At 41.2% G+C, this 259,138-nt stretch overlaps 4 protein-coding genes, 1 long non-coding RNA gene and 1 other non-coding gene across 8 annotated transcripts in view; 4 read left to right on the top strand and 2 right to left on the bottom strand.

Annotated features, from left to right (window-relative positions):
• gdap1 (ganglioside induced differentiation associated protein 1) overlaps window positions 1-8,859 on the bottom strand; it is a 36,334-nt gene extending 27,475 nt beyond the window's left edge. Inside the window, exons 1-2 of one of the 2 annotated variants that reach the window (XM_034170263.1) lie at window positions 8,698-8,859; window positions 6,862-7,054 (exon numbers count right to left, since the gene is read on the bottom strand). In XM_034170263.1, coding sequence (XP_034026154.1) covers window positions 6,862-7,054; window positions 8,698-8,844 — 340 coding nt within the window. In that variant the 5' untranslated portion in view covers window positions 8,845-8,859. Of the gene's footprint in view, window positions 1-6,861; window positions 7,055-8,697 lie in introns of those variants that run through there. The other variant, XM_034170271.1, reaches the window with a different exon arrangement.
• Window positions 8,860-16,241: 7,382 nt separating this feature from the next.
• Window positions 16,242-163,259, top strand: jph1a (junctophilin 1a). 2 transcript variants are annotated; one of them, XM_034170251.1, is made up of 7 exons: window positions 16,242-16,297; window positions 16,417-16,887; window positions 35,133-35,901; window positions 126,417-126,535; window positions 154,629-155,362; window positions 156,063-156,159; window positions 160,747-163,259. In XM_034170251.1, exons 2-6 carry the CDS (start codon window positions 16,509-16,511, stop codon window positions 156,141-156,143), a joined length of 2,082 nt encoding a protein of 693 aa, XP_034026142.1. In that variant the 5' UTR covers window positions 16,242-16,297; window positions 16,417-16,508; the 3' UTR covers window positions 156,144-156,159; window positions 160,747-163,259. The 2 variants fall into 2 exon arrangements, with proteins under 2 accessions (XP_034026142.1, XP_034026133.1); XM_034170242.1 differs by having other exon boundaries at window positions 16,256-16,887.
• Window positions 163,260-209,254: 45,995 nt separating this feature from the next.
• On the top strand, window positions 209,255-209,369 carry LOC117521263. Its single transcript, XR_004563917.1, has one exon. It is a non-coding gene; the product is annotated as a U5 spliceosomal RNA (small nuclear RNA).
• A 139-nt stretch (window positions 209,370-209,508) lies between these two features.
• LOC117510498 lies at window positions 209,509-225,385 on the bottom strand. Its single transcript, XR_004560739.1, has 3 exons — window positions 225,263-225,385; window positions 215,619-215,629; window positions 209,509-209,519 (listed from the first exon to the last, which is right to left on the bottom strand). It is a non-coding gene; the product is annotated as an uncharacterized LOC117510498 (long non-coding RNA).
• Window positions 214,490-227,551, top strand: LOC117510489 (elongin-C). Its single transcript, XM_034170222.1, has 4 exons — window positions 214,490-214,607; window positions 220,965-220,992; window positions 225,398-225,541; window positions 227,257-227,551. The coding sequence occupies exons 2-4, from the start codon at window positions 220,989-220,991 to the stop codon at window positions 227,445-227,447; spliced, it is 339 nt and encodes a 112-aa protein (XP_034026113.1). The 5' UTR covers window positions 214,490-214,607; window positions 220,965-220,988; the 3' UTR covers window positions 227,448-227,551.
• A 2,383-nt stretch (window positions 227,552-229,934) lies between these two features.
• On the top strand, window positions 229,935-257,371 carry flj11011l (probable ubiquitin-conjugating enzyme E2 W-B). Its single transcript, XM_034170211.1, is given in 9 exon segments — window positions 229,935-230,029; window positions 234,999-235,090; window positions 244,074-244,176; window positions 254,834-254,863; window positions 254,865-254,882; window positions 254,884-254,946; window positions 254,949-254,993; window positions 255,086-255,161; window positions 255,248-257,371. Coding segments are annotated over 9 exon segments (507 nt in total). The 5' UTR covers window positions 229,935-230,014; the 3' UTR covers window positions 255,313-257,371.
• The last annotated feature ends 1,767 nt before the right edge of the window (window positions 257,372-259,138 follow it).

The following is a 259,138-nucleotide window of genomic DNA, read 5'->3' as shown; positions in this document are numbered from 1 at the left end:
ATAAGAGGTTTGAACGGGAGCTGCAAGAGTGTGTCTGTAATGGGTGCACGCGCACGGCGGAGCTCTGTGGCACGGGTCGCTGAGCTTCCTGTGTTACAGTTGTAGCCCCATTTCCTCGGATAAAGATAACTACTGCGTCTGTTGTATCAGCTCCGGCGTTATTTAGTTGAGCACATTTTGGTTGTGTGTTGCACACAGCTGCGCACGGAGATGCAGCTCGTTTGTTTTTTTTTTGTCACCAAAGGGGGTTTTTCATTTTTAGCACTTTGGCTCCCTCTTTTGGTGACTGAGTCACATTACCGTCAAGCTCTTAAGTTGGAACAGGTGTGTTCCATTTGTTGGAGCTTGACGGTATAAATCACTTATTTGTTTTGTGTTAGTTCATTTTGTGTGGGTGTTTTTTGAGTTGGTTTTTGTGTGGGATTTTATTTTTTGTTTTACACTATTAGTGTCTGGGGTCGTGACCCTGCAGTTCTGTGTAAAAAAACAAAAACAAAAAGGGACCCAAGCAACTGTATGTTAGTCTTTCTTTTTATTTCTTTCAGTTTCACCTCCCAGGGTTTGATGGGACGGTCCCCTGGGGGGTCATGGGGGGGTAATTGGGTTGTTTTTTTTTTTTCTTTTTTTTTTGTTTTGTTTTTTGTTGTGCCCTCTCTTCTCCTCTGGCTCCAGCCGGGTGAGCCGTAGTGTCGGCGTTGCTGGAGTGGTGCAGTTTGGTTATGCTGGGCGTTTCCCAGGTAACCGCTGCACCGGGGGGGGGGGGGGGGTTTCTCCTTTTTGTTTTTCCCTCCAGTTTCCGCCCTCAGGGTTTGACTGTGGTGTCCTCTGGGGGGGAAAGGGCTGTGGGTCCATCTAGCCATAGACGGCCGGGGCTGGGTCCGTTGGTCATGAGGGGAGGCGTCTCCTGGGGTTGACGAGTGGTCCTCTGGGAGGCGCTGGGAGTCCCCGTGGGTGACGTTGGATCCCAGAGGGACCTCGGCTGTGGTTATTACTCCTGGAGCTGGCGGGATGTCCTCTGGGGGGTGTTGGTCCCTACATGTCGTTGGGGGGGGGTGTTAGCATTTTTATTTGTTAGCTTAAGTTTGGGTTGTTTTTCTTTTCTCCCCTTCCCGGGGTTTGATGGAACGGGCCTCTGGGGAGGGGGGGGGGTGTTTTGGGTTGTTTGTGTTTGTCTTTTGGTTTTATGACTAACCACACTGTGAACATGGTTGGACAAAGGCTGACCGCACAGGTTTAAGAACTCCTGGCCACACCTGTGCTAAGTGACTGACGGAAACAAAGGCAAAGATGCAGCCAGAGGAGAAGACATCAACCGTTCTGTTTGATGAGGATTCTGCTGGAAGATGAATGCGGATACGGTTTCCAGCCATGGTCCCTGGAGGGGGGTGTTTCTCCTGGGCCAGGTTTGTGTGGTCGCCGGGAGGCTTCCCGTGAGGGTGGGGTACTGTTGTATGCCTGGGGGGCCTGGCTGCCTTTTTCTTTCTGTCTTTTGTTTTTCCTTCCAGGTGGCTTGCATTTGGAACTGAGTGGCTGTGTTGCTGAGTTTATCAGGACCTCACCCTGATCACCTGAGGCTGATCACCTGCGGCTCATCAGGACTCACAGCTGTGGTGCATCTGCATGGATTGGAACATGGTGGCATTTAAGACTGGAGTGCACAGTGTGTATTTGCCAGAGACTCGACCTTGTGACCAGACGGGTGAGATCGTCATCTCGGGAGCCATCTCATCATCAGTGGATGCAGAGAACGTCCAGGTTTGATGCACGGTCTGTGAAAGAGGAGGGGGTGAGGTCTCACGCTCGTCAGCACACTTCCTGAGGTACGTTAAATTTTGTGACTAACATTTATACAGTCAGTAAATGTGGTGTCCCTCACACCTTTTTATATTGAGCTGTACGTTAGTCATGTATCGGCTTCCACTGCAGTGGAGTTTTGTGAACTGGATGTTCCATGCCTGCAGGTTGGGAAGCTGATTAGTAATCAAGCCAGGAAGTGTTTGCTGTTTGTACACCTTTAAGTGTTCTCTCTGTGTGTAGAGTGTGGACTCACATAATGGTTCCTTCTTTCACAGACTCGGTTTGTTGCGGCCACCTGGGGGGTGTCGGCGGGGTCCTTGGGTCCGAACAGCTTCTGGCTCCGGACCGTTAGCGCTGCTGGGAGCGCACCACGCCAGACCGCACTTTCTTTTGTATTTTTTGTATCACTGTTATGTATTAAATTCAGTTAGCCTTTGTACCGTGCTCTGCTTATTTCATACTGGGTCCTTCAAACGCTGGTCGGTTCTCCGAGCTGCGTCCGACACATAACAGGTGGTGCAACAAAATACTAGTGATGTGTTGGAACGTTCTTTTGTTTTTCATGATTCCATAATTTTTTTCCTCAGAATTGAGTGATTCCATATTTTTTCCCTCTGCTTGGTCTAAAAAAGTAACTGTTACTGACTGCCACAGTTTTTTTTTCCTGATTTCTTATAGTGTTTCTTAAAGCCAGAAAGTTGCCATTTGAAATGACTTTAGTTTTGTGTCATGTCTGTGATCTGCTTTTTTTCTACAAAATTAAACAACTGAATGAACATCCTCCGAGGCCGGTGATTCCATAATTTTTGCCAGGGGTTGTAAAAGTTTGGGCACCCCTGATGATTACTATGATTTTCCTTTATAAATCGCTGGTTGTCTGTTAAATCAGTTAAATGTATCATATAGCAGACAAACATAGTGATATTTGAGAAGTGAAATGAAGTTTACAGGATTTACAGAAAGTGCAATAATTCTTTAAACAAAAAAAAAGGCAGGTGCGTAAATTTGGGCACCCCAACAGAAAAAAAAAAATACATCAATATTTAGTAGATCCTCCTTTGGCAGAAATAACAGCCTCTAAATGCTTCCTATAGCTTCCAATGAAAGTCTGGATTCTGGTTGAAGGTATTTTGGACCATTCTTCTTTACAAAACATCTCAGGTTTATTGGTTTCCGAGCATGGACAGCTTGCTTAAAATCACATCACAGATTTTCAATAATATTCAGGTCTGGGGACTGACATGGCCATTCCAGAACATTGTACTTGTTCCTCTGCATGAATGCCTTAGTAGATTTTGAGCAGTGTTTAGGGTCGTTGGCTTGTTGAAAGAACCAGCCCTGGCACAACTTCAACTTTGTCACTGATTCATGAACATTGTTCTCAAGAATCTGCTGATAGTGACTGGAATCCATGTGACCCTCAACTTTAACAAGATTCCCAGTACCTGCACTGGCCACACAGCCCAACAGCATAATGGAACCACTCCCAAATTTTACTGTAGGTAGCAAGTGTTTTTCTTGGAATGCTGTGTTCCTTTTCAGCCATGCATACCGCCCATTTTTATGTCCAAATAACTCAATTTTAGTTTCATCAGTCCACAGCACCTTATTCCAAAATGAAGCTGGCTTGTCCAAATGTCCTTTAGCGTACCTCAAATGACTCTGTTTGTGGTGTGTACACAGAAAAGGATTCCTCTGCATTACAGCATCATACAGCATCTCTTTGTACAAAGTGTGCTGTGTAGTTGAACGACGCACAGAGACACTATCCAGGGTTCTCCCCAGAAATTCTTCGTATAGCAGTGCTGTTGGCAATTATCTCCTGAGGCGGCGCACGTTGCGAGTCATTTTGACTTGTTTTAGATACACTGAAAGCAAGAATAATAGACAAAAAAAATGACACTTATGTTGAAATATCAAAGTTCTTTTTTGCATGTTTCTTTCTAACCTTCCAGCAGTGGGCAGGGTGCACGGTAGTGATTCATTGTTTGGGTTTATGATTGTGGTGTTAAAACTCAAAATTGGCTGATTAGTAGCTGAGAGTGTACCGGAGACAATATTGAAAGTTATCGGTTAGCTGTACGTAGCTTCCGATAAATTTTTGGGTGGTTTATCGGTTTAGCTTTCTAAAAAATAACTTTTCAGATAGCTGATTAGCTGTTATCCAAGCTAACTTTTTGGTTAGCTGTGCCCACCACTGAAGAGCACAAGATGTCTCATTTTGGGAGGCAAAAAACGTTTTAGTCTGTTGTCTGTGTTACAAAGTTTGGAAAGAGGTGTCATTTGATTTACAGTGGCGCAAATAAGTATTTTCCCACCAACGAAGAATGGAGAGGTCTGTAATTTTTATCGTAGGTACACTTCAACTGTGAGAGACAGAATCTAAAAAAAAATTCAGACAATCATATTGTATGATTTTTAAATAATTAATTTGCATTTTATTACATGAAATAAATATTTGATACAACAGAAAAACAGGCCTTAATATTTGATACAGAAACCTTTGTTTGCAGTTACAGAGCTTGGGTGTTTCCTGTAGTTCTTGACCAAGTTTGCACACTGCAGCAGGAATTTTGGTTCACTCCTCCATACAGGTTTTCTCCAGATCTTTCAGGTTTGGGGTTTCAGCTCGCTCCAAAGATTTTCTGTTGCGTTCAGGTCTGGAGACTGGCTAGGCCACTCCAGGACCTTGAAATGCTTCTTATGGAGCCACTCTTTAGTTGCCCTCGCTGTGTGTTTCGGGTTATTGTCATGCTTGAAGACCCAGCCATGACCCATCTTCAATGCTCTTACTGAGGGAAGGAGGTTGTTTGCCACAATCTCACGATACATGAGCCCATCCATCCTCCCTTCAATATGGTGCAGTTGTCCTGTCCCCGTTGCAGTAAAGCACCCCCAAAAATGATGTTTCCACCCCCATGCTTCACGGTTGGGACGGTGTTCTTGGAGTTGTTCTCATCCTCCAAACATGGTGAGTGGAGTTGATCCCAAAAAGCTCTATTTTGGTCTCATCTGACCACATGACCTTCTCTCATGCCTCCTCTGAATCATCCAGATGGTCACTGGTGAACTTCAAACGGGCCTGGACATGTGTTGACCTGAGCAGGGGGACCTTGTGTTCCCTGCAGGATTTTAAACCATGATGGCATTGTGTGTTACTAATGTAATCTTTGTGACTGTGGTCCCAGCTCTCTTCAGGTCGACCAGGTCCTCCTGTGTTGTTCTGGACTTTCTCAGAATCATCCTTACCCCACGAGATGAGATCTTGCATGGAGCTCAAAACCGGGGAAGACTGACAGTCATCATGTGTCTCTTCCATTTTATAAGAATTGCACCAACAGTTGTTGTCTTCTCACCAAGCTGCTTGCCTGTAGCCCATCACAGTCTTAGGCAGGTCTACAGTTTTGTCCCTGGTGTCCTTAGACAGCTCTTTGGTCTTGGCCATGGTGGATAGGTTAGAGTGTGACTGACTGAGTGTGTGGTCAAGTGTCTTTTATACAGGTAACGTGTTCAAACAGGTGCAATTAATACAGGTAAAGACTGCAGAATAGGAGGGCTTCTTAAAGAAAAACTAACAGCTCTGTGAGAGAATTCTTGCTGGTTGGTAGGTGATCAAATACTTATTTCATGCAATAAAATGCAAATTAATTATTTAAAAATCAGACACTGTAATTTTTCTGAATTTCTCACAGTTGAAGTGTACCTACGATAAAACTTACAGACCTCTCCATTCTTTGTAGGTGGGAAAACTTGCAAAATCGACAGTGGATCAAATACTAATTTCCCACCAGAACCTGTCTCAGCAGAGAGCGACACAACGTTTTGAGCTGTGCAAACAGATTCTCGTTTCTTGCCTGCAACAACACAAGAGTCCCAGTTAGTGACTTTAATCTGCACAAAAGTGACTCATGATTGACATGTTTAAATGGCTTTTAGAGGGGTTAGGAAGCGGACTTGTCTCTTCTGAAAAGCAGCGAATGAGCCAACGAAGCAGTGGATCGGAGCACTGCTTCGTTGTTTCAAGATCCAAAGTGGAGCCATTACAGAAGCGGTTGATTACAGACCCACTGCAGGGTCTATAATCAACATAAAAAAATGATCATTTTCCCAATAAAACACCCTCAAAAACAACGGCCGCTTTGAAGGACCGATAAGGGAATTATTAAGCAAAAAAGGCTACTGATGTCGGTGGATCGAATCATTTCTTAATGATTCTCTAAAAGAACCGGTTCATGATAACCATCCCACGTGCCCCCCCCCCCCCAAGAACTCTGGCACCCCCCTGGGGGGGGTGGGGGGCCTCACAGTTTGAAAACCATTGGCCTAAGCAGTGGGTCACCCCTTTGAGTCTGGTCTGCTTGAGGTTTCTTTCTCAACATCATCAGAGGGAGTTTTTCCTCACCACTGTCACCTGTGTGTTTTGAAGTGCCTTGAGGCAGCTTTGTTGTGATTTGGTGCTATATAAAGTCAAATAAATAGAATTTTAAGTCATAAAGTTCTGCATGATTAGGAGAGTGGTTCCTTTCAGTGAAGGCAGCAAAGCCCAGAATCTCCACCTCTCATAATGTCCATATTCTCCGCTGACAGAGGCTGCTTGTTTTTGTGGAGGGCTCTGTCTGGTGTTTGGAGCATTTTATGACAAACACCCAGAATAATATGGCTTGTTGTGTGGGAAAATGTCCTAATGGATCATCTCAGATGTCCCTACTGCACTATTTGCCCTGAATGACATTCTCAGCGTATTTAATGTTGTATGCTAGCTTCATCTGTTTGGTCCATTTAACGCATGACTACTGAGAAAATAAGCATATCATAACTTTTAATGGCCACACCAAAGCAGCCACAGATAAGAACCACTGCGTAGTCCCCCCAAAATATGATTTAAACCAAGGTTAGTGTTAGCTTAGCTGGTTTGGACCCAAAGACAGGGCTGTGCTCAGGCTTCTTCGTCACACAATGGAGCCAACCCTGTCTTATATTTCGACCAATATTCAAAGAATGTTTGAAATGTGATAAACACACAATGATGTGTTGAGTTGCACCTGTGAGCTCCACATTACTCACCAGTGTTGAACTTGTGTTCCAGGTAGTCCATGATCTGTATCGGATCACAGATGATGTTTTCATTGTGGACCAGAACCGGAACCTCACCCGTTGGATTGAGATGCATGAACCAAGGTTCAATGTGTTCACTGAGCGGGAGGCTCACGTCATACTCTTCACAGCGCAAACCCTTTTCCGCTATGGCCAGACGAACCTGCAAAACCACAACGGTGACTGTCTACCTCGACTATGCATGAAGTTATCTTCCATTATATAATGGCTGAGTGGATCCTTGACATTTGATTAGTGGGTTGTATGTCCCGTGACATGGATTATTCATACCATTTGCTGTTGTGTTTCATTTACCGTGCAATAGTTATTTTTTAGCATGCAATTTTGGTGCTTTATGAAATGTGCTATTCCACGCTCCAACCACCGTGCATACTCACACTACCGGGGCGGTGTTTGTTTTGCTGGCGGACAATGATTTGAAGGAGCTAATTGATGCTGCTAATTCTTCTAACACACACACACACAAACAAATCCACTACACTGTAAGCCGTCTGGAGGCATGAAGAGCTGTTAAAATGAAAAGCTGGGTAAATTTCTGACTGGACTGAGGAACTGCACAAAGTCTTTTTATTTTATTTTTTTTATTATTATTATTATTGGAAGTACACGAACAGTGCACGGCATCACTGACTACATTTGTTTTTCTAAGTTGACTGAAAACAATTTCGGACTCCAATTTAAAGTTCATGTTTGACTGTTGACATCAAAACACCAGTGGAACACCAAATGTAAGTCCCTTTTCTGTTGTTTATAAATGAATAAAATATCAATCGACAAGGATCTATTTTAGTCATTATATAAAACAAATAATGAATGTTCTTTCAATGGAATGAATATTTCATGAGGTAAAAGTTGGAATGTTCTTATGCTGTCCTCACTCTGAAATATTAAGTTTTCACCAGCTGGAAAGAGAGTTAATGACACTTCAAATAATCCTTTTGTGCCGGTTTATTTGTCTATAGGCCGTCATAAAACTAAAGGAAATGCAAAATATACAAAAGGTGTTAGCTATCTTACATAGCAAACTCGCTCGTTACATACTAATTGTAGGCTAGCACAATAGCCTGCTTACAACTCAACAGAAATATACAATTTTGTACATACTTTACACAGAACAAAAAGAAAATTATTATTCCATCTTATCACAATACTTACGGACAAATCTTGTTCACGGGAACAACATTATAGAGTTAACATCAGCTCAACACATGAACAGCTCGGAGTTGAGTACTGCCATCTTGGATTTTCTTCCAGTCTACGATCACCAAAACACTAACCAACCGACAGAGAGCGCTTCAGGGCAGCTTATAAACCCACATCACTCAGATGTACTTATAAAGGGCAGAAAAGTTCCATTCAACAAGCTTTGCTTGTACCATTGAACTCCATAAACATTCATTATTTGTATATTATATTGAGGGATCACAATTTTTCTGTCATCTATCATTAACTACATCTCTGGGTGCCATTTCTGGACACCCTCATGGTGAGGTCCCATATTACTGTTCAACATAAAGTTAAGATTACTTTTTACAACCATCTAAAAGTAAATAAGTCATTTGGACAGGTGATGAGGAGCTGTCCACTGATCTGTGGTGCTGAAACATTAACACACCATCATCACTGTGTTAGTTTAGTTTAAATAGATGTAGTTTAAAGACAATGTGTTTAGTAAAATAAAAGGACGGCGTTAGTTGAATTCGAAGCACAGATCCATCCTGATCTGCTGATGGACAGACGGGAGCTGTCCACCCAGCCGCGGTGCTGAAACATCACTGCACTTACCTTCTGAGAGTTAAAAGACTGCGTCCAGTGATAAAGTGTTAATTTACACTCGCTTCTTTTGACACCTTCAGCAACGAGTCCACACTGCTGCTGTGCATCCTGTTCTGAGTCCGTGTTTAGAAGAGCTGCGTTCTCGTCGGACGCCATTTTATCGGGTTTTCAGGAGGCAAGTGAAGGCATCACGTCCTGCTAAAAGTTATACTCCCTCTACAGGCTGGGAGGGGAAGGTAAGGTTGAACTCTATCAAAGTCACTGTTTGGAAAAAATAAACGTATTTCCCCCACACTCGGGGTACTGTACTGTATTCTGTCATTTTTCATCACAAATATAACACACAGATAGGTGAAATCATAGTACACATAAAAGCATTAAATCAAAACCAAAGGTTCGAGTCGTCACTATGGACTCATTGCAGACAGATGAGTACAGCAACTTCTTGGTATAAAAAAGACATCATATGCAAGGGTTGTATGTCAACAAATGTCTGTATATCACCACTCATCTTCAACCGCATATCCAGGATCAGGTTGCGGGAGCAACAGCTCCAGCAGGGGACCCCAGACTTCCCTCTCCCAGGCCACATTGACCACCTCTGACTGAGGGATCCCAAGGCGTTCCCAGGCCAGTGTGGAGATATAATCTCTCCACCTGGTCCTGGGTCTTTCCCAGGGTCTCCTCCCACATGGACGCGCCTGGAACACCTCCCTAGGGAGGCGCCCAGGAGGCATACTTACCAGGTGCCCGAACCACCTCAGCTGGCTCCTTTCAACATGAAGAGGCAGTGGCTCAACTCCAAAACGGATGACCAAGCTTCTCACCTTCTCTAAGGGATACACCTTCAAGAGGATGTAAGTATTTTTATTAAGGTGTTTATTTATTTAGTAATAAATCACACTCGTGCATAAATCATACATTAAAGTTGCAATTCTACACATAACCCATGAAGCAGACTATCCTGAAAACTGGACATGCTTGGCAAAATAACATACTGTAAATATTTTTAGGCATCCTGCCTACGCGGCCGTTCAAGCTTTTGGATAACCCCAAACTTTTTCCCTTATTTCTACCATTATCACAACAACAAATTATTGGCAAGTGGAAAATAAAGTATTCAAACAAAACTCTCATCTTCAAAAACAAAAAAGGTGGATTCAGGAACCTTCGTGTCACTTTCTTTTGCAAAGTGAGGTCAAGGATTTTTAACATTTTTATCACACTTAGAAAAAATAATCCACAGGTATAATCGCTGTTTTAAACATTCTTACCTTTAGCTTTTAACTTTGTGGCCTGGAAATTGAATGGAACCACCTGTGTATCAACACCAACAAGACAAAGGAGGTGGTGATTGACTTCAGAAGGAAGGCTCTTCAGATTGTGCCTGTGAACATCCAGGTCTTCGACAATGAGATTGTGGAGAAATACAAATACCTGGGTGTTCACCTTAACAACAAACTGGACTGGACACACAACACAGATGTCCTGTACAAGAAGAGCCATGGTCACTTTCACCTGCTGAGGAGACTGAGGTCCTTTGTTGTGTGCAGGACACTGCTGAAAACCTTTATTGACTTTGTGGTGGCATCAGCCATACTTTACTCTGTGGTCTGCTGGGGCTGTGGAAGTTCTGAGAGGGACAGGAAGAGACTCAACAGATTAGTCAGAAGGGCAGGCTCTGTCCTGGAATGCACTCTGGACCCCATAGGGGTGGTGGGTGAGAGGAGGATGTTAGCTAAGGTGACATTAATTATCAACAACCCCTTTCACCCCCTACATGAGACTGTGGGAGCCTTAACTCCTTCAGTAATAGGTTGGTGCACCCTCTGAGCAAAACAGAACACCTCTGCAGGTCATTCATTAAAACTGCAGTCAGACTGTATAATACCTCAAAATGTTTTTAGCACCATAACCATCTGCTGATTTTGTACTATTAAATACATCTTCCAGCACCTTTTGTGCTTTATTACATGCACATCTGTGCAGTTTATTCTGTGCAAACATTTTACCATATCTATACATACTTATATTTATACACATGTATATTCTATTTTTCATGTAATCTGTTAACATCAGTATTTATGCACCCACCAGCAAACATTGCAATATAATTTAGTCACCTTTCTTTAATATAAATATTTTTCTTTTTCTTTACTACCGTACGACTCTTGTTGCTGCAACAAGTGATTTTCCCCGCTGTGGGATCAATAAAGCTTATCTTATCGTTTAAAATCACAAAACATAAACATCAGAATTGTGACTGACAGGCTAAAGGGAGGGGAGATAAGGACCAGCCTAGGTATGCACTCTGTGGGTACGCTACTAGTTATGGAGGTGGTATAACTGACAGTAAAATGACTATAATGGTCGTTGATGTCTTCAGAGACATTGGAACCTGACAGCTGGAGGTTTTGTAGGCTGTTTCCCCTTCGTTTAACCATACTGACCAGCAGAGGGCGCTGTTATCTGCCCTTTTTTGTTAACACAGGCCATGTTTGTATTGAAGGAGATGCATATTATACAACCCCTGGCAAAAATTATAGAATCACCGGCCTCGGAGGATATTCATTCAGTTGTTTAATTTTGTAGAAAAAAAGCAGATCACAGACATGACACAAAACTAAAGTCATTTCAAATGGCAACTTTCTGGCTTTAAGAAACACTATAAGAAATCAGGAAAAAAAAATTGTGGCAGTCAGTAATGGTTACTTTTTTAGACCAAGCAGAGGGAAAAAAAATATGGACTCACTCAATTCTGAGGAATAAATTATGGAATCACCCTGTAAATTTTCATCCCCAAAACTAACACCTGCATCAAATCAGATCTGCTCGTTATTCTACATCTAAAAAGGAGTGATCACACCTTGGAGAGCTGTTGCACCAAGTGGATTGACATGAATCATGGCTCCAACACAAGAGATGTCAATTGAAACAAAGGAGAGGATTATCAAACTCTTAAAAGAGGGTAAATCATCACGCAATGTTGCAAAAGATGTTGGTTGTTCACAGTCAGCTGTGTGTAAACTCTGGACCAAATACAAACAACATGGGAAGGTTGTTAAAGGCAAACATATTGGTAGACCAAGGAAGACATCAAAGCGTCAAGACAGAAAACTTAAAGCAATATGTCTCAAAAATCGAAAATACACAACAAAACAAATGAGGAACGAATGGGAGGAAACTGGAGTCAACGTCTGTGACCGAACTGTAAGAAACCGCCTAAAGGAAATGGGATTTACATACAGAAAAGCTAAACGAAAGCCATCATTAACACCTAAACAGAAAAAAACAAGGTTACAATGGGCTAAGGAAAAGCAATTGTGGACTGTGGATGACTGGATGAAAGTCATATTCAGTGATGAATCTCAAATCTGCATTGGGGAAGGTGATGATGCTGGAACTTTTGTTTGGTGCCGTTCCAATGAGATTTATAAAGATGACTGCCTGAAGAGAACATGTAAATTTCCACAGTCATTGATGATATGGGGCTGCATGTCAGGTAAAGGCACTGGGGAAGATGGCTGTCATTAAATCATCAATAAATGCACAAGTTTATGTTGATATTTTGGGCCTTTTCTTATCCCATCAATTGAAAGGATGTTTGGGGATGATGAAATCATTTTTCAAGATGATAATGCATCTTGCCATAGAGCAAAAACTGTGAAAACATTCCTTGCAAAAAGACACATAGGGTCAATGTCATGGCCGGCAAATAGTCCGGATCTTAATCCAATTGAAAATCTTTGGTGGAAGTTGAAGAAAATGGTCCATGACAAGGCTCCAACCTGCAAAGCTGATCTGGCAACAGCAATCAGAGAAAGTTGGAGCCAGATTGATGAAGAGTACTGTTTGTCACTCATTAAGTCCATGCCTCAGAGACTGCAAGCTGTTATAAAAGTCAGAGGTGGTGCAACAAAATACTAGTGATGTGTTGGAGCGTTCTTTTGTTTTTCATGATTCCATAATTTTTTCCTCAGAATTGATGAGTCCATATTTTTTTCCCTCTGCTTGGTCTAAAAAAAGTAACTGTTACTGACTGCCACAATTTTTTTCCTGATTTCTTATAGTGTTTCTTAAAGTCAGAAAGTTGCCATTTGAAATGACTTTAGTTTTGTGTCATGTCTGTGATCTGCTTTTTTTCTACAAAATTAAACAACTGAATGAACATCCTCCGAGGCCAGTGATTCCATAATTTTTGCCAGGGGTTGTATGTGGGTTTGCTGTGATAAAGACTGAAGTGTTTGATTACTGAACACTTTGGACTAAAATTTTAACTTTTTAAATATTTCCCTTCAAAAATGCGTGTGTATAGATATAAATCTACACACACATACATGCACACACACACACACACACACACACACACACACACACACACACACACACACACACACACACAAAACAAAGCCTTATTTTAAAAAAAATATCTCGTTCTTAAAAGCAATATGAAATGCTATATCAAAATAATTTGATATAACATGTCTATAAAGACCCAAAAGTGCCTAAAGTTGGAAAATGGCTTTTAAACTTTGTATAGGTCAATCAAATATTTTTGTATTCATACTAAGTGTTTTTGGGTTATTTTTCTAGGTTTCTTTCCATGTGGTATTTGCTTTGATAGAAAAAAAATCTAGCTTGTCATTCAGTTTTATAGTTTAATATTATATAAATGTTTATTTATATAACTTAAAGCTATTTATTTGAACTTAAAAGAAAAAAGCATTTTAAAATTTCCTTGATATCATCTCATCCCCTATTACTGCTGTATTTCAGACAGGAAGTTACCTCACTAGGTTACACTTGCTCCAGCATCGAACATTTAGAACAAATAAAAAGATGAATAAGGAAAACAAGAGTATGTAAAAAATATGGACATTATACGACAATTATATATGTGGAAATATGAATTAAGAAATAGAAATACTGGCATGTTAAAAATAGATTTGCAAGCAAATATTAAGGGTCCAAGCACCCTCCATGCCACCACAGATCCAGGCCTGTCCCAAGCAGGGACCACGGGGAAGCAAGCACCAACACAAAGTGCATGCTTTCTTTACCCAAAATGTTTTCTTTTGTATTCCGGGATGGTGATGAACTTCCTGCCAAACGCAGGCAGTAATGCACCTTTACAAATGATCTTTACAAATCTGGATATGTCTTAGTCATTGTGAACATCGGAACGATGTTTAAGGACACCTCATGTCACAGTGAGTACAAGAAATGTTAACAGTATCCTATATTTGTATTTTGAGTTTTTTTAAGCTGTTCTAAAATTAATAAAAATATGAAATGATTTTTTTTATTATTATTTATCATTACCTTTGGTGTAATAGTAAAATGAGGCCTTGTAAGATTCTCAGGCAAGATCTACATGAATTTTGGAACATGTTGGAGCTCTAAAATCTATTTTTTAAAATGCTTTCCACTGCCATCTACTGGCGCAGTTCCACCATATTTGACACTGTGGTTCTAACAGAGGCCATCCATGCACATGTCAAATTTCATGCCATTTGGTTATCCCATTAATTAGAAAATCCATCATAAATTAAATAGCTGTGCATATGGTCAAAGTCAAAGCCAAAAAAGCAGGAAAAACTCAAAGTCAAGAAACTTGATAAGAAAGTAAAAAAAAAAAAAAAAAAAAAAAAAAAAAATCAAGGTTTCCGGTCTAATTTTTCAGACTCACATTCCAGACAATGTTTTGACACCAATCTGGCCTTTCTGTGACGGGTTCGCGCCGGCCTATTTTGCATTTGAACTCTGAAAATCCTATCTGGACACAAAGAGGCGTGGCCTATACCATTGGAAAGAGCTTAATCCACCAATCACAACAGTATAAAGGTTTCTGATATGTGACTGATGGATCAGAATTTAATAGAAGTTGTTTATTTTCAAAGTGGTTTTATTATTTATAGTGTTTAATTGTGTACAGATAGCTGAAATGAATTGAACTGAACTGAACAGGTAGCTAGGTGGATAAGGAACTGGCTTGCCAATATTGAATCCCACTCATGCTATCAGACTGTGTCCATTGACAAGAGTCTATGTTGTCTCAGTCCACCGAGCTGTAAATGGGCACTGGCCTAGGCTGGGGAAGTAACCTGCATCGTACTTTTGTCCCGTCCAGGTGGAGTCGTAGATTCTCATCTGCTTTATGCTACAAAATCCAGAGATAAGCACGGGCACCAACAGGCCTCTGAGCCTATGCAGAACTTACTACTTAACTGGGGTACTGCAAAGAAAAGAAAAAAAAAGTTGGTTATGGTTGAGTTGGGCAGTGTGAAAAAGCCACTTTACATTCATATTCATATTTTTATGAAAAGCTTTTTTTAGAGTCTAATCTTTGAATAATACCATAAATTCTTCTGAATAGAGCCATTTCTTGGAGTGAAGGTTATAGTGCTACACACAAAAAAGGAAAAATGTATGGAAAAAAAAAATTGAGCGCACTTTTTTTTTTTTGACCTCCCATCACGAAATGATTCAAATTTTTGTGACAGGTTTTTTTTTTGTAACTCACTACTCCTACCCCCCACCTTAACCCTAACCACCCCGACTCACCCGCTGCACTTTTAACTACATGCAGCCATCACGGAATGAATTAGAATAAATTTGTGCTCCCATGACAAAACTTTTGCACTTTTCGTGACAATATGACAAACCAATAGATTAATGTATATTTCGTGCTGCTGAATCACGACAATCCGTGAGACTGAGTTGTCTATTTTGTGTGTGTGTGTGTGTATTATTTGTCCCACTTATTTTCCACTGGGACGGCTGATTATCCAAGCAGAAATAAAACAGCCGTAATTCATCTTGTCCTCAGAATTCTGGTTATTCTAACCTTAACCATAATGCAAACGTGTGTCTGGAAATATTTTATGCGAAAGGTGTGTGCAGGAATTCCTACAATATCCACCACATGAAGTGCATAAATTTTCATCTTAAATCAAATGAAACCTGCCGTGCTGTGTGCTGCAAGATACAACTTGAACTGTATTTGCATACAATGGTGCAAAAATGTAGGTTTTGATCTGGCATGTTGTTGAGAGTGAAGCTGGGGGTAAAGGGGCGAGGCGGGGGGGGGCATGCCCTGCATTATTAAAATCGCTGCTCCGCCCCTGTCTGACGCAAACGAGCAAGTAGTCAATTTGTCTGAAAGCATCAAAAGGTTCTCTGAGCTCCTGCTGTCAGTGCGTGCGTGTGCGTGTGTTAAACTCAAAACCCCTCCCATAGCCACACCTGTGGTTGTTCCACACTCATGTCAGTCTGTGTAAAGTTACAGTTTCTTAAATATTTGAGTGCAGCTGATGAAACGAGCAGCACAGAGGCGCCTTCTTCAGTGAGGGAGGGCGGGGCTCGCTGAGGGGAGAGAGAGAGAGAGTGTGTGTGTGTGTGTGTGTGTGTGTGTGTGTGTGTGTGTGTGTGTGTGTGTGTGTGTGTGTGTGTGTGTGTGTGTGTGTGTGTGTGTGTGTGGAGTGGGAGGAGCTTATGTCGTGACGTGGCGATTGGCCCGGTGTCTCTTTTCGGAAGGGACTCGACGCCCCCCCCCCTCTCTGATCAGTGGGTGAGGGGGGGAGACGAGCAGCACTCAGCGGACGATCCGGTAAATGAGCCGTTCATACCTTCACACTGACCATTACGCGTGCTTTTCTGATTACACATCGGTGTGCGTGTGTCTGCGTGCGTGTGCTCCACATCCTCACATATATTCTGTTCCTGCAGTCATCCTCTGCTAGGCTCATCCTTTCATCCGGACCCTCCATCCTCGCTGCCGGAAGACGCCTGAAGCTGTTTTATTTCCAGCCTTCTTCTGAATGACGGGCGGACGGTTTGACTTCGACGACGGCGGCACTTACTGCGGGGGGTGGGAGGATGGAAAAGCCCACGGACACGGCATCTGCACCGGACCAAAGGGCCAGGGCGAGTACGCGGGATCGTGGTCGCATGGTTTCGAGATAGTCGGGGTGTACACCTGGCCCAGCGGCAACACCTATAAGGGCTACTGGTCGCAGGGGAAACGCCACGGGCTCGGCGTGGAGAATAAAGGCAAGTGGATCTACCGTGGGGAGTGGAGTCACGGCTTCAAGGGGCGGTACGGCGTCCGGCAGAGCCACAACACACCTGCCAGATACGACGGCACCTGGAGTAACGGGCTGCAGGATGGATACGGGATCGAGACCTACGGCGACGGCGGTAAGAGCTTCACCCAGACTGCTTCTGGGTTTAGGATTGAGGTGTTAGGAGCTGGGATTGCGCACGGTGCGCACTGTGCAAGCCGCTCCAAGCAAACCACAGCTTCTGCCCGTGACTTAACGCCAGGCGCGTCTCCTCCAAGAAGGAGTCAGAAATCACAGCAAATCATTGTGCGCCCTCACCAGCTTCTCCTGCCTGCGCGCATTTTTCACATTAAAGACGCACCATCAGGTGGATCTTTCTGTCTTCTTTGGAAATTCAGGGGTCTGTTACGCAAGTAAATAGTCTTCAGTGATCACGGGTGAGGGGGAGGCAGGGTTCATCATTCTTTTAAAAGGGCCCTCCTCTGCGCCCCTTTCTAGATACGTGTAAAAGAGGGGCCCAGATCTTAGATTTCAGCTCCATTACACTGAGTTTGTTTCAAAACAGTTCACTTTTCCCCCCCATCAAAAACTAAAATGTAACATGATGCTAAAATTCCCTAGGCCAAATGAGCCTTGTGTTCTTTATAAATTGCAGCTGTTTAATTAATTATTAAGATCCCTTTCATTGTCTTACATAGATTTATGTTCAATAAAGCCCCTCTATCAATCAATCAGAAACAATATTTATGTTTTAATGGCATCTGCAGGAGGCCTTGCGTGTGCATGTACATGAGCTTTTGATAAGAGCGGAAATCAAGGAATATTTGTAGATCACCCACTGTGCATTTGCAGGTATTAATGAGACAAATTTACTCCATAGGAAGTTAGCTTTGAGTTAGCAGGAGTTAGCATTCACACTAACGCCCACAAAATGTCCTGTAAATGACTCCAGAGGTGTTTCCAGTTTTAGAAGTGTTTATTTCTCGCTAGCTTTTACGTAATATATGACAAAGAGGTTATGTTCACACACAGACAAAACACAGTTGTACAGTTAGCTACCAGCCTGTGATGTCACCATGCTAACATCTGCAAAATAATAAGTTCAAAGGTGTTATTAGGTTCCAAAAACAGTGTTTTCAGTTTTAGAAGTGTTTATTTCTCGCTAGCTTTTACATAATGTATGACAAAGAGGTTATATTCACAGACAAAACACAGTTGTACAGTTAGCTACCAGCCTGTGACGTCACCATGATAACATCTGCAAAATAATAAGTTCAAAGGTGTTATTAGGTTCCAAAAACAGTGTTGTCCGTTTTAGAAGTGTTTATTTCTCACTAGCTTTTACATAATATGTGACAAAGAGGTTATATTCACAGACAAAACACAGCTGTGCAGCTAGCTACCAGCCTGTGACGTCACCATGCTAACTTCCACAATTAATAAGTTCAAAGGTGTTATTAGGTTCCAAAAACAGTGTTTTCAGTTTTAGAAGTGTTTATTTCTCGCTAGCTTTGACATAATATATGACAAAGAGGTTATATTCACACACAGACAAAACACAGTTGCGCATCTAGCTATCAGCCTGTGACATCACCATGCTAACGTTTGCAAAATATTAAGTTCAAAGTTGTTATTAGGTTCCAAAAACAGCATTTTCAGTTTCAGAAGTGTTTATTTCTCGCTAGCTTTTACATAATGTGAGACGTGTATAAAAACACACAAAAAAAGCAGTTTTGAAGAGACCAGCCACTGATGTCACATTGCAGCTCTGCTATGATTGGCTGTTACCCCTGCCACTCAAAAACAAGCCAAACAGTTTGAAACAGACTGTGTTACTTTTTGACCTCTTAAAATAGATCAAGGTCAACCATCTTTGAACTTGTCCAATGTCTGTGTCCCAAGAATTTTCCCTGTGAATTTGAAGACTGGCAGTAATAGAACTAACTGGACTTATGCTGAGCACAGACAGACAGACGGACGGATGCAAAGTCTTTGCAATACCTGAAGCCATATTCGATGGCCGCGGGTACAAACTGAGAAGATAGCAGCGCTAAAGGACTGTCTCATGATAACGGTTTAGATGGTAGTTTGTGTTTTTTATCATATTAGAAGCCATTTTGTTTTCTTTCTTGACACATATACTTTACACATTGTGCGCTTCAGTCTGAAGTGAAAATAAATCTACAATGTGATCTATCGTAAATAAAATTGTGAAACATAAAACTCCAGATTGCACGCTTCAGCACACCCAAATTATCACTTTAACCACTTTAACAGCACTCTATCTCTCTCTCTCTCTTGCTCTCTCTCTTCCCCCATACAAGAACATTTCCAAGTCAAACATCCCTCAGAGTGATGATGTCGCAGACCGAATGGTCCCCCCTAAAAATCGATCCGCCCTGCCTTCAACTGCGCATGCGTCATTTCTGTCAGTTATCTGCTTCAAACTGCACTCCAGTCATCATCTATCTCAGCGACAGATATCTGAAGCTTTTGTACAACAATCATTTCCACATAAATTCAGCATTATTTCATCATAAAAGACGGAGGAAGCGATCACCGCGCGACAGCTGCTAGCTGCTGCGCCTCCGTCATTTCAAAGCGTCAGTAGTGACTCACCGATTATCGCCTTGTTTCTGCTTAAAACTGACTTTAGAATGATTTAAGAGGTTTTACGTCATCTGATGTTAATAATCACATTAATCCATTTGATCACTGCGGGTGTAGAGACTCAGACTCAGACGAGCTGCTGTGGTCCCAAATGACACGTGCAGTGAAGACAGGGCGGACCATTTGTAAGCCTGTTTATTCCAGTTGAGGGTCACCTGAAACCTATACCAGCGGTCATTGGGTGAGGAGGCGGGGTACTACTTGGTAGAGTGCCTTGATTGGAGAGTGGCGTCAACTCAGAACATGGCGCCATTTTGGTTTCAACTGTGCTGAACTACTGAATGGAGCTTTAATGTTTTCAACATTTTTTTAAAATCATTTAACCACTTACAGCAACACATCCAGGTACAGGTGCTATCAGAATAAATATAAAAATTAAGCTATCAAATTTACATAAATTTACGATTTATGATGATTTATTTCATTAATTTAATGCCTGAGTTATGCAGCTGCACCTCTGTAACTCTGTGTCATGCAACGACGTGCGTGACAGTTTAAAGTTCTCCGTCTCTGGATTACGCTTTATTATGGACTAATTTGACCCTCAACAAGCTTTTCTTTCTACAATCATCACCTCCAAATCAGCTCTACATTACCCTCTTTTACCAACTTTGTGCTGTAAGTTGTAGACTTTTCTGATCCATTTATCAGTGTGTGCACTGCAAAAACTGTTATACTATGATGGCGGATGAAGGATTAAAAGCAGAAAAGTGTCAAATCACAGTCGTTTGTGTTTGATTTAACAGGTGCACTTCAGGCTTCAGGTCCCATCTGAACACCGTTTGAAAAACTAAACAGTCAGACTTTAAATCACAGAAATGACTCCGGTCCCACTTTCCACAAATCGGCGAGTGGCAGAGCTGAACTTTAATTTGTACCTCTGCACGTCCAGACTGCCCGGAGTTTTTAATGGAAATACATTGTGATCAGAGGTGCTGAACATCTACGGGAATCCTGCATTGGACGTGCACCTCATTAATGACCCGGTCAAAATTTCCTCTGAATTTTTCTTTCTGCCAAATGTATTTCATCCATTAGCAAAATGTTATCTGCGTGCGCACTGTAAAAACTATTAAAATATGATGAGACACGAAGGATTGAAGGCAGCAAAGTGTGAAATCACAGCCTTTTGTTGTGTCTGATTTAACAGGTGCACGTCAGGCTGCGGCTCCGAGTCTGAGCACGGTGTGAAAAAAATAAACAGTCGGACTTTTAATCACGTAAATGTCCCCGGTCCCACATGCGAGGGGTTTAATGGAAATACATTGCGACTGGACGGGACATTTTACCAGATGTGAGTGAAAATTCTCTCTGTACAAAATGTGTTATATACGATGTTTATTACATGGAAAACAATACAAAAACTTTGGGACTTTTTTTGTCTGGTGACTGCGAATCTCTGGTTTATATGACTACGGTTTAGGTGAGTTTTACTGAACATGGGACTGAACAATAAATTTACCTCTCAAAGCTTTGACGATAAAGTCGCTTCCATCCCACACAGCTGACTTTATTTTCCCAAATTTTTCTTCTGTTCTGATCTGAAGGGAATCTGTACATCTTGAAGCCCTTGTTGTGTCTATTTGTGCCTCCAAATGCACCACAACCTGGCATTTTCAGCCAATAAATAAATAAAATAGCTAGATTTACATGCAGACAGATTAACAGCGAACGCGATTTTGAACCCAAGATGGCACCATGAGTCACGTGACTGATTTTTTTTTCGACTCGTCATGTCGTCACTCTCTCTAATCAGGGCACTCTACTGCTTGGACGTCACCACTCTATCATAGCACTGAAACTGACAGATTACTGAAAATAAGGCAGAATTGATGCTAGCAGACAAACACACATGCTGGTATACAAGAAGAGGTTAAAGTCATATTGTCAACTTAATTAAAAAATGTGTGGAAGTCATGTGTTTACATTCACCAGGTGCTTTGAACAGTCAAATTGATTCAGTCTATCTGTTACAGCTTTGAGCTCAGTCAGCTTTTGCCATTGTTGTTGATGCACTGTCATCTGGAGCACCAAGAAAATGATTTATTTCATTACTTCTGATATTTAATTACATTTTTAAAATGATCTTAATATTTTATACTCAACAATTTGTCAGTTAATTATAAAAAAGAAGCAAGCTAATACAACCCCAATTCCAATGAAGTTGGGATGTTGTGTAAAATGTAAATAAAAACAGAATACAATGATTTGCAAATCCTCTTCAACCTATATTCAATTGAATACACCACAAGGACAAGATATTTAATGTTCAAACTGATAAACTTTATTGTTTTTGTGCAAATATCTGCTCATTTTGAAATGGATGCCTGCAACATGTTTCAAAAAAGTTGGGACAGTATGTTTACCACTGTGTTACATCACCTTTCCTTCCTTTGTAGGTGGAATTCTTTCCCATTTTTGCTTGATTTACGACTTCAGTTGTTCAACAGTCCGGGTCTCCATCATCGTATTTTGTGCTTCATAATGCGCCACACATTTTCAATGGACGACAGGTCTGGACTGCAGACAGGCCAGTCTAGTTCCCGCACTCTTTTACTATGAAGCCACGCTGTTGTAACATGTGCAGAATGTGGCTTGGTATTGTCTTGCTGAAATAAGCAGGGACGTCCCTGAAAAAGACATTGCTTGGATGGCAGCATGTGTTGCTCCAAAACCTGGATGTACCTTTAGCATTGATGGTACACCATGCTAACGTCTGCAAAATATTAAGTTCAAAGGCGTTATTAGGTTCCAAAAACAGCGTTTTCAGTTTTAGAAGTGAAAACTGACGTATGGGGGTGTGTTAGTGCCCATGCCAGGGGCACTAACACACCCCCATACCATCACAGATGCTGGCTTTTGAACTTTGCCCTGGTAACAGTCTGGATGGTCTTTTTCCTCTTTTGTCTGGAGGACGCGACGTCCATGATTTCCCAAAACAATTTGAAATGTGGACTCATCAGACCACAGCACACTTTTCCACTGTGTGTCTGTCCATTTCAAATGAGCTCAGGCCCAGAGAAGGCGGCGGCATTTCAGGATGTTGTTGATGTATAACTTTCACTTTGCATGGTAGAGTTTTAACTTGCACTTGTAGATGTAGCAATGAACTGTGTTAACTGACAATGGTTTAATGAAGTGTTCCTGAGCCCACGTGGTAAGATTCTTTACAGTATGATGTTGGTTTTCAATGCAGTGCCGCCTGAGGGATTGAAGGTCACGGTCATTCAATGTTGGTTTTCGGTCTTGCCGCTTACGTGTAGAAAGATCTCCAATTTCTCTGAATCTTCTGATTATATTATGGACTGTAGATGATGGAATCCCTAAATTCCTTGCAATTGAATGTTGAGAAACACTGTTCTTAAACTGCTGGACTACTTTTTCACGCACGGTGCGCACTGTGCAAGCCGCTCCAAGCAAACCACAGCTTCTGCCCGTGACTTAACGCCAGGCGCGTCTCCTCCAAGAAGGAGTCAGAAATCACAGCAAATCATTGTGCGCCCTCACCAGCTTCTCCTGCCTGCGCGCATTTTTCACATTAAAGACGCACCATCAGGTGGATCTTTCTGTCTTCTTTGGAAATTCAGGGGTCTGTTACGCAAGTAAATAGTCTTCAGTGATCACGGGTGAGGGGGAGGCAGGGTTCATCATTCTTTTAAAAGGGCCCTCCTCTGCGCCCCTTTCTAGATACGTGTAAAAGAGGGGCCCAGATCTTAGATTTCAGCTCCATTACACTGAGTTTGTTTCAAAACAGTTCACTTTTCCCCCCCATCAAAAACTAAAATGTAACATGATGCTAAAATTCCCTAGGCCAAATGAGCCTTGTGTTCTTTATAAATTGCAGCTGTTTAATTAATTATTAAGATCCCTTTCATTGTCTTACATAGATTTATGTTCAATAAAGCCCCTCTATCAATCAATCAGAAACAATATTTATGTTTTAATGGCATCTGCAGGAGGCCTTGCGTGTGCATGTACATGAGCTTTTGATAAGAGCGGAAATCAAGGAATATTTGTAGATCACCCACTGTGCATTTGCAGGTATTAATGAGACAAATTTACTCCATAGGAAGTTAGCTTTGAGTTAGCAGGAGTTAGCATTCACACTAACGCCCACAAAATGTCCTGTAAATGACTCCAGAGGTGTTTCCAGTTTTAGAAGTGTTTATTTCTCGCTAGCTTTTACGTAATATATGACAAAGAGGTTATATTCACACACAGACAAAACACAGTTGCGCATCTAGCTATCAGCCTGTGACATCACCATGCTAACGTTTGCAAAATATTAAGTTCAAAGTTGTTATTAGGTTCCAAAAACAGCATTTTCAGTTTCAGAAGTGTTTATTTCTCGCTAGCTTTTACATAATGTGAGACGTGTATAAAAACACACAAAAAAAGCAGTTTTGAAGAGACCAGCCACTGATGTCACATTGCAGCTCTGCTATGATTGGCTGTTACCCCTGCCACTCAAAAACAAGCCAAACAGTTTGAAACAGACTGTGTTACTTTTTGACCTCTTAAAATAGATCAAGGTCAACCATCTTTGAACTTGTCCAATGTCTGTGTCCCAAGAATTTTCCCTGTGAATTTGAAGACTGGCAGTAATAGAACTAACTGGACTTATGCTGAGCACAGACAGACAGACGGACGGATGCAAAGTCTTTGCAATACCTGAAGCCATATTCGATGGCCGCGGGTACAAACTGAGAAGATAGCAGCGCTAAAGGACTGTCTCATGATAACGGTTTAGATGGTAGTTTGTGTTTTTTATCATATTAGAAGCCATTTTGTTTTCTTTCTTGACACATATACTTTACACATTGTGCGCTTCAGTCTGAAGTGAAAATAAATCTACAATGTGATCTATCGTAAATAAAATTGTGAAACATAAAACTCCAGATTGCACGCTTCAGCACACCCAAATTATCACTTTAACCACTTTAACAGCACTCTATCTCTCTCTCTCTCTTGCTCTCTCTCTTCCCCCATACAAGAACATTTCCAAGTCAAACATCCCTCAGAGTGATGATGTCGCAGACCGAATGGTCCCCCCTAAAAATCGATCCGCCCTGCCTTCAACTGCGCATGCGTCATTTCTGTCAGTTATCTGCTTCAAACTGCACTCCAGTCATCATCTATCTCAGCGACAGATATCTGAAGCTTTTGTACAACAATCATTTCCACATAAATTCAGCATTATTTCATCATAAAAGACGGAGGAAGCGATCACCGCGCGACAGCTGCTAGCTGCTGCGCCTCCGTCATTTCAAAGCGTCAGTAGTGACTCACCGATTATCGCCTTGTTTCTGCTTAAAACTGACTTTAGAATGATTTAAGAGGTTTTACGTCATCTGATGTTAATAATCACATTAATCCATTTGATCACTGCGGGTGTAGAGACTCAGACTCAGACGAGCTGCTGTGGTCCCAAATGACACGTGCAGTGAAGACAGGGCGGACCATTTGTAAGCCTGTTTATTCCAGTTGAGGGTCACCTGAAACCTATACCAGCGGTCATTGGGTGAGGAGGCGGGGTACTACTTGGTAGAGTGCCTTGATTGGAGAGTGGCGTCAACTCAGAACATGGCGCCATTTTGGTTTCAACTGTGCTGAACTACTGAATGGAGCTTTAATGTTTTCAACATTTTTTTAAAATCATTTAACCACTTACAGCAACACATCCAGGTACAGGTGCTATCAGAATAAATATAAAAATTAAGCTATCAAATTTACATAAATTTACGATTTATGATGATTTATTTCATTAATTTAATGCCTGAGTTATGCAGCTGCACCTCTGTAACTCTGTGTCATGCAACGACGTGCGTGACAGTTTAAAGTTCTCCGTCTCTGGATTACGCTTTATTATGGACTAATTTGACCCTCAACAAGCTTTTCTTTCTACAATCATCACCTCCAAATCAGCTCTACATTACCCTCTTTTACCAACTTTGTGCTGTAAAGTTGTAGACTTTTCTGATCCATTTATCAGTGTGTGCACTGCAAAAACTGTTATACTATGATGGCGGATGAAGGATTAAAAGCAGAAAAGTGTCAAATCACAGTCGTTTGTGTTTGATTTAACAGGTGCACTTCAGGCTTCAGGTCCCATCTGAACACCGTTTGAAAAACTAAACAGTCAGACTTTAAATCACAGAAATGACTCCGGTCCCACTTTCCACAAATCGGCGAGTGGCAGAGCTGAACTTTAATTTGTACCTCTGCACGTCCAGACTGCCCGGAGTTTTTAATGGAAATACATTGTGATCAGAGGTGCTGAACATCTACGGGAATCCTGCATTGGACGTGCACCTCATTAATGACCCGGTCAAAATTTCCTCTGAATTTTTCTTTCTGCCAAATGTATTTCATCCATTAGCAAAATGTTATCTGCGTGCGCACTGTAAAAACTATTAAAATATGATGAGACACGAAGGATTGAAGGCAGCAAAGTGTGAAATCACAGCCTTTTGTTGTGTCTGATTTAACAGGTGCACGTCAGGCTGCGGCTCCGAGTCTGAGCACGGTGTGAAAAAAATAAACAGTCGGACTTTTAATCACGTAAATGTCCCCGGTCCCACATGCGAGGGGTTTAATGGAAATACATTGCGACTGGACGGGACATTTTACCAGATGTGAGTGAAAATTCTCTCTGTACAAAATGTGTTATATACGATGTTTATTACATGGAAAACAATACAAAAACTTTGGGACTTTTTTGTCTGGTGACTGCGAATCTCTGGTTTATATGACTACGGTTTAGGTGAGTTTTACTGAACATGGGACTGAACAATAAATTTACCTCTCAAAGCTTTGACGATAAAGTCGCTTCCATCCCACACAGCTGACTTTATTTTCCCAAATTTTTCTTCTGTTCTGATCTGAAGGGAATCTGTACATCTTGAAGCCCTTGTTGTGTCTATTTGTGCCTCCAAATGCACCACAACCTGGCATTTTCAGCCAATAAATAAATAAAATAGCTAGATTTACATGCAGACAGATTAACAGCGAACGCGATTTTGAACCCAAGATGGCACCATGAGTCACGTGACTGATTTTTTTTCGACTCGTCATGTCGTCACTCTCTCTAATCAGGGCACTCTACTGCTTGGACGTCACCACTCTATCATAGCACTGAAACTGACAGATTACTGAAAATAAGGCAGAATTGATGCTAGCAGACAAACACACATGCTGGTATACAAGAAGAGGTTAAAGTCATATTGTCAACTTAATTAAAAAATGTGTGGAAGTCATGTGTTTACATTCACCAGGTGCTTTGAACAGTCAAATTGATTCAGTCTATCTGTTACAGCTTTGAGCTCAGTCAGCTGTTTGCCATTGTTGTTGATGCACTGTCATCTGGAGCACCAAGAAAATGATTTATTTCATTACTTCTGATATTTAATTACATTTTTAAAATGATCTTAATATTTTATACTCAACAATTTGTCAGTTAATTATAAAAAAGAAGCAAGCTAATACAACCCCAATTCCAATGAAGTTGGGATGTTGTGTAAAATGTAAATAAAAACAGAATACAATGATTTGCAAATCCTCTTCAACCTATATTCAATTGAATACACCACAAGGACAAGATATTTAATGTTCAAACTGATAAACTTTATTGTTTTTGTGCAAATATCTGCTCATTTTGAAATGGATGCCTGCAACATGTTTCAAAAAAGTTGGGACAGTATGTTTACCACTGTGTTACATCACCTTTCCTTCCTTTGTAGGTGGAATTCTTTCCCATTTTTGCTTGATTTACGACTTCAGTTGTTCAACAGTCCGGGGTCTCCATCATCGTATTTTGTGCTTCATAATGCGCCACACATTTTCAATGGACGACAGGTCTGGACTGCAGACAGGCCAGTCTAGTTCCCGCACTCTTTTACTATGAAGCCACGCTGTTGTAACATGTGCAGAATGTGGCTTGGTATTGTCTTGCTGAAATAAGCAGGGACGTCCCTGAAAAAGACATTGCTTGGATGGCAGCATGTGTTGCTCCAAAACCTGGATGTACCTTTTAGCATTGATGGTACACCATGCTAACGTCTGCAAAATATTAAGTTCAAAGGCGTTATTAGGTTCCAAAAACAGCGTTTTCAGTTTTAGAAGTGAAAACTGACGTATGGGGGTGTGTTAGTGCCCATGCCAGGGGCACTAACACACCCCCATACCATCACAGATGCTGGCTTTTGAACTTTGCCCTGGTAACAGTCTGGATGGTCTTTTTCCTCTTTTGTCTGGAGGACGCGACGTCCATGATTTCCCAAAACAATTTGAAATGTGGACTCATCAGACCACAGCACACTTTTCCACTGTGTGTCTGTCCATTTCAAATGAGCTCAGGCCCAGAGAAGGCGGCGGCATTTCAGGATGTTGTTGATGTATAACTTTCACTTTGCATGGTAGAGTTTTAACTTGCACTTGTAGATGTAGCAATGAACTGTGTTAACTGACAATGGTTTAATGAAGTGTTCCTGAGCCCACGTGGTAAGATTCTTTACAGTATGATGTTGGTTTTCAATGCAGTGCCGCCTGAGGGATTGAAGGTCACGGTCATTCAATGTTGGTTTTCGGTCTTGCCGCTTACGTGTAGAAAGATCTCCAATTTCTCTGAATCTTCTGATTATATTATGGACTGTAGATGATGGAATCCCTAAATTCCTTGCAATTGAATGTTGAGAAACACTGTTCTTAAACTGCTGGACTACTTTTTCACGCACGGTGCGCACTGTGCAAGCCGCTCCAAGCAAACCACAGCTTCTGCCCGTGACTTAACGCCAGGCGCGTCTCCTCCAAGAAGGAGTCAGAAATCACAGCAAATCATTGTGCGCCCTCACCAGCTTCTCCTGCCTGCGCGCATTTTTCACATTAAAGACGCACCATCAGGTGGATCTTTCTGTCTTCTTTGGAAATTCAGGGGTCTGTTACGCAAGTAAATAGTCTTCAGTGATCACGGGTGAGGGGGAGGCAGGGTTCATCATTCTTTTAAAAGGGCCCTCCTCTGCGCCCCTTTCTAGATACGTGTAAAAGAGGGGCCCAGATCTTAGATTTCAGCTCCATTACACTGAGTTTGTTTCAAAACAGTTCACTTTTCCCCCCCATCAAAAACTAAAATGTAACATGATGCTAAAATTCCCTAGGCCAAATGAGCCTTGTGTTCTTTATAAATTGCAGCTGTTTAATTAATTATTAAGATCCCTTTCATTGTCTTACATAGATTTATGTTCAATAAAGCCCCTCTATCAATCAATCAGAAACAATATTTATGTTTTAATGGCATCTGCAGGAGGCCTTGCGTGTGCATGTACATGAGCTTTTGATAAGAGCGGAAATCAAGGAATATTTGTAGATCACCCACTGTGCATTTGCAGGTATTAATGAGACAAATTTACTCCATAGGAAGTTAGCTTTGAGTTAGCAGGAGTTAGCATTCACACTAACGCCCACAAAATGTCCTGTAAATGACTCCAGAGGTGTTTCCAGTTTTAGAAGTGTTTATTTCTCGCTAGCTTTTACGTAATATATGACAAAGAGGTTATATTCACACACAGACAAAACACAGTTGCGCATCTAGCTATCAGCCTGTGACATCACCATGCTAACGTTTGCAAAATATTAAGTTCAAAGTTGTTATTAGGTTCCAAAAACAGCATTTTCAGTTTCAGAAGTGTTTATTTCTCGCTAGCTTTTACATAATGTGAGACGTGTATAAAAACACACAAAAAAAGCAGTTTTGAAGAGACCAGCCACTGATGTCACATTGCAGCTCTGCTATGATTGGCTGTTACCCCTGCCACTCAAAAACAAGCCAAACAGTTTGAAACAGACTGTGTTACTTTTTGACCTCTTAAAATAGATCAAGGTCAACCATCTTTGAACTTGTCCAATGTCTGTGTCCCAAGAATTTTCCCTGTGAATTTGAAGACTGGCAGTAATAGAACTAACTGGACTTATGCTGAGCACAGACAGACAGACGGACGGATGCAAAGTCTTTGCAATACCTGAAGCCATATTCGATGGCCGCGGGTACAACTGAGAAGATAGCAGCGCTAAAGGACTGTCTCATGATAACGGTTTAGATGGTAGTTTGTGTTTTTTATCATATTAGAAGCCATTTTGTTTTCTTTCTTGACACATATACTTTACACATTGTGCGCTTCAGTCTGAAGTGAAAATAAATCTACAATGTGATCTATCGTAAATAAAATTGTGAAACATAAAACTCCAGATTGCACGCTTCAGCACACCCAAATTATCACTTTAACCACTTTAACAGCACTCTATCTCTCTCTCTCTCTTGCTCTCTCTCTTCCCCCATACAAGAACATTTCCAAGTCAAACATCCCTCAGAGTGATGATGTCGCAGACCGAATGGTCCCCCCTAAAAATCGATCCGCCCTGCCTTCAACTGCGCATGCGTCATTTCTGTCAGTTATCTGCTTCAAACTGCACTCCAGTCATCATCTATCTCAGCGACAGATATCTGAAGCTTTTGTACAACAATCATTTCCACATAAATTCAGCATTATTTCATCATAAAAGACGGAGGAAGCGATCACCGCGCGACAGCTGCTAGCTGCTGCGCCTCCGTCATTTCAAAGCGTCAGTAGTGACTCACCGATTATCGCCTTGTTTCTGCTTAAAACTGACTTTAGAATGATTTAAGAGGTTTTACGTCATCTGATGTTAATAATCACATTAATCCATTTGATCACTGCGGGTGTAGAGACTCAGACTCAGACGAGCTGCTGTGGTCCCAAATGACACGTGCAGTGAAGACAGGGCGGACCATTTGTAAGCCTGTTTATTCCAGTTGAGGGTCACCTGAAACCTATACCAGCGGTCATTGGGTGAGGAGGCGGGGTACTACTTGGTAGAGTGCCTTGATTGGAGAGTGGCGTCAACTCAGAACATGGCGCCATTTTGGTTTCAACTGTGCTGAACTACTGAATGGAGCTTTAATGTTTTCAACATTTTTTTAAAATCATTTAACCACTTACAGCAACACATCCAGGTACAGGTGCTATCAGAATAAATATAAAAATTAAGCTATCAAATTTACATAAATTTACGATTTATGATGATTTATTTCATTAATTTAATGCCTGAGTTATGCAGCTGCACCTCTGTAACTCTGTGTCATGCAACGACGTGCGTGACAGTTTAAAGTTCTCCGTCTCTGGATTACGCTTTATTATGGACTAATTTGACCCTCAACAAGCTTTTCTTTCTACAATCATCACCTCCAAATCAGCTCTACATTACCCTCTTTTACCAACTTGTGCTGTAAAGTTGTAGACTTTTCTGATCCATTTATCAGTGTGTGCACTGCAAAAACTGTTATACTATGATGGCGGATGAAGGATTAAAAGCAGAAAAGTGTCAAATCACAGTCGTTTGTGTTTGATTTAACAGGTGCACTTCAGGCTTCAGGTCCCATCTGAACACCGTTTGAAAAACTAAACAGTCAGACTTTAAATCACAGAAATGACTCCGGTCCCACTTTCCACAAATCGGCGAGTGGCAGAGCTGAACTTTAATTTGTACCTCTGCACGTCCAGACTGCCCGGAGTTTTTAATGGAAATACATTGTGATCAGAGGTGCTGAACATCTACGGGAATCCTGCATTGGACGTGCACCTCATTAATGACCCGGTCAAAATTTCCTCTGAATTTTTCTTTCTGCCAAATGTATTTCATCCATTAGCAAAATGTTATCTGCGTGCGCACTGTAAAAACTATTAAAATATGATGAGACACGAAGGATTGAAGGCAGCAAAGTGTGAAATCACAGCCTTTTGTTGTGTCTGATTTAACAGGTGCACGTCAGGCTGCGGCTCCGAGTCTGAGCACGGTGTGAAAAAAATAAACAGTCGGACTTTTAATCACGTAAATGTCCCCGGTCCCACATGCGAGGGGTTTAATGGAAATACATTGCGACTGGACGGGACATTTTACCAGATGTGAGTGAAAATTCTCTCTGTACAAAATGTGTTATATACGATGTTTATTACATGGAAAACAATACAAAAACTTTGGGACTTTTTTGTCTGGTGACTGCGAATCTCTGGTTTATATGACTACGGTTTAGGTGAGTTTTACTGAACATGGGACTGAACAATAAATTTACCTCTCAAAGCTTTGACGATAAAGTCGCTTCCATCCCACACAGCTGACTTTATTTTCCCAAATTTTTCTTCTGTTCTGATCTGAAGGGAATCTGTACATCTTGAAGCCCTTGTTGTGTCTATTTGTGCCTCCAAATGCACCACAACCTGGCATTTTCAGCCAATAAATAAATAAAATAGCTAGATTTACATGCAGACAGATTAACAGCGAACGCGATTTTGAACCCAAGATGGCACCATGAGTCACGTGACTGATTTTTTTTCGACTCGTCATGTCGTCACTCTCTCTAATCAGGGCACTCTACTGCTTGGACGTCACCACTCTATCATAGCACTGAAACTGACAGATTACTGAAAATAAGGCAGAATTGATGCTAGCAGACAAACACACATGCTGGTATACAAGAAGAGGTTAAAGTCATATTGTCAACTTAATTAAAAAATGTGTGGAAGTCATGTGTTTACATTCACCAGGTGCTTTGAACAGTCAAATTGATTCAGTCTATCTGTTACAGCTTTGAGCTCAGTCAGCTGTTTGCCATTGTTGTTGATGCACTGTCATCTGGAGCACCAAGAAAATGATTTATTTCATTACTTCTGATATTTAATTACATTTTTAAAATGATCTTAATATTTTATACTCAACAATTTGTCAGTTAATTATAAAAAAGAAGCAAGCTAATACAACCCCAATTCCAATGAAGTTGGGATGTTGTGTAAAATGTAAATAAAAACAGAATACAATGATTTGCAAATCCTCTTCAACCTATATTCAATTGAATACACCACAAGGACAAGATATTTAATGTTCAAACTGATAAACTTTATTGTTTTTGTGCAAATATTTGCTCATTTTGAAATGGATGCCTGCAACATGTTTCAAAAAAGTTGGGACAGTATGTTTACCACTGTGTTACATCACCTTTCCTTCCTTTGTAGGTGGAATTCTTTCCCATTTTTGCTTGATTTACGACTTCAGTTGTTCAACAGTCCGGGGTCTCCATCATCGTATTTTGTGCTTCATAATGCGCCACACATTTTCAATGGACGACAGGTCTGGACTGCAGACAGGCCAGTCTAGTTCCCGCACTCTTTTACTATGAAGCCACGCTGTTGTAACACGTGCAGAATGTGGCTTGGTATTGTCTTGCTGAAATAAGCAGGGACGTCCCTGAAAAAGACATTGCTTGGATGGCAGCATGTGTTGCTCCAAAACCTGGATGTACCTTTTAGCATTGATGGTACACCATGCTAACGTCTGCAAAATATTAAGTTCAAAGGCGTTATTAGGTTCCAAAAACAGCGTTTTCAGTTTTAGAAGTGAAAACTGACGTATGGGGGTGTGTTAGTGCCCCTGGCATGGGCACTAACACACCCCCATACCATCACAGATGCTGGCTTTTGAACTTTGCCCTGGTAACAGTCTGGATGGTCTTTTTCCTCTTTTGTCTGGAGGACGCGACGTCCATGATTTCCCAAAACAATTTGAAATGTGGACTCATCAGACCACAGCACACTTTTCCACTGTGTGTCTGTCCATTTCAAATGAGCTCAGGCCCAGAGAAGGCGGCGGCATTTCAGGATGTTGTTGATGTATAACTTTCACTTTGCATGGTAGAGTTTTAACTTGCACTTGTAGATGTAGCAATGAACTGTGTTAACTGACAATGGTTTAATGAAGTGTTCCTGAGCCCACGTGGTAAGATTCTTTACAGTATGATGTTGGTTTTCAATGCAGTGCCGCCTGAGGGATTGAAGGTCACGGTCATTCAATGTTGGGTTTCGGTCTTGCCGCTTACGTGTAGAAAGATCTCCAATTTCTCTGAATCTTCTGATTATATTATGGACTGTAGATGATGGAATCCCTAAATTCCTTGCAATTGAATGTTGAGAAACACTGTTCTTAAACTGCTGGACTACTTTTTCACGCAGTTGTGGTGGTGATCCACGCCCCATCTTTGCTTGTGAACGGCCAAGCCTTTTTTGGATGCTCCTTTTATAACCAATCATGACACTCACCTGTTTCCAATTAACATGTTCATCTGTGGAATGTCAAACAGGTGTTCTTTGAGCATTCATCAACTTTCCCAGTCTTTTGTTGCCACTGTCCCAGCTTTTCTGAAGTGTGTTGCAGGCATCAATTTCAAAATGAGCAAATATTTGCACAAAAACAAAAAAGTTTATCAGTTTGAACATTAAATATCTTGTCTTTATGGTGTATTCAATTAAATATAGGTTGAAGAGGATTTGCAAATTATTGTATTCTGTTTTTATTTACATTTTACACAACATCCCAACTTACTTGGAATTGGGGTTGTAATAAATAATAACAATCATAATCAATTCCATCTGGTTGGGTGACATGGTTTTTAAGTTGTACAGTTAAGTGTGAGCATCATCACTTCTAACAGACACCTTATGGTGCAGCATAAACACGTCACATATGATGGCTTCAGAGGGTAGGGTTCAGGAAATCAGGTGATCCCAGAAGATCTACAGAACATCTGGTTGTCTGACTCGGTGACATCCTGATAAGTTGATCCGCAGGGTCACCAAATTGAACCGTGGCACAGAGTCAGCCTCTTAATCTCACACTGTTTATCCAGTTAAATTCCTGCCCAAGCTAGTACATTGCTTTCTTGCAGAATCTCGCCATTATGGTTTATTCCATTGTGAAGAGTGCTGGATTAAGCAGCCTTTGGTGTTGTTAGATTCATCAGTGTAACATGATGCGCCCAAGAAGCTACAGTAGGCAAGCACATGCTCATTGGGCTCAGCAGCACAAAATGGGATTAATCAAGAATTCTTCTCATTATGTGACTCATAGCAATTCTGTCATCAGAAGACAAATGGATGGCGGTGGGTGCGCCTACTGGCAATGAGGGAGTTAGCGTCCGCCTGAAAATAGGCTACAAGCTGTGTGATTCACATTCATCCCAAGTGATCCTCAGAATCTCAATCAGATCTCTATGATTGAGTTAGTGATGCGCGCAGTCCCAAATCTGAGCAGATGGAGCGAAAACATTTCATTAGCTGCCGCACTCTTCACCTTTACAGCAAGACTCTACAGGACAGACAGTACATCCCCATATATAGGGCAGACTGTATGTCCCCATATATAGGGCAGACTGTATGCTCCCCATATATAGGGCAGACTGTATGCCCCCCATATATAGGGCAAACTGTACGCCCCCATATATAAGACCAAATACTACTGTTGCACAATATATGGTCTAAAACATTCTGGATATGTCAAAATTGAATATTTAGCAACTTTTAATATGTAATGCCAGAATTTTTCAGTTTTTTTAACATTGCCTTGTTGAGTTGCAGCTTTAGACATACATGGTTTCTTTCATCTTAGCAAGTGATTGGTAAAGCTTCTCCCCCCAAATAAAAGTTGCACTCTCCAGTGAAATCCTGTGCTAAGGTGATTGGTTGGAGCATAGACATGAACCTGCATGCTCTACATTGCATTGACCAGCCCTGGTGTAGCATTTCATGCTATCTTGGATTGTGTATGGTTGTGACAACATCACTAGTGACTGACCCATATCTGTTTGTCCCTCAGGCACCTATCAAGGCCAGTGGATGGGCGGGATGCGGCATGGCTATGGTGTTCGCCAGAGCGTTCCCTATGGCATGGCCACTGTCATCCGCTCACCACTGCGAACATCTATGGCCTCCCTGCGCTCTGAGCAGAGCAACGGTACTGTACTCCACGACCTGTCATCTCCTGCAGACACACCAACAGGAAGCCGTGGCGGCTTTGTCCTTAATTTCCACTCAGACAGCGAGGTTGTCACTGGCAAGAAGAAAGGCCTTTTCCGTCGGGGTTCACTCTTTGGCAGCCTCCGACAGTTGCGCAAGTCTGACTCTCGAACCTCAATCTCCAGCAAGCGCAGCTCCGCACGCAGCGACGCCACCATGAGCCGCATCAGCTCCAGCGACGCCAACTCTACCATATCCATCGGTGATGGCGAGCTGCCAGATGAGGACCTGCCTCTGGAGGACCATGTGGATGCCACCACAACTGAGACCTACATGGGCGAGTGGAAGAATGACAAGCGTAATGGATTTGGTGTTTCTGAGAGATCCAATGGGATGAAGTATGAAGGCGAGTGGCTAAACAACAAACGCCATGGTTACGGGTGCACGGTTTTCCCAGATAACACCAAAGAAGAAGGGAAGTACAAAAATAACGTGCTGGTGCGTGGAATAAGGAAGCAGTTGATTCCTCTTAAGAACCCCAAAACCAAAGAGAAGGTGGATCGTGCTGTGGAGGGAGCGCAGAGGGCTGCAGCCATTGCCAGGAGTAAAGTGGAAATAGCAGCTTCCAGGTACTGTGTGTGTGTGCATGTGTGTGTGCGTGTGCGTGTGGACTTGTATGAGCATGTGCACGTTCGCTGTATAAATGCCAACGCTGGTTTGTGTTTCGCGTATGAAGAGCGGGCTTTTTATTACTGCTGAAAACCATTAGGATTGTATTACCACCTGGAGCTCATCATAGAGTCGGACTCGCTTCACGTGTGGCGGTCTGATTGGCGACAAAGTTCCATGACAGAAGCTACGTCCTTTACAAATCACCAGCCTCTTGGTTAGACAGTGTGTTCATCTGTCGAAAAGGGGTGTGCTTTTCTTCGCTGCTCATATCTTTCATTGCCAGAGAGATCGGTCAGGCATTTCGGGTATGACCGATTTGGGTGGCACACATGCCAACTGCATCTCGTATGCCCAGTCTCGATACCTGCTCATCCTGCCAAGCATTCCTCTGATGTGGCATCTGCTCTTTAACAGGTTTTTGAGATGTGACCTTTTCATTTAAAGCCGCCGCCTCCTGCTGGGATGCAGTTCACAGCACTCAGCATCTCTTTGACGTCCTGTAGTCTCATTGCATCAGGGAGTTATTCACCTGAATGATCAGAGGATGTGTGCAAGACGGGAAAAGGTCTTTATCCATTTATGTCTGTGGACCTTTATGTCTGTACAGGCCTCAAATTTACAAAAAATTCCCACCATATTTAACAGTAAAAAAAAAATAGACTAAAAACCTAAATCATATTATCCCTTTGGCAGCATGGTGGCTTAGTGGTTGGCACTGTTGCCTCACAGTGAGAAGGTCGTGGGTTCAATTCCCGTGGCCTTTCTGTGTGGAGTTTGCATGTTCTCCCCGTGTTTGCGTAAGTTTCCTCTGGGCGCGCCGGTTTCCTCCCACATCCAAAGACATGCGGGTTAGGTAGATTGGAATCTTTAATATTGTCCATTGGTGTGTGTGTGTGGGTGTGTCTGTGTTTGTTTGTCTGTTTGTGGCCCTGCGACAGACTGGCGTCCTGTCCAGGGTGTACACCGCCTCGCGCTCTATGGCTGCTGGGATAGGCTCCAGCCCCCCGCGACCCTTAATTGGACTAAGCGGTAGAAGATGAATGAATATTATCCCTTTGATAAATGATTAAAGAAACCTTGACTTTTATCAAAAAAAAATAACACTGAATAATTGCTGGAGAAAATCACAACTTCTTTATGTTGCTTGTCTTTGTTTCATTTTAGGAGAACATGAATAATTACAGAATTTCTTTTGTCAGCTGGCCAAAAAAAAGAAAGAAGCAAAAGTAGATTAAAACAAGAGCAGTCAGAGTTTTCTGATGTCAGCCAATCCAGATCTGGATCACCTCCAAAATTTAGTGGAGTCCTCCATGGCCTAGTATCTATCTGTGGTGCAAACTTGGTGAGAATCCGTAAAGTAGTTTTGTTGTAATCCTTAAAAGCCTATAAAGTGAAACTTGATACAGAATCTGGATCCAGATCCGGGTCACCTCCAAAATTGAATGGAGTCAGTTAAGTAGTTTTGACGTAATCCTTAAAGGCCTATAAAGTGAAACTTGATCCAGATCACCTCCAGAATTTAATGGGGTTTTCCACGGCCTAATATCTGTGTGGTAAAAATTTTGTCAAAATCCGTGCTGTAGTTTTTTGGTGACAGACAAATAACGGCAATGAGTTCATTAGGTCCTTGGCGAACGTAAAAATGTTAAGTCACGTGCTCTGGAAATCTGTAAATAGCATCAAATTTCAACAATTTACATGTTAGTTGATTCAATAAAATATGCACACACAAAAGCAGTGCAACAATATTTGCATATCTTCTTCCATATTGAGACGATGACTAAAAACATTTTCGTTCAGCACTCAGCGGATCACTTTAATACAGCAGCAGACCCTAAGAATAGCAGGTCTTATTAATATCATCCAGACTTTTTTGTAATATAATGATTCCTTTGCAGTGAGAGGGGGTGGAAAATACTTTGTTGTTGAGATTTCATGAATAGAAGATCAAGATTACATAAGGAGGATTTAACATGCACCATATTAAAACACACACATACACTGTGCACGGCTCCAGAGAGACGAACGTTAGGTTCAACTTCATTTATGAGTAAAAAGAAAAGTGCACAATACGAGACACGTCTGATCCAGTATTTCCATTTGAGTAACAACGCACGGCTGACCCAACGCATAGCGCTAAAGCAACAAGAGTAAAAGCATTCGAGCTAATAGAAGGTGTTTACGGTGGTAAACAAGGGCCTTGGTGCTGTAGTAAGTGATCAAATTACTCTCTGCTGCAGTACATGTCTCTTCATTATATGCCAATGGAAATCTCAGAGCAAGCGCTTCCTTTCCTCTGGCTGAAAGTGAGATTTAAAAAAAAAAAACCCAAGAGTTCAACATGAGGTTGTTATAAACAGCCAGCTTTGCAGACTGTGATGTGTGTGTGTGTGTGTGTGTGTGTGTGTGTGTGTGTGTGTGTGTGTGTGTGTGTGTGTGTGTGTGTGTGTGTGTGTGTGTGTGTGTGTAAGCAGGTTATGTAAGTATCATTATACTGTGCATGGCAAAAAGATGTCCTCGTATCGATCCAGTGCCGAGCACATGACTCCCTGCCTGTGATTGTGGAGTAGAAAACCCACAGAGGGTGAGTGGAGTGGGAGGCAGCGCTGTGATAGTGGAAAAGAAAGGCAGCAGAAATGGACGGGAACCAACGACTCACTTGGTTAAGAGGGGAAGATGTAGAGGCGTTACTGAGGAAGAGCTTTTTGAGGAGTCCGCAGGGATTTGGATCGACCAAGTGAAAGGAAGTGGGCATGCAAACACCCCCACCCACCCCTTCCACCACACCCCTTATGTAAATTACATGAGCCCTCCCATCAGCCTCTGGGGCAGTGCTAATGACCTCATACCGGTCATCAGCCAATCAATACACAGCTATGCTACATCTGAATACTCATAGTAGCTTTACTAGATAGTAGGCAAAAAGCAGTATGCCACAATCTGTTGAGTGTCAAAATACTCAGTGTGTACTTAAGAGTAGCTGATGATGTATGACCTCCACAGCATGCAGACGGAGTACATTAATCTATCCCATGAGGCAACTGCAGCCGAAGAACAACACCTTCCTAGGAAAATTCCAAAAAGATAGCGGACTAGGGCTGTTCATGTTATATAGTTAAAAAAATAAAAGTTGTGAGAGACTTCAGGCCACATGTTGTTTTTGTTCCACTTGGGGTTTTATAGGTGCAGATCAAATTTGAACTCAGTCAGATGAGATTTAGAGGTCCCCCAGAGTGACATATTTTCCTCTCCTTCTGGTGGCAAGATGTCACACTAACGGGAGAAGACTCTGATGCCATTATTTTTCTTTTACAAGTACATGTGATGGTTTCTAATCTCAAAAAGTGGTGGTTGATTGGTCACCCAGAGGAGAACATTACTGGAAATACTGGATTGCGGCATTCTTGTTTCGGGAAAATTGTTGCTTTGTGGGGGATCCCTAAACAATGTCTGATTACAATTAAATTTGGCACAGATCTTTTATTTTATTAGTGGAACAAGATCAACATGTGGCCCAAAAGATTTTGTAACATTTGGCATTTTGAACAGGTCTATAGCGGACGTACATGAAATTGAAAGCGGCATCTAAGTGGCCGTAGCTTTGTACAAATAGCGCTTTTTTGTGCTCCTGTCACAAAATGAGTCATATTTTCATTACTTGTCTTTTTTTATTTTAATATTTCTAACCCTACCCCTTCCCCTAACCATAACCCCCATAGACCTGCCCCGCATCACCCTGAATTTTGTGATGCCATCACAAAAATGTGGCACATTTTCATGACTGTATCACAATCTCATAGATTAATTTATATTTCATGATGCCATCATCATCATGCCAGCCAACAATATCCATCTAATCACCATTTTATATCGACGGCTAAACTTTTAGATTAGCCATCTTATGTTAGTCAACGATTTTCTTGGGCATAACGGCCTCACAAGCACTGTTGCCAAGAAACACCTCCAATGCACAATGACAGTTTTGTTTAATTCTGGGTTGGTTGTTGTTATGAACTATCCACCTTTGTTTCGTTAACTGGCTTTATTAACATTTATGGACACGTACAAACTGCAAAATGACATGCTTAGCTCTGAGCCTAGCAGTTCTTCTTCTGAACTTCCATCAAGCCTTGTTGTGCACACAACGCTGCTCAGCGTGAAGGTGACACCTGGTGACTAATGTGAGAACTGTCACAAACACATAATGACAGTCGTCTGCTATAACCACAGCAGACAACTGCTCTCATTTTGAAGGAATACGAGCGACATAGGGGTGCTCTTGAGTGTTCCCTCAAGTGGTGGTACACGATAGCCACGATTTTTGAGGTAAGACTGAAGTTTTGTCGACTAAAATAAGTTTAGCCTCCTCTGTACCAAGATAAAAAACTTTAGGTGGGTAATGCAAAACTTTAACTGACTAAGCGCTTTGTGTAACAACTAACCTCAAAAAATTAGCCAAATAAGTAAGTTTATTTGACTAAACAAGATTAGACTGCTTTATGGAACCGGGCCCAGGTCATAGGACAGGTAAAATGGCAGCCATTAGTGCAGCCAATTTTTGCCTATACTACTCGTTTGCTTACTTCTGGTAGGTACTACAGAATTTGGTATGTAGTAGGTTTGTAACTGACGTTAGTACACACAGAATATTCAGATGCAGGCTTATTCTGATGTTTGAAGTCTCTCTCATTTACTATCTGATGACTACAGGTAAAACAACTGGTTCATCAGTCAGTTATACAATTAATTGAAAAACTGAAAACTACGTGGAAAACTAATTAATCTTTTATGTGACTGAATTTAAAAATTTTCACATTTTGACTGGTTCCACCTTCTCGGACTTGAGGAATGTTCCTTTTTTTCTGCTTATTACTGTTATAAATTGAATGTTGTTGGGTTTTAGACAGCCAATCAGACAAAACAGGTGTAGGAATAGGTCACGTTGACCTGTGATGAACTACAATGGGCACTTTTTTTTTTTTTTTTTTTTTTTTTTTTTTTTACAGTGGTCAACAGAGACCACAACACTAAATTAAGACAACACTAGCAAATACAAAAAAGCAAAAAAAAACAAACAAACAAAAAAAAAAACAAACAAAACCTAAAACATATGCATCAGTCAGTACATGCAACAGTTTAATTTGAAGAAATGTCTGCTGGAAATTCACACACACGCACAAAACAGACACTTTCCAAAGCTTTATAACATATACACAATATAAGTACTACCAACACAAAAAGAGGTTTCTGCTCAGAGACTTTTATTGACGAGCATCACGGCACTTGATTATCTTATCTTTAACTCTACCTGGTCAGCAGAGCTGAGTAGCTTATTTCTTTATTGGTGATTTTGCTCTTAGGCTCAATATATTTTTTGCATTTATTATTTATTGCAACGCATTGAACTGTTCGCCAGTAAAAGTCATCTGGACAGAAACCTCTTGTTAGTGCTTACGTTGTTTTGCAGAGCTTTGCAAACATCTTTGTTTTGGGGTGTATTGTGTGAATTTGCAGAAGACACATTATCCAGTTAAATTAAGATGTTGTATGTGTGTGATGTATGATAAATTTATTTGTTCTCTGTGTTTGCAAGTTGTTGTTGTTTTTTTTTTTGCCCCAATTTGCAAGATTTTTTTTTTTTGTGAATGCAAATGAGGTTTTGTTTAAACTTGTAGGTGTTTTCTGCGTTTGCTCATGTTGTCTTAATTTGGAAGTGTTGTACTGTAATTTTTATCACATTAATAAACACTGAATTGATTAGTCACTGAAATAATGCATAATTATTGGTGCACTCACAGTGTACGTCCACCTTAATAAATGTAGCCAATATAACTCCACCATCCAACAGAGGAAAGGTTCTAAACTTGGTTTGATGTCTTTGTCCAGCATATGCATAGCTCTTTGTGACATCATAAGGGCTGCTCTTGAAATGATGTGAAAGCTATAATGGGAAAAGAAATAAGATCCACGGCTTCATTTCACTGAGACGGGGTCATGGCATCACCTCCCCCCGTGACGGTTGCCGTAGTTAATAATCGTTATTTGCAGCCTCACTGACCACAATTCACAGTTATTTATCTGTCCAGGAAACGGGCTTATCCACACACGCGGTGTGTGTCGAGTGCTCTACTGTGGGTGTCAATGCCTTCATATGTGGGTGTGTGTAGTGTGGTTGTGCTACAGTACAGATAACTGATTTTGCTGCTCTGTGGCACAGTGGAAAGGATTCTTCTTTTACACACAGCTCCATAAATATTGGACTAATACTAATTTTATAATTTTGCTTCTGTACTATAGATATGTGCTTTTAGTGTCAATTTTCAGCCTTAACCCTCTGGGGCCGACTCCATCGTATATGACGGCTGAGACCAAGCTTTACTAAATTATAAATAACTTTTTAATGATATGAGATAGAAACTTACTTTTTTTTCTGCTTAAAAGTTAACTCCGCGGACTTTCGAGCCAGCCATCGGCCATCTTTGTACTCCTCATAGAAGCTGTGTGATGACGTGCGCAATGTGAGTGTCCAATCGGAATTGGTTCACCGTCACATGGTTTTCCAAAATCCAATCGTAGGGCAGATTTACCTCACATGAAAAGCCAAAGATCGTTTTTAGGAGTGATATGTTACTAGTTGGCCCGTTTGAATAGCCCCCTGGGTGCTCCAATGATTACATACTATTAATACATACTCAGTGTGCCCTGCGCCATTACGCACAGCAAAAGTGAAAGCAAACAGAGCAGACGGAGAGCCTCTGATGACAATCTCACGTGCTCAAACAAAGAGTGTGTAACTATCAGGATTGCTCCACTAGTCTGAATATGAATGTTACTGGATAACTCTATTGCTTTCTCGGCGTAAAGCACTGTTTACCTTATCAAATAACAAATGCATAGACCATTTTGTATATATTGTTCAAAATGTGGCATTTGTGTTTATTGTTTGAAACGTTTTGTTGTACAGTCTTTCACACAAGACCTCAAATTACCTTTATAAAGTGTCAAAAACAGTTTGTTTATTATAGTTTGCTGTGTGTTTTGAATAAATGTGTGTGGAAAATTATTTTTCCCTTTATTTTTTCCTTGCCTATTTTTGATTATAAACCTTTATTACACTTATAAAACACAACGAAAGCATATATATTATGAAAGCACAGGTTGTCCTGAAAAAAGAGACATAAAACTTGATTGTGGGATGCAGGGAGAGCTGTTAACAGCAAATGATAAAACATTTATGCCAGGCGAGTGAACTGTCCAAAAAATGCCCTTGGACCCCAGAGGGTTTAATTCAAGGAGTTTAACAAAAAAATATTTCATTAAATCATTGGAATTAGAATTTCTCCTTTTTCAGAGGACATAAGTACTTGGACAAACAAAATCTAAGTATTACTTGTCAGCCACTTTCATTTAGACAAGTCTGGGGATGGACATACGAACATTTTCAAGTTCTTGAATACAGTAGTGTTCAGAATAATAGTAGTGCTATGTGACTAAAAAGATTAATCCAGGTTTGAGTATATTTCTTATTGTTACATGGGAACAAAGGTACCAGTAGATTCAGTAGATTCTCACAAATCCAACAAGACCAAGCATTCATGATATGCACACTCTTAAGGCTATGAAATTGGGCTTTTAGTAAAAAAAAAAGTAGAAAAGGGGGTGTTCACAATAATAGTAGTGTGGCATTCAGTCAGTGAGTTCATCAATTTTGTGGAACAAACAGGTGTGAATCAGATGTCCCCTATTAAAGGATGAAGCCAGCACCTGTTGAACATGCTTTTCTCTTTGAAAGCCTGAGGAAAATGGGACGTTCAAGACATTGTTCAGAAGAACAGCGTAGTTTGATTGGCGAGGGGAAAACCTATATGCATGTGCAAAAAATTATAGGCTGTTCATCTACAGTGATCTCCAATGCTTTAAAATGGACAAAAAAACCAGAGACGCATGGAAGAAAATGGAAAACAACCATCAAAATGGATAGAAGAATAACCAGAATGGCAAAGGCTCACCCATTGATCAGCTCCAGGATGATCAAAGACAGTCTGGAGTTACCTGTAAGTGCTGTGACAGTTAGAAGATGCCTGTGTGAAGCTAATTTATTTGCAAGAATCCCCCGCAAGTCCCTCTGTTAAATAAAAGACATGTGCAGAAGAGGTTACAATTTGCCAAATAACACATCAACTGGCCTAAAGAGAAATGGAGGAATATTTTGTGGACTGATGAGAGTAAAATTGTTCTTTTTGGGTCCAAGGGCCGCAGACAGTTTGTGAGACGACCCCCAAACTCTGAATTCAAGCTACAGTTCACAGTGAAGACAGTGAAGCATGGTGGTGCAAGCATCATGATAAGGGCATGTTTTTCCTACTATAGTGTTGGGCCTATATATCGCATACCAGGTATCATGGATCAGTTTGGATATGTCAAAATACTTGAAGAGGTCATGTTGCCTTATGCTGAAGAGGACATGCCCTTGAAATGGGTGTTTCAACAAGACAATGACCCCAAGCACACTAGTAAACAAGCAAAATTGTGGTTCCAAATCAACAAAATTATTGTTTTGGAGTGGCCTGCCCAATCCCCGGACCGAAATCCAATTGAGAACTTGTGGGGTGACATCAAAAAAAGCTGTTTCGGAAGCAAAACCAAGAAATGCGAATGAACTGTGGAATGTTGTTAAAGAATCTTGTAGTGGAATAACAGCTGAAAGGTGCCACAAGTTGGTTGACTCCATGCCTAGCAGATGTGAAGAAATCATGAAATACGAGGTCTGTCAATAAAGTATAGGTCCTTTTTATTTTTTCAAAAACTATATGGATTTCATTCATATGTTTTTACGTCAGACATGCTTGAACCCTCGTGTGCATGCGTGAGTTTTTCCACGCCTGTCGGTGACGTCATTCGCACTGTGAGCACTCCTTGTGGGAGGAGTCGTCCAGCCCCTCGTCAGAATTCCTTTGTCTGAGAAGTTGCTGAGAGACTGGCGCTTTGTTTGATCAAAATTTTTTCTAAACCTGTGAGACACATCGAAGTGGACACGGTTCGAAAAATTAAGCTGGTTTTCGGTGAAAATTTTAATGGCTGATGAGAGATTTTGAGGTGATTCTGTCGCTTTAAGGACTTCCCACGCAGCGTCGGCTCGCAGCCGCCGCGACGCTCCGCCACAGGAAAAACACCTCTCTTGGAAGCCTTAAGGGACAAGTTGGAACATGTCCAGCTGTTAAACAATTTCTCATATACTCACGTCCACTGAAAGTCATCAAAAGCCGCCTGGATTTTACAAATGGTTATCAACATGGAGGTGTTTTCCTGTGCCGCCGCACCGCGCTGGCTGCGTCCCGACGCGTGGACCCGTCCGCACGTCTTTCATTAAAAAAAATCTCCTTAACAGTGGAATATCCGGATAAAATGCTGAAACCGACTTCTTCTGAAACGTCTCTGTTCTCTCACGACGTCCTGGATCAATAGAGCCTGAAATGTGGAGGTTTTCAGCTTGAAACAGGCTGACGACGGCGCCTGGGAGCGCTGTGCGACGTCCCGCCAAAATCTCTCATCAGCCGTTAAAATTTTCACCGAAAACCAGCTTAATTTTTCGAACCGTGTCCACTTCGATGTGCCTCACAGGTTTAGAAAAAATTTTGATCAAACAAAGCGCCAGTCTCTCAGCAACTTCTCAGACAAAGGAATTCCGACGAGGGGCTGGACGACTCCTCCCACAAGGAGTGCTCACAGGCGAATGACGTCACCGACAGGTGTGGAAAAACTCATGCATGCGCACGAGGGTTCAAGCATGTCTGACATAAAAACATATGAATGAAATCCATATAGTTTTTGAAAAAAATAAAAAGGACCTATACTTTATTGACAGACCTCGTACTGTGGTTATACAACTAAATACTAGTTTAGTGATTCACAGGATTGCTAAAAAAAGCAGTTTGAACATAATAGTTTTGAGTTTGTAGCATCAACAGCAGATGCTACTATTATTGTGAACACCCCCTTTTCTACATTTGTTTACTAATAGCCCAATTTCATAGCCTTAAGATTGTGAATATTATGAATGCTTGGTCTTGTTGGATTTGTGAGAATCTACTGAATCTACTGGTACCTTGTTTCCCATGTAACAATAAGACATATACTCAAAACCTGGATTAATCTTTTTGGTCACATAGCACTATTATTATTCTGAACACTACTGTATGTCTTGGATGCCATTAGTGTCAAACACTAATGTAATACGCAGGGCTTTTTTCTAAAAAGTCATAATTTATGATTTTTTTTTTAAATCTGCTTTTATTGATTTAAATAGACTTTTTTCATTTTTACTTATTTTACTCTTCTAAATGAGACTATACAAATAATATCATAATAATTGTTATAATCTTTATTGATGTGTTAAAACATAATGGTGCACATACAACATGTACAAGTACCATTAATTAATGGTACTGACTTCATATTTCAGTGATGTTTTAAGTACTGATTTAAAAAAAAAAAAAAAAAAAAATCATTTTTGATTTTATTTATTTATGTTTACAGTGATTTAAATCGGCTGATTTAAATCATACCAGCCTGGGTAATATAAATAGTATCTGTATGATAAATTTGTCTGGAGCAGGCACTTCTCAAAAAGTGAGTGATACACAAGAAGGAGACAAGTGAGGGAAGCCACCAAGACACACCTGATAACTCAAAAGGAGTTACAATCTTTATTGATGTGTTAAAACATAATGGTGCACATACAACATGTACAAGTACCATTAATTAATGGTACTGACTTCATATTTCAGTGATGTTTTAAGTACTGATTTCTAAAAAAAAAAAAAAAAAAAATCATTTTTGATTTTATTTATTTATGTTTACAGTGATTTAAATCAGCTGATTTAAATCATACCAGCCTGGGTAATATAAATAGTATCTGTATGATAAATTTGTCTGGAGCAGGCACTTCTCAAAAAGTGAGTTATACACAAGAAGGAGACAAGTGAGGGAAGCCACCAAGACACACCTGATAACTCAAAAAGAGTTACAGGCTCCTGTGGCTGTGACTGGGGGCTGCAGTTTGAGCCAACTTTGTCTGTTGCATTGCGACTCACAGCTTCATGTTTGAGTGGAACAGAGAGGGAATTTAATTCAAGAAAACCTATCAAATTTTGGCTTGAGTATCCCGTGTGCCATTTGGTAAATTATAGTTCAAATTTTTCATTTTTGTTTTAAGAAAGTACTTATCTGCTTCACTCAGCCATGAAGCTGCATCTCTGAAGAAGCACCAGGCAAATGTTGAACTGTGCACTCTGTCTCCAGTACTCTTTCAAGGTTGTCATGGGCGTCTTGGTGGTTTCTTTCACTGCGATTCTTGCATGAGTCGCAATGATGGCCGAAGGAGCTTTCAACCAGTCAGTGTCCAATGCTCAGGTTTAAAAAAAAAAAAAAAAAAACAGTCAACAGTTGCTCAGAGTTGATGCTCTTTTTAAAGGGTGGAGTTAGAAAGAGGAGCTGGACAATCAAGACTACTGTAAGATAAACACATGAGCGAGCTACACCCTGGTGAAAGGTCACCCTTTAACTAATATTAATGCTCGCAAACCTTGGATTGCCAGGTTTTCTCAAAACATTTTTCACCAAGATTTGTGATGTTCGACTGACAGATTTTATAGAATTTATAACACAACACAATAAATGAGGGCTGCAGTAAACAGTGGACATTGAATATTTGTTTTTCACCTAACTCGTAGGGTGACCAAATGTTCTGTTTTACCAGGTTATGATCTGTTTCATGTCCTGTCCTGGCCATCCTGTGTTTTTTTTTTTTTTTTTTAGAAAGTGGTGAAAATGTCCGGATTTTCATTGTTTTTCATCTTTGAGCAGCTTTGAGTAAACTCTGAGTGTCATTTGAGTATGGGAGCTACTAATCACCTCAACTGTAGGCAGAATGGAACCAGAACAGCTGGTAATTTGGCATAATGGTTGACAATCAGCAGAATGGGTCATTTTTGCTCATATTACACCCAAAACAAATATAGATGATATGATCAGGTCTCACCAGTAAAATAATCAAGTTATTTTGCCACTATATAAAGCTTTAAGTCGGCATTACGTAGAAGCTCCAAACTGTTGACAAAACAGCGATGGAATGGCGGAACAGGAGCTTGTGTTGTCCCAATTTACCCTCCCATAGTGAGGGTAAATTTTCCAATATGGCGATCTGCTATTCCTGCAATTTGAAAAGAGATAAGTTTGTGCTTTGAATATGGCGAGGAGGGGGGCTTTCTGTTTTGTATGATAACATTTTATTACATCAATTATCAATACATGGAGCTTGGGAGGTAGGACACATAGTAAGGTATTGTTCTTTCAAACATTCTTTATTTGTATTATCATTCCGGTTCTGCCAACGGTTCCGGTTCTGCCGATTAGTACCCACTTTTGAGTAAATCATTGCCGGGCTGAGTGTCCTTGTTTTCGGTGATCAAAATATGGTCACCCTACTGACGCGTTCATTTTCCTTTGTGAGAAAAACAAATAAGTGAGCTGTGAAGTGGTACAAGGAGAAGCATTTATTTGTGGAGAGTTTTTTTTTTTTTTTGTATTATTTTGCGTGACTGAACACTAGTTTGACAAGAATGTTAAGCATGTTGTAGTTTCCTGAAGGCCTGTGCGCTGCGTTTGATCAGTCAGTGTGAACTGTAACCTGTGGTTAAAGTCGAACAGAGACCAAATCAGCCCACTTGAAACAGATGGATCTTTGCTTCATTTGTAGCAGTCAGCAAAAAAGGTAATAATATCTGAGAATGATCGGAGTGTTGACCATCATCATGTTGCTTTGCTTTTGTCCACCCATCGCTCCGTCCAATGTTTCTGTCAATCCATCAGCGACTGCACAGACAACCATTGTATTTTATGGGCAAAAAATCTTAAAACATTTCTGAGCAAATACCTTGGTCAAGTGGTTAGTGGTTGTGTTCTTTGGTGGTTGCCATCCAGGGCCCAGGGTGGTTCCGTGATGTCGTCTATGCAGCGAAGCACGACGCGAGCACATGCTCCCAGATGTGAGTAAACCTACTTTATTTGAAAGTATGAATGAAATCTGATCATTTCAAATGTGGTTTTTGCCACATTATTCTGATGTTTAATCGAATCCTCTAAATGTACTTTATGAATTTTTATCAATTATTGGGAAAAAATTAAGAATTGCTCATCTTATCAGGACTTGCTTTCTGAGTGTCGCCTTTTTGCAGCTACAGCGCATATGTCCATGAGTCAGACACATCACCCCTGTCCACATATATATTTCACTCACCCAATATTTCAATTCTGTGCCAGGTGAGTAGAAAACGGTCTCCTCACTTTCATAGATCAGCATCCTGGAAGATCTCAGTCTGGAACCTTGTTCAATCCTTGCTGCTGTTATATTACAGGCCTGCGCTGGCTGTTTTTGCATACATCACATGGTACAAGTCTGACATGTTATGTCATCAAACTGGCCCAGATTTGTTGGCAGTTGTGATCTTCACACACCGGTTTTTAGACCACGACCTTTCAGGATGCATATCCATGATAGTGAAAACAAAGTTTAAAGGAGAGCTTGACATTTTTTCAGCCTGGGCTCTATTTTTAGATGTTTTGGGGGTCATCTTTACACTCAGGAAAAATATAAATTTAATCTGCGCATAGGTGCCAGAAGGTATTCTTGTGATTTCAAGTCGATTGTCAATGAGGGGCTGGGTCTTATAAAACAAGCTTAAAGAGTTTATTTATATTCAGGATGGGAAACACACAGAGGTTTATTTCCACAGGGAAACGGTCCATGCAGTTCCACACCTTTAATGAAGTTTTCCCCTGTTCACTGGTGACAAGAAGCAGTTTACTCTGAGTGTTTGTGTTTCCCTGCCGGTTAGCCCACAGCAGTGATTGCATTCTAAATCAGTAGAGCATGATAAAATTCATTTTCATCCCGAGTGATGAGATGAATTCCAAAACATGAAGCGTAGGTTGACAAATGTCAGAATTTTCTTTTAACATTTATAAGGTCTCCTGTTGGCAGTTTTTGATACCTGATTGTGTATGTTTTTGACACAACAAAAAAGAAAAGAAAAGAAAAAGAGAAGTGGACCCAATGGGGCCTGAAAACAGGTGTAAACGTTGGTAAAAAATTTAGAACAATCTGGAATGTTTTATTCATATTTAAAAATGTTGTATTAGATTACAACGTGATCCACAAAATGTGCATGATCTGAAAAAAATAGTTGTGTAATGAGATTTGTACATGTTCAGAATGCATTCTGCAATATTCAGGTGTATTTGGCAATACACTCATGTAAACACATAGAAAAATAGTAATACAAGTTTTATCTATTATTGAGAAAAAAAAACAAAAAAAACAAGCAGGCCCGATTTCCTCAATTTTGACACTGGGAACGGCAATGGAGCCAAAAATTGGGAATGGGACACCGTGCCAAAATAAGTGAAAGTGAAGAATTCGTGCTTAATTGCTGGCTGGAGTACAAAGAATTAACGTCATTGAACTCAGGCTAAAGCAGATTTTTTATTTATTTTTTTGGGATGGGGGGGGGGGGGGGGGGGGGGGTTTTCCAAGTTTAGAATCCTAAAATTTAGAATTTTTGAAAGATGGTGTATTTTTTAATGGTAATGAGACACAGTCTTTTTTTTTATCTGAACCAATCAATATTTCTTTGAAATGACTATTTTTAGAGACATACTGTGTGCAGGCAGAGAGACAGGCGTGCTGCATGGAGGAAATTAGGATAAAAGCACAGAGTATTATGTCTGAGAAGAAATCTGTGGAAGTTGGAAGACAGATCAAACAGTTTTTTATCCCCCCTAGTGTACAATATTGACTGAGTCTTCATGCAGGAACACGTCGCTCTGTCAGACGTACAGTGAAAGCACAAGTGGTGTTGCTGTGCTGTGCTAGTGTGTCCACACTGAGCCCTGACTAAATAAGGCAAGGCATCAGTTGGCTTATCAGCACCAGCCAGGAATATATACCCGTCCCCGTACTGATATAGCCACCTGCCATCTTACTCATGCATGTTTGTGGCTCTGAGTAAATAACAGAAAAAGATTTCTGGAAAATAGGAGAAACTGTTTGTGGACGTGTGAGAGAGATGAGATATGCTGTCTGCGTAGTTTGTGCACTTGCCAGGAATATTTGTTTATCACCTAGTACTTCGAGATGACCTCAGCGGCTCGCCACCTGCCATTTTTGGAAAGTGTTGTAGATCAACCTGCGTTTCAACACGTGAACAAATAATCTCTCGGCCTGCTCAGTACATCATTTCAAAGGCCGTTTTGCTAATCCAAGATGGCGATGATTCCTTCTTCTTAGTGGACATGAGCCTAACCTTTTTAGTGTGTCCACCTGTTTTTTAAAACCAAATTTCTTTTCTGTTTTTTAATGTGATACTTTTTTAAATGGTTGAATTCCCACATGATTCAGAATATTTTGGTTTCCTATGATCTGTTAAACACACTTTCAAAGAGGAACGTATTGAGCAAAATAATTTTGCATTTAAACTTAGTGTGTGGGATTTAGGAGTGTTCATAAGCAAAAATTGAATATTGCATTCATAACCATGTGTTCACTTGTGTATTACCTGCAACAAGGAATCAATGTGTTTCCATAGCTAGAATGAGCGCTTTATAAATACACAGCAGCGGGCCACCTCGTGGAGGCTGCCATGTTGATATAGTAGCTCAAAAGAGACATACTTATTCTGTCTTTTGTATTTTGCAGCACTGCTGGAATACTAAAGAAGTAACAAAGAGAATAAGTACCGGTTGCTAGCACAGGCTAAAAAGTTTGAAAATCGTCATTTTTGTGAAACAACGGATCATAGGTATTGCTTATGACAAGAGAAGGCTTGGGAGCATGAATGCCCATCTCTAAAGGAGCGGAAACATAATGGAATGCAACCTGAAACCTCACCACTAGATGACACTAAATCCTACACACTGTAGCTTTACTGTGGGTGTTAAGGCTTGGTTACACATAGACGGTTTTGTCGGCGAGTAGTACGTAGACTGAAGTTCACGGTAGTTCCGGCTGTTTTTCGCGGTGGAAAGGGGCGGAGCGCGCGCAGCGGGGCTCCTCCTCACTCTTTCCCCCAAAAAGCTCTGTCATAATTGTGTTTAGAAACCAGTCACCATTTGTTTTATTATACATCTGTGTAGTTAATTAATAAAATATTCTCTACAGACGATTCGCCTCGCGGCGCCACATAAAAAAAAGAAAGAAATAAAGAAGCTCCGCTCCCTGCTGCTGCTGTTTGCAGCGGGGTCCTCCTCGCTCTTTCCCCCAAAAATCTCTGTCATAATTGTGTTTAGAAGCCAGTCACCATTTTCTTTATTATACAGCTGTGTAGCTAATAAGCAAAATCATCTCCAAGACGATTCGCATGCACGCACTTAACATAAAAATAAAAAGAAACTCCACTCCACGCTGCTGTGGTGCTGCTGCTCGCTCCAAAAACTCTGTCATAATTGTCTTTAGAAACCAGTCACCATTTGCTTTATTATACATCTGTGTAGTTAATAAGTAAAATAATCTCCATGGATGATTGGACAAAAGAGACATAAGTCCTGCTCACAGGCTGCTACCAGATACAGGACATGTTCACATCTTCAAACTCCAGACATCTCCATGTCACTACATATTCAGTCCCTGATTGGTCATCGCGGCGCGACGAGAACTGTGGCACTACAGGAAGCGGCACGATGAAACGGCGATTAAAAAGTATCAAACGCCGTTGTTCGCGTTGTCGCTGTCGTCACGGGAGGTCTCCAGGAGCGCTCCCGGAATTATTCGACATGTTGAATAATTTTTTCGACGATTCCCGGTAAAGCCGGAACTAAGCCACGCCCCCTAGTGTCGGCATTAACAACGGCGTGTGATCCTTAAGACTGCCAAAAAACTCTTCCGGGACCTTCCGGGAGCTCTTAACCGTCTGTGTGTAAACGGGGCTTTAAACACTATCAAAGTCCCACAATTCTATGTCTGTACATGCAGAAGAAACATTGTCATAAACAAAATTTAGGGTTGTCATAATCTGGGTTTAGTGGTCAGTGGTTGGTGGCAAGCCAGAATCTCCATAAGAATAATAATAGTATTTCACCATTGACTTGTAATAACAGTGGTGAGCAGCGCTACTGGATGGGCAGGGGGCTAAGGTAAGCATCTAACTGTGTAATTGGTTGTTTGTAAAAGTTAGTAAGTTACCTTCACTGGGATCATCTCCATGCTACCAGAAACTCAGAATGAAATCTTCGCCTGTTCAGTCGCGACAAGAAGCACTTTACTTCATTGAGTACTACAATAACATTATGTATTTGTTTAACCCATGACGGTGTTTGCATTCTAAATCAATACCGCACTGATTAAAAGTTGTTTTTGATTTAAAAAAAACAAGAAAAGATGAACCCAAAAATACCTAAAAACAGAACCCAAGTTGAAAAATGTCAGCCACTGGGGGCATGGAAGCACACTATTGATATTCAACAACTAAAATTCAAATTACTGAATTGTTTACATCCACAGTTGAGTGTCTTCTTTCATGAATTAAATGCAAACCATTTCATATAAAAATGCATGCCGAATGCTTCATCCTTCATTCTGCATTATAGAAACCTGAAATGAATTTTGAAATAAAAAAAAAAAATGCTTGGGAAGATGTACTTGGATGATTGGAAAGATATTGTGCAACAACAAATGATCGACGGAATGCATTTTCTGTCTTGAGATGATGTGTTATGTTGTATTTTTGACCATCTAGTCCCTAACTGAATTCAAGTGCATTTACTTAGTGAAGAAGCGATGACCGAGCCATTGATTTGTTAAACTGAACATTGGCTACTGTTTGGCTGACAGCTCCTTTATCATCACTGCAACCAAACTGTCTCACTAACAGCACAACAATGGAGGTGAAAAGATTTTAGCTATCGAAATAGCAAGACTCAATCACCAAGTACCATACGATTTAAAACAAAAACATCTTACAACTTTTGTTGATGCTTTTGTGACACAGTTATTTTCAGGAGCTCACAGGACACTCTGCTGGTCAAAATTAAAAGTCATGTGTATTACCAGTTTGTTGTGTCTGACTCCTGTGAAGAAGGTCTAACCCTACAGTCACATTAGCTACAAATGAGGGTGACAAGTTTCCGTTTGTCCCATGATGTGTATTCTGGGAGTGTGGTCAGCTTGTGGTTACTTTGTGATACTGCGCACAATATTTAATGATACATTATTACAAGCAAAGTGCTGTGCAAGCAACACAAGCTCCCTCATGGTACATTGAGTCCCAAACAGGAAGTGCCAAATTTTGAGTCCACAGTGAAACAGGAAATGTCACATGTTGAACACTTTGTGGATTGACACTCCCTGGATTGACAACAGAGGAGGTCTTGTGGGATCTCGCGGGATTTCAGTGGCAAGTTGACACTGAAACAGGAAATGCTAAATGTTGAGTCGACATTGAATCTGGGAACACTAACGTGAGAGGCAACGCGCACCTTGACAGGTCAGTCAGTGACTATTTGGTGTGTAAATAGCATGAGGGTTTTTTTTATCCATGCTAATGCACCCCAGAAGCATTTACTGAAAATAAAGTGTGAAGGACATAAATGAGATGGTGAGGACTTCCCAGGCATGTGAGATGCAAATAAAAAAAAAAGTGCTTAAAATGGCGGGGGGTTAAGAGGGCCGTCGTTGGTTGATCTGGGGGCAAAGCCCCCCAGAAGCTGAAGGTTTTAGCCATGCTAATGCTCCCCAGAAGCATTTACTGTGAAAAAAGTCTGAAGGACCTAAATGACATAGTGAGATGCTATAGAGCGTCGCTCGTTCATGTCTGCGGTGTATCATATTAAAGGTCGAGAAACCCAGACACTGTTTTCACTTTGAGTTTTTCTTCCATGCTTGACTGCTTAACGGAACCAAAGTGTGCTTGATTTGTTTCAGTTCAGCATCACAATGCCATTCCTGTATTGCTAGTTAGCATGCTAACATCCCCTTAAGATGTCTTGTTGATCGTTTCAGAGGTAGTATCTGGTTACAAAAACAGTGTTTTTAAATTTAGAAGTGTTTATTTGTCACAAACCTTTACAAAACATTCTGGAAATGATATACGAGGTCTGTGATGAAAAAAGCGGTCCTTTTTATTTTTTTCAAAAAATAAATGGATTTGATTCATATGTTTTTACGTCAGACAAGCTTGAACCCTCGTGCGCATGCGTGAGTTTTTTCACGCGTGTCGGTGACGTCATTCGCCTGTGGGCAGGCCTTGAGTGAGGAGTGCTCCACCCCGCCCGTCGGAATCTCTTTGTCTGAATAGCCGCTGCGGACGGCGCGCGTTGCTTTATCAAAATTTTTTCTGGACCTGTGAGGAATATCCGAGTGGACACTATTCGAGAAATTAAGCTGGTTTTCGGTGAAAAGTTTAACAGCTGATGAGAGATTATGGGGTGTTTCTGTCGCTGTAAGGACTTCCCACGGAGCGGGATGTCGCGCAGCGCTTCCAGGCGCCGTCGTCGGCCTGTTTTGACCTGAAAACATCCTAATTTAAGGCTTAATTCACCCAGGACGTCGCGAGAGAACAGAGAAGATTCAGAACAGGCTGGCATGAGGACTTTATGCGGACATTCCACTGTTTAAGGACATTTTGTAATGAAAGACGTACGCGCAAATTTGCCGAGTCGTCACGGAAACGACTCGGCACTGTGCGCCGCGACAGGAAAAACACCTCCGTGTTGAAAACCATTTGCAAAATTCAGGTGGCTTTTGATGGCTTTCAACAAGTGAGTAACTGAGAAATTGTTTAACAGCTTGGGCATGTTCCAACTTGCCGTTAAGGTTTCCAACGGAGGTGTTTTTCCTGTCGCGACCCCCCGCGGTCGGGTCCGGCCCGACATGCGACTCTGCCCGCACGTTCTTTCATTACAAAATGTCCGTTAACAATGGAATGTCTGAATAAACTCCTCATGCCGACTTCTTCTGAAAGTTCTCTGTTCTCTGATGACTTACTGGGTCAACAGAGCCTGAAACGGCACCGTGGGCCGTCCTTAAAGCGACACTACCAGACCAAAATCTCTCATCAGCCGTTAAAATTTTTACCGAAAACCAGCTGAATTTATCAAATGGTGTCCACTCAGTTGTGCCTTACAGTTTTGAAAAAATTTTGATCAAACAAAGCAGCAGTCTCTGAGCCATTCCTAAACAATGAAAAAATCGACGAGAGGGTGGGCGACTCCTCACTCAAAGACTGCCCACAGGTGAATGACGTAACCGACAGGCGTGAAAAAATTCTCGCATGCCCACGAGGGTTCAAGCATGTCTGGGTTCAATCACACGTGATTCAAATCCATATGGTTTTTGAAAAAAATAATAAGGTCCGTTACTTTTACACCGTAGATGCCTTTACGGTGTCAAATCTCGCGCGTAATCACGTTCTCGCTGGGGAGGCTGAGATTTTGTTGTCAGAGTAAACAAGCGTTTGCGGGTGGTGGAGTGGACAAGCGACAAGCAACTTGTTTGCAACATTGCGTTGTTATGGAGGTGAGTTCAACCAAAATATGTATTTAGGTGTTTAATTAAGATGATCGTGAGTCTTTAATTTGAGTTTTATTTAAAAAAAAAAAAGCATGTTGCTGTTAGGGTTGCGTGTCAGGAACCGGTTCTTTTCAGGTATCCTTAAGAAATGATTCGATCCATCGACATGAATAGCCTTTTTGCTTAACAATTCCCTTATCGGTCCTTCAGAGTGGCTGTTGTTTTTGGAACCAACAGGAATATGATAATTTCTCTACATTGATTACAGACCCTGCAGCGGGTCTGTATAATCATCCATTTTCGCAGCGTGGCTTTGCTTTGAACCTTGAACCAATAAAGCAGTGCTTCGATCTTCAGTCTGCTGCTTCGCAGGTTCTTTGTTTTATTTCACTTTATCTTAATTTTTCCCCCCTAAAACCCGAAAGAGCATATGTCTGTGAGTAATATTTACCTTTTTTATGTTAAACCGGCCTGTTATGGTCTTCTGAAACAGTTGATAGATTTATTTTATAACTGAAAAATGAGACCGATGCTAACGCGTTAGCATGTCTATGGCATTTTCAATGTTAAAGTTAGCATTAAGCTGAGCCATTATCAAGCCTCCCTCCCCAGTGCGCAAAGGATTCTGGGATAGTCTAAAACTGTGAATATTTAGCGGATCAATCACATCCTGTGCAGTCCCTGTCGTCTGGATGTGTAGTTACAGTTTTTGTAAGGTGCACATCATCCTATGGAGAGGGGCTTGGAGAGGGTTCGCAACAGCACAGAGGGCTCTGCGTGGCTAAGGAGTTGTGGATACCAAGTAGCGTAAATTGGGCTGTACAGCTGAGTGGTGAGTAACATGCACAGATCGTTTCTAACAATACATTGTTTCTTACAATAGATTGCTTCTTAGAATTTTTTCTTCATTTTAGGGATGTCAATGTCCAAGATGTATTTTTGCCAATATCAGTTTTGCTGTAGACCTTCCATTTTTAATGCCTCATGAATCAGAAAATTTTGCTTCTTTTTGAAAAATTATTTGTCACCAAAATAGTACTAGGACAATCAGGGAAATACAGTGGTATGTAAAAGTTTGGCACCCCTGATGATTTCCATGATTTTCCTTTATAAATTATTGGTTGCTTGGATCAGCAATTTCAGTTAAATATATCATATAGCAGACAAACAGTGTTATTTGAGAAGTGAAATGAAGTTTATAGGATTTACAGAAAGTGTGCACTAATTCTTTAAACAAAATTAGGCAGGTGCATAAATTTGGGCACCCCAACAGAAAAAAATCAATCAATATTTAGTAGATCCTCCTTTTGCAGAAATAACAGCCTCTAAACGCTTCCTATAGCTTCCAATGAGAGTCTGGATTCTGGTTGAAGGTATTTTGGATAATTCTTTACAAAACATCTCAGGCTTATTGGTTTCCGAGCATGGACAGCCCGCTTAAAATCACACCACAGATTTTCAGTAATATTCAGGTGGGGACTGAGATGGCCATTCCAGAATGTGATACTTGTTCCTCTGCATGAATGCCTTAGTAGATTTTGAGCAGTGTTTAGGGTTGTTGTCTTATTCAACTTTGTCACTGATTCATGAACATTGTTTTCAAGAATCTGCTGATATTGACTGGAATCCATGTGACCCTCAACTTTAACAAGATTCCCAGTACCTGCATAGGCCACACAGCCCCACAGCATGATGGAACCGCCTCCAAATTTTACTGTAGGTAGCAAGTGTTTTTCTTGGAATGCTGTGTTCTTTTTTAGCCATGCATGCCGCCCCTTTTTATGTCCAAATAACTAATTTAGTTTATTACTCCACAGCACCTTATTCCAAAATGAAGCTGGCTTGTCCAAATGTGCTTTAGCATACCTCAAGCGACTGTTTGCGGCATGTACACAGAAAAGGCTTCCTCCTTGTGCAAAGTGTGCTGTATAGTTGAACGATGCACAGAGACACTATCTGCAGCAAGATCATGTTGTCTTCGGAGCAGGTCTCTGGGTTGACTATGTCTGTTCTCACCATCCTTCGCTTCAGCGTATCTGAGATTTTTCTTGGCCTGCCACTTCAGGCCTTAACTAGTACTGTGCCTGTGGTCTTCCATCTCCTCACTATGTTCCTCACAGTGGAAACTGACAGCTGAAATCTCTGAGATAGATTTTTGTATCCTTCCCCTAAACTTTGATGTTGAACAATCTTGTGTTTTCAAGTCATTTGAGAGTTGTTTAGAGGCTTCCATGTTGCCACTCATTAGAAGAGATGCAAAGAGGAGAAACATTTGCAAATGGCCACCTTAAATACCCTTTCTCATGATTGGATTCACCTGTGTAAGGAGGTCAAGGGTCAATGAGCTTACCAAACCAATTTTCTGTTCCAATAATTAGTGCTAAATGTATTCAAATCAATAAAATGACAAGGGTACCCAAATTTATGCACCTGCCTAATTTTGTTTGTATAATTATTGCACACTTTCTGTAAATACTAGAAATTTAATTTCACTTCTAAAATGTCAGTGTGTTTGTCTGCTATACAATATATTTAAATGAAATTTCTGATCCAGACAACCAATGATTTATAAAGGAATATCATGAAAAGTATCAGGTGTGCCCAAACCTTTGCATACAACTGTATCAAAATTTGAAGGATCTCATGCACTTCAGTGTGGAGAATCATACCGGCCAAATGCACAAACATTTTATATTTTCTTTTACTGTTCACCGCAAGCTACAGTGTGAACTGGAAAAATATGAAACTGCGGATCTTCTTTGCAGTAGCTATAGGCATCTTTTGGCTCAGAACGACTCCTGAAAATGTTATGCAACAAGCAGGAATAGTTCAAAAGTAATGACTTGATGAAGTTACCATCTTTTTCTGTTCCACTCATTTTTACACACAAATCAGTATGGTGCCCCATTTTTAAAGCTATGATATCACAAAAACTAATCAAGCTATAAGGCTAAAATTTTCTGTGGGGGTTACTTGGAATAATAATTATGAAAATATGAAGCAAATCAGAGGTTTTAAGTCAGGAACATTTTCTGAAATCTGCAGATTTGAGGTAGATGTATCCTTTTTAAGACACTAATGACCAATATTAGCTTGCTGAAAAGCTGTATAATATAAAGTTAAGTAACTAAACTACTATATTTTCATTTCATTCTTTGCTCTTGCCAAACCAGTATTTAGATTTCAGTTAAAAAAAAAAAAATCCACTTCATCCCTTTTCTCATTACCTCATTTGATTATCCAGTAATAATGTTGGCAGTGTAAGAAAACAGAAGCAGCAACAACTGGGGTCTCTTAGTCCGTGCACAATGTTTTTTGAGCTCTGTGCCATTTCTTATTGTGGTGTGTTCACTCAGTGATGCCACACTCCTTTCAAAAAGACGTCACCCTCGTCCCCTCATAAAGTAACAAAATGCACATTAGAGGTGAAGTAAACCGTGCACAGTAAGCGCATCTCTGGGAACGAGTGAATTTCCAGACGTAAGAATCAGGAGCCGATTAAAGCAAGGCCACATTATAACTGTATATTTATCCCCTGACATGTATCACTGTCCCTGTCTCATATTTATGGCAGGGTGATGGTGTGAGTTTATTGCTGACAGAATCAAATGTTTGTGCATGCGCGCGCACACACACACACACACACACACACAACAAAATAAGTGCTTAGTTACAGTCATTGCTGGCGACATATGAAAGTGCTATAAATAATGTCGTTGATGCAATAGCACATACATCATCAGCGGACAGCTTGTAATGTCATCTTATTTTGTTCTTCCTCACACTATCTTTATGTCACAAATAATTTTAACATATAACTGCGCATGCGTGACACAGTGTTGCCCCGTTATGACAAAATCAGTCCATAGTCACTTATAATGTTGCCCGAAATGGTGCACAATCACTCAATAATGTGGCTATTGTTAACTTTGGATGATTTATTGTGAAAAGTATTGCAATTATTACATGCAAATCAGCCAATCAGAACAAAGGATTTCAGTCAGATATATAATAAAATTTAAATTCCACTGGCTTATTAATCTTACATGTTTAAAATATTCACATTTTTAAGCTCGTTTTAAACTTTACTGCAAAATTAAAAATGAAAGAGTTATTTGTTCATTTATTTTTAGAGCGTCTCATGGCCCAACTGCAGTACCTTCCTGGCCCACCAGGGGGCTTTGGATCACACATTGGGAATCACTGGTGTAGGTAGTGTAACATAAATTAATAAAATAGTACCGTTTTGATGTGGTGTGGCATGTTGGTAGTTTTTGTTAATATAAGGTTTTAGTGAAATAATATATATTTTTAAAATGTATAATATTTTGGGGGGATTTTAATCATTGCACAGCAAATGTAGTGTACATAATGCACCCTTGTTCTGTCATCATCCTATTTATTTGATCCCATCAGTATTCGTTATCTAATGTTATTTTTGAAGTTAATTATTAACCAGATGTCAGAGGCATTGCAACAAAGGTGACATGGAGTTTCACAACTCAGTCGAGCCTCGATTGTCCTTCATTGTTTTACAGCTGAAAACACAATTGAATTCTGTGACATAAGAGCAAAAGATCACATGACTTTTTATCAGTGTATAGTAACAGCTATATGTATTTGGATTATTTTGGCTCTCTGTTGCAGCGTGTTAGACTTGAATGCAAATGAATATGAACTCATATTGCAGAATGTCATCTTTAATTTGAAGGTGATTGTGTCCCAAACCAAGTGAGCAGTTAAAACCTTTATTTTTCATGGGGGAAAAAGAATTGAATATTTGGTTGCTGAGCTGATTTGTGGTCAGTTTTGTGGTATTTCACAGTTTCATTGATAAATTAGCAGAAAAGTGGTACACAGTTATTAACAAATGGCAAGAGATACAAGAGATGGGAATACAACAGGTTTTGTCCAGTATCGAGACGTCCTCCTCTCCTCAAAAACTGAGCAAATGTTTACAGTGAAGACCAAACAGAGAAGCCACCAAGGCAGATTGTGAAGGATTTAAAAGCTTCATTGGTTTGCAATAAATTTTGCCTACTTTCAGAAAGTTAATATTAACAAGTGCAATCACCATGGATAAATCCACTGTAATCTAGCCAAAAATTCCCCATTATAAAAACACTTAAATATATGTTTTATTAAGATAAATTAATGACATATAAAATCTCCCAACTATCAATAGCTACACATTTTAGTGAGTTTCGTTATTCATAGCATTTATGAAATAAGAGTTGATTCATTAAATAAACTTCACTAGCACATTGCCGGTGGGGATCCACGGGCTTTAGATTGGGTAATGTTTATAAAATAGGCAGCTGACATTTATCAAGGGTGGTAATAAATTAAGCAAAATTTGTATCATGAGTTGGAATGGCGTGTAAGTCTACAATGTATTTAGAACCTTAGACCTCAACAATTTTTGGAAGAACCCTTTTATTTCCTTTTAATTATGTAATTTTTAATGTTAGTTTACTGTCTTACTGTATGTAGAAATTGTTTAAGTTCTTGTTATCATACACACTGTTATTGTTATTATTATTATCATTTTATTTTTACTTCTCACTTTTGCCATTTGATTTTTAAATGAACTGCAATGGAAATAAGTGTTTTCACTTTCTTTTTTTTTTTGTCATCCATGTATTTTTAACATATTTACAATTATATTATGTACTTACATTGAACTTACTAAATAAAATCACACACACACTCATGTTTTTAATATAAAGATGACTTACCGCCCCCTGCTGGAATGGCGTGTGAGTCCAGAAAGTAGTTAGGAACATCCATTGTTCCGTTCGTAGTGTTCATCCTTGGCCCAAAATACATAAGAATAACAAACGGCAAATGTCAGCTGTCGCTGGTTTTTGTATGATCGATGCCATACACACGCACACACACGCACAGAGGCCACTTGGCTACTATAATATAGATTATGATCACAACCAATACATTTTGCTATAATCTGTTGAATCATCTTTCCTTAAGCAGCTACTGGGAAAATATTGAAAAAGATGTTCAAGCAATAAATTGTATATATTTAATCCAGATGCAGTTCACATTTCGTTTTTTTTTTTCGTTTTTTTTTTCAGTTGAGTTTTTTTTTTGTTGCTATGTCAAGGTACTGACATCATACCTGAAGTTAGCATCAGCTGAGTGCCTCCACTGTGAGCAATTTTAATGTGCTTAAAAAATACATACTTGTGATGGTGGAGGACTTGAGCGGGGGGCGCGCCTTAAAGCAGTGATTCACGATAGATTTGATTATTCACGTGTCTTGAAAACTTGTTTGCGTTACATAACGTAAAGCTAAAGGGCTATTATTAGCGTGAGTACTCACTAGTGTCACATAATATTCAAGGCTTTGAAGGATTACGTCAAAACTACTTAAGTCAACCCATATATTCAACCCATGTTGAATATTCACAATTTGAGGTCTGAGGGGTCCCGACGTCCTTCCGAGCAGACTAGAGCACCCTTAACACACCACACATAGAACATCTGATAAGATTATCTTTAGAGCCATCACAATAGTTGGGCTTCCTTAAGATTGTCGGAAGGGGAAGATCGGGTCAGAAATCAGTATAATTACCTTGCCGTGTGAACCAGGTAGTAGAGGTCAGAGTGACCAAAAGACTTTTGAGGGTTGGCACCTGACGCTGATTAATAAGGACTTTTATTCTCAGAATAGAGGCATCTCCATTTCTGGACACCGTGATCTTTTAAGCATTATATTCTATCTGCCTGCCACTTCTGATTTCACAACTTACAATTCTAGATGTAACATATATTCTAAATTCTGGTATCATTTGCACAGTGTTGTATGTTGTAATAAAAGAAACAGTCATCTTGTGAGAAATAAAGTTTTAATCATGAATCATTTCAGGCATTTTGGCCTTAAACAACCACACTGTGGTCTAAATGCCTGAGACATTTTCATAAGGGTTGCCATTTCTTCAGCCTCAGTCACACAGCACTAATGAAGGACAAGTAAGCCCTAAACGAATCAAGAAATCTGGACTTAACGTTGACTTTCGGAGGCATCGTTTAACCATCATTCAGCTTCGTTTCTGTAGCTGGCACGTCGTTAAAATTTTCAAAGTGTTGAAAAATGTGAAGGAATCCTGACGACCACCTCAATTTGTCTGTATTCCGTTTTGCTTTCTGTCTTCACAGTTCCTTATCATTTGCATAGTTTCCATAATGTCAGAGTTCCGTTTGACTGTTGCCCAACTTTGTCCAACCTCCCAAGTCCGACGTGGTGCATGAACGTTGACAATATCTGAACAGATCAATAACTAAAAGCTCAGACGAGCTGAATGTAACATCCTTGTATCACTGATGACTCGTCCATGTGTGGGATGAAAAGCAATGTTTTCATACAGAAACAATAGCGGCAAGAACGTTTTATCAACTACTGTAACTATTTACACTGTGGCTGGCCTGCGTGTGCACATCATACGTTATTGTTGTGAAGACAAACAACATCTCTCACCTGATGTCAAGACACAGGGCTGGTTGTGCTTGGTCTCATACCCGCTCTTGGTTACTTCACTGACTGCGTTTACATGTCATTAATATTCGGGTTAACGTCAATATTCCGGTTTCTGAATCATTAGGAATAACCTGTTTACATGCTTAAGCAGACAGAGTTACTCCTGTATACATGGTCACTGGTATCATTTGGAATATCCCCAACAGCGACGCATGGACAACGTCCAGACGCACGGAGAACGTCATGACGCAAATATGCATCATTTCCGTTTCTTCTTCCTCTTTCTACTGTCAATAAAAGACATTATATTCAAGTCTTTCACCATACTAATGAAGCTCCAAAAGTGTGATGCTGTGCTGCCGTGTCTGGATTTCCTCATGCTTGTTTACCTCTGCTTGTGCCGTACTCAAAAGACCAAGATTCCTTGCAGATAGGACATGCAAAGAACACAAAATAATGTTCCTTTCAATGGGGATAACCTGATGCGCATTTATATGACCTGATATTCGGGTTAGAAAAGGAGTAACCCAGCGGTCATATTCGGGTTTTTAAAAACCCGAATATGAGCATATTCGGGTTTTTGAGATTTTCATATGAGCATATTCGGGGTTTTGCGGGTGTTTACATGGCCGTGCACAACCGGGTTATTGCTAATATTCCGGTTATGAAAGGGTTATTGGCTGCATGTAAACATAGTCATTGTGAATGTTTTGTTTTGATTGATTTGTGTAATGCGTTTTTCTGTTGGTAACTTCGGTTTTGTTTTGTTTCTTTTTTGTGCTCTTGATTCGCAGACTTTTTGGTGATGGGAAAAGTGCAGGATCATTCATCCACCTTTTCTCGACGATTTGTGGCATTTTGACTTTTTTCTTTTGTTCAGCTATCACCGTATGCCGTGTGACCGGGCCCGCAAATATAGAGCATAAATTCTATTTTTTAAAATGTATCCATTTTGATTTTAAATCTGTCTCATTTTAAGACAAAAGCAATTATTTTTTTTACATGATAAAAATAATTTTTAAAATTTCAGTTAACATCACCAAGCTGCACCTATCAGGAAAACTTTTTTAGACAATATAATAATATTCTGTAGCTCAGTTGATTCAGAAACATTGCCAATTAACCAAAAGGTTAGTAAGTTCAGTCCCTGTTATTGAGTGGCAACATGTAATACTGCAATATACTGAACCCTGAAAAATGTCAAACTTTGAATACAAAGCACCCACAAATCAACTGCACATGAACTCAAGTAAAATAAGCTGAGTTTTATTTCATGTTGTTTTACATTACAGTCATTTGGTTGAATTACCAAAGAAGCTGAACTGTTGTTCCTGCGGAGAGACAACCAAATCTCGTGAGGAAGTGCTTAACCCAGAACACTAACCCACCCACTGTCAGAGGAGCACATCTCCCAAAAATCTGCCAACATTCATGGTCTCAGGTTGAATCATGATTGTCTTTGGAGATGTCACATGTTTCCTGTGAAGTGAGACATCATGACCTGCAAACCTGACTGTAACATTTCTGAGGTGTTCTTTAGCCTGTGGATGCTGCAAAGTCACGCTGCATCTGTTCAGCTGCTCTGATTGGTTAGCTGGGCTGTTATTGCCCCAGATGTCACCTGATTGGATTGTGGAAATGTCACTTTTCTGTGTTGAACCCTGTTTGGGAAGCAAGTGTAGGTCATAACATAACTGTTTGTAAAGTCCTGTGCACCATTTACATGACAGGCAGTTTGGTTTTTGTGCATCGCTTTCACTCACGACAGAACATACCATAGCATGTGTGAAGATGGTGTCACTTTGTTTGCCGTTGCGCTGAATATGGAATTGATGGATGATCAGGTTAAATGTGTGCAGGCAGTGGCAGGACAGAAACTACAGACCATAATTAAAAGTCCTCCTTAAATTCATTTAGTTGATAGGCAGCATGACCTTTACTCATACAGTTTCTGATGGTGGGCCTTGAAGAGTTGAAGCCATCAGTTGCAGTTACCTGCAAGGAAAAATAATCAGCTGTTTTGATCATCTGTGAATTATTTAAACATTTTATCAAGCTAGCCATTATTGGCCTCAGTGGCCCCCAGGAATGTATCATCATTAGCAGTGTCAGAGTGTTCCATGATGCATAACACAAAATGGCTGACGCACATCCAACATGTCCTTATAACTATCTGATCTTAACCTAACTGCTTTTCAAAATGGTTGATGCACACTCAAAATGTCCTTGTGTTTGGCATGACTAGCTAATCTCTTTACAGCTGTCTAATTGATAAAACCATCTGATCTTTTTGTAGCTGTTTAATTGATAAAACCAAAGTATTTGCATCTATTTGGAGGGCATGGTGGAACACTCTGATTTGTTGTGTGACATGCAGACATACATTATAAAATTTTTACATACTGCCTTAAACGCAACATGAGCAGACACCCACTTAGGCCCGCCTCCTGCAATTTACTTTGTAGCCAGTCACATAGCCACTGATTCGTGACAGGCTAAGGACCACCCACATGAGGCCAGCCTAGACACAGAAATAAAAGTTAGTGTAGGGAGAAAATCTAGGCTTTTTGTTCCAGATGTTGCATGTGATCTGTTCAAGACCCCAGCACTGATAGATGACTCTCTGTATCAGTGTAGGCACCTTTCAATACAACATCTAAACTTTGAAGTCCATTTCCTGTCCAGTTCTTTTTGAGATCACTCACCACATAAAAGAACCTAACAGCAACAAGGCAAACTAAAGAACTGCTTCATATGTGCCTGTCTGAACGCGCCCGGGCATGTCCCACAGTGCCAATAATCTGATTTACATTTGGTCTATTAATTTTTTTATTACTCTTTGTTAATACAAAGACTTGAAAAGGTAATCAAAAACAGAATGTTTGCCTGAAACAGTTTTTGTATGTTAATTTTCCCTGTTAGGTTACTTTCCAAAAAAAAAAATGATTTAAAACAACTTCAAACCACTTGAAACTCATTTAAACTGCATTCAAATTGCAAAATATGAGAAAGTGGTTTTGACTGGTCGCCATTGTCAGGATTATGGGGTTTTGTTCCGTATTCTATTGGTTTGGTTATGTATTGTTTTAATTTGTTTGTTCTCTTTTGTCACTGTAGTTTTGTGTGTTACTTTTAGCTTGGGATTTGATGTCACTGCTCACTCTTGTTTGATCAATTGGGTCTTTGGTGGTGGGCAGTTCTTCCCCTGGAACTTTACTGCACGCCTGTTCTCAATCAGCTATTCATCACACCCTGTATTTAAATCTCTTGTTTCCCTCTCTTCCCCGCCAGATCGATGCACTTTATGCCTTCACTTCCAGCCCTGTTCTTTGCTCTGTTCTTGACCCGTTTTTGCCTTGCTGTGTTTAATGACTACCTGCTCGTTTTTTGTACCACGCCTTAGCTTAATGTTTCTGGTACTGTTGCTGATTCTGGACTGTTTTACCGTGTACCGTTTCTTGCCTGTTTACCCAGTAAAACCTTTTAACCAAATCCCTCTTGTGTCTGAGCTCAGCATTTACGTCCAGCCTTTCCTCATCTCCAGTCGTGATAGTCAGATGCTCAGTGAATACACAATATTTGCATCTTGGACTGACAGGCAATCATGTCGGACTCCAGTTAATTGTCTTTTTATATTATTTTACAGTTTATAAAACAAAGCATTAATCCATTAATTGTTAATAACAAAAAATGTATTTCATTTGACTGCTCCCATTTTGCTCTGAATCACCACATCAGATTAATAATAATAATAATTTTCAAATAAAAACAGAAGAATAAATAACAAGGACAGTCATGGCGTGTAAATTCCTGTCACATTACACCGGTACAGTAGGCTGTAGTGTGGGTATGTTCATTTGCATATTCATTAATACAGAGCAGATGCCCGTGTGGACAACATGCTCAAGTGTCTATGATTGTTGCCATGGTTACCTTGCCGTCGTCATCATCGTCATCATGTCAGCCATTTGTTGATTTTCTTCCTAAAGTAGCAGTGGGAAGAGGCATTGATGTGTTTATTCATCCTTGAACATTTACATTTATTTAATTACTATTATTATCACAGTGATACAAAGTAAAACAGTGACATCACAGGCAGGTAGTCAAAAACAACAAGCATGAACCACAGAGATGCTGGCATGACTCAGCATCGCTCTTTTTGACTTCTGGTTGAATGCAGAATGTCTGTAAAAATATACGTACTTGTCTAGTCTGCATTTATATCATGCTTTCACAGTCAATGCTTTACAGTATTACCTTAGTATTTATTTTGTTTTTCCTTGTTGCTTAATGCTGACAAATTATACTGTATTTGTTGTCTTTCTGATGCCTGATTCAGTTTTTTTCCTTTTCTCTCTGTTTGAGGTGCGGCTCCATCCAGAGATGGGTGTGGTATCTGTTTCTGTAACCCTCCTGTCCTGTGCACCGGCAACATTTCCTGTATATTCGTTTTATAAATTTTTTTGGTAATTTGTGTCTGTAACATGGCCCAAGCAGAGGGTCACCCCCTTTCAGTCTGGTCTGCTTGAGGTTTCTTCCTCAGAGGGAGTTTTTCCTTACCACTGTTGCTCTGGGGGTTAGTAAAGTTACACCCTACTTGTGTGAAACGCCTTGAGGCAACTTTGTTGTGATTTGGTGCTATATAAATGAAAATAAATTGAAATTGCAAATTGAAAAATTACAGTGATGCCTCGGATTCACCCAGGGTGCATCAGGGTGCTGCCACACAAGCTCAACTGTACACTGGGAGCAACTTGGAGATTAAAGCCCTTTCCCAAGAGCTTTATTATTTTGCAGTCTGACAAGGATTTGAACTGAGGATCCTCTGATCATGAGCCCACCGCTTGAACCACTTGACCGCTTGACCTTCCTAAACATGTTTTTATTGTTTCATGACCTCAAATCTAAATAAAACAGTGATATAATTTTTGATATAATGATATATTTTTTATTTCCCTTTTATTACAAAAGTGAAACATAACATGATATAAATTAAATAATAAAATAAAAGTTCAAATAAAGGAGTGATTTATGTTTGTGTAAATAAGCTATTTTTCTTTTGTCATTCAAAATCAGAACACAGTATGTACCGTGTTTTCAGGACTTAAAAAAGTCACAGAGAATCCTTTGGCTGTCTGGGGAGTGAAGCCTATTGACGATTATATAACAGCTGAGTGGATCTCCAGACAGCCAAAGGATTCTTTGGCCACTTATGCCAGAGCCCAGGTTTTAGCCGACTGGTCAGTGCGTATAAGTCGCATCTGTCTAAAAATCATGCGCCATGACAAGGAAAAAAACCCAGATATATCACACTAGACTACAAGCCACATTTATTACGTCCGCCAAGGATGTAATAAAATCATCAGCGTTTGTTTATTTATTTATTTATTTGTCTGTCTTTCTGACTGTTAGGATTACTTCAAAAGTACTGCACAGATTTTGACAAAATTTGCACCACATATAGATATTAGACCATGGAAGAATCCATTATATTTTGGAGGTGATTTGGCTCCAGATTCTGGATCAAGATTTCACTTAATATAGGCTTTGAAGATTTATGCCAAAACTACTTCACAGATTCTCACCAAATTTGCATCACAGATAGATATAAGGGCATGGAAGACTCAACCGAATTTTGGAGGTGATCTGGATCTGGATTGGTGGACATCAGAAATCTCTGTTTGCTCTTGTTTTTGAAACATATATTTCACAAGATTTCAAGAAAAAAACATTTTGTACAATGTGGAAAGACTATTCAGTTAAACCAGGGGTGGGCAATCGTGCCATGAAGGGCCGAAGCACTGCAGGTTTTCCTTGCTACCAATCACCTCAGCAGGTGATTTCATTAATGTTCAGGTGTTTCAGCAGGTGATTTCATTGACAACCAGGTGGTTATGTTCAAGGGAGAAGCTCATCAGCAACCCACCTGCTGAGGTGATTTGTTGCAAGGAAAACCTGCAGTGTCTCGGCCCTCGTTGCTGCTAAATATCTTTAATGTTGTGTTTCTTGTTTCTGCTGTCTTGATTTTATGTACCATTACACCTATTACTGTTTTTCTTTTGTTTTTGTTTGTTTGTTTGTTTGTTTTTTTACATATAAGACATTTTGGAAAATAAGTCACGGGACCTTCAAAACAAGTAAAAAATAAAATAAAAACACAAGTTGTAGACCATAAGATACTGTACTTCTTATAGGCACTTTATAAATGGGTTAAAATGAGAGTGAGAGGCAAATCTCTTTTCTTTTCTTTTCCAGTATAAGTCCTGTTTGTACATTTGCATTTGTAAGTCCCATGTTGTATGCACATTTCATGTTTGTATAGTGGTGTGACAGCACAAATTGAATCCTTTGTGCCTGTGTTTCAGTGTGGGTGCATGTGTGGTGCACTTGACTACAGCCTCGGGTGAAGTTGCTGAAATCGTCGGCTCTTCAGATAACACAAGCTCATGAGTGTGAAAACAGATTCTGCATGTGCCAGTGATCCAAAAACTGAAGCCATTTTGACTCAGAAAACAGATTCATGTAAATGATGCCATCAAAAGTAAATATAGGGCTTTCTAGTTCCTCAGATCAATATCTGAGGAACTAGAAACTACCTAGCCTACCTGTCCTGGTAGTGCCCTGGACTGGTTCAGGTCCTACTTAACTGATAGGACTATGTGCGTTGGCCTCGGGCTTTGTGAGTCCTCCTCCACTCCACTTTTATATGGGGTCCCACAGGGTTCAATTCTTGGACCCCTACTCTTCTCCCTGTATTTGCTTCCCCTGGGGTCCATTCTCAGAAAGCATGGCATCAGCTTCCATTGTTATGCTGATGACAGCCAGCTATATGTCCCCCTAAAGAAAAATGATGCCTCTTCTCTTCAAACCCTTTTTGTTGGGAAAGTGTAGTGACACGGACCCACAACAGGGGGGCGTAAATGAACGGACAATGGAAGGAGTTAAATTAGAACACTTTACTGTTGTGAATGTCACAACCAAACACAGCAGATTACAGAATGTAGACAAGTCAATTAATAAAGGTGTCGTGTGGGCAGGCTCGACGATAGGAGACGCCCGTCTGGAGACGAACCGGAACCACACGATTTCCACTGCCACCGAACCCGAGGGATACTGGAGCCGCCAAGTCCCGAAGTCCCCAGGTGGCCGCCGTCACGGCGTGTCGGATCTGGTACTGCTGGCAGAAAGCAAAGACAGTCAAGGGTGGGTGTGTGAACACCCAGTAACAATCCTGGTGGGAATTCCACCTCCACCTCTCACTCTATAACTTGCAGAGTACTGTAGTGATTCCTCAGGGGAAAAGAGTGCCTTCCAGCGATCTCTCAGCTTCCACCGACAGAGGTACCGGTACTCCTGCAAACACTCACAATATACAAATAATATTGTAACACAACGGCTGAGGATATTACCTCTTGAAGAAGATGATATCTCGGCAATGTGGTGGAGGTGTCTTCCTGCTTTTATTCCAGATGTGAGTAGATGATTAGTGACAGCTGTCATGGATGATGAGTGACAGCTGTCACCACGGCTTGTTCCTGGAGGCGGCAGCGCCCTCTCGTGCATGAAGCCCGCACTTCAGGCAGGGCGCCCTCTGGTGGTGGGCCAGCAGTACCTCCTCTTCTGGCGGCCCACACAACAGGACCCCCCCCTCAACGGGCGCCTCCTGGCGCCCGACCAGGCTTGTTCGGGTGGCGACGGTAGAAATCGGCCAGGATGAAGCTCCTCTTCACCCAGGAGCGTTCTTCGGGTGCATACCCCTCCCAGTCCACCAAATACTGAAAGCCCCGGCCCATTCGACGGACGTCCAAGAGCCGGCGTACCGTCCAAGCCGGCTCCCCGTCGATAATACGGGCAGGAGGCGGCGCCGGACCGGGTGCACAGAGGGGTGAGGTGTGATGCGGTTTAATCCTGGAGACATGGAAGACCGGATGGATCCGCAGTGAGGCCGGGAGTTGGAGCCTCACTGCGGTAGGACTGAGGACCTTAAGTATGGTGAAGGGTCCAATGAATCAGTCTTTCAGTTTGGGGGACTCGACCTGAAGTGGAATGTCCTTGGTGGAAAACCATACCTCCTGCCCGGGCTTGTATGCGGGGGCCGGGGACCGTCGACGGTCTGCATGGCCTTTCGCCCTTGTCCGGGCCCTCAACAAGGCCGAACGGGCGGTGCGCCACACCCGACGGCATCTCCGCAGGTGGGCCTGGACCGAGGGCACACCGACCTCTCCCTCCACCAAAGGAAACAAAGGGGGTTGGTACCCCAGACACACCTCGAACGGGGAGAGGCCGGTGGCAGAGGACACTTGGCTGTTATGAGCGTACTCGATCCAGGCCAGATGTTCACTCCAAGCCGTCGGGTGTGTGGAGGTAGTACACCTAAGGGCTTGCTCCATCTCTTGGTTGGCCCGTTCGGCCTGTCCGTTAGTCTGTGGGTGATACCCAGACGAGAGGCTTACGGTGGCCCCCAGTTCCCGGCAGAAACTTCTCCATACCTGCGAGGAGAACTGGGGACCGTGATCTGAAACGATGTCTGTAGGTATCCCATGCAGCCGGACGACATGGCGGACCAGGAGATCCGCCGTCTCCTGGGCCGACGGGAGCTTCGGGAGGGCCACGAAGTGGGCCGCCTTGGAGAATCGGTCCACTATCGTGAGGATGGTGGTGTGTCCCCGGGATGGCGGGAGGCCCGTGACAAAATCCAGACCGATGTGGGACCAGGGGCGATGAGGCACAGGAAGTGGCTGTAGGAGTCCCTGTGCCTTCTGGTGGTCCGCCTTGCCCCTGGCGCAGGTGGTGCAGGCCTGGATGTAAGCCCGGACATCAGTCTCCAGGGACGCCCACCAGAAGCGCTGCCGGACTACTGCCACGGTCCTACGCACCCCTGGGTGGCAGGAGAGCTTGGACCCGTGACAGAAGTCCAGGAGGGCAGCCCTGGCTTCTGGTGGGACGTATAGTCTGTTCTTCGGTCCTGTTCCGGGATCCGGGCTCCGTGCCAGGGCCTCCCGGACGGTCTTCTCCACGTCCCAGGTTAGGGTAGCCACGATAGTGGACTCCGGTAAGATGGGTTCCGGTGGATCCGACAGCTCGGTCTTGACTTCCCGTTCGTGCACCCGGGACAGGGCATCCGATCTCTGGTTTTTGGTCCCGGGGCGGTAGGTGATCCGGAAGTCAAAACGGCCGAAAAACAGTGACCAGCGGGCTTGCCTGGGGTTCAGTCGCTTGGCGGTCCTGATATACTCCAGGTTCCGGTGGTAAGTAAAAACCGTGAAAGGCACCGACGCTCCCTCCAGCAGGTGTCTCCACTCCTCAAGAGCCTCTTTCACCGCAAGGAGCTCTCGATTGCCCACGTCATAGTTCCGCTCTGCTGGGGTCAACCTGCGGGAAAAATAGGCACACGGGTGAAGAACCTTATCGGTCTCTCCGCTCTGGGATAGCACGGCTCCTATCCCTGAGTCAGAGGCGTCCACTTCAACCACAAACTGGCGACTAGGATCGGGCTGCACCAAGACAGGTGCAGTCGAGAAGCGCTGTTTCAACTCCCTGAACGCGGCATCGCACCGATCCGACCAGGTGAAGGGAACTTTTGGTGAGGTCAGGGCTGTCAGGGGGCTAACTACCTGACTATACCCCTTAATGAACCTCCTGTAAAAATTTGCGAAGCCGAGGAACTGTTGCAGCTTCCTACGGCTCGTAGGTTGGGGCCAGTCTCTCACCGCTGCGACCTTGGCCGGATCCGGGGCGACGGAGTTGGAGGAGATGATAAACCCCAGGAAAGACAAAGACGTGCGGTGAAACTCGCACTTCTCGCCCTTCACAAACAGTCGGTTCTCTAACAACCGCTGCAGGACCTGACGTACATGCTGGACATGGGTCTCAGGATCCGGAGAAAAGATGAGAATATCGTCCAGATATACAAAGACGAATCGGTGCAGGAAGTCCCGCAAGACGTCGTTAACCAAGGCTTGGAACGTCGCGGGGGCGTTGGTGAGGCCGAACGGCATGACCAGGTACTCAAAGTGACCTAACGGGGTGTTAAATGCCGTCTTCCATTCGTCTCCCTTCCGGATCCGAACCAGGTGATACGCATTTCTAAGATCCAGCTTCGTAAAGATTTTGGCTCCATGCAGGGGGGTGAACACGGAATCCAATAATGGCAACGGGTATCGGTTGCGAACCGTAATCTCATTCAGCCCCCTGTAATCAATGCATGGACGGAGTCCGCCATCTTTCTTGCCCACAAAAAAGAAACCTGCCCCCATCGGGGAGGTGGAGTTCCGGATCAGCCCGGCAGCTAATGAGTCCCGGATGTAGGTCTCCATTGATTCGCGCTCAGGTCGTGAGAGGTTGTACAGCCTGCTGGACAGGAACTCAACGCCTGGAACCAAATCAACGGCACAATCGTACGGACGGTGCAGGGGAAGGGTGAGTGCCAGATCCTTGCTGAAGACGTCAACAAGATCGTGGTACTCAACCGGCACTGCCGTCAGATTGGGAGGGACTTTGACCTCCTCCTTAGCCTGTAAACCGGGAGGAACCGAGGATCCTAAACACACCTGATGGCAGGTTTCGCTCCACTGAACCACCACCCCAGACGGCCAATCAATCCGGGGATTGTGCTTCAACATCCATGGGAAGCCCAAAATCACGCAGGAGGTAGAAGGAGTTACAAAAAACTCAATCTCCTCCCGATGGTTTCCAGACACCACCAGAGTTACTGGTTGTGTCTTGTGTGTGAGTAAAGGGAGGAGGGTGCCATCTAGTGCCCGCACCTGCAATGGCGAAGGAAGCGCCACCAGAGGGAGCCCTACCTCCCTTGCCCATCTGCTGTCTAGCAAATTCCCTTCTGACCCCGTGTCCACCAGTGCTGGGGCTTGAAGGGTTAAATCCCCGCTCAGGATTGTAACTGGGAGTCGTGTGGCAATCTGTGTGTGTCCCACGTGAATGTTTTGACCCCCCCTTAGCCCAGTCTCTGAGGGCGGTTGTTGTTGTGGCCGTTTGGGGCAGTTTTTCTGTATGTGCTCCTTTGAGCTGCAGAGAAAACACTCCCCGCGGATCAGCCTCCTCATTTTGGCCCTGTGCGTTTCCCTAACAACGCCAGCAGGGGGAGCTGTTACCCCACGGAGTGCTGCGGCTGTGGAGCGTGGGGAGGGCGGCCCCTTTTCGAACCCGGAAGGGAGAGGGACGGCGCGTATCCGGCCACGTCCTTCGCTTCGCTTCCGACGGCGTTCCTCCAACCGATTGTCTAACCGTTTAACGAGATCGATAAGCCCATCTAAATCCCGCGGTTCATCCTTGGCCACCAGATGTTTCTTCAGGACCAACGACAGTCCGTTTATGAAGGCGGCGCGGAGCGCAACGTTATTCCAGCCGGACCTCGCAGCCGCGATGTGGAAGTTGACTGCATAAGCGGCTGCGCTCCGGCGTTCCTGTCTCATTGACAGCAGCACAGTTGAAGCGGTCTCTCCCCTGTTAGGGTGATCAAACACTGTTCTGAACTCCCTCACAAACCCAGTGTATGTGTGAAGGAGCCGTGAATTTTGCTCCCAAAGCGCCGTAGCCCAAGCGCGTGCCTCTCCCCGAAGCAGAGCAATTACATAAGCTATTTTGCTAGCGTCTGATGCGTACATGACGGGACGTTGTGCGAAGACGAGCAAACACTGCATGAGAAAGTCCACGCACGTCTCCACACAACCTCCGTACGGCTCTGGAGGGCTGATGTATGCTTCAGGGGATGGTGGGAGGGGTTGTTGAACCACCACAGGAACATTCATATCCTGCACAGGGTCAGCAGGAGGAGGAGCTGCAGCAGCGCCCTGAGCGCTCGCCGCCACTTGCGCGGAGAGAGCCTCCACCCTGCGGTTCAGGAGGATGTTTTGCTCGGTCATTTGATCCAACCGAGCCGTAAAGGCGGTGAGAATGTGCTGTAGCTCACCAATCACGCCTCCTGCAGACGCCTGCGCTCCCTGCTCTCCCATTGGTCGTTCAACAGCCGGGTGACGCCCCTCGGAGTCCATGACGCTGGCCGAGATATCCTGTTGGGAAAGTGTAGTGACACGGACCCACAACAGGGGGGCGTAAATGAACGGACAATGGAAGGAGTTAAATTAGAACGCTTTACTGTTGTGAATGTCACAACCAAACACAGCAGATAACAGAATGTAGACAAGTCAATTAATAAAGGTGTCGTGTGGGCAGGCTCGACGATAGGAGACGCCCGTCTGGAGACGAACCGGAACCACACGATTTCCACTGCCACCGAACCCGAGGGATACTGGAGCCGCCAAGTCCCGAAGTCCCCAGGTGGCCACCGTCACGGCGTGTCGGATCTGGTACTGCTGGCAGAAAGCAAAGACAGTCAAGGGTGGGTGTGTGAACACCCAGTAACAATCCTGGTGGGAATTCCACCTCCACCTCTCACTCTATAACTTGCAGAGTACTGTAGTGATTCCTCAGGGGAAAAGAGTGCCTTCCAGCGCTCTCTCAGCTTCCACCGACAGAGGTACCGGTACTCCTGCAAACACTCACAATATACAAATAATATTGTAACACAACGGCTGAGGATATTACCTCTTGAAGAAGATGATATCTCGGCAATGTGGTGGAGGTGTCTTCCTGCTTTTATTCCAGATGTGAGTAGATGATTAGTGACAGCTGTCATGGATGATGAGTGACAGCTGTCACCACGGCTTGTTCCTGGAGGCGGCAGCGCCCTCTCGTGCCTGAAGCCCGCACTTCAGGCAGGGCGCCCTCTGGTGGTGGGCCAGCAGTACCTCCTCTTCTGGCGGCCCACACAACACTTTTGTCCTGTCTTGAGGATGTTAAAGCCTGGATGGCATTGAATTTTCTTAATTTTAATGAAAAGAAAACGGAGGTGATTGTTTTTGGCCCTAGCAGCTCCTGTTCTTCCTCACCTGTCGATGTGGGGCCTTTGTCAGCCTTTGGAAATCTACTGTCACAAGCTTGGGTTTTAAGATGGACAACGATTTTAAACTGGACCACCAAATCAGTGCAGTAGTCAGATCAAGTTTCTTTCACTTAAGGCAGCTTGCTAAGGTTAAGCCTTTTCTTGCACATCAGTACTTTGAAACAGCAATCCATGCTTTTATTACCTCCCAGCTGGATTACTGTAATGCACTTTATAATGGAATTAGCCAGTCCTCCCTTGCACGTCTCCAGCTAGTTCAGAATGCTGCTGCCCGTCTGCTAACTGGTGCACGTAAGAGGGAGCACATTACACCTATCCTGGCCCCCCTCCACTGGCTGCCTGTGCATTTTAGAATTCATTTTAAGATTCTTTTATTTGTTTTTAAATCTTTAAATGGCCTTGCCCCGCCCTACCTCTCTGAGCTGCTTCATCTTTACGCCCCTGCTCGCCACCTCCGGTCAGCTGATCAGCTCCTCCTGGAGGTGCCAAGGTGCAAGCGTATGCTCAGAGGAGACCGAGCTTTTTCTGTTGTGGCTCCAAAGATGTGGAACGAGTTACCACTCCACATCAGATAGGCCTCTTCACTTTTTGTTTTTAAAACTAATCTTAAAACCCACTTTTATGCACTGGCTTTTAACTTTTAAGGTGGAAGAACACTTACCCCATCCTCCAAATTATACAATTTGAAATTATGAATTGAAAATGTGCTTAATGGAAATGTGTATTTAAAAAACAAACTCAAATATCAGAAAAAAAAAAAAAAAGCATTTTTATGCCCTCATGAGGTGGTTTTTCAGGCAGTTTGAAAAAAAAAAAACATCGTTCACAAAACTGCAATGAAAACATTTTTTCAGCAGTTATACATCACATGATTTACAGGAACAGTCGCATGACTTTCTGAAATACTTGGCACAGTACTAGGAGCTTCTAAAACCTCATAAGAGATGACATTATGGTAGTACTGTTTTAGAAAAAGGGTAACATGGTGGCTTAGTGGTTTGCACTGTTGCCTCACAGCGAGGAGGTCATGGGATCACTTCCCACCTGTGGTCTTTCTGTGTGGAGTTTGCATGTCCTCCCCATGTTTGCATGGGTTTCCTCCAGGTGATCCGGCTTTCTCCCACATCCAAACACATGCAGGTTAGGTTAATTGGAAACTTTAAATTGTCCATAGGTGTGTGTCCGGGTGCGAATGTGTTTGTTTGTGTATATGTGACCCTGCGACACACTGGCATCCTGTCCAGGGTGTACCCTGCCTCATGGCCTATGAATGCTGGGATAGGGTCCAGCTACACCCCTCCTCCCCCACCGTGACCCTTAAGTGGAGTAATGGGTTGAAGGTGAGTGATTTAGAAAAAGTAATAAAATGCCAGTAATTTGCAGGACTTGCACATCCATCACAATGACGACTCAAATAACAGTTATCATGCGGAGAAAAGCCAGTATTCCTATAACATCACTCTATGGAAAGACTGTCATTTTACAATTGTTTTTTATTTTTTTTGTTTTGTTTTCTTTTTTTGACATTCTGAAAATGTTGCTCAAATTTTGTGCAAATCTGTAATGAAACCGCCTCGTAACATCACTGAGGTGCCCTTGTGCAAAGCCTTTAATCCCTAACAACATTGGGCAGCAGAACAGACTGTAATTGTACCTGGCAGCTCATACGTGTGCATATGTGTGTGAGAGTGATCAGGGCAATGTAACACCATTTACTCTTTTCATGCAAGTTCCATGAAACAAAAAAGAGTTGTTGCAAGTAGGTGTAAACTGCAAAGGAAGAAAAAGATCTTTGACCTTTCCTGACAGTGCAGAAAACATCTACGACATTATGTTTAACTCATGTCGGATGAATTTGAATATAATATTCAAAACATTTTAAAGTAGCCATTGTATTATTCACATTTTCAACAAGCTTAAGTAGTTGTGTATATTCGGTCCATCTCTCTCCTATACATGATGTCAGCATGCACCATGGAGAACTAACTATAGCTATAGCTCTGGGCCATGTTTTACTGAGGAAAGGGGCGATTCCACCTTTTTGAACCAACGTGTGATGCAGTTTGTGACAGCCCTGGCCATTTAGCTTGAAAAGTGCCCCTCCCACCATGTAGTCATGACACCCTCCTCAACACCTGTCATGGTTTACATTTTTGGCATTTATTTCTTATCTCAGTGGTATTCTAGTCCTGGTATTCTCCATGTATTATTACTGTTATCATCCATGTCATCTGGGTAGTTCTCTCTTATGTTAGGCGGTCTTTGGTGTTTTTACTTGGGCGTCTCTTCCATCAATCAATCAATCAATTTTATTTATATAGCGCCAAATCACAACAAACAGTTGCTTCCATGTGGTGTTGTTTCCTGTTTCTGGTGTCGCCGTGTGATGGAGACCAGTAGGAGTTGCTGTGCATATAGTATACAAATAATGAATGTTCATGAGTTCAATGGTATGAATATTTGATGAGGTGAAAGCTGGAATACACCATTCAACGAGGCGCGCGCATGTGTGTATGTGCGTGCACGAGCATGTGTGGGTGTGAGTGCGTGTGCAGTGCACGAGCATGTGTGCATGTGCACGAGCACATGTGAGTGGGTGTGTGTGTGCAATGGTACCAAATGTATGGAACCAAATTTGCAATCTAAATGGAACCAAATGGCACTCTAAATGCAATTCAATGCAAATGGGACAATTAATCTATGTCATGTGACATACAAAGCACCATTCAAATGACAAGGATCCACTCAGCCGTTATATAACAGTCATTAGGCCTCACTCCCCAGACAGCCAAAGGATTCTCTGGCCACTTATGCCAGAGCCAGGCTTTAGCCAACTAGTCAGCGCGTTCGCCTCACATGCCAGAGATCATGAGTTTACATCGAGAGGAGTGGGAGGAGCCAGTCACAGTGCAGAGCATCTGCACTTCAACACATAATTGTTTGCTGCCTTCATACCTGTCATTATACCGTTCCTTTATTGCCAGATTGTCTAGGTTCATTCCTGCTTTCTCACATTGTATTTCCCAGTGCGTTCTAGTGTTTTTTGCCCATCTTTTACATACCCTTGTTGCAATTTTAAATTTCCTGAGTTTTTGCCTGCTGTCTTGGATTTCCTTGCCTGTTATGAAAACTTTCTGTGCACTGACCTGTTGCTTGTATTCTGGATAACCTGCTGGTTATTCCCTCTGGAAGACTGTTGGCTGTTGGACTGATCACCCATGTACTTGACCACTACCTGCTTCATTGACGAAGCCTTTTGTCTGCCATTTGGTGAAGCACTGTTCCACCTGCAAACATCATGAGTCACTCCAGTGTGGACAATAAAACAGTTTCCAGCCTACCTTCATAGTGGTTCTCTGTGTTGGGGTCCTCTGTTTAGCTTTTAATACACCATAGCAAAGTACACATCCCCACAGCCTCAGGTAGACCTGACAAAATTTCAGCAAGATTCATCACAAATCATAACATTAATACAATACATCATGAATAAATTACAATACCACTATGAATGCCACTATGTGTAAAGATGACAGGGAGGCATTGCCATGACATGGCTATAGATTGCGTGTTGTGGGGGAAAGCACACCAAAATGTCCTCTGAAAGTAGGGTGTGCTATGCATTTTCATCAATATGGCATATGCACAATTATTAATAATGAGGCATTCTGCTTCAGGCTGCAGCAACAAAGGAAGAATGTCTGCTTTCATATGATCTTGACCATGCCTTGGCTGGTGCGCTTCGTGTTGCATTTAAAACACCTTGTTGGTTTGTCACCCTTTATTTTCCTCACGTATTGCCAGAAATACATGACTCGGCAAGATGCTCACAAAATCGCCAGTACACTGACAAGACGCACAAACACATCATCACCTTGTTACGCGACACGTCAAGATGTCAGATATTATTGTAACATTTAAAAAAATGTTGTAGAACATGTTGGGTTCTCCTGGTACAGGACAGTGTATTCTGGTGTAATATGACAGATGTCAACACCACTGACCAAGTCTTAAAACTCAGTGTACATTAAACATCGTGCAAGTGGAAACCCCCCTTCAGCTCAAAGGCAGGTATGGGGTTCCATGATATACCTCCCAAAAGTAAAAAAAAAAAAAAAAATCAGCCGTTTCATAAGTAGATTTTGCTCATAGCAAGGTTTTTTTTTTCATTGGATGCACTAAAAGGTCTACCTTTTACAATTTTAACTATAAAATATGACCATTTTATGTCAAATCAGATTACAATCGGTGGTATTGGGTGAGTGGCAGGTGCATCCACCTTAGTCGCTATAGTTTTCTCATCTCAGTACTCAATATATTTTAGCTTGAGGCATTTGGAGAATTGGAAACCTCGATCCAGGTTTCTCAATGCCATAAGTCAGCTGGCCACCATTTTCCCGCGCCTGTGGTTTTCTCTTAGGTCCCCTCCCTCCTCTTTGTGTCATTAGCTGTGTCAGCTGTGGCCATGTTTCATGAGCAGTGTTGACACAAAGAGAATCCCTGCCGTTACCCTTCACCAAAATCAGGGGGATCATCTCAGCAAGGGATTCTGTGTCACTCGCTCAACATACCAGTGAGGACTCACATCAGCAGTTAAGACAACATATCGGGCCTTCATCATAATACCGCTGTACCACAGTCGTTTGTATTTTTCATTTCCAATGCACAAGTGCGCATACCTGTAGTGATTTGTTTTGGCAGTGGGCCAGTTCCATACAGAGCTCTACCAGCGAGAGATTGGGTCTGTTTGTAATCTGCAGCTAAAAATGTCAGCAGAGTTTGGGGATTTTCACAGACTGTACTCATTCTTCTTTCCCGAAATGAAAGCTGCATTTGGGATTTGGGTTTGAATCTCTCCGTCCCTGCCGTTTAGCCATTGCATCACAAATACACATGGAAATGTGTGATTTTAGAAGTCAGATGTGACTCACTTGTCCAGTGTTGCAGGCCAAACAGACGCCCCCCCCCCCCCCCCCCCCCCAAAAAAAAAAAAAAAAATCGGCCCGCCTTTGCCTCACTGCACATGCGTCATTTCAGGCCACAGCAGCATGTCTTCACCCAAAGCAATCAAATGGATTAATGTGATTATTAACCATCAGATGATACATGTAAAACCTCCTAAATCATTCTAAAGTCAGTTTTAAGCAGAAACTCGGCAAAATTCCGTGACACTTTGAAATGACCATCACGCAGTGAACGCATCAGCTAGCACCTCGTTTAGCTGTGGCGCTCTGATTGCTTCATTCGTCTTTTATGATGAAATAATACTGAATTTATGTGGAAATGATTGTTGTGCAAAAGCTTCAGATATCTGTCGCTGAGATAGATGATGACTGGAGTGCAGTTTGAAGCAGAAATGAGGTGATAATCCGTGAACTGCAGCTAATAACACATGCGCAGTGAAGGCAGGGGGGACCGATTGGTCTGGGACACCGGCACTGTCTGTGTGTTGCTCCATATAGGCAGTAAGCAAATTCTCTTCTTCTGGAAATGCCGTTGCCCTGAAGTAACAGAATATTTGAATTACAAAATTCAAATTCCAGGCTAGACCTAAGTTTACCAGCATGATTTAACTTTAGCTTCTGAGGTGTCATGCTAAGAAGCTAGCAAATATGTGTGAGTGAGAGGGTAAAAAAAACTCAACTTCTTTAACATAAGTAGACTCCTTCATGGTCATTGTATGTTTTTCCAAACTAAAATGGATGTACTGGTTCATCTAACCACGTCACGTGTTTTTTTTAAAATTCATTACTTTTCAAATGGACAAAGCTCACACCAAGGTTTGTAGCGCTAGTTGCCTAAGCTAATGCATTTGTCTTCTGTTTTTAAATGTTTCTCAATAATGTTTCAACCAACTATCCTGAAGTCTCTTTTTTAGAAACCTTTATAAATCAGTGTTTGATCGTATGATCATTTGAAACATGGCCCACCAGTGCCATCACAACAAAATGCCTTCGTGATTACAATTACAAACATTACTTTGAAAATGTCTATACCTTTATTCAAATCTGCCTCAAAATTTAAAGAACCTTATCAATATTTTGATGTTTTATCCCAATAAATAGAATTAGTATATGCGTTGCACTACTAGCAACCTTTTATTCCAAACTATTAAACTGAAATGGAGAACTTAAAAACAGTTTTTCTTGCATTTGCAAAGTGCGTCAAACTTCATTCAGTACACATCATGAAGCTCATTAGGGGTGTTAACCCACAAAATGTGACTCAGTTACAAATTGTGAATTATCTGCAAACCGTTAATTGCAAAATGTGAATACTGAAAGGTCTCACCACACATAAACACAGGTCTCGCACAATGGGCCTCATGTATCAATGTTGCACACTTGTGGCGTAAATTTACGGCGTAAACTTGAAATACACCAAAGTCGCCGTGACATGTTTCAAGCAGTGCACACCTGCCCATTTCTGGCGTACGCCTGACGTGATCTTGATAAATGCGGCGGGTGGAAACGATCGTAATTATAATAAACACGCCCATAAATATTCAGACTCTGCTTCAGACACACCCTCATTTTACGACATGGAAGCCGGGAAGACGGCAATGAAAAAGAACTCCACCAATCATGACGCGTGCCAATAGAGCGTCAAAAGTGGCTGTCGTATCAATTGTTTTGTAGTATATAATCAATAAAGTGTTACAGTGGTCCCTCATTAATCGCTGGAGTTACGTTCTAAAAAATAGGCCGTAATACGCGAAACCGCAACGTAGTCAGCGTTATTTTTTACAATTATTATAGACGTTTCAAAGCTGTAAAACCCCTCACTACACAGTTTATACACTTTCTCAATCAGGCATGAACATTTTCTCACTTTTCTCTCATGTGTAAACTCTCTCAAAGTTCAAACCTTAGTAGGAAAATAATACCAAACTGTTTTCAGGCCCAAACATTTGTTTGAGAAATAAAAATAGAACGTTTTCCTATAAATAATTATGATGGCATTTAGAACTAACGAATTAATTTTAACGATCAACGAACGAGGTCGGACACATAAGAAATTATTAATAGTGACTCACCAGTATTTCACGTATCGGGACTCTGCGTCCTGATGCCGCGCCTTTTCCCACTCACATCTCACTGCAGCAGGTGTTTGTTTCCGTGTGACAAACACAGTTATGAGTAGTTGTTGGCGCTCTTTTCTCTTCTGGACAACAAGATTCTTATAAACAGATACGCAGAACACAGAACAAAAAAGGCATGCAAAATTGGACTAAATACTCCGCGAGACTCCGAGGCCACAACAGGTGAACCGCGTTATAGCGAGGGGCAACTGTATTCTCTTTTCACATGTCAATAATTCTTGACGTGGATATTTGCTCACTCAATTAATAAGACACGCCTAATCTGTCAGATTTCTTTATTTTTTAACTGTATTTCTGTATTTATTTTATTGTGACAACCGAATGGAGACGACAAAACCTGGTTGCAGCACGGGAGAATTAAGGGAATGACGAAACTACAGTTGTTATTATCAATTTCATTGTCTAAAACGATCACACCACATAAAGTTAAGCTCAGCGCTGCTCTGGCTCCAGGCTCGAAGTCTGGAGAAAGGGGCGTGCAGCGCTGTCTTTGTAGTCAGCGCTGTGGCCACGGATCGTGCTCCATAACAATCCTGCAAAGGTGGGATTTGTATTGATTATTATGTAGTATAATCAGGAAAGTGTTATTTATGTAACATATGCATTGATTTGTATAATGGCACTGTTTATCATGTTGATCATCTTCATTTTTATGTGGATTCCAGCGCCGGTTCATTTTGGTGTATAATTTACGCCACCTCTCGACCTGGTGTATATTTTCAGCACAGCGTACGCCAACGACCACATTGATAAATGCCAAGTAGCGCAGCCGTTTTGGTGTATACCCCATATACGTTCAAATATCACCGTACGCAACGTTGATACATATATATATATATACTCAACAAAAATATAAACGCAACACTTTTGGTTTTGCTCCCATTTTGTATGAGATGAACTCAAAGATCTAAAACTTTTGCCACATATACAATATCACCATTTCTCTCAAATATTGTTCACAAACCAGTCTAAATCTGTGATAGTGAGCACTTCTCCTTTGCTGAGATAATCCATCCCACCTCACAGGTGTGCCATATCAAGATGCTGATTAGACACCATGATTAGTGCACAGGTGTGCCTTAGACTGTCCACAATAAAAGGCCACTCTGAAAGGTGCAGTTTTGTTTTATTGGGGGGGGGATACCAGTCAGTATCTGGTGTGACCACCATTTGCCTCATGCAGTGCAACACATCTCCTTTGCATAGAGTTGATCAGGTTGTCAATTGTGGCCTGTGGAATGTTGGTCCACTCCTCTTCAATGGCTGTGCGAAGTTGCGACGACGAACTGGAGTCAGGTCGAGACCCCGATGAGGACGACTAGCATGCAGATGAGCTTCCCTGAGACGGTTTCTGACAGTTTGTGCAGAAATTCTTTGGTTATGCAAACCGATTGTTTCAGCAGCTGTCCGAGTGGCTGGTCTCAGACGATCTTGGAGGTGAACATGCTGGATGTGGAGGTCCTGGGCTGGTGTGGTTACACATGGTCTGCAGTTGTGAGGCTGGTTGGATGTACTGCCAAATTCTCTGAAACGCCTTTGGAGACGGCTTATGGTAGAGAAATGAACATTCAATACACGAGCAACAGCTCTGGTTGACATTCCTGCTGTCAGCATGCCAATTGCACGCTCCCTCAAATCTTGCGACATCTGTGGCATTGTGCTGTGTGATAAAACTGCACCTTTCAGAGTGGCCTTTTATTGTGGGCAGTCTAAGGCACACCTGTGCACTAATCATGGTGTCTAATCAGCATCTTGATATGGCACACCTGTGAGGTGGGATGGATTATCTCAGCAAAGGAGAAGTGCTCACTATCACAGATTTAGCCTGGTTTGTGAACAATATTTGAGGGAAATGGTGATATTGTGTATGTGGAAAAAGTTTTAGATCTTTGAGTTCATCTCATACAAAATGGGAGCAAAAACAAAAGTGTTGCGTTTATATTTTTGTTGAGTGAGGTCTGTGAGAAAAGTATCGTATCTTTTTATTTTTTTCAAAAACTGTATGGGTTTGATTCAGATGTTTTTACGTCAGCCAAGCTTGAACCTTCGTGTGCATGCGTGAGTATTTCCACGCCTGTCGGTTGTGTCTTTCGCATGTGAGCACGCCTTGTGGGAGGAGTGGTCCAGCCCCCTCGTCGGATTTTCATTGTCAGGAAATGGCAGAATGATTTGGGCTTTTTTTCCATCAGAATTTTTTCAGAAACTGTTAGAGACAAGCAGCTGGAAACCTTTCAAAAAATTTATCTGGCTTTCAGTGAAAATTTTACGGGCTTAACAGAGAATAAAGACTGTTACTACAGCTTTAAGGACCCCCCACAATGACGCACGGCGCGGCGCGCTCCGAGCCGCCATTGAGAGGCAGAAAACAACACATCATTTCTAAACGGATGGCTGTGTGGAGCCGGGACCATCGTGTGCAATTTCTCTGGTTATCACAAGAGCTGGACATCAGCCATTTGTCGGCAGATTTCACTTTTAACAAGAGATTTTGTCATGGAAAGCCGCACGGAGGCTTCGCGCGTCACGACCGATTCGCTGATCGAGCGAGACAAAGGAACACCTCCGTTTCGGAGTGTTAGAGGACAAGTTGGGACACGCCCAGCTCTCCACAATTTCTCTTATACTCACTGGGCTGGTAAGCATTGAAAGCCGAGATAGGCATGTATTACAGAAATTAGAGCATGCCATAGGTATTAAAGGCACTGCGCTGCAATGGTTTGAATCATATTTATCTAATAGATTACAATTTGTTCATGTAAATGGGGAATCTTCTTCACAGACTAAGGTTAATTATGGAGTTCCACAAGGTTCTGTGCTAGGACCAATTTTATTCACTTTATACATGTTTCCCTTAGGCAGTATTATTAGATGGCATTGCTTAAATTTTCATTGTTATGCAGATGATACCCAGCTTTATCTATCCATGAAGCCAGAGGACACACACCAATTAGCTAAACTGCAGGATTGTCTTACAGACATAAAGACATGGATGACCTCTAATTTCCTGCTTTTAAACTCAGATAAAACTGAAGTTATTGTACTTGGCCCCACAAATCTTAGAAACATGGTGTCTAACCAGATCCTTACTCTGGATGACATTACTCTGACCTCTAGTAATACTGTGAGAAATCTTGGAGTCATTTTTGATCAGGATATGTCATTCAATGCGCATATTAAACAAATATGTAGGACTGCTTTTTTGCATTTGCGCAATATCTCTAAAATTAGAAAGGTCTTGTCTCAGAGTGATGCTGAAAAACTAATTCATGCATTTATTTCCTCTAGGCTGGACTATTGTAATTCATTATTATCAGGTTGTCCTAAAAGTTCCCTGAAAAGCCTTCAGTTAATTCAAAATGCTGCAGCTAGAGTGCTGGCAGGGACTAGAAGGAGAGAGCATATCTCACCCATATTGGCCTCTCTTCATTGGCTTTCTGTTAATTCTACAACCCCTGGCAAAAATTATGGAATCACCGGCCTTCGGAGGATGTTCATTCATTTGTTTAATTTTGTAGAAAAAAAGCAGATCACAGACATGACACAAAACTAAAGTCATTTCAAATGGCAACGTTCTGGCTTTAAGAAACACTATAAGAAATACGGAAAAAACAATTGTGGCAATCAGTAACGGTTACTTTTTTAGACCAAGCAGAGGGAAAAAAATATGGAATCACTCAATTCTGAGGAAAAAAGTATGGAATCATGAAAAACAAAAGAACGCTCCAACACATCACTAGTATTTTGTTGCACCACCTCTGGCTTTTATAACAGCTTGCAGTCTCTGAGGCATGGACTTAATGAGTGACAAACAGTACTCTTCATCAATCTGGCTCCAACTTTCTCTGATTGCTGTTGCCAGATCAGCTTTGCAGGTTGGAGCCTTGTCATGGACCATTTTCTTCAACTTCCACCAAAGATTTTCAATTGGATTAAGATCCGGACTATTTGCAGGCCATGACATTGACCCTATGTGTCTTTTTGCAAGGAATGTTTTCACAGTTTTTGCTCTATGGCAAGATGCATTATCATCTTGAAAATGATTTCATCATCCCCAAACATCCTTTCAATTGATGGGATAAGAAAAGTGTCCAAAATATCAACGTAAACCTGTGCATTTATTGATGATGTAATGACAGCCATCTCCCCAGTGCCTTTACCTGACATGCAGCCCCATATCATCAATGACTGTGGAAATTTACATGTTCTCTTCAGGCAGTCATCTTTATAAATCTCATTGGAACGGCACCAAACAAAAGTTCCAGCATCATCACCTTGCCCAATGCAGATTCGAGATTCATCACTGAATATGACTTTCATCCAGTCATCCACAGTCCACGATTGCTTTTCCTTAGCCCATTGTAACCTTTTTTTTTCTGTTTAGGTGTTAATGATGGCTTTCCTTTAGCTTTTCTATATGTAAATCCCATTTCCTTTAGGCGGTTTCTTACAGTTCGGTCACAGACATTGACTCCAGTTTCCTCCCATTCTTTCCTCATTTGTTTTGTTGTACATTTTCGATTTTCGATATTGCTTTAAGTTTTCTGTCTTGACGCTTTGATGTCTTCCTTGGTCTACCATTTTCTGTCTTGACGCTTTGATGTCTTCCTTGGTCTACCAGTATGTTTGCCTTTAACAACCTTCCCATGTTGTTTGTATTTGGTCCAGAGTTTAGACACAGCTGACTGTGAACAACCAACATCTTTTGCAACATTGCGTGATGATTTACCCTCTTTTAAGAGTTTGATAATCCTCTCCTTTGTTTCAATTGACATCTCTCGTGTTGGAGACATGATTCATGTCAGTCCACTTGGTGCAACAGCTCTCCAAGGTGTGATCACTCCTTTTTAGATGCAGACTAACGAGCAGATCTGATTTGATGCAGGTGTTAGTTTTGGGGATGAAAATTTACAGGGTAATTCCAAAATTTATTCCTCAGAATTGAGTGAGTCCATATTTTTTTCCCTCTGCTTGGTCTAAAAAAGTAACCATTACTGACTGCCACAATTATTTTTCCTGATTTCTTATAGTGTTTCTTAAAGCCAGGAAGTTGCCATTTGAAATGACTTTAGTTTTGTGTCATTTCTGTGATCTGCTTTTTTTCTAGGAAATTAAACAACTGAATGAACATTCTCCGAGGCCGGTGATTCCATAATTATTGCCAGGGCTTGTAGAATAGAATTTAAAATTCTTCTTCTTACTTATAAAGTTTTGAATAATCAGGTCCCATCTTATCTTAGGGGACCTCATATTACCATATCACCCCAATAGAGCGCTTCGCTCTCAGACTGCAGGCTTACTTGTAGTTCCTAGGGTTTGTAAGAGTAGAATGGGAGGCAGAGCCTTCAGCTTTCAGGCTCCTCTCCTGTGGAACCAGCTCCCAATTCAGATCAGGGAGACAGACACCCTCTCTACTTTTAAGATTAGGCTTAAAACTTTCCTTTTTGCTAAAGCTTATAGTTAGGGCTGGATCAGGTGACCCTGAACCATCCCTTAGTTATGCTGCTATAGACTTAGACTGCTGGGGGGTTCCCATGATGCACTGAGTGTTTCTTTCTCTTTTTGCTCTGTATGCACCACTCTGCATTTAATCATTAGTGATTGATCTCTGCTCCCCTCCACAACATGTCTTTTTCCTGGTTCTCTCCCTCAGCCCCAACCAGTCCCAGCAGAAGACTGCCCCTCCCTTAGCCTGGTTCTGCTGGAGGTTTCTTCCTGTTAAAAGGGAGTTTTTTCCTTCCCACTGTTGCCAAGTGCTTGCTCACAGGGGGTCGTTTTGACCGTTGGGGTTTTTCCGTAATTATTGTATGGCCTTGCCTTACAATATAAAGTGCCTTGGGGCAACTGTTTGTTGTGATTTGGCGCTATATAAATAAAATTGATTTGATTTGATTTGGATCAATTACTGCAGGAAGTCTTGATCACAATCCCTATCGCTGCAAAAATTATTATTATTTTATTTTATTTTATTATTTATTTTTGGTACAGGGGTGGGGGTCACAACAGCCGGTAAGGTGGGGAGGTGATGAGAGCAGCTCTTGCTTCTGGTGTCACGTGCCCGGTCCCACTGGGTGTGTCCGGTAAACGGTTGAATAATCTTAAGAGAAACATTGTAGAAAAACAAACACTAGTTTCTAACCTCTGGAAGGAAACGAGCTACAACCTTGTTTTTATTAATATGAGCCGTCCTCTGAGCTGGAAAAATAATATTGATCTGAATGAACAGAAGGCGGAGAAACTGAAGCGTAGGGACCGTCTTCAAAGTGCAAATGCAAGACAACAGAACAATATTCAGTAAATTCAGGTGTGGTGTCACCGAATTCACTGCACACATCAGTGGTCTCCTGCTGGTTATACTACAACACTCAGTTTATAACCAATGATAACCAGGTATTTTATCTCTGAGTTTGGTGTCCAGTGTAGGAAACTGTGTGTAATGTTCTGCAACAACTGTGTTGGGGAATTGCAGGCAAGTGGAAAGAAAACCTTTATGAAGTGCTGGTTGTTGATGAACCCCTCACATATCAGGACAACACGGTGAACGTCTATATTGTGACAAACTGACATATACAGGATTCAGTGCTGCTGATCCAGTTGCCCAAATATCATCAGTAATGATTGTTCTTGGTCTTCCTTGTCCCCTTCCTCCTCATCCACCGCCTCTCACATGAACTCGTCCGGATGCACGTGTGCCACCTGTGCACTCTGAACTGACTTTTATCCTGCCCAATGTCTGGTCACATCATTAGAAACGTGTGTGTTCAGTTGGGAGTTGTTGTGTGTAAAAGCTGACAGGTGTGTTGTTCACATTTTGCTGTCTGTTTTTACAATTTTGCAAGACAAGTGTAATGTTGTGTTTAGTGAATGAGAATGTGTTTAGAGTTTTGCAAAAAGTGTGTATAAGATCTGCAAATTGTGTCTAACTAGGTGAAAACTGCTTAAGGTTTTGCCAAAAGGTTTGCTTGATTCAAGAAATGAGTTTAGGCCACTGTGAATTTGCTTCAGGGACTAGAGTTTAGTGTTTTAGAAATTCTGAAAAACTGTATTAATCAGGGTTCTGTCTTAAAGGTCTATGGTACACAGTCTTAAGTGTACAGCACAAGTGAATTTGGGGCATGTCCAACTCCGCTTTGCTATTTACACGTCATGATGTACAGCAGATTAGGGTGATAAAGGATGCAGATGGTAATGTGCTGACAAGTGAAGAGAGTGTGTTGAGAAGGTGGATGGAGTATTTTGAGGAGCTGATGAATGAAGAAAATGAGAGCAAGAGAAGGCTGGATGATGGGGAGAGAGTAAGTGCAAGGGATTAGTAAGGATTAAGTGAAGGCATCTATGAACAAGACGAAGAGTGGAAAGGCAGTTGGTCCAAATAACATTCCAGTGGAGGCATGGAAATGCTGAGGAGAGATGATAGTGAAGTTTTTAACCAGATTTTTTTATGAAATCTTGGAAAGTGAGAGGATGCCAGAGGAGTGGAGAATTGTACTGTTGTGATTTTTTTTAAGATCAATGGTAATGTGCAGAGCCGCAGTAATTACAGAGGTGTAAAGTTGATCAGCCACAGCATGATGTTATGGCAAAGAGTAGTGGAAACTAGACTTAGAAAACAGGTAAAGATCTGCAAGCAGCAACATACTTTCTTGCTGAGGAACAGCACTACAGATGCAGAGTTACACTGTGTGTTTGTGGATTTAGAGGTTTGGTCCCCAGAGAAGAGTTGTGGTAGTGTTGAAAACGTTAGGCCTTGTAGTTATTTATATTCCCAAAATTCTGTCAGGATTTGGATTTTTGCTAAATGTTGCGTCTGTTCTACTTTGTTTAGTTATTTTGTTTGATTAGTTTTGTTGCATGTTATCTTGCTGGTCTTTTTCCTGCTTGGGTTTTCTCTGTCCCTATCTCTCTTGTCTTTCTCTTGGTGCTTGGTGGTGGGCGGTTCACTCTGTCTGGCCACACCCTAGTTCTGGTGTTTTCCTCACACACCTGTTTCTAATCTGCAGCTCATCACCTGGGTGTATATAAGGCTTACTGTTTGCACTAGTCCCTCACCAGATAGATGCACCTTGTGCTTTCTTTCCAGCTCTGTACGTGTGTTTTCCTAGGCCTGCTTGCCTCATTGTGTTTTTTGATCACCTGCCTGTTTACCTGACGTTTTTTGTAATGCTGCTTGTTTTGCACAGCCTTCACACATACCAACCTCTGCCAAGTACCTCACTAAACCATTTTAAACCACAGAGCTATTTGTCTCAGTCCTACATTTGTGTCCAACCACTCCTGACCTTCGAGCCTGATAAATTCATTTCATAAGTGTCATGTAATTAGGGGAAATTGTGGCCTAAAGGTTAGAAAAGTGGGTTGGGGGGACTGGTCATAGGTTCAGTTCTCCATGAAAAGAGGAAATTCACAGAAGTGCCCATGAGTAAATTCTTTAATCCCCAAGTTGCTCCTTATGTGTAATGGAGTGCCTTGCAGGGCACACCTTTTGTATGTGTGTGTGTGTGGGGGGGGGGGGGGGGGTCTCCATGGACTGTGATGCTTGCAGATGACATTGTGATCCGTAGTGACAGTAGAGAGCAGGTTGAGACAAACCATCAGGTGCAGACAGACCCCTGCTGCTCCTAGACTTTCCCACTTCATGCCCTATCTCGATGGTCCCTTCCTGTGAACCCGGGGAGGTAAATATATGTGAACAACCAGAGTTATTAAAGTTTAACATTTTTGCATGAGGTTTTACTTACATTTTTTGAAAATAAATTTAGGTTTGTTTTAATTTTATGGGTGTTTGAGCACTAATGTGCATCCCTGTGTGTAAGCAGATTGTACAGACATTTTGAAGTTGTCTATGTAAAGCATTTCTGAATATTACAAATAGCAGTAAAACTCTGTACTCAACTTTAAACCAGTTGGTGTTTTTTTTGTTTGTTTGTTTTTTGTCTATGTTGCAACTGCTTTCTGGTGCATCATACAAGCAGTACAGCAACAATGCTCCTGAACACACATCAACTGACCAGTTTCACAGTGCAACGCATCGTCTGTCAGCAGAGTTGTCAAATCCGGCTTCAGAAAGTAAAAACCCTTCCATGTGTTGCTTCTACCTGTGCACCTAAAACAGGCGATCTCAATAATTAGCTCATCCACCTGCCTGAAGAGCTGAACTAATTACAATCAGCTGGTTTATTGGGAAGATGGAACAAATATGTGGCTGGACTTTTACTTTCTGAAGCTGGATTTGACACCTCTGTCTATCGGTTGGTAAAGATCCACCAAAACATGCAGGGCCGTATGGGAAATTGTCGATAGCAGAAACCTGGTGTCGCCGACCCAATGGTCCCCCCTAAAAATCGGTCTGCCCTGCCTTCACTGCACATGCGCCATTTCGGAGCGTCAGCATCGTCATTTCTAAGCGTCAGTTGCGATCCACCACTTATCTCATTTCTGCTTAAAACTGCACTCCAGTCATCATCTATCTCGGCGACAGATATCTGAAGCTTTTGTACATCAATCATTTCCACATAAATTCAGTATTATTTCAGAATAAAAGACTGCGGACCAATCAGAGCGCAGCAACAGCACGGCATATGTCTGATGTGCTGCTGTGCCTATGTCATTTCGGTGCAATAGTAGTGAAATGAGGCAATTATCACCTCGTTTCTGCTTAAAATGGCGTCGTTTCTGCTTAAAACTGACTTTAGAATGATTTAAGAGGTTTTACTTTGTCATCTGATGGTTAATAATCACATTATTCCCTTTGATCGCTTTGGGTGAAGAGTGTCAGACTCAAACGTGCTACTGTGGTCCCAAATGATGCATGCTCAGTGAAGGCAGGACGGACTGATTTTTGGGGGGGAACGTTCGGTCTGTGACACCGGAAGTAGATGATCCACTGCTTTGCTGTGTGTTTACTGTGTACGGAAAATGGAAATGGCTCACAGCTGCTATTCCAGAACATTTATTTTGACAATTTTTGATCAAACTTTTTGATCAAATGTGTGATAGTTTCCATTTGTGAGTCAGCTCGATGTTATTGCCATTTGACACTCGCCTACATTCGTGTTGTGTTTCCAGCCTACACTTTTGGTGATGTTGACACCAGAATCGCCTCCTGTGAGTGACTGCCAGCGGTGCACTGTATTGTGAAAACAGCAAATTTAAGACCAACACCATGAGTGCACAGAACTTACAAAACATGGGCACTGGGCATGAAAACGGCATTGTCATGATAGTAATAATGACACTTGCTGTTGTGTGGGCCGCCAGAAGAGGAGGTACTGCTGGCCCACCACCAGAGGGCGCCCTGCCTGAAGTGCGGGCTTCAGGCACGAGAGGGCGCTGCCGCCTTACAGGAACAGCCGAGGTGACAGCTGTCACTCATCAACTATGACAGCTGTCACCGATCATCTGCATCTCACCCTGGATAAAAGCAGGATGACACCTCCACCACGTCGCCGAGATATCAACTTCTGTGAGCGGTAACTTTCTCTGCCAGCATTGATTGATTCCAAGAGCTATTGTGTTGCAGCTGTCAACCAGAGGACCGGCGTGGGTCGCGACTGTTTCGTCCTACTTCCCGTCAGATAAGTGGTTAAACAGACGCTGCACGAGTGTGTGTTAAAGGTGGAATTCACACCGTTATTGTTACGGGGTGTACACACACCCACACTTGACTGTCTTTGTTCTCCGCCAGCAGTACCAGATCCGACACGCTGAGACGGTGGCCACCTGGGGACTTCGGGACTTGGCGGCTCCAGTATCCTTCGGGTTCGGTGGTGGTGGAAATCGTGTGGTTCCGGTTCATCTCCAGACGGGCGTCTCCTATCGTCGAGCCTGCCCACACGACACCTTCATTAATTGACTTGTATCTATTCTGTAATCTGCTGTGTGTGGTTGTGACGTTCACAACAGTAAAGTGTTCTAATTTAACTCCCTCTATTGTCCGTTCATTTACGCCCCCTGTTGTGGGTCCGTGTCACTACACTTTCCCAACACTTGCATTGTCTTGCCCAAGTGCACTTTATTAATCATCTGCAATCGAGCATCAAATACACTAATTATTTGGATAACAGACAAAGCACTCTGCAGAGTGAAAGTGAACTACAACATATGCAGTAAGAATGATTGATGTGTCCCTTCAGTGGTCTCACTTTGATAATTCTTGTTTATGATCTTTTGAGTAACCATGCAAAGAAAAAAACTATCAGTAATGACAGCAGCAATAATGCAGAATCATTATTAAGTTATTAAAATTAGTAATGCTTACAATATGCACAGTAATGTGCATGAGTAAAACATTAAATGACCACAGCTATTAAAAACCTTTAAACATCAAACAATTTATAACACTCCTGAATGAATTTTTTAGGTGTTCTAAGATTAATACCTGAGTTACTCGTTCTATGCACGAGTAATAGAAAAGAATTTTATTATGTAGCCAGCCGCTACTACGTAGTAAGTAAAGTGTGACGCTTGCTAGCTGACCTGAGTACCACGTGAACTGTGAAAATAAGGGCTCCAGTGAGTGGGTCGTGATCTAATATATAAGGCTGACCGTGTGTGTGTGTTTGTGCACATACGCTTTCAACGTAAGGGCCTCAGTGACCTCCCCTTTTGTGCTCCCAGTCTAAGTTGGTGTGGATTGCTTAATTCCTGTGGCTGTGCATAGCAAACACACACACAGTCAGCTTAGATTGTTTTGATCAATTCACTATTTCATGATTATTGTCATTGATTGTTTTCCACTGTTTGTCATCTTTTGTTGAATCTGTTTTCTTTGTGCAGCATAAACCAACAAGTTAATCATGTGAAATGTCTTTAATAGACTGCTTTCGTCAAAAAATATTCAACTTCCTGAAACATTTATTTATTTCATGTGCGTGTGGAGTGTGTATTTGGACATTGTAAAATTTTGTCTTTTACTGACATGCTAATAAAGATATACTTTGTACACCTTTGCATTGTACTGTACTTTAGCTTTACAGTGTCATGCACTTAAAAATACAATGGCAACAGCTGAAATTGTTTTGCTCTATGACCAAATGATATATGTTTCTTTATGTCTTCATAGCATCACTTCAGTTACATGTGTCAGTCACAATCCTGCATTCTGTGCTGTGATTTTTGCCGGAGATCCTTTGGAACAGTGCATCTTCGTCACCCTTCTTTGCCTTTTATCTCTTTGTTCTGCAGCCCGACAGGCCAATTCATTATGCATTCATGTATCTGGCCCATTCATTGTTCCACTGCACAATACCTTTCCAGTGCTTTTACCATCGCAGGTTTTCATCGTAATTGTACTTGCGTACATCAGACAGAGAAACATTCTGCAGGCCCAGCATGATGTGGCTGATTTATATGTGTTTTTCAAATATGTGGTACCTGTGAGACATGATCACATCCAAATGTTGTCATCACACAGCACGGTAGCGCTCTGTTTGGGATCAGGTTATCTCGTAATAACAGCCTCTCTGTCTGCCATTTAAAGCCTCATTTGCTGCAGCCATTGTCTGTAGCGCAGCTGCCTGACGTGTAATGTGAGCCCAGACACTAGTCCAGGAATGATTCCTGAATAATTTTAGCGTCGATTTTAGTTAACCACTAATGCTGTTAGTCACACTTGAGTAATCCTGAATTAGCACAACCAGAGATTCAATGGCATTCCAGCATGGATACAACAGATTCAGTATGTTCAGAGTAAGCGCTAATTTGTGCAGACTTTCTCTGCTGTTTGGTGCTGCTATTTTATGGTGTGTGCGGGTTACAGTAGTGTTGCGATGTTACATTTTCATAATAGAGCTGTGTGTTCTGATCAGGAATGTAACTCACCAAAAAGAAAAGACATATTTAAGTAATACTTTTCCTGTAAAATAGCAGTTTTCCTCTCAGTCGTAGGTGATGACAGTCAGGGACAGACAGGAATTCATTGTGGGACGTCTCGCCGCCCACTAGCTGTCACCATTATGGTGTTTGGTGCATTTCTAAAACACGAACAGCCCTCTCTTCCACGTGGCGCAACATAAACATTATCCCTAATTTCCACCTGGCACCCAAACATACTTGTGCTCATCTGTGCGCCCACTGGTCTAAAAAAGAGATGTGGTGCGGTACGTGGGACAAGATCGCAAAGACACAGACAAATATTTGTGCAATCGACCAGCAAAAACCTGCTTTAAAGTCCAGAGCAGTTTATTTCTTGTAATGAAAGGGTGCAATACTCAGAAAGCCTCGCATGGTGGGTCTGCACAAGGATGCCGTGTACCACATCACAGGACCATGAAACTGAACAAAAATTTACAAAAAAAAAAAAATAAATAACAGTAATATCGAATGGGGGAACACAACTGGTTTGTACCATATTTCTATACTGTTTTCTGGACTTCAAACATAGTGTGAGACAAAAAAAATGGAAACTGCTGATACTAATATATCACTAATATGAGTAACAACCCATACATTAATATGAAAACACATTACATACAGACACTAACGTTAGTAAGAGATTGAACAGTTTTGAACTTACTTTAAAAAGGGAGGCATGTGACGGGTCTTGCAGTGGACCGTGGACTTCCATTCAGCCAGGGATTTACAGGTGAGGTCCCTCTGAAAGACTGAAACAGCTGCATGTTGGTCTGTAAACAATCATCACACATAACAGTGAATGCTACTGTGTCACTGACCGAATGGTCCCACCTAAAAATCGGTCTGCCCTGCCTTCACTGTGTCATTTCTGAGCATCAGCAGCATTGCACCAATTATCACCTCGTTTCTGCTTAAAACTGCACTCCAGTCATCATCTGTCTCTGCGACAAATATCTGAAGCTTTTGTACAACAATCGTTTCCACATAAATTCAGCATTATTTCATAATAAAAGATGGGGGAATGATCAGAGCGCCACAGCACGTCTGAGTCTGACATGCTGCTGCTGCGCCTATGTCATTTCGGAGCGTCCATAGCGCTTCTCCGATTATCGCCTCATTTCTGCTTAAACAGCCTCGTTTCTGTTTAAAACTGACTTTAGAATGATTTAAGAGGTTTTACTTTGTCATCTGATGGTTAATAATCACATTATTCCCTTTGATCGCTTTGGGTGAAGAGATTCAGACTCAGACGTGCTGCTGTGGTCCCAAATGACGCATGCTCAGTGAAGGCAGGACAGACCAATTTTTTAGGAGGGCACTTCGGTCGGCGTCACCAGTGTTATTCCAGGTGTCATCAGTCACTGTAGCTTCCAACATTATATCTGTAGTGAGTGTGTGTGCATCTACATTGTGCATGCCAATCCTTTTGCTCACTGACAGTGGCAATGTAGAAGCACTTGGGACATTTGTGCAGGTGCCACTCTGAATGGTTGAATTTTATTTTAATTTATTTATTCATTCATTGTTTATAAGTGCTTATTCCAATCAAAGGTCACTGGAGCCTGTCACTGCAGTCATAGGGCTAAAGGCTGGGTACACCCTGGACATGATGCCAGTCTGTCTCAAGATCAGATATTGGTATTTTGTTGTTTTTTAGAATCCAATATTGCTGTAATGTTAATCTTTTGTTTTTTTTAAGGTTTAATAAGCTCTCTGTCTCTTTATCTGTCCACACGTACCATGCCATAGATTTTAGAATGTGACTGTTTCTGTATGCTATGTGACATGTAATTGTCGAAAAAAAGTGTTTCCATTGTAGTTTTGTGAAATAGGCCATTTTCCAATTGCTTGAAAAACCACCTCGTGCAAGTATAAAAATATTTTAATGATATTTGAGTGTCTTTTTAATGTGTGTTTCCATTAAGCTTATTTTCATTTTGCTCTATTTCAAAATGTGCAATTTGAACGGTAATGGAAACTCACCTACAGACAGGTAGCATCACTGGGAATCAAACCCATGTCAATATATTTATAGCCCAACTCCTTGTCAGATGTGAGCTACTCTTTTAGAATAAGAAAATTCAAAATGTGCCAAATTAATTTAATTCTGATCAGTTGTTTATATTGTAGCTGGTCCTATACAATCTGGATGGACTCATGGATACACAAATGAGCCCACAGACAGGCACACATTTTGATACTCTCTGTTACTACTCTGTGTTGAGGGATAATAATGGACTTGAGTAATGGCATGCTGTTGAGTGCTGATGTTAACCATGGACAAGGTCAAGGGCTCATCTTCTTATTACATGCTGTGTTGGTCGGCATTCCAAACTGAGAATGGACGGGATGGTGTGTGTTGGAGAGAAAGGGAGGAGGGGAAATTGAAAAAAAAGAAGGGCTGGAGGGGAGCAAGAGGTGAGGGGGTGTATAACTGTATCAGCATATGTGAGAGAGTTTCCTCAAATAGGACACACCCTGGGGAGCGATGGACTGAAGCCTCAGATACCAAACACAATTACAGACAAATACACACATGCACAGGCACACACGGATTTATGTACATTTACACATAGTGTATTCTAGGGAAGACTGAAGTATAGCAAACCTAAAAGGAAGCGCCATGGTGCCACATGGAAGCAGAGGTCTGAAATTTAACCCTACAGTAAAATTAGATAGGTGCAGATGCATACCTCAGCAGTTCTAAATACCCCAGAGTCTTCAGAGGGGCGATCCATCTCTTTTACTGTCTCACTCTCTGGTCCTGTCTCTCAGTCCAAAAAGTCAACTAAGGGCATTCCCCTATATATTTGGTGAAAAAAATTGTGATACTGAATTAATTGGGGTGTAATCTGTGATAAAAGAAGTGTTGTAGACCGTTGTGAACAATTGCGAACATTTCAAACATGTTTTAAAAATTATTCTTCGGGATACATCGTGATCCACCAAATGTGAATACTCGGATTTAACTGGGGTGGGGCGGGAGTAATACTGGGTAAAAAATACTTGAAAATGGCGCTTGGGTACAATATGCAATCATAGTGACGTACTGTTCTCTCAACAGAAACCTCCTTCTGATCCTCTCCACAACAAGAAAATCATGAAAAGCATGCCGTGCTCTTCAGCACAAGACAGTTTTGAGGTGTTAACAGAGATATTTTAGTTTATTGGAAAAGTGGGGGGCACAAAAACAATTGTTTCATGGGAATTGTACATACACATTTATTCAGCAATAATTGGTTACACTTGTATGTAAGCAGATATAAAATAGTAGGTTATATGAATTTTGTCAACTATTTTTAAAAATTTGGCCAGATTTCCTCAATTTTTAAAATGTGATGGAAATTGAGACTAAAAATCTACAATGGAATATTGCCTTAAAACATGCGTTTGAGTGACTAGTAAAACATGGGCATCGAATATGGACACATTTTTGACATGAAAGACAAGAAAATGGCTGAGAATCAAACCTGGAAAGAAAAGGAAACAAAAAGAAAACTGCTCACAAACAGGGTGTAACAACTGCAAAACAAGTACTTTGACACTTTTTAACATTTTGATGACAAACTGCAAATTAATTCCAAATCAGTGCTACCTCATGATATAGTTGAGTTCAGGTTCCTCACTTGATGTGATACTGTAGGTTCTTTGATTGAAATATTGTTCTCTCTGCACTGTTGAGATAATTATTAGTATTTTGTTTGGTTGGTTGTTTGTTTTGTTTTGGAGAGCACTAAATTCATTGTTTTGGATTGTTTGAAAATTCTGTTAAACACCTGAAGAAGTGCTTAGCTTTTATCATTTTGTCTTTGAGTGAGTCCACTTTGCCATTTCGGTTTGTGCCTTTTTGTTTTACTTTTTTTTTTTCTTCACTCTGTTTTGCACACTTTTGTCTTCGCTTCATGTGAAACATGCTGACACCTTCATCCTCCACACTGGCCTGAAAAATTCATTCAAAATACAGTAAAACTGGCATAAACCGTCAAAGTATAAACCAGATATTCACACTCACCGGGCAAAAGAAAAAGTCCCAATGCTTTGTATGATTTTCCATGTAATAAACACATGATGTATAACAGATTTTGTGTGACGGATTTTCGCTCACATCGGACAAAATGTCCCGTCCAATCACAAAATCCCTCACATATACCGAACAGATCAGTCTGGACATGCCCAGTAACAGAGGTATGAAGTTCAGCACTGACACTCGCCGATTTGAGGAAAGTCAGTACTGTATTTCCTTGATTAAAAGACCGGCCGTTTATTTTTTCAAACCGTGCTCAGACATGGCACCTAAATGAGGCAGGGAGGAATTCAAAGCCGGCAATTATTAACAAAATGCTGCTTGTTGCCTGCACTGTAATATGGTGTTAAGTTTCACACACATCCCTGGGTGTGGTGAACCAAACCGCTTTAGCTCAGAGCCCTCTGCCAGGCTGTGAACCCTCCCCAGAGCCTGATGTGCACCTGCTAAATCGGAGACCGCAGAGGGCTGTGATTTGTCACTTTTACGTTTTCCACTCCTTCCTCTCCCGTCATATTGTCAAAGTTTTTGCAGTGCGCACTCTGATTACATTTGCGAAATATCAAATGTGTTTGGCAGAAAAGTTCGCAAATATGACCAACTTTACAACAAGGAGTCAGAAAAAAGGACGTTCAAAAAAGGAAAAAGTCGGAAAAAAGATGTTCAAATGACCCACAATTCATGGAGGAAAATTATACGTACCATATTGCTGGGTTGGAGGTTGATCCAGAAAAAGCCATCAAGACACGACGGAGAACTTTAAAGGGTCACACATACGTTACGTGGCCACAGAGTTATGGAGTTGCAGAAGCATAAATCAGGCTTTAGGATTTTAAGGTCCTACTCTGTAGAGGACTTAGAAAAATGGATTTTGTCCATTTTGTATATATAGCATATTTTGCCTGTTTTATGCATATAGCGGAGCAGATATGTGGATGAATCGTGACTTTCAAGTTCAAGTTCAAGCATTTATTGTCATTGCCACAAAAGAACAACGAAATTACGTCTGGAGCATCCACATGCGTAGTAAAAAAAAAAAAAAAAAAAAGTGCAAACCCAGTGCAATAAATAACCCCTAAATACCCCATGTAAACATCTATAACATCAGTACAGTGACATTATTGACAGCAGTATCAAAACAAGTTGTTGATAAAATGCATTGAAGTTTAAGAACAGTCAAATAAATAAAATGTAAAAATGGTGACACTGTACAGCAATGCAAAAACCAGTTCAATACTATTGATTGGTGGATATAATCCACAGAAAGGGGGACAGAGGGAAAGGGGCAATTTCCAAATAAATTAATAAATAAATAATAACAATAACAATGTGCATCAATGCAAAACCAGTTCAGTGCTACTACAATTAATTGTGAATTCTATGCAGTTAGAGAGGGGAGGAGGGCAGTGTTCAGTAATCTGACAGCTTGAGGATACAAGCTATTGGCCAGTCTAGATGTTCTGGCCTTTACGCCCCTATACCTTCTCCCTGAGGGCAGCAGATGGAAAAAGTAATAAGCAGGATGGTGCTGATCTCGCAAGATATCACGCACTCTACTAAGACAGGAAGTGGGGTAGATAGTACTAATCTCTGGGAAAGTCATCCCAATGATTCTCCCCGCTATTTCCACCACCCGCTGAAGTGCCTGTGACTTTGATGCCAAGTGACTTTGATGATAAAAGCATGAAATTTGGCACAGTGTTCAAGCATACCCTAAAGATAATTTTTGGCTATAGGGGCATCGCAGAGCTAGGCGGCCATTTTCCAAGATGGCCACCACGCGTTGTTTTATTAGTAGCTCAGGCTCTAGACCACCAAGGGTCTTGATCATGGTGCCCAATCCTATAGTTTGAAGGATGAGGAATGCAGTGGTACTGTTTATATCTCCAAACGATGAGTCAGGGAGGGATATTATGTGTCATGGTCTGGCCCTTTTGGGGCCAGCTGTTGTGATTATGGACCTTTTTCCATGTTCTGAGCCTCTATGCCATGTCTTATTATCATTGTCATGTTCATGTTATGTTTGGTTTTATTCTCTGTGTATCTTTTCTTTGCCACGTATTTAGTTTTGCTTTATTGTTTATTATTTGCTTTCACTCTTGGTCCCTTAGTTGCTTTAGTTTTAGTTTCATTCTGTTTATCACATTTATTATATTATGCTTTAGTCACAGGGTTTTGTTATTATTTATCGTCAGTGTTTCTTATCTGATTATGTTCCATTTGTTATTTATTGCACTTTCTGTTTAGCAGTTATCTTGTTTCATTAATTGCATTATTCTGTAGTCATTGGGTTTGTTTATTCTCTGTTTATCAGTAGTTTATTTTGGCTCATCTCATTTGTGATTTCAGTTATGCTTTTATGTCCGGTTTTGTTTTCAGTTCTCATGTTCATGCTCTGTCCTGGTTATAGTTGTATTTTAATCTGTCCATGGTTTCTGTTTTTGCCTCATCTTCTTTGATTGTCCCTCTACCAGCTCTTGTGTCTTGGTCTGTCACTGTGACTCTTTTTGCTTTGTGTTTTCATCCACTTCCACTCTTGCACCTGCTCACGTGTCTTTCTCTCTTTCATCACTCTACTCTGTTTTCCTGCCTTCACTATCTTGCCCCATGCATGTCTTTGTTCACTAGTCACGCCCCCTTCCAGAACATTCACTGACACCTGCATCTTGTTTCACTAATTGCACCACCAGTTATTTAAGCCCTCACAGTCTCTCAGATCATTGTCTTTGTACACTTTCCAGCCCTGTTCCTTGTTTTGTTCTTGCCTGTATGTATTTTAACTCTGCCTTGTTTTTGACCTTGACTTTGCCTTGCCTCTGATAGCTCTTAGACCGTGTTTTTTGACCTGTGCCTGTTTTTTGTACCACCTCTCAGCCTCTTGTCCTTTTGCTACCTTTGCTTCGCTGCTGGACCACCCGTGTACTGAACTTCTGCCTGTTATTAAGCCATTTGAACTTTATCAGTCTTGCAAGCTTGCATTTGTGTCCCTCTGGTTTGTGCCACACCTGATATTATGGTTTATCATGGACCACCACTGTGTCTGCCACTGCAGAGTTTTCACATTAGCGTGTTAACTCCAAGAGCTTTCATTCAATTCTTTTCAAATTATCTGAAAACATTCATGGCCCCCTGAGGATGAAGTCTATTGATTTTGGTGACCCTAGGACCTTCACTCTAGCGCCACCATTAAGTCAAATGTTTGAATTAGGATTAGGGTATCTTTTAAAGCTTTCATCTAAATCAGTGAAATATAATGGGTTTTGTTTGTGTGTGTTTGTTAATGACAGCAAGAAAAGAGGTCACACAGTCACAGTGAATGCTGAAATGCAACGCTAGCTCTGAAAACAACTGCAGTGGCATAGTGACAACAACAAAAAAGAGGGTCACAGTTATACACTCAACAAAAATATAAACGCAACACTTTTGGTTTTGCTCCCATTTTGTATGAGATGAACTCAAAGATCTAAAACTTTTTACACATACACAATATCACCATTTCCCTCAAATATTGTTCACAAACCAGTCTAAATCTGTGATAGTGAGCACTTCTCCTTTGCTGAGATAATCCATCCCACCTCACAGGTGTGCCATACCAAGATGCTGATTAGACACCATGATTAGTGCACAGGTGTGCCTTAGACTGCCCACAATAAAAGGCCACTCTGAAAGGTGCAGTTTTATCACACAGCACAATGCCACAGATGTCGCAAGATTTGAGGGAGCGTGCAGTTGGCATGCTGACAGCAGGAATGTCAACCAGAGCTGTTGCTCGTGTATTGAATGTTCATTTCTCTACCATAAGCCGTCTCCAAAGGCGTTTCAGAGAATTTGGCAGTACATCCAACCAGCCTCACAACCGCAGACCACGTGTAACCACACCAGCCCAGGACCTCCACATCCAGCATGTTCACCTCCAAGATCGTCTGAGACCAGCCACTCGGACAGCTGCTGAAACAATCAGTTTGCATAACCAAAGAATTTCTGCACAAACTGTCAGAAACTGTCTCGGGGAATCTCATCTGCATGCTCGTTGTCCTCATCGGGGTCTCGACCTGACTCCAGTTCGTCGTCGTAACCGACTTGAGTGGGCAGATGCTCACATTCGCTGGCGTTTGGCACGTTGGAGAGGTGTTCTCTTCACAGATGAATCCCGGTTCACACTGTTCAGGGCAGATGGCAGACAGCGTGTGTGGCGTCGTGTGGGTGAGCAGTTTTCTGATGTCAATGTTGTGGATCGAGTGGCCCATGGTGGCGGTGGGGTTATGGTGTGGGCAGGCATCTGTTATGGATGAAGAACACAGGTGCATTTTATTGATGGCATTTTGAATGCACAGAAATACCGTGACGAGATCCTAAGGCCCATTGTTGTGCCATACATCCAAGAATATCACCTCATGTTGCAGCAGGATAATGCACGGCCCCATGTTGCAAGGATCTGTACACAATTCTTGGAAGCTGAAAATGTCCCAGTTCTTGCATGGCCGGCATACTCACCGGACATGTCACCCATTGAGCATGTTTGGGATGCTCTGGACCGGTGTATACGACAGCGTGTACCAGTTCCTACCAATATCCAGCAACTTCGCACAGCCATTGAAGAGGAGTGGACCAACATTCCACAGGCCACAATTGACAACCTGATCAACTCTGTGAAGGAGATGTGTTGCACTGCATGAGGCAAATGGTGGTCACACCAGATACTGACAGGTATCCCCCCCCAATAAAACAAAACTGCACCTTTCAGAGTGGCCTTTTATTGTGGGCAGTCTAAGGCACACCTGTGCACTAATCATGGTGTCTAATCAGCATCTTGATATGGCACACCTGTGAGGTGGGATGGATTATCTCAGCAAAGGAGAAGTGCTCACTATCACAGATTTAGACTGGTTTGTGAACAATATTTGAGGGAAATGGTGATATTGTGTATGTGGAAAAAGTTTTAGATCTTTGAGTTCATCTCATACAAAATGGGAGCAAAACCAAAAGTGTTGCATTTATATTTTTGTTGTGTAGTTAAATGCAATGTTAGTTCAGAAAACACAAGCGACCACAGTGGCAAAGAGCAGTGTACTTAAGCTCTGCCTTGAAACATTTGCATTTTCCACTACATCCCTTCTTGCATCCACAGCAGAGGAGTTCACAACAGGCCCTGGTAGCTTCTGGTGATGCAAGACGTTCAGCTATGGTCTTGTATCCTTCCCCATCTTTGCCACGTGTTGAATTAGCTGGACATTTCAGTATCTCATCTCTATCTTCCTGACACAGAACACATTTATTCTAGTCTGTGGTCACACATTGTCTATTTGTCATTCCAGGCTCAAAGAACAGTATGTACTAGCTCTAGCACCACCAATTCAGCATCAGATGAAACCACCAGGAAGGCATGTCAGCTGCCAGCACAGTCACATGGAAGAGTACAGTTAGCTGCATCAGGCCAGTCAAGGTCACCTGAAAGCATACAAATGTACATACAGATTAGTCCCAAAAATCGAGATCGGCATCAGCAACTGAATACCGATGTTTTGACCAAATCAGTTTTAAATATGGTGTGTATGTGGGTAAGGTTAGATCTTACTTGTGTGAAGTGCCTTGAGGCAACTTTGTTGTGATTTGGCACTATATAAATGAAAATGTAATTAAAATTAATTGAAATGAATTGAATATCACCAATATTATATATATATTTTTTTGGTTTCACAATTATTTAATCACCTGAATGCTAGCCATATGTCAGGTGCATAACAAGTATAAATGTATTCATCAGATCAATCCAAAAAGCAACTTTGTTGCACCTATATAATATCACATATGTGTGTTTTCCACCTGCTGTATGGTTAGTGGATACTTGATTGGTCATGGATTAGGAGCAGGTGGGGTTGCCAGTGAGAGAGACAGACTGTTTCTGCACAGAAATGTACTAAATCAGAGAAGATGGTTTCAGTCCTTTCAGTCAAAAATGATTTTGGATGAATTTAACCACAAAAGAAAAAGAGTGAAGGAGATTATCAAATAAGCTACGTAGTGACTGTTATCATCCGCAAGGGAGACAGAGCATTCCAGCACAGAAATTTACTAAATCAGAGAACTTGACTAGTATTTTCTGATTGTTACAGAGCAGTTCTGTAATAAAAGTCAAACAGTATGGTTGCAACTCCACACAACCCAGCAGAAAGGGTTTTGTATTTATGTAGAAGAAGCAGACTTCGTTCATTCTGTCTTTCACAATATGTGCAATTTTGAAGTTATATGCAGTTTGAAATGGGGTTGTTTGTCAGTTTCTTTCATTTTCCAAAACCTTGGTCTTGTGGACACCAAGGCCAGTGCTGTTATACTTCAAAAATTAAAAATAAATTTTTAGAGCCTGACCAATATATTGGCCGGCCGATATAAGCCCTTTTCATAGTACTCACTATCGGCCGAAATTTTGCCGATAGAATGCCAATAATTTCTCATAAACAGAACAGTTACTGAAATAATGTTTGTGTCGGCAATGTAAAATGTCCTTGCACCGTTTGTCCAGTAGATGGAGCTCTGACTCCATTCAACTGAGAGCTGCTTACGCCCCTGCTTAAATGTGTTCATCACTGGCCCCCGTAGTTCGCCGTCACACTGCACTGATTGGCTGCCAAAAGCATACAAGTAAGTTTATAAGAATGTTGTTTGTAATAACTTTGCGATTACATTCACCCCACATTTCTCCCATTTCAGTTCAACTCAGTTTGATTAACTCAGTTTATGTAGTAATGTGTCAAATGTGCTTCATTGCGTCGGTCATGCTTTTTATTAAACTCACGTTGTGTAGACCTTATTTCTAACATGCAAAACTTTTGTTTACTGCTAAGAGGTTGAAACATTCAGATTCACTTGTCGTCCAGAAGGGTTCTGGGAATTACTGCCGTTCGGCATTAACCCTCTGGGGCAGACACCATCATATACGATGGCTGGGACCAAGCTTTACTAAATTGTAAATAACTTTTTAATGATATGAGATAGAAACCTACTCTTTTTTTTTTCTTGCTGAAAAGTTAATTCCGCAGACTTTCGATCAACCATCGGCCATCTTGGTGCTCCTCATAGAAGATGTGTGATGACGTGCGCAATGTGAGTGTCCAATCGGAATTGCTTCTCCGTCACATGGTTTTCCAAAATCCAATTGTAGGGCAGATTTACCTCACATGATATGGCAAAGATCGTTTTCAGGAGTGATATCTTACTAGTTGGCCCGTTTGAATAGCCCCCTAACTGCTCCAATTACATTTTTGCATTTTTTGAACTTGAAAATTCTACTCTGTTATAAAGTTAATCAATATGAGGACAAAGCTTCAGCTTTTAGCTCATACCTTTTTTGTTAAGGGTCCAAAAAAGAACATTTTATTCATTAAAAAAAATAATAATATCAGCTGATTTATCAGCTATCGGCAAATCAGCTGATTTATCGATTATTGGCATTTTTTTCATCCAAATGTCGTTATCGGCATCGGTCTCAAAAAATCCATATTGGTCGGGCTCTATAAATTTTGGAAAAAGTCAGATAGAGGTTATGAGGGATGGGTATTGTTAAGATTTTATTGATATCGGTGCCATTATCAGTTCCGCTTATCGATCTGATTCCTTATCGATTCCCTTATTAATACCTCTTGTGAATTTTCTGTGTACTAAAAGTAGGCTTGACAGGTTTTGTATGTCAACAACATTTTGAGTCTCAAAGTAGATAAATATGAAATTGGTCACTCGATCCTTAATCTCTGGACATAAATAGAAATAAACAAAATCTGTAGTTTTTGTCAAAAGCATTTCCTTTCAGGTATAAATGAGACAACTTTAACTCCATAAAGAACGGAGTGTCATAATCTGGCCCGTTTGGGCCAGCTGTTCTGATTCTGGACTTTGTTTTTTCCTCTTTCATGTTCTGAGCCTTTTGTCTTTTAGTCATGTATAGTCCCGCTTAGGTTATGTCTGATCTTGCTTCATGTTCATGTCAGGTTATCATTAGTTTTGTTTCTGTTATCCTGGTATTTGTCATTCATGTTCACTTAGTCACTTCAGTCCTAGTTTGTTTCTGTTCATTTATGCTTTGGTCTACAGTTCGGTTTATCACTTTTGGCATTTTGCTTTTGTCACAGGTATTGGTCATTATTTATCTCTGATTATGTTCCATTTATTGTTTATCTGTTAAGTCCTTTTATTTATATCTTATAGTCACTGGCTGTCATTCTGTTCATTATTCAGTCTTAATTTATACTGTCATCTCACCATTGTTTATTGCATTCACTTTTATATTTTGATCCATCTCACTCTGGTTATACAACCCCTGGCAAAAATTATGGAATCACCGGCCTCAGAGGATGTTCATTCAGTTGTTTAATTTTGTAGAAAAAAAGCAGATCACAGACATGACACAAAACTAAAGTCATTTCAAATGGCAACTTTCTGGCTTTAAGAAACACTATAAGAAATCAAGAAAAAAAGATTGTGGCAGTCAGTAACGGTTACTTTTTTAGACCAAGCAGAGGAAAAAAATATGGAATCACTCAATTCTGAGGAAAAAATTATGGAATCACCCTGTAAATTTTCATCCCCCAAATTAACACCTGCATCAAATCAGATCTGCTCATTGACATTGACCCTATGCCATGACATTGACCCTATGTGTCTTTTTGCAAGGAATGTTTTTGCAGTTTTTGCTCTATGGCAAGATGCATTATCATCTTGAAAAATGATTTCATCATCCCCAAACATCCTTTCAATTGTCCAAAATATCAACATAAACTTGTGCATTTATTGATGATGTAATGACAGCCATCTCCCCAGTGCCTTTACCTGACATGCAGCCCCATATCATCAATGACTGTGGAAATTTTCATGTTCTCTTCAGGCAGTCATCGTTATAAATCTCATTGGAAAGGCACCAAACAAAAGTTCCAGCATCATCACCTTGCCCAATGCAGATTCGAGATTCATCACTGAATATGACTTTCATCCAGTCATCCACAGTCCACAATTGCTTTTCCTTAGCCCATTGTAACCTTGTTTTTTTTCTGTTTAGGTGTTAATGATGCCTTTTGTTTAGCTTTTCTGTATGTAAATCCCATTTCCTTTAGGCGGTTTCTTACAGTTCGGTCACAGACGTTGACTCCAGTTTCCTCCCATTCGTTCCGCCATTTGTTTTGTTGTACATTTTCTGATTTTTGAGACATATTGCTTTAAGTTTTCTGTCTTGACGCTTTGTCTTCCTTGGTCTACCAGTATGTTTGCCTTTAACAACCTTCCCATGTTGTTTGTATTTGGTCCAGAGTTTAGACACAGCTGACTGTGAACAACCAACATCTTGTTATGTGTCGACGCAGGTTGAGGAGCGGACCTGCGTCTGACGGAAACCAGCGCTAAAATAACCAGAAAGCGGTTCCAATAACAAAACAATTTATTTCTTCCACCCTTTGGTGCATAACAATGTGTACAAACTAAAACAGCGTCGGTTTGGTGGAGTGAAGGCTGGCACGCTCTCCAGCGCCTAAAAGGATCGAAGCCCGGCGCTTCTGGACTCACTGTTACCGCCAAACACCCCCCAGGTGGACACGACAAATCGACTCTCTGCGAAGGACAGAAGAGGTGAGGTAAGTCAGCAGTTACAACCAATATCCTTCAAAAGGCACACACCATCAGCAACACATTCAGGTCTGTATTTAAGCTTTATGCAAATGAGCAGCTTCTCACAACAGGTGGAGGATCACCGGTCCGCACGCCACGGTAGTGAGAAGCGAGCTGCACAATTCTCATCACAATTCAAATATACTGCGTAACAAAATACCAAGTTACTATCAACAATTAGTCAAACAATTAATCACCTCTGATGTGTGCTGACAGCATGTGTCCCTCACCTTTCCCGCTTCACAGGCACGATGTGTCAAACCCAGGCGCGGTCCTCAGCGTCTCACAAACGAACATCACAAGGTCGAGTTCCCGGCAATTCTGCTTGAATCACACATGGCTTAAATGCAGAACGCCATCTCATTATCTGCTTCAGCTGAAAGTCTTTAAGGTTGCATGTGAGCACCATCCACAGGTGCTGCACATAACGTTGAAGAGGGTGAAGGACTCTTCTGCCAGCACTTTCTCCACAGACAAATCAGTTTTCATACCACCTGGAGAGCAAAGAAAAGAAAAGAACACCAAAATGTCCAGCCACACCCCCCCAACACACAACACATCTTTTGCAACATTGCGTGATGATTTACTCTCTTTAAAGAGTTTGATAATCCTCTCCTTTGTTTCAATTGACATCTCTCGTGTTGGAGCCATGATTCATGTCAGTCCACTTGGTGCAACAGCTCTCCAAGGTGTGTTCACTCCTTTTTAGATGCAGACTAACGAGCAGATCTGATATGATGCAGGTGTTAGTTTTGGGGATGAAAATTTACAGGGTGATTCCATAATTTTTTCCTCAGAATTGAGTGATTCCATATTTTTTTCCTCTGCTTGGTCTAAAAAAGTAACCGTTACTGACTGCCACAATCTTTTTTTCTTGATTTCTTATAGTGTTTCTTAAAGCCAGAAAGTTGCCATTTGAAATGACTTTAGTTTTGTGTCATGTCTGTGATCTGCTTTTTTCTACAAAATTAAACAACTGAATGAACATCCTCCGAGGCCAGTGATTCCATAATTTTTGCCAGGGTTGTACACTCAACAAAAATATAAACGCAACACTTTTGGTTTTGCTCCCATTTTGTATGAGATGAACTCAAAGATCTAAAACTTTTTCCACATACACAATATCACCATTTCCCTCAAATATTGTTCACAAACCAGTCTAAATCTGTGACAGTGAGCACTTCTCCTTTGCTGAGATAATCCATCCCACCTCACAGGTGTGCCATATCAAGATGCTGATTAGACACCATGATTAGTGCACAGGTGTGCCTTAGACTGTCCACAATAAAAGGCCACTCTGAAAGGTGCAGTTTTGTTTTATTGGGGGGGGATACCAGTCAGTATCTGGTGTGACCACCATTTGCCTCATGCAGTTCAACACATTTCCTTCGCATAGAGTTGATCAGGTTGTCAATTGTGGCCTGTGGAATGTTGGTCCACTCCTCTTCAATGGCTGTGCGAAGTTGCTGGATATTGGCAGGAACTGGTACACGCTGTCGTATACGCCGGTCCAGAGCATCCCAAACATGCTCAATGGGTGACATGTCCGGTGAGTATGCCGGCCATGCAACAACTGGGACATTTTCAGCTTCCAAGAATTGTGTACAGATGCTTGCAACATGGGGCCGTGCATTATCCTGCTGCAACATGAGGTGATGTTCTTGGATGTATGGCACAACAATGGGCCTCAGGATATCGTCACGGTATCTCTGTGCATTCAAAATGCCATCAATAAAATGCACCTGTGTTCTTCATCCATAACAGACGCCTGCCCATACCATAACCCCACCGCCACCATGGGCCACTCGATCCACAACATTGACATCAGAAAACCGCTCACCCACAAGATGCCACACACGCTGTCTGCCATCCGCCCTGAACAGTGTGAACCGGGATTCATCCATGAAGAGAACACCTCTCCAACGTGCCAAACGCCAGCGAATGTGAGCATTTGCCCACTCAAGTCGGTTACGACGACGAACTGGAGTCAGGTCGAGACCCCGATGAGGACGACGAGCATGGAGATGAGCTTCCCTGAGACGGTTTCTGACAGTTTGTGCAGAAATTCTTTGGTTATGCAAACCGATTGTTTCAGCAGCTGTCCGAGTGGCTGGTCTCAGACGATCTTGGAGGTGAACATGCTGGATGTGGAGGTCCTGGGCTGGTGTGGTTACACGTGGTCTGCGGTTGTGAGGCTGGTTGGATGTACTGCCAATTCTCTGAAACGCCTTTGGAGACGGCTTATGGTAGAGAAATGAACATTCAATACACGAGCAACAGCTCTGGTTGACATTCCTGCTGTCAGCATGCCAATTGCACGCTCCCTCAAATCTTGTGACATCTGTGGCTTTGTGCTGTGTGATAAAACTGCACCTTTCAGAGTGGCCTTTTATTGTGGGCAGTCTAAGGCACACCTGTGCACTAATCATGGTGTCTAATCAGCATCTTGGTATGACACACCTGTGAGGTGGGATGGATTATCTCAGCAAAGGAGAAGTGCTCACTATCACAGATTTCGACTGGTTTGTGAACAATATTTGAGGGAAATAGTGATATTGTGTATGTGGAAAAGTTTTAGATCTTTGAGTTCATCTCATACAAAATGGGAGCAAAACCAAAAGTGTTGCATTTATATTTTGTTGAGTGTAGTTAAGGTAATTGATTTCTTTGTTTACTGCCATCTTAGTTCTGTCAGGTATGGTTTATATGATTCTGTTTTAGCTCTGTTCATTGTTCTACGTTTCTTTCATGCCAGCCCAAATATGTTCCCACTCCATATCACTGCACCAGCCATTGTGTTTTTGTCTCACACTTTGTCTGCTTTGTATTTTCACTCACTCCCGCTCTTGCTCTTGCTCACGTGTCTGTTACTTTCATCACTCCACTGTGTTTTCCTGCCTTCACTCTCTTGCACTTACCTTTGTCTTCCCTGGTCACGCCCCCTTCCAGAACCTTCCCTGACACCTGTGTCTTGCTCCACTAATTACATCACCAGTTATTTAAGCCCTCACAGTCTCACAGTCCCTTGCTCGATTGTTGAATGATTTCACTTTCCAGCACTCACGTCCTTGCCTTGTTTTGCCTTGTATTCAGCCTGCTGGTATCTGACTTTGTTTTGCTCTCGACCTTGTACTTGTCTTTGCCTCTGATTACCTCCACGCCGTGTTTTTTGACCACAGCCTGTTTTTTGGACCAAGCCTCAGCCTCACGTCTGTCTGTACCTTTGCCATCGCTACTGGACCTCCTGTGTACCGAATCCCAGCTTGTAATTAAACCTTTTTCTTACACCAGTCTGTTTGTGAGCATTTTGCATTTGTGTCCTGCTCAGTTTGTGCCACGCCTGACACGGAGGATGTCTCATTTTGGCTTTGGTCAGTTGTCATTTGCTGTCTGTATTATGATATACAAATAATGAATGTTTATGAGTTCAATGGTACGAATATTTCATGAGGTGAAAGCTGGAACATACCATTCAACGAGGCAAAGCCAAGTTTAATGGTATGTTCCAGCTTTCACCGCATTAAATATTCATTCCATTGAAAGAATGTAAAAACATTCATTTGTTTTATATAATGGCTAAAATAGATCCTTGTCATTTGATATTTTATGAATTTATAAACAACAGAAAAGGGACTTACATTTTGGTGTTCCACTGTAACGTGTAGTCCAGTGATGCTGTGCACTGACTTCGGACTTCCATAAAAAAAAGACCTTGTGTAGTTCCTCAATCCAGCCAAAAATCACACCAGAGTTTCATGTGAACAGGTTTTCATGTATCCAGACGGCTTACAGCGGAGTGGATTTTTTTTGTGTGTGTGTGTGTGTGTGTGTGTGTGTGTGTGTGTATGCAGCATCAGTTAGCTCAATCAAATCATCGGGTCATTGTCCCCCACACGCACACACACACATGCAACCGGCTCGGTCGACTTTGTACATCCTCAGTGCAGAGGAAAAAAAATCACATCAGAAATGAGTCCAGGTTGTTTTTCTTTCTTCCTGCTAACCGCCTCCAGACAGCACAGTGGATTTGTTTTGTGTGTGTGTGTGTGTGTATCTTACAAGAATTAGCAGCGTCAGTTAGCTCAATCAAATTATGTCTTGGGAGAGTCGTCCCCGCATGCGCACGCACACACACGCATAACCTGGTCGGCACTTGTGTGTGCATGTACTACCAAAAAAAGACTGTGTACATCCTCAGTGCAGCGAAAAAAAATAACGTCAGAAATGAGTCCAGCTTTTCTTTCTTTCTTCCTGATAACAGCCTCCAGACAGCACAGTGGATTTGTTTTGTGCACGCGCGTGTTGTGTGTGTGCGCGTGCACGTGCGTGCAGAATGCAATGGTATCAAATGTATGGAACCAAATTTGCACTCTAAATGAAACCAAGCTGCACTCTAAATGCAATGCAACACAAATGGGATGAATTAATGCATGGCATGTGACATACAAAGCACCAGTCAAATGACAAGGATCCACTCAGCTGTTATATAATACAGTACCTGCTACAAGTGCTAATAGTGATAACATAGGAATTATATAACATACAAATTTCACTTGACAGAAATACTTCAGCACAGATTTCTTAGATGGTTTGGTAGTACAATTAACTACACAGAAAGCCATATTGTATAGGATACTTGTAATAAAATACTCAGAAAGGATAGACATTGTTGTGTGGGCCGCCAGACAAGGAGGTACTGCTGGCCCACCACCAGAGGGCGCCCTGCCTGAAGTGCGGGCTTCAGGCACGAGAGGGCGCTGCCGCCACGGACACAGCCGGGGGTGACAGCTGTCACTCATTATCTCATGACAGCTGTCATCCATCTACACGTCATCATTCCACTCCATAAAAACCGGACGTCATCTCCACCTCGTTGCCGAGATATCATCTACCTGTGAAGGTAATATTCTCAGCCTTAACTGTGTCTTAGTCTGAACTCTTTTTGCAGCCGCTTTCCTGTGGTGTTCCCTATCTGAGAGATTGGCGTTTGGTGTGATCAGCGACGGCTTCGCTTCACACCCCAACCAGATAAGTGGTTAGACAGGAGCTGCACGAGTATGTGTTAGAGGTGGAGGTGGAATTCCCACCATTGTTGTTACTGGGTGTGCACGCACCCACATCTGACTGTTTTTGCTCCTCACCAGCAGTACCAGAACCGACACTCGGAGACGGTGGCCACCTGGGGACTCGGAACTTGGCAACTCCAGTATTCTCCAGGTTCGGTGGCGGAGGAAATCGTGTGGTTCCGGTTCTTCTCAGGACAGACGTCTTCTATTCTCGAGCCTGCCCACACGTCACCTTTGTGGATTGACTGTTTGCTCAAATTCTGTAATCCTCTGTGTTTTTGTTGTGCTCTTTCACAACAGTAAAGTGTTCATATTCGACTCTTTCATTGTCCGATCATTTGCGCCCCCTGTTGTGGGTCCGTGTCACTACACTTTCCCAACAGACATGGTCAGTGTGCAGCAGCTAGCATCCACTGCCAGCAGGGTTCTGGAGACCTCTGAATCAGCATACGCAACATGTCACTCAAAAGAACCACGCTGCTAATTATTCATAACTTATGGCTTAAAATATCTTTAATTGATTAGTTATCTAAAAGATGGAAAATTAACTATAGCTGTAAACATGCTTAGTTCTCTTTTAAAGTTGGGCATTTTAATATGGGCTTCTACAGGAGATGACTCCCTTTTGGAACCAGCCTCAAGCGTTTTGCTCGTGGAACATCACAATTTTTTATTTCTGCATTTGCTTAATTTCAGACGGCCAGCGGTTGGAGTTTGGTGCACGCTGGGCCTCTGGGCGTCCTCCAGAGCACCTATAAGTTCAGTCACGGACTAAATCAAGCCAACCAGGGAGTTTCCACATGAAAACTAAAGCATGAGCTGAAAGAGAAGTGAAAGCTTTTTGATGGTTCTTTATGATCATGCACACTGAGGAGGGGATTTAATTCCACTACCTTACATTTGCAGCATTACAGATAGTACAAAAACAGACTGTCTTTTAAAATGTGCTGTATTTATTTGGTTTCTGCATGAAAAGCATTGATTTGTCTTCATGCACAGGCGTCTCTTTGTCAGAGACGGTTGCATGCCGTCGGGTTAACAATGACGACTCATACTTTACAGTCTGCACACTGTGGAAAGTGTTTGTGCCAAGCACCGGTTGAGTTTAATGAATCCGTGACATGGTATTTACAGACACATTATCAAACCAACCAACACTCTTCTGCCAACTTCAAAAGTCCATGTTTTCTCGCCTTTCTTGTCGCCCCGTCCTCACTCTGCTCTTGTCCTACTGCTCAGTCACACCTCGACTCCCATCATCCTCTGCCTGTCACTTCCCACCACCAGACATCCTGTCTGTGAGCAGCAGTCTGCATCGCTTCCTGCGTCTGCCTGCGGCTCTGTGCTCGTTCTACCTAAAGGGAACAGTTAACATCATTACAATATGTCACGGGCATGCGATTTACACGCGTGATGCATTCATGCCTCCCCTCAGTTGGCTCTGCATTTCACACATTTCAGAAATAGAAGCACGTTTATCCTTGTGGTAGAGCATGTGGGTCGAAGTCATTGTGTGGCATTTCAGTTGGAAGGACTTCATTACACACAAATGGTTTTTTTCCATGAATGTGGTCAGTAATCTGCATGTATCAACCGGCGGCATGTGTGGTGCTGGTAAATATGGTTAAAGTGAAATGATCACAGTGTATCAGTATCCACAATGATTACACCTAATTTCAAGTATAAGTGAAATATTTGTTTTAGTGTAGAATCATAGGTAGAGTGGTATTCTCTAGAGCACTGTTTACCCAGTCTGGTCCTCTGGACCCAAAATATTGTACATTTTCCCACTTCTCCAAGCTCCAGCTGCACATAATGAGCCAAAACAGGTGTGTTCAACCAGTTTTTGATGGGTTGAACTCACTTAATTCAACTGATCTGATCTGAGTTCATCGGGGATAAATGGAAAATGTGTAGTACTTTGGGTTCTGATGGCTAGAATTGGGGAAACAGTGCATTCCTTCAACAAGGCATAACACCACAGCCTCTGGAGCAATTGCTGGACTTGGACAAGTTGATTGGAGTAAACAAGCAATGAACAGGGTGAGTGGTGACGTCAGCGGATCACATCAGAGCGCAGCTCGTCTGAATGATTATAACAAGAAGTTAAATCTATGATAAACATGGGAATAAATACTTTAACAGCTGCAGACAAGAAGGAAAAAACACACAACTGTTTTATCAAGCCTTGACAATGTAAACAAGTCAAATAATTATCTTTTTAGACGGCTCAAAATGCTTTCTGCTGCTTGTTAGGTGCGCGCCTGCGCGAACGGCTCAGGCTGCAGCCTCCTCTGTGATTAGAGCTGTTTCAACGGCGAATTTGCAGAAAACATGATTAATCCGCCACAAAATAATTATTTTATATACGCAGTGTCCAGCGCAGAGCGCGTGGCAGCCGGTAGAACAAAGAACGGCGTCCAGCTGTGAACACAGCAGGTGGGATCGTCAGGACACAGGTCGTGCTGCTGCGTGAAACAAAACACTCGTGTCAGTGCTCCGTTATGTTGTTGGATGGTGTTTTTGGGGATCCATAACTACATCTGTACATTTCCACAGCTGGACTGGCACTGACTGGCAGGTATGTCGATGTCTACCATGGTACTTTGGGTTTATGTGGGGTGTTTGTTATGCAATCGCAAATTGTCCGCAAATCAGATGCAAAGCTGACGTAATACAATGGCTTTATTCGTGGCCACTCTCTATGCAGTCACTACATCTTATTTTAGCTTGTGATGTGGACGTGATAGGCACGCAATACATCCCTTTTACACACTGTCCCAGTCCGCTGCCAAGCCACAATACCCTGTCAGTTGCGGATATCAGCGGATAACGGTGGATATACAGCGCATAGATTGAGTATGAAAGGCGGATGTCATCCGCAGCCAAAATTTTGTGCAGCTCAAAAATCCTGGCAACGGAAAAACGTGCCTCTGTGAATAATTGCGGACGTGTGCAGTTGTCGGCCGACACTATCCGGATAGTGCAGACGTTTAGCGAATATGAACCAATTCTGTGCACAATTCATATGCAAATCATCCTAAATGCCAGTGGGACTGGGCCTTAAAGTGTCTTATCCAAGCAGACAGACTGGTAGCATGAAACAGTTACACCTGGAAACAAACCCCAGTCTACAGGTTAATTATCCACCTTTTACGCCGCTTAGCAATAAGTAGAAGAAGACAAAATACAGTGTGGAGTAAAATGATGTTTGACATGTTATACATATGGCATTCATGTTTCCTTGAGAAGATGACCATCTTCGTCATTGCAAACAAACATCTGTTTTCATTGAGGGCATGCTCAGATGGTTAATCAGGCCAAGCTTTGCATGAGGAGTTTGGTTGATGAAGGTTGAATGGTGATGGAAATGACTTGCATGTGAACTGAATTAAAGTATGGGAGAGTTGCACTACATCAGCCTCACTGTCCCTTCCTATGTTCCAGTTGGAAGTGAAGACAGGCACAGTGAATGTCTTGCTGTGTTGGACTTTCTAACTTGTGGTTTCTGCCACTATGAGCCACCCAAAACTTAGACTTCACATGTTTAGATAGACAATCCTAATCATCAAGGATAGGTGACTCATCGGGTGCGCTCAACCTGGCTTAGCCGCCCATTCAAAGCTGTTCCTTGTGGTGTGGCTATAGCTTCTTGGAGCCACAGGAGAGAGTTGAGTGCCAGGTCGGGACCAAAGGTAGAGCTACGTCAACCAGAGGTGCTACTCCAGCCTAGCCACCCCATATCTGTGTTGAGGGTCACAGGGGGCTGGAGCCTATCCCAGCAATCACAGGCGAGAGGTGGGGAGGAAGGAAGCCAGACCACCCGGAGAGAACCCACACAAGCACAGGGAGAACATGCAAACTCCACAGAAAAGAACAAGTGGGAATTGATCCAATAACCTTCTTGCTTTGAGGCAACAGTGCTAATCACTAAGCCACTATGGTGCCATAGGTGAATATATATTATCATAGAGTAGTGTTCAGAATAATAGTAGTGCTATGTGACTAAAAATATTAATCCAGGTTTTGAGTATATTTCTTATTGTTACATGGGAAACAAGGTACCAGTAGATTCAGTAGATTCTCACAAATCCAACAAGACCAAGCATTCATGATATGCACACTCTTAAGGCTATGAAATTGGGCTATTAGTAAAAAAGTAGAAAAGAGGGTGTTCACAATAATAGTAGCATCTGCTGTTGATGCTGCAAACTCAAAACTATTATGTTCAAACTGCTTTTTTAGCAATCCTGTGAATCACTAAACTAGTATTTAGTTGTATAACCACAGTTTTTCATGATTTCTTCACATCTGCGAGGCATTAATTTTGTTGGTTTGGAACCAAGATTTTGCTGGTTTACTAGTGTGCTTGGGGTCATTGTCTTATTGAAACTCCCATTTCAAGGGCATGTCCTCTTCAGCATGAGGCAACATGACCTCTTCAAGTATTTTGACATATCCAAACTGATCCATGATACCTGGTATGCGATATATAGGCCCAACACCATAGTAGGAGAAACATGCCCTTATCATGATGCTTGCACCACCATGCTTCACTGTCTTCACTGTGAACTATGGCTTGAATTCAGAGTTTGGGGGTCATCTCACAAACTGTCTGCAGCCCTTGGACCCTAAAACAACAATTTTACTCTCATCAGTCCACAAAATATTCCTCCATTTCTCTTTAGGCCAGTTGATGTGTTCTTTGGCAAATTATAACCTCTTCTGCACATGTCTTTTATTTAACAGAGGGACTTTGCGGGGGACTCTTGCAAATAAATTAGCTTCACACAGGCGTCTTCTAACTCTCACAGCACTTACAGGTAACTCCAGACTGTCTTTGATAATCCTGGAGCTGATCAATGGGTGAGCCTTTGCCATTCTGGTTATTCTTCTATCCATTGTGATGGTTGTTTTCCATTTACTTCCACACATCTCTGGTTTTTTGTCCATTTTAAAGCATTGGAGATCATTGTAGATGAACAGCCTATAATGTTTTGCACCTCCGTATAAGTTTTCCCCTCTCCAATCAACTTTTTAATCAAACTACGCTGTTCTTCTGAACAGTGTCTTGAACGTCCCATTTTCCTCAGGCTTTCAAAGAGAAAAGCATGTTCAACAGGTGCTGGCTTCATCCTTAAATAGGGGACACCTGATTCACACCTGTTTGTTCCACAAAATTGACGAACTCACTGACTGAATGCCACACTACTATTATTGTGAACACCCCCTTTTCTACTTTTTTTTACTAATAGCCCAATTTCATAGCCTTAAGAGTGTGCATATCATGAATGCTTGGTCTTGTTGGATTTGTGAGAATCTACTGAATCTACTGGTACCTTGTTTTCCATGTAACAATAAGAAATATACTCAAAACCTGGATTAATCTTTTTAGTCACACAGCACTACTATTATTCTGAACACTACTGTATATCATATACACATTTTAATTTTTAGTCCCCATTGCTACATTGAAGGCTTTTAGATATTGTTGATATTTTGGATGAACATGACTGCGCCAACATTTTTTTAGTATGCAGAGTTTTGACCAAAATGATAAAGAGTCAATCAAAAGTAAAGCTTCTGTGAACATTGGACCTTATATGATAATTACCTTCACCAAGGAGATTATGATTTCATTTCTGCCTTGTCTGACTTGTATGGATTTCACCAGGATTACTCAAAAGTTTCAGAGAGCTACCCTTTGAAGGACTGGAGCATGGGCCAAGAAAGACCTCATTAATGTGTTAGTGCTGATCTACTAGGTGTAGACGCAAAGCCAGTAAATAGTGTTGCAGGATAGTGTATATTAGGGATGAATACATATCCAGATACATGGGCTATGATACAGTCAGGAAGAATACTTTTTATGATGATCAGTTTGTTTGCATGCGATATGATGTAATCAAAGAAAAATTATTTGTTTAATGTCGACATCCGTTTTCCACGATAACTCAGAATAAGCCAAAAGTGACATTGTTTACCTTCAAAGACATATTTCATGAAAACCATGGACCTAGGGCAGCACCACATTAAGCAGCAGAAAGCAGAGCATAGAAGAAGCCCAGAGGAAGAACCCAGCTGTTTAGCATAGTATAAATAGCATAGCAAATCCTTTCTCTTCTGAGCTGGCATGACAGTTTTAACAAATTGTGAGCCAACCTTAAAGTTCAAACGGGTACATTTATTTGCTATACTGCCTACCACTATATGACATGTTGATTTGTTGTTACCTCTTTAGGTAACATCCTGGTGACCAGTCTCCTGAGAGCCTCACACCAACTTTTGAAATTTATGAGAGATTAGTTTAGATTACATTACATTACATTAGATAGAACTTTATTGATCCGTTGGGGAGACAACTTCAGGGAAATTGAGGTTCCAGCAGCAATGTAAGGCAACACACAGGGTAAGAAGCACACGGAGCATCAAAAGTGAAAGTAAAAAAGAAAAACAGTTTGCAATATAAATACAAATAGAAATATCAGACATACTAATCAATACTGGTTTACTGGTTACTACTGTTCCTCTCATTCCCGACCTCTGTCTTCCTGTTACTGAAGACTTAGTTGTAGCAACTGCTTAAATCAACCAATTTATAATGTTAAAATTGAGCCGTTTACTTGTACTTTAAAATCATTTTTTGATTTGTATTGGTTATATAGACCACCTTTCATTCATATGATCCAAGGCTTGAAAGAGCGGTTGAGTTTCTTGTAGTTGAAAGGCCTGCTGCATTTTGTTAAATGTATGCAATCTACTGAATGCTCTGCTATTTATTGCACTGTTTTATTGTTAAGGTGCATATGTAATACAACTGGATGTCACTTTTTGCAACAGAAAAGTATTCTTAGGTACCATCCATCGTGAAGCTGAAACATATTCTAGCCCATTCTGTGGTGGAATCACACTGGGAATAATGTGCATTTCAAACACTGTCCTCTTCATTATACATTGACTGACATGCTGCAAAATTGTTCTGAATATTCCAGCTGGACAGCGGATACTTTCCAGTGGCTGTGCTGTCTGCAAACATATCATGAGTGTGTCCATTGTTCCCGGGGGACACAGGGGCTTACAGTATTTCTGGAGAGGAAGCGGTGTCATGCATTTTAAGATCGCACTGTCCCGGCACATCCAAAAACAGGACAAGCCAGAGTCTGAGGATAGAGAAGCAGTCTGAAATAGAGACATCTGTCCATTTAGGGTCAAGCTGACATAACGAGGGAGGAAGGGAGCGAGACGGGGAGATGGGATACGGGAGAAGATGGGGAGGGAGCATCCTCAGCAGGGTGAACAAGCATCGAGAAAAACAAGAGAATTGGCTAAAAGAAAGAAAGAGGAAGATGGATGAGTGGGGTTAAGCAGGGCACCAGCCACTGCTGTTAATAATTAGTCGTAGTTTTGACAGCCCGTCTGGGTCTTTCACACTCCATGTTGCAGTGTTGTGTACTGCTCAAGGTGAGGATGTGTTAAAGGGGACATATTGTGCAAAATTGCCTTTTATCTACATTTTACAATTTGAATAAGGTGGGGGACTCTTGTTTCATGCCCTCGGAGTTGTGAAAAGTTATGTCTGTGTGTGTAGAAAATGCAGTGTTAGAAGCAAAATTAGGGCTGAAACAGTTCATGCTAGACCTCTGTGACTTATGTCACAGACTGGCAGATACACCCATCGAGCCGGTCAGCACTCAGTGGGGATGTTCATACAGTCTGTGGATAAGATGGAGATGCACCCCTCTCTCAGAAAGGAAAGGGGTGTGGCAAGCAGCAGCCCCTTTCTATTTAAAGTGACATCCACAGTAACAGATTATATGTATATATATGTATGTATGTATGTATGTATGTTACTGTGGATGAATATAACATGAAGAACATGAATATATTTGTGAGAAATCAATTCTTACCCGAGGCCAAAATATGGCCATTGGGTATTGCAAAGACTTTGCATCCATCTGTCCATCCCTCTGTCTGTGCTCAGCATATGTCCAGCCCTATTACTGCCAAGGTCTTAAAATTCACAGGGAACTTTCACAGACAGCTTCAAAGATGGCTAACCTTGACCTATTTTAAGAGGTCTAAAGGTCACATTCTGTTTCCTATTGTTATGCTCATACAGCCGAGGGTATTATAGCATTGTGTTATTTTTAAAAATTAAGACACACGATGCATATCACTTTTAAGAATTCTACTGTTAAAGGTGACTGTTTATTTTTGTTGTTTTGTATAATAAAAAGCCTTAGTTTGCAATGTTTAAATTCAATTCCAGTGAAGTTCGAAAGCAAAAGACGTGGAGTGGGGGGGGATGCAACTGAAATATTTGTGTCTGCACAAGTAGAAAAAGTTAGGAACGGACTCTGCTGATGGAAGAAGGGAATGTCCTTCCTTTTCTGTCCATATGTCATCCAGCTGTCTAGTCGTGACACTTGGCATGTCTGTCTGTGTGCACAAATATGTGTATTTGTACAGTAAACCTCTGTGGTGTATTCATAGGATTTGTTAAGCAGGTCACTCTCAGCCTCAGTCAGTGTCACCATCACACACTCCCATAATGCCTCTGAGTGTTAAGGTTAAACTCACATTATTGCCCTTTCAATCAGCCAATCCAGATCCAGATCACCTCCAAAATTCAGTGGAGTCTTCCATGCCCTAATATCTATCTTTGGTAAAAATCCACGAAGTAGTTTTGTACTCCTTCAAAGCTTATATAAAGGGAACTCTTGATCCAGAATCCGAATCTGGATCACCTCCAAAATTTGGTGAGAATCCGTGAAGTAGTTTTGATGTAATCCTTCAAAGCCTCTATAAAGTTAAATCTTGATCCAGAATCCAAATTCATTGGAGTCTTTCATGTTCTAATATGCATCTGTGGCGCAAATTTGATAAGAATCCGTGAAGTAGTTTGGACATAATCCTTCAAAGCATATATAAAGTGAAATCTTGACCCAGAATCTGGATTTGGATCTGGATCATCTCCAAAATTTACTGGGTTTTTCCATGGTCTAATATGTATCTGTGGTGAAAATTTTGTCAAAATCTGCAGTAGTTTTGACGTAATCCTGCTAACAGACAGACAGACAAATAAATAAACACTGATGATTTTATTACGTCCTTGGTGGACGTAATTATGTTTGCAAAGAGTTTTCACAATTATGCTTTGTCTTCTGTAAAATGCATAATACAGGAAAACGCTACATGACCAAAAATATTTGGTCACTTGACCGTCACACCAACTCCATGTGAGCTTCTTGGATGTTTCATTCTAAAATCTTATGGCTTATTATGGAGTTGCTGCCCACCACAGAAACACTTCAGGAGTCTGTTGTGAGTGATGCAACGGATAAGTGATTTTTACACTCTACCCCACACTGACCAGCTTCATTCTGTGAGTTTTTGTGGTCTCCCGCCGCATGGCTGAGCTGTTCTTGCTCTACATCACAATTTGACTTTACAATAACAGCACTTAGCAGGGCAGAAATATTACATAGGGGTCATCCTGTCACAGTGCCACATTTAAAATCACTGATTGCTTAATTCTACCATAATTGTTTGCGCATAAAGATTGCATGGCTATGTGTTTGATTTTGCGCACCTGTTACCTATGGTTGTAGCTGAAACACCAAAAACTCGCCAATGGCAAACTGTCCAAAAATTTGCGTCATACTAATCGACCCAAAGCAGTGTTCCAAATATGACAAGGCACATGCATGTCTCTGAAACAGCAGATCAGATGGTGGGGGTCCATACTGCACTTCAAAACGCTTTCGGCGGCTAAAGGTGTGACCTTCCTCCACGATAGGAGATCAAAGCTTAGTGCAATGAAGTTAACGGAGGCTACGTTGAAAAATAATGCAAGAGGAATCTTTCTCCTGTGATGTTTTCTGGGTGAGGCTAAGAACCTTTTTGAAGTACCCTCATAACTGTGACCACCAGGTTTTATATTTGATTTGTGTTTATTGGTTGGCCCCTGCAAAATGGAGTGGAGGTGTGAAATTTTACTCCACTTTTTTAAAAACCTCCACCAGCATGGCCAGAAATGAATTGTGTGTTTTGTACTATACTACTCAAAATGTGAAAGATGAATTCTGCCAAAAGGTTGCAGAATAGGATAGTTTGCATCAGCGAAGCGCTGATTACATTTTTAGAAGATTCAAAATGTTTGATTATATCTGTTTTTTCTCTTTCATCTCTTCCCTTCTGCTTCAGTAATACCCTTATGACATCACAAAGATCTATACATATGTTCTACAAATGCGTTGTACAGACATGCATTCTCTGCATGTGCCTTCTAATTTGTGATTTAATTCAACAGAAAATGGTCTAATTTTGCAATGTTATTGCGGTTGGCCTGATGTGGCGTGGTGTGAGGCGATGCATTCTATCCTGACTGTGTTTGGGCCGTGCGCTTGTGCGGTCCAGCAGCAGTGCACTGCACCAGATTAGATTAAGGTCTTGCTAGGACATGGCTGCACTCCATTTGGAAAATCAGGATTTGGATGTGATGTAGAAGCACAAGGGCAGGCGTTATGTTATCCCTCGGGGGCCTGGCCGAGTGATACAGCTCAAAGATGAGGACAGAGAAGGAGAAAGAAACAGGAAAAGATCAAAATGTTAGCAGACAGAAGCTTTCATGTTGTTTCTAACTGATAGGGCCAGTGTCATTCCAGCCCATTCAGTAAGAGCACTGACAGAGGAATAGCTCTTTTTTGTCATTATCTGAAGGGAAAATTTGGACTGTGTGGCTCTCTGTAAATATGTGTTTTACCTCTGAGTTACGACACAACTCTCGTATTCTTTTTGTTTCTGCAGAACAGCCCACGCCAGGACAAAAAGTGAAGCTGCAGACCAGGCCGCCATCTCCGCCGTGCATGACTCTGAAATTGCCAGAGCGGTTGCTAGGGAACTTTCCCCCAACTTCTACCAACCAGGTAATCATTTAGAGCCTCAACCATCTGTATAAAGCCATAAACACAACAATGGTGGCCCTAAGGCGTGGGTACAGCAGAGCCTTAGTTAGTTTAAGGACTTGTAATGCACCTCCAAGCTTTTTAAAACATTTGGTTTGATTGTGTTTGACTAAAAAACACAAGTAGAGCTCTGTAGAGTGAAGTACTGTGATCGATAGGAGACACAACACTTTTAAACTGAGACAACACCAGCAAAAGCAAAAAACAAAAGTGCCTGCATCAGTTCAACAACAGGTAGTTGCATCAGCCACATCTTTTGATCCATTCACACTCTGACGATTTGCACGGTGTTTGCTGGAGGAGAGTGAAGAATTGCTCACTGTTGACCAGCGGTGAGGTCCGCCAGAGTCCGCAGAAGCTAAGTTTACATTGGTTGGGCAACGCTGATGTTCACTGTGGTCCCAAAAAAATTTTCAACATGATTAAAATCTTTTGCTAAAACTCCAGCAAGAATTGAGCTCCGTTCTCTCTATGTTACCACCGCTAGTACGCCATTTCTACTCCATTGCCCTCTGCTGGCCTGCACTGGCCACCATCAGAGGCTTGACTGGATGTCCCACCTCCTCTGGATCCCATGGGCATGAAGAAATATGTAGAAATATGAAGGAATGTGTGGAACCTTCCTGGATGACACACAAGTAGCATGTGGCACAATGACAGAGTTACATTGAGTTTATATAGGCTACGTTACCTGATCTCACAAATGTTGAGTCGACGGTCAGCAATGCGAAGCTGCGCAACAGCTCAGAAGTGTGCTACAAATGCTTCGGCCCTCCAACAATTAAAGTTCTCCCTGTTTGAGTCAGTGGACTGTCCCCAAACACCGAGCTCCACCACTACAACGGGACCCTCTGTCGGGCTACGTCATCCTCCACTGGAGACAAGAAATGTGGAACCCTGTGGTGCACCTTCGCTGAGGTTGCACAGAGATTTTTATGAATCCGCTAAATCGGCCAGTGTAGGCCACTTCACGTCATAGTGTGAATCGGCCCTTTCAAATTTAAAAATATTGTACAAATAATTAGTGTTTATGAGTTCAATGGTACAAATATTTCATGAGTGAATTAAATATTCATTCCATTTAAAGAATGAAAAAAACATTCATTATTTGCTTTATATAATTGCTAAAATAATTCCTTGATTTATCCTTTATTTAACCAAGTAAATTATTAAGGAAAACAATTCTTATTTACAATAACGACCTGGTGATGCACTTACGAACCGTCAGTGCAGGGTTTGATATTCTATTACTGTTAACGCTACAGCACTGTGTTTTGTAAATATCCTTGTCATTTGATGTTTTATTAATTTATAAACAGAAAAGGGACTTGCATTTTGGTGTTCGTCACTGGTGCTTAATAGTCCAACACAAACTTTAAATAGGAGTCCAACATTGTTCTCAGTCAACTTGGAAAAACAGTTAGATAGTTCAAAAATAATTGCGAGGATGTAGTCTGTGATGCCGTGCACTGACTTTGTGTACTTCCAAAAAAGAGTCTGTATACTTCCTCACTCCAGCGAAAAATCATTTTAGAAATTTGTCCAGCTTTTCATCTTAACTTCATCCTCTTCATCCTAACGGCTCTTCATGCCTCCAGACGGCTTACGGCGTGGTTGATTTGTTTTTTTCGTGTTAGAAGAATTAGCTCCTTCAAATTGTCATCCACAAGCAAAGCAAACTCCGGCATGTTTAGCTAAACACCGCCCCCAGTAGTGTGAGCATGCGCGGTGCTCGGGGTGTGCAATAGCACATTTCATATAACACCAAAATTGCACGCTAAAAAGAGCTATTGCATGGTCAATGAAACACAATGGCAAATGAATGAATAATCCATGTCACATGACATACAAGCCACCAATCAAATGACAAGGATCCACTCAGCCGTTATATAAAATTCAATACGAAAATACCCTCTGCCATATGAGCGTAAAAATAAGAAACAGAATGTGACCTTTTGACCTCTTAAAATAGGTCAAGGTTGGTCATCTTTGAACTTGTCCGAGGTCTGTGTCCCAAGAATGCTCACTGTGAATTTGAAGACCTTTGCAGTAATAGGACTCCACTTATGTTGAACTCAGATGGACGGACGCATGCATACCTGATGGCCATATTTTGGCATCGGGTAATAAGTGCTTGCAAACACTTTAAAGCTTTACTGTGAATATTTTAATGACGATGATCAAACACAGTGGCGATACCGACAAGGAAAAACTCACTTTGCATTTTATGTTATTTTAAAGGAAGAAGCATTCTTAAAATGCCACTTTGTCCTTTCAAACCATTTTTTTAGGAAATGTATAACTAGTGAACAGCTCAGTACTTTGAACAATGATGTGTGCACAACTCTGCACTTACAGTACGAACTGTAAGTGCAGAGTTTGGTGTTGTATTACTGTTAACACTACAGCACTGTGTTTTGTAAAGCATAGCCCACTTCAATAGAGTCACTGTGCTCTGGTTGGAAGCCTTGTTGTGGGTTTCAAAGGCCTGTTGTAACCACTGTGCAATACTTAGCAACATTTACAGTTAAACCTCTGTCAACAAAAAAGCAAGTTGGTGTTAAAAGGATTTTTTTATTATTATTATTATTGTTGTCATTATTCTCACTGTGAAATGCAGAAATAGCTTTGAGGCACATGTATGTTAGTTTTATCAGGAAAACCAACTGGAGCCATTCCTAGCTGTCAAACATTATGACTATAATCAAACTAAGATTTACTCAAATAATTGTCTCAGTTTAAATAGATATGTATTAAATTACATATCTTTGCAAGATTTTGTATCTGCTTACACCATAGACTTCCCTTAAGAAATAGATGAGCTGATGAGATTTTAAGGTTGTGTGATGCATATATTTGCATACTAAGGATGAAGTGATTTTCTTGCAATCATACATGGTAGGCACTTGACAGATATACAATAGGTACCTTTTGAGTAGATGAGCTTATTGCATTTCAGGGTTGTGTGGTGGGTACAATTGCATATCAGCAAGTGAACAAATGAAATTACTTTTTTCTAACATCAGAACTTGAAAATGTATTGTATTTTATTGTGAGTTTATGTTTAGACGGACATTGCACATTGATGGGACACATAGAGAAGTGATTCCTCTGTAAGGTCTCAGGCCCATTTTGTGTTGTTATCCTTATCAATAGGGCAGGGATCACCAACCCTACTCCTGGAGATCACCCACTGTGCATGTGTTCCTTGTAAACATGCTGCAAACACAGATGATTAGTCACGTCTGGTGTTTCCTAGGTTATGATTCTCTGTGCACATCTGACTTAGTTAATTAGCAATGGGTGGAGGAAAACATGCAAAGCAGGTGATTTCCAGGAGTAGGGTTGGTGGCCCCTGACCATGAGACACTCATCCAGGGGCAGGGCAAGTTACATCCACTGTCAAAGCCAGTACCTATTTACAGGTGGATGGACTGAAGCAAAGCAGATGGGGTGCCCTGTCTACAGCCACAGACAGGTAGTGTCACAGGGAATCAAACCTAGGTCTACATATTGGAAGCCCAATTCCTTATCCCACTGAGACACTAGCTCTACTAATAGGATACATAGATATACGTGTGTGTGTGTGTGTGTGTGTGTGTGTGTGTGTGTGTGCGTGTGCGTGTGCGTGTGCGTGTGTGTGTGTGTGTGTGTGTGAGAGAGAGAGAGAGAGACAGAGAGAGAGAGAAAGAGAGACAGAGAGAGAGAGAAAGAGAGAGAGCGGGAGAGAGGCATCACTGTAAAGGATTACATCAAGGATCGGCTCTGAGTTCTTTCTTGTTTGCAATGGTGATGGATAGGTTGATGGACGAGATCAACCAGGAGTCTCCATGAACTATGATTTTTAGATGACGTTGTGATCTGTTGTGACAATAGAGAGCAAGGTGAGACAAGCCTGGAGAGGTGGAGATACGCTCTGGAGAGAAGGGGAATGAAAGTCAGTTGGAGCAAAACTGAGTATGTGTGTGAATGAAGGAAGTAGCATGGTGAAATAGTGAGCTTACAAGGAGTAGAGGTGGTGAAGGTTGACGAGTTTAAATTCTTGGAGTCAACTATCCAAAGTAAAGGAGAGTGTGGTAGAGAGGTGAAGAAGAGAGTGGAAGCAGGGTGGAGTGGGTGGAGAAAGGTGGCAGAAGTGATTTGTGATGGAAAGATATCTGCAAAAGTGAAGTGGAAAGTTTACTAGACAGTAGTGAGATCAGCTGTGTTGTATGTTTTCAAGATGGCTGCAATAACGGAGTTGGCAGTGGCAGAGTTGAAGATGTGATTCCCAGGGTATATAAGGAGAAGGATGCTGAGGATGGAGCCACCTGACCTGAGGAGAAGAGGGAGGCCAAAGAGGAGGTTTATGGATGTGGTGAGGGAGGACATGCAGGTTGATGTTACATAAGAAGATGCAGAGGACAGGTTAAGATGGAAACAGATGAACAGCTGAAAGAAGAACATTGAGTGTCTGCCTCAGATGGTAAAACACTATAGAAATGAAGTCCCTTCAGTATTATTTATATGATAACACTTTTTCCTTGAAATGTACAAATGGTGAACGTATACTCCTATCAAAAGAAATAAAATCTACTCCAGTGTTCTGCCTGAACATTTAACAGGCAAAATGCCACACTAAAGCTAATAGTAGATACGTCAGCGCGTCAAGCAAAATCTGTTTAGTTAATTTACGAGGTAATCTGAGTTTTACAAGGTTATGCCTGACATGTAACTCTGCAGCAAGCAGCAGAGATCCTTTTAGGTCAAAGAGCTTGTGCTGCAGGTCAGGTCAAAATGGTAAATGGACTGCATTTATATAGCACTTTTCCATCTGCATCAGACGCTCAAAGCGCTTTACAATAATGCCTTACAACCACCCCGATGTCAGGGTGCTGCCATACAAGGTACTTACTACACACCGGGAGGAACTAGGGGATTAAGGACCTTGCCTAAGGACCCTTCGTGATTTTCTGGTCAGGCTGGGATTTGAATCGATCCTCTGGTCTCAAGCCTAACGCTTTAACCACTAGACCATCACCTCCCCCAAAGACAGACGACAAGGGTGAAGAGAAAGCCAAAAAAAAAAAAAAAAAGATTAGGAATGTCTTTTTCATGTTCATTCTAAGAGTTTTCTAAGATTTTGTGAATTTATGCAGATTTAGACAACTAGTCATCTTGAAATATAATCCCACTTTTGAATAAACAAGTTCGTCTTCACAGAAAAATCACATGTATTAGTGGCAGCCCTTTTGTATCCCGTTATATATTTAGACCTATGAGCTAACTGACCTTGGACCCTTGCCAGAACACACCACAAAATAGTGTCTGAGAAATAAATCGACAATGGGAACCATCCGAACACATCTTCTCACTAATCCACAGAAACGACCGGCTCGGTCGGCAGACGTCCTGCGGCTTGTTTGTTGTTGTGGAAAAGGGCGTTCATGCTCAGCAGTCTGGGGGTGTGAGGAGAGTGTCTCTGCCTTATAAGTCATACCATGAATGAGAGCGTGGCTGACGCCATAATCATGCCATTTGTACTGCCATATTTAAACGTTCGGTTACGTCATCTTATCCACTAACCCCAAATGGAAGGCAGTCACCTGTAAATAGCCACACCCCATTTAACAGCATAGGTTCCCTATGACATAACAATATAAAGAAATGGCCTATGTTTATGTTTGGTGCTGGTTCATAGTTTATCCTTTAGCAGGTTATGCTGTTTCATTATAAACAATGTCCCGTAGTTGCAACTTGCTGGCAAGTTTTGCAGAAGTAACCTCAAAGAAAAACTAGAGTTTTTTTAGAGCACTACTTCCACCAACACATCTGTAAATATCAGAGGTAAATGTTAGCAGGATTATAGAAAAATTCTGAAACCAATTTTCTTGAAACTTGCCAAAATGGTAAGTTATGTCCCAAGAAATAACTATTAACTCTTGTGCAGCTGGAGTTGCAATAGAAAACCCAAATCAAAATGTGGATCCCAAACCAAACCTTATGTGGTGATCCTGGAAAAAGTCCAGTGAAATCTCATGAAATTGTTTTTCAGATTTTTTTTTTTTTTAATAGAAATATTCTGGTAACCACAGGTGCTTACTGTAATTTAAGAGAGGGACAGTACTGTCATTTTTTTATAGTAATAACCTCTTGTATTTTACAACAGGTACACTGTAGAATAACAGTAAAATGCTGACAACTCCAGCTGCCAGTAGGTTGTTAACATGTTAATACATGTTGGTTCATATGCATGATTTTTTTTTCCCTTAAACATCTAAACGTTATCTCTTAGGAAATTCTTGAAAATGTTGAAAAATGCCCTATCTCCCAATGTTAAAGAAAAATTCTTGAATTTGCCCTCTTAATTGAATCCACTCGACAAATTAATGGTTTCTTCCTTGGCCCGTACCTCATGCTTTCACCAAGTTTCAAGCAATCTGGTTTAGTAGTTTTTATATAATTCTGCAAATAAACAGACAAACAACACTGAAAAGCATTCAGAAATGTCTGAAGGGCAAAACCTTCTATTCATGTCTCAACATCAAAAGGAATTCCTGTGACTTCTAAATAATCTGCTGTTCTTCTTCAGCTTCTACCTCCACAGTGGAAATATTCTCACTCAGTCCCACATTTCTAATGAGTCCTGCAGGATAACAACCAGGGATCAAAACCCCTTTGTTGTTTGGAATCAATATTTCAGATGTACAGCAGATTATCGGCCAGAATGGCCGTGTACATGCCAAAAGGGCTGGTCGGGGTCACAGGTACCCTTTTCCTTTATGGTTTGATCACACGCATCACTCTGGAGAGCTGCAGAGAGGGTTAGCTGGGCATAGCTTACAGCGTGACGTTAATTGGGTTATATTTGGTGCTGATGTGTGCTTAGTGGAGTCCAATGGAGACATAGCTGAAATCCTTATGTTCTCAGAGGAGCTTGGCCCTGCACCAAGGCTGACACAGAGCAGCTGTCCCTTCCTTCAGCAAGGGCACTGGGCGGGTGGAAAGTGAAGGGGGGCACAGAGGGGCTCCCACTCCGCCATGTTTGACCCAGTCAAGGTACACTGGGACCAGGAGGAATCATAAATGCCAGGATCTGTCAGTGTCGAAAACTAGACGCGAGCAGGTGCTACTTTATATACAGAGCAGCAGGTGTTACAAGACAGTAGTTGCCTTGAAGTTTAAAGTTATGCAGCAATGCCTTCTGACTTTCAAGGATGCAGTAGATCAACTGTATTAAGACACCATTAGTTCAGGTGAATCTGAAAAGGATACTTTACCCATCTTTGAATATAGAGTTTATTTTACTGTACTTTTAAAAGCTCAAGAAACCCACAGTATGCATTGGTTCAGGCTGACGTGAAGCAGTGTGGCAAATATGAGTGTTTTTTCTTTTTTAAATTCCCAATAACTTTTAGACTTCAAATAGGATGTTAATTAAAATTAAGTGTGGCTTGGCCAATGGTGAGGTCAAGTGCTGCACCAAATTTAAGATATAGCTCCATACAGGAGCAAAGTATGACTCTACAAATGTATACATTCGGTAGTTCACAAAAGGATAGGTTCTTCTAAACCATTAACATTTAGGGTTCTAGTGGGGTAGAGATTAAAATTGGATATACACTGGCCAACACTGAGGTAAGGTTCTGTGCCATAATTTAGTAATATGCATCACATAGGCGGGTAGTGGACCTCAGGAAACCTGTACACCCTAAAGGTAATTAACAAAAAGTTCTGACACCAATAACATTTAAGATTCTTTTCCAAACTTGACAGAATTTAAGTATGCACTAGCCCCTTCTATAGAGGGCCTGTTACAAACCCTTTTCAGATCTGTCAAAGAGCAGCCAAGATTAGCCTGGAAACCTCAAGCAAATTTACTGACACATTATGTTTGTACAGGGTGACCCCAAAAAAAGAACCCATAAAAATTGTAACAAATCCTACTTAAACGTCAGTCTGTGTACGATCATTCCCCAAAATTTCACTAATCTTGGTCGCTTTGCATAAAAGTCCTGTTCTTTCCAAATTATGCTCCAAGTGGTATGATTTGGTGGCGAAATAGGCCTCCAAGCAAAATGTCATTTCCTTGGTTGACCAAGATACGAGGTCTGTTAGAAAAGTATCTGACCTTATTATTTTTTTCAAAAACCATATGGATTTGAATCACGTGTGATTACATCAGACATGCTTGAACCCTCGTGGGCATGCGAGAGTTTTTTCACACCTGTCGGTTACGTCATTCGCCTGTGGGCAGTCTTTGAGTGAGGAGTCGCCCACCCTCTCGTCGATTTCTTTCATTGTTTAGGAATGGCTCAGAGACTGCTGCTTTGTTTGATAACAATTTTTTCAAAAACTGTAAGGCACAACTGAGTGGACACCATTCGATAAATTCAGCTGGTTTTCGGTGAAAATTTTAACGGCTGATGAGAGATTTTGGTCTGTTAGTGTCGCTTTAAGGACGGCCCACGGTGCCTGACGGCGATCTGCGCTCCGAGGCGGCGGCGTCTCGCTATTTCAAGCTGAAAACTTCCACATTTCAGGCTCTGTTCACCCAGGTCATTGTCAGAGAACAGAGAAGTTTCAGAAGAAGTCGGCATGAGGAGTTTATACGGACATTCCACTGTTAGAGGAGATTTTATAATGAAAGAACGTGCTGGCAGATTCGCATGTCGGGCCGGACCCAACCGCGGGGAGTCGCGACAGGAAAAACACCTCCGTTGGAAACCTTAACGGACAAGTTGGAACATGCCCAGCTGTTAAATAATTTCTCAGATACTCACTTGTTGAAAGCCATCAAAAGCCGCCTGAATTTTACAAATGGTTTTCAACACGGAGGTGTTTTTCCTGTCGCGGCGCAGACGGATTTGCGTCGTCACGGAACCGACTCAGCGAATTTGCCCGCACGTTCTTTCATTACAAAATCTCCTTTAACAGTGGAATGTCTGCATAAACTCCTCATGCCGACTTCTTCTGAAACTTCTCTGTTCTCTGATGATGTCCTGGGTGAACAGAGCCTTAAATTAGGAAGTTTTCAGCTCGAAACAGCCAGACGGACGCCACCTCTGACCGCGCCGCGCCGATCCGCTTTGTGAGCTGTCCTTAAAGCGAAAGAAACTCCACAACCTTTCATCAGCTGTTAAACTTTTCACCGAAAACCAGCAGAATTTCTCGAATAGTGTCCACTCGGATATCCCTCACAGGTCCTGAAAAAATTTTGATAAAGCAACGCGTGCCGTCTCCAGCAGCGTCTCAGACAAAAGATTTCAGCCGAGAGGGCTGGACCAGTGCTCACTCAAAGCCTGCCCACAGGCGAATGACGTCACTGACACTCATGAAAAAACTCACGCATGCGCACGAGGGTTCAAGCATGTCTGGTGTAATCGCACGTGATTCAAATCCATATAGTTTTTTTTTTTTATAAAACTGTCGGTTTCTTTTCTAATAGACCTCGTATGTTGGGGAAGACGATTGGATCAATAGTCATCTAGTGGTGAGGTGGCAAATTGCATTATGCCTTCACCCACCACAATTATGTTTCCCTTCATATTTTTGCTTCTTTGGCGACGGGGTTTCATACTCCCTTGCCTTTGCTTGCAATAAGCAATATGATCCTCCATTTTGCAAAAATGAGGGTTATCAAGTTTGTTAGCTTGAGAACCCTTTAAGTAAGCACCCTGAAGCATTGTCTGCTGGTTGCAGACCAGCAGACAATGCTTCAGGAAAAGGCAGAGTAAGTATGTCCCTTTTGGGCTACTGTATCAACATGGTGGTACAACATGATGGCCTCTGTGAAGAGGCCCACTTCCATGTAGATGCAAAGAGCTCATTCTAAGCTTATTGATTTGTTGTTATAGGTAATTATACACTAATGAACAGATGTTTATGAATGCTGTTTTTTGCCATTTCTTATGGGGCGCTTCCTTGGAAAGATGTGCTTTTCATTCGTTCATGTCTCCGGGTTGTTTATAATCTTCCGGCTTGTAAATCAGCTCATTTTCTGCTACATCCTGATCAAAACATTCTTTCCTGCCTCATCAAGGAGCTGCCGTGTTAAGTAATTAATTTCATTTAGCACGCAGGTTGAAAACTGTGGGAAAATCAGGGAGTTGCTGCAGCAGATCTTTCACTGAGAAAAATTGATTGAAATGAAAATGTCACATACTGTAGCAGTTCTGCTGGAGTGGAATCTGGTCACGGTGGAAATCATGATTTCATACTCATCAGACCGACAGAAGCAAAATGTATCAAGAAATCACATCAGTGTGTGTCTCATCTTTCTTCACACATAGTCGCTCACAAACAAAGAACAGGTATCAGTGAAACTGTGGACTTTCTACAGTGTGTGTGTGTGTGTGTGTGTGTGTGTGTGTGTGTGTGTGTGTGTGTGTGTGTGTGTGTGTGTGTGTGTGTGTGTGTGTGTGTGTGTGTGTGTGTGTGTGTGTGTGTGTGTGTGTACATGCGTGTGTATGTAACAGTAGTGGATGCCATCTCGCCAAACCATGGCAGCTCCTCCTTCCCATCTGCCAGTTTGAGTAGGAGAGCGAAAATGGAAAACACTACAAACTTTGTAATGAATCTTAAAAATAACCTTATGAAGAGGAAAGTGAACACACTGAATTCTCAGTCTACAGAGTAGAATTTATGTCACAAACAGCACTTGAAAATTAGATTTAAAGCCAAACTGAAAAATGAACAGAATATTTTGGATAGGAGTTGGACTACCAACCCATAGACCAGGGTTCAAATCCAGGTCTGTGTCCATCGTCCCAGTCCACCCAGCTAGCTGCCTTTGTAGGGGAAGTTACCTGTGATGGGCTCGCAGGGGGGGTCTGGGGATAAGCACCAGTATGATGGGTCTCAGGTCCTGTAGAAGGCTTAAGCAGCTCGCGGCAGTACAGTAAGGTACGGTCACATTAACTATAAGCGACAGCAAGCGATGACTTTCCATACATTTTCAATCAGAGTGGGTGTTTTTCAGCAGCAAGACCCAAGCTGCCTCCAACTATCTGTGGTCAAAATAGAGCAGAAGTCTATTTTATGCAAATACTGAGAGACACGACACAGCGACTAACAGTCGGAGTGAATAGGCAGCAAAATGTCAGCCGGTTGTTCTTTCGAACAAAATTATTGAAGATGGCAAAATTCTCCAAAAAACAGCATATTTCTGTTTCAACCTGATATTTTGTAAAGGTTAGCGAGACATAAACACTCCTAAATTTTAAAAACGCTGTTTTTGTAATCAGATAACCCCTCTGAAGTGATTTACAAGACAACTTACGGATGTGTAGTGTACATGCCTGGAGAATGCCAATCAAGCGACAAAACCAATTCCTTGTCACCCTCATTTGTTGCTAATGTGACTGTAGCATTATACCTTGCCAAATGTGGTGGCAAGTTTTTTCGAGCTCGACACACAGCACCACAGTCTGAGAAAGCTCGCTTAAATCTGTGCCAGTTTTGAAGATGTTCTCTTAATCACCTTGACCATTTTGCATTCAGCTCAGCGGTTCGTCAGTTAGCTTCCAATTACAATCATGCCAAGCACAAAAACAATCACTCACAGATATCAGGAGTTGAGAATGAAGTGTGCACTGTGCCTTCAGTGCTGTCCTGAGCTGAGTATGGCCATGGCTAAGGTGGGTGGGAGTCAACTGAGCTCCAGGAAAAAAAAACTTCTCCAAATTTTGGAGAATGATGTGTCGACTCAGAAGGATTTCGTAGCAAATGCAGACAGACGGGATCTGCTCATGCGTAATCAGACGAGGTTTGTCGCATTATAGCTCTACACGTTAAGGCATGAAACTGTGTCAAACCTGGCCAGGTGAAACTGCAACATAATCAGTAATGGAAAGCTGACAGCTTCAGTGCTGTATTTAGGCTTCCAAATAAATTTAATCATGATAAATCAAGTTACACTTTTTTATTTTCTATATGTTAGGCAGGCTAGTGGACAAGGAGCTGGCCTGCCAATACTGTGCATCCAGGAAGTATTTACAGCGCTTCACTTTATCCACATTTTGTTACAACCTTACTCCAAAATAGAGTAGATTCATTTATTCCCTCAAAATTCTACTCACAACACCCCATAATAACACCAGAAAATAAGTTTTTTGAATTTTTTGTCCATTCTTCTTTGCAGCACCTTTCAAGCTCCATCATGTTGGATGGGGAGTGTCGCTGCACAGCCCTTTTCAGATTTCTCCAGAGATGTTCAATCAGATTCAGGTCTGGAGTCTGACTGGACCACTCAAGGACATTCACAGAGTTGTCCTGAAGCCACTCTGTTGATGTCTTGGCTGTGTGCTTCGGGTTATTGTCCTGCTGAAAGATGAACTGTCGCCCCAGTCTGAGGTCAAGAGCGCTCTGGAGCAGGCTTTCATCCAGGATGTCTCTGTACATTCCTGCATTCATCTTTTCTTCCATCCTGACTAGTCTCACAGTTCCTGCTGCTGAAAAACATCCCCACACCATGATGCTGCCACCACCATGCTTCACTGTAGTGATGGTGCCTGGTTTCCTCCAAACATGACGCCTGGCATTCTCGCCGAAGAGTTCAATCTTTGTCTCATCAGACCACAGAAGTTTGTTTCTCATGGTCTGAGAGTCCTTCAGGTGGCTTTTGCCAAACTCCATGTGAGCTGCCATGTGCCTTTTACTAGAGTGGCTTCTGTCTGGCCACTCTACCATGCAGGCCTGATTGGTGGATTGCTGCAGAGATGGTTGTCCTTCTAGAGGGTTCTCCTCTCTCCACGGAATAATGCTGGAGCTCTGACAGAGTGAACATGGGGTTCTTGGTCACCTCCGTGACTAAGGTCCTTCTTCCCCGAGCGCTGAGTTTAGACGTGTGTCCAGCTCTAGGAAGAGTGGTGAATCCAAACATCTTCCGTTTATGGATAATGGAGGCCACTGTGCTCATTGGGACCTTCAAAGCAGCAAAAATATTTCTGTACCCTTCCCGAGATTCCTGCCTGGAGACAATCTGTCTTGGGGGTCTACAGACAGTTCATTTGACTTCATGCTTGGTTTGTGTCAGCTGAGGGACCTTATATGTAAGCAGATGTGTGAATTTGCATCTCATGTCCAGTCATCTGAATTTACCCCAGATAGACTCCAGTTAAACTGTAGCAACATCTCAAGGATGATCAGTGGAAACAGGATTCACCTTTGAGTTTCATGGCAAAAGCTGTGAATACCCATGTACGTGTGAAAGTTTTTCTTTTTAATAAATTTGTAAAAATCTAGAAAAAAAAAACTTTTCACATTGTCTTTATGGGGTATTGTGTGTCAAATTGGCCTCGGGGTATGTAGGACTTGTTTTTATATTTTAATACTTGTGTCTTCCAAGGTGCTCACTCACCATATTATCTGTCATATCAACCGTTAAAATATGATACCCACAGCGGCAGCATACAAATAATGAATGTTTATGAGCGCAGTGAAATCTTCCATTCAATGAGGTAAAAACAGTTGAATGGAGCATTGCATCTTTCAACAAATTAAAATGTTTTTTTCATTGCATGAATGGAAAGTAGTCATTATTTATTATGTTTCTGTGAAGGCTCTCAGTTGTCCAGGTGGTTTCCATAGTAGAGAAGCTTGAATCTTTGACTGGACTGGGTTGCTTGACGCGAGGATGTTTCGCTTCTAATTGCAGAAGTTTCCTCAGCTAAAATTCTTCCTCTGGTAGTCTGACATAGGTCTTGACTCTTGTAGAGAAGAATAACAGAATCCAGCAAAATGTAGTGTGGGCCGTTGAAGAGGAGGTACTGCTGGCCCACTACCACCAGAGGGCGCCCTGCTTGGAGTGCGGGCTCCAAGCACGAGAGGGCGCCAGACCCAGAGGAAGTGACAGCTGTCACTCATCACACCAGCTGTCACTCATCTACACCATTACTTAAGCCGGACTGCAACTCCACCTCCCCGCCGAGAAATCGACTACCGAGAGGTATTTTCTCTGCTAACTGACACTTTGTGTGTACTAAGCCAGATCTCATTTGCAGCCTTATTCTTGTGGACGTTGCCTTATCTGGGACTTCGGCGTTTGGCGTGACGACGACGACTGCGCCTCACTCTCTGAACAGATAAGAGGTTAGACAAGAGCTGCACGAGTGTGTGATTCGGAGGTGGAGGTTCCCCTCCTGACTGTGTACAGACTGTGGACCACTGAGTGTAAGGACTTACGCTCATTCAACTTGTCTCTGCTTTTTGCCAGCAGTACCAGGGTCGACAGCCGAAGACAGAGGTCACCTGGGGATACGGGACTTGGCAGCTCCGGTGTTCTTCAGACCGTTGGTGGTGGAAGCCGTGTGGGACGCGGCCTCTCTCTCGTCGGGGTCTCCTATCTTCGAGCCTGCCCACACGTCACCTGGTGTTAATTGACTTTACAAATTTTGTGTGTTTCGTTGTGTGTTGTCACAACATTAAATTGTTACCTTTTGGCTTACTCATTGTCCGTTCATTTGCGCCCCCTGTTGTGGGTCCGTGCTACGACACCTTCCCAACACAAAAGCTGGAGTTTTAAACCTAACCAGACCCCTCCTACCAAGAGGCAGACTGTTATTGGCTAGTGACTAACAGTTGCTCTAATTAGCACCTATTGTGCTCTAGTTAGCATCCTCCTAATGACAGGGCAGCTGTCCCTCCTAACGATGGGACTGACACCTCTCCTGACGACTCTCCTGACTATGTTATTTTTACGTAATTATTGTATGGCCTTGCCTTACAATATAAAGCGCCTTGGGGCAACTGCTTGTTGTGATTTGGCGCTATATAAATAAAATTGATTGATTGATTGATGTGAATGATTCAAGCTTCTCTACCATTATTTGTTATATATTACACCTAAACAGATCTGCGTCATTTGATAGTTGACTAACAATGAGAAAAATTACATTCCCTTTCCTCAATCCAACGAAAAATCACAATAGGAACTTGTCCAATTCTTCATCTGAGCATTCTTCTACAGCAGCTAGAGATGACTCCAAGAACACTGCGTAAACTTCAGACCCGTTTCTGACATACTGGATTTAGCTTCCTCGTATCATCGACACATTTTTATGAAAAGGTAGTGGAGTCATTCATTGGAGCAAAACATATGGAACTAAAATGAACACTCAGTTGAACTAAATTGCACAAAAAATAACATAAATTACACATGGTCTATTTTTCTCTGGGACAAATCAACAGAATGTGGCATGCAATTGACCAATTAAATAAGTATTTATTTATTTATTTATTCATTCATTTTCTATACCCACTAACACCAATTAAGGGTCACAGGGTTTTTAAGGTTTTTTTTTTTTTTTTGGTGCAGTTTATAGCAGTGTCGACTATGTTGATTTCTATGTTGTTGTGTCATCTGCTGTTCCCGACTTAAAAAACAGATCACCTTTGAACAAGTCTTATGTTATTGTCACCCAAGAAGTCAGCCCCGGTACTTGTTATACAGTAGTGTTCAGAATAATAGTAGTGCTATGTGACTAAAAAGATTAGTCCAGGTTTTGAGTATATTTCTTATTGTTACATGGGAAACAAGATACCAGTAGATTCAGTAGATTCTCACAAATCCAACAAGACCAAGCATTCATGATATGCACACTCTTAAGGCTATGAAATTGGGCTATTACTTAAAAAAAAGTAGAAAAGGGGGTGTTCACAATAATAGTAGTGTGGCATTCACTCAGTGAGTTCGTCAATTTTGTGGAAGAAACAGGTGTGAATCAGGTGTCCTGTTGGGAAAGTGTAATGACACGGACCCACAACAGGGGGCGTAAATGAACAGACAATGGAATGAGCTAAAAGATAACAACTTTACTGTTGTGAATGTGCACAACGAAATACAATTACAGAATTTGAAATCAGTCAATGTATAAAGGTGACGTGTGGGCAGACTCGAGGATAGAAGACGTCTGTCCAGAGAAACGCCGGTTCCCACATGATTTCCACTGCCAACGGGTCTGAAGTACACCGGAGCTGCCAAGTCCTGAGTCCCCAGGTGGCCAGCGTCTCCAGCTGTCAGACATGGTACTGCTGGCAAGAAGCAGAAACAGTTAGGCGTGGATGTATGCACACCCAGTAACACAGTCAGCAAACGTCCTCTCCTGTCGGTAGGTGGGAAACAACACCTCCACCTCCTGATCACAATTATATGCAGCGTCTGTGTGAGTTACTTATCCGGTGAGGAGCGAAATCCGTCGTCTCCTCCACAGTTCCACCGACTCAGCCTCCAGCTGCGGATAAACTCTGCGTACACCTGCAAACAATCTCAAGAATAACACGTATACGTTGTAATACTGACTTACGGCTGAGAGTTTACCTTGTAGGTAGACGATTTCTCGGCAGGGAGGTGGAGTTGCTGCCTGGCTTTTATTGTGGATGGTGATGAGTGACAGCTGGTGATGAGGTGGTGATGATTGATTGCTGTCACTCCCCGCTGCTCCTGCGAGGTGGCTGCGCCCTCTCGTGCCTGAAGCCCGCACTTCAGGCAGGGCGCCCTCTGGTGGTGGGCCAGCAGTACCTCCTCTTCAGCGGCCCACACAACAGGACCCCCCCTCAACGGGCGCCTCCTGGCGTCCGTTGAGGCTTGTCCGGATGACGGGTGTAGAAGTCGGCCAGGAGGGCCGGGTCCAGGATGAAGCTCCTCTTCACCCAGGAGCGCTTTTCGGGTCCATAACCCTCCCAGTCCACCAGATACTGGAACCCCCGGCCCCGTCGATGAACGTCCAAGAGCCTGCACACCGTCCACGCAGGCTCTCCGTCGATGATCCAGGCAGGAGGCGGCGCCGGATCGGGGGTGCAGAGTGGTGAGGTATGGTAGGGCTTGATGCGGGACACATGGAATACTGGATGAATCCGCAGTGAAGCAGAAAGTTGCAGCTTCACTGTGGCCGGACTGAGGACTTTGACTTTCCTCAGGTGGGCCTGGACCGAGGGCACGCCGACTTCTCCCTCCATGAGCGGAAACAATGGGGGCTGGTACCCCAAACATACCTCAAACGGGGAGAGGCTGGTGGCAGATGAGATTTGGCTGTTGTGAGCGTACTCGATCCAGGCCAGATGGTTGCTCCAGGCCGTCGGGTGCGCGGAGGTCATGCAGAGGATGGCCTGCTCCAGCTCCTGGTTCGCCCGCTCTGCCTGTCCGTTCGTCTGTGGATGGTACCCGGACGAGAGGCTTACGGTGGCCCGCAGTTCCCTACAGAAACTCCTCCAGACTTGCGAGGAGAACTGGGGACCACGGTCGGAGACGATGTCTGAAGGAATCCCATGCAGACGTACAACATGGTGGACCAGGAGGTCTGCTGTCTCCTGGGCCGTTGGGAGCTTCGGGAGGGCAACGAAGTGCGCCGCCTTGGAGAACCGGTCCACTATCGTGAGGATGGTAGTCATGCCCTGGGACGGTGGGAGGCCCGTGACGAAGTCCAGGCCGATGTGGGACCAGGGGCGATGAGGCACCGGTAGCGGCTGGAGGAGTCCTTGTGTCTTCTGGTGATCAGCCTTGCCCCTGGGGCAGGTGGTACAGGCCTGGACGTATTCCCGGATGTCGGCCTCCATGGACGCCCACCAGAAGCGCTGCCGGACCACTGCCACGGTTCTTCGCACCCCTGGGTGACAGGAGAGCTTGGAACCATGACAAAAGTCCAGGACTGTGGCTCTGGCCTCTGGTGGGACGTAGAGTTTGTTCTTAGGGCCGGTCCCCGGGTCCGGGTTCCGTGCCAGGGCCTCCCGGACGGTCTTCTCCACGTCCCAGGTGAGGGTGGCCACGATAGTGGACTCGGGGATGATGGTTTCCGGTGGATCTGACAGCTCGGTTTTGACTTCCTCTTCGTGTACCCGGGACAAGGCGTCAAATCGTTGATTCTTGGTCCCGGGGCGGTAGGTGATCTGGAAGTCAAAACGCCCGAAGAACAGTGACCAGGCCTGGGGTTCAGCCGCTTGGCGGTCCGGATGTACTCCAGGTTCCGATGATCCGTGAAAACCATAAATGGTACCGCAGCTCCCTCCAACAGGTGTCTCCACTCCTCAAGAGCCTCTTTCACCGCTAGGAGTTCCCGATTGCCGACGTCATAGTTCCTTTCTGCCGGGGTCTATTTAAGGATGAAGCCAGCACCTGTTGAACATGCTTTTCTCTTTGAAAGCCTGAGGAAAATGGGACGTTCAAGACATTGTTCAGAAGAACAGCGTAGTTTGATTAAAAAGTTGATTGGAGAGGGGAAAACTTAGTGATTTCAGTGATTCACAGGATTGCTAAAAAAGCAGTTTGAACATAATAGTTTTGAGTTTGTAGCATCAACAACAGATGCTACTATTATTGTGAACACCCCCTTTTCTACTTTTTTTTACTAATAGCCCAATTTCATACCCTTAAGAGTGTGCATATCATGAATGCTTGGTCTTGTTGGATTTGTGAGAATCTACCGAATCTACTGGTACCTTCCCATGTAACAATAAGAAATATACTCAAAATCTGGATTAATCTTTTTAGTCACATAGCACTACTATTATTCTGAACACTACTGCAGATAATGATAAAGATCAACTTTATTTATCCCAAAGTAAAATTATTTTGCCAGAGTACAGTCACAGTAAACAATGGTTAGTTAAATATACAGTTACAGATTTGTGTTGTGTACTTTGTCACTTGGTCGAATAAAGGATTGGGGAAAATACTAAACTGAGTTTTTGAAGTAAACCAGTGTCGTAGACCGAACGGTCTCCCCTAAAAATTGGTCTGCCCTGCCTTCAGTGCACATGCGTCATTTGGGACCACAGCTGCATGTCTGAGACTGACTCTCTACACCCAAAGCAATCAAAGGGAATAATGTGATTATTAACCATCAGATGACAAAGTAAAACCTCTTAAACCATTCTGAAGTCAGTTTTAAGCAGAAACGAGACGATAATCTGTGGTTCGCAGCTGACACACAGAAATGAGACATGCAGTGAAGGCAGGGCAGACAGATTTTTAGGGGGGACCTTACGGTCAGCGACACCAGCTCTAAACAAAATGACCATACAGTACCATACTGTTTTTCATTTATTGCTAATTATGTTAATTAACTCAAAGCGAAGGTGACACAGTAGCTTAGTGGTTAGCACCATTGCTTCACAGCAAGAAGGTACTGGGTTTGCTTCCCACCTGGGCCTTTCTGTGTGAAGTTTGCATGTTCTCCCTGTGTTCGCGTGGATTCCCTCTGGGTTCTTCCTCACACTTTCAGAGACATGCAGGTTAAGTGAATTGATTAATCTAAATTGACTGTAGGTGTGCGTGGGTGAATGTGTTTGTGTATACGTGACCCTGCAATAGACTGGTGTCCTGTCCAGGGTGTACCCTGCCTCATGCCCTATGACTTCTGGGATAGGCTACAGCCCCCCGTGTCCTGTGATTGGAGTAAGCGGATATGGAAAATGAATGAAGTTCAAGAGATTTTCAGTGACTTGGAAAAGTCTTGCATGCTGTAGAAGTGATATTATATATATATTATAGATTGTGAATTTTGTTGCGTTGAGGTTCTACTTTAGCACCTGTATTTTCAATTAAGCCCTGGTCAAGTTTTTATGTTTATTGTTCGTAAGAGGCAACACGTCAATTTAGCCAATGCAATTATTGACAGGTGAAAGAGTTTTAAATAATTTGACATATCAGTGTACAGGGCTTACACACTTCTCTTGTATACTCAACATACACACATTGTATTTATTATCATTAATTTGTCCACCTTAATTAATTGGTGCACTATATGACTCTTGGATATGTAGAAAGGAATTATATTTTCATCTTATTGTAACATCTAATATGTGGAACATTAAAGCTCCAGTGTGTAGGATTTAGTGTCATCTAGTGGTGAGGTGTAGATTGCATTTTGCATTCACTGGTCACAATTTTGTTTTATTCATATTTTTGCTTCTTTGACTAGCACAATTCATGCTGCTTTGCTTTCTGTTGTGGTAAGCAATGTATATGATCCTTTCATTCACAAAAAATGAGGGTTCTCACACTTGGGGTCCCGTTCCTTTGTACATGGGAAAGCTTCATTCTAAGCTTATGAAAACACACCCATTATTTGTTGCAGGTAATACACTCATGAAAAGATGGATATGAATGTTGAAAGATCAGTTTCTTCTAAGAAAGACCCCTAAATCTTGCACAATGTAGTTTTAAAGTAAAAAAGCCCAGTTGCATTTCTGTTTCTACACTTCTCAGCGAGGTATTCTTTCTCAGTTTACTTCAGTTACATTTGCATGATGTTTGTGTAATAAGAAGTCAGCAGACCGTGTAGACTCTTTGGCCCAACTGATCAATGTTCAGATGAAAAGAAACACCACGAGCATGGGTGTAATTGATTCCTATGTTCCAGCTGACCTGGAGAGATTCCTTGGTAGAGGACTTCAAACACATCTATACTCATCACAACATGATCTGTGACCCTCGTCACATAACCATAACAAGAGATTAACCAGTGACCAAACTGTCAGATGTCTCTGTTTGTGGCAGCTATGTGTTACCAGCTATATGTCCCATGTATGTTCAAACAACATACATCAAATCAAATCAATTTTGTTTATATAGCGCCAAATCACAACAACAGTTGCCCCAAGGTGCTTTATATTGTAAGGCAAAAGCCATACAATAATTACAGAAAAACCCCAACGGTCAAAATTACCCCGATGAGCAAGCACTTGGCGACAGTGGGAAGGAAAAACTCCCTTTTAACAGGAAGAAACCTCCAGCAGAACCAGGCTCAGGGAGGGGCAGTCTTCTGCTGGGACTGGTTGGGGCTGAGGGGAGAGAATCAGGAAAAAGACATGCTGTGAAAGAGAGCAGAGATCAATCACTAATGATTAAATGCAGAGTGGTGCATACAGAGCAAAAAGAGAAAGAAACACTCAGTGCATTATGGGAACTCCCCAGCAGTCTAAGTCTATAGCAGCATAACTAAGGGATGGTTCAGGGTCACCTGATCCAGCCCTAACTATAAGCTTTAGCAAAAAAGAAAGTTTTAAGCCTAATCTTAAAAGGAGAGAGGGTGTCTGTCTCCCTGTTCTGAATTGGGAGCTGGTTCCACAGGAGAGGAGCCTGAAAGCTTAAGGCTCTGCCTCCCATTCTACTCTTAAAAATCCTAGGAACTACAAGTAAGCCTGCAGTCTGAGAGCGAAGCGCTCTATTGGGGTGATAGGGTACTAAGAGGTCTCTAAGATAAGATAGGACCTGATTATTCAAAACCTTATAAGTAAGAAGAAGAATTTTAAATTCTATTCTAGAATTAACAGGAAGCCAATGAAGAGAGGCCAATATGGGTGAGATATGCTCTCTCCTTCTAGTCCCTGCCAGCACTCTAGCTGCAGCATTTTGAATTAACTGAAGGCTTTTCTGGGAACTTTTAGGACAACCTGATAATAATGAATTACAATAGTCCAGCCTAGAGGAAATAAATGCATGAATTAGTTTTTCAGCATCACTCTGAGACAAGACCTTTCTAATTTTAGAGATATTGTGCAAATGTAAAAAAGCAGTCCTACATATTTGCTTTATATGTGCATTGAAGGACATATCCTGATCAAAAATGACTCCAAGATTTCTCACAGTATTATTAGAGGTCAGGGTAATGCCATCCAGAGTAAGGATCTGGTTAGACACCATGTTTCTAAGATTTGTGGGGCCAAGTACAATAACTTCAGTTTTATCTGAATTTAAAAGCAGGAAATTAGAGGTCATCCATGTCTTTAGGTCTGTAAGACATTCCTGCAGTTTAACTAATTGGTGTGTATCCTCTGGCTTCATGGATAGATAAAGCTGGGTATCATCTGTGTAACAATGAAAATTTAAGCAATGCTTTCTAATAATACTGCCTAGGGGAATTGGTCCTAGCACAGAACCTTGTGGAACTCCATAATTAGTCTTAGTCTGTGAAGACGACTCCCCATTTACATGAACAAATTGTAATCTATTAGATAAATATGATTCAAACCACCGCAGCGCAGTGCCTTTAATACCTATGGCATGCTCTAATCTCTGTAATAAAATTTATGGTCAACAGTATAAAAAGCAGCACTGAGGTCTAACAGGACAAGCACAGAGATGAGTCCACTGTCTGAGGCCATAAGAAGATCATTTGTAACCTTCACTAATGCTGTTTCTGTACTATGATGAATTCTGAAACCTGACTGAACCTCTTCAAATAGACCATTCCTCTGCAGATGATCAGTTAGCTGTTTTACAACTACCCTTTCAAGAATTTTTGAGAGAAAAGGAAGGTTGGAGTTTGGCCTATAATTAGCTAAGATAGCTGGGTCAAGTGATGGCTTTTTAAGTAATGGTTTAATTACTGCCACCTTAAAGGTGCGTTTACACATAAGCAAGACGCGTTACGAATGTCATTTTTCTGTCATTCGTGGCACATTCCTGACATTCTTAATGTGACTTAACGCATCTTAATAGGTTTCTTAATAGTGCGTGTTGGGGCGTGATATTCTTGATATTCGTGGAGTATGTTTTTGCCTGTCAAAAAATCTTCCACGAATGTCACACACCACCCTCATTTCGTCTCACGTTGTGGAGGTCGCAACTGAGCGTATTGATCCGTCTTGATGAGTAGTGATCCTTAATAGAACATGACAACGTTCATAGTGGTTCCTGTAATGGTTCTTGGAGCCCAAACTGTCACGCGTTATTACGAAGTGACACAGAAACTGTCAAGTTTTGACACGCCTTGTAACGCGGCGTCACATTTCACTGCGCGCCACGACGGATCCGTTTTCTGTCACATGCGCACAATTAAACTCGTCTCCAAATGTCGGTCCACAGTTCCTGCTGAAGCTCCTCAGTAACTGATGAGCAGGAGAACGAGTCTAAGCCAGAAGAACCAGAGGAGCGAGAGGAGACTCACGTGCAGCCAGACATCTCTGCACCTTCTCCAGTCCGGCAGAGGAAAGCGCACGCACAATTAAACCCTGCTGCACCCCATTCAGTTTGATTGCTGACACCAAGTCAGCTAAAAGTGAAATTTCAGTGCTCTTCAGTGCGCTCCTGCAGGTGTTCCACCTGCTGCATGCGCCTGATGTTTGGGAAAATGGGCGAGACGAGAGCCGCATGAAGCCACACATCTGTCTCTGTTCTCCTCTGCTCTCTGCGCCACTCCATGGCACAGAGTCCAACTACGCATGCAGTCACAAAGTTGTTCTGAAAAACTGGAGCGATCTGAATTCGGTTGGATGAATATGGGTGTGTGTGTGTGGAGACAATTCACCTCGTTCACAACGTGACAGAACTTAACGATGCGCTGTTACACGCAATAGCGTGCGATAGTGCGTAACAATGCGGAACACTATTCTTGACCGTGCGTAATGGTTCCTGATAATTCTCCGGCAACATGTGCCATTAATCGTAACGCGTGGTAACAGGTTGCAGCAGTTCCTAAGGACACCTGACGCCTCTGCCCCGAATCATAACATTCGTGATCAGCAGCCAAGAATGTGTACTTCGTGGCATTCGTGACTTGTCGTCGTTATGTGTAAACATAGCATAAAAGCCTGTGGTACATAGCCAACTAAGAAAGATAGATTGATCATATTTAAGATCGAAGCATTAATTAATGGTAGGGCTTCCTTGAGCAGCCTGGTAGGAATGGGGTCTAATAGACATGTTGATGGTTTGGAGGAAGTGACTAATGAAAATAACTCAGACAGAACAATCGGAGAGAAAGAGTCTAATCAAATTCCAGCATTACTGAAAGCAGCCAAAGATAACGATATGTCTTTGGGATGGTAATGAGTAATTTTTTCTCTAATAGTTAAAATTTTATTAGCAAAGAAAGTCATGAAGTCATTACTAGTTAAAGTTAAAGGAATACTCGGCTCAATAGAGCTCTGACTCTTTGTCAGCCTGGCTACAGTGCTGAAAAGAAACCTGGGGTTGTTCTTATTTTCTTCAATTAGTGATGAGTAGTAAGATGTCCTAGCTTTATGGGGGGCTTTTTTATAGAGCAACAGACTCTTTTTCCAGGCTAAGTGAAGATCTTCTAAATTAGTGAGACACCATTTCCTCTCCAACTTACGGGTTATCTGCTTTAAGCTGTGAGTTTGTGAGTTATACCATGGAGTCAGGCACTTCTGATTTAAGGCTCTCTTTTTCAGAGGAGCTACAGCATCCAAAGTTGTGCTCAATGAGGATGTAAAACTATTGACGAGATAATCTATCTCACTCACAGAGTTTAGGTAGCTACTCTGCACTGTGTTGGTATATGGCATTGGAGAACATAACAAAGAAGGAATCATATCCTTAAACCTAGTTACAGCGCTTTCCGAAAGACTTCTGCTGTAACGAAACTTATTCCCCACTGCTGGGTAGTCCATTAAAGTAAATGTAAATGTTATTAAGAAATGATCAGACAGAAGGGGGTTTTCAGGGAATACTGTTAAGTCTTCAATTTCCATACCATAAGTCAAAACAAGATCTAAAGTATGATTAAAGTGGTGGGTGGACTCATTTACATTTTGAGCAAAGCCAATTGAGTCTAATAATAGATTAAATGCAGTGTTGAGGCTGTCATTCTCAGCATCTATGTGGATGTTAAAATCGCCCACTATAATTATCTTATCTGAGCTAAGCACTAAGTCAGACAAAAGGTCTGAAAAGTGCTGTCTGGGTTTTGATTAATTAATAAGCTGGAGTGGAAGATTGCTGCTAATCCTCCCCCTCGGCCCGTGCTACGAGCATTTTGACAGTTAGTGTGACTCAGGGGTGTTGACTCATTTAAACTAACATATTCATCCTGCTGTAACCAGGTTTCTGTAAGGCAGAATAAATCAATATTTTGATCAACATGGGATTTCCTATATGTCCAATATACATGGGACACGTCACTGAAGGCTAGCCCTAAAATTGTCATTAAAATGTTAATTTTGGCAAAGGTCAAAGAATTAGATTTTCAGACCCATTTGTACTGTTGGATGGAATGTTCCATGACGCGTGTCCTCAGATGACTTAATCACACAGACTGGATTTGACATGAAGTTTTGCGTACATACCCGAAAAATGTAATCATTTGCGTACTGTCTAAACCGATAAAACTAAGGTCTTCGTATCTCTGTCTGGGACAACAGGTGCCATGAAATATTTTATTCTTTGCTTATTACGCTGACATGGACACAGGCAGCACAAAGGTTTGATATAACACATACCTCTCAGATATAACAGTGCGAGCATGTCACCCACATACAATGTCAAATGCAACACTCTTCATCCAATCGCATAAATGCACTGAACCATGCAGCAGGGCAAGGCCCGCCCACCTGGGGGTCGGCTGAGTGTAGGCTTAAAACACAGGCGGACCTGAATGTCGGCGCTCTTGCTTACAACATTGTATGGGACGCTTTCTTCAAGATCCCAGCGCTATCATAGTGACTCTGTGTTCAGGGAAGGCATCTTTTTTCAACAACAACAGAGTTGCCTCAAAGCGCTTCACACAGGTAAGGTCTAACCTTACCAACCCCCAGAGCAACAGTGGTAAGGAAAAACTCCCTCTGAGGAAGAAACCTCAAGCAGACCAGACTCAAAGGGGTGACCCTCTGCTTTGGCCATGCTACAAACATAAATTACAGAACAATTCACAAACGAATATACAAGAAATGCTATTGGCGCACAGGACAGGAGGATCGCCAACACGAATACAACTCCCATCTCTGGATGGAGCTGCACCTTAAACAGAGAGAAAAAAACAGAATCAGGCATCAGAAAGACAAAAAAAATACTGTATAATTTGCCAGCATTAAACAAGAAAACAGAGAAATACTAAGGTGATCGCCAGCCACTAGCCCTAAACTTCACTAAAAGACCCAGAATTTAGGTAAAGTTGAGGCCGTGGCCCACTCCAATTACTAATAAATGAATTAAAAGAGTAAAAAGTGTAAAACAAAACTGTACCAGTATGCTAGCCATATGAAAGGGAAAATAAGTGCGTCTTAAGTCTGGACTTGAAAGTCTCCACAGAATCTGACTGTTTTATTGACGCAGGGAGATCATTCCACAGAACAGGGACATGATAAGAGAAAGCTCTGTGACCCGCAGACTTCTTATTCACCTTAGGGACACAAAGTAGTCCTGCACCCTGAGAACGTAAAGCCCGGGCCGGTACGTAAGGTTTAATTAGGTCAGCTTAGGTAGGAGGGTGCCAGCCCATGAATAATTTTATAGGTTAGTAGCAGAACCTTAAAATCTGATCTCACCGGGACAGGAAGCCAGTGAAGAGACGCCAAAATGGGTGTAATGTGGTCGAACTTTCTGCTCCATGTCAAAAGTCTGGCTGCAGCATTTTGAACCAATTGGAGACCCCTAATGTTAGACTGCGGTAAACCAGAAAATAGAACATTGCAGTAGCTGCAATGTTTTAATACAACATCTGTTTTTGAAGTCCATTTCCTGTCAGTCTCTGAGTCTTCAAGTTCGCTCACCACATAAAATTACCAGGAGGGGATCACCAGGTAGAAAATTCCTTACAGTACCAAATGTGACATACACTTAAGTGGATTCCAGAATCACCCTGGCATGATGGGCCAAAGTCAGTCATTTGGTTGAAGGGCAAGGTCATTTGGGTCAAAAGTTAAATTGCCATATCAATTTCTGTCTTCATGCACATGGGTACTATTACCTAGTTGTTATAAAGACTGTTGGTGTTGCAGTCCTGTGTAAGGGTGAAGCTGGGGTCAGTTTATCCGTTAGATGCCTGGAGCCCCTCGGAGGAATCTGCCCCCAAACCCTGAGCATGAAGTTCTTTTTGAGTTACAGTGTGAAATGAAGCTCGGCAGATACAATAAGCCCCGCAGATACTCAAATGTCCCTCCATCTCTTTGTAGTGGGTCTTATTGGTTGTGACTCTGTGAAGCATATTAGGAATGCCATGCAGGTGAAAAATACTTGGAGCTTATGAACACTGAGGCCTAAAACATTCCTTGACATCTACCAAAGATTCTGTGATGCCAAATTGTTATTTGTCACACTTGTTTCCATCTGCTTTTGATTTTGACATAATTGCTCCTCAGGGTGATAGATCTTCAAGCAAATCAAAATAACTATTAATTATGAACTATTTTTAATTTGGAAAAGTTAAAGCTATCTTACATGGAAAATGTGCCACTGTAACAGAAGGAGTGAAATGGAGCAAAACCATTGAAAAGAAGATGTCTTTAGGATATTTTATGGGACATGCTTTTCATTGACAGTCTCACGACTATTTTTTCATGCACATGGATGCAGAGGATGTTGTTCGGCTCACGCTATCTGATGCGCTTTAAACAAAGCGGCATTGTCTATGTCTTTGTCACTCTGACAACATGGTAATTTAGGCAAAGCAAAGAAAAAAACAAGCAAACAAAGAGATTGATGTCTGTTATAAATATTAATTCAGTTCTACACAAAGGCAAGCATAAAGTGTAATTTTTCACACGTAAAAATGGAAGGATATGCATTCATTTGTGGACATAATGTCCATAATAATAACACCTGTGTGTATGTGTGTGTGTGTGTGTGTCTGTGTGTATATATATATATATATATATATATATATATATATATATATATATATATATATATATATATACATGTCTGAGTGTGTGCGTATGTAATGCGCATTAACAGAATATTCCCATTTTCATTTTTGACATGTGGATGTTGGGCCTTGGTATATCACAAATGTCTACATAATCTCACACTCGGGCGTTGACGCCGTACTCGGGTGCACTGCTAGTAAATAGCTAAGATAGAACCACCTGCATCACAATCTGGCCAACTGTAAATAGATTTCTAATTCTAAAAGGCTTCTTTTAGGCTGATATGTCCCACTCTACAGCAGTGCTCTTACATCTTTACAGTGTATTCAGACTTATGGTCTTTTATTCATGTCACTAACAATCAGTTCATCTACTTTTAAGCCTTTTTTTAAATGAGCTGTATGTTATGCTAATCAAGATGCACTGGTTTTATGTTCATTTTTGTGTGAATATCTGTCTCCGATTGGAAGCCGTCAGGGCAAAGGTGGAGATTTGATGGTTGGTTAACTTGTGCCTTCTGTCACTTGTGCAGGGCCTGACTACATAAAACAGCAGTTTAAGGAGCCTGTGGAGATCAAAGAGGTCCATGTTGAGAAGAAAGACAGCTCCCCGAAAGATTCCCCCCATTTTTACCGCAAAGGTACCACTCCTCCCCACTCCGCTGCCACAAGTCCTGCAGCTACGCCACCACCTTCACCTCACTCCAGCAAGAAGAAAGGTCAGGTTGCCAACAGCACCAGCCGCAAAACCAGTAAAGAGGAAAAAGGCTCCCGCAAGACAAGCAAGGAAGAGAAGTCAAGTCATAAGATTAGCAAGGATGAGCGGTCCAGCAGAAAGCTGAGTAAAGAGGAGAGACCCTCTGTTACTGATGGGCCCAAAGCTCCCCAGCCACAGGATGAGGCTCCTCCTAAACCCCCTATAGTTCAGCAGCCTACCCAAGCCTCTGCTCCCCCTCTACAGCCTCCCACAATTCCAGTCAATGGCCAGCTCCACTCCGAGTACCACAGTTATTACGTCAAGGCCCCTACAAGGGTCCCTCCACCCCCAGAACCCGAGGAAGATCCAGAGGAAGAGCCTAGTCCTCTGGCCCTAGCACGTATGCCACCGCAAACCCTCAAGGCATATGGTACTTCAGCCCTGAAGCCCGAATCCTCACGGGACAGCAAGAGTGACCAGAAACTCAGGAAGCAGGATTCCATAAAGCCAAAGAGCCTTGCAGATGCAAAGAAAGCTAGTATGGAGATTGCAGACAGGACAGAAGAATCTGTGAGTACTAGTTTGAGAAAAGGGCAGCGCAGTCCCGTTTGAACCTTGTATTGCGGGATTTGCCCACTTATGGGGACGGCCGCTCCCATTGTGCAATATATATGCAGCATAAGTTCACATGGAAAAATGGTGTACTGTTTTGTTTTCGGCTGTAATCACCGAAGCAGTCGTGAAAAGTGCAGTTTTATCCGGTTCCCAGTGCAGAAGGGAAGACGAGGCAAATGGGGGACGTTGTGTCAGTAAGTGTTAGCCTACACAGCTAACCAGAGCAGCTACATTCTCTCGCCTGTACAACCGCCTTGACACATTTGAGCTCCGGGTCATAAACAAACCGCAACACATGTCCACTTTCCCACCGCATCATTACTTTTTCTTTGTGGTCTCACTTTGTTTGCATGTGATTTGCCCAAAATCTCAGAGAAAGTGCCATGTTTTTTCCCTGGAAGTAGAGAAATTACATCATATGCGTCATATTTTACCCCTTTAGCGCTCGGCCTCAAACGAGACTGCACTGCCCAATAACTGCCTTCCTTAGGACTCCTGTAGGACACGTCCCCATTACAGTTGTACAGTGTTTGCAAGTGCTTCAGTTGAGTAACTCTAGCTATGCTAGAGTTCCACTTTCTGAAAATAGCACTCTAAAAAATAGATTTTGTTGTTCATAATCATGTGAAATTTTACCTCTCTCAATATTTTTCAGGGGCCCAACTCAATCCTTGTTGCTATGGTAATGCTGTTGAATATTGGTCTTGCAATTATATTTGTCCATTTTCTGACATGATGATGCCATTTGTCAGGTGAGTTAAAAGTCTCATCACAATGTTGTGCATGCTGTAATATTTCATGACATCATATTATGCAGCTTTTCAGACAAGTAAACAAGGATGTGATCTTTCCATATTGCCTCAAGAAACCATGGCTACATCTGAAAATGCATACTAGCATCCTGTAGAGGCAAAAAGCAGTATGCACAATCCATAGGGTGTCTAAATATTTAGTAGGTATTTAGTAAGAGGCTAAAGGTACTCTGATAATCTGCTACTTCTAAATTGCGCAAATGGACTACACTACACAATCCCAAATTGCAGTTGGGAAAATTCACAGAAGCTAGCAGCCTTATCTGAAAATGATGACAGCATCCTAGCAGCTGTGGAACTGCGTAAATATACATCAGGAGCCATTTTAAAAGTTCTGCCATTGTGATATACAGATTTCCTCAGCATACATGGGTATGCACATATGTGTTATCTGTTAATATCCAGTGTAATACATCCGAATTGTGCCCCTACTACTCACTCCCTTACCTGTAGTGTGTACTGCAATAATGGGTCGATAGTATGTACTAACCATCTTTAAGTATATACTAAGTATTTGACTTCAGGGCATGAAGTGCATTTCACGCAAACTCTTCGAGCCAAGCATAAAGGCTGTAAAGTCAAGCTAAATTCAGGAAACAATGCTGCAACACAATGACAGCATTTACAAATTATTAACTGGAGATGTAATAAAGAAGGAACTTAGAACGTTTCTCAGTATTTTCCCAATAATTGCTCCAAGTAAAGATGAATGATTTGATGGATTACAGCCAAATTTATTGGCTGTGTTTATAAAAAGTATATTTTATTTATTCAACTCATATTTATAAACACTATGACTAAAGAAGCCTACTAAAGATAGATATTGTTATTTTGGAGATTTCATCACTCATCTTCAACTGCTTATCTGAGATCGGGTCGCGGGGGCAACAGCTCCAGCAGGGGACCCCAGACTTCCCTTTCCCGTGCCACATTGACCACCTCTGACTGGGGGATCCCGAGGCGTTCCCAGGCCAGCGTGGAGATATAATCTCTCCACCTAGTCCTGAGTCTTCCCTGGGGTCTCCTCCCAGATGGATCTGCCTGGAACACCTCCTTAGGGCCCTGTCCCACTGGCGTTTAGGAGGATTTGCGTATGGATTGCGCACACAATTGGCCCATATTCACCAAACATCCGCAATATCCGTGTAACATGCCTGTATGAGTCGGCCGTCATCCAAACACGTCCGTGATCATCCGCAGAGGCACACATGTCCACAGCCAGGATTTTTGAGCTGTTCAAAAATCTGGATGCGGATGACATCCGCCTTACATACTCCATATACGAGGTCTATTAGAAAAGTTTCCGACCTTATTATTTTTTTCAAAAACCATATGGATTTGAATCACGTGTGATTACATCAGACATGCTTGAACCCTCGTGGGCATGCGAGAGTTTTTTCACGCCTGTCGGTTACGTCATTCGCCTGTGGGCAGTCTTTGAGTGAGGAGTCGTCCACCCGCTCGTCGATTTTTTTCATTGTTTAGGAATGGCTCAGAGACTGTTGCTTTGTTTGATAAAAATTTTTTCAAAACTGTAAGGCACAACTGAGTGGACACCATTCAATAAATTCAGCTGGTTTTCGGTAAAAATTTTAACGGCTGATGAGAGATTTTGGTCTGGTAGTGTCGCTTTAAGGACGGTCCACGGCGCCTGACGGCGATCTGCGCTTCGAGGCGGCAGCGTCTCGCCGTTTCAAGTTGAAAACTTCCACATTTCAGGCTCTGTTGACGCAGTAAGTCGTCAGAGAACAGAGAACTTTCAGAAGAAGTCGGCATGAGGAGTTTATTCGGACATTCCATTGTTAACGGTCATTTTGTAATGAAAGAACGTGCGGGCAGAGTCGCATGTCGGGCTGGACCCGACCGCGGGGGGTCGCGGCAGGAAAAACACCTCCGTTGGAAATCTTAACGGGCAAGCTGGAACATGCCCAAGCTGTTAAACAATTTCTCAGTTACTCACTTGTTGAAAGCCATTAAAAGCCACCTGAATTCTACAAATGGTTTTCAACACGGAGGTGTTTTTCCTGTCGCGGCGCACACAGATTTGCCGAGTCGTCACGGAAACGACTCGGCGAATTTGCGCGTACGTCTTTCATTAAAAAAATGTCCTTAAACAGTGGAATGTCCGCATAAATTCCTCATGCCGGCCTCTTCTGAATCTTCTCTGTTCTCTCACGATGTCCTGGGTGAATTAAGCCTTAAATTAGGATGTTTTCAGCTCGAAACAGGCCGACGACAGCGCCTGGAAGTGCTGCAGGACGTCCCGCTCCGTGGGAAGTCCTTACACCGACAGAAACACCCCATAATCTCTCATCAGCCGTTAAACTTTTCACAGAAAACCAGCTTAATTTCTCGAATAGTGTCCACTCGGATATTCCTCACAGGTCCAGAAAAAATTTTGATAAAGCAACGCGCGCCGTCTCAAGCAGCGTGTGAAACAAAGGAATTCAGTCGAGAGGGCGGGACCACATCTCACTCAAGGCCTGCCCACAGGGAAATGACGTCACCGACACGCGTGAAAAAACTCATGCATGCGCACGAGGGTTCAAGCATGATTGGTGTAATCGCATGTCATTCAAATCCATATAGTTAAAAAAAAAAAATAAAAGGGTCGGTTTATTATCTAAGAGACCTCGTATACTCAATTCATACACAATACATACTCACTCTGTGCGCTGTATATCTGCCGTTAACCGCTGATATCTGCAACTGACAGGGATATGCGGCTTGGCAGCAGACCGGGACAGTGTGTAAAACAGATATATATCATGTCCACATCAGAAACTAATATATGTTGTAGCGAATGCATACAAATTGGCCACGAATAAAGTGTTTTTATTACATCTGCTTTGCAGCTGATTTGCGGACAATCTGTGAATGCATAACAAACACGTCACGTAAATCCAAAGTGTGGCAGAAAGCGACATACCTGCCAGTCAGTGTGGTCCGGCTGTGTAAATCCACAAAGACGTACCTGCTGCAATCCAGGACTTTTATTTAACACCAACAAAAGGAAGAGTTGCTGTTTACCCACAACTCACTCAAAAAAAAAAAAAAAAACACCGTCTCACACCCCGAGTGGCTTCCCCCCCTCCCGCTCCCCAAACTCATGAACAGTTAACCCTCGCATGACAAAATGAACAAACTCTGTGATCAACTTGTCCAAATGCTCCAGAGGCTGTATTGTTGGTGTGAACAGTGATGCCGAAGCCCGAGTACCGTGCACACGCAACATGTACGCGATGCATTCATAATACACCCGTAATACTGCCGTGATAATCTCAATGTGTCAGATCAGTTTCCTCACTACATGCGTTATACATCCGTGATTGTTCATCATATATTCGCTATATATTATTAATATATCCATAATTCATACTGGGACATTTGTCACTTTTTGGCCATTTTTGTTGCAGACGACAACAAACGCCTGCAATTTGTATACTCAATTCATGCGCAATTAATCCTCTCCCCAGTGGGACAGGTCCCTTAGGGAGGCGCCAAGGGGCCATCCTTACCAGATGCCCGAACCACCACAGTTGGCTCCTTTCAACATGAAGGAGCAGCGGTTCTACTCCAAGCTCCCCACGGATGACTGAACTTCTCACCCTTATCTCTAAGGGAGACAACAGCCACCCTCCTAAGGAAGCCCATTTCGGCCGCTTGTGCTTGTGTCAATACCCAACCCTCATGACCATAGGTGAGAGTAGGAATGAAGATTGACCAGTAGATCGAGAGCTTTGCCTTTTGGCTCAGCTCCCTTTTTGCCACAACAGTATGGTAGAGCGAATGCAACACCGCCCCTGCTGCACCGATTCTCCGGCCAATCTCACGCTCCATTGTCCCCTCACTCGTGAACAAGACCCCGAGGTACTTGAACTCCTTCACTTGGGGTAAGACGGTATTCCCTACCGGAGTAGGCAATCCATTGAACCATGGTCTCAGATTTAGAGGTGCTGATCCTCATCCCAGCCGCTTCACACTCAGCTGCGAACCAGTCAAGTGAGATCACCGGCTGATGAAGCCAAGATTTTAACTGGAGATTTTATATGATTCATAAATTATTTTTTCTAAATGTGCTAAAATATAAATTACATATTTTGGGAGGGGCATAATTTCAGCTCAACTACAGTGGATTTAAAAATGCCGTTGCACTAATGAAACAAGTGTGTGCGGTTGCATGCATGCGTGTGTTCATGCGTGCACCAAAAATTGTGAGTAAATGTTTGGGTGGGTCCTAGAAGACTTTCAAAATTTAAAGCAGACCCCAGTGCTCTTAAATTTTTAATGGCTGCCTTAAATGAATTGTTTGAGGACTAAATTTTATCAGGGGAACGTCGACATGTGGTCCTTTGGGGATGTTCAACATGAACTCTCAAACATATGAATTAGTAAATGGTACACGGTACAGCGTTTGCACATTATGACCCCCTTAAGATTGAATCGCCTCTTTTTTAGTCATTTTCTCTGTGTGTTGCATTCTCTCGTGAATGTGAAAGATACATCTAAACTCTTTTTTTCTTCCAGTGAAACCATGGCAACTAGTACAGTTGCATCATCTGCCTTTGAAAAGTGAAAACGGCGCCAGCAAGGCACAGGGGCAGCTGTAGGTGTTTAAGAATAAACGTGACGCCGAAGAGAATCGGGATGAAGGCATCGCAACCACCATCCTGTCACGGGCCTTCTCTGGCCAACCCTGTGTATAAGCACTACTTTGGCTTATGTGAAAGCAGAGGTGAAATGTTCTGTCTCGTGAGAAAACAAAAGTTTAAGATGTAACCAAACATACAAGTCTGAAAAAAAAACTAAATAAAATAAGAAGTAATTGAAACCCATTCGTGTGCTGATCAAGCATTAGTCTCTGTAGTGCACCGGCGCTCCCGCTGTCTTGGCAGAGATCGCGGTGGCCTGACAGACTTTGGAAGAGCGTGGAGATGCACTTTTAGATGACGGGAGCAAACAGCTGCCTTTCTATTTTGCCATCTGATGTTTTGAAGGGGGAGATGCGAGCGCAGCGGGCGGGGCCAACGGCTGCAGCGGGCGTTTTGGAGCGTTTTCTGGGGTTCGCACCACTCTCGCTGCAGGAAATGAGGCATGATCACTGCCAGCAGTCAGTGCTTGCACGGTCACTAGCCAGTCTTACTCTGTTAACCCAGTTATCCCCGCAACGTTCTCGAGCTCCCGCCGTAACGATCCTGGATACACTGCTCTTAAAACACTCCCCCGTGCATGGTACACTTTGAACATCTTGTTTTTGCTTGTTTGTTTTATTGTAGCTTTTTTGTTGTTGTTGTTGTTAATACTGTTATTGTTCATCGTTCTTCTTTGAATGTCACCTACATTCACGAACAGGAAATTTCTACTCATTACGATTAAACAAATTCATTTTCCCTGTTTTTGTTTTTAGTTGCTGAGTTATTTTCTAAAAAAAAAACATGATTGTAATTTAAGAATCACACTTATGTTTTACGAAAAGTGCAATGTTTTATTTTTCAAAAGAAAACATATTTTGGAGGAAAAAAAACAGTGATTGCATTGTTATAAAAAGTAGTTGCATCTATTTTTTCAGTCTCTAGTGATTTAGGAGAGGTGATTTTAATTGACAGCCGGCATTGTCATTTAGGAAAGATGTTCACACTTTTTAAAAAATCCAGTTGGATCAGTGAACGTGAAGTAACAAATGTCTTATGTTATTTATTAAATCAGCAGGAAAATGATTGAATTATTGAACGCACATGCCTAGACCATTTTGCTTGATTTCTTCTCTCTGCTTTCACTTTTAGCACACTACTGAGATGCAATGAAAGCAGCTTGCGTGGCTGCTTGTGTAGGCCCGGCGTTGCATGCACGCTTATGAAACTGCAGAAAGACGGTCTTGAAATGTGGAAGTTGGCATTGGATTTATTCAGGTTGAGGCCATGGGGAATGTGGCACCAGGGAGGAGTAGCAATGCCTTTAAAAGTCTTTAACAGTGCTGCTGTTTACCTCAGAACAGATGAGAAAGAATGGAGGGAACGAGGCGCCATCCTTGTCTTAATCATGTCGTGCGGCAGGTACACTTACCGCCAACTCAGTCATGCTTTAACCTCGCCTCTTTGTAGCTATTTGTAGTCTTTGTTGCTGGTATAGCATGAGTTTTTTTTTTTTTTCCAGATTTTAAGTGATTTATTTATATGGTTGAAACTTTTGTCATCACTACAAGATTAATTATTTATTCATTGTGCAACTGGTAGTGTTTGTGACATTAAAAAGGGCTTTGATATGGCTAATCCCCCCCGTAAATCAATTTAATTTAATTGAACTGTCTGTATTATAAAACGAGCAGCACATCTGCTCCGATGTTTGTAGACTCTCCACATATTTATTGGAAAACTAATTTAAATGAACTCTGTTCATCATCAGAAAATGACAAATTGTAACCATCACTTTGTAATTGTACAAATGATTAAAAAACACTGTTAAATTACAAATGTGATGCAAATTAAACAAATCTGTTTTATTTTTATCCCCCCCCCCCCCCCCCCCCCCCCCCATGTGCCACATCCTCTATTTTTTTATTCCTTTTTGCTTGCCTGAGATTGTTGAAGACTGGAGATTTGGAAGGTTTAACAGAATAGCCTGTTTAAGGGATATTTTTTGAAATGCAACGTTGCATGACGGAACATTTATATACAGATTATTATATACTGTTTGTAAGGATTTTTACAGAGCACAATTCAGAATCTGGTATGAGTTGGTATTTTTCTAACAATTTGCACACCTGTATTTTGACAATGAATATAACTTGTTTGGTATATTGGTAACGTAATGCACATATGACAATGTTTGACAGTAGAAGAGTAATTTATTTCTAATTGATTGTAATGTATGTACCATTTGGGGATGTGATGGGCAGATGTACCTGTTTGAGTATTTTAGAAAATATGGAGGAAATGCGGGAGACTTTTGATATCTCAAGGCTTATGTTGCCCCAATGATTTGTGCAAAGTCTTTGGAGATGAAGTTACATGTATAACAATAAAGATGTTATGCCTTGTTAAGATTTTGCTGATTTCTCTCACACTGCGCCCAAGGTTAGATTAGGGTTAGGAAACTCAGACCATTATGAGTGTAGACCACAAATGGACCCAGAATTAAGCTTCTTAGTTACAACTTTTTGTACCCTTGATAAAGGATACTAGGTTTCTTAGCTTTAAGTTTCCTAATCTGGTCAGGTTCCAAGATAAAGGAAAAACTCTTTTTCCCCACATTGAATGACAGCAAACACCTCAGCCTGAAAGACGATGATGTATCTGCCCACAGCAAAGCTCTTTGCCTGTGTCAGGCCGTCGGGTTGTATTAACACTCCCCCTGATCAATGATCCATCTGTAAAACAAGTGATTATAGGTGAGGCTGTGTTCGGATCTCCCTGTTATCACTACTAAATTTATTCACAAAATAATATCTTTTTCCTACCCTATCACATGGGAAAGTAAAAAGCAGAAGATCTGCTGATATTCTTTCCCTGATGAAGGTATGGCTGGCGTCTGCTAGTCTTCGCCACTTGCTCAACTGGTGCAACCTTATTGACATAGAGACTGTCTCCAACAATGTAGAGGTCCACAGGGGCTAAGTTCAGAAGTACTTCTAAAGCTGCTGTCGGTGAGGGCACTTGTGATGCAAAGGCATGCCACTCTTTGAACATGAGTCAGCATAACTCTCGCAGCCCCCTGCTCCAATTTGGTTCATCAAACTATCTCGGCGTAACTTAGCATGGGTCTTACCACCGAAGTGTAGATACATCTCATCACATTGGGACTAACTCCCCAACTTCATCCAACAATACAACGGCACTGTTGTAAACTGGAAGAGATACATAACTGAGAAAAGCCATAAGGCAATTCTCAGTTATGTATCTCTTCCAGTTAAGTTTGTTATCTAAATAGACTCCAAGGAACGTAACCGACTCACATAGTCTCAGCTTGATACTGCCCAATTTTGGAAGAAATAAATAAACTTCATTTATATAGCACTTTTCCATCTGCATCAGAAGCTTAAAGTGCTTTACAATTATGCCTTGCATTCACCCATTCACCCTCACATGCTGATGTCAGGGTACTTTGATAGAATCAATTGATACATTACCAAATGCTCCCTGAATATCAAGAAAAGAACCAAATCCATACTGTCGATGAAATAGGGTTCTCTAAATTATCTTACTGAGATCATGCAGGGCAGTCTCTGTGGAGAGATATGCATGTTGCCTGACATTGAGAGGTGACCTTTTAAGGACGCCATCTCTGACATATCTATCAATTAGTCTCTCCAAACCTTTCAAAAGTAATGATGTGATGGGTCTAAATGCTTTAGCTTCTTTGTAAGAAGGTTTGCGGCTTGGGTAGAAAAATCACCCTGGCTAGTATCCCCAATTTGGGAACAAAGCCAGATATGCCTGATACATCTTAGTTATAGTATTGATTAGCACATCCAAGCCCTTTTGTAGAAGACCAGGGAAAATCCTATCAATGCTACTAATTTTGTATGGACCAAACAAATTGAATGCCCATTCCACTCCAGTTTCATTAACTATCTTACCCATTATAGTCCAGTCTTCCACAGTGGGGACACGAGGCGCATCCACTGGACGTCCTGTTAGCTCTGGTGTCCACCATGATGACTTCTTACCAGTCTTCCAGGTCTTCTGCGGACAAGCCGTCTCATAGAGTATCAACAGGGTCTCCTGTAAACTGGAAACTTCAGGTTCTATATCTTGTACAGTTTTAATTCTGACAATTCATGAACCAGTCCAGTGAGGTCACCTGCACAAGTCCAGAATCGCTAAACCGAGGTGTCTCCTCTTCAGGGGCACCCCATCTAGCAGGTTTACCAGACCAGTCCTAATGTGCTCTGCCTCAGCAGTAGTGAGGGGTCTTCGCTGGTCGTCACCAGGAGAGATAACAACCTGACACTCTCCCCCCACTGCTAAAAACATGGGAGTTCTTGTACATTTCTTGTGGACTGCTGAGCATGGAGCCAACAATCTGCTTTTTCTTATGCTCAGCGGGCATGGAACCTTTGACGCACCATCCCCAGTCCCTTCCCCTTTATGTTTTCCTTCGGGATTAATAAAGTTCTTTCGTATTCTTATTTCTTTCACTTTCCATATTTTTTTCTTTTTCTGCACTGCACCCAATATAGAGCAATGAAAGATTGCCAATAAGTATCATATTTCTTGAGGCAAAATGGACACTTGTTTGTTGACTACTGACAAGCCTTACGAAAGAAAACAGAAATGTACTCTTGCTATAGAAATCAGGTTTGTTACATTAAAACAAAACGTAAACACTCTAGCACATCACCATACTGTATACCAGTGGCTCCACATTATTGCAACAGTTACAAGAACAGAAAACACCATTTGTACTGGTGACAGGAATGACTTCCATTTGTGTTATAAGACAATTTACATTCCACTTGCATATTCTGTTCTGCGTGTCCCTGTAGTTCATCATCTCATGTCCTCCCAACAATGATGGTCTCCTGGTGACCTCATAATGAGATCCAGGGGGAACAGCCTTGGATTAGGGTTGTCTTACAACAGCACCAGCACCTACCTGAAACCAGTAAAGTATAACTTGGGAAATCTTTTTTTCACTTTGACAGAGTGACTTTTGTCATTTTTGTTCATTTCTCAGGGCCCCTTCACACATAGTACAAATAAGTACAACTCAGGGTGACTCACGGCAAAACAGCTCATATGAGAGAACCATGCGAACATTGAGCCGACGGGCAGGTGTGCACGATCGGTGCACGCCTGCCCGCTGTATATTTATTGAATATTCAGCTGCCAGCTGTATAATTAGTGAATATTTCTGGGTTGATAGAAATGATACATAAAAGGGGATGCAATACAGAACCCCACAGTGAAATAACCCTGGTTAAAAAAAAAATTCACTCAAAGGATTCAAACCCATGAGCTATGATTACCAGATGGAAACTTTACCACTGGACGACCATCGTTGGCTTGTAATTGGAGCGGAAAAATGCCTGAAATCAACAACGACATGGACGAGGTGCGCTGTGTTCGGCAGCTGCAGCCTGGAGCAATGCCGAAAGATGTTTTATATATTTCCGTGCTGTGTGCAATCAGACCTTGCTGTCCGGCATATCTGCCATGCTGGGGGGGGCACACTTGCATAGAATGCACGTGTGTGTGACACACGCACCACATGTGTGTGGCTTTTTGCAACTCCACACTCTTGGGGGCACTTAGACAAATTTCACATGCAGCTCGACAGTGATCGTCTGCTGACTGTTTTCGTGATGATAGTGTGAATGGCCACACATTTTCTAAGTGCCAAACAAGTGGTGGTAGATGAGAAAAAAATATGTGGTGCAATAAAGAAATAAGTGCTGAAAAATTTTAATAAGGTGCTGAAAACAAAATTATACAGAGGGACTAACGTTTCGACGTGAGGATCACATCTTCCTCAGAGTCCAATGTGGTGGTAGATGTTCATGTGGGTCAGCTGAAATTTGGCCGACACCTGCTATGAGAGTGCTCAATGGACTCTCACAGCGCACACTCTGTCTTTCTGCAGCTGGTGTGTGCAAATAGTTGTAGCAACAGGTGTACCAGGCGTTAGAAGCAGCTACGATTTTACACGTATTGCATACGATTCCTGCTTCATGCACACGTCATGCACAATTCGACCAAATTCGCACTATGTGTGAAGGGGCCCTCAAAGAATACATGCATTCTAAAGGAACGTAGTTATTTCAGCTTAGTTATTTCAACTTTCAAGTGAGTTAATGCCACAAGACTTCGCTAGTTAAGTTGAAATAACTTTAGTTGAAATAACTTTTAAAAATGCAAATTGTTACATCACTTTTTCTTATTGACACAGCAGTTCAGTTTTTAAAGTGTGGGGAAAAAAGTCCAAAGGTTCAGGTCAATAAATGAATATATTTTGATGGCAAGTTTCAGTAGGCTGCACTACGAGCTGCATACTTATATGTGCTTTTTGTGTAAATTGAAACGTCTGTTTCATCTGCAATGCAAGAGTGAATGTTACTTTAATTGAAGAAAGTCTTTGTTTTTAATTTCACTAGTTATAAAGATGCAGCGTACAATGTAAATGTCATACACAATATTCTGTAATTAAGACTTTGTCATTTAATTCAAATGGCAATTTCCCAACCTTCACGGGTGACTGTGAATTATGGAGTTTAGCTTAATTTGTAGTAAATACACATACAGACTGGTGAACCTTTGGACTAGTGAACCCTTCCTGTCAAATGTCTACAAATGAATGCTAACTTTAACTAGTTTCTTTGCCTTAAGTACCCATTTAAGTAACTACAGTAAGCCAGCTAAAGCTAACATTTGCCTTACTTGACATTAGCTAAGTAATGATCCTTTGCACACATTGGGGGGTTCCGGGTTAGCTCGCCCGCTCATTACGCATAAGGAAGAAAAAAAAGCAAAACATGAAATGCAATCACTGAAGGCATTCAAACGTAAATTAATCTTCACAAAGATTTTTTTTTTTTTTACATTTTTATTAAATCCCATGACAAAATCACACCCAGATTATGTCATTGATATTCCTGTTCCAGAAGGGTTCCAGAAGGTCCTTATTTCCAGATAACTATGAGGAAACGACAAATCTCTGTACTACGCTATATTACCACAGGACTGGAACAAAATAAATAAATCAGATATTTTTATTCATCTTTTTTGTTGTACGGATTGGCTTAGACATACAGCACTGGTACAAAGAGGTAAGCAAGACTATATATTTAACTTTCCTCTGTGAATCCAAGCCTCCACCTTCTGATGAAAATGCAACTCGGTTGTGCTTCTAAAATTGGATTAAGGCATGTAAGCACTGAAGGGATATCAGTGCACCAGTCTTTTTCAAAACTGTTGCTAAGACATCAGTATTAAGCAGATCGCCTTTCCATGCCTTGCATAGCTGTCTTAGCTTAGCATCATTTCATCTGTTATATTTACACAAACAAATAAACCATATGGTTATCGTGTGTAAACTATTACGGATAAATTATTAACCTCTCAGGCGTGAAACAGATTCTGAGATGTTTTATGGGAATGTAGAACACAGACACATACATAAAACAGCAAGATTCTGTTTGAGCAGAAGACATTCAGGTATTGGTTTAGTGTGTTACGGTGAAGATCTGGTGGTTGAGTCATTAGTATTCAAGCAAAACACGTCCTCAGCAGATTGCGTTTCCTGTAAGTGAACCAAAGTAAATGACTGTCGCATCCACTTTGATCACATGAAAGTGGCAATAAACCCATGTAATTTCATTCAGGCAAAAAAAAAAAACCTGCATATTTTGGAGGAAATTTCAGAAATTCATTTTTTTTTATTATTATATTAAATGGCTTATTATTTGAGCTCCAGTGTTACAGTGAATACACAACTCTGAAGACAATGAATTATGCAAGGTGTGTTAAAGGTGTACCACCACAGGTTTTTTTTTAAGATTTAAGTCAAAAAGAATTTTCTTTGGAACCTATAATTTTATTCCTTTACCAATCAATAAGGGATTCATATTATGGCATTGCCAATATGATCAAAATTCATACCATCTGGGAAAAATTAATAATTAATTCCCCTGAAGGGGTGAAATTCATGTGTGGCCATGAACTACACTTGATAGCGGTATCAGATCACGCAGCCCAGTCTCATACTTTTTTGTGCTCCAATCACGAAATGAGTCACATTTTCGTGACGAGGTTTATTTGGTTTTACCATTTCAGACCCTAAATATAACCTATCCCTTCCCCTAGCCCGAACCCTAACTCCCACAGACCCCCACCCTCACTTCACACTTGTGATACCATAACAAAAATGTGGTGAATTTTGTGACGGCATCACAAATTAATAGATCAATTTACTGTTCGTGATGCAATCATGAAATTGCATGAGATTGGGTGGATTATTTGGGAGCTTCCCCAATTTGCACAAGGGATGCTGAGAAGCACGCAGCAAAAGCCAATCAGAGTAAAGCAAGGCAGCGGGACGTCAGCTGGCTGCTCGCTTGAACAAGGCACACCAAGATGGCAGAAAATGCTCCGAAACAGCTTATTTGTTGTGTAAATCTAAAATGTTTCTGATATATTTTGTAAAAGTTAGTGAGAAATAAACACTTCAAAATCTAAAAATGCTGTTTTTGCAATTGGATTTTGGTAGAAGCTAAATTTTGTCAGTTTTGTGGGATTTGAAAGGTCATACGTACAGCTTTAACTAGATCAAAATACTTTGACTTGGGTGACTTCATAGTTTGAATTTTTGGCACACTGACGGTGGGGGGTGGGGGGGTCCCTAATTAATGTAAAATAACACTAAAGTCTAAAGATCCTTTGTAATATATTGCCTTTATTCATGCCTAGATGCATCTCATCCTTTAAAAGTCCCTTTTCTCTATAATCAACTATGTGATCAACATTGAATGCAGTCCATTTTATTAGATGTGCATCTAATTAATGTTATTAAAGTAATTTTAAGCAAGAGCAATCAGAGATTTCTGACGTCTGCCAATCCAGACCCGGATCACCTCCAAAATTCAACGGAGTCTTCCATGCCTGAAAATCCATATGTGGTGCAAATTTGGTGAGAATCTGTGAAGTAGTTTTGAAGTAATCCTTCAAAGCCTATTTAAAGGGAAATCTTGATCCAGAATCTGGATCCAGATCACCTCCAAAATTTAATGGTGTCTTCCATGGCCTAATATCTATCTGTGGTGAAAATCCGTGCAGCAGTTTTGATATAATCCTGTGAACAGGCAGACAGACAGACAAATAAATAAACGCCAATGATTTTATTACGTCCGTGGCAGATGTAATTATTGCTGTTAATGCACAATCATGAGATATCTGCAAAATTTCTCATTCTGTTATCTCAGGAAATGGAGAACATTTACTTTGAAGGTAAGTGAGTGTTGGTCATGTTATTGTTTGTAGTTCAAAGTTGAACAATGGAGGGTTTTGATTTGCCTTTTGTTTTGTTTTGCTTTGAATGGCACAATAACAATGTTTATCAAAGATATTCCATCCCTGGCCTTTTGCACTGGCTGTAATGTCCTGATGTGCAAACTTAAGTTACCTTTTCACTGAGAAGACAAGAAACTGCTTCAAAAAATGCAAAAAAGATGCAAACAAAATAGAGTTTATTAATTATAATAATTTTTATCTGTTTTACAAATAACATAGTTTTTCAGTTTTAGATGAAAGTGAATAGTAAGCATTATATAAAGTAGTGTAATTTTTTACATTGTTAAAACAGTGTAATCAGTAACAAGTCAAGGGATTGACTATTTTATGTGTTACATACTCTGCATTGCTCCACCAGAGGCAGTTATTGTTATTTCATTCAATTATTTAGTTAGATTGAATAAACACAAGATGGGTTTTAAAACCAAACAAACAAAAAGTATGAATATGTTTTCACAAATGTTGATGGAAACATTGAGCACAGCCAAGAATAAATGCAGTTATATTTGGGGATCTTGGAATTTTTTAAATAATTCTTAATATTACAAAGTATGACATTTTAGGCCAGGTGGAGTTAAAGTAGTACTACATTATTTTATAACCCGAGTCATGTTTAAATATTGTTAAGTTTGAAGATTTAAGAGCCAGTTATGTCAGAGCCTTTATGAAGATAATTAGTGAGATTTTGCAGATTCACGGGCTCACTGACTGACTCCATGAATATGTTTCCTTTCCATTAAGTGAGAGTCCATACAACAAGCATTGGGGAATTGAAAGTACAGCATATGTTCAAAATGGGCCAGCATGGTGGTTTCTGTTGCCTCACATCAAGAAGGTTGTGGCATGGCTTCCCACCTAGTCCTGTTGGTGTTAAGTTTGCATGCTGTCCCCGTGTTTGTGTGGGTGCTCTTCGTATGGTCCAGCTTCCTCCCACTTCGGAAGACGTGCAGGTTTGATGAATTGGTGACTCTAAAAGGACCGTAGGTGTAAGTGAGAGTGTGAATGTGTTTGTCTATATGTGGCCCTGCGACAGACTGGCAGGCTGTCCAGGGTGTACCCTGCCTCACGCCTTATGACTACTGGGATAGGCTCCAGTTCCCTGTGACCCCCTAAATGGAATCAACAGGTATAAATAATGAAGTGGTACAAAATGTCTAAAGAAACGTGTGTGTGTGTGTGTATATATATATATATATATATATATATATATATATATATATACTGTATGCTATGGCCAGGGGTGTAGCACCAAATTCTGGGCCCTAGGTACTAGCCATATTGAAGACCCCCCCGACACACAGACACACACACACTGTTAGGTTCTTTTTTATTAACGTAAACACCAAATTTCTAATGCGCAGTCAAACCAGGTCTAAATCATGTATAACTTAGATCACACCTGGGAGTCAGAACCCTTTTTAAAGTTGGGGGAGCAATATTGAGTTGGGGGGTCTCAATATACCTAACTTTCAAGCTCACCTCTCTTTTCAAAGAATTTGGTTAGCAGCTGCTTTCCCTCATTTAGTTTTCTTTCCGTCCTTTTTTTCTCTTCTTTTTTGAAATCCGGACTTTGATTTTTTAGGAAAGACATACGTATTTTATTTCAGCCTAAACACTAGGGCTGCAACTAACGATTATTTTAGTTATCAATTCATTGGTCGATTATTTTTTCAATTAATCATTTTGTTTTTTACTTACATGTGAGTTTTGCCATTATTTATTTGAGTTATTATTAAAAGGCCTTTATCACACATCAACGTTTGAGCTTGTAACAAAGTTATGTTATATTCTGGTCAAAAACATACCTGGAGTAGTGTTTGTTTTATTTTGCACATATACTGTACATCACCGACACACCACAAAGAAATTTCCAACAGGTTTCACCCAATTATGAGCATTTTTAGATGCCTACAGCAACTATCTCAGCCACTGACAACATATTACAGCAAGAGTCCACAAACGTATTTTAAAGGCCTGACTAAAGTGTAACATGTGATCTTTAATACAAGGCTGTGAAATGAAAATTGTAAAATCCGAGGAAAATCTGCAGGGGGTCTGGGGGGCGCAGCTACCCAGGAACCGGGGTCTACGGCCTTGTGGGGCCACAGAAACCAAAGTAAATTTTCATCTACTGATACATTTTCAACATCTCCTGGAAGAACAAATCTCATAATTAGTGCATATTTAAATGATCCTAGATTCAACCTTTCATTTGAACCATCAATGATCATGTTGAAATAACAGAATACAATGTGGAAGTAGGACCTGGAATGATTTTCCTTTTAATTGTAAACCAAATTATGCATTAACTCAGAACAATTAAACTACATGAAATTCATGAAGACTGACAAGACTGTTAAACCACGTCAAAAACCACAGCTAAAGATTGTAGAATATTTTAAAAATCAGAGTTTTCACAGCCCTGTTAATAAGATATTTTCATGAAAAAAGACACAAATGTGCAGTTCACTGCATTTTATTTTTTCTTGCGTAAAAACACAACTTAGATGTGGTTTGACTGAAACAAATTGTCATTAAACTTAAATAAAACAGGGGTGAAGTGGAGTCACTAGTTGTTCACAGGAAATGGTTATTTATTTCTATATTTATTTATTTATGTTCATTGTTAGTTGGATTTATCTTTTCTGTTGTGTTTAATCAGGTTCTTTTGTTTCTTTCTCTAAAATTGTAGCATTACTGGTTATTATTACTATTATTGTTATTGCTATATTACTAATATATAAATAAAAATAAATTGAAAAATATTACAATTTGTAATACATTTGACTCTTTTACAACAACAAACGCTGAGCCATGAATTATTACACAGAAAACAAATGTGCTGACAGCTGCAACAGCTTAATGCTAACTTTAACATTGAAAACGCCATTGACATGCTAATGCGTTACCATCGTTCCCATTTTTAAGTTATAAAATACATCTATCAACTGTTTCAGAAGACCATAACAGGTCAGATGAACATAAAAAGGTAAATATTACTCACAGACATATGCTCTTTGGGGTTTTAGTGAGGAAAAATTAAGATAAAGCGAAATAAAACTGTTGGGAAAGTGTAGGAACACGGACCCACAACAGGGGGCGCAAATGAACGGACAATGGAGTAAGTCAAAATAACAACGCTTTACTGTTGTGAATGTGCACAACGAATACAACCAATTACAGAAATGGACAAAAGTCAATACACAAAGGTGTCGTGTGGGCAGGCTCGAAGATAGGAGACGCCCCTCCAAGGTAAGACCGGAACCACACGGCTTCCTCCGCCACAGGACCCCGGGAATACTGGAGCCGCCAAGTCCCGAACTCCCAGGTGGCCACTGCCTCCGCGTGTCGGACCTGGTACTGCTGGCGAGGGAAAAAGAACAGTTAGATGGGGGCGCGTTTGCACCCAGAACTCCGAACGGCAGGAAAGGTACCTCCACCTCTCGTTGGAACAGTAAACCAATAACTAGCTCAGTCAAAACTGTGTACTCAGTAGGCTTTGATATGTTACCTCTCTGGTAGAAACGATATCTCGGCAATGAGGTGGAGATGCCGTCCTGCTGATATACCCCACTGATGATTGCCGTCAGCTGTCTCAGGTGATGGGTGACAGCTGTCACCGAGGCTGCTCCCGTGAGGCGGCGGCGCCCTCTGGTGCCTGGAGCCCGCACTCCAGGCAGGGCGCCCTCTGGTGATGGTGGGCCAGCAGTACCTCCTCTTCAGCGGCCCACACAACATAAAACAATGAATCAACAAAGCAGCAGATTGAAGCACTGCTTCGATCTGCGAATCACTGCTTCGATTGGTTCAAGGTTCAAAGCAAAGCCGCACTGCAGAAACGGTTGATTTATATGGAAGAAATGAAACATTTGCGGTAAAACAAGGTTATTTAACAACTAATCCATGACTAAATTAGTTGACAACTATTTTAATAATCAATTAAATCGATTAGTGGTTTCAGCTCTACTAAACACCTCCTCTTTCTGTCAGATCCCATTTGGGATGTGTGTGTGTGGGGGGGGGGGGGGGGGGGGGGCAGCGTGCCGCCTGTGCTCCTGGACTAAACCATTGTACAACTGTGCAGAGGTGGGTAGGGCCCTCAGAGATCTTTCAATATTATTGTTAGAGCAAAATTATGTTTTGCAACATTCATACATTCATTCTAATTATATTCTTTTACAACATGAATTGTATGGATATTAATAACAAGCAACACAAAAATGTATTTAATGCCAGTTTTTTGATCAAATTAAATGAAGGGCATGTAAAAAAAAAAAGGGAAGGTATTATGAACACATATTTATCCTTTGATTAAAAAATGTGTTGGGGTTTTATTATAATGTACTATTTGTTCAAATGACGTGGGTAGTCTAATCATTTTTCCCAAAGCTGTATATGTATATATGACAGTTTATATCAACCGTGCACTGATCAGTTTCTTTATGCTGGACAGTACAACAGCAAATAGTCCACATATTAATGGAATAATTCTGGAAGCAAAGCATGTTGTAAATAATCACAAAATGCAAGAACACTTTAATAACAACACTGAAATTTCACATTTGGGCAGAACAATGTGAAAGTTCATTGAGTGTTCTCCTGCTGCTGTCTTGATATCCCTGTTTTTCCTTTTTTGCAGTTTCTTTGAAAACTGACAAAGGTTAATAAACACTTGAATTCTATGTTTTAATATCTACAAGATTATAAATAAGTGAACTTGTCCTATAGAGTTCTATTGAGTATTGATGTGTGTGAGTATTGACAAAGGCCATACCTGATCACGATGTCTTTTTTAAAATTGTTGAATCTTTGTTCTTAGTTCCACTCCAATAATAAAATACGCTGGTGTTTATTATGCCACATACTAATTATCATTATTATAAAAAGCTTTTTATTTTTGTTGCTATGCTTTCGTGTTAATCTAAATATATAATAAAAATACAAAAAACTAAGCATATTTGAAAGTATTTACTGTACATTTTATTAAATGAGACAAATGCATTTTCAAATTGTCATAGGTTACTGATGCTTCACTTAGGCCAAAGCTTATGGGATTAGGACAGAATGAGAATTAGGGGCCACTTTGTATCGCTGCAGGTAAAAAACTCATTGCCCTTAAATTCATTGTGACAAGCATTTCCCCTCTTTTCAGAGAAGAAAGGCCCAAAGACATTCCTCCCCATCATTTATCATCATGACTCAAATTCTGACCTGCTTTCATTCATAGCTACTCTATTGGCACACACAGACTCATAAAAACTTATACTGTTCACTTATATTACTGTGTCACTATAGTCGATGTATTCACTATTGTGGTGTATAGAAGACGTGATAAAGATCAATGACAGAAATAGCTCTGCAAACTGTGACCTGAAGCGTGGACTCAGAATGTTTGCAAATTGACTTGTATTATCAGACAAGTTGTTCATTATGAAAATTCAGTAAGGTATATCTTATATATTATATTCCAATTCTAAGTTGGAACTATGCCAGTATACAAAGGTATATCTAAATATCTAAAAAGGAAGAGTAAGATAGGAGAGTAGAAAAGAGTAGAGTACAGCCACTTAGGTACCTGGTCTTGAGAACCAGGGATGGTAGGTTAAGAGTAAGAGTATAACTATAAAGTATATTGTAAGAGTAGAAATGACCCTATTTTAAGAAGAAAAGCAGCCCAACTGACCAGAATACCACACACCAGATCTGCATGACTTCTAAAAACCTCCAGGCCTTGATGAGGTTCTGAGATCCACTTTGATTTGGACCTGCAGTAGCAGTGGGTTGACTGTCTACCGTTAGTATATAACACTATGTAACACAATTTTTGTTCCTGGCTTCTAAGTGTTATATTTCAACTGCTTATGTCTAAAGTCTATGGAAAAATGACTACATTCAGCACAAACTTTGATTTTATTTTTTATTTTTTTATGTTCTAGAAAGTTCTAAAAGTTTCTTGAAATTTCTAGATCGTTCTGTAAACTTCTAGAAAATTCTGGACAGTTCTAGCAGTTAAAGAATATTCTAGAAGACTACTCAGTAGTAGTGAAGGCGAATCAAGAATATTCTTGAAAACAGACAAATTTCAAAATATCATTGTCCTGATCACAGAAGCAAAGTTTCTGTGGAATAACAGCTATTTTCTATTTATTTAAGGCATAACAGGTTAGGAAAACACACTGTGTACCCAGGAACAAAACAAAAATAAAAATTTGTTACATAGTGTAATCGTCTTGGTTGTCCGCTTATCAAAGACTTGCAGATTTGATCCACAATTACAGATAAATGTGAAAGTGTCCTTGGGGCGGTCTCCCGGTCTCCCAATGCCTTTTTTTTTTTTTTTTTTTTTTTGGACTTAGTTTCCATCCTCATTTAAAAATTGAGGAAATTTGGCCCAATTTAAAAGAAAAAAAAATCACATTACCTGTTATTTTATATTCAAACAAGTAACCAATTATTGCTGAATACACAGAGTATGTATACATTGTATTACACAGTTGTTTAGGAATTGAAAAATGATACTCCTGCATTTTCCAAGAAGCTTAAACATTTTTGTTTACATCTCAAATCTGTCTTCTGTTGAAGGGTTTGATGTTGTAGAGAAGTTGTAGGGAAGCGTGGTTGCCAAGCGATTTGTGCACTTGTTTCCACAGTAGAAAGTTCCCCATTCAAGACCACCCGTACTCCATGAAATATGGTCTCGCGGCATGTCATGATTCAGCAGCACGAAATATACGTTAATCTATTGGTTTGTGATATTGTGACGAAAAGCGCCTCATTTTAGTCACGTCAGCACAAATTCATTCTAATTCATTCCGTGATGGCTGCACGAAATTAAAAGTGAAGCGGGGGGGAGGGCGGGGGTACGGTTAGGGTGTGGGGAAGAAGTAGGATTAAGTTATGGTTAAGGTTAAGTTGGAGATAGGAGTAGGGTTAGTAATCGTGAGTTTAAAAACCCTGTCACGAAAATTTGACTCATTTCGTGACAGGAGCACAAAAAAACAAAAAAAAAATGTGAGTCTGGGCTGATAAGGAAGGGCATTTGGCGTAAAACATGTGCCAGATCAACATGCAGATCCATCTTGGATTATCAACATGTTATCAACGTGTCTTGTCTTAGGGTCTGTTTCAGCTGCTTTTAAACATGCTGTGGTTCGACCCCTTCTTAAAAAACTTCACCTCGACTCATCAGTTTTATTCAATTTTAGACCTGTCACATCTGCCATTTCTTTCTAAAATTTTAGAAAAGGTTGTTTTTATACAGTTACAGTCATTTTTAGAAGAAAATCACATCTTTGAAAAACTCCCATCTGGATTTAGATTGTGACACAGCACTGAGTCGGCACTTTTAAAAGTACATAATGACATCACTTTGTTGGTGGATGCAGGTAATCCTGCTGTGCTGGTTCTGTTGGATCTCACAGCAGCCTTTGATCCTATGGATCATACAGCACTTGTTTCCTGGTTAGAACATCTTATTGGCATTCAAGGTGCTGCCCTTAAGTGGTTTACATCATATTTGGCCAAAAGGAGTTTTTCTGTTATGATTGATGACCTCTCCTCATCAATTGCTCCCCTGTGTTGTGGAGTGCCACAGGGTTCTATTCTTGGGCCTATTCTGTTTTCTTTGTACATTTTGCCACTGGGGTCAATTAGGTTAGGAGTCAGTTGAGGTGGCTCGAGCATCTTTTCCGGATGCCCCCTGGACGCCTCGCTGGAGAGGTGTTCCGGGCACGTCCCATTGGGAGGAGGCCCCGGGGAAGACCCAGGACACGCTGGAAGGATTACATCTCTCGGCTGGCTTGAGAATGCCTCGGGGTTCCCCCGGAGGAGCTGGGAGAGGTGTGTGTGGATCGGGAGGTCTGGGCGGCTTTGCTTGAGCTGCTGCCCCCGTGACCCGACTCCGGATAAAGCGGAAGAAAATGGATGGATGGATGGGTCTTTATTTGACTTTTAAAACAGCCAAATTTTATGTAAATTTCAAATTTATTAATTTATATAGCGCCAATTCACGATGAGATCATCTCAATAAAAACAGACAAAACTGAATTAAAATTTTAAAAACACAATAAAAAGTCAAAACCATAAAAGAATACAAGAATAAAAACATATCATAACACTAATGATAAAACAAATGAGTCTTTAAACATGATTTAAAAGTCTCAACAGTATCTGACTGCCGTATATGTGCCAACTGTATCAATAAGTCTGAAAAGTGCAGGTAATGCATTCCACAATTTAGGGCAGGAGCCATAAAGGCTCTGTCCCCACAGTTTTTTAAGCAGGTAAGTGAAGTGGAAAGCAGTTTCTGGTTTGGAGACTTAAGGGAGCGAGCAGGAGTGTGGAGAGGTATATGCTGACCATGTAGTGCCCCATAGGTGATGGTCACAATTTTGAACTGGATTGTGTAGGACACAGTGAAGTAAGCAGAGAGGTGATATGAGTGCGTCTGTTTGACCTAGTGAATAGCCTGGCAGCAGCATTTTGAATGGACTGCAGGTGGTGGAGGGCAGATTTGTTTAGTGAAGAGAAAAGTGTATTACAAAAGTCGATACGGGAGGAGATAAATGCATGTGCAAGCATCTCAAGTTCTGTGGGAGAGACTGTGGTTCTGAGTTTACGAGTATTATGCAGGTGGAAAAAAAATGTGATTTAGTCAGTATTTTAAAGTGGGTGTTGAATGATAGTCATTTGTCAAATGTAACCCTTACGTTTCTCAGACTTGGACTGACAGCAGATGCCAGCTGCCCAAGATACTGCATGATCACAGTTTCAGCAGTGTCTGGAGCTGCTAGCACCTCTGTGGTCAGTGCTGGAAGGGTCCTCATCCAGTTCTTATTTTCAGTAATGGAAAGTAAAGTCTTCACTTCACTTCAGCCTCAGTCTGAAGTCTGGAAAAAAAATAGCGTCACAACCAACCAAATTTCTCATATCCAGCTACGTATTTTCAGTTTCAGTAATAGAATTATAAAACTGACAAAATAATATGGGGGGTGGCCCAGTAAGATTCCTTTTCATGGAGCCCAAAATCCTTGGCGGCACCCCTGCACCGGGAAAACATGCAAACTCCACACAGAAAGGGTGGGAAGCATATTGAGGTTGTAGCAGTAGCGGTGGTGCAGAGCTCCTCTTCTGCTCCTGATGCTTAAGCGACAGTGGTTCTTCCTGACCCAGGTAGTAAGTGATAGTGGTCCTTCCTCTGATGCTGCAGAAGTGCTGCCTGTCACTGGTTCGGTGGGGAGACGTCACCTGGTCCTACCTCAGATACACATCAGCTGCTCCTACCTTGCGGAGACGCTACCTGTTCCTGCCTCCTGGCCATCTTCCAAGCTCCTCTGAGGTGTGTGTCATTTGTGCATCAGATTACCCCTTTAACTTAAGAATCTCTTAGTGGTCCTGACGTGTGCCAGACAGTGTGATCTCAGGGTGCATCCAGTCGGCGCGTTAAAGGGAAGGACGGCATCACTTCGCAAATTGTTTGCATGTATTGTGTTTGTTCTGAGGGCCCACAGCAGCCTCCCCCCAAAAATAGAGCTGACAGCAGCTGCAGTGGGGTGGGTCATATCACCGAAACATCAAAGTGGCCGCCGCCACCCGAGTACTAATGGTGTAATGGCCAACTGGAAGGTCAGTGATTGTTTTGGGTTTGATGTTTGTGAGAGTCTTAATTCTCTCCGTGTCAACAGGCAGAAACAGCGACACTATAAGACAAACAGTAGATCAGGTGTCACATCTTCTGCAGAAACAGCCCCAGCAATGAGCTCGATCCTGTATGCAAAACCTCCGTGAGCAGCCTGGAAGCCCGCCCACGTTCGTCCAACCCCTTGAGTCAACAGTGCATATTTGTGTGTGAGGTTAATCATTTCTGTGTTGCCTGCCTAAGAGCCTCTAGTGGCCCTCTCTTTAGTGTCAGAGCTCAGAGAGTGTCCATATGGAGGCCTCGGGTTTCAGCAGTCAACAATTTTCTCGCATGGAAGAGCTTCGGGCAGGATGAGGGCAAAGCTACATTCTGATCATGCCCGTGACTATCTCCCCAACCGTACAAAGTCTCTGATCTCTCAGAGGCATTAGAAGAGACTTCATGACCTCTGATAACCTGTTGTTTCTACAAACAGAACACCTGAAGGGCATCAAGTGTTTCCTTCCACCCACAAAGGCCTGACCACTATTTATCTAATCTATCTGGAAAATGCAGGCGCGACACTGCAATGTCACTAAACTGACCACAGACACAAAGACTCCAGTTCCTCCTGCCAGTGAAATCCACAAGAAAAAATGACTTTTTTATGATTTATGTGTGAAAACATACGTTCTCTCCTTCCCTACTCTCCTGAATCCATATTTATCTGCCTGTAAAGTGTTTCTTTCTGCCAGCACCTGCTCTCCCTCATCACAGCCACAAGGCCCAGTCAAGAAGATCACCTAACAACAGCGCTCCCTGCAGGATGAAGAGAACATTTGGAAATTTTAGAAGTAATCTCAGCTCTTTGTTAAAGTTTAAATTAATCTCCTAATTTTGTCTGTCAGATGACAGTCAAGTGCATACGTATTTGGACAGTGACACTATTTTTTTTTTATTTTGCCTCTGTGCACCATGACAACGGAGTTGAAATGAAACAATTAGGATGTGATTATAGCTTCAACCTTCAGCTTTGAATGCCTTAATTTTCCATAAGTAAGTCCATAAGTAACTGGACAAACTAAATAAAAGTATTATTGTGAATACAAGTCATCACTTTTATAGCCATTTTTTGTTTGTTTTGTTTTGTTTTGTTTTGACAAATCAGAGGATGGGATGGATGTCACTAAATATATCATGGACATCATTTACATCAATCATCAAGAAATACAAACATTAATTTTCTATTTAGTAAATCTGTGTGGTGCAGGCAGTTCACAGAAACTAATTGTACAAGGAGACAAGTGAAAGAAACCAACAACACATCCAGACAAATTAAAAAAAAATTGTTTAAAAAAGACATGAACATTTACACACACACACACACACAAAGCCAGAGGACCACACCAAACTAATAATTTAATGTTCACTATACAAATTAAAAAAATTAAAAATAAAATAAAATCCACCCTGAATTATATTAAAACTAATTGAACCAAAACTAAATTCATTATGTAAAAAATCAAAATGTTTACAGATGAGATATTAATGGTTTTCACAGCTTTTTTGAGTTTTTGAATTTTTCATAATGTTTAGGTATAAACTGAAGTCCATTTCAAAGAATTTAAAACAGTTTTTTAGTTGTTATACTCCTATAACTTAACTAAGCCTAAGATATAGCCTCCTCACCCTGGATATAGCCTTTTTGACCATCTCCCCTCAGGCAGGAGGCTACGGTCCCTTCAGACCAGAACCTCCCGCCATACTTTTACTGCTCTATTTTTTTTTTTATGTTAGCACCAAGTACCGCAGCAATTTCCTAATGTTGTGAACTTGTTCACTCATATGGCAATAAAACCTTTCTGATTCTGATTCTAAAAATTTATAATTTTAAAAAATTGTCTTTGTATGAACTTTCATAGCATATAACATTTTCAAAGCAAAAATTAAAGTATTCATTGAAATTATCCAGAAAATTATGATGGAGTTAACTTTTGTCTATTTCATCACCAGCATTGTAGTGGTTTGAAGCAGAAAAGTATTTTCTGAAAAAATTTGACATGAGATTCTGACTAGGCTGCCATAACATAGTATACGAGTACAGTACATGAGCCTTATGCTGGTTTTTCAAAGGATCCAGACCAAGTTCAAGTATTTCAATCACTTCTTGGACTCATCCATGAGAGTACCACACTTACTGAAAGATTCACCTACCTCTGAAATCACATTCATGTTTCTAGAAGCTCAGCCTATGAGATCAAGTCATGATGGAGCCACTGTGCCTTTACATTTGATTAATTCTGTCCAATACTGAAAAACTGCTATTGCAACCCCCAGTGAAAACAAGGGAGCAGCCAAAGGGACTTACTAATGAACCACTATTGGACCAATATTTACAAACTACAGGGATTTAAAAATGATGAGTGTGAACATCATCGTTTGCTTAAGCATCCGATAAGTAGTAGCTTGAGTTAGTGCAGCAGATAAGTGAATATTTACTGAGGGATCCTTCAAATGGTGATGCAAGCACCAAATTTGGCACACATACTCCTTAGACATTACTCTTTTAAAAATGCCGACATTTGCATCATTTTTTACCAAAAAACATAGGCGGGGCAGAAACATCATTGGTAAGAGAGCTACAGTTGCTGTGCCAGGCCAGAGAGGAGCCAACATCACCATGTGTGCAGCAATATCTGACAATGGTGTGCTCCTTCATAAAAGTCAAATTGGTCCCTACAACACCGAAAGCCTTCTCCAGTTTCTAGAAGAGTTGTATGATAGACTGGTACCTGAGGGGGAAAGGGGACAGGGTGAGTTGGGGGGTAACTTGCTAGCATATGTGATCACCTGGTACAATGTGGCATTCCACCATGCACATGCAGTCACAGCTTGGTTTGATGCCCATCCCAGGATGATGTCCCTTTTCCTTGCCCCTTACTCCCCTTTCCTCAACCCAATAAAATTCATGTCCAACTAGAAGCACTCAGAGAGTGCAAACCTCCGCCAAGGCCATGGGGTCACTGACGCCATAACATCTACACGCCGTGGAATCATTGAACCTAAAAAAGTCTAACGATGTTTGCTCAGTAGTTAAAAAAGCTTAATCTGCTGTGACTGGATAGCATGTATCCTTAGAGCTTGGCATCACAGTTTATTGCAACTTGCACCTTTCCCAGAAGCTACTGTCATCTGAGCACTGATATTGATATTGCATGTGCTTATAGACAAAAACAAATAAGAGACAAAATTCAATTTATTAACTAAACTGCAAATATATTAATTTTTTAACATTTATGAAACACTTCTCTAAACAAGGCCATAGGGTCACTGACCCAAAAGAGATTCCGTCCTTGGCACAGTGATCTATTTCTTTTTGTCTCTTTCTCTGAAATTGTATATAATAATCATTAGATTATTAATATATAAACAAAAATAAATTTAAGAAATATTACAATTTGAAAACAAATGCACCCGAACGTGATGACAGCTGCAACTGCTTAATGCTAACTTTTAACATTGAAAATGCCATAGACATGCTAACGCGTTAGCATCGGGATCCGGATCGTGATCCGGATCACCACTAAAATTTAATCACTTGTTCCTCTTGTCATTTCCAACCACTCCACAAAATTTCATCAAAATCCGTTCAAAGCTTTTTGAGTTATCCTGCTGACAGACAGACAAACAAACAAATGCGACCGAAAACATAACCTCCTTGGCGGAGGAAACAAATGAAAAATGAAGTCATCGCACACATTAATTTACATGTATGATCAATACAATAATCTGTTGATTGTAAAAGAAAAAGGAACAAAAAGTAGATTTGACACATGCAAAGTTATTCAGTTTGTGTTATTCCATCAGTTGTCAGTGTTTTTTATAACACTGTGCTGTGACTGACTACATGTTTCTGTTAGAAGACAACATGTGTCAGTGCTTTGGTAGATTTGGTGAACTGTGTTACAGTTTTTATTGATTGCTTTGACCTGTTTGAAGAAACTGTGAACCTCTCAGCCTTCATCATCACCATCTCAGCAGAGTAAAAGACACCTCTTGCAAATGTGTTAACTCATTCTCACTGGATTGACACATTTCCCCCACCCTTTTTCAAAACAGTTCTTTGGATTACAGCTGCAACATGCACATTGATGTTTTTGATGACATTGCCACACATCTCAAGAGGGATTCTCCGAATTTCCTGACGGATGTTGAAAATGTTGAAAATGAAAGTGAAATCTTTGTTATTTTGGAAATTGTACGAATTTAAAAAGTGGTAGCATTTTATTGGCCCACCCTGTACATTTTACCAGGTGTTTCTAAAAAAAAGCAGAGTAACTCAATTATAGTGTGAAACTACATTTGCACTGCTGCTCATTTTTTTTTTTAGAATACCAATAAGTCATAATTGTGGAAACGTTCTTTGCTTCAGTACATGTGAAAAGTCACCTGCAGTAGTTACTCCTGCACACAATGTAACAGTTTGCACTTAAGAACCCCATTTGACTGTTCGGGGAAAAAAATGATTACAATTTTTGTTTTCCTATGATAAGACTGAGATATTGGTTTGCTAATAATCTCTTATTAAAACAACCCTTACCAAAAAATAGTACTGATAAGTATATAAAAAGTAAACTGGAAGTATACTTGAAACATACTTGCATGTACTACTTTTTGGTAAGGGTTAAGAGCAATCAGAGATTTCTGACATCCGCCAATCCGGATCCAGGTCACTTCCATAATTCAGTGGAGTCTTCCATGCCCTAATATTTATCTGTGGTGCAAATTTGGTGAGAATCTGTGAAGTAGTTTTGACGTAATCCTTAAAAGTCAAAAAAGTGGAACATGATCCAGAATTCGGATACGGATCAGCTGTAAAATTCAGTGGAGTCTTCCATACCCTATTGTCTATCTGTGGTGCTAATTTGGTGAGAATCCATGTAGTTTTGATGTAATCCTTAAGTCTTGAAAGTGGAACTTGATCCAGAATCCGGATTCACTGAGTTCAGTTCTATCAAAAATTGTTGAAATGTTACGAATGCCGGACTTCTTGCCTTCAGACATTCAGTTTGATTTTAGAGAGGGTTTACGCACAAATGTTGCTGTATCTCTTATTGATGATTCAGTGGCATCGTGGTTCACCTGTTTATATATGTTCCTTAGATGCACAGAAATGTTTTGACTCAATTTGGCATGATGGTCTTTTGTTCAAATTGTGTGATAAAAGTTCACATATATATTTGTTATTCCTACACAACTGGTACAAAAATAGCTCTGCCTGTGTTAGATGGGATCACAGTATCAGCCTTCTTTTCATCTCAGGGTATGAAGCAAGGAAGTTTATCTCCCTCACTTTTTAATATCTTTATTAAGGATTTATTACTTAGTTTGCAAAATGCTAATACGGTGTTAGTCTTTGATTACAAAGTCAACACGTGTATGCTGATGATGTAACAGCACTGAGTTCAATGGTCCCAGGTCTCCACTCACTTATTAATGTCTGCACCAGTTACACTGATAACTGGCTGTTTAATTTTGGTTTAAAGAAAACACAAGTTTGTATCGTAGGAAAAAACTTACTAAAAACCGCTCCCAAGTTTAAACTAAAGTCAAGTGAAATTCGTATACAAACTAATATGGAGATCCTGGATGTCAAGTTTGACTGTGTGGTAAAATTCACCAGCCGTGTAAATAACAGGATAAGTGCTAGCAGAAGGAGCGTGTATAGGTTAGCATCAGTTGGGTTTCAATACACAGGTTTACATCCCTCTGTAAAATCATATCTATGGAAAAATGTATGATATGGACTGCATCCCATTGTGTCAGTCTGATATCGCTTTATTAAAATCTGCCCAGGGTAACGTAATATACAAATCCTGAATGTTTATGAGTTCAATGGAACGAATATTTCATGAGGTGTAAGATGGAATGTTCCAGCTTTCACCAAATTAAATATTTGTTGCATTGAAAGAATGTAAAAACATTCATTCTTTGTTTTATATAAAGGCTAAAAATAGATCCTTGAAAAGAATCAAAGTGATCCCCACAGCCACAGCACTCTCAATCAGAAAAAAAGTTTTATCAAACAGAAAAAAGTAACGTTTTGGGCAAATGCCCTTCGTCAGACTGTGTATTCGGTGCCACGTGTTATGTGTCGACGCGGGTTGAGGAGCGAACCTGCGTCTGACGGAACCCAGCGCTAAAATAACCAGAAAGCGGTTCCAATAACAAAAACAATTTATTGTGTCACCCTCTGGTGCTAAACAAAGTGTAGAAACTAAACCAGCGTCATTCTGGAGGAGTGAAGGCTGGCACGCTCTCCAGCGCCCAAAAGGATCGAAGCCCGGCGCTTCTGGACTCACTGTTACCACCAAACACCCCCCAGGTGGACACGACAAACCGACTCTCTGCGAAGGATAGAAGAGGTGAGGTAAGACAGCAGTTACAACTAATATCCTTCAAAAGGCACACACCATCAGCAACACATTCAGGTCTGTATTTTAAGCTTTATGCAAATGAGCAGCTTCTCACAACAGGTGGAGGATCACTTGTCCGCACGCCACAGCAGTGAGAAGCAAGCTGCACAATTCTCATTACAATTCAAATCTACTGCGTAACAAAATACCAAGTTACTATCAACAAGTAGTCAAACAATCAATCACCTCTGATGTGTGCTGACAGCATGTGTCCCTCACCCCTCCTGCTTCACAGGCTCGATGTGTCAAACCCAGGCGCGGTCCTCAGCGTCTCACAAATGAACATCACAAGGTCGAGTTCCCGGCAATTCTGCTTGAATCACACATGGCTTAAATGCAGAACGCCATCCAATTATCTGCTTCAGCTGAAAGTCTTTAAGGCTGCACGTGAGCACCATTCACAGGTGCTGCACATGATGTTGATGAGGGTGAAGGACTCTTCAGCCAGCACCTTCTCCACAGACAAATCAGTTTTCATGCCACCTGGAGAGCAAAGAAAAGAAAAGAACACCAAAATATCCAGCCACACCCCCCCCAACACACAACACCACGCACCTGTCTAAATATTATCAAAATCAATGATTGCCCCCAGCTGAAGACAATCAAAAGAATTAAAAACATCTGGTCCAATTATCTGTTGCAGACATTCTCACAAGTAAACAAGAGCAATCAGATCAATAAACGCAAACCAATACAGACAAGAGAAAGAAAAAGCAGACAAAGACACTCATGCTAAGCACACATTAATAAAATCTGATAAAACAAAACACTCCAAGGTAACCAAAAAGGCAAAAGTACAAACCAAACAATTCTCTCAGATTTTGGCTCTTTACCCAAGATATCAGACGGTAATTGTAGATGTGGTCATTGCAGCCAATGTAATTTCACATACCAGACAGAAACTTTTCAACATCCCAGGACGGGTAAGATATTTAAAATTAAGGGAGTAATCACATGTGAGACATCCAGTGTCATTTATATGTTGAAGTGTCCGTGTGGACTACCTTACATTGGAAAAACCACAAGGTTTTTAAAAACAAGAATTTCAGAGCATAGATCTAAAATCCGTAATAATGATAACAAAAGTCCTGTGGCTGTGCATTTTTCTGTGAAAAATCATAATGTAAGTTCACTCAGATACTTGGGTATTGAACATGTACAACTTAACATAATCGTGGTGGAGACGTTAATATCTGCTTCTGAAAAGAGATGCCTTTTGGATCTATATGCTTAGTACACTTTTTCCTAAGGGTTTAAATGAGGATTTCGACCTGAAACCGTTTTTGTAATTTTTTTTTATTAAGCCTCTAATTAGGCATTTGGTGAATTGTTTAGTTTGTACTTTTGCATTTTTGGTTACCTTGGAGTGTTTTATGTTATCTGATTTTATTAATGTGTGCTTAGCATTAGTGTCTTTGTCTGCTTGTTCTTTCTCTTGTCTGTATTGGTTTGCGTTTATTGATCTGATTGCTCTTGTTTACTTGTGAGAATGTCTGCAACAGATAATTGGACCAGATGTTTTTAATTTGTTTGTCTTCAGCTGGGAGCAATCATTTATTTTGATAATATTTAGACAGGTGTGTGGTACCGAATACACAGTCTGACGAAGGGCATTTGCCCGAAACGTTACTTTTTTTGTTTAATAAAACTTTGTTCTGATTGAGAGCGCTGTGGCTGTGCAGATCATTTTGATTTTTTCATGGTGATATGCTGTTGATCCTGCACGCCAATTCAGATGCTTGGGATGTGCGTGTCTTCATTGTATTAAAAATAGATCCTTGTCATTTGATATTAATTTATAAACAGAAAAGGGACTTACATTTTGGTGTGTGTCACTGGTGCTTTGACAGCAGTCCAACACAAACTTTAAATAGGAGTCCAAAATTGTTCTCAGTTAAATAGTTCAAAAATAATTCTAATGATGTTGTTCGTAATATTTCCACAAAAAAAAAAAAAAAATACTTTATGTACTTCCTCAGTCCAGCGAAAAATTGTGTCAGAAACGTCCAAGTTTTCATCCAAACAGCTCTTCATGCCTCCAGATGGCTTATGGTGTCGTGGATTTGTTTTGTGTGTGTGTGTGTGTGTGTGTGTGTGTGTGTGTGTGTGTGTGTGTGTGTGTGTGTGTGTGTGTGTGTGTGTGTGTGTGTGTGTGTTAGAAGAATTAGCACAGTCAATTAGTTCCTTCAAATCGTCGTCCATCAGCCAAAAAAAAAAACTACCTCGTTTAGCTAAACACTCCCCCCACTAGTGTGTACGTGTGTGTACGTGTGTGTGTGTGTGTGTGTGTGTGTGTGTGTGTGTGTGTGTGTGTGTGTGTGTGTGTGTGTGTGTGTGTGTGTGTGTGTGTGTGTGTTGCAGCATGCAATGGTACACAATGTATGGAACCAAATTTATACTTTAAATGGAACAAATATTCCATGTCACATGACACACAAAGCACCAATCACATGACAATGGATCCACTCAAACGTTACACATTTAAAATTTATGGGCCGAAGTAAAAGGCACCATCATTCACATTTGTTAACACACTAAAAATCACTACACTGGTTGATGTTATAAGTGAGAATACATACAGCTTTTATCATAGAGCTTTGATGCCGTTTCAACCATTCTCCAGTTCCAATCAACAAATCCAAATCTATCAAGAACACATTACTTGATGAATGATTAATGAACACATTACTTGCAGGGCCATAAATCATTGGGTTAATAATTTCAGGAAATTATCCTTAGAATTTCAGTGTAATGGCTCCACTGATTCTTTAAGATATCTTTTATTCCATGATAATTTTGTAAAACCATGGTCTGCTGAGTTCACACTTGTCAACTTACTTATTCTATTTTAATAGTTTTTATAGGTTTTACTATACATTTTTATTGATGACTTTTGCTCTTGTTTGTATGGATGTTATTTTCCCCAGTATTGTGGGTTTTAATAAAGAAATGAAAGAAATAAAAAATATTGGTCAGAGGCAGTATTGCTGGTGGCATGTCGTACGAGGTCTGTTAGAAAAGTATCCGACCTTTTTATTTTTTTCAAAACCCTGATGGATTTGAATCACGTGTGCTTGCATGAGCCAACCTTGAACCTTCGTGCGCATGCGTGATTTTTTGAACGCCTGTCGGTTGCGTCATTTGCTTGTAAGCAGCCTTTGTGTGAGGATGGGTGGAGTCTCTCGTCGTTTTTTCTTTGCAAGGAAATGGCGGAACGACTGGAGCAGCGCAACTGAATCAAATTTTGCCACAAACTGGGCGACAGCCAGGTGGAAACCATTCGGATTATTCAGACGGCTTTCAGTGACGATCCTCTGGGCATCACACAGATTAAGGAGCGGTACAACCGGTTTAAAGATGTCTGCACAACGGTGGAGGGCAAGACACCCTCCGATCTGCATCAACACACTGAAACGACCGGATCATTTCCAAAGTGAACGCTGTGATGATGTGGGAACGTCGTGTGATTATCCGAGAAAACAGGACATGTTGTAACATGCCCTGACATGTCCAGCTTGTCTACAATTTCTCAGATAGTCACACGACTGAAAAGCCACCGAAAGCCGTCTGAATCTTCTGAATGGTTGACGAGCTGGTCATGTTACATGTCCTGTGAGACTTCAACACGGAGGCGCTGTTGCTGCGCCATCAGCTTCGTGCCAATGAATTTCGCCGCCATTCTTTTCATGGCAAAATCTTCTTTCACAGTGGAATGTGCCGAAAAAGTGCTGATGTCCACCTCTTCCGCAATTTCTGGGATAATCACACGACGGTCCCACATCATCACAGCATTCACTTTGGAAAGGATCCGGTCGTTTCAGCATGTTGATGCCGATTGGAGCGCAGCGCGCCCTCCACCATTGTGCGGCTGTCTTTAAACCGGTTGTACTGCTCCTTAATCTGTGTAATGGTTTCCACCTGGCTATTGGCCAGTTTTGCAAAGAAAAAATGATGAGAGACTCCGTCCATCCTCACACAAAGGCAGCTTACAAGCAAATGACGCAACCGACAGGCGTGAAAAAATCACGCATGCGCACGAAGGTTCAAGGTTGGCTCATGCAAGCACACATGATTCAAATCCATCAGGATTTTGAAAAAAATAAAAAGGTCGGATACTTTTCTGACAGACCTCGAATTACCCCACAAGTGTATCTTTCCTATAACGCAGGGGTGGGCATCGAGGGCCGAGACACTGCAGGTTTTCCATGCAACCATTCACCTCAGCAGGTGGGTTGCTGATGAGCTTCTCCTCTGAACATAAACACCTGGTTGTCAATGAAATCACCTGCTGAGACACCTGATCATTAATGAAATCACCTGCTGAGGTGACTGGTTGCACGGAAAACCTGCAGTGTCTCGGCCCTTTATGGCACATGATTGCCCACCCCTGCTATAACGTAATGTTTTTTTGTGCATTTCGAATTCAAATGCTGTAGTTACTTTATTAAACGCACCGGGGGCCTGTAATTTTCGAAAAGGGGCAGTGTTTATTGACTATCGTTTGTGTGTGTGTGTGTTTACATGCATGCTGCACACAGTACAGCCTTACTTTATGGACAGCCATGCGTATTGCATGCATAAGAAGAAGCGCAGACTCGAAACTAATGTTTTTCTGCATGCAGTAGCTGCTACACAATTACATAAAATGACTTTGCACAATCATTGCTACTCAGCAGCATTCAAGCTAAAGGTAGTGAAAGAAGCGGAAGAGAAGGGAAGCACCATGCTGCGCGATTTTCTTAGTCGGTAGCAAACACGTCCGGGAGTGGTGTAGGAACAAGGATAAACTTGCAACCATGGCCAAAACAGCAAAACGGCTGCCTAGTGGGGGGAGAAAAGTGCATTATCAGGACATTGAAGAGGAGATGATAAAATGGTTCAGGAAAGGAGAACGGCAAGCACCCGGTCACAGGGAAGAGTCTGAAGTATGAGGCACTGTGGCTGCATACGCAACATGGAAACCAGAACTTCAGAGCCTCAACTGACTGGTGTTTGACAATTTGTGGAATGACATATCAAGCTGACAATGTTGATACGAGGTCTGTCAATAAAGTAACGGTCCTTTTTATTTTTTCAAAAACTATATGGATTTCATTCATATGTTTTTACATCAGACATGCTTGAACCCTCGTGCGCATGCGTGAGTTTTTCCACGCCTGTAAAATTTTCACCGAAAGCCAGATAAATTTTTCGAATGGTTTCCAGGTGCCAGTCTCTAACAGCTTCTGAAAAAATTCTGATGGAAAAAAAGTCCTTTTCATTACGCCATTTCCAGACAATGAAAATCCAACGAGGGGGCGGGACCACTCCTTCCCAAGGCGTGCTCACAGGCGAATGACGTCACCGACAAGCGTGGAATAACTTGGGCATGCGCACGAGGGTTCAAGCGTGTCTGACGTAAAAACATATGAATGAAATCCATATAGTTTTTGAAAAAATAAAAAGGACCGTTACTTTATTGACAGACCTTGTATAATGATGTTGTTCAGCACCCAAAAGAACTGACAGATAGCAAGGTCACTTTGATAGAGCAGGACGCCAAGACTTTGGCAGAGGAGGACAATGACAGTCCTGGACACTAGCCACAAATTGTGAACTTCATGGATCGCTTATGGTTTGTTGTGACAATGAGGTAGGACTATTTCACTTTCATTTTACTCTGTTCTCTCAAGAATTCACAATTTCACTACTTGCAATGTAGTGAATGTGGGGGGACGGGATGTTTAATAGGGAGGAGGGATTTAATAGAGTTAATATGGTAGCCCAAACCTTTCAGTTTCAACTAGGAAAATAAACCCAATTATTTTCAGAAATCTTAAGCTGAGCACATCTATAATGAAAATTAGAAAATTTGAGTTTAATATTTTGGTTGCAATTTCATTTAATGCCAAACATTATGTATAAATTGTTGTGAAAGTGTAGTGACACGGACCCACAACAGGGGGCGCAAATGAACGGTCAATAGATGAGCCAAAATATAACAATTTAATGTTGTGAAGGTGCACAACGAATACACAGACAATCTCAGAATATAATCACAGTCAAATCACAAAGGTGACGTGTGGGCAGGCTCGAGGATAGAAGACGTCTGTCCTGAGAAGAGCCGGAACCACACGATTTCTGCCGCCACCGAACCTGGTGAATACTGGAGCCGCCAAGTCCCGAATTCCCAGGTGATCACCGTCCCCGACTGTCGGATCTGGTACTGCTGGCGAGAACAAAGACAGTCAAGTGTAGGTGTGTGTACACCCAGTAACAACAACGGTGGGAATGCCACCTCCACCTCTCACTCTATAACTTGCAGAGTACTGTAGTGATTCCTCAGGGGAAAAGAGTGCCTTCTAGCGCTCTCTCAGCTTCCACCGACAGAGGTACCGGTACTCCTGCAAACACTCACAATATATAAATAATATTGTAACACAAAACGGCTGAGGATATTACCTCCAATGAAGTACAATATCTCGGCGATGAGGTGGAGATGACGTCTGGGTTTTATGGAGTGGGATGATGCAGAATGAGTGACAGCTGTCAGGACATAATGAGTAACAGCTGTCACTCCCGGCTGTGTCCGTGGCGGCAGCGCCCTCTCGTGCCTGAAGCCCGCACTTCAGGCAGGGCGCCCTCTGGTGGTGGGCCAGCAGTACCTCCTCTTCTGGCGGCCCACACAACATAAATATAATCTTTAATAAATTGGACATCAATAATTTGCTTTAATACACTAAAAATACAGAAAATAAATCTTCTGTTCTTATAAATTTCATGTGCCAAAATAAATAAATATTCCAGGCCCTTGCTGTTCAGTCTTCCAGTCCACTCCAATCACACGCTGGTCTACTGTGCTCGGTCGTAGTCTGCTATCCTCTCTTTCATGTGTGCCAGTTTATGGTGAAGATACACGCATTTCTTCTTGTCTTCACGATATCTGGGAAACCACTTCAAAAAACAACAACAACAAAAAAAAAAAAAAAAAAAAAAAAACAATGAGACATCAAACTGGGAATTATGTCTCGTGTCAACAATAATGCAATAAAACAGAAAAAAGTCTTACTTTCTGATAGGTTCTGTACTTTTCCAGTACATGGTCCCGCATTCGCTATGGAAACAACAGAAGAAAAGGTTTGAGACAAAAATGTAATCTGTTGTCTGTCTCATCCTGGAGAGCACATAGTCAAGTCCAAGTCAGGGGATGGATACATGAACATTTCTAAATATGTTTTGGACATAATTTACCTCAGTCCCAAAGAAATACAAACAGCATGGTGCTGTATGGTAAATCTGTCTGGAGCAGGCAGTTCTGAAACTACGTGACCATGCAAGAAGGAGACAAGTGAGGGAAGCCACCAAGGGAAACTCTGAAGATGTTAAAGGCTTCTGCGAATGTGATTGAAAGAACTGGGGACAGTGCAACTTTTGTCTGTTGACCTCACCAGTGACTGAAGGACCTTCATCCAAAAAAATGGATCAAGTCTCAGCTGACGTCTTTCATGCTTTGAGGCAAACTGAAGCTGAAAATTCACATCTTTTGATGATGATCCTTTTCTGTGCTTGTTTTAAGTAAATTAAGTCCAAGACATATTCATTGATTTGGAAATCTTCATGTATCCATCCACTGACTTGTCTTAAGAAAACTGCCTGTGAAAGTGATTATCTGTATTCACAATAATCCTGACTGTCCAATTACTTATGGCCTCAGTAAATGGGGGGACTGGATGTAAAAACTGCTCTAATTCCTGAATGATGAATGTGATATTTTTGTGAAAACCCTTGAATTAAAGCTAAAAGTCTTAAGCACATCTTGATTGTTTTATTTGAACCCCATTATAACGGTCTACAGAAATGCAATTAGAAAAACTGTCTGTCAAATTTCTTATGGACATGAGAGTGGACTGCTGGTCCAGACAGTACCTGAGAAGCTTCCGTCCCAGGAGGCAGCGCGTCCAGTTCAGAGCTCAGCTGAACAAACCTCTCTGAGGCAGCGGTGATCCGGTCATGAATAACTTCATATTCATGATACATGGCGTCAAACTCCTCTTCATATTTCTGCCTCTGCTCCAGTGTTCTGATGGTGCTGTATTTGCTGAAAAACCAGAATAGAGCTTATTGAAAGCTATTCTCCTGCTGTCATTTTTTTTAACCTTAATCTGTCAACAGAAAATCAACACTATTTCAACTAAAGTGTAATGAAATTATCAACTGAAAAAAAAAGACTTAGTTTCTTTATAGTTGTACTGCCTGGTATATGACAAAGTCACTTGCTGATTACCATTCATGAATAAAATGATTTTAAGACTCACATGAAAAAAGCCAATGTTTCTTATGAATATAAACATACTGTACAACTACACCTAAAAGTAATTTTAAAAGTGATCCAGTCATGTTCTTATTGATAAATGAGATCTTAGCATCTTTTCATTATTTTGTAGATGGGTAAAAATGATCAGTTATTCTGGTTGTGTTGCTAATATCTCCACTAGATGGCACTGCAGAATAGTTCTGAGTCTATTTTATAATGTTGAAGATTTTCATTGATATATAGATATTCATTGATTTGTGTTGTATTCCTATAATGACACTGCAGAACCGTTTAAAGATGTGTATTATTTATAAACAGCAGTTTTTCTTTTTTTAAGATCAAAACTAATGATTGATTAGGTTTGTATTCTTAATATTTCCAGTCGATGGCCTGCAGAATAGTTTTATGAGTTGCCATAAAACAGCATGATGTGTGTTGACCAGATGCACACATGTAAGACATGTGCTTCTGTTTTTGTTTTTTTTTGTTTGTTTGTTTAATAAGTCACTCGGTAAGGTCAGTTGAGGAAAAGTAGGATTTTTCAGCACACTCAGAAAAGATCAAAAACAACTTGTTGATTGTGTCACTCAAACTCCATTTCTGCAACTGATTTCTAAGTTCAAATGCCTCCTGAAATGAGGAATGTACAGTGTGTACAAGGCTGAAACACAACGTTAATTAAACTTACTTGACATAGTCGGGGAGTGGAGTCGCTGAGGTTGAAGTAACCGTAGCTTCATCTCCAGTGTGACCTGAGGAAAGAAAAAAAAAAACACACACATATATATGACACATGATGCATCAGACAGATTACTATTTGGAGGAGACGGGGGTTGGACCACCTGTCTGACCTGACTTTTTTGTTTTGTTTTATTTAAACTACACTCTGTGAAGGCTTTGGTCAAACCAGAAACAGACCTTTGTGGACGTTTCCAGAGGACAGGGCTGAGCTGTGGGGGTTGGTGCACTGAGCTCCACGAGAGGGCATCTGTGGAGGCACAGGCTCGGCTGATATCCTCAGTTTTTTTGGGTTCACATCATTAGACAGGTCTGACTCTGATGGTCGTTTCCTGGAAAAAAAAATTAAGTCAGTCATATTAAAACGAGGTGTCAAGAAAAAGACAGACAAAATATATATGAGTCACAAAGCAAGTGGATCAGGAGGAATTATTAATTTTGACGTTGCATCCAGAAGAAAATATCCTAATACGAAAACATGCTGGAGAACAAAACAAAACAGATTTTTTGATGTTCTGTTTTATGGATTTGGAGAAACGATCTGCAAAAGGCAGCCGCAAAGACTGAACACAGTCCAGTCAGGGAACAATAGAAGGCAAGGCAAATTTATTTATATAGCACCTTTCATGCACAAAGCAACTCCAAGATTAAAAACAAAAACACCTTAACATTACAGGATTAAGAACATTAAAAACAAGACATTTGAATTACAATAAAAGGAAATGTATATATAGAGAGAAAATAATACAATATTGAATAAGTTATAGAAAGGCAGCATTGAATAACAATGTCTTAAGCCCAGATTTAAATAGACTAACTGTTTGGGCAGACCTCAGATGTTCAGGTAGTTTGTTCCATAAATGAGGACCATAAAAACTAAAGGCTGCCTCACTGTGTTTAGTTCGAATTCTAGGGACACACAGTAAACCTGTCCCAGATGACCTAAGGACTCTGGGCGGAGCACAAGGAATCAACATATCTAGTATATACTTTGGTGCAAGACCATTTAATGCTTTATATACCAACAATAATATTTTAAAATCTTTCCTATGACTCACAGGAAGCCAGTGCAAAGTTTTGAGGACTGGTGAAATGTGATAGAATTTTCTGGTATTTGTAAGAACTCTTGCTGCAGCGTTTTGAATTTACTGAAGGTGTCCCAATGATTTTTTACTAAGGCCTGTGAAAACACCATTACAATAATCAAGCCTGCTAAAAATGAAAGCATGAATAAGTTTTCTGATATCTTGTTGAGACAGTAGATGTTTAATTCGTGCTATATTTTTTTAGATGGTAATAAGCATACTTAGTGATAGCTTTTAACTGAGTGTCAAATGTTAGGTCAGAATCAATAATTACACCAAGATTTCTGGCTTGGTTTGTGGCAGTTAGTGCCAGAGAACAGAATAGAACAGAACAACAACAGCAGATTTCACCTGTGTTGGACCAAACCTTCTGTCAATCTGCTTCCTACAGCTCCTTCCTCAAAAAAAACAAGCCACAATCACCCCCCCCCCAATCTGGTTCACACAACACTCTCAACCATGTGATTGTCACTGAGCTGAGAACCGTTTTCCTCCCCTTTAATCTCAAATCTGAAATAAGACGTCGGGTGTCCTGAGAAATCAAATCCAGTTTACAACATGTATCTCAGTTGTCTCACACTTGGTACTCTGTTTTCTGAGTACAGCTGTAAGTGTTTTACACTTAGCAGGGATTGTTAACAGAGAGGGGTTGTGTGTTTAACAAACGCTGCCAGCACTTTTTCCCCAAAATGCTCATGAAGCAGGTGGTCAGGATCTCAAACAGAGAAAAGGTACGAGCGAGGTAGCGAGGCTCAACCTGTAGAGCTCGGCCCTGCTACTCTGAACCGTCCGCGCTAATGCCGCCGAGGCAAACATTTTCCGATGTTTTGATGTGTCCACTAACAGACTCATCAGTGCAGAGACGGAGCCATTTAGAAGCTCCCCTTTCAACGTGATCACAGCAGACTTCTACATTAACTCGGTGGCCTTTCTGTGCCAACGCCAGCACTGTCATAACACGGAGTGGTGATACGCCCAACCGTTGGGTCAGTAAAGTAAATTTGTGAGCATATACGCCCAACCACAACCGACCAATGAGCGCACTTGTAAGATCACTTCCGGTTTCAACGCGGGAGGGAAAAAAGGCGGATATTTTCTCACCAGCTGTGGGAGGGTTCACAGCCCGCGGAGGAGCTGTGATCTAAAGTGGTTCTGTTTGGGTCATCACACCCAGGGAACAATGTCAAACTAACGCCATCTTACAGCCAACAAGCAGCATTTTGTTCAAAAACTGTTTCGTTGTTGTCAACAGGCTTCCATTCAAAATGCTAGTTTGTCTGTTTTCATCCATTGCGGTGTTTTCGCAGTAATTAAAGACAGCGCCGTTAAATGTGTCAAACATACGCCACAATAGAGCCTTAAAAAGTGGTCTAAAAAATGTAGTTTAGATGCACAAAATGTGTCAAATACATGATCACGTTTGGGCGAATGAGGTAAGACATTATATTTATCTGCCCATCGGTTGGGCGTATAGCCTTTGCCGTCAAAACACATCAATCCCTTAGTCTCTCACAAAAACTACGATTCAAAACTCCAAAATGTTCTGCTGTAAAGATAAAATCAGAGTATTTCAGTAAAACTAACTAAACTTCAGAGAGCATTTGTGTGGGGGATTTTTTTGGTGTGTGTGGGGGGAGGGGGGGTGTGACACCCACCTACTCAGGAGCCTGCCAATGAGCTGCTTTTCCTCCGTCTTATAGTCAGGCCAGTCTGTCTGGACGTCTGTGAAGAGCTCAGGCTTCAGACAGTAGCACTCAGCAGCTGGGTTCCAATTGCTGACCTAAAGGTCAAAGAAAAAGAAACAAAGTTATTCCAACAGCAGTAGATAGAAAATAGCATCGTCTCAGAGGCAGTCTGGTTGAGGTTCTGGAAGCGTCGTACAGTCATAAACCCACTATAAAGTTAAAAAACACACCGTTCTGCCCTCAGTGTCTCTACTGAACTGGATCTATATTGTTTAACAAAATTTTATTCCTCCAGAATGATACAAACCATCCACTTTAAATTTTCAGACATCAGATCCCAGCTGGATACACCCCACTGCTCTCCTGTCAAAACACAGTCTTCTCCTCCACAGGTCATTAACGTACAGCCTTAATTACAGCTAACAGCCGCGGCACACAACAAAAATAAAACTAAATCGACAAACGTTTGAGATTAGGGTTTTCAGCTGCACAACAATAATCTGCTCGTTAGACCAGTATTATTTGTAACAGCAGTGGTGATGGGCAGTACTGTAGTTATAAATCCTTGACCCAACATCACAAAACACAGCTGAATTTTACATGAAGTTCTTTCCTTTAACCAGTGGGATAAATGTTCCTTTTTATATTTTCTCTTCCCTCTTCGAATGTTTTTGAGACATTCTGTTTTCTGAGAAGGCAACAAAGGTATCTGCTGTGTTGTCTATTTGTCAGCTGGACTGCTTAGAACCCTGTCACCCGATGTTCACAAAGCCTGGTGGCAGGGTTGACATCAGACTCTAGAGTGCATCAACATCGTCACGCCCTGGACATTCATTTATTCATTTATTTTAATGACAAGACTGACATAACAATGGAACCGATTTTCAGAAAACCTTAGGAAAAGTTGGAAGAACTAACAAAGGAGCAGTACATCATCACTTCAGCCCATTCTTGACACCAAAGGCCACCTTCCACATGCTTGGGCAACATGACAAAGTGCTACTAGTTAACAGCTTGGAATAATAATGTGTTGGACGATGTGTTTTTGGTGTTTGAGGAGGTATGCAGTCATATTAATGTTTCTGCTTGTGTGAGGTATCTTGGCGTTTTCTTTAACGGTTGCATTTGAAAGTATTTAGTCTCTTGTCAGCAGTGTATTTACACAGCAATGTACAAGATGTTTCACCTCCTCCAACACTGAGGTCAGCACAGCCATGTCCTCTGAATCGGCTCGCTCTCTCTCCAACCACAGCACCAGATCAGACTTCTTCTGTGGCCTTAAAGCGAGCTGATGAATAATACAATCCCTCAAGGGGCAGCGTGCCACAGGGCTGAGAACCTGGCTCCTTTTGAATCTGGAGGGCTTGATGCTGCTGCTGCTGCTGCTGCGAGCCTGGCATGAGACTTCGCTTCCTCTGGACCTTTCCAAATCCACCTGAAATCAAAACAAAAGACAGCCAGACTGTGAATTTCAACATGAAATTTGTGAAAGATAAGGGCAGGAGTCTTTAACATTCTTTGAGCAAAAACGTGAAAGAAGTATGTTATCTACAGCCTGACCAACATGTCCCTCCTAATCCAAGACTAAATCCAGTTATATGAATCATCCCCTAACATTGAAGAGCAAAGACAGACAGACAGATCTACACACATCTGAATAGTTAATAAACATCTTACTTGGCTTCCACTTGATCTCAATCGCTGAGCGTTTCCACCTGGCTTTCTCCATCTTGGACAGGCATTCCTGGAAGGACTGTTTGGTGGCACAAACTGTCATCTTGCCCTGAATATGGCCCTTGCTCTCCAGGTGGTCCCTGTCGTCCCTTTGGAGAGAAGTGGAAAAAAAAAGGGAAAAAAAACTTTTAAAGTTTAAACTTACAGATTCTCTGGTTCAGCTCAGTCAATTAGCCAAATGTAGTTGAGATTCTGGCATTGCTGCGATAAAACGTAGCATCATATGAGACATGCAGGAATGCACACACAGATGCACAGCTGGTTATGCAAATTCCCAACCCGTGTTTATAAATCATCTCTTCAAATCACAATGTGTCCAGTTAAGGAGGTTAAAACACTTCTGAGCTACGGCCCAAATACAGCAGCACTAATATAACCTTTTCATTGACCCTTTGACCCCACATGGCCACAAATGCTGCCTCGCTGTTCTCAGTTATTACTGGTCACACCTTTGTGGCAGAAGCCTCTGAGTGTTATTGGAGTCATGTTTGAATAGAACCTAATGTGTGTTATTGCCCTAAAAGAGGGGTGAGTGACTGGTACAGCCTTGTGGTGTCAGTCTTTGAATTCCATTTGCAGATGAGCGTGAAAGCAGTTGTGAGTGCTGCTTATCCTGAGACGTACTGCTGAATCCACTCAAAGCTGGACTGTGCGTTCTCGCTGCCATCACTGGACAAGTTGAGCCTGATGATTCTTGTGGCATCAGGGTCGTCCGGGGTCGGTGCTGGAATCTTCATGTACTATACAAGAGAAAAAATGAAAAACATTTAGGAGAGTAAAATATGTATGACAAGAGCCTAAGAAAAAAGATATATCTTGACGTTTTAATGCTTGTTAATTAAAAGTGGATGTGTGCACATCCTCAATGGATGCTTAATAATCAAATAAATAGAGAAACTGTCAGGAGTGTGATCCACCACAAATCAGAACTAATTACAGTGTTCAATTTCAGAGGCATTATGGGTACAATCAATAAACAACTTACCACCTGGTTCTCCTTGAAGCAAATCGTTGGCTTTGATTGTGACGTCTAAGAAGACAGAGAGAAAGAACAAACTTATTATGAAGTCAAACATCACAGTAAAACCCTGCTCATATTTAGCTTGATCAGTTCATAGAGTGAAAATATTAAGCCTTGTTAAGTAGATTTCTCAGTAACAAATGACGCATGGTTGGTAAACTTTCCTCATGAACCGTCAAACGGTGCTATTAATGCTCTTTGAGAACCATCTACTCTATACAGATTTACCATCAAGTGCCATACTGTTTGTATTTCTTCATAATTGATGTAAATAAAGTCCAAGACAAATTCAGTGACTTGTAAATGTTCATGTATCCATCCCCTGAATTGTCTGAAGAAAACTCACAGTAAAACTGTATATTTACAGATATTATACCAAAGTGTTCCATTACTTATGTAACCCATCATCTTGGCCTTTATATTTAAATTAATTCATATCAAGTTGTAGAGATTTGCTTTCAATTTGAGTTTAAGGAAGATAATTTTCGAAATTTTTATTTTTCTATTTGAAGTGGCAAAAACAAATTAAAATGTGTGAAATACCAAGTGTTCCCATACTTTTGGAGCGCACTATATATTAACAAATGAAACCAACCACACAAAATGAAATATCTTTGGTTCATATGCTGCCCACAATAAAAGAAGTCAAAGTACATGTAAGAATCACAGTGTTGTTTTGTTCGTTTTTCCACACGTCCAAACCTTTTCTGATTTGGGGTTGTACTATAAACCACAAACGTGATTTTTTTTTTTTTTTTTTCAATTTATAAATTTACAAATCAGATTGTCTGTGTTGTGTCCAGGTCCATCCACGGCTCTCACACCGTCTGCACCTGCTGCAGACACACCAGTCCTTTCACTGACTAGGGAGCGCTGCCCCCTAGTGGTCTTTTCCAGACACCACAGTCTCATCATCAGCAATGATTGATTTTCGTGTGTTATGGAGAATTACGGTTCAAATTAAATGAATAAATAAATCAAATCCAGGTCCAGGACACGTCTCCTCCAGATGACAGCTTCTTCATTCAATGTTAGCAGCGAAATTACACAAAAATGAGCTTCTAAAAATCAATTTAATGACTGTAATCCAAAATCACAGACTTTTACAGCTTTGGGCATTTTTATTCATTATTTTTTTAAAAACCTTTTAAAAAAATTTACTTATACGTCACGCGCAGTGGGGCGCGGGGGTGGAGCGTGTGGGCGGAGCTAAAACAGCACGTGCACACAAATATGCAGCAAAGTGGCCAAACAAAGAAAGAACCTGATTTATCTTCAGAAGATTGTTCACTTCCTGACTGTTTTTGTGCCCTGAGATTTTCCAGTCTGTAATCAGTCCACATCATCAAGTTATGTGGACCAAACATAGACGGCTTATTAGAACATCAACAGTTTAGAGTAATAACCGAGATGATTCACTCATTTCCTTCTTTTTGTTTTCCAGTTAAAGTGACCTTCATCCTCCTAATCTATGCCATGATTAGATATTTGATTTATTTCCTTTGTTTCTTTTAGTAGTTTGAGTTATTCTCCATTTCTATTCTCAGTAGCTGGGGTAGCCGGCGCTAACCTGTTTTAGACATAAGCCAAATGCCAATTATTTTAACCAAAACAATTGCTCAATATTTGTTTTTGTAATGCTGATGTCTTATAAATATAATAGTTAATGGGCTAAAGTTTGTCCAGCAGACCTATAAGAGGTGGACTCCCCAAACTCAGTGGAAATACTTGGTTAAAAGACAAACACATCATATAGCAATAGTGGAATTTTTAATAGTTGCAGTGAAAGAATAAAACATCACTTAACTAGCTACAGGAGAGCAGGTTTCCTCTTGCAATGACAATATTTATTACACATATTCTATCATCTTCAGCCTAATATTAGCAAAGCTCGTAGCAACAAACACCTAAAGGTCCAAAACTATGAACAAGTTGACCAAATGAATGTCTTAAAATAGATTGTCTAACACAAAATTTAACACGTGGCTACACACAAGTCACCCCACTTATCATCATCATCATGATCATCATTATTACTATTAATATGTATATGTCACGGACAGACATTTTTCAGTAAAATGGTTCTTGGCAGCATGAGCATGACAAAAACCTTTCAGCTTCTGGCATAACATACATATGTAGCGACTGCACTCTGCGTTGTGTTGTTATGACTCTGCCCATTCGCTCCCCTTGGGACGCAAACTCACGAGCTCCAGCATGGGAGTCGGACTCTCTAACTAGAAGGCTAAAACCCAGGGCTCTGGCCTTGTGACCAGAGAATCCTTTTGAGCTGTTGGGAGTGAGGTTTTACTAACTACATCTGCACAGTGACACCTGCTGGCCTCCGTTACACATACATATGTTATTGTTTCAGTTATCTGCTGCACTAATAAGCCAACAGAGCATGAACCAGCTGCAGTCTGTTAGCTTAAACGTGTGTATATAAAGCAACCCGAATTAAAGGAGAAATGCTGCTTTTAACAACCTGGACCTCATTTCTGGCATAAAATATGGTCGTTTACTCATCAGTATAAGTTTGGTGTCATTAGAAGTCCATAGTTCAAACAACATGTTCAGTTAAAATCTGAGGCAAACATTTTTCTTCTTCGACTTAGGTGGATTAGAACTTTTTGTGGTACACAGGTGCACGGTACACGGTGCCATGACATGTCAATCATCTGTGTCCAGTCAGATTTCAGAGGAGTCCAGTGAAACCCGCTTGAGCTCCACCCATGCCAGGAAGTGTTCAACATTTGACATTTCCTGTTTCACTGTGACTGAAAATTTGGTACTTCCTGTTTGAGTGTGAGCTTACCACTGAGTTCCTGCGAGATTCCATGGGTTCTCATCTGTCAATCCAGGAAGTGTTTGACATTTGAACATTTCCTCTTTTACTGTGAATTCAAAATTTGGCATTTCCTGTTTAGGACTCCCTGTACCATGATGGAGCTTCGCGACACTGTGCGACACTTTGCTCATATTATTATTATTATTATTATTATTATTATTATTATTATTATTATCTATGCCTGTATGCTGGAATAAGGGACAGAACTCTTCAAATTATTGTTCATTACTTTCCATTTCAATCATACTCACAGGTAAAATGATCGTCCATAGCCTTTGAACTGGCAATTTGTGCAGTTTATAGCTGCACATGAAGGCGTTTTTTGGCAAAATCACAAAGAATAAAGTGATGTGCACCTGGTTAAAGAAAAGACCGTTCAGCAGTGATACATGCGAGTGGTTATATGACGGCCAATTTGCTTCCAAAATACTGGCCAATGAGCTATCCACTGGGTCATTTCTGAGGGGAACGATGAGTCAACACCATCTGTGGCCTGAGCAGTCCCCCTTTTGATCGGGCCATCTGCCTTCACTGCGCATGCGTCATTTCGGATTTATATAGCGTGTTTCCACCTGCATCAGAGGCTCAAAGCGCATAACAAATAATACCTCACCTTCACCCCAGTGTGAAGGTGCTGCCATACAAGGTACTCACTATACAGGAGACTAAGGACCTTGCCCAAGGAACCTTAGTGATTTTCCGGTCAGGTTGGGATTTGAACCGAGGATCCTCTCGTCTGGTCTCAAGCCCACCATCACCTCCCCTAAATATCTACACAATTGGTTCCCCTCCAGATGTGAATTCTTAATTCTTGTAAATGTAATGTGTACAGAGTAATAATTTACTTTCCATTTCCTTGGGCAGATTGTAAACTACACCGTCGTCACTTTTTATATATATATTAATGTGGCAATCTGATCATGTCAAAATATTAATAAATTAAAAGGATCTATTATGCTTGTCATTTTTTAATCTATTAAATTAGCAATCTGATTGTGTCATAATATTAATGAATTAAAAGGATCTATTATGCTCATCCTTTTGGTAAAATGAGCAGGGTAACTGCAGTCCTTCAAGCATTGCTTAATGGCCTCCATCAATTCATTGTTGTCATGAACAGTCTATCCATCATCCAAAACGTTCTCTTCAGTGGCCATTATCATGATATATACAGTGAGGAAAATAAGTATTTGAACACCCTGCGATTTTGCAAGTTCTCCCACTTAGAAATCATGGAGGGGTCTGAAATTTGCATCTTAGGTGCGTGTCCACTGTGAGAGACACAATCTAAAAAAAATATCCGGAAATCACAATGTATGATTTTTTTAAATAATTTATTTGTATGTTACTGCTGCAAATAAGTATTTGAACACCTACCAATCAGCAAGAATTCTGGCTCACACAGACCTGTTAATTTTTCTTTAAGAAGCCCTCTTATTCTGCACTCTTTACCTGTATTAATTGCACCTGTTTGAACTTGTTACCTGTATAAAAGACACCTGTTCACACACTCCAACCTGTCCACTTGGCCCGTATCCTTGGTGCATGTCAAAGCCCTCTCAAAGAGCTCCTAACTTGTAGGCAGACCATGCATAACTCATCTGCTGGCAGTCCTTGCGATATGGACACAAGTTTTAGACAGAAGAGGCAATATATAGACTGTGTCTACCGAAACACAATTTCAAACTTCGATTTTTGTGTATTTTTTTGTTTGTTTCCTTTTTCTTTCCTTTATTTGAATATTATTTCTTAGAATGGGTGTATTACTTTGAATATTTGCACTGCCTTAGATTTATTTTTAGAGAAATTATCCCAAATAAATAATTTTTCTTATTATAATTATTTTTTCTCTTTTTTTTAAACAGTAAAACTGTTATGTGTCGACGCGGGTTGAGGAGCGGACCTGAACCCAGCGCTAAAATAACCAGAAAGCGGTTCCAATAACTTTTGTGCAATACTCGGTGTACAAACATAAAACGCGTCTGTCTGGCGGAGTGAAGGATGGCGCGCTCTCCAGCGCCCAAAGGGATCGATGCCCGGCGCCTCTGGACCCACGTTCACCGCCAAACACCCCCCAGGTGGACACGACAAACCGACTCTGTGAAGGATAGAAAAGGTGAGGTAAGTCAGCAGCTACAACTAATATCCTTCAAAGGCACACACTATCAGCAACACATTCAGGTCTGAATTTAAGCTTTATGTAAATGAGCAGCTTCTCACAACAGGTGGAGGATCATCTGTCCGCACGCCACGGCCGTGAGAAGCAAGCTGCACAACTCTCATCAATATTCACATATACTGCGTAGCAAAATACCAAATTACTGTTAACAATTATTCAGACAATCAAATCACCTCTGATGTGTGCTGACAGCATGTGTCCCTCACCCGTCCTCCTTCACAGGCACGATGTGTCAAACCCAGGCGCGGTCCTCAGCGTCTCACAAACGAACATCACAAGGTCGAGTTCCTGGCAATTCTGCTTGAATCACACATGGCTTAAATGCAGAACGCCATCTCATTATCTGCTTCAGCTGAAAGTCTTTAAGGTTGCACGTGAGCATCATCCACAGGTGCTGCATATCACGTTGATGAGGGTGAAGGACTCTTCTGCCAGCATCTTCTCCACAGACAATAAATCAGTTTGCATACCACCTGGAGAGCAAAGAAAAGAAAAGAACACCAAAATGTCCAGCCAAACCCCCCAACACACAACAAAAATGGCAAATTTGACTATTGAATTCAAAGTGAAGTTAATCATTATGAAAGCTAAATGCAGATTTTGTTTAAACAGAATTTCATTAATGTCATATCCCGGCCGTTTCCAGGCTTCAGCCCGTATGGCCCTTCTTCCTTTAGTTCTGTTCCTTTGGCATCAGCCTCGTTTTTTTAATTACCTTTTTCTTCATGTGGGGTTTTTTCCATGTTCTGATTTTTGCTTTGTCACTTTCTTCCTTTGTTACTTTTCACCTCAGTTATGTTTTAGTCTTGTTTTGTTATTGCCTCTTTCTTCACGTTTATTCAATGTTCTCATATTGCTTTGTCACTTTCTTTCTTTGTTACTTTACAGCTATGTTTCAGTTCCATTCTAGTTTGTTCACAGTCTGTTTTTATGTTTCAGCATTTAGTGTTTGTTTGCTTATGTTACTGTTCTCTCTTCTGTTAAGTATTTGGGTATTTCTGGTTTTGGTTTTCAGTTTTGTTTTCTTGTAGTTCTTCTGTCTGTTCTAAGTAGGTTTATTGTATTATTTCCCATGATTCACTTATCATGTTCCTGTATGCTTTTCAGTTTTGTTCGTTAGGGTGGTTTTCTTTGTACTATCTCTTATTGTCATGTTTGTATCTGATCACCTTTCTCTTGCTCCTGCTTGTCAGTCTCTCATTGTTTCCACAGTCTTTTCCGGATCACTGCACTCTCAGTTCCACACCTGCACTTTGTCCTCTCAGTCAGCCACGCCCCTTCATCTGTCATTCTCTTGCCCATTTGTCACCGCCCTTCTGCATCATTGGCCTCTTAGCTGTCACCTGACCACGCCCCCCTTTCCAGGCCTTTCCTCCTCCACGTGCACCTCATTTCCTGATTAACACCTGTCCCTATTTAACCTGCATCTGTTCACTTCTTCCCCGCTCGTTCGTTGATTCACTCACTTACCAGCCTCTTGTGTCGTTCTTGTTTTGCCTAGCCTTGTTTTTGGACTCTGTTTTGTGTTCTGGATCCTGTTTTTTGCCTCTGCTCTGACATACCTGTTTGCTCGTGTTTTGACCTTGCTTGTTCTTTGGACCACGTCTTTAGCTTAATCCTTGTCAAGTACTTTTGCTCCGTGGACTGCCTTGCTGTTAACGATCCCTAGCCTGAATAAACCACCCTTTAAGTATATTTCCTTTTGTCGAGCCTGCATTTGTGTCCTGCCCTCGTCCAGTCCTGACAATTAAAGGCTAAAGGTTTAACTGATAAAAAAAAAAAAAGTGGGAAGATTTACTTCAAAGGTGTTATTATTTATAAAATGCAGCTAAAAACACATTTGGATGAAACACAACAATCTTGACGGAGTCAGCTGTCAAGACCAGAAATGACAGCCTAATCCCATAATGCTTTGCGCAAAATGAAGAAGCCATTATTGTCGGTTGAACATGTTTTATTTATGTCATACAAACTCGCAACTCGTAGATGTTTGCTTTATTGTTTACACATTATTATGTCGGATTTTGTTGTTATTATAAATAAATTAGGAGGAACCATCAGTGAAGTTTGTGTGCTCAGCGGTGTGTAGCGCCGGTTGGAAGCGAAAAAACAGTATGCTTTTGTTTTTTCAAGCCATGTAACTCTTTTGTCTTTTAGTAAAGATTCCCGTGGAGAGAAAGTTTAGTTTGGTTGTTTTTGGTGCCTTACTCATTATTAAAGCTTTTTTATCTGTTAAAAAGAATTAATAAATTTGAAGCATAGTTTCAATGCTCTAGGTTTATTATGTTCACCAAGGATGCAATAAAATATTCAGCATCTATAATTTGTCTGTCTATTAGCAAGACTATCTTAAAACTACTGCACAGATTTTGATGATATTTTCCCCACAGATAAATATTAGACCAAGAAAGACATTAAATTTTGGAGGTGATCTGGATTCTGTATCAAAATTTCACTTTAAATAGGCTTTGTAGGGTTATGTCAAAACTACTTCACGGACTCTCACCAAATTTTCACCACAGATAGATATTAGTGCATGGAAGACTCCACTGAATTTTGGAGGTGATCTGGATTCTGAATCAAGATTTCTCTTTATATAGACTAGGTGATTTGGATCCGGATTGGCGGACACCAGAAATCTGATTGCTCTTGTTCTATATTCGTTAATAAAAAAAACAACACTTTCACATGCATGGCTACCTTCTGATATCCGTGTTGCAGGTTTTTGTTTTGTTTTGTTTTTTACTTCATGTTTTGTTTTCTTTAGTCCACAAAGAGCATCTTCACATACGTGCCCTCCACCTCCAGATGTGTCAGGAGTCAGGACTGTGTGAAGAGCTACAGAGATGGCATCATCTGGAGATCTATTTGCTCTCTATGGAAATTGGTGTGATTCTATTAGTAACTTCATTTTTGCGTATTGACTTTAATCTCTTTTGAAAGTTAATCATTATGAAAGGCTTTGTTGAAACAGAATTTCATTAAATGCAAAAGGTTTAGCTGATTAAAAGTGGGGAGATTTACTTCAAAGGTGTTATTAATTATAAAATAAGATTAAAAAAACGTTTGGATGAAGCACTTTTTGTTAAGATTTAAATTTACAGAAAGAACAGAGTCGGCTGGAAAGACCGCAAATGAAAGTGTAATCCCATAATGCTTTGCACAATGCCATGAAGCCATTATTGTAGTTTTTAACATGTTTTATTTGGAACACAAACTCCCAACTCGTAGATGTTTGCTTTATTGTTTACACGTTATTATGTGGGATTTTGTTGTTATAATAAATTAGAAGGAACCCTCAGTAAGGTTTATGTGCTCAGCGGTGTGTAGTGCTGGTTGGAAGCAAGAACATAATAACGCTCTTGTTTGTATTCAAACTGCATAAATCTTTTGTCTTTTACTGAAGAATTCCGTGGAGCGAAAGCTAAAGAGTTTTCTTGAATTTTTTGATACCTTACTTATTAGTAAGGCTTTCCTATTTCTTGAAAATAATTATTTTGGTTTTTTTTTGTTTGTTTGTTTGTTTATTTCTGGGCTGCCATTTTTTATCTAATCAGTACAACCTGAGGTTATTAAACAACATTTACAATCCAGCATCAGTATGCCATGTTCTCCAGAAAATCTACAATAACCCCCCATTTCAGTTTTCCAACTAATTCCGTCCTACCCCCTCCAAACCACTTTTTGAGTCCTTTCTTTCTCACAGGAGAATTACTATTAATTATTACTATTTACTTGAGTACTTCATTCAGTAGCTATCCTCCTCCATAGTTTCTGCCCAGGTGATCCTATGTTTTACACTGTCTACCTGTCTTGCACCTGTTGGATTCTGTTATGCGAGTCTTGCAGTATTTGTCTTGTCTTTTGCGCTATTAGATACTGTTATTGTTTATATTTGATATCTGATTTGTGTTTTACATGCTGTGTGTTTTGCACTCGGGTTATGTATGAAATTACATTTTGTTCATCTACATGCCTGTATGGAGCAGAATGACAGTATAGTGCAGCGGATAACTGGAAAAAAAAAATGCTTCAAATGGTGATGCAAGGACCAAATTTGGGACACGTGCTCCTTAGACATTACTCTTTTAAAAATGTTGAGTGGCTACATGAACTTTCAATAGGTGGCCAAGAAGAGGTCAATTGAAGAATTACACAGGGGTCAAAATTTAAAAATGCTCCAATCATATTGAAAGGTATTCCATATTATTTGTCTGATCATAAAGATTCCAAAAAGGTATAGTTTGGACTATCTGTGAATGAATGTTCTGGAGTTATGTGGTAAAACGTCAAGAATGGTGACATGGTCAATTTCAATTTGTACAGGGGTCAAAAGTTAAAGTTGCTCCAATTTTGATAAAAAGTGATGCAAATTATTAGTTGAGTGAATACCGTTTTAAAAAGTAATACTTTGCATCATGTATCATGCTTAGTTATCACATTACAGGGTAGCATATGTTACATGCAAATTCAGTAAGGTATGTCTTCTAGAATATATTACATTTCTAAGGTAGAACTCTAGTGTATACTAAGGTATATCTAAATATCTAAAAAAGGAAGAGTAGAATAGAGTAAAGTAGAGCCACTTAGGTGCCTGGTCTTGAGAACCAGGGATGGTAGGTTGAAAAGCTTTTTTATCCCATAGGACCTCTCCCTACCCACCCAAGCGACTCAAGAAAATGGACATATAAGATCTGTTGTATAGAACTTGATGTTGATATCCCTTAATAAATACTTAAGGCACTGACAAGACTCCGTGGGATGATCAATTGAGTGATGGCATCCTTTGGGTTGTCAAGTGGGCGCCTTCCTTCTTGGGTGTTTCGCTGATAAACCCATGACACCTCCAGAGGGTTCAACAGTGAGTCCCAGCATCCCAGGTTCACTCCCTGGATGCCATCACCTCACTTGAAGGCCCAGACTGAGTCTTTTCTCTTCATCCACAGCCACTGGTTTCCCTTTTCAGCAGCGGCGGAGAGGTCTTTGACTGCCTGCCGATGGGCCTTCCCTCGCACTCTCATCTCCCTGAGCAGCCTGGATGTTGAGGTGGCTACAAATCCTCTGCAACCAACTTCTACTGGTCGTACCTTCACATTCCAGCCTTGTTGTTGCGCATCGGCTGCAAGTTCAGCGTACCTCAACCTTTTCCGCTCATAGGCTTCCTCCACTGCGCCATCCCAGGGCACAGTGAGCTCAATGATGTAAACTAGCTTGAACGAGGATGACCATAGAACAAGGTCTGGTCGCAGGTTGGTGGTTGTGATTCCCGCTGGGAAGCACAGTTTCTTGTCCAAGTCTGCCAGCAGCTTCCAGTCCCGCGCTTTGCCCAGCTGACCAGTTTCTGATCTTACAGTTCTGAGGTTGGTTTGCCGCTCGCCCTCCCGAACAAATGATGTTGGCTGCCACTGGGATGAAGGGGGAGGAAGGGCATTCACACTTGTCCGCCGACTTTCCAACACTGTCGTAAGACACTTTAGCACTTGGTTATGCCGCCAGGTGTAATGGCCTTGGGTGAGGCTGGCCTTGCATCCCACTAAGATGTGCTTCAGTGTTCCTGGACTTGGGCGTAGAGGGCATGTGGGGTCTTCAGCATACCACTGGCTTAGGTTTGCGGGGGAAGGCAGGACATCATAGACAGCCCTGATGGTAAAGCTCGCCGTGAATGCCTCCATCTCCCATAGCTCTTTCCAGGAGATCTTCCTCTTCTCCAGTCCTTCCCATGCCATCCACTGCCCTTGCTTCACCTGCGCCACAGCCCTGGCACACCTTCCTGCTTCCTCCTCCTGACGTATCTCCTGGACCACCAGCTTGCGTCTCTGAGATGGAGAAGCCTTGCTCCACACTGATTCACTGGCCCCAAGTCCAAGACCACTCCTTCCCTCCTGCACTCGGCCCACAATATCTTTGTGTCTGAGTGCCGCCTTTGCCTGCTCAGTTGCAGTCAGCGGGGTCCACCTCCTCCCAGTGGCCAGGATGGGGGCAGTTTGGGCTACAACTGGATCACTCGAATCCAGTAACATCATCTCCAGCCTGACTTTGGCGCACTTGTAATCCTCTGTCAGACTGGAAATGGGCAGTTGTAACATCCCTTTGCTGTAAAGTCCAATACTGCTGAGGCACCTAGGAAGGCCAAGCCACCTCCTTACATATGAGCTGACCAGTCACTCCAGCTTTTCCACCTTTGAGAGTGGGACTTCATAGAGGCTTAGTGGTCGTAGGAGACGAGGAAGTATCCCATACTGCATGCACCAGAGCTTCAGCTTGCCAGGAAGCAAGGTTCTGTCGATGTTCTCCAGACCGCTGGCTACTTCCTTCCTGAGCTGCTCCACTTGCTCAGTGTCTTTAAGGGAGGCATCATACCAACGACCTAGGCTTTTCACTGGCTTCTTGGAAACAGTATAATATATCATAATAATATATCATAAGACATATTGTTGGGAAAGTGAAATGCACGGACCCATGCTAGGGGGCGTAAATGAACGGTCAATAGGATTACAAATAAATGACAATTTATTATGCAAAAGTGCAACACAAAACCAAATATGCTGAGTCTAATTAACAACCAAAATGGTGACGCGTGGGCAGGCCCGAGGGTAGGAGACGCCTATCCAGAGAAGAGCCGGGACCCACGAAGTTCCACCGCCAACGGAGACCTGCAACACACCAGAGCCGCCAAATCCTAAATCCCCAGGTGGCCATCGCTCCAGCTGTCAGACCCGGTACTGCTGGCAGGAACAAACACAGGTTAAGGTGGGTGTGTGTACACCCAGCAAACAGTCAGCAAAAACACAGTTCCTTCCTGAGGGAAAATCCTCCACTCCCAGAGAGCAGGAAAACTGAGTATGTGCAGTGCCTAATGTAATACTTAGGAAAGTAAGGAGTGGAAACGCCAGCTCCTCCAAACTTCCACAAAACCAGCTCCAAGCTGCAAGTATACACAAGGTTACGACTGCAGAGAGTTCAGAAGCAAAAACATGTGCGTACGGCACAAAACGGCTGAGTTGGTTTACCTGCGTGGTAAGCTGATAACTCGGCACAGTTATGGTGTCTCTCCCAGGCTTTTATGGCTTGAATGATGAGGTGATGGATGACAGCTGACAGCTCAGGTGCACCTGGTGATCCAACCAGGCCACTGCGCCCTCTGGTGCCTGAAACCCGCCAACAGGCAGGGCTCCCTCTGGTGGTGGGCCAGCAGTACCTCCTCTTCGGCAGCCCACACAACACATATAAGAAGAAATGTCATAGAATCCAATGGATGCCGACATTGTTTAACCTGTACTTTGCAAACCAAGCATGCAACACAGTCAAAACTATTCCATTTATTAATCCTATTAGCCCAACCAGTAACTTTAGCTTTTGACCCCTGTACAAACTGAAATTGACCTTTCTCAGTGTTTTTGCTGTTTTTACCCCATAACTCCATAACATTCATTCACAGATAGTCCAAACTATACCTTTTTGGAATCTTTATGATCAGACAAATAATATGGAATACCTTTCAATCTGATTGGAGCATTTTTAAATTTTGACCCCTGTGTAATTTTTCAATTGACCCCTTAGCTGCCTATTGAAAGTTCATGTCTGCACTTGGCATGTTAAGTTAGGTTGAGAGCACTCCGTGGTTATGTCTGTGTGTGTGCGTTTAAAACGTAGTTTAACTAGGTATATTCCTGAAGTTGTTTTACTGTTTTGTGATGCGCGGGAGATACGTGCGTGTGGCTAAATGCACGCAGAGTTATTACCACTTTATCTTCTGCTAAATGCTAAAAAAAGAGTAGAATAGAATTATCTGTTGTGATGTATTCTTACTAAAATTTTATAATCATAATTATGACGCTAATGATGATGATGATAATAATAATAATAATAATAGTAACAGTAATAATAATAATAACATATTTATATTTATATATGTAGCACTTTCCAACTACATAAAAAACGATTTCCAAAATATAAAATGGATTAGTTTCTTCCTATCCTCCCGCCCCACTGTGTCCCGCCCCCACACAGAAGCCTCGCGCGCGCGCGCACACACACACACACACACACACACACACACTTCAGGACTTTTTTCTTTTCTTTTCTTTTTTTTTTTTTTTTTTGCTCAATACAACTTTTATAATATTTATATTTATGTTAATAATAATTGCCGATAGTTACTCATTTTATTTCAACATACAACAACGACATGTTACGCTTTCTTAGCGACGTCTAACATTAAACCGGAACGTTTGTCTCTGACTCTCTGAAATTCCGAGGAAGATATTTGCTGCGGACCGCTCGAAACCTTTTTGAAGCACTGAAGCTTCCCACCAAAGCAAGCTCGGGATATCTGTCGATCAAAATAAGTACAACAAGAAATGGTGTGCAATAATAATGATAACAACAACAATAATAATAATAATAATAATAATACGATGTTTATTGAAAGCAAAAAATAGTTTAATAAACAAATAAATTTAAATAATATTTTAAGAAATATAAAAAACAGCATTTATGGAATATTCTTGTTGAGCTTATTCATGATTGTATCATAAAGATCAAAAATTCCACACTGTGAAACAAGTGGGAATGATTTATCAATGATACAAGCTTCGGACCTGGACGCACACATTTGACACAAGTGTCGAAGGTTCTGAAAAGAGACACACAAAATAACTTGCTAACGTTAGCTGAAACGTTCTTCTTGTTCCGTTTCTTGTGGAGAGTGGTAAGAAATATGGTTGCTGTTGTTATTGTTATAGCTATTACTTGCTGTTGGGTTTAGCGAGACGAAAAGCTGCTTATCTGTTTAACCTCAAATAATAAACGTTACACCGCTGGTTTTAAGTTAGTACAGCGTTGGCTAACGTTATTGATAGCCAACTTACCACGGCTGCGTACCCCCTAAAATTTTTTTGGTGACAGAAATTTCTTTATTATTTTGACTTATTATCTTCGCCAACCGACAGACAGAGTTTGTGGATCTCTGTGGTCGTGTAGATGTTAGAAGACTGGAAAAAAAAATGGAAATGGCTAAATGGACTGCATTTATATAGCGCTTTTCCATCTGCTTCAGACGCTCAAAGCGCTTTACAATTATGCCTCACATTCACCCCGATGTCAGGGTGCTGCCATCCAAGGTGCTCACTACACAGCAATAGGAGCAATAGGGGATTAAAGACCTTGCCTTAGTGATTTTCCAGTCAGGCGAGGATTTGAACCCAGGATCCAACACCTTAACCACTAGACCATCACCTTGGTTTGTGATTTGATTGACTTTATTTATTCCATTTTTAAAGATTTGGTGGCAGAAGGGGGGCTGTAGAATAGAGGGGCTGCAATTATCCCTTTCATTTGATTATCTATCTTGTTGAAAGTTCTTAGTGCCCAATATTCATTTTGCTAACGTGTGTGGTAATTTTTCCAAACTACTGTTATAGACCGTGGGCTGAGATAGTCTACCATGCCCCCCCAACCAACAACAACAAAATGCCACTTGATTTTTTTTTTCAACCTCTATAATGTCCTTAGTGGAAATTTGAGTGGTAACAGAAAAATAACTCATTCCTGATGTACCTTTTTGCGCAGTATTCACTTAAAGGTTAAAAGTTACTCCTGAGTGCTGTACGTGGGCCAAATTTTTGCACTTTTTCCCCTTCTTTAAATAGCTATACATACAATAACCATATCCATCTATGTATTTCTAAAAAATCCCATTATCTCTACTTTAATATGATACCCATCTCATTTCTGTAATATAAAATGGCACTTCTCTATGTGGCTTACAGTACAACCGTACACATAACCCTTACCTGGACCAAAAAATGGCCAAAAATTTTATGAATACAACCCCAATTCCAATGAAGTTGGGACGTTGTGTAAAATGTAAATAAAAACAGAATACAATGATTTGCTAGTCCTCTTCAACCTATATTCAGTTGAATACACCACAAAGACAAGATATTTAATGTTCAAACTGATAAACTTTATTGTTTTTGTGCAACTATTTGCTCATTTTGAAATGGATGCCTGCAACATGTTTCAAAAAAGCTGGGACAGTGGTCTGTTTACCACTGTGTTACATCACCTTTCCTACTAACAACACTCAAGCATTTGGGAACTGAGGACACTAAGTTTTGAAGCGTTGTAGGTGGAATTCTTTCCCATTCTTGCTTGATCTAACACTTCAGTTGTTCAACAGTCTGGGGTCTCCGTTGTCGTATTTTATGCTTCATAATGCGCCACACATTTTCAATGGCGATAGGTCTGGACTGCAGGCAGGCCAGTCTCGTACCCGCAATCTTTCACTACGAAGCTATGCTGTTGTAACACGTGCAGAATGTGACGGCATTGTCTTGCTGAAATAAGCAGGGACGTCCCTGAAAAAGACGTTGCTTGGATGGCAGCATGTGTTGCTCCAAAACCTGGATATACCTTTCAGCATTGATGGTGCCATCACAGATGTGTAAGTTGCCCATGCCATGGGCACTAACACACCCCCATACCATCACAGATGCTGGCTTTTGAACTTTGTGCTGGTAACAATCTGGATAGTCGTTTTCCTCTTTTGTCCAGAGGACACGACGTCCATGATTTCCAAAAACAATTTGAAATGTGGACTCATCAGACCACAGCACACTTTTCCACTTTGCGTCTGTCCATTTCAAATGAGCTCAGGCCCAGAAGGCGGCGGTGTTTCTGGATGTTGTTGATGTATGGCTTTCGCTTTGCATGCTACAGTTTTAACTTGCACTTGTAGATGTAGCGATGAACTGTGTTAACTGACAATGGTTTTCTGAAGTGTTCCTGAGCCCATGCAGTAAAGTCCTTTACACAATGATGTCGGTTTTTAATGCAGTGCTGCCTGAGGGATCAAAGGTCACGGGCATTTAATGCTGGTTTTTGACCTTGCCGCTTACGTGTAGAAAGTTATCACCAATACAAACTATGGAGCTAAATCAAGGCTAAAAGTTTTGTAATCTGAAAATAAAAAAAGATTGAAAAAATAAATTTTGAAACTGAAAATTCAATGTTTGTTCTTGAATTTTATAATCTTTTAAAAAGTATTATCAAAATAAAAATAAGTGTAAGATATATATTTTTCAGTTTAAATAAATTTTTGATTCAGCTCTGTAATTTTTTTTATCAAATAATTTATTTTCATTCAAATTTCTTTTTTTTTCACCTACAGATCTTTTTTTTCACTTTCAGACCTTATTTTTCAGTTTCAAACTTTTGGCTCCGTTCTGGCGTGGGAGGGCGTGGCTTCGATTGAGAGGGGCGTGGATGTTGCTTTCAGGAAATGTGGGTACTTTGATAGATAATGACTCTGCTCCCGTCTCCATCATTTATTTACTACGCGGCTGGCGCGTGAAAGAAAATAGAGAGAATGAAAGCTTATTACAAGGCTTTAAACCCTCGAGATAAAACTGTTTATTGTGATCGATGTGTAGCAGTTGGTTCAGTGGATCCGTATGTTGTACCGGATAGTCAATTTAATGACGATGTAACAAAGTTGACTGCCCATAAATCCAAATCCAAAGCCACCCGGAAGAGTGCTCCGGCTACCGGCGGTGTGAAGAAGCCCCGCCGTTACAGGCCCGGCACCGTGGCGCTGAAAGAGATCCGCCGCTACCAGAAATCCACTGAGCTGCTGATCCACAAGCTGCTGACCAGGTCAGCCTCACCAGCCTCCTGCAGAGCATCACAGCGAAGCTCTGAAAGCGGAGGTCGGTCTTAAAGTCCTGAGCGATTTCTCTCACCAAAGCTCGTAACACTCCGCTGCAGCCTATAAAATGAGCGACCTGCCTCATTTTCATGTGGCGATGCTGCGCTGCGTTCACTGTCTTGTGTGGATATGGGACACATCGGTTTTTTAGGTATAGATTTAGGTATAGATTTTCAGATTACAAAACTTTAATTTTCAGTTTCAAAATTTATTTTTTCAATCTTTTTTTTATTTTCAGATTACAAAACTTTTGGCCTTGATTTAGCTCCATAACAAACTGGCATTTTCAGCATTTTCTGCAGTGGTACAAGTTTGCCTTTTCCACGGAAAGCACTTGTCGTGCCACTTCCAGTGAAGCCATGTTGTGTCACTTCACTGGAAGTGACACAACAAGTGCTTTCTGTGGAAAAGGCAAACTTGTACCACTGCAGAAAATGCTGAAAATGCCACAGTTTGTACCATGCTTGCTGAACTTGGTGATAGCTGGAATGTCTCAGAAGACCTCATGAAAGACTTGGAAGCATTCACTTGTGTTATGTATGGTGACACAGTAGCTGAAAAAGTCAATGACCTCAGGCTTAACCGCATCAGCAAGTTGTGCATCAAGCAGGGAAAGTCAGTCCCTTGCAATATAGATATGTCTGCTCTGTAGGGGTGCCAGCAAAAATCGATTCACGTCCGAATCGCGATTCTTATTTATTATGATTCTCAGTCAATCCAAAATGTCCAAGAATCGATTTTTAAAAAGCATTTTTTATGCATTTTCTTGCTTACTCACTGCATGTACTGTTTGTCAGGCAATGGCTTCCATACTACAGCGTCCCCGCGAGGGGAGGGTCCGGCGTGCTTCAAACATTCGTGAGCTGCAGCTTAGCATGGCGGACGAAGAGCTAATTCAGTCAGCACCGTCTTTGCTGAAGGCAAATATTTGGGCGCATTTTGGATTTTATTATTTGCTGTGTAAGAAGGAGCTTGACATGACTTATTCAGTGTGCAAAATCTGCAAAATGAAGGTCAAGTACTTCGGAAACACTTCAAATCCGCAAGCCCACATGCTACGCTATCACCCGGAGCTAAAAGAGGGGAGCAGCAGTATCTGCCGACTACTGACCAGTGCTTCGCTAAACTGCCAGCCAACTCTGAACGAGCAAAGCAGATAAGTAAAATTACATCTAGAATCACTTGAGTAACCTTGTAAAGCTGCATTTTCTTAAACATAAACATTTTTTAAGTAATATAACTATTTCTCAGAGCTCTTTGAATCGAAAATCGATTCTGAATCGAATCGTCACCCCCAGAATCGGAATCGAATTGAATCGTGAGTTGTTGTATGATTCACATCCCTACTGTTCTGCCTCCTTGTCATAAGACCCTAACGCAGCACATACAAAGAGCTAACTATCAGATGACTGTGTGGAAGAGTGCAGACATTGCAAATCCCACTGTTCCATCTCCAGCTAAGGGTCAGGGATGTGTGATGGCAGATGATGGTTTCCATCCACTGTGGTACGAAAGAGAAAGTCAACCAGAAAACCTACAGGACATTTGTAGCCAGCAAGAAGACAACGAGGCATCTCACTATGATACAGAAAGTGAAAGCGACGATTCGGATGATGCTGATGTCACAGCAACACTGACTATGAATGAACATGTCAAGCCCAAAAGACTCTGATATGATAAGATTTTGGACATTTCTTTCAACTAGATTTAACTGCTCAAGTTGTCTGAAACAAGTTGAACATTATATCTCATAGTTATATATGTTGAAAGGAATCTGTATAACAGAAGATTTAATTCTAAGACATAATGAAATATGACACAATAACATTTGACTTGAAAATGTTAGAAATCTAAAATATTAAAGATGGCCACTAGTGGTCAATATCACATATGAATCATCATTCTAGAATTGTCTATGAGTAAAATATTGCAAAACTTTATAGCGTTGGACATATCACAGAGAAGGTAAATGCATTTTCTTAGTAAATTTCACTGTATATGATATGTACCGTGAATGTGTTCAACACAAGGCAAATAGCATCCAAGTCAGTAGTTCATCATTCAGTGAGTACTTCGCCTTTCACCATAGTTTTGGTCTCAAATGAAAGCTAATGATTTGTAGTTATATTATTAGTGCTTAATCTAGGCCATGATACTTCAGTTTTTATTACAAAAAACTATTCATAAAATTTTTGGACATTTTTTGGTCGAGGTAAGGGTTGTGTATATGGTTGTACTATAAGCCATATAGAGAAGTGCCATTTTATGTTACGGAAATGAGATGGGTATCATATTAAAGTAGAGAAAATGGGCTTTTTAGAAATATATAGATGGATATGGTTGATACTATATACGTATAGGTATTTAAAGAAGGTGAAAAAGTGCAAAAATTCAGCCCACGTACAGCACTCATGAGTAGCTTTTAACCTTTAGGTGAATATTGCGCCAAAAGGTAAATCAGGAATGAGTTATTTTCCTGTTACCACTCAAATTTCCACTAAGGACATTATAGAGGTTGAAAAAAAATCAAGTGGCATTTTGTTGTGGGTGGGGTGCATGGTAGGCTATCTCAGCTCCTGGTCTATTACAGTTTTATTTCACAAGGAGCCATTTACCTGCGTTTCTCAATTCTGGAACAGAATTCTTGGAGAATTGATTACTGCATTGTATTCTCTGATTTACCTAATAGTAGCTTAAGAACTCAGCTCCTAGAGTTTTAACCAAATGTTGAAAATTTGATCATACAGTATTACTCTGGCGTTACTGTTCCTTCACTGGCTGCTTGTTTATGGATTTCAAGGTTAAATGTTGTCACACACTCGCATTATCAGGATCCTTTATTGAAGTACATTCAACATCTTTGGCGTCTTTTGTTTGTTAGTCATGAAAGATAAAAGCTGATTTTTCTATCCTTATCACTTGGCAATGTAAACGTGCATGTTTAATTTAATTATGCCACATTGCAAGTCCCTACATTGTAACAATCACATATTCATGATTGTTACAATGCAGGGTTACAATATTGTTACAATATGTGTGACATTGCGACGGCCATGTTCAAACGATGTATTGTGCAGCCTTAAAGATCCAAATTCATGTTAGAGCCATTGTGTATACTTAAGTGAAAGCGCTGTAAGAGTACATATGCAGTGTGTCTGGCTTCAACCTCCAACAGCAACAGCCTAACTTTTCTTAAAGATTTATATGTGAAGTGTAACTAGTTAACATTTGTTTGTTCTTAATAGCAATGTGGCCAATGTTCAGTTTAGAAGATTTTATACCCCCCCCCCCCCCCCCCCCCCCCACACACACACACACACTTTCTCTCTGATGTGTTGATTCTTTATTACTTTGCAGGGTTTACAGAAATTGTGAAATAGGATGGGTGAGTCAATAACATCTTTACAGAATTACACAATGTTTCTTGTTTGCCAGAATTGTTTCTGCACATTTATAAACTGTCAGGATAGGTACACATGAACTGGCACAGACAGCTAGGCCTTAATGAGCCTACTTCTCCTTCTAATGGCCTGGTCACGTGGCATACGATTCCTGAACGAAGGGAAAAAGGTAAAAAAAAAAAAAGTCACAAATTGTTGCGAAAAGATGGATGAATGAGCTTTTGACTTTTCCCATCACCGAATAGCCTGAGAATCAAGAGCGCAAAAGGAATGAAAGAGGAACAAAACAAAACCGAAACACTGATCTCTATGTTTAAAACAAAACACGCCTGGAGCCACTGCTGGAGCAGTGTGTGTCTGCCTCCTGATCTGCGTTCCAGGACTCAGTGCTGGGTCCTGGAGAAGCTGAAGCACACGATCCAACCCACTGTGAAGATCTGTGCACATGTTGGTGGATCCACCTGCTCTGGTTCCTCGTCCAGAACAAAAGAGGGATCATCTCCTTCATCATCAGAATCCTCACTGTCTGGTTCAAACTGACGACATGCTGCGCGCTCCATCTTGCTCAAATTAAAAACAAAAAACAAACAAAAAAAGGCTGGTGTGCTGTGGTGGCTGCTGTATCACTGTAATATGTTACTAAGACTATATGATGTATAACAGAAAACTGTCAAAAGGGGGAATAAATATAAGTGTAAAGATTATTGAATATATCAGAGCAGTAAATTGATCAGTCCTTGTGAACATGCATTGACTCCCCATGTGCAGTTATTTTCACTAGCTGCAGTTGATCCACAAAGTAAATTCTGCCTTCCAGAACAGCTGTTATATAATCTTCTGAATCATCTACCTGTTGCCACATGTACATAAGGGCTGGATTGTCATTCCTACACTCATATTGTTATATTTAATAAAAAAAATTAAGCGCACGCAGGAGGCGATGGCTGCTGCTGACGCTGCATTCAAGTACCGTCGGAAATTACACGACTTTTTTGTTGTTTCACATTCAGCAGTTGCTTGTGGCAAGAGCGTGGTTTTCATTTTATTTTTGGTAAAATAATTCATTGTATCCACACAAAAGATTAATTCTGGCCTATATAAGTTGCCTGAGCACAGTGAAGCTGACCCCCCTACACAGATTAAAAAAAAAAATCCAAGCAAACAGGCTGAGTTTGCCCTGTAGTTTCCAACGGTACATGAATGCAGCGGCAGTAGCATCACTCACAAACGGCTTCTACACTGTATGAAAACACTCAGCTGGTCAAACGAAGTCGAACTAAATGCTAACATTACAAAAACTAAGCAAAGGATAAAAACCGCCAAGAACTACAGCAAAACGAAATATGGACTAATTGAGGTTTTTGGCAGCATTCGTTCAAATTTTTTGACAGTTTAAAAATCCTGATGAAGCGCCAGCTGCAGGAATGAAGCTGCGCAAAGGTTAAACGGTGCCAATGAAAGTCCAGATTTCTTGTTTCGTTTGGGCTTCATTGCCCTTCATTAAGTGCCGTGTGACCGGACCTTTACAGTGATTCAAAGTTTACCTGCATAAATGTTTGATGTAACCACAGTCAGTTTTTGTTTATCAGAATTATGGTCACATTGATATTTCTAAAAGTTAACCAAGTAGTATAGTCTGAACATTGCATTACCATAGATCAGACACTAATCTAATCAGGGTTCTAGCTAGGACCATTTTGGTGCCAGGTAAATTATGTGGTCACGGCTCATAGCTTCGAGGGGCCCCCTGAATCTATTGGGTTTTATACCACTAAAACATTATTGGCAAGCCTTATTTTAACTAATTTTGGGTGGTTTTAGACGCATTGAAAGCAAGAATAATAACAAAAAACCTATATATTTATGTTGTAATATTTGTAAGATCAGAGTTCTTTTTTGCATGTTTCTGTCAAAGTCTATGTTAATAAATTAAATAACGTTGAAAATGTTAAAAACACATTATTTAATGGACATAGCATTTACTCTCTTCTTCAAAAATGACACACAGTAGCTTTTAATCCAGTGAAGCAAGCCATTTTTTCTGTCAGTTTTGTTTCTGTGGGTTTTTTATCCAACAATTTGAGTGGGATTGCATTACTTTTTTTCTTTTTAAACAATATACACCTAATTGCCTTGTTTGAACAAGAGCTGAACCTGAACTGATTGTCAAACCTGCTGTTTTAAATTAAAAACTTTGCGAATCAGTTTTTTTACTTCTTTCACTGATGCTGTGCACCTCCTCCTCTCCACCCCATCCCATCTCTCTGATCGCTCATGCGTCTGCCATTTTTGAAATATGAAGCCTTTCAACTGTAATATAAACTGCAAATTTCTGAATATATCAACAGATACAGAAGGACCTGGATTATTTAAAGTAGAATTTTCATGGCAGAGGTTTTTTTTTCTTCAGCTCAGAGCAGAGATGCTGTTTTCAGCTACTGCCCTTCACAGCACTGTGGCCACAGAACGCGCTGACTCTCTGATCTCTGCTGTTTGCGATTTTATACGAAGAAAATCAGAAATATATTTCTTATTACTTTAATTATTGGTTTAAAATTGCAAAACTATGACTCTATAAGCTTGAAATCTGATCGAATTGGTTTTCAGCAACATTTCAGTTCATGTTTCAGAAATTCTGTGCTGGGCAGCACAGCCAATTTGAACCCGAGAGCCAAGTGGAAATTTGCAGTACTAGCCGGGACCACCCGGCACCGCCCACCGTGGCTATAACCCTGAATCTGATCAAGGACATATATAGAAGTGTTGCCCAGAATTGATATTGAGGTGGGGGGAATGACTAGGGTTTTTATTTTTTATTTTTTTAACGTGACTCAGTGATAAGAACTGTATCACACTCCCTCAAAAAAAAAAAAAAAGTTTGGTTGTTTCAGTTAATGGGACAGTGATGGAAGTTTTCTGGGAATTCACAGAAATCCGGGTTTGTACTTACGTGGTGAATGTTTCCGGGTTATTTTTGATAGCATACGTCAGAATCCATTAATGGTTCGCACCCAAACAGTTGGTGGCGGTAATGCACCATGTTAGTTTGCAAACCACCAATAAAGTTGAAAGAAGGGTTATTTTTATTTTCCTGGCCTGCGTCGGATTTAGTCTGTGGTCTGTCTTCACCGCTGTTCAGCCACACAGCAGCGAATGAGACGCCATTACAGATTTTAAAAGAAGCTCTGCGTTGTGTTGAACTACAAAAAAAAGTGATGTGCACAAGAAAAGTGCAGCATTGTTCTGCAGAGAGATAATTTAAAGTTCATTACGAATAAATTCTAATAGGGCTGGTGCGACCAAAAGGACAAAAACGCTGACCCGACTTTTTTAATCATCATCTATACAGAAAAGCTGACACCTCCGATAAGTCTTCTTATATCATGTTTTTGACGGAATTCGTGCCAGTTGATGATATTCAGTTATTTCACACAAATCAAAATCTGTCCTTGGGAGGAATTAAAACTGCATTTTATGGTTTCCTCTGTTACATGGACTGAAATGGTCATGTGGAGGAAAATATAATAAATATTTGACACACTCATAGAAGTCAGATATTGATGTGAGAAACATTTGTCGTTTGCACATCATTTAAGTTGTGAGTATCCCAGAAATGCTGATGTCAGCACTGGATGGAAAAATCTGTGTTACTGTATTTCCCAATTATAGAAGTGAATAAGAATCTAATTTAAACCCAAATCAGTGTTACTGAGAACTAAAAGTGATAATGGTGACTTGATAAACAGTAGGTGCAGCTTTACTTGTATCAAATTTTATTTTAGTTTATTTTAAGACACTAGCATTGTCATAAAGCACAAACTGCTGAAGTCAAATGCCTTAGATAACTAGCTAGAAAACAGTAACAGTCCAATGCAAATATGTGGTCTTATCAAGTAATATTAACACCGTATTCTAATCCATGCGATAGACTGTGTATTGTAGTTTTGTCATCTTACCAATATGGGAAAACAATCTTTTCACACAACTTGTATCGTGATGATACAAGTTGTGTGAAAAAACTCTTTTCTGGGGTGAAAAAATTGACTTGACCCAACAAAAAACAAATTTTTTTTTTTGATGGGTAATAGACCTGATAATGTCCAAGAATGTATCTGAGAGTTCAAATTTTTCTGTGGGAGAACCCCCAAACCGGGCTTTCATCACTGATGAGAACATAGTTTCACATGAGCACACATGTTGTGAAACACTCCCAACAAATAAAATTCACTTGAAACATGATGTGCAGTATTGTACGTAAATCAGAATGTGGTCACTTAAGTCAGTAATATGAATTTAGCCTTAATACGTATTACAGATGGCCAAATAATTTGACTGATTTTTATCCAGCTGACACCTTTTTTGAGGGATATCATTTGTGTTGCCTTGTAGATGGAGAAGAGAGGACCTACGGTGGCTGTGAAGGGCCAGATGCCATGTATGTGAAGTTGATCTCATCAGATGGCCATGAATTTATTGTGAAAAGAGAACATGCCTTGACATCTGGGACTATCAAAGCCATGTTGAGTGGTCCAGGTAGGATTTCAGTCAAATTAGTCACCATTTTTCTGATGATTCAAAGTGGTATGTTCTTTAACTCAGGTAATTTTTCAGTACATCTACATGAAATTACCTGAATTAATGTGTGAGCAATCTACCAGAAAACTAATTATCAAACATTTTACTAACTGTTTTGTCATTTAACAAGGGAATATGGCAGCCTTAGATTGGCTCCGGCTTCTCAGATTAACATTTCATCTACAGTGAATGCTTGTACTTGAGGGTATGGGAATAAACTAGTTATATGAAAGGACACATTTGAAGGGGTTACCTTGGGATCAGGAAAATTGTTAAGGGAATTAACAAACATTTGTTCATCTTTGAGTAGATGTCGGTGCTTTCTATCCAGACGTGTGGGGAAAGACATGTTAGGCTTTTTGAAAAGTTCTACAGAAACAACACATTGCAAAATATCCCACTCCATTTTGAATTGGAGATGGATCCGTTTTCATTCACATGCATATTTACACTAACTTGATGCAAACCACAGTTGATATCACGAGTGAAATTGTTTCATTTTGCATTATCATGCTGCACATTTTCAGTCATACACAATGTGAGTGTCCAAATGTATCAGAAATCACAAGATGTAGTATTGCACATATTATAATCTTTATGTCAAACAGACTACATTTTGAATATCCATGCACAAGACCTTCAGAATTACCCTTTCATATGAGCATTCATGAGTGAAAATACCATTTAAAATCTGGCAAGTGTGTAAATGCTACCACCTATTTTTGTCCTTTATTCTAAAAACACTGTGGTTGTTACCACAGAAGCATCTTATGTGCCAGAGAGCATGACATTATGTGAGGTCTGGGCACACTCAGCCCATACCTGTCCTGTAGCGGAGGCAGAAACAGCTAGCCGAGACACATGGTTCTCGTTGGCAATAAAGAGGTATTTGGTCAAAGAAAATACTCTCACGTTAATGATCAGAGTGATATTAGAAATGACCAGATTAAACTGAGGCTCTTTAAGTGTATAGAGCAGGTAGCTGATTAGATATGGAGCTGGTTTACGAATCGGTCTCAGTCAGTGACTGAGCTACTGTAACCTGCAGGCAAACATGGAATTATGCTCAACCTTCTCAAAGTCAGATTGAGCACAAAGTGACATCAAATAATTTGTTTCTCTAAAGAGGTTGAGTTGTAAACTGCAGAGATATGAGAAGAATCCAAACTCTAATATTGTCTTCTGTCATTGCTGACATTGTTCAAGTAGAAACAGTCTCATTGTGAACCTGATACAATGCAGTAAGTTTAGTGAGAAATGTGTTTTACAGCGTTTTTTGTTTACGTCTGATAGAATTATTGTCACTGTCAGCTGTCAGTGATTGGACATTTAAGAATGAATGTTACTTGGGTGTAAATGTTGGAGGTAATTTCGGGATTTATGACATCTGTTAATTTTACCTGTCCACTTGGTGGCACTGTATACCATCTGGAATTACTGCAATAAAACTTTTAAAGGAACACCTTAGAACACCTGCCATGCTCATTTGAATTTGATGATTGTTGTAGTTTTACCTTAATAGTACATGGGCATGGGAGCGAACAGTGTAATTCTCAAGGTTTGGGTTGGGTTTTTTTTTTTTATCTATTTATAATTACAGTAATTAATTAACTAATTTTTGTCTGTACTCATCCTGACTTTGAAGTCATGACACCTACTGTGACTGTCTGCAGGTCAGTTTGCTGAGAATGAAACAAATGAAGTGAACTTTAGAGAGATCCCTTCTCACGTCCTGTCCAAGGTCTGCATGTATTTCACCTACAAGGTCCGTTACACCAACAGCTCCACAGAAATCCCAGAGTTCCCCATCGCTCCGGAGATCGCACTGGAACTTCTCATGGCTGCAAACTTTCTGGATTGCTAAAGTGATAAAGATGATGTAGCAGCTTAAAGAGTATTAGATATTTGTCTTCTTGATTATTTAACTTGTTTTGCCACATACATCATATAAAGTATGATTGCCATTAAGGTGTGTGTTTGTTTTTAATTTGTACTCTTTTTGCAACTTGTGTATGTGCTAATTTTAGCCATATAGGATTTCACAACAAGGATGCAACAGCAGGTTGAGAATGCCTTCTTGTGTAGCCGAATAAACGTGCAATATTGTTGACGAGTTCTCTTTTTGGTGAGTTACATGGTAACTTTAGCCAAATGTAATACAAAAAAAAAAACCTTTTAATCATTGCAGTGTCACATTGATATGGTAAGCCTTCAACATAACTGAAAGGTTCACAGTGGCTTCAGCACTTACTGTGGTCATTTTTTCTTTTTTTAGGGTTTTATTGATTGGCAGTAGAGCTGGGAATGTATATTTGAAATGTATTTTGAGAACGTGTTATAACTTGAAACAATTTGAGGTGTAATTCGAGCGGTACAGTGATCGGTGACTATGTGGGCACGTTATGAGCGAGTCGGCTAAAGAGCACATGTATGATACATGTTTAGCCAGGAAGCAAGTTACAGTCTTACAAGATCTCAAGCAAACAATGGCTTTATTATCAAGCCAAACTGGCTTGATATTAAATATTAAGAGTAGGCTGATGGCAGTGACCTAAAAAATAAATAGAATTGTTTAGGCTTGTATCCACAGCATGTGTATTTTGAGTATTAGTACTGTTGTTAATATAGGTTTTTTCCTTTGTAGTGTCATTGATAGTTGGACTCTGCAAGTGGGTGTATCAGGGTTAGTGAGCTGACGTTTTAAACATTTCTGACTGCACTGATCAAGACAAGGTTTGTGTACTTTATACGCTCTGGACCATAGATATTTGGACAGTGGCTGAATTTTAGTGATCCTGCCTCTGCCACTGTAGAGTTGAAACAATTAAGATGAGCTTCTGGTACAGAGTTTTGGCTTTAACTCAGGGGTTTAATAAAAATACAGGGTGACCCAAAAAGAAACAAAACCCATAAAAAAATTTTAAGAAATCCTACAAAGGCTATTGTTCCAATTGTATTGGGGAAGATGATTGTTCCAACATGTCTTGGTCGACCAAGGAAAAGACCTTTTGCCTGGAGGCCTATTTTCCCAACAAATACCATTTGGAGCCTAAATTTAAAAGAACTTGACTTTTATGCAAAGTGACCAAGATAACTGAAATTTTTGGAAATGATTACACAGACTGAAGTCCAGCAAACTTCAAAAAAAATTTTTTTGGACCTTTATAGGATTTATTTCAATTTGTATGGGTTCTTTTTTTTGGGGGGGGGGGGGGGGGTCACTCTATACCACAATAATGGTTCAGGCATTGCAGCCATTGCTATATGCAGTCCCTCCATTTTTTGAGGTAAAGAGAAACAGGACAAAGTAAATTATTGTTTTTACAGCCAGTTTTCTTCAGATACGTCAGGGATGGGTACATGAGTATTAGTCAAAATGCCTAGAATGTCAAAGTATGGTACTGTATGACAGTTCTTAAAAACTGAGTGGTTGTGCAAATGAAGACTCATGAGGTAAGCTGCCAAGACAGCCAGACAACTCTGAAGGAATGTGATTGAAGAAATGGCATAATACAACTTTTGTCTGTGACATCACCAGCTGCACAGCTTCATGGTGTCCAGCGAAGAAGTGTTTTCATACAAGATCATCAAATTTAGCATCTAGTTCTTCAGGTAAACTGGTGGGCTGCAGAGGGAAAAGAAATGGCCACTGTATTGAATATTTATGGACCTAGTGTACATTAAACAAACCAGTGATGTACCAAGTTCAAACATTTTATTGCATCACTTGATAAAAAGCTGATTAAGTCCAACATAGTAATCTAGTAAATTGCAAGGGATCACCTAAAACAAATGTACATGCAAGTGTATGTACAGACCCTGTGCTGACTACCGTTTTTAAATATAAAACAATTTGATATGGTTTGATATTCTATCCAGCAGGTAGGTGTGGTCAGTAGGGGGACATTAGTATGGTATTTACATAAGCAAAACAAAATTACTTTTTCAATGGATCTGGTGCATAAAAATGACCACTCATAATCCGTCCTCATCATATGTACTATAAATTTGATGAGTTACAAGATGGTAGAACTCATTGTTTTGGAGTTATTATGGACTCCAATATGGCTCTATATTTTTGCTGTGGTCACCCTGTACCAGTGTAGAGAGTAAATGAGTCAATATGCAACACCTTTTACGACTTTTTATTATTATTATTATTATTGAGAAAAATGCCATTTCAATGGGAATTTAAAGAAAAATACAGATTTACAAAAAAAATGCGTTTAGTGTGTGTGTGTGTGTGTATATATATATATATAGTGAACTAAAGTGTCAAGAGTTTATGAAGCTGATTGATCATATTTAAGATTTAATTTATGAGGATAGCAGAGTACGGGTGGGATCGTTTGCTGCTGTCAAAACAAGTGTAGCACGTGACTTGGTCTCGGTGACGTAGTTCTCCGCTCTGCGGATGCGGGGGGTTCCATCATGGCGTCGATGCACGTAAGGATACAATTAATAACCACTACACGTTTATAATTTACCGCTTCTGTCGTCTGTTCTTTACTGTCGTTTTGTTAACCAGTCAGTTTGCGTGTATGTATCTGTTCGAATTTGTGGTGAGGTTTACGTAATATCGATGTCACGTATCCTACGGTTTCAGTTTAGCTTGTTTGCTAGCCACCAGGAGTAAGACCAAGTCAAAGTAGAAATGTTCCAGCCAGTGTTGGTCTTGTTTTAGTTCTTTAACTGCTGAAGATTGACGTTGAGGTTACCTGTTAGTTATGGTAACCAGACGGTGCGCAGACAGTTTGTTGTTGAATTGAACAGGTGCATTGACTGAAGCAGTGTCGAACCAAGACACACTGTCCTTATTTATTCTTTATTCAGCAGGCCCCATATTGTCTACAGACACAAAAAGGGTTTGTTATTCGTATCAAAGATTTACAGTTTGATTTTTATATTTGCTTGCTTTTGAACCGATCTTTTGGAAATGACAGGTTAGGGAGGGACACTGCCTTTTACATGATTACACTTGCCTGTTGTGGAAAACTATCATCATTAAAGGTTAAATTGCAGAAAATCCTCTTTCGCAGATAAATATCATTGGAGTTTGTGTTAAATTTCGTCAGCCCCGATGCTTGTGCGCATAAGTGCTAGGCATTGCGCGGTTACAGATTTTTAGACATATGTATAAAAGTAATTTATTTTCAAAGGGGCATTTGATACAGACAGATCAATAGATGCGCATCGTAGGTCACCAATATGTAGACCTGTGTTTGAATCTTGCTTGCGCGACCTGTCTGTGTCCTTGGATGAATGTACATTGTCTCAGTCCACCCAGCTGTAAAATGGGAACCAACCTTGACTGGGAAGTAGCCTGCGATTTACTGGCATCCCATCCAGTGGGAGTCATGGAGCTAAGCACCAGTGTCGCCGACCGAACAGTTCCCACTAAAAATTGGTCCCCCCTGCCTTCACTGCACATGTCATTTCGGAGCATCAGCAGCGATTCATTTATTGCCTCATTTTTGCTTAAAACTGACTTTAAAATGATTTAAGAGGTTTTATTTTGTCATCTGATGGTTAATAATCACATTATTCCCTTTGATTACTTTGAGTGTAGAGAGTCAGACTCAGACATGCTGCTGTCGCACTCTGATCACTTCCCCGTCTTTTATTATGAAATAATGCTGAATTTATGTGGAAATGATTAATGTACAAAAGCTTCAGATTTCCGTCGCTGAGATAGATGATGACTGGAGTGCAGTTTTAAGCAGAAACAAGGCAATAATCAGTGAATCGCTGCTGACGCACAGAAATGACTCATGCGCAGTGAAGGCAGGGGGCACCGTTCGGTCAGCAACATCAGCCCAATGGGACTCAGGGCCTGAGGACTTTATTATTGATATTAAAGGATTATTAACAAAGCATGAGGTCTGTTAATGAGAATGTAACATACCGAGGTCTTGACAGTACGGACCCGAGCACAGACCAAGGTCTGATATTCCTGTACAGACAGAGCAAGCAAGGTTAATAATTCATTCATTCATTATATGGCTGTTTGGAGCTGTGTTTTCATCTTGTTGGTCTTCATTTTGCATGTCCATTTCAAGCTCATTTGCTGTTAATTCCTCCAATTCAAACTAGTCAGTCTAATAAAATTTGCTTGGAGAATGGTCCTCTTCGTCATTCATAATTTCTTTGTTTGCTTTTTGTTTATTTCGCACTGTGAAAATTGTAAACAGAGTTGCAAATCTGATACGTGATCCGGACTGATTGTTATGGTAATGGTCTGATATGGGAAAATATCAGACCTGGAAATTAGCCAATCAGAGCACATGTACTGTTGTAGGCATATAATAAAGCCCCTTATTCCACCACTTCATACAGCCAATCACAAACTGCTCTAATTATCAAAAGACAAAGAGGGATATTGACGTCAAAGCTTGAGAGGAAGCAACTGACAAGTTTTAAGATTAAAATGTATGGTTAGGCTCAGGGTTGTGTACGAACCCTGATGTTGGGTAGTTTAAATAGCAGTGGATACCGTACAAATAGCAGTTCACTGTTTGCATATGGTACTATATCAATAGCAAACACCCCCCCCCCCCCCCCCCGCCATGTTAAGTTCGTCTAACTATTTAACCACTGATGGTGTCATTGAAAGGCAGGAGAAGGGAAGGCTTCATCACCTCCAACAATATTATTGCATGTGCTGGTGATTCAAACATCTTTTTACACAGACAAGTAAAAGCAACATCAGATGGCAACTCCGTAACAACCACAACACTCATATACTATTTTCAATCTTATTTTCCTTTATATAGCGCCAAATCACAACAGAGTTGCCTCAAGGCGCTTCACACAGGTAAGGTCTAACTTTACCAACCCCCAGAGCAACAGTGGTAAGGAAAAACTCCCTCTGAGGAAGAAACCTCAAGCAGACCAGACTCAAAGGGGTGATCCTCTGCTTGGGCCATGCTACAAACATAAATTACAGAAATAATTCACAGAACAATTCACGGACAAATATACAAGAATTGCTGTTGAAGATTGAAAGTTTGTTTCAAGAGAAAATTTGTGTAAATTCCAGCCTGAGAGCTAAGCTCCCCCCCCCCCCCCCCCCCCCCCCCCATGTACACGGGTCATTTATGAAGTTTTTATCCCCCACTGGCCAAGCCAGGATGCAGAAGTATAGAATTGCACTCCATTTGTGTGTGTGTATGTGTCCATCATGTTTTTCTTTCAACACTATAACTTATGAAGACTTTATCCACGATATTCCATAATTGGCATGTATAATCAACTACTATGTTTCCTCATCTTATAAACCTTTGGGCTTTCTATCAGTCAGGATTTTTGGAGCAGACCTCTCAAGGGCTGTGGACTGTGTACATTGTCCCATTGTTGAACAACATCTGTAACTTTTGTTCAGTTCATTCCAAAATTTATATATAATCATATACTATATTTTCCCACCCTATGAATTTTTGGCCCCGATAGCATCATGTCCCCAGTGTGGTGTGCAGCGTCTTGTCAGGCAGTTAGTTCCATGTAATATCAGCTTTACGTTTTTTTTTTGTTTTTTTTTCCTCACTGTTGTTTTCCTTCAATTCATAATTTTTGTTTTTGTTTATTATAGGGGTCTCTGTTGTAGAATTAAATACCACGAGGCAGCTGTGCACATGCAAACAGTGGTAGGAAGGAAAGGTGGTTCTTGCTCAGTTCCGACATTGATCTGGCAGATGATGTGATTCTCATTTTGGGGGAGGCTTCATAGAATGAGGGCTGCTGCTACTACAGTGCAGAGTGTATCATAATTATGTCAGTGATGAGTTGGCGTCAAGTTTAAAACGTCAGTACTGAACAGTAAAGTTCACTGATCACCTAGTCTGTGCACCTCGTAATGAAGGCACAGGTATGTTATTGCAAATTCAGTCTGCACAATATCTGAAGGTGAAATAGTCTCAATCATCCAGACCTCCTAACACCATTTCAGAAAAAGTGTCTGCATCTAAGCACATTTATTAATTGAGGAGTCAACAGGTTTCATAATCTGAACATCCGGCACTGACTGGTTGACAGCGTGATCAAAATCAGTATCAGATATTTCTTGCTCGAGGGTTCATGGGAGTTCGCCCAACCAGTCCACATGTGTTTTGTGGATCTGGAGAAGGCGTTCAACCATGTGCCTCGGGGTACCCTGTGGGGAGTGCTCCGGGAGTAAGGGGTCCGGGGTCCTTTGCTAAGGGCTATCCGGTCCCTGTACGACCGCAGCAGGAGCTTGGTTCGCATTGCCGGTAGTAAGTCAAACCTGTTTCCAGTGCACGTTGGCCTCTGCCAGGGCTGCCCTTTGTCACCGGTTCTGTTCATTATTTTTATGGACAGAATTTCTAGGCGCAGCCAGGGTGTAGAGGGGGTCTGGTTTGGGAACCACAGAATCTCGTCTCTGCTGTTTGCGGACGATGTGGTTCTGTTGGCTTCGTCAAATCAGGACCTTCAGCGTGCACTGGGGCGGTTTGCAGCCGAGTGTGAGGCATCCGGGATGAAAATCAGCACCTCCAAATCCGAGGCCATGGTTCTCGACCGGAAAAAGGTGCTTTGCCCTCTTCAGGCCGGTGGAGTTTCCTTGCCTCAAGTGGAGGAGTTTAAGTATCTCGGGGTCTTATTCACGAGTGAGGGACAGATGGAGCGTGAGATTGATAGACAGATTGGTGCAGCGTCTGCAGTGATGCGGTCGCTGTATCGGACCGTCGTGGTGAAGAGAGAGCTGAGTAGGGGGGCAAAGCTCTCGATTTACCGATCGATCTACGTTCCAATCCTCACCTATGGTCATGAGATTTGGCTCATGACCGAAAGAACGAGATCGCGGGTACAAGCGGCCGAGATGAGTTTCCTCCGCAGGGTGGCTGGGCGCTCCCTTAGAGATAGGCTGAGGAGCTCGGTCACGCGGGAGATGCTCGGAGTCGAGCCGCTGCTCCTCCACGTCGAAAGGAGTCAGTTGAGGTGGCTCGGGTATCTTTTCCGGATGCCCCCTGGACGCCTCGCTGGAGAGGTGTTCCGGGCACGTCCCATTGGGAGGAGGCCCCGGGGAAGACCCAGGACACGCTGGAAGGATTACATCTCTCGGCTGGCTTGGGAACGCCTTGGGGTTCCCCCGGAGGAGCTGGGGGAGGTGTGTGTGGATCGGGAGGTCTGGGCGGCTTTGCTTGAGCTGCTGCCCCCGCGACCCGACTCCGGATAAAGCGGAAGAAAATGGATGGATGGATGGATGGATGGATGGATGGATGGATGGATGGAGATATTTCTTCACAGCTTTCTGCGATTTCTTCAACATTACAAGACAGAATTCCATTTTGTTCTGCAGTATGCTTAGCATTTTCCTTTATATGATATGTATTTTTTGCTAATGCCACAGCTTCACATTTGTTTTATTGTATTGAGAAAACAAACACATTCTCTCCCACAGAAAAGACTACAAAAGGAATTATTAGCCCTGCAAAATGATCCACCCCCAGGAATGACGCTGAATGAGAAAAGTGTACAGAACACCATTACGCAGTAAGTAGTTTTGCTGTTGCTTATCTGAATAATTCCAATGTGGCAGCATGAAAGATATACTTGTGTATTTAAAGTACATATTACACCATTATAGTACATGCCAATGTTTACCATTAAAGGTGGACTAAGCATATGTGTACCCACTGTTCCCTTGGAGTGTGTGTTTACGCTCACATAAGGAGTCCAAGTAGAGGGACTTTTTTATCTTCTTCTTACAGGCAGCTCTATTTTCTCAGTAAGAGTCTAACAGTGTGTCATTATTCAACCTTTTAAAATATTTATGACTTGGCATACAAGAGGCAGGCTAGTGTAGCGAGGAACAGATGCTACTTGGCTTACCTTTCTGTCTGTGTGTCTTAGTGTTTCTTTAAAACCCATTTGTTCTTACAGTCAGTCAGAAAGCAGTGGTGCCCAAAGACATTCCAGAAAGGGCCAAGAGGGTGCAGGTTTTCTTTGCAGCCACTGACTCCAGCAGGTGATTTAACTGACAAAGTCATCCCATCTGCTCAAAGTGATGTTAATCAGTGAAATCACCTCTTGCCCTTCCTGGAATGTCCTTGGACACCACAGGACACTGCCTTTTCTTTAGCATCAGAACTAGGTTTTTCTTGTCTGAATAGAAAAGCATGGGTCTGGGACCATGCGTTGCTGCCCTTTGATTGCTGCATCCTGCACACTTAACCCTCTGGAGTCGAATGATGCGCCCTCGCCTCAAAAGTCACAAGACCTAATTAAGCGGACGTAGCACACAATCGGCTCTACTCTGAGGGTCTGTTTGAATGTGTGTGGAACGTGGAGACTTCAACCTCCAAACCACTTTTTCAATTTTGTTAACAGGCCAAGTATAACTTGAATTATGATTAATAATTTACACAAGTTTTTTTTTTGGGGGGGGGGGGGGGGGGGATAATATTCTCATATTCGCTGCGCGTTTTGCTGCAGCAAAAAGGAGTGATTTCCTCCTTTTAGTTGTACAAGTAAGAGGGCTGTAATGAAACAGGACTCCCTCAACAGCAAGCAGGAGAAAGGGGTGTTACCATTTGTGGAAAAATCAGTAACTAACTAGTCACATTCACCAACTTCACGTGGGTTTGATGACACTGCACAGACCCCGTGTGTGTGCGTGTGCGTGCACATTTTGTGAACGGGACTTTCTTTCGTGTCTCTGCGACAGCAAACAGGTTAAAAAAAAAGACATGAATTTTTCTTTATCGCTGGTGTAAAATATATTATAAAATAAAGAATGATCCCCAATCCACATAATTTGGTTGCTGAGAGAAGAAAATTGTGGTTTCATGCAGAACGAAAAGGAGAAAGCGATCAGTTTTGAAAGTTGTGTGATATTTGCCGTGCTTGGACTGTGTTTTAGTGTGTGTGGTGGAGTGTTTTAGCATGTGTAGTTAGTGTGTGGTGGTGTTTTATTTATTTAGTGTGTCAAAATAATCAGGAACAACGCGTAAAGTCTTTCTTTTTTTTTTGAACTGCATGAAGACTATCGAACCGCGGAGCACGTCTTCAGAGGCTGAACCGGAGCATAATGAATCTGCTGATGAAGTGGACTTTATTGTTCTGACCTGGACGAATGAGAGCAGGTGGATTTACTGATCTGTGGGCACAGATCAGCTCAGTGGATTGGGCCGCGCGCTCCTCCTTCCTTCTGCTCCAGTGCCGAGTCTTGGAGCAGCAGGGTGGAGACACACACTGCCCCAGCACTAAGCAGGCTCCAGCGGCGGAGAGCACAGGAGATCAGATAGAGACTCCCCGCCCCAGTCCAAAACATCTTTTTCTATTGTTTTTGTCCACTAACACACCCAGAACAGTCTGTGCCATTACCAGTAAAAATGCTACAAAAGCAAAGAATTATGGAAAAATACACATGGATATTGAGGTGGAATATCTGTACAATTTTTGGTGCTTCTGACAGGAATTGTTTTTCTGAGTGACACAAATATAATTTGTGTGGCATCTTATTGCATGTAAATAGCCACAAAAAACACCTGAAGCATTTCCTCCATTTTAATGTGAATTGTTATATATAACAATGCTACATTTTTACATATATTTTTGAAGTTTAAAATTTATATTTACATTCTAAGTTATGAAAATGGTTTGTTAAAAAATATTTCTGGTTTTCAAAGTAAAAAAAAAAAACCTAACTTTTTTCTGATTCAAATTTTATGTTTTGGGGTGAATATTGGGTAACTGTTTTAACGCAGTATGTCAGAATGAAAGAAAAACTGTAAAGTCACATAAGTGAGGTTGTGCTGAAAAAAAAATAACACCAAGCAAGGCCAGCTAAACATTTTTTATGGTAAATTATGAATGTAAAACCAAAAGTAGTCAAAACGCCCAAAAATAGCCAGGGTTAGACTCCAAGGCTAAGGAACCACCATGGGTCACAGATGACAACTACCCAGGCAGATGTAGAGTCCATCCCCAGCTCTCAAAAGTAGCCATCTATCTACCATAGCCAGGTGAAACAGGGGCAACCCTTGACCTTCTTCAGTTGCTGTGGTCCTCAGCACTGAGATGCATACATACTGGATCATGTCCAGAGAAACATGCCAGATGTTGCTGACATTCCCTCAAAATGCAAATTATGCAGTTTGCCTTAGTCTCACTAAGGCCTCGTACCAAAGATAACCAGTTGTTTCTTTCGGTCACTGGTCAGCATTCAAGTCTCACAACCATAGAATGAAAGAAGCACTAAGACCCTAAGTACTTGGACCGCTGTTCTCCTGCAGAGGTATTCACATTGGCAAATACTTGTCCAGCGACCTCATGACTCCATAATGTCTTCCAATCAAACATATTTAAACAGTGTTAGCTGTGAAGCCAAAGAGTGCTGTAATCATCTTTGAAAAGTGTCTTGTGTGTAATATATATATATATATATATAAAAGCCTTTTTCATTTAATTGCTGAAAAATTCAGCAAGGCAGAAGAGCTTTAAATGAACTCTAAACTGCATTTTTCCAAACCTTGAAATTCATAGTGCAATTGTGAATTCATGTATATATATATATATATATATATAGGTATATAGTGGTGATAATATTACTTTTACCCGAGGCCAACATACAGCCATCGGGTATTGCGAAGACCTGCCGTCTGTCTGTCTGTCCGTCTGTGCTCAGCATAAGTTCAGTTCTATTACTGCCACATTCTTCAAATTCACAGGGAACATTCTTGGGATGCAGACCTTGGACAAGTTCAAAGATGGCTAACCTTGACATATTTTAAGAAGTTAAAAAGTTACATTCTGTTTGAATCTGTTTTGCTTTATTTTTGAGTGGCAGGGGATGACAGCCAGTCAGAGTAGAGCTGCACCGTGACGTCAGTGGCTGGTCTCTTCACAACTGCTTTTATTTGTGTTTATATGCTTGTCTCTCAAATTTTATGTAAAAGCTAGTGGGAAATAAACACTTCTAAATCCGAAAATGCTGTTTTTAAAACCTAATAACACACCTGAACTTATTTTGCGGACGTTAGCATTGTGACGTCACAGGCCGGTAGCTAGCTGCAAAACTCTGTTTCGTTTGTGTGTAAATATATCCTCTTTGTCATATATTATGTAAAAGATAGCAATAATAAACACTTATAAAACTAAAAACACTCTTTTTGTAACCTGATAACACATTTTGGGGCATTAGCTTCACTGTTGACACTAGTGGATTAACTTCCTAAACTAATTCCTTTAAAGAAAAGATTTCTCACTGATGAATCAGTTGTCAAAGCACTCGGCAGCTTGGTTACTAACAATGTTTTGCTGACTTTGATTGGTTAAAAAAATAAAGAGGCATGTGTTTGTGGTAGTCTTTTGTGGAGGATGGTTCAGCGATCTGTCTGTTTATATTTCAGTCACCTGGTATTCTTCTGCGACTGTACTGTCCTTTTTAATGACTGACTACTCTCCCAACCTGTTCAGCATGAAACCCCTGCTTCAGATGGCATGCACGGGTGTGTCTTTTAGTCTTAACTCTGACGCAGAAACAATCAAACCTGGCTTATGTTGTTTTTTGGTGTGGTTTTATATATATATACACAACTTGGGAAAAGCTTGAGCATGTGATGAGGGTGAAGTTTTAAAGTGGACTCAGTCTTCAGTGGGGATATATGTTGAGCTGCTCCAGGCTAGATGTGAGGCACAGCGTCGTATAAACAGACACATGTTTATGTACTCCACTGCTTGTCTGTAAAAACATTAATAAATAAATAAAAATTAGGGCAGAGATTGTGGCACTGCTATGGGTGTTAATTTTTGTGGTCTTCTTCAGGCAATCACCGTATCTTTTTATGAACTGCTGATTTATGGCGTAATTTGTGTTGTCCCTGACTAAAAAGTACATCTAATACAAGGCATAGGAGTGCCATAATTTTGGGGACACTGAAGTTTTATGGTGCGTTTACACATAATGACAAGTCACGAATGCATGAAGTATACATTCTTGGCCGCTGATCACGAATGTGATGATTTGAGGCAGAGGCGTCAGGTGTCCTCAGAATTGCTGCAACCTGTTACCATGCGTTACGATTAATGGCATGTGTTGCTGGAGAATTATCAGGAACATTACGCACGGTCAAGAATAAGTTTCTGCGTTGTTGCGCGCTATCGCATGTAACAGCGCATCATTAAAGGAGACCTGCATTGAAATAAATGTGGTCAGATTTCAGAAAAGAAATAGCTGATATGTATTTATAAGACCCTTGTGAATGCAGTAAAGTAAATATGTAAGCCCAAATTTGTAATTCAGCAGAGAAATATTCATTTAAAAATGACAAATTTGCAGCTAACATTTAGCCCTCTGTGAAAACAGTTTGTACATCCGGATCATTTCCATGACGTCGGTGACAAGACGACGCGTTCCCGCCTTCAGTCCGATCCCACATTGAAATTGATTTTATCTCTTAGTAATGTTACTGTTATACACATCCTGGTTTTAACATCCAAAAGTAAGCTGCAATAAATGTGAGATACAGCTCTGCTTGCTCAGATCCGGGGATCAGATCAGCGGCGGCATCGACAGTGGGCGACATTATTGCCCGACGCCTCGCTCTCACTGCCCCCGATACGCTTACCGAGTGCATGCGCTCGTTAAATGCTGCCGCGGCACTCACACCCCCGTGTCTGCTGTGCAGCCAGCACCACCTCTCTGTCTACTGAATGGAGTTGCAGCCAACTTGGCACAAGTCCAGAGACTATGCTCGCCGTTTTAATGCAGTGTGCGCGGTGACACCTGTTGCTCGCAAGGACGCAGCGCCGCACATCACGGTAATCGGAGCCGCAGAGCTCCGTGGCCGCTGAGAGAGGTTTATATATTTTTAATGACTTGAATTCTTTGCAGGTCTCGCCTCCGTAGCCCGCGACGATACACCGGAGGTGAAAGACAGTAGATTTTAGTAGTAGATAAAGCGCCTTGGGGCAACTGTTTGTTGTGATTTGGCGCTATATAAAAAATTGATTGATTGATTGATTTTCAATGCAACACCACTCAATCAAACGGGCGTATGAAAAAGTCCACAAAAATAATTTTCAAGCACAAATAAAAGAAATGTGTACTCACCAAGCGTACCGCAAGACAATATGAAGTTTTAAAAGTAGATCCTTCCGTATAAGACAAGAAAAAGGTGCAGGTGCAAACCGACGTAATCCACAAATTACAGTTGGCGCGCGCAATGCATGCTGGGAGAGGGTCTTGTCCCTGACGTCTCGGCAGCGTCCATGATGAGAGGGACAATTTGCGGAGGGCTAAATGTTAGCTGTAAATTTGTCATTTTCAAATGAAGATTTCTCTGTTGAATGACAGATCTGGGCTTGCAGATTTACTTTACTACATTCACAAGGATCTTATGTGTAAATATAAGTCATTTTTTGGTCCAAAGATCTGACTGCATTTATTTCAATGCAGGTCTACTTTAAGTTCTGTCACGTTGTGAATGAGGCGAATTGCCTCCACACACCCACACACACCCATATTCATCTATCAGCTCCTGAACAATTCAGATCGCTCCACAACAGAAGAAATTTGTGACTGCATGCTTAGTTGGGCTCTGTGCCATGGAGTGGCGCAGAGAGGAGGAGGAGACAGAGCCAGATGTGTGGCTCCACGCGGCTCTCGTCTCGCTCGTTTTCCCAAACATCAGGCACATGCAGCAGGTGGAACACCTGCAGGAGCGCGCTGAGGAACACTGGAACGAGACTTTTAGCCGACTTGGCGTCACTGTCCTCCTTCAGCATACTGCAGCAATGAAACTGAATGCGGTGCAGCAGGGTTTAATTGTGTGCACATCAGAGAAGAACGCTTGTCACGCTGTGTTAAAGATCACCAGTCATCAAGACGGATCAACACGCTCAGTTGCGACCTTCACCACATGAGGCGAAATGAGGGTGGTGCATGACATTCGTGGAGGATTTTTTGACAGCCACAAACATTCTCCACGAATATCACAAACCAACACACACTACTAAGAAGCCTGTTTTCAGATATGTTAAGCCACGTTAAGAATGTCAGGAATGTGCCAAAAATGACGCAAATATGACATTTGTAACGCGTCTTGCCTATGTGTAAACGGAGCATTATCGTATCTACCACAGCATATTGGAGACTAAATCAAACCAGGTTAAAGTTGGGGTTGTCAGATTTTGAGTTTTGCATTATTCTGGCTGCACAGTGTAGGAATTGCAGTGAAATGACATTTTGCATGTTGGTTCTGTACTTTTACCCGAGGCTATCAAATATGGCCATCGGGTATTGCAAAGGCTTTTTGTCTGTCCGTCTGTCTGTGCTCAGCATAAGTCCAGTCCTATTACTGCAAGACTCTTGAAATTCACAGGAAAAATTCTTGGGACACAGACCTTGGACATGTTCAAAGATGGTTAACCTTGATGTATTTTAAGAGGTTAAAAAGTCACATTCTGTTTCAATTGGATCCATTTTGTGTTTGAGTGATGTGTGTGACAGACAATCAGAGTAGGGCTACACTGTGATGTCAGTCGCTGGTCTCTTCAAAATTGCTTCATTTTGTGTGTTTATATACATGTTTCTCATATTATGTAAAAGCTAGCAAGATATAAACACTTCTAAAAGTGAAAATGCCGTTTTGTAACCTAATAACACCTCTGGAAGGACTTACAGACTATTTAGCGGATGTTAGCGTGGTTACGTTACAGGCTGATCGCTAGGTGGAAACTCTGTTTTATTTCTGTGTAAATAATCACTTTGTGATCTATTATGTAAAAGCTAGCGAGAAATAAACATTTCTAAAACTGAAAAGGCTGTTTTTGGAACCTAATAACATCTCAGTAGTGATTCATAAGACATTTAGCGGACATTAGCATGCACGTTAACATCCGCTAACTCAAAGCTAACTTGCCATGGGTTAATATTATTAATAACTACAAATGCACAGAGGGTGATCTACAAATATTCTTTGATTTGCACAACTTCTGCTCATGTAAACACACACAAAGCCTCCTGCAGATGCCATTAAATCTCAAATATTATGATTGATTGATTGAGAGGCTTTATTAAACATGTACAAATTGTACATAAGACAATAGGATCTTAATAATTAATTAAACAACTGCAAATTATAAAGAACACAATGCTCTTACACTCGAGGGTAATTTAGCATTGCATTATTTTATAAATGTCCAAAAGTCAGGACAGTTGGCTGTTCAGCTGTTTAATAGCCAGGTGTGTTAGTTCCTCAAATGTAAAATGTTCTATTAATGCCCAAGTCAAACACGTGACATAAATCTAGTTGAGCAGCATTTCACTTGTTAAAGGCAGAACAAGATTGGTCTGAGAACAAGCAGGAACTGAAAACACTGGTGCTTGGAATCACCTGGAAATAAACCCAGTCTCTGGCAAGCCAACCACTGACTTTGTGTGTGTGTGTGTGTGTGTGTGTGTGTGTGTGTGTGTGTGTGTGTGTGTGTGTGTGTGTGTGTGTGTGTGTGTTGTGTGTGTGTGTGTGTGTGTGTGTGTGTGTGTGTGTGGTGTGTGTGTGTGTGTGGTGTGTGTGTGTGTGTGTGTGTGTGTGTGTGTGTGTGTGTGTGTGTGGTGTGTGTGTGTGTGTGTGTGTCATTACACCAGTTTGTCCCATTCATTTTGAAAAATAACAGCTCACATACATAGTGTGCCCTAAGTCATCCACTCAGTTTGGCGTTGAATTCCCTCAAATTAAAGGAAACATTTAGCCCTTTATCGTCACATTCATTGTTTGCATGCAGCTGTAATTTCCTGTGGTACCTAAAACAGTGAAAATGCTGAGGAGACGGACAGTCTTTTGAGTCTGCGATCTGAGACCGTGTTTGCAGTCATTTGCCATTTGAGTAAGACACTGAATTCCCGTCAGCTCAGTCAGCACATTTCTGTAACCAGGCTGTACAATTGAAAATAGATTTTGTACACTAGGATCAATAAGGTGTCACATTATTACTAAACCACTGACCTCCAAGCTGAACTGAATGACACTGAATGAGTCACACGTCTAAATCACTGCAACAGTGGATGCTGCTTTTTCTTTTAATAAGAACAGGATGCACCGATCTGTTCCATGAGAATGAGACAGAACATTGAGTACACTATGAACCATTAGAAGACAAAGTAGGATAAAGGGTTTGTGTGTACTAAAGCAAGTGCTAAACATGACTTCACAAAGTGTCATTTGGTCTTTTAGCTTGGAGAATATTTTGCAGAATGAATAAAGACATTAAGACTGGTTTGACACAACGGCCTATCTGTCGGTTGGTCTTTTCACAGTATGTTTTTGTGACTTGAAGTGTTAAAATATAGAGCAGCCTTCATAAGCACCAGTAATTGACTTTAAATATTCATTTTAATCTAAATGTTTAGCAGTGGCTCAGAATATTTTAACAGCTCTGTCAATCTGACTTGTAGCCAAATAAGAGATATGACCACTCAGCGTTCAGCAGTGCATCTTCAGTCTGTTTTGTCTTCCCGTTTGTCCTTTTATAGGTGGATTGTAGACATGGAGGGAGCACCAGGCACACTATATGAAGGAGAGAAGTTTCAGTTGCTTTTCAAATTCAGTGGTCGATACCCTTTTGACTCACCTCAGGTAAGTAACAGTGAATTTTTGCACCTGTTGGCACCATACCTGCCTAACTGTAAGCGGTTGTTCCACCAAACACATGTTTACACACAACAGTAATAATCAGTGCTTCCTTGTAAGTGCTTCGTGAGTTACATGAGAATAAGACTTCTGTACAAAATTCCATGCGTTGAGTCAAAGCCAGAATTTGAATGAATGCATGAATACGCCAGTGTGTTGACTACGTATCACATACGGCCACTGTTACTCTATGTTTGCCTTCTGTCATGTTTCATTTTCATTAATAAATGGAATAGTTTTGACTGTGTTTAATGTTTGGCCTCCAGTGTAAAGGTCAAACAAGGTCGACGTCCATTGGATTCTATGACATGTGACATATGTTACCCTGTAACATGATAACTAAGCATGACAGATGTGCAAACTATTCCTTTTTAGAACTCTGTTCACCCAAACAATAATTTACATTTTTTTTTTAACTGAAATTGGAGCAACTTTTAGATTTGTTCCCTGTACAAACTGAAATTGAGTTTTGTCACAATTTTTGCTGTTTTTAACCCATAACTCCAGAACATTCAGTCATAGATAGTCCAAACTATACCTTTTTGGAATCCTTATGATCAGACAAATAATATGGCATAGTTTTCAACATGAGTGGAGCATGTTTACATTTTGACCTCTGTGTAATTCTTCATTGACCCCTACCTGGCTACAGCTACCACCGTAAAATGGCTGTACTACATTTTTGTGCAGACCATGGTACACCGAGGCTGGATCCTAAGTGTTGTTTCGTCACCTTAAGTGGCACTGAAAACCTGCTTGGCCCATGGACTAAATGTTAAACCTTTTTTTTTTTTTTTTTTTTAACATTATATATTACCCTTGTTTTCCGGCATGAAAGGTCCGCTGCTATCTGCGGCGGTCATCCTGCCTCCCGCTTCCAGTCTTGTCATGTGGAGCCTGTCCTGTGAGGTCCTGTTTGGTGCACAAAGCATCATCCCATTGTTACTTTCATTACCCTCTTTATCCACATACCCATCCTGTCCCTTCTTCCTGTTTTACCAACACAAACCTGAGTTTCTTTATGCTCACAACTTTCTGCATTTTCTCTGTATTTCTGATGTTAGATTCCTTATAACAGTGAGTATACCTTATTATGTCACTTGTTTTTTATCATCACTAGTATCTCATACGTATTGCCTCTTTCCTCTGTCACTCAACGCTGACCCCTCCCCATCCTAATCCTCATGTCACTGTTGAGAGCTACAGTTGTGTTGAGAGATTTAAGGGCATGCTTGCACGCACGGTATGACCATACTGGACTTTCAATGACTTCTTTGATCTGTTCCCTTTATGGGGCAGAATGATTGTAAAAAGTTCAGCTTTAATTAAAACAAGCAACAGTGACCTTAGTGGCCTCCATGATTATGCAGTTAGCAACAAGGCTTCACAAGTAACTTGATAGGCCTATTTGTCTTTATTTATATTACACTTATTGTAAGGGATGTACAAAAAAAACAACCTGAAACTGAAAAACTGCAACATTTACATAGACCAAGCTGTGGTCTATGTAGTGTTTTAAAAAACAGATTCATGGCAGATTCATATTTTTCATTTTCAGTTTATTTTTAATGCAGTTGCAAAAAATCAATTTAAAAACTTATGTTCAGTATGTGGAATCTGTAGAACCTTCCACCAATTGTTGAACATTTCAGGTAATATTATTTTATCTTTTTAATTTTATGTAATTTTGTTTTTCCTATACCTGTATGATGGAAACTGACGGGAAAGTACTGTGATTTGAACCGTACCATAACCTTTAAGGTGCGTTTACACATAAGCAAGACGCGTTACGAATGTCATTTTTCTGTCATTCGTGACACATTCCTGACATTCTTAATGTGACTTAATGCATCTGAATAGGTTTCTTAATAGTGTGTATTGGTGCATGATATTCTTGATATTCGTGAAGCATGTTTTTGCCTGTCAAAAAATCTTCCACGAATGTCACACACCACCCTCATTTCGTCTCACGTCGTGGATGTCGCAACTGAGCGTGTTGGTCCGTCTTGATGAGTAGTGATCCTTAATAGAACATGACAACCAGTGGTGGGCACACTTCCGATAATCCGATAACAGATAATTATCGAAGATAATGTTTACAGTATCGGATTATCTTTTTAGATAACTTTAAAAAACATTATCGGACCAATTATCTTCCGATTAATTTTCGTCCGATAACTTTTAAACTGATAAACAAAGTAAACAAAGCTGAACAGCGACAAGCATTTTTAAAATTAGTTCAGCACCCACCTGTTAAAAGTTTTGTAACAGAAGCACAGTTATACCCTCTGTAAACAGAAGACAACTGCTTGTATGAAAAGCATCTCAATTCTCTGCAGACAAAGGAGAACCAGCCCCAAAAGAAAAGAAAAAAAAAAATAAAACATTTCCTTTAACACCATACCGATATGCTGGCAATATGACCTGAGTCATCCAGAGGCATACATTTTTAACTTATGGTTCAAATTTTAACCAAACTAATTTTGGACAAGTTATTTAAAATTACTGTCATGTCTGAAGTTTTATAACGTAAAAATATCAGATATATGTTTTAGTTTTAAAGTAATGTGCTAATTTTTAAGGTTTTGTGAGCACATGCTCTGCCCCGCAGTGCATTTTGGGTAGGATTATGTAATCTCAGTACGTCACGACAGGACAAATGCATTTCAGACACTCTGTTCAGGCTCCACGGACAACAGCATTAAACTCTAGTGCCTAAAACTCTCTTGAATATATTCTCTGCGTTTATAGACGTTGGTTTTTTTTTATTTGCATTTGTTAAATTCCACGCATTTTAAATGTGAGCAGACAGGGATTATCTAGAATTTTGTTTGAAGGCCTCTACTGCCATCTAGCATCTACTGGCCAGTAGTGTTCATGGCACCGTCTGGGAACCAGTAGATGGCAGTGTTCTATTTATTTTGACCCCGGTTATGTCAGATGATTGTCAAATCAACTTTTTGGCTTTGCAAATGGCTTTTTTTTACAAATGAAGTTTAAAAACAAAACAACTGCAAAATAATAATAATAATAACATTATTACAAACGCTAAGTGTTGTATATAACTGAAATCAAATGCTGTGTTTACACATAGACAGGACACGTTACAAATGTCATTTTTCTGTCATTCCTGGCACATTCCTGACATTCTTAACGTGACTTAACACATCTGAATAGGTTTCTTAACAGTGCGTGTCGGTGCGCGATATTCATGGTGTATGTTTTGGCTGTCAAAAAAATCTTCCACGAATGTCACGCACCACCCTCATTTCACCTCATATCATGGAGTTCGCAACTGAGCATGTTGATATGTAGTGATCATGACAGCATTTGGAGTTGTTCCTCTGACTGTCATGCGTTGTTATGAATTGACATGGAAACTTTCAAGTTTTGACACAAATTGTAACACAATGTCACATTTCACTGTGCGCCACTGTGTATCACTTCTCTCACATGTGCACAATTAAACCCTACTGCACCGCATTCAGTTTCATTGCTGCAGTACGCTGAAGAAGGACAGTGATGCCAAGTCGGCTAAATCTCCTTCCAGTGCTCCTCACGGCGCTCCTGCAGGTGTTCCACCTGCTGTTGTGTCTGATGTTCGGGAGAACGAATTTGAGCCAGAGGAAAGTCATGTGCAGCCAGACTTCTGGCTCTCTCCGTCCTTTCTGCGCAACTCTAAGCATGCAATCACAAAGTACTTCTGCTGTGGATTCATCTGGATGTTGAAGAGCGAACTGTTCAGCAGCTGACGGTAGCATGAATCTGGGGTGTGTGGAGACAGTTCAGCTAATTCACAACATTCTTGACAGATTCGTGACAGAACGTAATGATGCACTGTTACACGCAGTAGCGCGGAACATTATTATTAACCGTGCATAATGGTTCATGATAATTAGCCAGCGACACATGCCATTAATAGTAACGCGTGGTAACCTCTACCCCGAATCATCACATTCGTGATCAGCAGCCAAGAGTGTATACTTTGTGGCATTCATGACTTTGTCGTTGTGTGTAAATGCAGCATTTATATTAGGGATGTCCCGATCCGATCAAGTGAATGGAAGTCGGGCCCGATCACGTGGTTTCAGACTTGATCGAAATCGGACATTGCATCCCGATCAGGAATCCGATATAGATTTTATCCTCATTATTTTGATCAGCACTATTTCAAGCTCATTATTGCAGATTAATGGGTCTTTCACGCGTTGGAAGCATCAGAGGTGTCAAGAATCAGTCTAAAAAGTATTATTTTCAATGAGATGCGTTGCTTTTAGAGGCGTCAGAAGCGTCACGTCAAAAGCCAAGCTAAGCGATGCTTCTGACGAGAGAGCGCATTGCCGCTTGTCTGCAAGCTACGGTCAAAGTTCAACCCAATCTTTTTTTTTTTTTTTTTTTTTTTTTTTATTGAACGAACGAAAAAAAACATAAGTTCAACCCAGTCCAACTTTCAACGCCCTGAGCTGTGACGTAGCTTTGCGCTGTCCAATAGGAATGACACGTCGGGCCAAAATATGGAAGACTAGTGGCAGAAACCACTGATCTATACAAAACAGAAACATGTCACAGGACTGCTCATTTATAGAGCAGAAAAATCCTTGGAAATGTTTTTGTTGTTGTTTGTTACCTCAAAATTTCTGATTACTGTTTAAAAAATGTTTACAACACTTGTAATTAAAATAGCTTAATCAATAAATGGTTCTTTAGAAACCTTTCAATCTGTAAATTAAAACCACCTGTTATTTCAGATTAGATCATTTCTTGTTTAACATGAGCAACCTTGGACATTTATTTTTAGACAAATAAATAACATGGAAATTTGTACATTTTTTAAGTCTGGTAGATTATTACTTGATTGTTCAGGCTACCTCAAGGAGCACTCAGGTGCACTGTTTAAGTGATAAATAATAAATAAGGTGATTAAAATATTATATATTTAGCATTTGTTCATTGTTCATTCAGTTTTTTAAAGTATCGGATCGGGGACTCGGTATCGGCAGATACCCTAAAATCAGATGACTCGGAATCGGTTCTGGGCCAAAAAAAAAAACCTGATTGGGACATCCCTTATATATATATATATATATATATAATATATATATATATATATATATATATATATATCAGAATTGCCTTTATTGTCATTGGAATTTGCATTACAACAAGATTTAAGTGCAACTCCAAAAAGGTGCTTTCCGGTGGTGCGAGTAATTTTTAGCCAAATAAAAGATAGTGAAATTTAACAGTAAATTATTCAGAGTATATGTACAACTAATATAAACATAAGGTAAAATAAAATGAAATGTGGACTAAGTAATGTAAAATGAGAATTATATACAACTGTGGAATCATATTGCACGGGAATACTGCACATGGTGGAGACATGGAGTCCGGGTGGACCATGTTCTCCACCTCCATTGTCGATGCGGCCGCTCGTAGCTGTGGTCTTAAGGTCTCTGGTGCCTGTTGCGGCAGTAATCCCCGAACCCGGTGGTGGACACCGGAAGTAAGGGATGCCGTCAAGCTGAAGAAGGAGTCCTACTTATCTTTGTTGGTAGGTGGGACCCCAGAGGCAGCTGACAGGTACCGGCAGGCCAAGCATGCCGCAGCCCGTGCAGTCGCAGAGGCAAAAACTCGGGTCTGGGAGGAGTTCGGGGAAGCTATGGAGGAGAAACTGTTGGTCGCGCCTCGAAGAGATTCTGGCAAACCGTCCAACGCCTCAGGAGGCGGAAGCAGCTCTCCACCAGCACTGTTTACTGTTTTCTTATCCCATCAATTGAAAGGATGTTTGGGGATGATATCATTTTTCAAGATGATAATGCATCTTGCCATAGAGCGAAAACTGTGAAAACATTCCTTGCAAAAAGACACATAGGGTCAATGTCATGGCCTGCAAATACTCCGGATCTTAATCCAATTGAAAATCTTTGGTGGAAGTTGAAGAAAATTGTCCATGACAAGGCTCCAACCTGCAAAGCTGATCTGGCAACAGCAATCAGAGAAAGTTGGAGCCAGATTGATGAAGAGTACTGTTTGTCACTCATTAAGTCCATGCCTCAGAGACTGCAAGCTGTTATAAAAGCCAGAAGTGGTGCAACAAAATACTAGTGATGTGTTGGAGCGTTCTTTTGTTTTTCATGATTCCATAATTTTTTCCTCAGAATTGATTCCATATTTTTTTCCCTCTGCTTGGTCTAAAAACGTAACCGTTACTGACTGCCACAATTTTTTTTCCTGATTTCTTATACTGTTTCTTAAAGCCAGAACATTGCCATTTGAAATGACTTTAGTTTTGTGTCATGTCTGTGATCTGCTTTTTTCTACAAAATTAAACAACTGAATGAACATCCTCCGAGGCCAGTGATTCCATAATTTTTGCCAAGGGAAATGTGAAAATGTCACGGAGACATTCCACTTCAATTAAGCCACAATAAACAGCTGCACGGAGACATTCCACTTCAATCAAGCCGCAATAAACAGCTGACATGCAGGTTAAATGTTGTAGCAGCCGTTTTAACCCGCATGTCAGCTCTTTGTTTTATTTTAAGGGATTATCCATCCATCCATCCATCCATTTTCTTCCGCTTTATCCGGAGTCGGGTCGCGGGGGCAGCAGCTCAACCAAAGCCGCCCAGACCTCCCGATCCACACACACCTCCATTAATTCTCTTTAAAAAGTTCCTCATAGAGATTGACAGTTTTATGACATTTGAGAGTCTACAAGTTTAATACTTATTTTATATTGTTCAAGTTCAGCCAGACGTCCATGTAACTTGGGGGTCCTTTCAATGCTCTGCATTTATGAATGTGGATGATCAGACAGATATGACCAGATCTGTGAGCAATAAAACAACTGAGATGCAAGTTAAAACGGCGTGCTGTGCTGCACACATGCTCACACACATTGACAGACTCTCTCAAAGTAAAAAGCATTTTTGGTTTCATTGAAAGCTCCATTGAAAGGAACACAAAGGAAAAGATGAAAAAAATTAATTCACATTCCATTCACCCCATTGTAGATTTCCAAATAAGTCCACAACAACAACAAAAAAAAAGCCCTCGCGCACGCATCGCAATTGTGATCACCAGCCGAGGAAAGGGTCCACTAGTCCTCACTCAGATCGACAGCCAGAGATCATTTTCCAAGTTCCACTAGTCCTCAGGTACGAATGGCCAGCCAGAGAATAATGTCCAGGTCCATTTCTCCTCATGTTCTGATCACGCACACCCGTTCGCATAACGTACAATCGTAGCTCAGCCTTCAACTCAAATTCTGTCACGATTGTGGCATGTTAGAGAGTCCATTATCTCCTGAATCCTCTTGTCTGTCCAACTTCTCCTAAGCCATTTGGTGGATTTCAATGAAAATTCACACATTGTTCGAACACCATATGAAGGGAATAATTTTGGCCCAGTATATTAAAGGAGATATTTTTTTAAGTACATCATATTTGTCAGTTGTATGTCTAAACCAACATGTTGGATTCATTATAGAAGTTTGTTAATTCAAGTGTTTAATCACAAAGTTTCACTGCTCCTGATATTGTAATACATGCTACTAGTGTATGGTGATATCATCTTGTGAGCTTGTCCACAGTTTATTTTGGGTTTTCTGAAACCAGTATAAGGACAGTTTTCTGAAACCAGTATAAGGACAGAAAAGTACATCGAGCATATGTTACCACTAAGTTTTTGTAAAAACCTTCCCATAGTCCTGACATAAACCTTATCGAAAAAAAAAAATCTGTTGTGCTTTTGTCAGGGCTATGTCAGTTAATCCTACACAGGCTCTGGGGCCCATTTGAAATGGCCTTCTCAAAGGGCTGACTCTAACCTTACTGAATCTGGATTGTGCTTTTGTCAGGTCTGTGCCTTGAATCCAATAAATTTAATTGAATTCTACCAGTTTCTGCCAGAAAAGAGTGGTCAAATATTCAGTGATGGGTGCCACAAGCATCTTGGTCAAGATAAAACTTACTCAGGAAGCATTCAAACAAATGTATGTAGATCTTTTAACCCTACGTATATGGATTTGAGAAGACACTAAATAAATTAAAACCTTTGCATCACATTTTTATTAAGACATCTATATAACCATTGTGTCCCAGAAGAAGAATTGTTCAAATAAATGGTATTGAAAGACTGGTGTTGTTCTGACTTTGAAAAACATAAGAACGTCTGATCATTGATCCTGATTGCATTCAGTACAACAGCAGAAAAGGTGATTAAATGTATCCCAAGGATATGTTGGATTACTAAGTATGATCATCTTGGCATGTCCTTCACTGTCAAGGGCAGGTGGTCATGGTCAGTTTGAAAACATACCGCTTATGGTCTCCTCAAAGGGTGCCATGATTGTACAACAGGAAATAAATACCTGTAAAAATGTCAGACCGCAACTGCTTTGTTTGCTTTCCATCAAACATACCTGAACATGGTGAAATAACACTGTGCTTCCATTGTAGAATTTCCACAGGGAGCTGTTATATTAGTCTTGTATGAAAGCTGTAACTAACCAGTAGGGTTGCAATGATTAATTATTTGACTATAATCAGCAACTATTTTGAGTAATTATTCATTGCTTTTTTTTGGCTATGATTTCAGTTTCTAAATGTGTATGCTTTCAGGTTATTTTAGTTGTTTCTTTACTCTTGCAGTAAATTAAAACAGTTGAAGGCATAGTTTTAAAGGCCTTTCACACCAAGCGCACAAATGCGGTGCACATCGCACAAAAACCAAGCTTGCGCAATGCTCGCTGGGAGCCGCACACTGCCACTTGACCACTTACCATGGTCAAAGTTCAACTCAGTCCAAGTTTCACCGCTGTGCACTGTGACATAGCTTCGCATATCTAATAAAAAAAGGCATCAGGCCAAAGCACGGAATATGACAGAATGCAGAAATGTGTGTCAGAGGAACATCAGAACTGCTAATTTATACACGGCAGTTTCCTAAAGAAAATCTGAACAAATGCTTTGGGTTTTTTTTTATCTCAAGTTTAATTTCTGTTTACTGTACATTTTGAAGTTTAAAACATTTCTTACATGTGAAAACTTGTAATTAAAATAGCTTTCACTAATAAAAGAAATTCTTTAGAAATCTTTGATGTTCATCTGTAAATTAAAACCATAACTTGTCTGTTGTTGTTGTTGTTGTTGTTTCAGATGAGCTGATTTCTTGATTAACATAATGAACCTTGGGCATTTATTTTTAGACAAAATAGCATGAAAAGTAATGTGTACATTTTTAAGTCTAGTAGGTTCATTCAGTCATATCTGCATTTCAACCAGGAAAAAAAAGACACCGTAAATAAATATTTAATTTAATTTGCCCTTTGGTACACATACACGGAGGCCACTTTAATTTCAAAGCTTTGTGAAAGCTTTGAAATTATGCACAGTAGGGGTGGGGCTTCTACCTGTGCAAGTGTCTTTTTGACTGACCGTTGACTTTATGGACATGTTTAATGATTCATTCATTTAATGTTAAAATATAAAAGGGAACAACTTTTTCAAATAATAAAATAGTTGCTCTGTAAAGCGCACTTGTTTTATTTTGAAGTTTAGCAGCAGGTGTGAGTTTTCAGAGAGGACAGGTGAGCTGGATCCTCAAGACATTTAACCAGATGAAGGTCTCCTCTGCAGCTTCAACCTCTTGGTGGAGTTTTTCAGACACTTTCCTCACATTTTGAAGAGCAGAGATTTATTCTTCCTTCTGGATTTCAGTTTTGGTGTTGAGCTCCATCACTGGAAGTTTTGAATTGCATATGTGTATAGAAGGATCTCCACACAGCAAATGTTGAAATGTTCCTGATGTGAGACAAGTGAAGAAATACATATTTCTTAAATATAAAAGACACATGAAATAGTACTGTGCTATTTTCTTTAAGGTCTGATTGCTGGATAGTTAATAAATTAAAATTAAAAAATCTAAGTTATATAAAGTTGAGGACTGTTGTTATGGTCAGAGCAGTAACAATTTTAAAAAAAATTGTGGATATATTTGGTAAAAAAATAAAAATAGATCAAACTATTTACAAATATAAATGTTCAATCAGTTCAACTGAGGGATTTATTCTGCAGCTAAAGGCTAAGCTAAACGTTAGGTGATAAATATTAACTGGTCTACATCACGTTGTATTTTTAGATTGCTCACTCACGTCAGACAAATTTGCAGAAGCTCCATTGCTCAAACTGGGTGTGTTTATATATCCAAAAGTGAAGAATTTCAGATTGAGTGTTTCTGCTCAATCACACCGGCTGCTGTCTGTCTCTCTGACTAGGTCTGTGGGTCTCTGGTCGGCCGGCCACTTGAGCTCCTCCCGGCTTCACTCCAAGCATTCACTGTTAAAGCTCCTCCCAGCAATGTGCTGTCTGTCACTCCTGCTTTTTGCTCTTAATCTTGCGGTTATGACTTCAAGTTAGTTGCTGCTCTACTAACCAGGATGACCTGAATTAGTATTGATGATGCAGAAGTTTTTTTGTTGTTGTTGAGTATAAGCTCTAATATGGGGTCAGACATTACATAGAGCTGGATACTGATATGTGTTTTATGTTGGATAACGCTGGCAGTCACCTGTTACTTTTCCTTCCTCTGGTTGTAGGTAATGTTCACTGGAGAGAATATTCCTGTCCCACCCCCATGTGTATAGCAAATGGTCATATCTGTCTGTCTATTCTAACGGAGGATTGGTCACCAGCCCTCTCAGTGCAATCAGGTTTGTCTTAAGCATTATCAGCATGTTGTCCAGCTGCAAAGAAAAGGTAGGAAATCGACAAACATACATGCTTAGTAATGTTAGATTGTCTAAGGTTTACATGCAAATATTGATGGAGTAATGTTTCATTTCCTGCAGAGGCGACCGCCTGATAACTCTTTTTATGTAAGAACATGTAACAAAAATCCAAAGAAGACAAAATGGTGGTATCATGGTGAGTACGTTTACCTTTTTCTTTTTTTAAGTAGGAAAGAGAAATGATAAATACTATTTCAGTCATTTTCTTTATTGCCTTCACAGATGTATACATGCTAATGTACAAACTTTATAATCCTGGAAGGAAAAGTCCTACTGACCTACATTGAAGCACTTTTTAATCGTTCAGTTCTTTGAACTCTGACCTTTGACTGGAACAGTGGACACCATGCGATGGAGGATCTTTGAGTTTCTTTGTGGACCGGGTGGAAGCATGTCTCATTCATTTTTCACGTAGGGAAGGTAAACAATGGAACATTTGATGCACCCAAGATGGATTGTTGGGTAAGACTGTAGCTATGGAGCAAACAAACGATTTGTAGTGAGTTAATGAATCCTCCCCCCCCCTCCATTTTAAGATATTTCATGTTTGTGGTTGCATTTGAGGGTCCATGTTTTGTGCAATACTAACTGATGGATGCATGCTTGGCCTACAGAGAGAAACTTTAAATCTATTCATTTTCTGGAAGAGACGAGACATATGCCAAGAACGTGTTTCATCGGTTTGAATTAAAAAATTTTGATACTTGTATGCAATGTGAAGTATATTTAAATGGCACTATTAGTACATTGTTCCAACTTAGAATACGTAAGAAGTCCTCCACTTATTTATCAGGTCAAAGGCTTTTAATTTGTAATAACTCTATAGTTTTTCTTCACCTTCCACTTGAGACCTGGTTGCAGTTCTTCCTGCTTTTTAGAAAGTCAGTTACGGGTGGGGATGAGACGGATGCGATGATGGATGTAGGTCAGCTGATGACCTTGGTGCACAGCTCCTTGTAAAGCTGCACTGAACTCATGTAGAGTTTAGAATTATTCTTGACAATGAGCAGCGGCCTCTCTTCATTTAACAAATGTCTATGAGCATGGTGTCACATGATCCATTTTTATTTGTATCATATGATTTTGATTTTATGCTTTGATAATCTAAATGTTTTTTGAGCGTTTAGAGTTCTTTTGTACTTTTTTTTTAACTAGCTGATACTTGAAAAGGGGTGTGTCATTTGACAGGTCAGTATGTTTTGTCTTTTTTTTGTTTGGTATTTAATTCTTTGATCTCCACAAAGGTAGTGACGGTGAATGATGACAAGTCTTTCTAGAAGTTGTAAAGACAAGGCTTTTGTGATTCTTGCCCTGGACAGAGTTTTGGCTCAGGTACTTTTTTCAATAAAGAGATTGCCTCTTAAAAAAAAAAAAAAAAAAAAAAAAAAAAAAAAACACCCCAACAGATATTTTAAATTTAACTATATTTTCACCAAATGAGACTGTTATGTTGTAAAATTATAACATGTCTGAGACTCTTGTACATAACTCTTTAAACTGTTGATGTGGAAGAAATTGGCGGAGGATGTTTGCTTATTGCAGAAGAACTGATGTGCTTTTGATAATTAGGATGTGTATAGTCTGCAGCGTTACTGTTGGTAACAGTTTAGTTCTACAGTGGCAGTGCATGAAATTTTAAAACCTTTTTTTTTTTTCTTTCTTTCTTTCTTTTTGGCATCAGGCATTGTTCAGTAATGGCTTATGGGCTGATAATGCAAACACCATCTCCGGAGATTCTTTGTCTTTTCAGACTGTAATCACTCCATTCCCAATGAAAAGTGAATCCCCATCCACTCAGATACTTGAATTGTGTTGGTTTTATTGCACTCCCCCCCTTTCCTCCCAGGGTCCAGCTGAGTTGCTTTGAATATCTATACCAGATCTATATGATCTATACCAAATCGATTACTTTACCGTAGCACACTGCTATCTCAGAACTGTACTGATAAAGGAATCTATTTAAGCAGGTTTTTTGGTTTGTTTTTAAGCTTCATGGTGATGGTTTGTTTGCTGTCACCGTGCTGCAGCACAACAGCAGGACTGAGTGTCTAAATGCAGTTAGAATGGCATGTGTGCGAGGACAAAAAGCCTTCACGTGTTGGACATTAGTTCAACTGAGATATGAAATACTTAAGTGAAGAAGTTACAATAGTTTGAATGAGTCGCTTTTTTCTTTTCCTTTTCTATGTGGATTTTGCTTTCAGTTTGTGAGTGATCAACACTTATGAGGGTGTGTTATTTATTTTTGAATATCTGGGATGTGTGAGCTCATTGTAATAGGTGCTTGTTCATTTTAGTAATCTATAATAATAATAATAATAAAAGCAAAGCTTCACTTTTATGGATCTTTGGTTTGCGCATGTACGTTATGTTGTATTACATCACATCTGCTTAATGGAATGTTTATGTTTTTATGTCTGAATATAACCCATACTCTTAATATGCTGTGTAATTGATTAATAGCACATATCAAATAGGGCACTTAATGGAATAAGAAGTATGTTGAATATAGTCCCTGAGGCCCATTTGTGCCGGTGCATAACCCCAGATTCTAGAGCACAAAGCTGATTAGTGTTGGACTGGGCACCAGTTCATCAGGTTACTTCACCAGGCAAGGCTGGTACCCATTTACAACTGCGTGGACTATAACAATGCAGACAAAGAGTGTGTTCAAGGATGTGAGTAGTGTGACTGGCATTAAAACCCAGGTGTAGATAATAGTAGCCCAAGTCCTTGTTCTTCTGAGCTACCTGCTCACCACTACCACAGTGTTAAATAGACTGTTGACAGTTCTGCTTTCAAAACAGTGCAATGTTTATTGTCAGTACACCAAATGTTGATTGAAATTTTGGGGATTGATTGTTTAGACAATTCACATCACTTTACATATTTTATTCCAAAATGGATAATTTTTTTTTCCTCTGAAACTTATACACACAATACCCCATAATGACAATGTGAAAAAGGTTCTTTTTTTAAAAAAGATTTTTGCAAATTTATAATAATAATAATAAAAACTTAAGAAATCATATGTACATAAGTATTCACAGCCTTTGTCAATAATTGCACTCAGGTGCATCATGTTTCCACGAATCATCTTTGAGATGTTTCTGTAGCTTAATTGGAGTCCACCTGGGGTAAATTCAGTTGATTGGACATGATTTGGAAAGACACACACCAAGAGCACAAACCAAGTATGAAGTCAAAGTAATTGTCTTGAGGCACAAATCTGGGGAAGGGTACAGAAACATTTCTGCTGCTTTGAAGGTCCCAATGACCATAGTGTCATCCATCATCCTTTAATAGAAGTAGTTCAGGTCAATCAGGACTCTTCCTAGAGCTGGCCGCCCGTCTAAGCTGAGCGATCGGGAGAAGGGCCGTAGTCAGGGAGGTGACCAAGAACCCGATGGTCACTCTGTCAGAGCTCGAGCATTCCACTGTGGAGAGAGAACCTTGCAGAAGGACAACCATCTCTGCAGCAATCCACCAATCACACCTGTGTGGTCGAGTGGCCAGACGGAAATTACTCCTTAGTAAAAGACAAATGGCAGCACGCCTGGAGTTTGTCAAAAGCCACCTGAAGGACACTCAGGCCATGAGAAACAAAATTATCTGGTCTGATGAGACAAAGATTGAACTCTTTGGTGTGAATGCCAGGCGCCATCCCTACAGTGAAGCATGGTGTGGCAGCATCATGCTGTGGGGATGTTATTCAGCGGCAGGAACTGGGAGACTAGTCAGGACTGAGGGAAAGATGAATGCAGCAACGTAGAGAGACATCCTGGATGAAAACCTGCTCCACAGCGCTCTTGACCTCAAACTGGGGCGACGGTTCATCTTTCAAAAGGACAATGACCCTAAGCACACAGCCAAGATATCAAAGGAGTGGCTTCAGGACAACTCTGTGAATGTCCTTGAGTGGTCCAGCCAGAGCCCAGACCTGAATCCGATTGAATATCTCTGGATAGACCTAAAAAATGGCTGTGCTCCGACGCTTCCTATCCAACCTGATATGGTGCTTGAGAGGTGCTGCACAAAACACTGGACAAAACTGCCCAAAGATAGGTGAGCCAAACTTGTGGCATCATATTCAAGAAGACTTGAGGCTGTAAT

Source organism: Thalassophryne amazonica, chromosome 1 (genome assembly GCF_902500255.1).
Source record: "Thalassophryne amazonica chromosome 1, fThaAma1.1, whole genome shotgun sequence".
NCBI lineage: Eukaryota > Metazoa > Chordata > Actinopteri > Batrachoidiformes > Batrachoididae > Thalassophryne > Thalassophryne amazonica.
The sequence above is the reverse complement of the archived record's forward strand: the minus strand, read 5'-3'. Positions and strand labels throughout refer to the sequence as shown.

Bases quoted from the DNA above. Each gene is read 5' to 3' on its own strand.
- jph1a (XM_034170251.1), top strand. From the start codon at position 16,509: ATGACGGGCGGACGGTTTGACTTCGACGACGGCGGCACTTACTGCGGG. The intron at 16,888-35,132 runs GTAAGAGCTTCA...TTTGTCCCTCAG, and splicing joins CGAGACCTACGGCGACGGCG to GCACCTATCAAGGCCAGTGG. The intron at 126,536-154,628 runs GTAATCATTTAG...TCACTTGTGCAG, and splicing joins CCCCAACTTCTACCAACCAG to GGCCTGACTACATAAAACAG.
- LOC117510489 (XM_034170222.1), top strand. The intron at 225,542-227,256 runs GTAGGATTTCAG...GACTGTCTGCAG, and splicing joins AGCCATGTTGAGTGGTCCAG to GTCAGTTTGCTGAGAATGAA.